Raw genomic sequence first — 243,793 nt, forward strand, 5'->3', positions numbered from 1 at the left:
CACAGAGATACCAAACAAAATATAAATTTCTTGTGGAAATGCTCTTTTCTTGCTGACACCTGAAGTATATATTCAGTCGGCCTTTACACTAAAGTCAACATTAAAACTTTCTCCCCGGGAAAGTAACAAGAGCAGGTGGAAAGGCAGGTGGGAGAAAGCCACATCATCACCTAGAAGAATGTGTGGCCTGGCAAAGCTTCTTTGTCCCTTTGTTCCTTTCTGGGTGCCAGGAAGTTCTGTTGATATTTAAATCAAGGCAAGAAACTCCTGGGTCCTCTCTCAGAAATCACTGTGTCACCTCTCACTTTCTGGGCACAAGCCACCGAGCCTAGATGGAAAAGGCCCAAGTAAGAAGTACCATCACGGATGAGAAACACGAGGCCTTCCCTGGTGTGGCTGTCCCTTCCTCGATGGAGTTGGGAAACCGTGTATAGCAATTCTGACTTGTGACTCCAACTTGTTTTTATAATTGAAAAAAAAAATCACTGATAGTATCTGAGACCCTTGGAGGCAGACACATGCAAATGCAGCCTCCCTCCAATCCGACTCCTTCATTGTGACTTTGGCATGAACAGAAGAGGAATCGTTAAAGTAGGTAGAGCAAGATAATTGTACAGACAGCAAATGAACTTGGGGTTTCTCGTCAAAGGATGTTCATCTTTAATTCTGAGTGTACAGCTTGAGCGTATCCCTTTCTCTATAATAAGAACCTCCCTCACCATCACTCACTTTTCTAGGTTGGATTCAAAGCCAATAAATTCACCTCCCTTGAGGTTCCCCCTCATTTCCACGTCCCCTGCTACACCCATAGCATCTGGTACCTTTAGGAAACACACATGTGGAATTAGCCTTAGGAGAAGCCAATATGCAAAAGTAGGTGCATGACAGGTGTTCCTGAGAAAGAGGAATCTGAGAAGTGGCAGAGGAGGGGAGCTGACTCCCAACCCAGGCTGGGGATGTGGGGGGACAAAAGATGAAAAATCAACAGGAATTGAGACAAAAAAAGAGAAGAACCGGAGAAGCGCTGGGAGGTCTAAGGCTACTAGATGGAAGAGGAAGCAGATCAAAGCACTTGCCATAAGTGGCTCTTCAGACAAGGTGACAGGGCAGCGGAGAGCCAACCCAGGACACCCAAATTGGTGGCAGTACATCAAAGAACACAGGCCTGAATTCACGGTGTCTCCAAATTTAAGCATTGCCTGCCCTCAACATTCTCAGCTTGGACTCAAGTTGTACATCAAATGAATTGTCTCAGTATCGCCAATGCCAGTGGGCCCAAGCTGCCCTCTGAGGCAGCAGAAAGCAAGGCTGTGGGGTCCCTGCAACCTCTTGCCAAACATCTGACTTCCTTAGACATGGCAACTTTGCTGTCCTACTGGGACATATCTGCAGAATTCTCCCTCAACCAGATGCGTTGGCCTAATTCGAAACCAGGTGGGTGCATGTATGAATATTTTCTCTACTCCAGACAATGGTGAGACCGAAGGAGACTGACAGGGAACTGAGTTCCTGAGAAGAGAAAGGAATGGACCAAGCTGTGGTGGGCGTAGCCATGGGGGGGCTGGCCCTGTGGGAAAAGCAGAGTCACTCTCCCCACCCTTCACCCTCATGCAATAACATTTGCATGAGCAAGGAGATCTCTTCGGCAGGAGACACCAGGGCCCACTTCTCTCTCCAGCTTAAAACATTCTGAGCCAAAAAGGAGCCACGCCTCCCAAGGAATGTGCGTACTTCCAGCTGAGCCAAGTAAGGCCTCAAAACAGACACCCCACAATCAGAAGCAGGCTGCTTTTCTCCTTGAGGAGCTCCAAGCAGAGGAAGCCAACAGAAAGATGAATCTTGCAATTTTCCAGAACCGCTGAAATGGGTGACAGGTGTGAGTAATGAGCTGTTCGGATGAATAAGAAAGGCCAGGGCAGTTTACTCAATAGTGGAACAAACACAATGAAGGTACCTTTTTCGGGAGGTGGGGGGTGGAAGTAGGCATGAGCAAGGAATGTCCTCCAGTTCCCAGGAGAATAAGAGGTGGAGGGTGACATCTTTGTCTGGTCCACACTGTGACTCCAACAAATATGCTCAGCTACGTCACAAGAACCACGTCGAGGGTCATATATAACCTTTACCCAGAAATATTATTACAGGGATTTTTCTAAGGGAATCAGTAAACTCAAACAAAAAGCATATTATATGAAAAAAGACATTGATTATAGCATTTTCTAAAATGGCCCCAAACTGGAAATAACCTGTCAAACCAAATGGAAGTGAGTTAGTCATAGTGGTTTATATTTGCATTATAGACTATTATCCTGCCAGGAAAAAATGATAGTTATAAAGATTACATAGGAATATGACATCACGTTTCTGATGTAATTTAAGGTCAAAAAATGGTTTCTGCATTCTGAACACTTACTAGGAGCTGAGCTCTAGGTTATGAGATTTACATGAATTATCTCTTTTCGTCTTCATGGACCGCTACAGGTGGGGAGGGCGCTACTAATGTCTTAATGCACAGATGAGAAAACTGAGGCGAAGTGTCGCTCAGTAATTTCCCCAAGTTTGCAGTTAGTAGAGTGGGGATTCAAACGAAAGCTAACTGATATTAAAGCCATTTCTCCTCATCCAATATGACATAAAAGCCTTAGACCCCAGAGGATAAGAAGAAGAGATTAACATATGAAAACAAATGGCAAGATGGTAGATTTAAACCCAATCGTATGAATAACAGCATTAAATAGAAACAGTCCAATTATAAGTCAGAGATTATCAAATTAGGTAAAAATAAGTAAGATCTAACTACACACTGAGAAACTCACCTGAAAGCAAAGGCATATACAAGTTAAAAGAGGAAGGATGGCAAAAAAAAAAAAAAAAAGCCAAGCTTATTTCTATGTATTCACAACAAACAATTGGAAGTTAAAATTTATAGCATCAAAGAAAAAAGTATTTTGGAATAATTATAACAAAATGTTTGCAAAAGAAGATCTAAATACATGGCTTAAAAGATTGATATTATTTAGATGTCATTTCTCAACAAATCAACCTATAGTTTAAATGTTATGCCAGCCAGGATCCCAGGAGAATCTTGTGTAGAAATTTGCAAGCTACTTCCAAAATGTATATAGAAATATTGAGTTAGAATAGCCTAAATAAATTTTAAAAAGAATAACTAAGTTAGAAGACACACATTAACAGATTTTAAAACTTGCCACAGAGCCATAAAAATAAAAAGTATGTTAATGGCATAAGAATTAACATATAGATGAATAAAACAAAGTCCAATTGACTTTCAAGAGTCCATGCAAATTCAATAAAAGGGAATCTTTTCAATGAATGGTACTAGAAGAGTTGGACATTTACAGGCAAGAGAACAGAAAGAAAGATTCCCAAACCTACTCCTATACCATATACACAGACAATATAAGAGCTAAATATAACATATCTTAAAGAAAGGAAGACAAAATTTCATTGTCTGAAGTTACCTAAAATTTCCTAGATAGGACACAACATGCATAACCACTAAAAAAATATGATAAACTGGACTTCACCAAAATTTAAAATGTTCTGCAAAACATCATTATGAAAATTACCCCGGCTGGTGTGGCTTGGTGGATTGAGTGCCAGCCTGCAAACCAAACAGGCGAGGGTTCAATTCCCAGTCAGGGCACATGCCTGGGTTGTAGGCCAGTTCCCCAGTAGGGGGTGCATGAAAGGCAACCACACATTAATGTTTCTCTCCCTCTCTTTCTTCTTCCCTTCCCCTCTCTCTAAAAATAAATAGATTTTTTAAAAAGAAAGAAAATTAAAAGGAAACAAACATACTGAGTGAAAATAAGTCGACAACACCAATCTGACAAAAAGACATGAATAAACAGACTTCCGCCAAGATGGAGGCATAGGTGGAAACACTGTGCCTTCTCCCACAACCAAGTTTGAATACAACAAAGGTTTGGAGAACAAAGACACAACCAAAGGACAGAAAATTGAATTATACGGAAGTCCAACTACATCTAACCATGCAACCGGGATGGTAAGAGGGGCGGAGCCAGCAGCGGAACAGGGTTGGGCAGGACAGATCCCCCGACCTAAGCGTGCAAGTGGCCCAGACCCAGTCAGGGTGCGGGGCAGACTGACCGCGGTCGCACATTCATGCACAGTGAGACGGACCATGCAGGCCCCAGGGGGCGAGGGCTGACGGCGGTGGCACACTCGTGTGCAGTGGGACGAAACTCGTGGGCCCGGTGACGGTGGCAGCTGCCGCACCTGTGGGGGCGGAGGCGGGAGACAGCAGGCGGCATGCGGGACACCATTGTTCCTCTTTGACCCCACCCCCACATACAGTGTCACAACCCAGCAACTGAGTTGCCCTGCTCTGGTGAACACCTAGGGCTCCTATCCTGCTACATAACAGGTACAAACAGCCCAAAAGATGGCGCAAGAAGAACTTAAAGTCCCAGAGCTGATAACTCTCAGTGACCAAGAAATTGCCAGCCTCTCAGAAGCACAATTCAAGACACTGTTTATCAGGATGCTCACAGAACTGGTTGATTATAGTCACAAATTGGAGGAACATATGAAGGCTAAACTAATGGAAATGAAGGGAGATGTCCAGGAAACCAATAGCGATGGAAAGGAAACTGGGACTCAAATCAATGGAATGGACCAGAAGGAAGAACAAAACATCCGACCAGAAAGGAATGAAGAAATGAGAATTCAAAAAAATGAGGAGAGGCTTAGGAACCTCCAGGACATCTTTAAACGTTCCAACATCCGGATTATAGGGGTACCAGAAGGGGGAAAGAAACAGCCACGAGTGGAAAACTTATTTGAACAAATAATAAAGGAGAACTTCCCCAGTCTGGCAAAGGAAATAGACTTCCAGGAAATCCAGGAAGCTCAGAGAGTCCCAAAGAAGTTGGACCCAAGAAGGAACACACCAAGGCACATCATAATTACATTAGCCAAGACTAAAATGAAGGAGAGAATCCTAGAAGCAGCAAGGGATAAGGGGACAGTCACCTACAAAGGAGTACCCATCAGACTGTCAGCGGATTTCTCAAAAGAGACCTTACAGGCAAGAAGGGGCTGGAAAGAAGTATTCCAAGTCATGAAATCCAAAGACCTACAGCCAAGATTGCTTTATCCAGCAAAACTTTCATTTAGAATGGAAGGACAGATAAAGTGCTTCTCAGATAAGGTCAAGTTCAAGGAGTTCATCATCACCAAGCCCTTATTATATGAAATGCTAAAGGGACTTATATAAGAAAAAGAAGATGAAAAATATGAACAGTGAAAGGACAGCAAACACACAGTTATTAACAACCACACCTAAAACAAAAGCAAACCAAGAGGACAGCTAGATCAGGAGTGGAACCATAGAAATGAAGAACACATGGAGGGTTAGCAACAGGGGAGTGGGAGGAGGAGAAGGGGGGAGAAGGTACAGAAAATAGCATAGACAGTAGGTAGAAAATAGATAGGGGGGAGGGCAAGAATAGTAGGGGAAATATAGAATCTAAAGAACTTGAGACACGTGGTTATAAACTAAGGGGCGGAGAATGCTGGTGGAGGGAGTGTGCAGGTGGAGGGGAATGAAGGGGGGGAATAGAACAACTGTAATGGTATAATCAATAAAATATATTTTTAAAAAAGACATGAATAAACAGTATATAAAGACCTTGTACAACTCAATAAGAAAAAGAGCAGGAAAAACGAGTGAATGATTTGAATGGAGAGTTCTCCAAAAATGCACATAAATAGTCAACAGCCCGTGAAAAGGTGCTCACAACATTCACGGCTAAAATTAAAAGGACTGACAACACCAAGTGTTGCTCATGGGGGTGCACTTCCACAGGGTGTCCAACTTTTTGGCGTCCCTGGGCCCCACAGGAAAAGGGAAAGTAGTCTTGGGCCACACATTAAACACACAAACACTAATGAAAACTAGTGAGCCAAAAAAAAAAGGGTTTCAAGTAAATTTACAACTTTGTGTTGGGTCACATTCATAGCCATCCTGGGCCGCACACATCCCACAGGCCGAAGGCTGGACACCCCTGGTGGAGCAACTGGATTCTAAGACGCCGCTGGTGGAAATGCAAAATGATACAACCACTTTAAAAAACAACTTGGCAATTTCTTATGAAGTTTAACATATATTTATCATCTAACCCAGAAATGCTGCTATTTAGTTATTTACCCAAGAGAAATGAAAATCTATGTCTACACAAAAACCTGCGTGGTATGCTCATAACAGTTTATTTATAATAGTTGAACACTGAAAACAACTCTCCTTCATCTAGTAAATCGATACACCAATTTCATTCTATCACCGCAGTGGAATCTAACCCAATTTCATTCTATCACTGCAATAGAATATTACCTGCTGATTAAAAAAGAACTACCAATACCTGTAACGACATGGGTGAATCTCAAAAGCTTCATGATAACTAACAGAAACCAGACACAAAGCCTCCATACTGTATGATTCCATGCATATCACCTTCCACAAAACACAAAACTATAGGGACAGAATACGTATCTGTAGTTACTGGGCTCAGTAGGTGGAGAGGGGACTGACTGCAGGGAACTTTGGGAGGTAATAAAAATGTTCTATATTTTTATTGTTGTGAAGGCTACATGACTGTATACATTTATCAAACCTTGTCAAATTGTAAACTTTAAAAGAGTGACTTTTGTCTTATGTAAATATGCCTCAATAAACCTGACATTAAAAAAAAAGCGATGGAGTTTGCCAGGCTTATTAAATAAAAATGCCGCTTTACTTAACAGCAAACAAAATAAAGATGGGAAGTGCTCCCTCCCTCATTTAGAACTCACTTGAACCTCCTGATTAATGAGCCTCTGAGTTAATACTCACCTTTGGGCAAAATGGTTTGCTGCCTACAGAAACTTCTCTGCTCTGCCTTAAAGAGGCTCAGAAGATCCATATTTCTCTAAATGCCACCAACTAATATACCGAGCAATGTGTTGACTGTAAATAAATCACAGGCATGTAGGCTGAAATGCTCCTTGAAACAGAGACTAACATTTAAATTGGAGAAACCCAACCATGAAATAACGATACCAGAGGAGAACTAGACTGTTCCATGGAACCCCTGCCTCGTTCAACTCACCCTGGATGGGAAGAGACCCCTCAACAGCAGTTTCCTGTTGGGGATGATGAATAAAGTACTGGGACAACATAAAATTGTGGAAGAACAAGAAAAACAACTCCCATCCAGCCACCTCTATCTAGGCTCCATGACCTATAATCATACCCACCAACTCCAGCCTCACCATCAAGATCTACATGGAAGTGGGAGAAAAAAATTGGGATTAGAAAACGCTCAAAAAATAAAGCAGGAAGAGAGGCCGGTTTATCACCCGGGCCCCTGTTACAATGAGAGGGAACAATATGAACCATTCTCACCTCAGCCAGGTCCTCCCAAAGATGCTCTTCCAGCTGAGAAGCACCTCTCAGCCTTCAGTGGTGGGAATCTATTATCCATGAATATATCTGGTTCTTCTAAGAGGGCCTATTGCTGGACTCTCCCACTGCTTAGGCTGTATGTTTACTAGCAACTGGATAATGCTGTCCCTTCTTTAAAATACCTTGAAAGAGAAATGGAATCTGTCGAGTGCTTTACAGTTCTCATGTTTGTATGACTTGATCCTCTCTTTTCTGTGACTCATGTGACCAGTTCTGACCAAGGAGTTTTAAGCACAAAAGATGGGGCATTTCCGGGCCAGAACATGACATTGCTATGCATGATGCTCCAAAGTTATCCTTCCCTCTGCTTGCCCCATACAGCCTGAGTTTCAGAAAAAGGAGACATGGGACCAGGTGCCTAGAAAATAGGCAATGGACGTGTGATGTGAATTGTTAGAACCATTGAGATTTTGGAGTTGTTTATTATTACAGCCAAACAGAGTCTGGGTTAAATGGTACAATAGTTAAAGCTACCTATTTTACGCCTCAAAAGGTATATTCCTGAATGAGGTGAGCTAAAGCACATTGACTTTTCTGAACTATTCATGAATTGTAGGTCTTGGTCAAATCCTTTGCCGGGTGTGGTATTTCCCATCTGAAACACTCTTGCATTTAGAGTTCACCCTGATACACCTCCTCCACCATTATCACTCCTAGTCGTTCATGAATGTGCTCACACATGTACAGATGAGCACATACTCACACATGCGCATACTTGCACCCACACACACACACACACACACACCGCCAGCTCCTTTGATGGTGCCAGCTAAGCAAGCCCCTGGACACCCAGTCTCTTCCTTGTTGCACTGGTTGAAAGTCACTTCCCAGAGCGACAGAGGGGCTTGAACGGAAAAGCAGTGTCCAGAAAAAGTGGCTTCTTCCATGTGACAAGCATGTGACCCAAGAGGGGAGAATACAAGTGACGGGACTCTGGCGGCTGAATCAGATAAAGCCAGATAAATTACAGGACCCATGAGATGAACCGTAGACTCAGGGACAGAGAAGAAAATAAAACAGTAGAGCCTTGAACAAATTCCTAATCAGGAAAATCACCAGACATTCCCAAACCAGGCAGCTCATCAGAATCCCTAGGGAACCCTTGTTAAAATGCAAATACGCGGGCCCCACCTCGGAGGTCCAGCGCCGAATCTCTAGGGATGGGCACAGAGAATAATATAACATGTTTGCAAGCCTGCAGGAGTTCTGATAACGAGCCGGAATGGTGATCTCCTGGATTAGGGAAACTACAGAGCCCTAATTTTGAAATCTCTTGATCCCTAAGTAAAGCCAGGGATATAAGAAATCGCTGTCCCCAGATACGAGAGCAGGCGCTGGTCTGTGCTCAGGAGAACCTGCACTCATTAGGCAAACTAAGAAGAGGCTTTAATAAAAGTGAATAGCCACAAGTTTTAAAGAAAGAATTGAAAAACAGCCTCCTCGTGGCCAGAGTTAGACATGAGGGTGAACTTCCTGGCAATGAAGATTAGCCACCAGGAATGGAGCAAGTTTGCCTATGATAGGGAACCGAGTTCTTTCCATTCGCCGTATTCTGTGTGTCAAGCCAGGGCTGCTTGCTGTGTGTATGTGTGACTTCTGTGCTCCCAGAGGGACCGCCGCCCAGGGGAGCCCGCCCTTGCTTTAACGCTCTATGGCTGCTATCTGAAAGTCTTAATAATCTTATCTTTGAATGTGAGTTTCATGCCATATTTTGCCATAAATAATATGCATGTTTTCGCCCAAATTTTTGAGGGGAAGATAAGGATGTACACTATACATGGGTAGTACTAATTCTGTAACTGTGTAAATGGTTTTCATTCTTTTATTGATGCTTATGCATTAAAAGTATAACTCTAGAAAGCAGTAACAATATCTGTATGTTCAAAAATAGAGGCAGAAACTCCTTTATCATACAAAACAAGTACCTAAATATAAATAAATAAATAACTGAATTAAAAATTAAAATGAAAGATTTTTTTCTGAAAGGGTGGGCCAAAATTGTGGGTGCGCATTATACCCACGTGAAGTCTGAGCAGAGAGGATGCACCGGGCAGCACGTGCACAGACAGCCTTGGGGATGCCAGGACAGACCAGGACGCTACGGGCCCGAGGGGCAGCTCGGGCTTGGACCTGAGCCCAGGTGGGTAGCAGCAATGGCCACAGCAGTGAGAGGCCAGCTCGCCCATTTGTCCTCGGGCCCACCCTTATTACATCTGCATAAACAGGATGAATTCTCTTTTCTCAGTGCTGGGACAGGCACTGCCAGTGTTCAGGAAATAAACTTCGTCAATGAATTGCTACAAAATAAACATTTATATGTGGGCACTGCAATAAAGCATATCCAGGAGTGATTAGGATTCTTCACTTTAGAATCTCCAGTTTTAAAAACTACTGCAACATTGCAAGGCAAGTATTCACAAGCTTAAAAATAGAACCGGGATGTAAACTGTCACTTTCAACAGAAGAATTTTCATAGGAAACTTTAAATGAACTAATTACTAGCAAAAAGGACATTTGTTATATTAATGTTTCCTTGTATGAAGAAACACAATACACTGCATAAACAAGCGCTTTATATTATATGCAAATACGGGAGACACCAGATGCTTGCAGGGTATTTACGAACCATAGAAAATGTCAAGGAAAACATTAAAATGCCATTTCATAAATTTACATTTAAAATGCAATTCAAACCTGCGCACAACTGATTTGTATAAAGAGTTAAATCTTTTTAGAGAAATTGTAAGATAAGAATCATCAGCTTTAGACATATTGAGGTCTGTATTTCAAAATTATTTCTTAGAAATTTACCCTAATGCTATTACAGCCAATAAGATACACTTAAGCAATGCCAGTAAAGATTGCATTAGCAGAAAGATCCTTCTCAAAATCAAACATTATCAAAAATTATTTGTGATCTTATTTTGAAAGAGCAACGGATGCCGCTTGCAGTTACAGTGACTGAAAATGAACTTGCTAAAAGTATCAGTTCTGATAACCTGGTAAATGAATTTGCAGAAAAGAGAGGCAAAAAATTGTATAGTTTCTCAAGGTATCACATTGGTACGGTATTATTTTTATCATAATGTATACAATTATGACATGCTTTTTTACCATATACTTTTGTTACTCCTGCATCACAATCACACCATTATGTTTGATATGCAATAAAGTATATTTAAAGGAAATGGTCTATATTGTAATAGCTTTTTTGAACCAGGGGCCCCACATCTTTCATTTTCCACTGGGCCATATCTATTATGTCACGGCCTTGCTTGGAGGGTAACTATTCTGAGACTTTGCTAAAACTTCAGGGTGGGTCTGACATCCCCATCTTGCCAAAGGTTTTTGGTGATTTCCTCAAGTACAAGAGAGCCCAGTGTATTCTGCAGCCCAGAGACCAGGAACACTGCGGCAGCTCTATTCTCAGTGTCCACAGTCTTAGTTCTAGGGCGTCCTTGACTCTGGGTGTCTCCTTGTGGACTAAGGCTTTTATCTTCTGGAACAGAAGGGGCTGTATTTCAAGCCTTCACCCAAATGATTCACGAAGCGCAACATCTTTAAATAAAAACAGGGAAGGGGCGGGGAAGAGAGCATCAAACTTCTTTGAATATGGGCCAGTGTTTCCAAGTGCAAAATACTCAACAGCCAACTTCCCCTGGCTTTGTAGATAAACAACAAGATGACCTTTCATGTCAGAAAGGAGCAGTGGAATTTCCATTTCCTTGTAGAATATTGGGTTTGGAACCCAAGTTTTCTGTTTCTTCTTAAGACAACAACCCGAAAAATGCCCCAGTAAATGCAAAGTATAGGATTTCTTTGGCCAATCCAGATGTTCAAACAAATGATCTTGCCACAAAATATTCCAAACACGTTCTGAGGAACGTTTCCTTGCAGGAGTGGACATCCGCCCTGGCTCTGTGATGTTGCATTCTTGGGCTCCTGGGAAATGATGTCCAGTGACTGGACAGAGTCAAGTCAGGACATGCCCCCTGTCTCCTTGTACCCACTACAGAATGAACTGAGGCCACTTCCCTGAATCCCTTGGGGATGGGGAGGGTGGGATCATTTCCCTCAGTGGAGAAAAATGAAGCCATTGTCCATTTTCTACAAAATTTGTTATCCACTTTCTCTTCTCTCACTATTCCTGAAGTTTCCTAAGAATATAATCATGTTTCCCAGGTCCCACCAGTCTGGGGAGAAAACCACAATGGTTTATGGTCAGAATCTGGCTCCCATTCTCCTTTTTAAAAAAAATCTGCTGCTCCTACCTACTCTAAATTCTGGGGGGTTCTGATTATTCTTTGTACAGGGTTTCTTTAAATAACAACTCTTCAGAGTGAACTTAAAATAGAACTTCAGCTACACAAGTTTGGCTAACACGCATTCTTCTAAGACTAGGTCAAGTACATGCAATGAGGTCCACTCAATTATTTTGCCTTTAATCTCTCACGGAATATTTAGTTCAACAACAAACCATTGAGAAAAGAAATATTTCTAAAAGCTTTGTTGTGTTCTGTTTAATTTGCTTTTAACATAAGCCTGATATAACAAGCTCTGTGTTAGATTTGAAAACAAAGGGGTGTTCTCTTCTACCAAACCATGGGGTGGGAGTGGCGGTGGGGAGAGAGAAAGCAAGACTTGGACCTTGACCTGCAGACATGAGAAAAAAATGGGTAAAAGTGGAGTCAGGATCCTTGATGTTTATTTCACATTTACCATTCACGTTCATTGCAGGCCCACTGGACCAAGCCTCCCAGGCCCCTGCCAGCGTTAACACTGTTGGAAGTACAACATTGGTCTGTGAAGTTGCCAGAGGCGAGTGGACACTGGGCTGGTGACAAGCCATGACCATGGGAGCTCCGCACACCCAAGACTGGACCAGGGCTTGAGTCCCAGTGCAGCATACCTATTTATAGGATGAATGAATGTGTGGCCCTTCTAAAGAACGTGATGTCTAGTTGCAGGTCTCACAAATATGGATAAAATCCATGCAAAGTGTGGATTCAGAGAGCAACAGATGCATTGGGTTGGATAAGAGCTATGTTAGCTCCCGGGAAAGAGAGAGCTTGGAAGGTGTTTTAGAAGGAGGAAGAGGCTAAGAATTCCACCCACAGGCAATTTCAGAGGGACCTTCATTTGTTCCTTTCCTTTAGTGGGGATGCCAATGAACCCTTTGACAGTACGTCACGGGTTCTGCTGGTGGGAGTTACCCTCAGCAACGTAATCCTCTGTTCATTTTCAGTGCCTACGTGTGGAACTGCCTAAACTTCCCAAGGTTTAGAAGCTGCAACAAAATCATCCACAACTGCTCTCTTTTGCAAAGAGCTGGGAAACCACACCGCAAAGGAAACCTGCTGACTCACCCATGGTGAAAAGAGGAGGCCGAAAGAAAAGAGTCTTACCTCCCATCCACAACTGAGCAAAGAGGGCTGCAAACAGAGCCCCGGCAGCCCCAGTGATCCAGGGTGGAGACCACGGCCTGGGAAGATCCCTGAATGGCCGGAGGGTGAACTTTCTGAATAGGTTTTTTTGAGGACTCGCTCCTTGTTCAAGCCGGAAAGGCACTCTGTTCTTGAATAACACATCATTGCTCTCTGGCTTTTCTTTCTTTTTCTTTCAGTAGCTAATAAAGCACTTTGAATCCTATAAAAGGTCTATGAGGTTGTCATGCTCTATATCGATTGGGCACCCAAGCAAACAGTCTATCATCAAAAATATCTCCAGCCCTGGCTGGGTGGCTCAGTTGGTTGGAGCCTCATCCCATGTAACAAAAGGCTGCAGGTTCCATACCCCATCAGGGCATGGACAGGAGGCAACCTATCAATGCTTCTCCCTCACATCAATGTTTCTCTCTCTCTCTCTCTCTCTCTCTCAAATCAACAAACATATCCTTGGGTGCTTGGGTGGAGATAGAAAAAGTTGTCTCCACTAGAAGCCATATTGCCCAATGGTATCCCTGCGCTCTTACATGTACTCATCATGCCAGAACCGAACCTTTACAGGGGAACATGGAAAATATTCATATGTCAACCCCCCACATACATACATGGCATGATTTACTTTTTAACTCATTTCAATTGTCCACTTGTTTATGATAACCAAGATAATATTGCAAAACCAGAAAGAGATTTGCAACTGGGTCATCCTTCCCTGCTCCTATCACAACACAGCCCACACAACCCCAAGTTCAAAAGGCAAAAATTTACTTCCCTTAAGAGAAAAAACAATGTTGGTTTCCTCTTTTAACTAAAGATTTAGGGAAGAGCTACTTTATACTCTTGTTTTTTCTAGTCTTCTGGCTTCTAGTTTCTATTTTCCTTATATCCCCCAAAAAGGCAATCTTTGCATAATAAGGACAGTATTTCAAGGAAAAAAATCTATCTCTTTCAATGAAATTGCATCTGCCTGTAACTGCCAGCTGCCATTTGCAGGTACTTAGGGCTGTGTCATCTCCACCTTCATGGTAATATATGAAAGCTCAGCCTCTGTGGAGACACACAGGCGTAGTAATTTACAGCGAGAGAAACCTGCGGGACCCTCTAAGGCTCTACCAAAAGGATCAGCCATGTGGTCCCTTAAAGTGACAAGCCCATTGTGTGCCTCTAAAATGGAATTCAATTAGAAAAATTAAATTCACACAGATGGGCTCACATTTCCAGGAATATGCCCACCATACATAATGAGGTAGACCTGTCATGGTATTTGGTTTATCTTGTGAGAGCTGTAATGCAAAGGATAAAATACAAAATGAAAGTACTCTGGTCATCGTATCACCAAGACACATATTAGTGGTCATTTCTATCCGGGCTGTTCCCACCAAGGGGTGTTTCACTGCTCTTCCTTCTACCTGGAACATCTTCTCCCCCAGATGTGTGAATGGCTGACCCCTCACTTCGTCCAGGCCTCTGTTCACATGTTCTCAGTGAAAGTTTCCCTGACCATTTCAGCAAAAGCAGTTCCCACCATCCACCCCCCCTCCCCCGCCCACCCACCTTAATGCTTCCATGTTTCTCTTCATAATGCTTATCACCCCTGGCTCTGCAGGTTTCTTTGCCCGTGGGCACCTGCCCCCACTACAGTGCCAGGTCCAGAAAGACAGGGGTTTTCTTCTGCTTTGTTCATGAGGGACATTACTAGCATCTAGAACAGTGACTGCCACACACGAGTCAATACTGGACAGATGAGTGAAGGAAGGAACAAGCGAGCAACCGAGGTCTTGGTCATGCCTCAGGCAGATTCTGGAGGACGTTCAAAATCTCGTGCGGCCACATGTCTGTGGCTTTCTCCAATGTGAGAATCTTGCAATGTGAAGCACTCTCTCCTTTGACAAGTCTGTGCTTGGTGAGAGTGGGTACTGAACATGTTGTGTGATCTTTCTGACCCATGCCATTTTATTTATGAGATGAAATGATTAACCACCTTCCCTCCCTATTTTCTTAAAAAGAAAAAGAAAAAAAGAGAGAAGAAAAATCCCTGCTACGTGCCAGTCAGTGCATGTGGACACACAGGGCTTTATACCAAGGACTGGGACGAGAGTGAGTGGCCAGGGGAAAATGGGAGCCAACCAGAGGCCCAGTCCTCAAGGATGGATCAGGGTGGCCAGATGAGGCTGGGGCATGGGCACCCCAGGAGGAGGGAACAGAGGACCCAGAGGTATGAATGACCCAGCAGAAATGATAGAAGGGTCAGGAAAGAAACTGGCTGAAAGTTCAAGTAAAGAAGGAGAAGAACAACAAAATAAAAGTGACGTTTCTTGCACAGGATGGAAGAAAAGTCTTTTGCAAAGGCCCAGCCCCTGATGGCCTATACCCCCAACGCAGACGAGTCTGTGGCTGTGATCCTCCCTATTGGTCTAGTGTGTGTGGCAGCCACCACAGCCTGTCCTGGTTGGGGCTGCTGGACAGCTGTCCTACCAGGCTGTGTGTCAGGGACAGGCCGCTGCCTGTGTGGCCAGACCTGAAAACTGTCAGACAAAGATAAGCCTCTCCTGGCAGACTCAGGAGACTTTCGAAACCATGACTTTGATGATAACATTGGTAGAGATTATCTGCCCGGTTTAATTTTCTGGTCTGTGAGCAAAGGGGGGCAAGGAAATGATACAGAGAAGAGTCTTTTGGGCGTTCGAGTTCCCTGCAGCTCCCCTCAGGGCTGGACACCTCCAGCCCGTAGTTTCTTACCTGATTTCCTAAAGAAATCCGCAGTCGTCCCATCCCTCCCATCATTTGCCCGTTGCTCTGTTCCTTTGCCTCTCTACCTCTTTACCACAGGAGCAGAAGAGAAGACAGTCTGCTGACATTGGCCTCATTCCATCCTGACCAAGTCAGATGCCCAAGTCTAAAGAGAAGCCTTTCAGGGAAATGCAGCACCAGAGAAGCCAGCTGTAAGGACCAGAGGTCATGGATGTGTCCACTGGAGCCCTTCATGGGATAAGCACCATGTGAGGACATTAAGAAAACAAAGTTCTTTTTGTCAGCTGAAAACTTGAGGCTCTGTCCTTCACCCTGCTATCAATCAGAGTATCTTGGTGATTTCATCTCTAGATAAATTCACTCAGATGACACTTATGTCTTGCCTCTGGACCATAAAGTCAAGATTTAAGAACGATGTTATACAGGAAGCTTGGATTTAATTAGGATCGTCTGGAATTTGTCCTTAGATCATCAACAAAGTTCTGATTTAATGCTAAGTTCTCTCAAGCAGGGGAACAAGCAGAACCATGTGACTGGTCTGTAGAAAACTTGAGCTGACCCTCTGTGCTTCTCTTACACCATCTGTCTGTAAAGGTCCCCTGCACCGTCTGGCCTCCAGTGGCATTTCATGATGCAGAATGTCCCGAACCCTGAGCTACTTCCTGAGTTACCAACATGCTGGTGACAACTGACTCTTCCCTTGGCACTTGTCATAGCTGCCTGGTCATGGGCACTCTGTGTATCCTTCCAGACCACACTCCAGGTGGACCACCTTCTCTACAACACCCTTCTTCCAACCCCCCTGCCCCTGCCAGGCCACCTGCCTGGCACCTACACCCCTGGACCCAGTGCTCTCATGGCAGGGCTCACATGGCCGTTTAATTCCTTTGGTGCTTTCTGCCCTGCTGGACTTTGACCTGTACGAGGGTGGGGACAATGATTTACGTGCCATGTTCTCCACAGCTCCCACACAGCACTTCGTGTTTTTATTCCTTTTTTCTGATAACACATGTAATACAAGGCAATATAAAACTCAAATCCCATAGAAAGCCAAAGTGTAGGCCGTGAAACTTCCCCAGAAGCTCTCTGTCACAGATAACCATGGTCAGTGTGGTGCATAGTCCATTCATAATTTCTGTATAAAAAATTTATAAATTATGAATGCGATAATTGTCCTGAAATACAAAATCATCGCCTCCGTGCTGTCTTGGAGCTTGGTTCTACCGCTGAGCCACACACGACAGGAGCGGACTTCTCTGATGGGGTACAGGGCTCTGCCCACGCTTTGTAACTAACGGCTGCCCAGCGTTCCAGGGAGGCACCGGGGCTTACCTACCCACAGCCCCGTGGGGTGACTTCTGCATCACATTCATCTTCCTTGCTGTACAAACAATACCAACATAAACTTTTCCTGTGCCTATCTCTGTGCCCACAGGGGATATTTGGGGGGATAGATTCTAGACATTGAAACTCTGGGTCTTTACCAATGTCCTTCCCCTCTGCAGGGAACCAGCACAGTGTCTGCAACCAACATGCTCCAGAAATGGTCTTTGAAGGACTGAGCAATGGAAGTCATGCAAAGAAATGGTGCTAAGAGGACCGTTTCTGTTTCTTTGGTAAAGTAGCCTTTGGAAACTGCCCATGTGTGATGTCCTTGACCCCTTGTGTAAGGAGTCCCACAGTGAACCCTTCAGCACTAGGCTGAAGGCAAGGGTCATGTCTGAGGTGTATTTGTTCGAGTCACCAAGTATTTTCCGTGGGCACCCCAGGCTGGCAGCAGGGAATAGAATTATCTGCAGCAACTCCTGGTAAACAGTGGATGGCTCCTGATGAAATTCTGAGCACTTTTTATAAGCTAATTTCTCTTTATGTCTCATTTGCCGAGAAATTCAACACTTGGTGCTGATGAAAATTCTCTTTAGCCTCAGATTTCCGCTATGTACGGCTGCCCTTCTCAGCGCCTGTGTTCAACCAAATGGCTCTGTTACATTTTCTCCCCCCATATTTCTGCAGTCCTATTATGTATGTAATTGTCTCATTGCAAACTATCACAAATTCATGTTCAATGTAATAACAATTACAATAACAATAACATGGATGTTATTTTAATTTTTTCAAAGTTATAACGAAGGTAAAATGGATTATTCTCAGTAAACTTAGCGAGTGGCCCTTTTTAAACAACACAGCCAGAGAAACAAAGATTTGAGGCCCTTCACTAGGGACTCATGATTTTGCAACTGAAAAATAAAATGAACTGTGCACTGAGTCCTAGGAACACCTGTCTCCTCCCCTCCCATTTACAGTTAAGTACACTCACCTCCTCTCACCTGGGCACCCACATTCTCAAGGTAAACCAATAACAAATTTCTTCTGAAGGGTAGGGGGTGGGAAACAGGGGAAGCAGACTCTTGCCTCATCAGCCATGTGACAAGATTAGCGCTGACACCCACCCAGCACCACGTTCTTGCCAATCTTTTCACCTTTGATTTCTCCCTTTGTTCTACCACGCAGCTCTTTCTCTATTGTCTTTTATGATTCTGCCTCACACTTGCAGAATCTTCCAGAAATGTTCAACCCTATGGCAAAAAGAATGAAGGAGAATGGAGGGTGATGGAGGGGACAGACAAAGAGAACGAGGAAAAGAGAGAAATGAAAGACAAGGTGACTGCTGGGCAGGTGCAGCTGAAGAGAGGTCCTTCCCAGTGTGCAAACAAAGCCCTTCTGTTTCTTCCCAGCTTTTCTTCGATTTTCTTTTCTATTTTGAAAGGGAGTGCTTTTTACACTGTTGCAAAACAAGTAGAACTATAAGCTACATTTCACAATTTATGTAGCAATTTCTTGTCGTTTTGAGATTCTATTAGAGTTCCCCCAGTTAAAGTATTTTCCTCCTGGGAGAGCTTGGGAGGCATGGACCCGCCACCCTTCCCAGCAACACCTATTTACGACCCATATTGTAGCTATTTCATGGGCTGGTTTCTTTTTTAATTTTTCATCTATTGATGGATTTTTAGAGAGAGAGGAAGGGAGGGGTGGGGGAGAGAAAGGGAGGGGGAAGAGAGGGAGAGGGGGAAACAGAAACAGAGGTGGAGACAGGGACATCGATTTGCTGTGCCACTTACTGATGCTCGCGTTGGTTGATTCTTGTCTGTGCCCTGACTGGGGATCGAACCCACAACCTTGGCGTATTGGGATGATACCCTAACCAACTGAGCTGCCCGGCCAGGGCTTCATGGGCTGGTTTTTGTTGATTTCCCCACCACCCTCTGAACATCTGACTCAGGGCTTTTCTCTGCTCATCCCTGGCGTCGTCCATCTCCTTCCCTGGAGCTTGCCTAGCTGGCTCTCCCATGACTCTCAGAACCCATAGATCATACTCTAGCCAAGACTCTCATGTGCGCATCCCCCTTTTTTCCCTAGCTGATGACAAGCCCTGGTCCCACAGTGCCTTGTGACCACTGCCTCCTGCTCCAGCCCTAGGGACACTAGCAACTGATGATGATGGTTAATGTTATGTGTTAGCTGGACTGTGCTGAGAGATGCCCAGATGGCGGGTAAAGCTTTATTTCTGGTGTGTCTGTGAGGGCACGACCAGAAGAGATTAGCATTGGAATCAGTAGGCCCAGTAAAGGAGTTCCCTAGCTCTCCCCAGTGTGATTGGGCACCAAAAAGGCAGAGGAAAGGCAAACTCATCTCTCTCTCTCTCTCTCTCTCTCTATTTTCTTGGACTGGACACCCATCTCCTCCTGCCCTCAGATATCTGCACTGCTGCTTCTGAGCTTTCAGACTGAAACCAGGACTTGCGCCTTGGCTTCCTGATTCTCAGAGGTTCAGACTCAGATTAAATTACACCACCGTCCCCGCATCTCCACCTTGCAGATGGCAGGTGGTGATACTTGTTGGCCTTCATAACCACGTGAGCCAATTCCTCAAACAAATCTCGCCGTGTGTATCCATCCCTGGATACAGCAGCACCCCTCATCTGCAGTTTTGCTTTCTGTGGTTTCAGGCATCCACTGAGGCTCTTGGGACATGGCCCCCCACCCTTGAATAAGGGAGACCTGCTGTACGTTTCTGTTGGTATTTGTGTCCTGTTGGCTCTGTTTCCTTGTAGGACCCCGACTCCTACACTGACTGACCACAGGAGGAGTGGGAAGAGGACAATGCTAAAAGACCTCCACTGTGAAGGGCTTCAGACACCCGAAATTCAAAGTCAGACTTGGTGGAACAAGAGCTTGGCACTTCGTGGGTCCTGCACAGCAGCTGGCGTGGTAACGTTCTTTAAGCAAGGGACAGTTGGAGTCCAGAAGAATCGGTGCCAGCAAATGGTGAAATTTCAAAAATTCAGAATGCATCTCCCTGGGACAGATCTGTGCTGTGGGTACCAGTCCTGCGCGCCGCCTGCCTGCTGGACAACTCCAGCCGGACAATTCACAGGCAACGCCAACCTCACAAGGGTAAGACCAAACCAGCCACCTTGTCCATCCCCCCCCCTCGCTCCAGCTTCCCCATCTCAGAAAACGGCACTTCTCTGTTCAAAGAGGAAATGCCAGAGTCACCCCAACACCCCTTCTCCCTGCATCACCAACAATTTTACCTCCTGGATGTTTCTCCAATGCATTCATCACTTTCCACCTTTAGGGCTTTCACCTCTTTCAAACCACTGTGATCTAGTGACAAGACTATTTCTGTGGCCTCCTGGCTGCTCTCCCTACCCCACACGGCTGCCTCCCTTCAATCAGTGTCAGCATCACAGTGAGCTTTTAAGAACATAAACCGTTCCATAAACACTCCAATGGCTTCCTAATGCTCTTAGAATTAGGGACACAGATTTGGCTCTGGCCTCCAGAGGCCTGCACAGGTCGGGCCCATGCAAATCTCTGCAGTTGCCTCTCACCATCTTATACCACCCCCGCCTTCTTTGGGCTGCTGAAGTGCTCTGTGCCCTTCCCTGTCCACAGCTTTGGCACATGCTGCTTGTTGATATCTGGCTGGATATACATAAAACTTGTTTCATACGAAACCACTGGAAGAAAAGGCATCTATTATAAATGAAGAGTGTGTACAGAAAACTCAGCTCAATGCAGCAAACCTCCAGTTTCCTGGATTCCCCATCACTGGAATGAGCAAAGGACATGTCATCCTTAGTGTTTATTTCACTTTTTGTGTGACAATCTTTTCAATAGACTTTTTTTTTCTCTTTCCAAAAATTGCACAGGTCCCTTGGGGGTATTGAGGATTTTCAAAATCTTTGGCAGAACCAATGTAGTTCTCAAATCCCTTGCTCTGGGACAACAACAAATCTGTCAACTGGAAACGAGAAATGCCCAGACCCAGGTACCAACCTGGAAAGTGTGTGCAGTGGGGTTCAGCACAAGCACCCCTCATCCACGTCCGAAGTCTCCTGGGCTCAGGGTCATGAAACTGCATGACAACACACCCATTTCACAGACAGCCCCCCCACCACAGCCACCACCTGGTGGGCTAAACACTTACCCCTAATACAAAGCTGCTGCCCCAACTGCTTCAGCAACTACCTTTACATATCCACAGAGGCGCTTACTTACACCTACTGAGGATCAAACAGCGAGGGTTTGGGAAGCATCTAAAAGACAACTGCGTATAACTGGAAGATCAAGCCGAGTAACCCCATTTCGAGTTTTCCGAAAAACCTGCTGCATATTATCGAGGGCAGGGGTCCCCAACTACCCCCACCCCCGCAGCAAGTGAAGCTCATCTGTGCTGCACCTCCAGCCTCCTTCCCGCCCCTTGCCTCTTTCACAGCTGGCTAGCCAGGGATGCTCACCTGAGCTCCGCCCCCCTGTCTCCCCCTTCCAGTCCGTCTGAGCCCTCCCCCCCACCCCTGCCTTCCAGAAAACCTGGTCCCTAGTGCCTAAAATGTTGGGGACCACTGATCAACAAGGGCACAGTAAGTCTCATATCTCATATGGTGTTTGTGCCCCTCCCAAAGAGGACCCCTGTCGGCAGGCACCTTCCAAAGACACGTCTTGAGCTGTAGCAACAAAAACGGAAACTATGTTTTCCACCACAGTGGGGGCTATGGATGCCCGCACTGGGGTTACAGAGCCAGGAGCATGCTGAAATGCAGATTCTGGAGCCCCATCCTCGATCTAGGAGGAAATTAAACCAAATCCACTGGTGGAGAATGATGAGAAAGCTTGACAGTCTGTGCCAAGAACTAAAGGAGAAGAGGAGCGAAGGCAGGAGGAGCCAGGAGGTGGGGCAGCAGCTGTGGAGGGGGTCACAGCATGCCAGAGGCAGGGACAAGAATGCAGGAAGACTCTGACATGCAGACACGTTTCCCAGACAAGAAAGGAGGCCTGCGTCCAGGAGCCCAGGAGTTGAGAGGGAGACCAGACCAGATGAGGGAGGGAATGGGGAGTTGCCGAGGGCTCTGAAGTGGTCGAATGCCCTGGAGGATGTGTGGTTTGTAAAGACTGCTCTGATGCTGTGAGAAGGCAGTGGGGGCTGGGGGGGGGGGAAGAAAAGACATCAGAAGACCATTGGTATTTGGACAGACTTGGTAAAAGTGGAAACAAAGTGCAAGTTCAAAGTGCAAGGTGGAAAGAGAACAAGCTCACGGACAGAAGGCCAGGGTTGGTTGGGGGTAAGGGCATCTGGGATGAAAGCCAGGTTTGCAGTGTCTGCATGCACAGTGGAGGGCGGTGCCACCTGCTTCGATGGGCAAGGCGGGGGAACAGGGGGCAGCTCAAGAGATCCCCTTGGACCTGTTCAGCAGAATAGGTCTTTTCTGTGAAATAAAGATAATTCTACCAGCCTGAATGTTTTTGTAATGATTGGAGGTAAATATTAAAAGCACTTCAAGAAACACAGCAGGAGCTTAACAAATGGTACTTATTATTTTTGTTTATCAAACATCAGAACATTGTCAGTACACTGAACATGTTTAAGTTAGTATTTCTGGCCACCACCCCCCACCCCGACAAAAAAACAGCATTTCTTGATTCTGGACCAGACGATGTCCACTGCAACAAGCTCAGCCTCCAAGCTCGCGCAGGGATTTTCTCTGCTTCCCTCCAACACCTAACATCTGACACTGCACTCTTGATCCACTTTGTTCTGCTTTATTGACAGAAAACCCCAGAATCCTAAAAGTTGCGTTCCATGGGACTCATGTGAGGATGCAATTTACAAATTTCAACCTTGCCGCGCGTGCTTTCTGACCCTCTTTGTCTCACCTTTGCATTTCTCGAGCCCATGAGTCTTCTCAATTTTTTCCAGCACAGATCCAACCACCGCCATTTCACCACCCGTGAGCTTCAAACACGTTGCAAAGAAAATGATTCTCACCCTTCGCGAACCAGCAAGCCAAAGGAGACCACCCCTGCTACCTGGTGGTGAGAGGCAGTGGGTGGTGGCTGGGAAATCCAATCCCTGAAGTGCTCTTTAAATGTCTTAAACGACCAAGAACACAGCCCCGTTTGCGCCAGGAGAATTCTGATGGGCTCTGAGGAATTCAGTGATTCCAAAAATGTTTCCTGGAAGAATCTGAAGAGTCATTGGGGAGCAAGCAAAATACCACTTTGAGTAAACTATTCCCTGACATCGGGTGACAGCTCAGCCTCTGGTGGCCACTTGTCGGGGTTCGGGGGGCCAGGCTTGCCATCAACAGTCTTTGCTGCCAGAACAGCAGGAAAGGGGCGACAGAGGCTGAAGGGACAAGAAAGGCCAGAAAAAGAAAACCACTCAGGAACTCCACAGCACCTAGGAAACCACGTGGGTCATGGGAGAAAGGTGGGGAGTTCATCACATCAGCCTCAGCGAGGAGCCATCAAACCTCTTTGTTTTGGGACTACAAACAGAGGGGGGGAGGGCAGAGTAAACGCCTTCGGGACCCTCAAGAGGTAGAGAGCTCAACCAGCTCAATCTGAAGGCAGCTGCAGTTCTAAGCAAGGAAACGCGCCATTACCATCCAGCCTTAACTATGAGGGATGCAGCTGGGCTGGGAGCAAAGGGCAGAGGGCGGATGGACTCAGGTGCTGCAGGAGCAACGACCAGGAAGGCTTCCTTCCCACTCACCAGGAAGCCTAGCTGCTCGCTGGCCTCTCTAATCAGGGAGAAGGCAACGGTCAGGTTCACAAACAGTCAGCGTTACTAGAACTGGTACAATATCAGTCTACAGCTGCAGTCACAGGTCAAAGAAATGTGAGGCAATCCCATCATCCTCTCCCCAAAACTTCCTCCATAGGACACTTAATCCAGACCTCGGTCCACGGTGTTGTATCACCAGCATCGTGTTGGACAAAAGGATGTCAATCCCACGTATAAATTATCCGCAGCCATAAACGATTCAAACTGGCCATGTTGGGAGTGGAACTGAGGAAGGGGATCAGCCCTCAGGAGTGACAGGGGAAACGAGCCTTTCAGTGGCACAGCTTATGACAAAGGAGCAGGACTCATTTGTCTCTTCTAAATGAAATCCGAAAGAGGCAACGATTGAGGAGTTTTTAATTTATTTTCCCTTTTATTTTTGAGACACAGCAGGATATAATCAGCTTATGAGTTGAAGAGAGACATTCGTCTGGTTCTACCTAAGACCTCCCAGCTTGCTCTACACAGTCCAGAGGGTTTTTTAATAAAGCAATAGGATAAATATATGCAAATACACACACACAGAACAGAAAGTAGAGCCAGTTCCACGGCCCCCCTGCACCGCCCTCCAGTCCCTGGTCCCCTGGCACCCAAAGTAGAAGCACCGCTTCTCCAACAGGTAAGAATCAATGGCCTGCCTATAGCCAAACTTCCTCTGACGGTCAGGGCAGCTGGGGTGGGAGCCACTTCTGCAAAGAAGAAAATGTCCTCAAGATTGGGGTCTCTCCTATACTGCCCTGGTTATGGATCCTCAACACCGCTGCCACTTTGGGACAAGAAGGACCTGGAAAAAGCACTCAGTCGTTCACCCAATAGGTATTTAGTGAGCACCTACTGTGTGCCAAGCCCTTAGCTAAATGATAAAGAGATAAAACATGACAGACACGGAAGTTATGTGCAAGTAGAAGAGGAGAACAAGAACAAACAGGCACACAAATAAGCAAGGGAAACGAAGAAAGTGTCAGGGCTACGAGGAGGACAAGCAGGGTGATGTGAGAGAGAGTCATTGGGGGGTGGGCACTTGGCACAACAGTCAGGGAGGCCGCTCTGACACACACTCAACACTTGGGTCGAAACCTGGAGGCTGTGAAGAAGGCAACTTTTAGCTCCAGGAGCAGAAAATACAGCCCCGGCGCTGGCACACATTGTCATGAAGCCAATCCCACACGCAAGGTGGAGAGAGTACTGGACTGAAGTAAGGGGTGTGTACAAGGTAGTTCTGCCCCATCCACGTCTGACAGCACACACGCATGCGGCCCACGTATGTGTGTACAAGATGTCCCACATTCCTTCCACAGCTGGAGCTGCCCATCTGGCTTTATTTAGCAAGTCCAAGGCAGACCCAGAGTATGGAAATAAATGACCAGATTAACATGTCAGCCCAGTTCACAGGCCATGGGAACCCGCTCTGCACTGAAACCACAGCTGTCTCTTCTTCTTCACTCTGGGCGTAGCATCCCCTGCTCCCTCTCCATGGTATTAGGGAAACCCGTGCGGAGCAAGGCACCTTCCCCTCTAAACATCCAGTGCAGGCAGGACTCCCTCACATTCCACAAGAGCAAGAGGCTGGATTTGTGCTGGGCCATTGCGCCCTATTAGTGTTGCCATGGTTACACCAGGCCCCAGTTACCTGGACTTTTTAAAAAATTTTTTCTTGTTATTTGTGTTTTTTAGTTTTTCTTTTCGCTGTTATTTTTTGTTTAGTTTTTTTCTTTTATGAAAATTTGGTTTGTTTGCTTTGTTTTGTTTTTTGCTTTTTTACTTACCTGGACTTTTGATGTGCTGGACGCAGGGGCAACAGCTGCTTTGTTTCTTCTGTAATTTACCAGGAAAGTGGCGGAGAGGCTCAAAAGGTGGACATGCCACCTGTCGGTGGGAAGAGCACACCAGCCACCACCGAACAACCAAGGTTCTTTCCCCAATCTACTAGCCTGAGCGCTCCAGCAAGGCAGGCACCCGCCTGATAAATCTCGGCCTCTCCCAGCACCTAGTGCTTCACAAACTCTCAGTAAGTGTAATTGATTTATTTTCTGGCAAGGAAAACATTCCCAAATGACAAAGAACCCCTCTTGGGTTCCACCCTCTTTAGAAGCCAAGGGGCAATGAGATTACAAGGAAAACTATGCCTCTCTCATTGCCAACTGGAGACCACGGAAAGTGGGATTTCTCTAGATGCAGGAAAGGACCTGTGTGTGTGGCAGGGTAGGCGGGCCACGTCAGTTTCCTCAAGCAGTCAATGCCAAGAACGATTAGATATGCGAGAGATTTATTGGGGGGGAAATGCTTGTAAAGGATAAAGGAGTGTGGAGGGGAATAAGAGGGGAGAGACTTAGTTCCGCAGTGCAGACCAAACATCCAGGAGAGGAGAAGGGGGAAAAGGAAGGTCGGGTAGGAAGGGCCCCAGACTCCAGGGAAGCTCTGGAAGTCTCGCCAGGTGGATAGAGTAGCTCTGAGCAAAGGCTGTCTGTTAGAGGAGTCCCACACTGAGCAGAAGTGGCCAATGTAAATGAATGGATCAAAAAACTATGGTACATATACACAATGGAATTTTATGTAGCAGAAAGAAAGAAGGAGCTCCTACCTTTTGCAACATCATGGATGGAAATGGAAAGCATTATACTGAGTGAAATAAGCCAGGTGTTGAAGGACAAATACCATATGATCTCACCTTTAACAGAAAGCTAAACAACAAAACAAACAAGCAAGCAAAATATAACCAAAGACACTGAAATAGAGAACAGGCTGACAGTGACCAGAGGGGAAAGGGGAGGGAATTTCAGGGGAAATAAGGGAGGGATTTAGAGGAACCTATATAAAGGATACATGGACAACAACTGAGAAGGGTGGAAATGGGAGGGAGGGGGGAGCATGGGGGGTAGGATGGGATGGGAGTAATAGACAGAAAACTGTACTTGAAAAATAATTAAGTAAAAAAATTGGAGGGGAAAAAAATAAATCCTCTCTCCAAGAAAAAAAAAAAAGAAGTGGCCAATCTAAGTGTCCCCACTGGCCTTAGTCACCAGCTGGGCAGGGCCCAGGGGAAGTGTGGTCTTGGTATGAATATTCCAGGGGATCCGAAGGTGGACAGCTATGCATCCCCCAGGCAAAAAGAACTGAGCAGGGCATCTCCCTAACCACTTGGGTTGGGAAGAGCTCTGGGGGAAGGAGGAGAAGATCCCCAGGGGTCTGGAAGCTGGAACCAGTGTGGCTACAAGTGTGGGGAATGTCTTCAAGCCACAGAGACAAGACAAGGAAGGGGCTAGAAGCTGTGCTTATCACTGCTGGTTTCTTACCCAATATCTACTCTGCTCTTCCTGCTAAGCACAAAAGCACCCTAGACTTCCTCACAGCTAGAAGAAGCCATGTGACCCTATTTGGGCCAGTGAGATGGAAGCAAGGAAGCAGAAACCAGCTGCATGTCCTCAATTAAAAGACACCAACTCAACTGGCATCTCCCTTCTTCCCCTCCTTCCTACCTGGAAGGTGAACCTGAGACACTGAGAACAGGGGAAGGAGTCATTGTGCCACCATGAGATGATGAACCTGAGGGTGAAAACCAGGGCTAGGGATGCTGGAACACAAAGACAGACGAAGCCCGGAATGTTGACGGCCTGGTGGAGCTGCTGCCCATGGAAAGCCCACCTCCCGAGTTCATGTTACGTAAAGAAAAATGAAGTCCCTTGGGGTTGTGAACAAAAAGGAGCTTTATAACAAATAGGACATGTCTAGTGATCAAAAGTAACCTCGCAGGGTGATCTGATCATAAATTCCTAATCTGAGAAGTGGAGGTAGGTAATCACACCCCAAGCCCATAACTTCTTTAGTGAAAGGTTTGCCTTTGCTTTAGAAGCCCTGTCCATTGCTTTGGGACATCTCTACTAACGGACCTTTGAAATGCCCCCTTTCAGATCCCTTAGTAGTGGTAATTAGCCTGTAATTACCCTCAAGAGAGCACATAATCTTGTTAACTATCTTGTAATCCAATCCCCACCCCCACCTGGCTCTCTCCCACCTTCCTATAATCTTCCTTATGTCCCCTCCTTAATTCCAAATGTAAGAAAGAAACTACCAAACGATTACTCTCTGGAGCATCTGAGATCTTGCTTCCTGGCACATGTCAGCAGTTCAGTTCAAATAAACTCATAAAAATTCTCCACAGTGTTGGATGTTTCTTACATCAACAGGGTTAAGCCACACAAGTCAAGGCAGCACCTCAAACGGCCAAAACCAACTCCTAAATAATCCAGAGAAGGTTCAGATGAAGGACTGCTCTGAGGCAAGCAATGGGACTCCTTCCCCTGTCTTCCTACACCTTGTAGGAATCAACTCACCAAGGCTGCTGGATGGCCTCAACAGGGTCAGAAAAGGCTCCTAGAGGCAGGTGGGCATGACAAAATTACTCTGTAATGCAGGCACAGGGCAAAAAAAGAGTCTGTCCAAAAGAACCCAGTCACCCGTATTATAAATAAACCCTCTGGAACCCTGCCCTCAATTGTGTGCAAACTAAATGAAGAGAGAGAGAGCAGAGACATTCTACCTTAATCTAAATACTACCCTTGACATTCTATGCTTTAACCCCCAGAGCTGGCATTTCATCCCCACACCCACCCCCCATGACAGAGGTCAGTAACAGTCTTAGCGCTCTTTCCCCTTCTGGCCTAGGTAAGGCTTGGCACCCTCCTTGCCCTCAAGCAGCCCGCCACCACTCAGGTGAGGCTGGCCCTTGAAATGAGACCTATTTACCTGGCTTGTTGTCACCTGCAAACTTGAAGTTTTCAAACCACATGCACACGCACACACACACACACACACACAAGACAGTTGAAATATACCTATTCTCTCATCGCCGCAGAGTTCAGTAAGACTATTTTCCCCTAGGTTTCCCCAGAATATGATCAGCCACTGAAGGTGAAACAGGGACCCAAACTCGCCCGTCTCGCTCTGGCCAGCATCCAGAAGTGATCCGACTGGGCAGCCGGCAGGAAGCCCCGCTCCTGGGACTCCAGGTGGAGGGCTGGCCCAGAGCAGTTACCCCGACCAAAACTGGACACTGGCAGCGATGGCAGGGAGATTTCCGGGCCACACTGCGCCTGTCAGCATGTCAATCTCAGAATGTCGGCCCACGGAGGCAGTCACTCACCCACGCTGCTCCCAGGGTTGAGCGTTGGAATGTGATCAGCCGTCTGTGTTCTAAGAAGGCACGGCTCACCATCCAGAAAATTAATTAAGGCCTCCAAAGGAAAACACAAAAACCTGGTCTTTAAAAGGTAAAACCAACCCCCCCTTCCTCCCCTCCCATCCCCAGGAGACTTTCACAAAGTCAGTCTTCTCACCTAAGCACAAGTTCTACACCCTTGTCTGACTTCCTTAGTGAGAAAAAGTGCCCCATGGACCTTTCCAGTTCTTTCTTCAACCTTGAGAAAATACATTTGATTAATAGTCATGTATCCCGTTTCCAATTCAATGGCCATTACCACCGGACAGGGTGACCTAGGAGCTTCAAAGATTGAAGTCCATCGATAACTCTGGCCGTGGCGTTGGCAAAGGGGCATCATTGGCAATGAGGGAGGCTTTGTCAGTATCGAAATCACCATGGCGTTAAATCGTTGGGGTCCCGATCATTTTCCAGATCTTTTCTAAGAAGAAACTTACCTCTATTAAGTCAAACATGAAATTAAGGAGATAGAGGCCAACAGAAGCTGTTCCCTTAGAAAAGGGGCCTAAGACCAGACAGCAGAAGAGGCAGGCCACAGCGTTCTGCTCTCCCCAGCCTCCTGCTGCCTAACCCCTGATTGCTGAAATACCCATCACCAGGCAGAGAAAGCCTCACGCCCGGGCCATAAGTTCCCAGCTTCTTTGCTCAGAGCCTAACATGCCAGCTATTTGCCCCCCCTGCTTGGCTCCCATTTGCCAGCTGCCCACCATTTGCCATTCTCCTTCACAGTCTTAACCAGCTGTGTCACCTGCGTTAGTCACAGTCTCCAGGTGTTCAATCCAACACTAACCTCTGGGTTGCTGTGAAGGCATTCTGTAGATGCGATTACAGTCCGTAATCAGTGGGCTTGACAGAAAATCTAGATAATCTGGATGCACCAGAGTCAATCAGATGAAAGGCCTTAAGAGCAGACTCGAGCCCCAGTTTGTATAGCTCAGTGGATAGAACACTGGCTGCGAACCAAAGTGTGGTCAGTTCAATTCCCAGTCAGGGCACATGCAACCTGGATTGCAGACCAGGCCCCCAGTAGAGGGTGCATCAGAGGCAGCCACACATTGATATTTCTCTCCATCTCTTCCTACCTCCCTTCCCATTTCTCTATAAATAAATAAAATCCTTTTAAAAAAAGAGCAGAAGGGAGATTTCCCAGAAGCAGATGAAATTCCATCTGAGGCAGCTGCGTCAGCCCCTGCCTGAGAGTCCCGGTCTGCCCACCCTGACCACCTATCCTACGGATTTTAAGCTCACCTAGCCAGACCACACAGCCACGCAGGCCAGTTCCTTCCAATGAACCTCTTAATACATATATCCTACTGCCTCTCTTCACTTGAGTGAACCCTGACTGACACATGTAAGATACATACAATTTAGAATGTTTTCTTTCAACCCACTCACCTTCTCTGACCAAAAATTTAGTCAAAATTTTTTGACTACATTTATTTTGTACGCCAACTCACATCCCGACCATAAGCAGAAAACTAGGACCACCTGCCATGGTGGAAGGAATCAGAGAGATAAATACAATACAAACCAAAGCAATGCCATGAAGTTCCAGCTGGATGTTCTCCCAGGCCAAAGGCACGAGGCCCGGCCTGATTACTGCGGAAGGCAAAGGAGAGCGAGCTGATTCGGGGCCGCGATGAGTCTACATCAAGGACGAAGTCTCAGGGAGAGGCTGATCAGAGGAAATGGTTCAGAGTACTGAGTGCCCTGTGTTATTTAATGCTCCGTCCACACAGGTCCCATCTGAAACCCTCTGTGGAGCAACCCGAGGTTTCCGTCGGGAGCTTGCCGAGACAACTCTGCGGGGGTGTGGAAGAACAGCACAGGGCCGTCCATCCTTCACGGTGATTGCTCAACATCCAGAACAACTGGGTTTGGTTTATCTGCAGGGAGTTGTTGGCAACCCCAGCCACAAGAACAGGGCAATCAACCCACTGACCTCCTCTTTCCCATGAACCCCCAGAACAGACCCCAGCAGAAGGCTTCCCGGTGACATATTAGGGTGCTTGCCCCTTGGTAATGGAAGCAGCACAGGCCACAGTGATACTGTCCCTTCCCCAATAGCAGGAGGGTGTATCACTCCCAAACTCTCGGGTATGACCTTGGGGCTCCCTGTACCAAAGGGGAAGGGAGGACCCCAGGTCCCAGGAAGCAGTGTGCAGAAGACGAGGTCCTGGGTGACTCCCTTCCTCCTAAGGAACTCGCTCTGCAGGCCATGGGCCACTGTGCCCTGATTCCTCGGGGCCCACTCACCACGTGCAGTAATCAGACCTCTCTTCTGCTGTGGAGAAGAGACGAGAAAGAGAGAGCTCAATCACATCATTTAAGCATCTGGATCCAGCCAGGTCTAAAGCTATCAAGAGTTATCTCGATGACTTTTTTTTCAGTGTTATTATCCGATAAAACTGGCTTGGACATCAAAGGCAGCTGAGCTGGGTTACTGTCACTTGCACCCTCACTAGGTAACTGCACCTCAGAGGATGATATGACAACCAAATGAGAATGTCTTAAAATCACAGAGCACAGTTTGGTGCGTATTAAGCGCTCAGTAAACACTGGCTGTCGTTCTGGGGACTCGACTGAAATACGGCACCTAAAGTCCTTCTCCAGTTGCTCACACGGGGTGAGTGCTTATTCAGTATGTGAGAGTCCTTACTTCTCCATAGCAGCCAACTTGAGCTCCAGCTCATTCATCCAGCAGCCCGGCCAACCATCGGGCTCCTGCTGCTGAAGGCCCACATTTTAGGCTCCCAAGAGGAGAAGGGACTAAACCAAAAACTATTTTTTTCGTAAGTGGCAAAGCCCACTGCAGCCACCACTCAGCTCTGTGCGGCTTAGTGGACGTTGGCAAAACTTTTCAAACGGGGAAATTGCTTTGTCACTGGTTAAGTCAGAGCAAGCTCTAAAAAGTAACCAAGAGGCTGCTGCAGAAGCTGGACTTTTTCAAAAGGGAAACAAAGGGGCCAAGGGAAAACATCACCATGTTTCAAAAACCCAGATTTAGATGCCACCGAGCGCTATGCCTGACACACGACCCCACTACCTCTTGGTGACAAGATGTAGTAATTACTTTTTTATTTGAAGGTTGATGTCGTCAACCATTCTTCCAAAAATACCAGTGCAGGGGGGGAAGGGAGAGGGGGAACAGATGGAAAGTGACAAAGTGTGTCCCTTGCCCCTGTCATTTCACAGTCAGCAGGAGTCAGTCAGCAAGCAACTCAGGTGCCACCTCTAGACGCAGCCACGACCGGCCAGTTTCACTTATACCTGCTGCAGGCAAGCTCCATCCTCTAAAAGACAAAAAAAAAATTTATGAAAGAAAACACTACAGGATGGATGTTGCTGGATAAACTCTTTTAAAATGATCTTTCGATGGCTTCCAAATTCTCCCAAGGTCTATGTCATGGGCAGGCAGTTGTGACATTGGTTTGGTTTGGTTTTTCCTCATGGGGGTGAGGGCAGAAGGAGGTAAGAAATGAACACTTACTGAGTAGCCACCACAGGGGTTCTCTCCTTCGCTCCTCACGTCCATCCCACGAGAGAGGTAATTAGTAAACCCACCGTACAGATCTCGGGTTCAAAAGGGGTAAGCAATTTACTTAATGCCACAGTAGAAATGACGAGGACAGATTTGACAGACTTAAAACTTGTACGCCCAACACTATTACCCACCCTGTGAATCTTTCTTTTCTCGCCCCCTCTTCTAATTCTTTACCTCCCCCTTTATTCCCTGTCTATGAAAGTGGAAGGTTGTTCTAGCCAAGCCACTGGTCCTCCAAAGGATAGATGTTATGATAAACACTATTCAAATGGCTTTCCTCTGTTTTCTTCTTTCAACTCTTTGGTGTCTTCATGCTGGTGAGAACATTCTAATCTAGCAAGATCTAAGTCATAAGAATGAACTTGAAGTGATAATAATAATTCTGATATTTTTTACTGTGTGCTTACCATCTGCCTGGCATTCTCTTAATCGTTTTATTTATACTTGCATTAACACAGAACATCTCCATGGCAATGCTCTGAGGCAGGTACTCTCATCACTTCCTCTTTACCAGTAAGTACTAAGGCCCAGAGGGGTGAAGCGACAGAGATGACAGATGCCTGGGGATGCCGAGGAGAGAGCAGACACAGCCATGAGTCCTTTGAGGTGAGCTGGAATTTCCACAGAATGCATGAGGTAGGAGGGAGAAATTCCTATTCGCCTACTCTTACCCTAGGCTGGTATAATGTAGAAAGTGCAGTGACACTTATCCAGAAAAAAAAAAACAGAAAAAAAATCAAACATCAGGCGAGCATGCATGTACATGCACACACACGTGTGTGAGTTTTGAACATTGGTACATGTATAGACACAAGTGTCCTCACATCCCCTGCATTTACAACTGTAGTGCATGTGTACATTCTCTTCCCTGAGTTACTGAGTAATTTGAAAAAGTAGAGAAGAAACCCCTAACCCTGTGGTGCTTTCTTTACTCTGCCTGCGTAGAGAACCCCTTAGAAGAATCCTTCAGGAGACAGCCACTTGGAACAGAACTCTGGGACTCCGCTCATAAAGTTCACCTTGGCTGATTTCAAGGCCTTGCAGCAATACCACCACCCGCAGCCCTGCATTCCTGCAGCCCTCTGCCTCCACGTCACACGGGCTCTCCTTCCGTGGTGCCTGCTTCACCTCCTAGCCTGTTGTAAATCCCTCTGGCCACTCACTGGCTCACCAACTTACCCTGCCCCACCCCAGCCCAGTGCCCCGCAGTCAGCGGTGCGCCCTGCGGACCTTTATTCACCATGTGGAGGTTGACAGTTGAGAAGTAGATTCCCCGGTGTCGGTTCCTGCCACACCACCCTGCCCTCCTGCCTGCTTCACCCCCGAGAGCCACAGACCCCATTTCTGGAATGATCTGTGGAGATGGGATGAGCTGAAAACCCGAGCCAGAAGGTCAGAAAGGAGTGTTGGAAAGCACCATGGAGGTCTCTCATTCCATCATTCACTGAGCAAATGTTAATTGAGCCCTTACGGAATGCCAGGCAATCCTTACACCTTGGGAGAAGGCCAAGCAACCACACTAGCCTATTTCCTCCATTGTCAACCTTTTTTCTAAATCATTAGAAATGTCATTCACATACCGAATCAGAATCTTCCTTCCCATAACTTAGCTTCTTTACTTGAATATCAGTTTAAAGTGTACTGAAACTTATAATTGTAATGAAACTAAGGGCATTAAATGTAAAAATAAAACCCAAAAGTTATTGGGAAGAAATTAAGGTGGACATACAACCTGAGGTCAGGAAAAATTTTTCTAGCTATGACTCCAAAAGAACATTAAATAGAATTTTGATGGGTGAAAATTTAAACAAATTTTTGATGGATTTGGCAATATAAAAATCTGAAGTATATATACACTTGGGCAAGAAGCAAAACAGAAAAGAAATATTTGCAAATTAGAAAACAAATGGGCTAATAGTCTTGACATTAAAATATTTTATAGTCAATAATGAAAAGATAATACCTAGCAAAAGATAGAGCTAGCAAAAGACACAAATAGACAATCTAGAAGAGATTAAAAAGAAAAAATGTGAGAACAATATTAAACCTTACTAATAATCCAAAACATGAAAATTAAAATTAGATGCCTCATTTCACTTATCAACCTGACTAGATATCTCAAAATCACACTACCCCATACTAGGGATAAACAGGAGAAGTATTGGGCCACAACAATGGCGGTGACCCACACACACCAAAACCAACAAAACCGAACCCTTTAACCCACAGAACTTCCACCCTTAGGATTTCATATTAAGGAAATGCTCAAGAGTGGGCACAATACATTATTTCTAAGGTGGTTCATCCAGCATTCGCTTAATTAAAGAGAAATTCGACTTCCGTCAAGATGGAGGCATAGGTGGAAACACTGTGCCTTCTCCCACAACCAAGTTTGAATACAACAAAGGTTTGGAGAACAAAGACACAGCCAAAGAACAGAAAATTGAATTATATGGAAGTCCAACTACAACTAACGGTTCAATGGGGACATTAAGAGCAGCAGCGCAGCTGGGTCAGGCAGGACAGATCCCCAGACCTGGGCGCACAAGTGGCCCACCCCAGTCAGGGTGCGGGGCAGACTGACCGCGGTCGCACATTCATGCACAGTGAGATGGACCACGCAGGCCCCAAGGGGCGAGGGCTGACGGCGGTGGCACACTCGCATGCAGTGGGACAAAATGCGTGGGCCCGGTCATGGTGGCAGCTGCCGCACCTGTGGGGGCCGAGGCGGGAGACAGCAGACGAGACACCATTGTTCCTCTTTGACCCCGCCTCCACATACAGTGTCACAACCCAGTGACTGAGTTGCCCTGCTCTGGTGAAGACCCAGGGCTCCTATCCTGCTACAGAACAGGCACAAACAGCCCAAAAGATGGCGCAAGAAGAACTCAACGTCCCAGAGCTGATAACTCTCAGTGACCAAGAAATTGCCAGCCTCTCAGAAGCACAATTCAAGACACTGTTTATCAGGATGCTCACAGAATTGGTTGATTATAGTCACAAATTGGAGGAACATATGAAGGCTAAACTAATGGAAATTAAGGGAGATGTCCAGGAAACCAATAGCAATGGAAAGGAAACTGGGACTCAAATCAATGGAACGGACCAGAAGGAAGAACAAAACATCCAACCAGAAAGGAATGAAGAAGTGAGAATTCAAAAAAATGAGGAGAGGCTCAGGAACCTCCAGGACATCTTGAAACGTTCCAACATCCGAATTATAGGGGTACCAGAAGGGGGAAAGAAACAGCCATGAGTGGAAAACTTATTTGAACAAATAATAAAGGAGAACTTCCCCAGTCTGGCAAAGGAAATAGACTTCCAGGAAATCCAGGAAGCTCAGAGAGTCCCAAAGAAGTTGGACCCAAGAAGGAACACACCAAGGCACATCATAATTACATTAGCCAAGACTAAAATGAAGGAGAGAATCCTAGAGGCAGCAAGAGATAAGGGGACAGTCACCTTCAAAGGAGTACCCATCAGACTGTCAGCTGATTTCTCAAAAGAGACCTTACAGGCAAGAAGGGGCTGGAAAGAAGTATTCCAAGTCATGAAATCCAAAGACCTACAGTCAAGATTGCTTTATCCAGCAAAGCTTTCATTTAGAATGGAAGGACAGATAAAGTGCTTCTCAGATAAGGTCAAGTTCAAAGAGTTCATCATCACCAAGCCCTTATTATATGAAATGCTAAAGGGACTTATCTAAGAAAAAGAAGATGAAAAATATGAACAGTGAAAGGACAGCAAACTCACAGTTATTAACAACCACACCTAAAACAAAAGCAAACCTAGAGGACAGCTAGATTAGGAGTGGAATCATAGAAATGAAGAACACATGGAAGGTTAGCAACAGGGGAGTGGGAGGAGAAGGGGGGAGAAGGTACAGAGAATAAGTAGCATAGATGGTAGGTAGAAAATAGATAAGGGGGAGGGCAAGAATAGTGGGGGAAATACAGAGTCTAAAGAACTTGAGACACGTGGTTATAAACTAAGGGGGGGAGAATGGTGAGGGAGGGGTGTGCAGGGTGGAGGGGAATGAAGGGGGGGAATAGAACAACTGTAATGGTATAATCAATAAAATATATTTTTAAAAAAGAATAAAGGAAAAGTCCCATGTCAAACAGTGTAAAAAATAAATAAATAAGAAAAATTCATTTACATATAAAATAGCACCTTGTACATGAATTATGGTACATCCCTAAAATAGAATACTTTTTAATCACTTGAAAATGTTTGTGTTGCAGGAAAATATTTCATGACTTTGAAAGTTGTTCATAATATTTAGTTATTTTGAAAAGCCTGTTTTCAAAATACATTCTTTCAAAAATTGGATCATGTCATATATACTGGATTTTCCTAGGGCATATGTCGGTTTACAACCCAATGGATTGGGGTTACCAGGCAATTGTGGGAGATGGGATTCAGTGTAATCCCCTCACCCAGCCATCTCTCTATCTCTATCTCATCTCTCTTTCCTATATGGTAATTTTCTAATTTTTTTTAGAATGAATATGCATTTCTTCCCAAATACTAAAATTTTGTATTGTAAAAACTCAAATTACATTGCGTGTTTTAAGATGCTCTACCACACAAGTTGCTCCACGTTAAGTCTTTCATAAAAATAAAGCCCATAGTATGGATGGACCTGGAGAATATTATGCTAAGTGAAATAAGCCAGTCAGAGAAAGACAAATACTATATGATTTCACTCACATATGGAATATAATGAATAAACTGAACTAACAAGGAAAATGGGGACAGACTCATAGATGGAGAGCTGGACGACAGCTAGTAGAGGGGAGGTTAAGGGGTGGAGGGATTGAGCAAAAATGAAAAAGGACTCATGAACATGGACAACAGTATGGTGATAGTTGAGGGGAGGGGAGTACATGGGAACTAAATGGTAATGGGAAAACTATACAATAAAGATTAAATAAAAAATGAAACTAATCAACATCAATGAAAATATTTTTGGTAGCTTAAACATACAAATGGAAAAAATGAAAATGGTTTATCTGTGCAGTTTAGAAAATTGACCAAGGACATTTAGTTAGCTTAAGATGATTTGTTTCAATAAAACATTGCTTAATAAAAATAAAAATTTAAATTTAAATTTAAAAAAAGCCCAGGGACTTTTCCCCCGGTCTTATATAGTTGGTGTTGAACCTAAATGCCAACTTTTCCATTGATCCCTACAGAGCGTCATCATTTCGGTTTCGACTCTGACTCCCAGACAGCTGGGGTCCTTCTGGCTCCTGCTTCTGTCATGGATACCTTAGCTTCCTGACTCTGTACCTTTCGGAAATTAATAAATTGAATAAGTGCGTTATCTCTCCCCGCTTCCACTGCCCAGGGGTGCAGAGTTGAGGCTGGGCCGCTGTGGGGTCATCCCCCCTGTCTAGTCCCGCATTGGAGGGCATGGACCTGGAGGGGTGAGGGGCAGGGCCATTTGCCACGTCAGCCCTCAGGACCAACAGAGAGAGGACCAGCAGAGAAGAAATGGTATCAAAACAGAGTATAAGGAGGAACAACAGAAAAACATTCTGCCTCCAATCTGATTACAGAGCCAAAGAAATAAAACCTCTGGGGCCAGCTCTCCTGGCTGCCTGCCGCGTCCACAGACCCAGGCACTGTGGTCGACCCACTCTGCATCACTTACTTAAATGGCAACGACATCTGACAGACAGAGCACCAAGCCATGGCCCCGTGTGCCCCTAATGGGATTAGAGCTGGAGAAATTATTCATCAGAGGATGGACTAAAGCGTTTAGAGTCCCCTGGATGGATGCATTAGGGGCAGGTTTGGTTGGCCTCCATGAGGCGCCTCTGTGTGTTTGTCCTGAAAACGCCGAGCTGGCTCCACACTGATGGGCTCATTACTTATCTCCAGAACCATAGCCGGTCTCCATGACTCACAGTCACATGACCTCATCGCAGCCCCTGGTCTCTTCCTTCCTTTTCAAGACTCTTCTGGGCCACCGGCCTCCCTCATCCATAGGAGCCACAATCTGCAGCTGTGGTGCACAGGGCTCACACTTGCTGTCCCTGCCCTGTCCTCCAATGCCTTGTGCTACCCCATCCTCAAGTGTTCCCTGCTCCTCAGCCTCTCTACTTGTCCTTCCTGTCCTTCTGGACCTGGCTAAGGCCACCTTCTCCTGAAGACTTCTCAGCTGTCCTTAGCCTGAATTATGACTGTTCTCAAGTGCTCACAGGGCACTGTCTTTTATTTATTTCTAACACTTTCCCAGCAAGCGTAAGGTGGTAAGGGGTGGGTGGGTGGAGAGGCCACTGCCTCCTGCCCTTTTGTGCTTTGCACACTACATAAAACCAAGTGCACAGGCTTGGTGTGCATGGGCTGAAGTCTCCTATGCCCTGATTTCCTGTGAAAAAGTTTGACCATCATTCCCAACAACGGTTATTGCAGAAACACCTAATATTCAGAAGTCTGAGGTTAGAGAAAGATCTCTGCTCTCTATAACTCATTGTAACTGTAACTACTATCATTATTAACTAATCCCCTTCATTTACTGTGCAGCTGCCATCAACCAGGTCCCCTTCTATGCTCTGCGTGTGCTGTCTCTAATGATCTCAGCAGAGCCACCAGTAAGTCCTACCCCACCTTTGCAACGGGATAATTAAGGCACAGAGAGCTACAGCGACTTGTCAAAAAGGTCGAATCACTCCAAATTTGTGAAGTCCAGATTGAAATCCAAGATCTTACTCCATAATCCTGTTCTCCCCACTATTCCATGTTTTCTGGTTAACTTTGCTGAAGACTCTTCCTGCGGACTGTGAATTGCTGAGCTGCACTTGGGTGTTTTTGTGGAGGGGACAACAGCGTCAGGGTTAAGAAGAGAATTCTGCAGCCAAGCAGACTGGGTTTCAATGCTGGCTCTGCTGTTCACTAGCTGAGACCTTGTGCCAGGCACTTGGCTGCTTCACGGCTGAGTTTCCTCATCTGAGAAATGGCAAGCACATCATGGCAACGAGCTCATGGATCCCTCAGAACAGCCCGACAGGAAAGGCATAATCAATCGGCTTGGCTGGGAGGCTTATGAAGGGTTGAAGAGAGTTTTGGAAATATCGCAACTTAGAAGGTCCCTCAGAAATGAAAAAAGGAAATCCAAAAGTATCTTGGAGATGACCTGGAAGTCATTGGATGGTTTATAAAACGTTTGTGATCAGCATGTTTTCAGAGACGTGGACTTTACCAGTTCTCCTGGCAACCTGGGGAAGCTTCATTAGGTCACGTGGACCAGATATGTGCCCTGTACTTTGGGGACCTTATTTAAAACCCTTCCTTCAACAGATCCGAATGCCAACAGGTAGAAGTCCAAATGCCTGAGCCTGCCCTACACGAACCTCAACAAGCTAGTCCCGGGTCAGGTTGCCAGTCTTGTTGTCTCACCGACTAATCTTCCATTTATGTGTATCACAAGCTTCTACTCATCCTTCTATAGCCAACTCTAAGGTCCCAAGCTCAGTAGACCCACCATTGATTTCTGTAGGGGGAGGTTGTTCTTACTTCCTCCTGTCGCCACAGTCCTCTTGCACACTCTCTACGGCAGCACTTCTTACGCCGTGTTCTAGTTGGAGGTTTATGTGCCTGCCTCCACTGTTAGTCACGGAGAGTGAGCTGGTCATGGATCATTTTTCATCTTCGTACCTCACATCTATCAAGTGCCAAGAAAATATTTTTGAGCGTGTACATAAATGAATAAGTAACGTTCAGTGTTAGTGAAAAAAATCCCCCTGGCTAAACCAGAATTTTGTTTGAGCTTAATAAATAGTAAGTCCTTCATCATTGTCATCATCCTCACCATCAAGTTCCTTAAGATCCTGCAATATAGCCTGTGTCACTGAGAAAGGTCAAGATTCTCTGTGGAGGATTCCCTCGCATTATTCTCCTAAATAACCAGTGTCAGTCAGTAAGGCTTTCTCAGGGGTCTCGGAAATAACTACAGTCCTCATACAGTCAGTCTGCTAACTTCAAAATGGAAAAGCACAGACCATTCAAAGGTTGATTCATTGCCCTTGCATTCCCCTGTGTGCAAGGGGAATGCACACAGTAGGCACCCTAGCACACCTTCACCATTTGAGGCATGGTGAGTGTGTATGGTATGAGGCAGTTCTCCTGTGGTGACAATTTAGACGTCAATTGTCCACACCTGTGATTCTACTGCCTCTGTCATGAAGGGGCAGGTGGTAATGCAAGGACAAAAAGCGTTCAGTGAAAAGACCCAGATTTGAGTCCTAGCTCTGCTACTTAGCAGCTAGCTGACCTTGACCGAATCACTTGCCTCTCTTGGAAAGAGTTCCTTCATCCCTAAAATAGGGGTGATTCTTCTTGCCTCATCGTTGGGATTCCACAAAATCAATACATGAGAAAGTATCTAACATAGCCTGAGTGGTGGCCAGTGATATCTGTAGGGTTTGAACTTGGTTCTGTGGCTTCGCTAGACTTTTATCTTAACCCTCAGCCTCAGGGCCCAGGAGTTTATTTGTAGTCATCCTATCAGCATCCAAAACAGGAAGATAAGGAAGAGTAGAAAAGAGAAATGAAGAAGAATTGGCTCCTTGGGAGAAAAGGTACCTTCTCCAGTTGGACCACAGGCAGAGCTAAGGGACAGCATAAAGGAAAACCATCACACACCATCTCTCTCTCTCTCTCTCTCTCTCTCTCTCTCTCACACACACACACACACACACAATCCATATGCTGAGCATGATACTAGGGACAAATTAAGAGGAAAAACTTAGTTTATTTTGGCCACATAAAATTTAGCGAAGTTCTCTCCTTTAAGGGAGCCCTTTGTGCCCGATTGTATGCCCATGCACACTATTAAACATGTGTCAGCCTCACTGGGCTCCATGTCACTGGCTGAGCTACCCCAACAGTTGGGGAGAGGAGGGGCTGATTGCCATGACTCCTCTCTCTCACAGAAACCCTGTTCTTCCCTGCCTCCTTCAGGGATGCTAAACCATGAACCGCCTAGCCCCTTGGACCAAGGGCCATTGGACCAAGGACCAAGGACCAAGGACCAAGGGTCACTGGACTAAGGGCCATTGGGGGTGCTCACCCTGCCTGCTCTCAGCCAGGAAAAACAAGGTGCCTCTCCTCGTTCATTTGGGAAGGAGTTTGAGTCTCTTTCAAAAGTCCAGCTTTCAAGATTATATGATCGTATGATTCTACTCACATGAGGTAACTAGAATAGGCAAATTCATGCAGACAGAAAGTAGAATATTGGTTACCAGGGGAGGTGGGGGCAAGGAGCTATCGTTTAATGGGTACAGAACTTCTGTTTGGGGTGACCAGAAGTTCTGGAGCTGGACAGTGACGAAGGTTGCACAGCGATGGGAATATTCTTCATACTGATGAATTCTACACTTAACAGTTGTGAAAACAGTAAGTTCCTAAAGCAATTTTAATAAATTTTGAACAATGTATATGGGATACATGTCTGTGATGCGGTGATTGGGACAGTTCTCAATATCTCCTTAATTATTTCAGCATAATAGCTGGTGGATTGGCAATGAGGAATCGACCTCAGCCGGCCAGCTCTAGTCCCTCTTTGGGGACCTGCATTTGGAAGGATCCTGAGGGGACACAATTTTTAATTCCTCCTCTTGAGTGTCTAAAACCCTGCCAACAGGGTTGGCAAAATGTCAAGCTGGGCCATTCTCCTTCCAGAGTCGGGGACTCCCTGGCAGGGCCTGGATCGCAGACAACCCTGCCCTGCAGTCCTGTTCCAAGCTTCTGTGTCCAAAAAAATGACCTGTCAGTTTCCTTAGGATCCAGTTAGGTAACCAGAATGGACTCAATAAACTGGCGGTATGGATTTAACAGCTTAACAGGCTGCCGCTCCCAGAAAATGTATTTGCATTTTCACTGGGTTTTCTGAAGACAATAGTCTAAATCAAAGGAGCAAATACAAATCCGTTCTCTCAACAAATATTTATTGCTTATGGGACACACAATTACAGAACACATTTCCTCCCAAGGAGGCACAGGTCACATGTCCCAGGTAGCTGCGGTTAAGCTTCACTGAACCCGCCCCAGTGGAAAGAATAGAACGCCGGTCTGCTGCAGAGCCAAGGGCACCTCTCTGTTTTAAGGGACAGAATTGTCCAGGGCCATTCATGGGTCTCTCTTTCAGAAGCAACGTTGCAGTAATACCAGTTAGTGGTCCCAAGACACCCGCAGCGACCACGGTCATCAGGAATGTTTGCAAGACAAGGTTTATTACTCACAAGTCCTGAAAGGTACACAGCAAACAGGGGCCACGTGTTAAGGTCACCACTGGGGCAGCAGGGGAAAAGGGGCTGTGCTTTTACCAGGGCTAAGGGTAGGGCCTAGGGTTTCACAGGTCCACTCTTAATTGGTGAATTTAAAATTTAAGAGCTGGAATTAAAGCTTGGGAGGAAGAAGGGGGGAAATTGACCAACAGTCAACTTTCAGTCAAAGATCCGGAAACAAGAAGCTGCAGGGCAGGAAAAGCAGGGGGAGGAGGCGGCCTTATCTAGACCTCTGGCTGGCACATTATTTGCGATAGCCATCTTTGAAGTGGATGCCCGACTGGAATGCGTGACAAAGAGAGAAACCGGCAGTCATCGGCGTTCACACTACTCTCTAAGTGAGGGTCCCCTGTTTATAAAGGAGAGTCTTGAATTGCATTCTCTCTGGGGGTCTTTTCAATTCTAAATCATAATGATCACGCTAAGGCGATCATTAAAGCAACATATCACCATTCAGGCCACACTGGCCTCTCAGGTTACTGCGCACTTGAGCCACATTCCAAACACAGGGCTTGGTAAGGAAATACACTGCCCTGCCACGCAGTTAATCCACAGGTCACCTGAACGAGGGCCAGGCCAAGGCAGCGTTCACCCTCCGTGTTTGTGGTTACAGGATGACCCCCCACGTTGCCAGCTAAATTCCTTCACTGAAAGCTGGACTTTTGAAAGAGACTCAAACTCCTTCCCAAATGAACGGGGACAGGCACCTTGTTCCTCCTGGCCAAAAGCAGTCAGGATGAGCACCCCAAAATGGCCCTTGGTCCAAGGGGCTAAGGGGTTCATGGCTTAGCACCCCTGAAGGAGGCAGGGAAGAACAGGGTTTCTATGAGAGAGAGGAGTCACGGCAATCAGCCCCTCCCCTCCCAAACTGTTGGGGTAGCTCAGCCATTCTTGCCCAGAACTCTAGCACGAAGGGGTGAGGGTTCTCTAGAGGAAGTGTGGAAGGAAGGACTGAAGGGGAATCTTGGGCTTGGGGCCAGACTCCCACTGCCCCCTCCAGTGACTGCATAACCCCATCGAGAACAGATGGGCAGCTGCCCACCCTTAGGTATTTGCAGTGGGTCACTCACACATTGTGGGCAGTATGGGCATTATCTCATTTAATTTTCCAGTGACACAGAAACTATTGTTTCTTTATAGATGAGGCTGAGACTCAGGGGCATAGGCTGACCATGCACCAAAGCCATATTGTAGCTCTTCTGGTCTCCCTTCATAATTGACATCTTTAAAAGTCTCAATTCATGGAACGCCTTCTGACCGCAGTCCAGGAAGCATTCCTCAGTTGCCCAGTTAGAGGCACGTACCTCTTCATGGTCCCCCAACCTGGGATGGCACTTGCTGCAGCCTCTGTCCTTCTTAAAGTAGATGCAAACACCTTTGGTGCCCCTCTGGACTGCAGGCACGTCGGGTGTCAGGCTATCGCCTTGTCCAGCATTGTTTGGATCCCAGCTCAACTGAGCCCAGGGCTGGAGCCAGACACCCATAAAGCCATGTGGCATGACACAAAAGGAAACCATAAGAACACGAGAAGGAACACGGAAGGTGTTCCTTCCCAGCGGTGCTGACATTGAAAAGACGACTAGGCACCCTGTCCCGAGCCTTCAGGCCCAAGGGACAGCAGGGCTGACTCTTGCCTCCTGCCTACAACTAACACCAAGGCCAGACCTTGCAGCGGATAAGCCCCGTGTATTTTCTTGGACTTATAGAGACATTTGTCTTGAAAATATCCAACAGCTGTGCGTGCCACAGTCGATTGTACATTAATCATATATCACAGGGGAAAATGCCACCGTTGCTTCCAAATCTTCTGCTAACACACAGACGGGCACCCAGCCTCTGAGCTGCTGGGGAACAGAAACAGGCCTCCAAATTCCAGCTGGCCCCACTCTGTGAAACCTCAGACATCTGGCTAGAAAGATTGGCAAATGTGAGTCCCTTGGCTCTGGAGTGCATGATTATATAAGGGTTTGTGCACCAGTTGACAAATGTTCACTTGCTCCAGCCCTGCCATGGTCTCAACCCTTCTCCTTCTCCCTCTATTTTCTTTCAGTCTCTGTTCCACTTCTCTCTGTCTCTCTGTCTCTCTGTCTCTCTCTCTCTCTCTCCTCTCTCTCTCTCTCTGCCTCTCTCTGCCTCTCTCCATCTCCTTCCAGTGCATGTTAAAAAGAATTAGACTCACAATATTCTTCTTTTTCAAATTACAGCATTTCCCACTTGCCGAAGGCCCAGTGTGCCGGGGACTTGGCAGGTACCACTGTAAGCCTCATAAGCACCCTGCAAGCGCAAGAAGCGGTATTATCCCATCTGCAGCTGAAGACACCAAAGCACATGGAAATTCAGTGATTTTCCTAAGTCATACGGCTGGGAAATGGTAGAGCCAGCATTCAAACCTTGATCTGCTTGCTTCTTTCATTCCACTTTCTTTTCTTTCCCACAATCCTATAGGGTCCTCCTGCAATTATTATTACCTGGGTCAGACTCCCAAAGCCCAGAAATGAAAAGTAACTCGCCAGAGAGGTCAGGCCAGCTCAGAGCGAGGGCAGGGGAAGGGGAGGAGGAAGTCTCTCAGAGCAGGAGAAACCTACGTGGAACATTATGCTGAAAGAAGCCATTTATTGTGAAAGGTTTGATTATTGCACTTGGGGGGAATCTATTATCAGGGAAATTAAGTGATTCCATTAGGTTCCTTTCACTTTCCAAAATAAATGCATCAGAATAAGGTGAGGGGTAAAAAGAAGATGAGAGCTCCTCTGTTTTGTTTTTCTGCCCATTGCCAAATAGAGGTCCAGGCTCCAGTTATCGAGGGGAAGAGGGCTGGTCAGGTCCTGCATGAGCTTCTCTGCTCCATGTGGCTCATCTGCGGCCACACTCTCACATCAGAACGAAAAAACCCCGCCCAGCTTGGGAAAATGGGGCAAGTGCCCAGTCAACACAGAAAGAGACCAGCCATCTGGGAGCTGGAGCCACCTCTGCCACCAGCTGGCTCTGCAGCCTCAGGCAACTCAGTCCCCAACTCATAAATGAGATTCTCCAAAGGTAATGCCCCTTCCCCCAGCACCCTCTGAGCACGCATGGATTCGAGTTTCAGATAATCAGCTGCCTTCACACAATGTTTGGCTTATGATAGGAGCTCCATCAGAGGCAAGGCCTTCTCCTCATCCTCGCCACCAGGTCCTGTTGCTTCTGTATCTAACTGACATAACTCTGAGCCTCTGAGCGAGCAGATGGTGGGGCTGGGACAGGAATCCAGGTCTGAGCACTGAGCCGGTGCTCTCAGCCAATGTCCTGTGCTGTCACCTCCTTCTGTTGGGCCTGGGGAACACTCTACCTGTCCTTCAATCACCCACATCACAGCAACATGAAATCCTGCCTCCCTGGATTGGGAGCACGTGAAGGCAAGACACTACTGTTTGCTTCTGCTTTTAAGATTTTATTTATTTATTTTTAAAGAGAGAGGCAGGGAGGGAGAAAGAGAGGGAGGGAAACATTGATGTGTAAGAGAAACACTGATCATTTGCCTCTTGCATGCCCCCAACCTGGCCCACACGCCAGGCGTGTGCCCTGACTGGGAACCAGCCCTCAGTCCGCTGAGCCACACCAGCCAGGTCCTATTGTTTCCTTCTTTATACTTGAACTAGCCCAGAGCCTAACCAATGCTCCTGTGCCTTATTGCTCTTTGCATCCCTAGTGCTTGGCACTTAGCAGGGTCCCAATATGAATGCATTGATTACCCTGTAATAGAAAAGGTTTTTGTTTAGCTGAATGGACAACCAGATCTTAACCAGAGAGAGGGAACTGCACCTTTTTAATGGAAAATTTAAATACCTGGGAGAAAAACAGCAGAGGATAGCCTAGTGATTCCAATGGGGAGGGGCTGTATTATGTTCCCCTGAATAAGAGCCCCGATTTCCTCAGCTTCTCCACTGTGTCTCCACAGAGATAAATGCCACCAACTGATGAGCGTCCCAGAGGCCACGGGCCACAGGCATCTGCTTCTCCCAGATGCCCAGCCAGGGCCATGTCCCCAAGCAGCTGCAATCTTTCTCCTGGTGCAGGATCCTGGTCACGTCCTCATCTATGACCTGATAACCAAGCAGCTTCACTCAGGCCCTGAAGTTGGGGGCAGGAGCTGCAGGGAACCAAGGCCTGTGTCAGCGGCTGGCAGGCCTGGGCACCGTGTAAAATCGTCTGGGATGTGCAGCCCCAGGGGTTCAGGGCACTTTATGGTCCAAGCAGGTACCAAGCTAAAAGCCAAAGGGGCCCACCTCTGCCATCCACAGAGGCTCCAAGGTGTGTGGCAACCATCACCAAGGAATTATCCCAGCTCTCTCTCTAGTCATGTGAGACTTCTCTGCCATGTACTGTGTCTGACCCCACCCCCGCCCACCACCAGTGTTCCCCGTGTTCACGCAAGGATCCACAGCTGGAAGGAACACATACCCTGGACACACAGTCTGCGCGCTCTGCAGGGTGCTTTTTTTACACCAGTAAATAGCTTTGGTTACTATCAACCACTCACACGGGTTGAAGACGTGCCTTCCGGGAGAGCCCATGGACACAGACTGGGCAGGAGAGCCAGGCGCCGGATCCAGGTTGTGCACATCCTTGTCCCACTCTCCCGGCCTGGGGTGAGGGCGGCTATAGACATCCCTATCTCCTGCGGGATGGCTGCCTGCATTCCTTATCTATATCTGCTACGAGCTAGCTAGATAATGTCGAGCAAGTCCCCTAAAGCAGTGTCGTTAATGTGCTCACTTTAATGTGCTCAAACTTCAGTGTGCTCACAAATAGCTTGGGAAGCTGGTTCAAACACAGATTTTGATATAGTAGGACTGCGGAGGGGCCTGAAAGCCTACCTTTCTAGTGTTCTCTCAGGTGATACTGATGCTGTTGGTCTGAAGATCACACTCTGGGCAGCCACACCCTAAACTCTCTCAGCCTCATTTCATCTGTGAAATGGGGCTGGTCCTAGCTACCTCACAAGATCATTGGAGATCAAATATTGTAACATACACCCAGCAAAGTGCCTGGCACGTAGTGGGGCATGTAATCAACATGAGTTTTGCTCTCCTGCACATCCACACCTTTCTAGCTGAGCCCTGGGACAGTGATTCTTGACCTTGTGTGGCTGATAGACCCCCTCTGAAAACCAATGAAAACTAAAGGCTCTTTAACAGTCAGGGTAGGCTAGGCTGTACTGTGATTAAAAAAAAAAAAAAAAAGTCCAAAATCTCCATGGCTTAACACAACCAAATTATACTTCCTGCTCCTGCCCCTGCTCCTGCCCCTGCTCCTGCCCCTGCCCCTGCCCCTGCTCCTGTTCCTGCTCCTGTTCCTGCTGCTGTTCCTGCTGCTGCTGCACGTCCAGCATGTAGCAAAGTCCAGGGCCTCTGCTCACGGCCACCATTCAGAGACCCAGACTGATAGGGGCTCCATCTCAACATTCGAGTCCGTGATCATCATGGTGAAAGAAAAGCACATGGTGAATCACACATTGGCTCTTACAGTGTCTGTCCAGATGTGACATATGTCACTTCCACTCACATTTCAGAGGCCAAAACAAAGCCAGGGCAACACCTGATTTTGAAGGGGGCAGTGCTACCGTGTGCCCAGGAGATGGAGAGCTAAAATGAATGATTACCACCAACCTACTTCCCAGGGGAAAACACACTGCGTAGAACCTTGCCCCTAAATCCAGGAGTTCCACAGACCCTGCCCCAGAGCCTGGTCCACACTCTACAGTTTCTGAGCACGGTCAGAGGAGACTGGGGAGAAGTTGTGCTCATTCAATTCAGTAAGTGTCAATTGAGCATCTACTACCTGAGGCACATTTTGGGGTGGGGAACCAGACAGAACTGGCCGGTGTTCCCACAGGTTTTACATTCTAGAGGAAGTAAACCTGGTTGAGTGGGTCCCTGGTCAACAGACCTTGTCATTTTCCAGTGATCACCACACCCAGTGGAAAAGGATGTGAATGAGCCCATTGACCGAAGCACATCCTGCTTCCTACCAAAACAGGCCAGAGCAAGTACAGAGAATAACAAGGCTGTGTTTCAGAAAAGAATGTCTCCTCACCCTCCGTGTCTGCCATTGACCCCGCTTGCCCTCTGATTCTCTCTCCTGCCCCTGTGGAGAGAGGAGAAGAACGGTTGGGCAGCAAGGTTTTATACTGGTCTTAGGCACCGGCCTCCTTCCACCTTATGTGCTTTTCGGGGGTCTTGTTTGAGTAGGGTTGCCCTCCAGAGATCTGCTCTGGCTTCCCGCACATTCTGCCCAACAGAGGAGAGCCTAAGTAGCACTGGGTGAGGTCGGTAAGTCTACCCCATACACAGACAAGAGGTTTGAATCCCACCGAGCAGTGAACAATGCAGACCTGGAGGCCAACACCACTTTCAGCATCTATACACCCAGGGAACTGTCCCCAGGCAGACAGGCTTAGTGACATCCTAACTCTGCTATATAAAAAGCTGTGTGATCTTGGACAAGTCCCTTGTTTCTTAAAACTTCAGTTTCTTCCTACTACCCACTTCCTAAGGTGGTAGAAGGAATGCATTTAGCCACGGCCTGTGTGGCTCAGTTGGTTAGAACGTCGGCCCATAAACCAAAAGGTCACGGGTTTGATCCCCAGTCAAGGCACATACAAGAAAGCAACCAATAGATGTTTCTCTTTCACATCGATGTTTCTGTTTCTCTCGCTCTCTTCCTCTCTCTCTCAAATAAGTTTTTTAAATGTCTTTGGGTAAGGATTTTTCAAAGTTTTAAAAATAATAAATAGATAAATCACTTCCATTTATTTATGTATTTAGAAGAATATATCCAACTAATGCTTACAGAACGCTTAGTGTAGTATCTGGCCTGTGGAAGAACTAGATCCATTTGAGCTGTTTGCATAGAGTTGGGCTTGAAAAGTGGCCATGTGGAGGGCTGGAAGCTAGGACCCCCATGTTCCCTCACACGCCTTCCAAAAGGGAAAGAGCCACAATCCCACAGCCCTGCCCTAAGACACTTGGGGAGCTCCTCCGTCACGCATGCACGCTCCTCACACTCTCAGAGACCGAGTGTCTGATCCCCAAGCTTCTCTCACACGCAGAGCAAACTGGAATGTATCCGCACTGGCGAGTTCCCAGGCCCTGATTGCTCGCATAGTGGCCACAGGTGGAAACCCCCCATTCGATTAGGAAGGAGGGAGATGGCAGGGACAGAAGGCAGGGCTCTAAAGCGTTCCCACTCCAAAGCAGAGTCCAGGCACTCACTCAGTACCACCAGGGAAGTGTCACCTCTCCGGTGTCAGTGAGAGAGCACACCAGAGGAGAGGTGACAGTCTGGTCTGCCCTGGCATAGAGGCAACCCAGCCAGCAAGACAGGATATCGGAACAAACAGACCAGGGTGGGACAGCACCCGAGTAATGGGTCAGGGACAAGATAGTTCCAGGAACTAGCGCTAGAATGCTGCACGAACGAGTCCCAGGAACAAGAGAAAACACAATAAGAGAAAAGTAGAGCAGTTCAAAGTAAACAATTACAAGACTACTTCCCCATAGTATGTAGTTTTTGGGGTTTTTTTTTAATCCTACACAGAACCACCCTGATGGGAACTGGTCTGAGCTGGGAACTGGCCTCAGCTTGGCTGCTTTCCCCCCATCTCCCCGCTCCTGAGGGACCCCGCTTTCAATAAACTCCTTGCTTTGCTCTTAGCTCGCTGCCGTCTTGCAGTTCCTCAGCAGCTCTGATCTCACAAAAGGGATCTTGCTTTCACTCCTCAATTCACACTGCCCGTCCCATCCAGGATAGAGGCAGGTCCTGATTATCGGTTCAGCCCGGGGACCAGTGAAGTGAGACAGTTGTCTAACTAGTCCAGGGTTACTTGTATCAGTCGGAGTTCTCCAAAGAAACAGAACCAGTGGGATATGTGTGAAGAGAGAGAGGGAGGAGAGAGGGAGAGGGAGGGAGGCAGAGAGAATCGGATTTGGAGAGACACAGAGATTTTATGGAATTTTCTCATGCAATTGTTGGACCTGAAAAGTCCAAAGTCTGCAGGGTAGGCAGGGAGACCAGAGTCCCAGTGGAGAAGTGAAGTTGCGGGCCGAGTGTGACAGCAGTCTGAAGGCAGAAATCCATCCTTTTCTATTAGCGAGGAGTTAGTCATTTCATGAAGGTCTTCAACTAATAGGGTGAGGCTCACCCACCCCATACAGGGTAATCAATCTACTTTACTCAAAATCTATTGATTTACGTGCTAATCTCATCTACAAAAACAAACTCCTTCATAGAAACATCTAGAATAATGTTGGACCAAACATATGGGTCCCACAGCCTAGCCAAATTGATCCATAACATGAACCATCCCACTGTCATTCTGACACAATGTGCCTCCTGAGGGAAGGGCCTGTGCAGGACAAAGACAAGCCACAGGACAATGTCAACGAGAGCAAAGCAGGGCTGTGACTACCAAACTTGAATGTGACTCTAAGGGAGCATCAGGGGACAGGTTTCCCTCCGGGGAGGCTAGATCAGAGCTTCTCTGATTGTCACGTGCATGTGAGTCACCTGGGTTCCTGGGTGGGGGCCTGAGGCTCAGCATTTCTCACAAGGCTCCAGAACTGCCTGCTGCTGGTCTACGGGCCACTCTTTGGGTAGCAGGTGGAGGGGTTAGGAGCACAGGCCCTGGGTTTAGATCCCCAGGAGCTGTCCCAGCCCTGCCTCTGTCACTTGCCGTGGAACTCGGAGGAAGGGAACCTCAGTGTCCCGCCTATAAAGTGTGTGTGTGGCCAGGGGGCAGGTAATAATAATACTGACTTCAAAAGGTCACTGTGAAATCAAAGAGTAAATGGACATGAAGTACAGTGGGCATAGGGTTCAAGCTCAATAAAAACTCTTGGCTACTAGCATTAATATGCATACCAGATTTTTAAAGAGTTCATAGTGACAGATCAATAAATCTTATAGGCACTGGTCAGCATAGTGAAAGGACCTAAACATAAAGACACAGGGAAAAGAGTTAATTACATTGAGAACATTCTCCTTGGAGAATAGATGTAGGGAGGAGGTGGAGGGATGTGGAGGTGGGAAAAGAAATGAATGGTAAAGGGCTCTCAACTCACACTTGAAATAGAGTGTTCATGGCAATGCAATGAGAATTATCCTGAAGGCCCCATAAATCTAAAAAGACTGACACACACAATTTCCTGGGCGGTCAAAATGGGATCACCAACAGAACTTTGGATTAATCGAAGCTGTCAGTGAAGCAGGCTGTGTGGACTGAGTTACCCACCCACCACCAAGCCAGGGCAACACATTGTGCCTCCAACCGTTAGTCAGAGGCCAAAAGGCTGTGCGGCAAATTCATGTGACAATTCCCCAGATCCTCCCAGCACTTCTAGAACTTGGAGCAGCTCACACAGCAGGCTGTCCCTGGGAATGGTCTCCAACATGCAGGCCAGGCACTGCAGCCCTGCTGTCCCGGGGCCTCTCCTGGGGGACACTCGGCACGTTGCAGACTGCGTCATGATGCATCAGACAATTTATCCAGATTTCTTTCATTCCATTATCAGGCCCTTTGGGAGCCAAATGGGAAAAAAGAATCAGCACGTGTTGCTGGCCAGAGAAGCAGCTGCGTCCAAACAAGCCTGCCGTTCATGAAAACGCTGGCCCATCCTCCCGCGCCTCCCAGACCAGGACTGCATGTTGCCAGGACAATGAGACGCAAGCCCGAGGGCCAGCAGATGCAGATGCGGTGCCTGGAGGTACTGCATCCACTTCCTGACTCAGGGGCACCCTCCTGGAGGCAGAGCTGCGAGGACCTCAGAGCAGGCGGAGCTGGAGCTCAGGGGACCTCCGGCCTCTGGACTCGTCATGAGGAACAGTAGATCCCTCTGCTTCCCCGATGCACCCACCGGAGTTTTGTTACTGCAGGGGGGAGCCTCCTACAAGACTTCGGGGCCCATCTCCTCTCCCCTCCCCGCATCGTGCTCCAGTGGCATCCAGAGCCCCTCCAAACTAGCACTGCCGAACGAAACAAAGGTGAGCAAGAGAAACTACAGGCTACCCAGTTAAATTAAACGGCAGGTAGAGTGCTTTTCTAGTATAACTGTGTCCAGTATTATTGGGGGGACATACTTATCCCCCCAAATTATTCATTGTTTAGCTAACATTGAAATGGCCTAGATTTGATCGGGCACCCTACTCCGAATCCCTCATTTCTCCCTCCTAGTGCTCACCTCTGCCCCCAGATGGTTCCACCGCACTGAGGAGCTTCTGGCGTGTTGTTGATAAACCTCCTTTGGCAGCTGGGAGGTGCTCGCCAAGCCCCCTGACCACCCTGCACCCCTCTCAGGGCGGTGGGGTTAGGGCCCTGCCAGGTCCTGACCAACGGTGAAGAGGGAAATGAGGAAGGAGACCAAATGTCACCTTGATGGCAGAGAAAGTGGATTTGGGGGAATGTGCAAGCACCTGGGCCTTCTCCTACTGAACCTCCAGATTCAAGAAACGCCCCACCGAGCCCCAGGCAGCCTGGGCACTCCCAGTCCCACTGAGGGGAGGACAGGGATGCAGGAGGAGGCTGCCATCACCCTAACTCACCCCACAACCAAGAACGATGGAGACTCATGCAAGAGAAAACGGCGAAGGTTCCCATGACCTGTTTCGTTTCCCACACTCACCCACCAGCTACACCATTCAGTCCACTTCCCTGCTCGCTTCCCCGCCTCCTTGGGAGAAGAGAGAGCTGGAGCTCTGGGCTAAGGAATGCCCTCCAGAGGGAACGATCAGCCAAGTGGCTTGACCCTGTCCTCACGGGCAGCACATGGAGGTAAGCAAGGAGGCCTTGCCACACCTGCCAGCCCCAGGTGCCTCACAAAATGACGGGGCTGAATCGTGGAGTTACCAGTCCACACGAGTCCTGGCCAACAAACAGAGATCACTCCTAATCTTTCTGTGCATGAGTTTCCTCATCTATAAAATGGGGAGGAAAGCACCCACCTGAGGCTCACTCGTGGCTTTGCCTGCACCATGCCACCCACCACTCAACATGGGCTCTGGCTGGTGCCACCCTGGCTCTGCCCAGGAGGGGACGTGGGGGTGACTAGGCAAGCCTGCGGCTCTTGAAGGAGGCAAGAAAAGAGGAAGGAAGGGAGGGGTGAGCTGAGTTAGTGTGACATTGGTACACATTGGTGACATGGAGGGCAGCTGGGAGTTAGACCATTAAAAGGAGGAATAGACACAAACAGACGAATGGGACTGGACTGGCCTCCATGTGCGAGTGAGCTCAGAGTGGAAGCAGTGCCCTCCAGGGCGCAGGGGAACAGAGCAGGGGAATCCCTCTGTCCCCATCACATCTTCAGAAGTGATGGTTCTGATGAGCTTGGGGTACAGGCAGGCTGTGGCTCAGGGCATGGCTCCAGGCCCAGGCAGAGCAGGGGGGCTCAGGGGACCCAAAGAGAAGCCACAGTAAACCAACAGCAGAGAGAATGAGGGAGGATAAAGGACAGCTGGACCCTCAGAAACCCAGAGGTCACACTGGATTCCAGACACAGGCATTCATTCACTGGATCACTCACACACACCTTCACCCATTCGTTCAGCCACATTGGTTGTCTCATCTGCCCTGGGTCCTGTGCTAAGCACTGGGGCGTAAGGGGGAACTCAACAGCCATGGCCCTGCCTTCACAGAACAACTTTCTTACATTGGGAGAAATGGACCCCTAAAAAGACAGGAAATAATTGCACATTGTGAAAAGTTCTGTGAAGGAAATGGGAGAGCTTAGGAGAAGAATTATAGGGAGTCCAGCTTCGGAAAGGGGATCAAGAGGTTCTCCCTGAAGTGGTGACATGTTCTGGGACCTAGTGGGTGGGAAAGAGCTGTTCAGGCAGAAGGTACAGTGCATGCCAAGGCCCTGAGGTGGGAGCAGGCAGGAGGATTTGGGGCAGTGGGACCAACACCCAGCCCTGACCCCTGTGAGGCTACAGTGCCTCCTCCATGCCCCACCCTGGTGAGGAACAGGTCGGCCTGAGCTGGCATGACAGTTGCTGGGTGGACGACAAGGAGTGAGGTCAGGAGGCGTGGTCAGGGCGACAGCCCCTGAAAGCCCACTCATTGAGCGAGGCTTAGAAAGGCAATTGGGAAGCACAGCAGGGGAAAGTGTGCCTGGATGCCTACCCATGAGGCCAAAGCATGGGTAGGCTCCCTGAGGGCTGAAGGCATCAGGAAGGCTTCCTGGAGAAATCGCATGGAAGGGCCCATTTGAACAGGCTGGGGGTGACCAAGGATGCAAATGAGAGGAGACAGGAGTGAGGCCTGGCTGTTTGTGGGCAGAGAAGAAATCTTCCGTGCCCCAGGTGCACTGCAGGGCCATGATGATGTCACAGGGTGGGTTCCTTGTACTAGTTGGAGTGGAGGAAAAAGGAGAAGAAAAACCATAACAGGAGGTCCTGGCTGCCCACCCATCTGCCAACCCTCTTTCTTCTCCCTAACCAAACCCATGTTCACACTGGGACAGCAACCCTACCCACACATACACATGCACACGCATGCACACACACACACACACACACACACACACACACACACACACCATGGACTTGGAAGAAATTAAAACCTCCAGACCAAGAGGTTGGCCCCAGTTCGCTTAAACCAATCAACATATTCCATCCCTAGCCAGAGTCATCAGTCTCTGGGAACACATGTGCCTGAAGCCCATCCAATCAGAAGGATCCTCCAGACTCTGACTTGGGGCTGTGAGCCCAGCTATGAAGCCCAAGGCATCTGGCAATCCCTGTGCAACCAGAACAGGGAGATGGAACAAACCTGGGTCCTTGGTAATACCATCAAGGCCCTGGATCAACCAATCCTGCAACCTACCCACCTCCAGGCTTTTTGGTTACATCACCTTTTCTAATTAAACTATTTCCGGCTGGGTGTCCTAGTCCTTACAACCACATAAAAGGCGTTGCAAATCCAGTATTACTGGGCACTGTCTTAAGCTCTGGATACACATTCATGTAGGAATTATCACTCTTACTTCACAGAAGGGAAACCTGGAGCTCAGAGAAATGCAGTAACCCACCCAAGGTCACACAGCTGAAAGTGGGGTGAAGTGAGGGTTGAAAACGGTCTCTATTATTTCATCTACTACTTACTTTAAAATACTTTTGCATAAACAACATGGAATACATGTACCCATGTGCATGGATTTACTTCATCTTCAACCTGAAATAAGGCAAAAATGAGTAACTACAGTTTACTATCAGAAGTCCACACTCTAGAAGGTGCTACCAAGAGCTTCAGCTATCCTTGGCCAAGTTCGCACCGTAGGGTCTGCCGCCTAAGCTAATGGAGCCAGACACGCCGGCAGCGTCTGGGAGGACAGGGTGAAGAGGCGGGGCTGGCGGGCAGCCTTCGGACCTTCCCACAGACGGGTTTCAGGACGTGGCCATTTTGAGGATGCGCTCACACTTAGTCACGGAGACATTTTGATGAAGAAGATAAGAATAATATAGAAAAAGAATCATTTTGTTGTACCTGGTACATAGTAAGCAAAATAATGTTAGCTGAGTTCTTTGTGTAGATGTTCTCACTATAGACTATCTTATGAAATATATATAACAGGGAAAGTGAAGCTTGAAACGTTAAGGAATTTGCCCAAGTTCACGGAGTAAACGGCCACTGCAAATGGAAAGCAGGCGGTCCCTGGAGCCTGTACCCCCAACCCCTGGTTTATAAAACACCAGCAGCATCGAGGGGCAGATGTAGCCATAGACAATCAGATTCTAAAATTCATATAGAAAAATAAGAACACAAATATCCACAGACACTCTAAAAAGGAAGAGCTATGGAAAAGGACAGGCTACGTATCCCCAGTGATTAAATCAGTGTGTCACTGTATACTCACAGACACATGTCCCAATGGAACAGAATAACGATGTGAGAAATAGACCCAGCTGTGTACAAAATTGAGTATGTGATCATCTCGCCACCTCAGGTCACCGAGGGAAACAAGAATGAATCGATAAATGGTACCGGGCCACCTGGGTGACCATCTGGAGAAAAACTAAGTTGGACCCCTCCCCCATGTCATACAGTAGGATAAACTCCAAATGGATCAAAGGTTTAAAGCTAAAAATAGAAACCATAAAATTACTGGAAGAAAACCACAGAATTTCTAGGTGGCCGTGGATAGACATTCTCTCACCAAGACTCAAATTCAGAAAAAAATGGATCAATCAACTAATAAAATTTAGCACATGCATGGAAAAAATAAGCAATAGAAATTTGAAAAGAAATATTTATAACCCATATCCAAGATTAAAGGCTAATCTCTCTACAGTGTGTAAATTTAATACAAATGGATGTAAGTGGACAGTTCATAGCCAAGGAAACATACATGAACCTTAAATAAATGAAAAGATGTTCAACCTCATTCACAGTTTTTAAAAATGCAAATGAAAACTTGCTCTGAGCTCTGACCACTGAGGTTCAGTGATTGGGCGTCATCCCACGAAGCAAAAGGTCACCAGTTCAATTTCCAGCCAGGGCACATGCCTGGGTTGTGGGTTCAGTCCCCAGTCGGGGCATGTATGAGAGGCAGCTAATTGATGTATCTCTTTTACATAGATGTTTCTCTCCCTCTTTTCCCCCACCTTTTTCTTCTCTCTAAAAATAAATAAATAATTTCTTTTTTAAAAAACTGCACTGAAATAATGTTGTCTACCTAGCAAGTTGGCCAAAAGCCAAACATTTAACTATCAACTCTGTTGACGAGCCTGTGGGGAGACAATACCCCTCATCCGTCACTTGCGGGGGCAGCCGCGTGAAGGGCAATTTGGCAATGTCTAGCAAAGTTACAAATGCATGCACCCCTTAACCCAGCAACGCCATTCCCAGGAACTTATCCTCCAGACAGACTTGCGAACACGGGGAGTGACGGAGTTACAGGGGTATTCGCTGCAGCATAATTCATTACAGCAGAAGAAGATGGGAAACAGCCAGATGGTCACCAGTCAGGACTGGCCAAGTAAGTTACGGCACGTGCACCCCATGACGAGCACTGTCCAGTTGCCTGAGAGAAGATGCGAGAAACAGGAGGAAGCTCTTCGTGCGCTGATACAGAAGAAACTTCGATGCACACAGTGCTTAGGGGGAAGTGCCGAACATGGTTTGTGATGGGCAGGTTTGGGTGTAAAACATTGGGGGGATCACTTTTTTTTAACTTACTTGTATTTCCAAAAGAAACAGAAACATACAAGAAATGAACAAAAACGTCACCTGTTCAGGACAGGGGACTGAGGTGGAGGGTGAGGTGTCACTCCTGACCTTTTCTTTTCTCCATGTCAACACATTAGCTATCCAAGAAATTAAATTTCAATAAATCTTGACATATTTTCAATTTTCATCATGATTTACCAAGCACAACATGGAAACCTCTTCTCTGCCACCCCTGACCCCACCCTGTTTAGACTCCTCCCATCCCAGACCCTGCTGCGAGGCTCAGGGACCATTTAAGAGAAAAACATGAGGGTCAAAGATAAGTACTTGGTGTATTTCCTAGAAATAAAAAAGATGCAATTTTGCATTTTGATGAGACTGTATCAAATTGTGCCACAGGCAGTCACCAGTAGGAAACTGAAGAGACCACCCAAGTACAGAATCTGAAGCCCCTGTCCCGAGCTCTGCCTCACCATGCTGCTGGTCCCCGGGCCTGGGTGCGCCTTAGAATCAGCTGGGAAGCTTGAAAACAATCCTGATGTCGGACCCAACACCAAACCGATCAGATCGGGCTGGACTCGCTGGGAGAGTGCTCTCGCCGGCATTGGTTGCCGTTGTAATTGTGCCTCCGGGCCAGGGATTTTCAGACTAGGGGCTCACAGTGCGCACATTGGGCTCTTGGACAGTAAGCTCCTGGGCACAGAATCTGTGCTTACTTTGCTCGCCATTGTGTCCCGCCTGCCTAGCAAGTTTGGTGCTCAACAAATATTAGATGAACGAAAGAATGAATGAATGAATTCTGGGGCCTAGAGAAAAGAGCAGGGAGCAGGAAATAAGGCACCAGCTAGGCCAGAAGGAGGACCCTGCCAGGACCCCTCAGTGAGACCCTCCTTGGCCCAGCCACCCATAGTGAGGGGTACAGGACACTTACTGGGCTGTGACAGGCAACTTGTTTCCTCAGGGAGCTGATTGGTCCCACCGTGGGTGAAGGAGATACTGACCAGAGACTCTGGCCAGGTTGCCGAGGGTTTTCTGACTGACAAACGACCCTAAGTGCAGCTCAGAGCAAGGCCTCAGCTGGGTCCTCAGCTCTGGACACCATACCTGTGGGAGCCCCTAATAAGGCCCATGATGCACGTGGGAGAATCTGACCAAATGGCAAAATGCCACCTGGGGATCCTGCCCCACGCTCTTGACCTTTCTCCTTACAGTGGCAAAATGAAGTCCAAGAGAAATGCCTTCTGGGCTCAGCTCAGCCCACTCCACGGTGCCCTTCAGACTCTCGGGGCCTCACCCTCCTCATCTGTCAAATGAGGCATAATACCTGTGGCTTCGGCTTGCCGTGGCAGGGTGTGTGGGTGCTCAACAGAGGCCATTTGGAGCTACTAAACCAGGTCCCATGACCCAGCTAACAAAGCAGTGCCCAGGAAGTGGGAGGCGCGGCTCGGGCCTGCAGAAAGTGTGGGGACACTTAGCATCCTCACTCTGATGCCTATTGCTTAGGGAGTCACACAGTCCCAGAGAGCCAGAGAGCAGGGACAGAAGACAAAAAGTTAGTAGGACACACCATTAAGGTGGGCACAGGAGCCAAGTTTAAGGAAAATCACTTGCAAAGCCAAACCCGAAGGGCATGTGGGGGGTGATGGTCTACACATTCAGAAGAACAAAGGAACCGAAGAGAGGTGCTCAGAGTATGGGCCCCTGAGGACTCCAGGAGTGGGCTCTAGCACGTCACCTCCCTTGTTGCTGGCCAGCGTATGGGTCCCTTTCAGACTCAGCACCCCCAACACACCCTGAGCGCACCAACAATGATACAATGAACGAACGCGTAGCTAAATGCCTCTGATTCGGGCACTGTTTGAGTGTATTGTCTCTACTATTATCGCCCCATTTGTCAGATGAGGACACCGAGGCACAGAGAAGCTAACCACCTTGCTTTGACTTTAGGACCCTGCGTCCAATACAATAGTTGCTAATAACATGCTCGGGCTGAGCCCTGGAAGATGGCTGGTTTGAACTGGGATGCACTGTAATTACCAAATACACTGCAGTTGAAAGTATGAAAAAAGTGTAAAATAGCTCAATCGTAATTGTATATTGATCACGAGTTGAAACAATAATATTTTGGATATATTGTACTCTACAGATGTGTTATTGAAATTAATTTCACCTGTTTCCCTTTACTTCTTTTAAGTGGCTACCAGAAGTTTTTAAGTTACACCTGTGGCTAATGTTATTTTTCTATTGGACTGCACTGCTTTGAGGGCTAAGGTAGGCGGAACAGGGCGTGGCAACACGTGAGTCAGGCCAAACGGTATTTACGACGAAAACTCACTTTGCACAGCTTTCCGGGGGGCTGTGTGTTTCCAAGGCATCGTTGGGTCGTGTGTACACTGTGCGTTAGCTGACCCTCCCTGTCGGTCTGGCCTCTCTGCTGAGCCCTGAGCCCTGCGAGGGAAGGCCCTCAGAGTCCATGCCACGCTGCAGTGCCAGGGGCTCAGCAGAGGTCAGGATCGGCCCCAGATGATGTTGGCAATGACCTGGCTGAAATCCTGGCCGCCTCCTTGGGGGAGAAGCTGTGAGGGCAGGGCCGAGCCCTCTGAGGCCGTCCTGAGGCCACAGCCCTCCCAGTCCTGTGGGGGTAGATGAAGAAAGCACCCAGGGACTCTCCTTAGTGCCTGAGCTGCTCCTCTCCACTCGTGCTCGGCTCCAAGGGGGTCTCTGGGACCTCTGCCCCTCCCCCTGGCTACATGGCTTTAAGTCCACCTGCCTGGTTCTTTAAAGGGAGGGGTGATGGAGGGCAGCTCTGGGGTGTGGGTGGGGTCACCCTCTCTTCCTGCCCTTCCATTTAGAGGGGCAGATTGTGAGTATGAGACAGGGCCACAGTCTATTCTTAGGAAAACCTAGAGCCTCTGCCACCTGCAAAAGTTCCCACGCGCCACACAGACGGATGAGCAGAATGTGTCAACAGGCCAGCCAGGTAAAGAAAAGCCAGCAAGCCGGTCAGTGAGCATTCCACGGTGACCCCTACAGTGGCCAGCCCCGGGCTGAGCACAGGAGGGGGCCTCTCAGAACTGAGGGTCTGGCTGAGGAGGGATGCAGCAGACTGTCCCCACTGTCTGCATGGAGCTCCAGGCGTAGCGGCCCTTCGGGCGCAGGTGCCCAGTCCCTGCACTCGCTGTTCCTCCCTGGACCAGCCGCCCCACCTGGCGAACTCCCGCTCTCTGCTCAGGCCACTGCCAGGGCCTCTCCTCCTGTAATACCGTCCCAGGCCTTCCCAGCAGCGGCCTCTGTCCCACGGCCACACCTGCTCCCGCCCCCATCACGCCCAGCTTGGTGCCACTTCCCCTGCCCCCGAGCTCAGCAGGGGAGGACTCAACACACAGCCCTGCCCCGAGAAGCCAGATAAGCGTTGACAGAAACAACGTGAAATAAGCACTGTTGTGTCTTAACCTTCCCTTTGTTATTCCAAACACGAAACAGAGAAGTTTTATCAAGCACATGTAATCACCGTTCTTCCTCCTCGTCTCTCATTACAACGAGGGGGATTTACGCCACGTCCTTGGCAGGCAGGAATAAATGGAAACAGAAATTCAAGTCACTGACAACACATCCTGAGTTCCTTCATCCTCATGTTTATTCCTTCCCTAAACCTCCACCCAGCCCCTTCCTTCTATGAGCCAGGGACAGCGCCGCACTGCAGAATCTCACAGTGTCCCCTCCCTGTGGAGGCTGATGGGCTGCTGGGGAAACAGCTTGCTGTGTCTCAAATGGTCATGTGGCCACTAGAAAAGGGAAACAAACAGAATGCTGGGGAAACCGGTGATGGAGGGGCCGCTGCTGTCTGCAGGGATCAGGGAAGACTTCTCAGCGGAAGTGACCAATTAGCTGGGTCTTCAAGGATAAGAAGAAAGGGAGAGGGGTTCCAGGCAAAGGGGACAGCAGGTGCAAATGCAAAGGGGTATAGAAGGGCGCTGTGAACGCAGGACACAAGGAGACAGTTTTCCGTGGCTACGTTATAAGGTGCGTGTGTAGGGGCAGCACTGATGAGACTCGGGAGGGAAGTCGGGTGCAGACTTGGAAGGGTCATGCGTGTGGCCAGAGGCCACAAGGAGCTGTGGGTGTCTATTTCGAAGGACATTCACTCTGGAAGCTCAGTGGAGGCGAGACCATTCTGGAGTGTGAGGACGCTGTGCTGGGCACAGCATATTGGAGCCCTAATGTAAGGGGACCGACCTTCTATTTTAAAGGTCTGATGAGCACAGACTGGACAGGCAGGGGTGGGAAAATTTCATGGAATCTCTAAATAGGGGTTCACGCAGGCGCTGTCCCGCCTCCCTTTCAGGCATGGCTAATCAATGACAGCGTCATTCTCATCCCATATTGAAGGAACAAATGGGGGTGGAAAGGCAGGCCCTGGATCCCCCCAGGTTAGGAAGCCACGGGGCCAAGACTGGAATCCACAGCCAGAGGGGGCAGCGACCCGGGAGGCAGCCGAGGGGTTCAGACAAATATGGGTGTGGGCCCAGCTTTTCCCACGTACGGACTGACTGTCTGCCGTCATCTTCTCTGAGCCTCGTTTTCCTCAGCTGTAAAATGGGGAGACTGATATCCCTCCGCAAGTTGGGTGAAAGGGAATGATCAACGTGAAGTGTGAGTTGAGGGCCAGGAGTGTGGTAAGTGCTCATCGGCGATAACTTCGTAACATTGATAATATTAGGATTTCTCACTGCCACTATGCCCTCTCACTACACATCCTGCTCAGTCACCTGGCGCCCTCACCTGAGGGTCCCGGTCTTCTCTGTGTTTCTGTACGCTGCTGAGAAAGCTGGGTGAGGACCACCGGTTCTTTAAACAGACGTGGCACAGGCAGGTGGGTGCCGGGTGGCCCGAGAAACGTCCTCACCCTTGCAGCAGTGAAGGGTGATGAGACAAGGCGGCTGAATGGGCTGGGGTCCGAGTAGCTACCACGTGGGTAACTGCCGGCATTTGTAGATCTGCGGGTTTGTAAGAAGGGAATTATCTTGGGACCTCAGGAATATTGGCAGGTGGGTAGCTGGGCAGCTGCCTGGAACTTCATCCGTAGGGGACACAAAACCCCCCACTGAAGATTTATCACGAGGGGTGACATTTACCAGACTGGCTTTCAGAGCAGCACAGGCTTCGGGGTTCAAGGGGCTGCCGCCCTGGGCACCGCGGAGAGACCCCCACGGAGATGCAGGAACCCCCTCCCCAGCAGAACCCTCCAGCGAGTCCGGGCAGATGTGGGGAAGCTGTGAAGAGAGGTAAGTGGGGAGGTCTGGGGCACGCAATTTCCCTGCTTTTATGTCACTCACGAAGAGTGTCCGGCCCCAGCTCTACTTCTCCGTGACAAGGGCAAGCTTCTTGCCACCCAGGAAGAGTGAGCAGTGCCTCCAAGCCTCTTGCCTTCCCCAGGTGCTAGGAGGGCCATCCTGCTGGATGTGGGCTCCTTTCACCAGGACACTCCCCGGAGATGATGAGCTGAGGCACCGGGACAGCCCGCACGTGTGAGCCCCCGATGCGTGCCCAGCACTGGGTCAGGCAGTTCCTGGTGCACACAGTCTTTAATCCTCCTGACAGGCCTGCAAAGTCGGAGTGAGACTCCCCGTCTCGCAGAGGAGGAGCAGCTCAGCCCTGAGTTGGCCGGGGTTGGAGAGGAGCCTCTCCCCGGTGTTCTGCTGCTCCGATGGCAATAACGAATGGGCTTTCTATTCTGTGCACAGTCAGGCCCACTGGGTCCTGGTGTGGTGTGCAGGGGTCCTTTCCTCTGTGGTTCCGGGGACTCAGGACTCACAGATGCCACCTGGTTTTAGGCATGGAGAGCTCAGTCCTTAAACCTACCCAGGTGATGGGCCTGTTAGAAACCAGCTGGGCTTTGAGATGAAGGGGAGGCAAACAGATGTTTGTTTAAAGTGGAAAAAGAGGGTGGAGCCTGCTCAGGGGGATCGGGTGGGGCCAGCCTGCGCTACACCTGGGGATGGGAGGGGACACCACTGGCCAGTGTCATATTTCTTATGTTTTTTAGGATGGGGCTGGGGAGGCTTGAGAAGGAAAGATAAGCCCTGGGCAAAGGTCAAGACCAAAGAGGCGAGGACCAAAAGTCCGTATTTGCTTGTCCCATTTGCTTGCCAAAGGCCGCAGGGAAGGTGAGTGGCAGCCACAGCACAAAGCTCAGATCTTCCAATGAACTTGAGCCCAGCTGTCAGTCTGGAATTGTCACTGGGGACAGCGGGGAGTGGTCAGGTGGAGTCTGCCCTCTTTCCTAACCAGAAGCATCGCCGGCCTTCTTGGGACAGAAAAGGAATATGGCTGCCCTGCCCCCTGCTCCCTCTGGAAACCCAGCTAGCCGATTCCTTTTTTACGTCAGATTTTGCGACTCCCTCCTCTTTCTTCCTCCTCGACTCCCCCACTGCTGAAGCGGAAACTGGGGGGCAACACCTACACGGTGGCGGTGGCGAGGCCTCGAAAATCGCTTCCAATTTCCAAGTGTGTGGTAGAGTGACAGGTTTGTGATGATCACTGTGTGATTCTGCCACTTTGGAGGAAAATTAATCCCAAGGTCATTTCTTTTTTTTTGAGTGGTACTTTCTCAAGGTTGTAGACTTGATTGTCCCCCACAAACAGCCTTTATCTACTTTGAATGCTACTTCTCAGGAGCTTTCCCAGGGGACTTCCCTAGCCTGCGCGGCTTGGTGGAGACTAACCTCAATGTTAGGTATCATTTTCCTGAGGCAAGAAAGGCAACTATGAGTCATTTCAGGTACCACCTCAGACAAAGGATGAGGACTGTGTGGGGCTCTGCTTGGGGTGGGGGGGCGGGAATATCTGTGGCCAAGTCCAGACTCAGCCCGGCATAGTGCTGTAACTGATTAGCAATGTCTGCAATGGACAAGAGAAGGAGGGGTGGAGGTAGCTGCGTGAACCCCTATTTGGAGGGTTACATGAAATTTTCCCACCCCTGCCTGTCCAGTCTGTGCTCATCAGACCTTTAAAATAGAAGGTCGGTCCCCTTACATTAGGGCTCCACTATGCTGTGCCCAGCACAGCGGCCTCACACTCCAGAATGGTCTCACCTCCACTGAGCTTCCAGAGTGAATGTCCTTCGAAATAGACACCCACAGCTCCTTGTGGCCTGTGGCCACACACATGACCCTTCCAAGTCTGCACCCGACTTCCCTCCCAAGTCTCATCAGTGCTGCTCCTACACACGCACCTTATAACGTAGCCACGGAAAACGATCTCTCCTTGTGTCCTGCGTTCACAGCGCCCTTCTATACCTCTTTGCATTTGCACCTGCTGTCCCCTTTGCCTGGAACCCCTCTCCCTTTCTATAATTATCCTCTAAGTCCCAGCCAGCATGTCACTCTCCCTGTGGTCTTCCTCGGTCCCTCCAGACAGCATTGGCCCCTGCATGCTCTGCTCATTTTCCTGTTATGGTTGTGGACACATACAGATACCACTGAAGAAAAGTATTTTTGTAAACTGCAAAGGACTACAACCACGGAGCATCTTCTGGCATTCCTATTAAATTAGAGTGAATTCCTCCAATGGAGAAAGTTACCCCTCTCGGCCTCTCGGGTCCTGGGAGGCACTGTTCTTCCTCCTTGGAAACCCTTCTGAAATAAACAAGGTCGGTGCTGAGAGCCAGTCATGCTAACCTCAGGTGCCTCGGACCTTAAGTTCTGAGGTTCCTTCCTTCTCACCCCCCATAATTCAAAGCAATCACATGCCTGCAACACAAAGCCAGGTTACACAGGCCCCCACCTGGGGGGAAAGTTGGATTTCTCCCATGTGAACGAGTGACACAAGATATGGAAATAGAAATGGACAGAGGAACTCCAACCCACTGCTGATTGGTCTCACTGAGCTAAAAAGGAGAACAGGGTTTTAAGACCCTGGCAAGATCAACAATGAACTGGCTTGTGGGGAGGAAAAGAGATGGTGTTTTCTTGAGCTAAAGGAGCTAAAAATAGTGTGAGGTTTTTCCAAGAGGCTGTGGTGGTACTTCAGGATGTGGCGACAAAGCATTTATTTCAACAGCTATTGGTGCGCTCAAAGCTAAAGCCATTCGCAGTGACTGACTGCTCTCCCAGCTCCCAGGAGCCAGCAGAGAGTTGCTGTGTGTCCCCAGCTTCATGCATTAGTTAGTGCGGTGCCCCTTGTCCCCTACACTGAGTCGAGTCACCCATGCCCCGAGTACCAGCCACTCCTCTGTGCAGCATTTCTCTAACTTTTCCCCAAAGCACCCCCAACAGCAAAGGGGAGTGACAATGGGGATGAGGGGCTTAGTGAGGCCTGAGACTTGCCTGTAGAGGTCCTACAAGCCTGAACTTCCCTCTGAATCTCAGTGGTATCCTGAGAACTCATAAAAATATCTCTCCACTCCAAAAAGAAAAAAGTCCACGTTTACGTTAGTGTTCGAAAGTCACCTTGCTCCCCGACCTCAAGGTTATATTGGCACTCCAGGAGAGTCACGTGCATCCTGTGACATCGAGAGCCCCTGGCTCAGCGCTGCCAGTGTGAGGTGCCTCGCAGTGACAAAACCGAAGCCTCCACTGCGGACCTCCGCCTCAGAGCAGCTTCAGCGTTAATTCATCCATCAGCTCCTTCATGTATTCATTCCAAATTCAATTCCTGAGCTTTTTTTAAACGTCTAAACCCAGGGATGAAGCACAGGTGTGACCCAGCCGTCCAGAAACTGGTTCATGGAAACAGAAGAAGAGTAGGTGTGACGTGGCTCCGTGGCAAGTGTCCCACCCGGGAGTAACCACAGAGGCTTTGGGAGCTGGGACATGGGGATCGGTGCCGCTGCCCACAGCAGCACGGGTGGTCGCGAGGTGAGGCAAGGGACTTGAAAGAAAGGAGAGGACCAAATGCTCTGCTGGCAAATGGCAACTTTATTCAAGGAACTACTGTCTTATATACAAAACTGCTGTGGCCTAAAGCAAGACCGCAAGGAACTAGAAACAATGTTACACACCCTACACTTATCAAAAGGGCAAGACGTTCTCATATCCTTGGAACATTAGCCCGAGGACAATGGTGTCCTCATAACCGTCATTTCCTTGGAACATGATGCCAGGTATGCCAAGATCTTGTTCTTTCCTTCAAGGCTGAGAATGAGAAGGTCCGGAGAATGTCAAGATACCCGCCGGCTCCAGGGACCAGAAACCAAGTTCCTTCACCATTTTTCACAGTGGAGGACTCTGTCCTTGGTCCCCTGTGACCTGGCGGGGTCCCACATCTCCCCCTTTTTTATTTTATATAACGCACTGGCTCCACATTCTTTGTCATGTTCAGCTTATGTTTTTTGAGGTCTACGTATAAGCCACCGATATGTTTGACAAAAAGCCGAATGATGCAAGGTATACATAACAAAAGCAGGATAACGAGGACACCAAAACCTATCCAGTTATAAAGAAAATGTCCAAAAGAGGGAAACTGTCTGGATAGAGCGGATAACATGTCCTATAGAAGGAGGTCCTAAAACCTTAGTGTTGTTAACATAAACAGGAACAAAGTCATTATCATTCCAGGTCACAGGATGCATCATGGGAGGATTAGGGACAAAAGCCCAATATTCTTCAGTCTTCACTTGAATCCTCAGCATCCACAAAAGGCTCAGCAAAATCGCCAGGCGTTGGAGTCTTCTCCGAGCTCGCTCCGGGTGGTTGAGGCGAGGCTGCATCGTCAAGCGTGCTAGCCGTCTCCGCAGCCGGTTCATCTTGCTCTGGGCATGTCTAACACAGCGTTCGGGAAGCCAATGAGGGGCTTCTGCATCTGTTGGAAAAACACAAACATGCCCTCTGCCCCATGGGAGGGGTCAGGTCCATGACGAGACCCATTTATGGGGTCTCTCCAATAAACCAACAGGTAATGTCGCATATGTGGCCCCCAATGCCGATCAGCCGCGGAGCGTCCCTCTACATCCAAAGTTAAAAAGTTAAGAACAAATAAGGAATGTGACATTAACAGTTTAGGAGAATGAGGATCATACCATCTCCCCCCTTTTAATTTAGAAAACTGATGTTTGAGGGAAAGATGAGTACGTTCAATGATACCTTGTCCTTGCGGGTTGTGAGGTATACCTGTTTTATGTAGAATCTGGAATGAGGCACAAAAAGAAGCGAAACTTTTGCTAGTATATGCAGGGGCATTATCTGTCTTCAGAATTTTAGGAACTCCGAGGATTGAAAAACAAAAGAGAAGGTGAGTAATAACATTGCGTACATTTTCACCTGTGAGAGGAGAAGCGCAGATAAAATGAGAACAGGTATCAACGGTGACATGTAAGTAACGTAATCGTCCAAACGCTGGGCAGTGGGTAACGTCCATCTGCCAAAGATCATTGGGTTTAAGACCACGAGGGTTGATACCATAATGAGGTACAGGGAGAAGCTGAGCACACGTAGAACATGATTTAACAATTTGACGGGCAGCTTCTCGGGTGAGACGGAATTGATAACGAAGAGAGCGAGCAGATTGATGATGCAGAGCATGAGAAGATGTAGCCTTTTGCTCCTGTGAAAGGAAAATTTGCGTAAAAGTATCTGCAGTTTGATTACCATGGGCAAGGGGCCCAGGAAGGGAGGAATGTCCTCGAATATGACCAATGAAACAGGGAAACCGTCGCTTTTGCAAAAGTTGTTGAATATCGGAGAAAAGTTGAGAAATCGTATGATTAGAGGTATGAATTAAAGGAACAGTTTCTAAAACAGCCATAGCTCGAGCAACATATTGGCTATCTGTGTAAAGATTAAATGGCTGATTATATAAAGCAAGAGCTTGGCTAACAGCAAATAGTTCCACTTCTTGAGCTGAAACATAAGGGGTGGCCCAGATGAGAGGCTTGGTAGGAGTAAGTAGAACAGCACGTCCATTAGAAGATCCATCTGTGAATAGGGTAAAGGAGGTTGATAAAGGTTCAGGAGTGACGATTTTAGGAAAAATAAATCGCGCAGTGTGAACAAATTGTAAAATTTTATCAGCGGGCAGATGATGAGAGATGGTCCCAGCAAAACCTTCAAAAGCAAGAGCAAAAATGTCATTAAAGTTAAGAAGCCAGTTAAGTTGCTCAGCGGTATAAGGTATATCAATAACAGTGGGATCATGTCCTAAAACTTGGAGAGAGATTTTGCGCCCTTGCTGGATGCGTTCTGCTACCAGAGAGGAATAGGAACTCAAAACTTTCTTTGGAGTAGACGATCCATGGATCCATTGCAGTACACCTTCTTGATATAAAACTCCTGTTGGGGTCAAGGTAGTAGGAAGAATAATCAAGGACCATGGTCGTGAAATATCACAATATGTGAGTTGAGCTGTTAATAAAGCATTTTCTACAGACTGTAAAGCCTTTTTTGCTTCTGGAGTTATGGATCTAGGAGACGAGGGATTAGGGTCTCCTAAAAGAAGATTAAACAGGGGTTTTAAGTCGCCAGTAGATAATTTAAGAGAAGGACGAATCCAATTGAGTTCTCCTAAAAAGGTTTGAAAATCATGTAAAGTTTTTAATTGAGGAGTATCAATGGTTAGTTTTTGTGGAGAGAAGGAAAAGGGTTTTAATGAATACCCTAGGTATGAAACTGGATAAGCATTTTGTACCTTATCAGTAGCGATCTGCAATCCTGATCGGGACAAGGCTTGTTGTATATACTGGAAAGTTGAATACAAGTAAGACTCATTTTCATGAGCTAATAGAATATCATCCATGTAATGGATGATTAATGTAAGAGGAAATTGATCTCGAGTTTGTTGAATAGCTTGTTGCACAAATTTTTGACATAGCGTAGGACTATTAGCCATCCCTTGAGGTAATACTTTCCACTGATATCGCTTCATGGGTTCTCTAAGATTGACTGTTGGAACACTGAATGCAAATCGTAGACAGTCCGAGGGGGATAATGGAATAGTATAAAAGCAGTCCTTTAAGTCAATAATAATCTTAAAAGTATTAGGTGGGATTCCAGCCGGAGATGGCAGGCCAAGTTGAAGAGCCCCCATAGGGTGCATGGAGGTGTTGACCTTTCTTAGGTCTTGTAATAATCTCCATTTTCCTGATTTCTTTTTGATGACAAAAATGGGGGAATTCCAGGGCGATGTAGAAGGCTCAATATGACCAATAGCAAGCTGCTCCTGCACCAGCTGCTGGGCTGCTTTAAGTTTTTCTTGAGGTAGCGGCCACTGATCCACCCATATGGGGTTATTATCTTTCCAAGAGATTGGATCAGCACATGGGGCAGGAGAGATAGTGGCTGCTACGAAAAAGACTGAGAGGGTTAGGGTTAGGGTTACAAAATGATGTATTTGACCCTTGGAGGTGGCAATGCCTTGCCCCCTCAATAAGGAGCAAAGGACTTGTTCAAAAAGTCCCCGATCTGATGAGTGGGAAATCCCCATAATTATAGACTCTCCAAAACCACTCCCTGCTACTTTCACTTTTAACTTACCGGGCTCCCGTAGCAGCGGTCCTCTCGGGCTCCTCTATCCTCGCGATTAGGACTCTTCAGGTCCTCCAGAGACCCCCGTTTCCGGTCCCTGGTCGGGCGCCACTCTGCCGCTGCCCGCAGCAGCAAGGGTGGTCGCGAGGTGAGGCAAGGGACTTGAAAGAAAGGAGAGGACCAAATGCTCTGCTGGCAAATGGCAACTTTATTCAAGGAACTACTGTCTTATATTCAAAACTGCTGTGGCCTAAAGCAAGACCGCAAGGAACTAGAAACAATGTTACACACCCTACACTTATCAAAAGGGCAAGATGTTCTCATATCCTTGGAACATTAGCCCGAGGACAATGGTGTCCTCATAACCGTCATTTCCTTGGAACATGATGCCAGGTATGCCAAGATCTTGTTCTTTCCTTCAAGGCTGAGAATGAGAAGGTCCGGAGAATGTCAAGATACCCGCCGGCTCCAGGGACCAGAAACCAAGTTCCTTCACCATTTTTCACAGTGGAGGACTCTGTCCTTGGTCCCCTGTGGCCTGGCGGGCTCCCACAGATCGGGAGGGCCCTGCTTCCAGGGTGGGGCTGGCCAGGCTGCACTCCAGCCTTGGGGTGAGTTCACGTGTCCCTTGGACAGGCCAGTTAAACACACAGTTCCCTCCGCTGTGAAATGGGTCTAGTAGCTTCATCCAGTTTTCATGGGGATTAAGTGTGTTCAATTGGTTTATTGAACACAGTGCTAAGTGTTCGATGAATTGAATATATTAAGCTGAGACCCGAGGAAGGGATGGAATTGGGATGTGGAGATGAGGCAAAGATGAAGGAGAGGAGGAGGAAGAGGTAGAGGAGAGGGGACACGTGCGTCCCAGACAGAGGGGACAACACATTCAAGAACAAATAGGCAATAACTATTTGTTGAAGAATAACTTATTGAAGGGAAACGAGAGTAACGCCATCTCTCCAAGCCACGCTCTTTACCTATTTTCCCCGGTACGAGAGTGCAGGTGGCACAGAGTGGCGCCTGAGCCAGGCACCTGCAGGCAAGTCTGCGGCCTATTTCTAGCTAGACAGGCAATTCTTAAGGCAGAGAATAAGTCCCCCCTTGGGGTCCCATGAGCTTTTACACCCCCCAAGAGTGACCAAGTCTCCACTGGCCCCTCTTTCTGCTGTTTCACCACCACTTCCATCCCCAGGAAAGGCCTTGGCCAAGGTCACTGCAGAGAGCCAAGTGTCCTGAGAGATGCAGGCCAGGGTCAAAGGACCCTGATCTTGTGATCAAGGGTCCTGGATTCAAGTCCTCGCTTTGCTGGCTGGTAGCCCCATGACCTTGGGTCAGTTGCCTGAAACACCAGTCCTGAGCACACGGGACCCTCACGATGAGCAGGTTCAGGGTGGTCGATACAGTAGGGCGACCCACCACCCAGGGAGTCACAGCACTGACTGGCTTCCTGGACTTACGCCTTACAGTGCCCACACCAGCAAAGCCTCAGGCAGGCAGGGCAAGCAGGTCCTTGGGTGAGCAGGTCCCTGGGTGAGCTGCTTCTGCCCTCCATGTTCTATCTGCTCTTCCTGCCCAGACCTGAGTCACAAGTCAGCAAAGAACAGCCCCTGAGCCCTTCAGCTCTGTGGCAGACCAACAGGACCATGTTTATGCAAAAGGAGGGAGGAAGGGGAGGAACACCCATTGGTATTGCTGACATGACGTGTCCACACCGGAGGTTGGCCTCAATCCACCATTTGAGGCAGCAGGGCTGGCCAGACTCTGTCAGAGATTCCAAGTGGGACCACAGCTAGGCTAGCCAGGGTGTCCACGGGGCAGGGCTGGAGACGCAGGGGACGGTGGCCCGTGCTGCTCTCCAAAAAGCCGGGGTGATGGAATTTCTGACCCAGCTGTCCCTGAGCCCACTGCTCTTCCTTAAAGAGCAAGTTGGGCTGGTCAGCTCGATGACAACCCACAAGCCAGAGCGTGGGCAAGAGGCTGCAGGGGTGCTCTCAGCTGGGTCCCCACCCCCCAACATTGGTAAATCCAGGAAGTCCCCCCACCCTTGCACTGGCGATCTGCTCCAGCCCCCATGGTGTTGCCCTGTAGGGAGCCCAGCAGGCTGCCTGCCATCCCATCAGAGAGACATCTTGTGTTTTCAATTACAAGTCTCCGTTTACGTACTGGTTCGGTTTGAACGCCAGGCTATATTAGGTCATGACGAGCCAGGCCTGTTGTGCTTCCTCGTTAGCCGCATCACATTGCGATTTTAGGGACAGCCAGGGCAGAGGGCTGGCTTTCTTCCTGAGTCCCCCCACACCACCTCCATAAAAGTATCACGCTCGCAGATCCAAGAGCCCGTGTGGTTCCTGCCGCTGTCTGGAAAGGAGCCGACTCTGAGACCGGGGCCAGCGACCAGCTGAGTCAGAGGCAGCCAGGGCCTCGGTTTCTCAGCCTGTTTTCCCATCCACTCCAGCCACCTATACTCACCTCCTCCAAGCCCCACTGAGCTCCTGGTTTCTGGGGGCCCAGGACAAAGGGGCAAAGATCCAAGCTCCTGGGGACCAATCTGCCTTCCTGGAGCACATGTTCCTGCCCCTGCTGCCCCCTGCAGCCCCCCGGCACTGTGGCAGGGAGACCCGTGCTCTGTCCCAGTGGTGTCCCCCATCACGGCAGTGAGAATGTTACAGTTTACAACGCGCTGCCTCACGGTAGTCTCGTGTTTGACTTGCTTGTAGGGGTGGTGGCAGGGTGTCCCTTTTACAGATGAGGAAGTTGAAGCACTGAAAGGGGAGATGATGTGTCTAAGTCATAGAGACAGTGAGTGGGAGGATCAGGGACTTGGCTCAGGCCCAGCTGCCTATTTAAGGCCACTCATGGGGTCACCAAGGAGGGGCAGTGCTGGTAGATGTCTCCTCCCCGAAGGATGTTGCTCATTGCTGGAAGACCCTGCAAGTGCCTGGCTCCTCTGAACTTCACTCCCACCCCAGCCTCCCAGGGGCTGGGATGAGAAAGAGGAAGTGCTTTTTGTGCCTTTGCACCTGTCCCTGCCCCTTATTCCTGTTCAGCCTCTCCCTCTCCCCCTCCCCCTCCTCACTCCCTCCCTCTCCCCGTCCTTCTCCCACACACCCAGGTGAGTCGGGATCCGGTGTCCAGGCCATCTCTGGTTGGAGGGGGAAGGGCAGGGCTATTCTCCTGGAAAGCTGTCAATTTCTTCCCTGGTCACAACCAAGCACAGTGCCAATGGGCAGGGGAAATGGGGGTGCTGTCTCCCACGGAGGGGCAGACGCCATCCTGGGGTGGAGGCAGTAGGTAGGGATCAAGTCTCATTTCAGTGCAGCTGCATTGGTGGTAACAGGGCTGGGATTTTCAAAATCCCTGTGTCCACGAGACCCTTAGGATAAGGCTGCCGACAGCAGAGGATGGGAGACCAACTCGATTCGTCCAAGCTCTCTGTCCAAAAAGGACAAGGGCAAGCCCTTTGTCCACTATCTCTCCTATGTCATCCACACCTTGTGGCTCAGAGCACAGAGCACCTGCCAGGGCTGGCTCAGGGGAAGGGCACCAGATCAGCCGGTGAGTTCATCCGGTTTAAATGGCTATGGTCGCTTTTTCCTCCGGGTCTCCACTTTAAGCCATGAATCCAGGCTCACTCTACTGAGGGCTTAGTGCAGCCAGTGGGGCACATGAACACAGCTTGGACAGTGGAGTGACGGATCAGCCTCCTTCTCCCACTGGCCTCCTCCCGGCTCTTCTGTCCACCCCACCCACACCTTCCCCCCCAAACCTAACTTCTGCTCTCAAACTCTTCCCTCACACCCACTGGCTACCCCCACCCCCATGACAGCAGAAGCCCCAAGGCCACCAGGCTACATGCCAGGGGGGTAGTAGGAGAGGCAGGTTTGTAGAGATAAAGCAGAGTCTTGGCCCACCCAGCATTTTCAGGCTAGAGAGAGAGAAAAGGCTTACATAGACTTCCTCCCCCCGCAAAATATCAAGTAATATGGCAAATTAAAAGTCTGCCTACATAATGGAATTAAGCAGACTAGGAAGATCATAAGCAGCAAAAAATATGGAGGTATTTGGGAAGTCGGTAACACCTCAGCTGGTCTTGGAAAGGCAAGAGAAATGTGGGTCCCCAGAGAGTCCCTTCTTCCTGGATTGAAAAGCTTAAAAGGAGCTGAGTTACGTGACCCCAGGGTATATACCCTTGACCGCAATTCTCCTTCTTGTCTTCATAGGACCCAATCCCCTACACGGTTGACTTACAGGCTCTACTGGCACTTACAGGATTCACGCCCAATCTCCACCGCACAACTTTGAAGGCCAGACATCTATAGGAATGTGCAAAGAGGCCGAATCTAACTGCAGAAAGCTGGAAGCCCAAATGACCGTGCTCTCAGTTCATATGGTTTCATTTTGCCAACTAGATCAAAGCAGAAAATCCCCAAAACTCAACACACAAAAATACACACACATTTCAACAGCCTCTAAACCCATTTGCTGGAAGGTTTCACAATGAAATAAATCACTGGGTGGCAAGCTTCTACTCAAGAACAAGAATTTGGGTCATGAATTCAGTTGCTTTTGGTGATGACAACTGTTTTATACTATTTGTTCAGCCAGGAAATTGCTGTGAAAACAACTGTTCTATCCTCTTTAGAAACACAGGGGGCAGGTGAGATGGACTCTAGGACTGGAGGCCCAGATGACCAGTAGCCTTCTACTCCTCCCACAGTGCAAAATAATCCCTAGAGTGGATGGATGACTGGCAGTTCCTCCTAATTCATCCAAGGAGTTGGCCCATGTAACCTTATGGTTGCTTTTTCCTCCAGGTCTCCACTTCAAGCTGTGAATCCAGGCTCACTCTACTGAGGGTTCAGTGCGGCCAGTAGGGCACATGAACAAAGCTTGGACAGTGGAGTGGCGGATCAGCCTCCTTCTCCCACTGGCCTCCTCCCGGCTCTTCTGTCCACCCCACCCACACCTTCCCCCCCAAACCTAACTTCTGCTCTCAGACTCTTCCCTCACACCCACTGGCTACCTCCACCCCCATGACAGCAGCAGCCCCAAGGCCACTGGACTCTAGATCTCCTGGGATCTGCTGGCTCCCAGGGGGTGGCAAGTGAGTTACGGGTTTCTGACTTCGGAGAGATTGGCCTTCAGACCAGCTTTAGGGTTGTTGAAAACCAAGAGGCATGTCCACACAGTTGGAATTAAAGAGTTGATCATGACTTAGGATCAAGTGGCACCCAACTAAGAAGCAAAATGACTAAACTCATTTCAAAGTCTGGCACCTTTGAGAATATTGACAAAGTGACTTGGACGCAAAGGTCACAGGCCAATCTCCATTCGTACTTTCTTGGTTTGCAAGGGACAGAAAACCCAACTGAGACCGGCTTAAATAAAAGGAGAGAGTTTATTAGCTCATGAAATTTTTTTTGTTAAATATTGTCTGTTAATTACTTATTCACTTATTTATTTTTATTGCAGAGAGGGGGAGAAAGTGAGAAAAACATCAATGAGAGAGAGAAACATCAATCAGTTGCCTCCTGCATGTGCCCAGACCAGGAACTGAACCCGCAACCCAGGCATATGCCCTGACTGAGAATCAAACCTGCAAACTTTCACTTTACAGGACAACACCCAGCCGACTGAGCCACACTGGTCAGGGAACAAATTTTTTTAATGTCTAGAGGTAGGTCTTACCTCACACACATCTGGATTAAAGGATTAAGTTGATGTCATCGAGATTCCCTCTTTCAGAGCCCTGCCATCTACAGTGGTGACCCCAGGTGATGGATGGACAGAGCAGATCCAGTGGGAAAGAGCACACGTCTCTCTCCCAACAGGAAAAGCCCTTTGCTCTGACCGATTCAGGGGTGGGGCCATCACTGCTATGGTCTGAATGCTTGTATCTCCAAAAATGTGAATGTCGGAATCCTAACTTTTAATGTGATGGTATTAGGAGATGGAGGCTCTGGGGGATACTTAGGTTATATGGGTGAAGCCTTCATGAATGGGATTCATGCCCTTATAAAAGATGCCCAACAGAATTCTCTTGCCCCATCTGTCATATGAATATATAAGGGAAGTCTGCAACCTGGAACAGGACCCTCACCCAACCATGCTGGGCCCCTGATCGTGGATTTCCCAGCGTCCAGAACTGTCTTATTTATAACCCACCCAGTCTATGGTGCCATAGTCTGTGTTTTAGCAGCCTGGTGAGACTAAGAAAATGACCCAATTATTATGGTCAGGGAGGGGGATACACTGACAGTTTATGGTCCTGGGCTCAGCTCCTATGGACAGGAGCCCACCCCAACCACTTGGACTGAAAATGGTGAGAGAGAAGTGTCCAAACAGATCGGGGGCAAGGGTGGTTATGGCCATAAGGGGGCATGGAGGCTGCGGAGGCAAACCACAAATGTTTGCCATAGGAGTCATGACAAATGGGTTGATTTTCACTCAAGGACCTCATCATATACATGACCTTGATGAGCTACAGATAGAAACCATCACCTCTGTTTCTTTTGCCTCAGTGTAGGGGAGAGTCTGGGGAGCTGGGGATATGCCAAAGGTCAAACGAAGTGTCCCACCCATGAAGAGCATGGAGGGGGAGCCTAGCAAAGAGCACCCTTCGTCTCTTGCCTCCCTCCACTGTGCTCCCATGGGCCTCCCACTGTGGGAACTGTGCAGGCCCATCTGCAAAGCTGAGATCAGCAGGGAGTGAGTCATCCAGTCATCCTCATAGCTGGGTCCAGGCACTGGGTCAAAGAGGCAGGTCCAAGATGTTTTCATGTGGTCCTGAGACAGCGATCAGGCATCCCCGTTATTGAGTATCATCATCATCACCAATAGGAGCCAAGACCCAGGAAACAAGAGCATGTGCCAAATCCAAGACAAAGCAAATTTAAAAAATTAAAAAATGAGAGAACAAGCTACCATGTCAGTCACCAGGACGGCGGAGAGTAAGACATGACACAGGCAAGTAGTGAGGACCCCCCCGAGCTGCTTGAAAATGAGGAAGAAGGATGAGAAGGAGGCCCAGACCCTGCCAGGCATGGGCCACAGAACAGAGAACCCAGCACAAGTGGCTATTAATGTGGGCCCAGAGCGACGCTGACTCCATGGAGCGTGGCATGCAGGAGTTGAGTCACCTAGAGAGCAAAACAACGCTGGTGTTTTTCTTGCTGCACACACAAAGGGTCACCGGGAATGTGGCTGAGGCTCTACACCATGTGAGCTAATTAGTTCTGACCCCCTTCTGGGCCTTCCCTACTGAGTCAGGGACAGCTTCAGTGCATTCAGGCCGCATTCTGTGTACGGCCGAAAAGCTGGGACAGGAACACCTGCCCCTCACTCCACTGTTCCGAATACAAAATCCTAGACCAGGGTTCAGTTTTCAACCCATTTGTGATGGCTAATTTCATGTCTCAACTTGGCTAGCCCACAGTACCCAGATTCTTGGTCAAACACTATTCAAGCTGCTTCTGTGAAGGTGTTTTTAGATGAGGTTAACATTCACATCAGCAGACTTTGAATAAAGCAGATTGCTCTCCATAACATGGGGGAAGAAGCAGTGGGGGGGTGGGGGGCACATCCAGTCAGCTGAGGGCCTCAGTAGTAATGAGACTGACCTTCCTGATCAAGAGAGAATGCCGCCAGCAGACCACCTTTGGACTCAGACCTCAGGACCTCCAGCCTGCTGGCCTGCCCCACAGACTCCAGAGTTGCCAGCCTCCACAGTCACGTGAGCCAATTCTCCAATAAATCTAGAAAGACAGACGATAAATAGAGAGATAGGTCCATCCATACACACAGACACACGCATCCTGTTGGCTCTGTTTTTCTGGAGCACCCTGACGAATGCACCATCTCTCTGGGTTTAACAGATGAAACTCTTTCCCATGTCCCCAAGTGTTCATTTCACTGCCTCGTGAGAGAGACACAGACAGAGAGAGAGGCAGAGACAGAGGCAGAGACAGATATATGTATATCCTATCTATCGTATCTATGGTATGTGTGTGTGTGTGTGTGTGTGTGTGTGTAGCCATCACATAAACGTTCTCTCCTCTCCCTCTCTCTCTCCCCCCTATACCCTCAAGGCCCTGAGAAAAGGTATCCCCTTGGGATCCCTCCATGACCCTCAGGCTGGTGCTCATCTCGCCCCACGGAACCTCCACAGTCAGGTCTGCCCTCCCTTCTCTGGTGCGCTCAGGCACCAAAGCACAGCAGGGCAGCAGCTCTTGGAGGTGAAAAGACCTCAGATCTCTATTAGTTCAACCTTATCCCAGAGAAGAAACCATTTTACCCCATCAGTCTCTGCTTAAACTCTTTTAGGAGAGGGGACAGGCTCTTCTACAAAGGGCAGCATGCCCCTCTGCCTCGAGAACCCACTCCCTGCTGTCCTACGGCGGGCATGCATGTGCGGGGAGGGGCGCCCAGTGTGTGTGTGCCCATCGTAGGCTTTCCTTTCCACACCTGACACTATGCATCCACGTTTGCACTCACCATCCTGGCCTTAACCTGGCTCTCGATGGTCCTGTCTCCTGCTGACCTGGGTGTATTCCATCCCATTAAGCGTCATTCTCACACTCATCTGACAAATGTTCAGTGGGTACCTCCTGTGGGTTGCCTGAGACTCAGCAGAAAGCAAAGTCCCTCCCCTCGTGGAACTTACACTCTCAGAAATTAAACATGTGCGTCTGATGAGATAACCATGCAGCCATGAATACCGTGGGAAAAGATACCCTTTTACCCATTTTTCAGATAAGGACACTGAGACTCTGGAAAGTGAAACAACTTGTCCAAGTTCAGAGATGGAGCCACAGGGCGAGCCTACATCTGTCTGATACCAAAATCCGAGCTCATCTGACCCAGGTGCTGGAGAGCTTGCGAGAGCTTGCAGGCTAGGGGTGGCTGGAAGGAGAGAACACTCTCCAAGAGCAGAACATCTGCACTTCTCATGTTTTCTTCTTGGCTTACACCTGAAACCCTTCTGACCAAGAGTTTCCTGCCCCCCACAAAGTAGGCAGAACAGACTGGTAAAGACACCAGTCCCTGGTTCCAAACCACGTGAGCAAGAAGAAAGGGTGGTGAAGAGACTCGCCCCGAGAGCCTGGGAGGATGGACTAGGCAGGGGACAGGCCCACAGCAGCCCCTCTCAGCCACGGGGTATGCCACCACGCACACTCACTGGGCATTTGCCACTTTTGGAGACCGGGCAGGAAGTGGACAGGGTTTAAGACCCAGGGTTTAAGCCCTGGGATAATTGATGCCAAGCTCCACGTTCTTTCCATTATTCAAATTAAAAAGTGGTGGGATGTAGTTTGGCTTTAACGTTTGGGTATGATTTTGCAAGCAGCCAGGGAAAAGCAACATGCCATTCCACGAGTAGTATGGCCCCACTCGAGCAGAGTTATGGAGGCAGAAACAAGAATGTTATCATTAGGAGACAGGAAAACCAGCCGGGGCCGGGCTCGGGGTGGAGGGGGCAACAAGCTGCAAAGGGCACTAACCTGGGCATCAGGAGGCCTCAGCTTGAGGGCTGGAAACCACTGAGTTAATCGTGGGTCCCGTATGGGACTTGGAGTTCGTGCAGTCCCACCCTCTTGCCCTACTGAAAAACACAAGGTCTCACTCTCACTGGGTTGGAACAAAGGAAAGCTAAGAGCCTCAGAGGTCATATCCTTAGCACGAATCACCCTAAAACACATGTTCTCAAGGGCATGGTGCTGGCCCTGTCCAAACTGGCCAGCCCAGCCTGGCTCACCCCGCAGCAGCTTCATGAGCAAAAACCAAACCTCCACCTCCCAAACTGGAGTGGAAAAGCTGGCCATTATTGGTTCTCTGCACTGTCAAGCACTAGCCTGAGCAACTCACCAAAACACTGGGAACCATAATCTCCAAGTTACAGGTGGGGAAACTGAGGCTTGATCAGCTGTTTAAGGTTAAAATCAAAGCCATGTGATGGATCCAAAGGATTGCAATCAGGTCTTTTGATGCCCAAGCCTTAGCTTTAAAGTGCCCTTCTCAGCAACACCAGCCGTTCCCTCCAAGACCAGGACACCCTCTCTGGAAACCCCTGGGAGAGAGAGCTCCCTTGCAAACCAGCAAGTGCTGAAAAGCATAGGGCTTGGGCTTCAAGCAATTGAGCACATGTGGCAAGTCATCGGAAAGGCCCTGCCTGCCTGGAGCAGTGAATTTGCCACTCAGAGCAGCTCAGAGCCTCTCATAGCAGGCAGAGCAAACAGGGGCATCAAGTCACAGGTTTCCTGAACTTGCAAACAGAGGGATTTTTCTCCTCAGGGGGTCTGAGCAAGCGTAGTAGGGGATTAAGCAGGATGAGCCCCAGATTTGGGAGATCTTCTGATCCCAAGCTGGACCCACAGGGTGCTGAGCCCCTTCAAGATCTCATATGCCCTGCCCTGTCGGTTAGTCTGTGGGCAGCTCGGGGGCGCACGCAGCCACACACAGGCTCGTTGTCTGTGTTCTGTCATCCTCCCTGACCCAACGTGCAGATACGGAAGCTGAGGTTCAGAAATAGACAGCAAGTCACACCAGGCCACACGGCAGTTAGTTTTCCACGCTACCAAGGCTGGCTGGGTTGTAACCACGAACTCTGGGAGCAGGCACCCCTCTCTAATGGTGTGGGTGGTGTGAGGACAGTGCTGTACCATCTTTGAACCTCTGAAATGTCAATGTCTGGGTCAGCGCATTGACTGGCACTGCCCTCGGATGACTTTAGGGGAGGCAGGAGCCCTGAGCTTCCCCGAACGGCATGTCCGTGCCGCACTCAGGCCACTATCGTCTGTTCCAAACACACCCCACCCTAGCAGTCTCCACCTAGCAGCCAGAATGATTTTCCAAACCAAAATGAAGATCCAATCATGTGCGTCAACTGCCTAAGTGCCCCACTCCAGGATGCCACCCCCACCACCTCCCCCCAGCCCTGGTTCCCATTGTCCTCAAGATGAATCTTTCCAACTGGCTGCAGGGTCTGGCCCCACCTCTCCCAGGCTCTCCACTGTCCTTGCAGCCTTTTGCGGTCCAATCCCACTAAAGGGGACTTCATTTAGTGTGTGCACATACAATGCTTCCAATTTCACCCCAGTCCTTTTCTGGGCCGATCCCTGCCCATCCCTCAGCCTTCCCTTAGCTGTCACTTCTGGAGAAGGGACCGTCCTCTGATGCCTGAGTCCAGGTCGGGCTCTTCAACAGTGAGTCCCTGTCACCCACTGTACCACCCTTCTCAACCTGCTTACCCCTCCCTGGTGCCCACTTATATCTGTCTCCCCACAAATGAAGAAGCTCCGTGGGGTGAAGATCCTAATTATCTTGTTCACCACTCCACCCCCAACACAAAGAGTGTAGTATCCGTGATATTAGTTTGGGGACAGCACAAAAAAATCTCTGTGGAAGAAAAGAAGGGAGGGAGGGAGAGAGGGAAGGAGGGAGGAAGGGAGGAAGGAAGGAATTTATCGTTTGTTAAAACTCCGTGCCTCCTCTGGGGCCAGGGCATAAAAAAGAACCCTTAAGGTGTGTATTTGCTGCTAAAGAAGGCCAAAGGGTGCCCACAGGTGCTGAGTGAGGAGCAGCAGAACTCAGTATACCCAGGGCACAGGTGGGATCACTGACCTGGGCCAAACCCCACCACTGCCAACCGAGACCCCAGCCTCATGGGTCACCAGTGCCAGGCAAACCAGGGTCTCCTTCTTGGCCTCCTAGGCTGGGCCTGAGCCACCTACATGAGGACAACCTAGACAACTTTGGCTAAGAGCCAGCCACATGGTTCCCTGGGGCTCTCTCTCACCTGACTCACCAGCTGGCCAGGAGGACGGTGTGCCTTTGTCGGCATGTGCCTATATGTCCGTCTGTGTGCACGGTCTGGCCATAAGCACAACAAGCCCAGCACAAACCCAAGTCTCAATGAGGCCAGTGGCTCTTAGAGTCAGCTGTGCCCAAGAAGAACATATGGCTTGGCCCCTGCCCAGTGCGCTTCGGCTGAGGGAGAGAGGGGCAGAGGAGAGAGCAGGGCTGACATTTCACAGAATCTCAAAACTGGTCAAGAGAAACCCCAGTGAGACTTTTTAGCCCAGTAGGACCCAATCAACGTCCCAGCAAACATGAGTCCCTGAGATGCTCTGTAAACACGCGGTCCGGAGAGTCTGAGAGGCACAGCTCGCCATGGCCATCCCCCCGCCCCCAGAGAGTCGCCGTCCACACTGGTATGCTCAGGCTCTGGAAAGCCCTGAAGAAAAGGTACCTGATAGAGTTCGCTTCACCAGCAAGTCATCAGGTAGATGATGTAGATAGACAGACAGACAGATCAATGATAGATGACAAATACATGTGTGGGAGAGAGATTGAGACTGATTTTGTAGTTAATAAAAACTCTACAGATCACAGTTGTAAATAACACTGATCCAGACCAGCCACTTTAAAAATATATATATTTTATTGATCATGCCATTACGGTTGTCCTACCCCCCCTNTCCACACTGGCATGCTCAGGCTCTGGAAAGCCCTGAAGAAAAGGTACCTGATAGAGTTCACTTCACCAGCAAGTCATCAGGTAGATGATGTAGATAGACAGACAGACAGATCAATGATAGATGACAAATACATGTGTGGGAGAGAGATTGAGACTGATTTTGTAGTTAAAAAAACTCTACAGATCACAGTTGTAAATACCACTGATCCAGACCAGCCACTTTAAAAATATATATATTTTATTGATCATGCCATTACGGTTGTCCTATCCCCCCCTTCATTCCCCTCCACCCTGCACACACCGCCCCCACCATCCCCCCCTTTCGTTCATGTCCACATGTCACAAGTTCTTTAGATTCTATATTTCCCATACTATTCCTGCCCTCCCCCTGTCTATTTTCTACCTACCATCTATGCTACTTATTCTCTGTACCTTCTCCCCCCTTCTCCTCCCACTCCCCTGTTGCTAACCTTCCATGTGCTCTACATTTCTATGGTTCCACTCCTGATCTGGCTGTCCTCTTGGTTTGCTTTTGTTTTAGGTGTGGTTGTTAATAACTGTGAGTTTGCTGTCCTTTCACTGTTCATATTTTTCATCTTCTTTTTCTTAGATAAGTACCTTTAACATTTCATTTAATAAGGGCTTGGTGATGATGAACTCCTTGAATCTGACCTTATCTGAAAAGCACTTTATCTGCCCTTCCATTCTAAATGAAAGCTTTGCTGGATAGAGCAATCTTGGCTGTAGGTCTTTGGATTTCATGACTTGGAATACTTCTTTCCAGCCCCTTCTTGCCTGTAAGGTCTCTTTTGAGAAATCAGCTGACAATCTGATGGGGAGTCCTTTGTAGGTAACTGTCCCCTTATGTCTTGCTGCTTCTAGGATTCTCTCCTTCATTTTAATCTTGGGTAATGTAATGATGATGTGCCTTGGTGTGTTCCTTCTTGGGTCCAATTTCTTTGGGACTCTCTGAGCTTTTGGTTCCTAAATGAAGTCACAGGAGCTCAGGAAGGGCTTTGCCTGAGGCCACACCTCTTCGGTGGAGGCCAAAGCTGGGATTGAACTCAGGCCTTCTAACTCCCAGGTCTAGGCTCCTTCCAGCAGGCCCTGCTCCCTTTGTTGTGTTTAACTCCAAACCCCGGGATTTCTTGTAATCAAAGCGATCCATGCTATTTTCAAATCAATCCTAATGTTTGGTATTGCACTCCCAACTCCACGTGGCTTCTCTCACAGGCACATCCCCTGCTGAGGAAGGCAGCCTGTCCTGCATCTCAGGCTCTCATGCCACCGTGGGGACTCAGGGCCCAGAGCAGAGGTTCGCACTCAAGGCCTGGTGTTGGGCCCTGGTTCTGACAAGGGCAAGAGCCCTGGTACTTGGATCCTGCTACTCTAGTTGAGTCAGGGAGGCAGGTTTCCTGGTAGGATGAGTGTCCTCAAATGGGGACAGGAGCTCACCATGTCATCCCCATGGGTTGGGTTGGAGAAATGAAGGCTGAGGCCTGATCTAGGCCTTGCAGTGCTTCCACAGGGCTCAGCAGCTAGAACCATAGCTGCCTCGCTGGCCCCCTCCTTCTGGTACAGTGGGAATCGAACTGGCGACCCTTTGGTTCGCAGCCCATGCTCAATCCACTGAGCTACACCAGCCAAGGCCAAAGGCCCCTTTTAATCGTTCTCTCCTGCAGCCCTATTGCACAGTAGCAGTAGAACAGTCTCACTCCCAGGCTCAAGTGAGGGCATTAGCCCCCTACCCCCCAACTCAAGGCACCTTGCAGCTCATCCCCTTGCTGAAGGCGCCTTGCAGGAGTGAAACTGGCAAAATACATGTTAGACCTGGAAACCAGTGGCCTTTGACATGCTAACCAAAGTCACATAAAGTAGGAGTTTCTACCATGAGGACAGATCCTTTTAACCAAGATAATCAGGGCCAAGGTCATCGAGGAAGCTGTGCAGTGACACAGTCTCACCTTCTCATCTTTAGGCTAAGGTGCCCAAGAAATCCTTTTCTCCTCTTCCAATCCCCTCCTGACCCCAGACCTTTGCAGACTGCTGCCTGAGCCCTCTGCAATGAACAGTGATGCCCCGTTTTCTCCAGCCCTCTGTCCCTCACATCGCCCAGGATTCCTCCATCTCTGAGGCGCCTCTGCCCTATGGTGCACCATTGCCCACACTTTCCCCTTTCCCAGGGCGCAGGGCCTCTGCTGGTGAAGGCAAGACAAACACAGACCAGCAGACAGAGCCGAAAAGAGTCAACAGCAAGCACATTTGGATCTGCCTCTGCATCTGAGACATGCAGCCCAGTTCCTGGGGGCCTGCCAGGCTGGCCTATTGTTCTGGCACTGTTTGCCTTTGGGGCCATGGGTGCCTAGAGTGGGAGGGAGAGAGAGGCTGGCGTGGGGGCAGGGAGCAGGGCTCAGCACCACACCAGGCAGCCAGACTTGGCAACAAACACCAGGGTGTATGAAGCCCCCAGGCAAGGGTCACTGGAGCCAGCAGCCTGCCCACCCTCCTGTCTGTAGGCTCAGATGTGCTACAGAAACCTCTCAAAACCAATGCCTTCTCTCTACCAGGCCCCTCAGAGCCCAGATGACTTCTCAGGGCTCCCCACCCTCCCACCTCTGCGCCCACACCCGTTGGCCCTCACTAAATAGGTTAAGGAAAACGAGTATTGCCCAGAGAGTGACTGGGGCCCTGCTTTGAGGGGCATCCAGGGTTGGTCTGAACGTGGGTCTGCCTCACAAAGTCTGTCCTTCCCCAACGTGACCTGTGGCTCCTGGATGAACTGCTCCAGCTGCTTCTCAATTGACTAGGCCGAGTGGGTCCAGAGACCCATCGCCCAGGGCTGCGGGACCTCGTGCCAGTCCCTCCTCTTGGAAAATGAGGACTTGGATTCTGGATTCCTAAGGGCCCTTCCCACTTCAAAGGGCCATAACCGTGGGCTTAGGATCTTAAGGCCTCCTCCACAGCAGGGCAGAACTTGGTATTACAGAAAGGCAATAGGAAGGAGGCCTGCTTTTGGCCAGAGACAATTCAAGACACCAACTAATATATGGTTCTATTGAGGTGTTTATATACCACACTCTGTGCACACACCACACTATGGGCTGCACACCACAGGGTGCACATCAGCACACTGTAAGGTGTGATACACATTTTGGCGTATAGTCCATACTTCATGCATATACCATGCTTTAGGGGATATATATACACACTTTGAAGTATGTACGTGCTTTAGGGCATCCAGACACCTAGAGATATGTACACACTTTGTGTGTATTTACACACTTGGGATATAGCCCATACTCTGTGTACACAGCACACTGTGTGCGGAGACCTCACTCTGCATTCTGTGCAGCGGTAATGATGTGACCCTGGCCAGGCTCTGGGGGTGACAGTATAGACCCTGGAACCAGATAAACTTGATGCAAAGCATTTTCACCTCTTGTTAACCTTGAGCAAATCACTTGCCTTCTGGGACTCAGTTTCTTCACCTATAAAATGGGGATAATAACAGTCGCTACCTCATAGGGTTGGGGGAAGATTAAACAAAGCAAAACCTATAATGGGCTCATCATAGTGTCCAGCGCAAAAGAACCATTTGGTAAATGGTAGCTCTGTTATTGCTTGCACTTTGTAAAGGTATTTTATAACATGCACGTATTTTTTAACTTAGAGAATGTATATATAAACATACATATATATCATGTATATGATACATATCATATTTCTATATATAAAATCTCCAGATGTTCTCAGCATCTCAAAGCTTTTGGAAACGCAAATAACAGACAGGGCCTTTTAATTCATATTTATTTTACATTTGATCTGTAAACTTTTATATTAAAAAATCCATTGTCATTAGCAACATGTGCTGACATTAATTTTTCTTTAGTAAAATAAGAGCGCAGGCCTTAAAGAGTCTCTGTCTGCAGTGTGTAGAAACTCGATGTAAACACGAGGTCTCCGCCCTCCTCCGTCGACTTTGGGAATTAATTCATCGGTGACAGGATCGCAGCCAGAAAAACAGAGGTGGGGGAAGGACAACACTTCGACACGGAAGAGCTCTTGGGGCAAGAACTGTCCAGCGCGGCAGGCCCATTTGTCTTTTCCAACTGTTTACCTGGGGCAAATCGCATCAGGTTTGCCTTTTCCACACGATTTACCCTTCTCTGGGTCTAAACACAGCCGCTAAAAGATTTCCCCACAGTCAGCACTTCAGGAGACAGAGAGGCACACGTACACAGAGAATAGAAACATACACATTCTTCAAGCAGTGGCCGTGGACAAAAGAAGGGAAGGGACACCAGAAAGAGGAGGTTTTTAAAGTGAGTTGCTGGGGCGAGGGCACACGGGGGGTAATGGCTTTATACACGGGCTGATGCAGGGCAGAGAGGGTCATTACTTCTGTCTTGCTCCATCACTGCCATATTTACATAGGAAAAGGCAACTGTGCTGTTAGGCACAGGAGAAAAACAAATCTTTGTTTTTTTCTGAGGCCGGACAAATCTTTCCGGCCTCAGAAAATCTCAAAGCAGGTCCAGGCCCAAAGGGACAGTCACCAGTTGCTGGCGAAAAGGACACAGAGGGAAGTGAGGACACGTCGCGGGGAGACCGGGCCGAACCAGACACAAGGTGGCTGCCTCCAGGGCACCCCCGACGGGCAGGATTCGGACGACAGAAGCCAAGCGACCTTAGGGACCCCTCGCCCCCATCGGACAAGTACTATAAAAATAGTGCATATTTACAGTTGGGGGGGGGCGCGTGAGAGGGCGGGCTGCGCGGCCCTGAGCTTCGTTTGAAAATAGAGTTGCGGGGAAAGGAAGAGCAATTAGCCGGGGCCGGGCAACCCCTTCCCCTAACCCTCTGTGAGCCATACGCGCTGGGGCTCAGCCACTGCTCCGAACTGCTCTAGCCTCAGGGGAGGTGCGAACACCTTTAGGAAACAGCACTGATGAGGGGCGGCCCGAGAACTCCGGGAGACCACTGGGAACCCCGGAAGGCCCTAACAATAACTGGGGAGTGTGGCCCTGCCCGCCGGTCCTCTTCCCCGGTGCGCAGGAGCAGATGTTCCAAGGAGGCCGCCGGGCCACGACCCTGCCGGGAAACGCGGAGTCCGCGCGCCGGGGCTGCGTGCACGCGCCCCGGGATCCCCGTCCGCGGGGCAGGGCGGTGTCGCCGTGGGCAGCGGGCTCCGCTCACACGATCCGCTTCCTGTCCCCGCGGCAGAGGATCTTCTTGAAGGCGCGGCGGAAGTCGTGGTTGAAGATGGTGTAGATGACCGGGTTCAGCGAGCTGTTGCAGTAGCCGAACCAGAAGAAGAACTTGAAGAGCGTGCGCGGCACGGAGCAGCCGACGGCCGTGAGCGTGTAGGTGAAGAAGAAGGGAAACCAGCACACCACGAACACGCCGATGACCACGGCCAGCACGAACGTGAAGCGCTTCTCCCGGTTCTGCCGCCCGCGCCAGCGCGACGCCTTGGCGCCCCCGCCGCGCTCCTCCGCCGGCCCGGCCGCCGGCGCCCCGGGCCCGGTAGCCCCCGGCCCGCGCCGCGGCAGGCTGTCCCCGGGCTTCAGCTGGCTCTCCCGGGCCTTGCCCTTGGCCCGGGGACCGCGGTCGGACCTGCGAGGCCCCGGGGGCCGCTCCGCGTGCTCCGACGACGAGCTCTCCTCCAGGTCCAGCGCGTCGACGTCGCGCGGCCCGGCTGGTGCGGGCTCCCCGGGGGCACCGTTAAGCTGGGCGGGCAGCGGCTCGTCCTCGGCGCCCGCGGGCCCCACGCCGCGCTCGGGGCCCAGGCCGTTGGGCCTGCGCTCGGCGCCCCCCGGCGGCGCGGCGTCCGGGCCCCGGCGGCTGGGCGGCACGCGAGTGCGGCGCTTGGCGATCTGGTAGATGCGCACGTAGACCAGGATCATGATGAGGCAGGGCGCGAAGAAGGAGCCGATGCAGGACGAGATGACGTACCACTTCTGGTCGTTGATCTCGCATCTCGGCTCTGCCTGCTGCTGGTCGCCGCCGCCCTTCTTCTCGATGGAGATGAGCGGCGGGAAGGAGATGACGGCCGAGATGACCCACACGGTGACGATGATGGCCTTGATGCGGCGCGGCGTGCGCTTCAGGTTGTACTCGATGGCCTGCGTGATGGACCAGTAGCGGTCCAGGCTGATGGCGCACAGGTGCACGATGGACGAGGTGCAGAAGAGCACGTCGAGCGCCAGGTAGATCTCGCACCACGCCTTGCCGAAGTACCAGTAGCCCATGACCTCGTTGGCCAGCGAGAAAGGGATGACGAGCGTGGCCACCAGGATGTCGGCCGAGGCCAGAGACACCAGAAAGAGGTTCTGGGGTGCCTTGAGCGCGCGGCTCGTGAACACGGCGATGATGACCAGCACGTTGCCGAACACTGTGAGTAGCATGAGGAGGCCGGCCAGGCACACGAGAGTCAGGGTCACCTGCAAAGAGTATGGGGTGGCCCGTGCACCTCCCCCCGGCTCCTCCGTCCCATTCCAGGTCCCGTTGCCAGCTTCCGGCTGCAGGGAGCCCATGGGCGCAAAGCTGCCCTCGGCCAGCGGCTGCTCCTGGCGGAACATGAACGCGGGTGCCCGCTCGCCTGGGCCTGCTGCCAGCTGCCTTCCGGCCCGGAGCCCGTGGGTCCTCCTCTTCCTCCCGCACCCCGCTGGCCCCGCGGCTCCTCACATGGGGAGAAGACCACAGGGAGGTCGGGCCGGAGCTGGGAGGTCGCTAGCGGCCCATGGGCCCGGCTAACGGCGCCCTGTCTGGTCTTCGGACACCCGGAGTGGGCGCCTTCAGGCTCCCAGCTCCTGAACACAGCCAAGTTTTATTTTAAGGGGCCGGAGAGATTATGTCCAGCCGATGGGGAAAGAGATTTATTCTTCAAGAGGAGAGAACAAAAATCACTGCTGGCCTGATGACTTGGAAGGACAACAGAAAATTTAAAACACATGTATATTTCTGTCTCTCGACTCTTGAGCCTGAGCGAAGAAAGCAAGAGGTCTTACCGTGTGCGGGGCCCGCCCCCACCCCGGGAGGCAGCGGAGGGGTGCTGATGCGGGCTTGGGGTCCTAGTTTGTCTCCTTACATCCCCGAAGCGATTGCCAGCTCTCCTGCTTCCCCCAGACGCGGCGGTGCCGCCGGGGCCAGGGCTAGGGCCAGGGTGCGGACGCTGCCGCCTCTCGGAGCGCCGCGGGACTTCCAAAGTTGCGTGCCCTGCTGGGGCTGGGGGGCAGCGCGCGGAGCACGGCGGCGGCGGGGCGAGAGGTGTGGGGGCCGCATCAAGGCGTCCCCGTCCTCAGCTGGGCCGGGGCAGGTGCGCGATCCGCCCTCCAGGAGCCGCGGTCTAGGCGGAGGGTCTCTTGGGCGTCGGCCTGGCGCGCTGCTGCCGCCGAGCGCGACTGGACCCGCCAGGATCGGAGGGCAGCGTGAGTTGGGGCTGGAGCTCTGGGCTGAGGGTAGAAAATGCTGGGGGTGGCCGGGCGGCGGCGCGCCGGCGGTTGGGCGTCTGCACGGAAGCCAGAGCTGCTGCTGCTCCGCGGCTCTCACCGTGGACTGGTTTTATAGCCCCGGGATCAAGCCGGCGTTGCTGAGCAGCCGGCGTCAGCCCCCACGTGGGAAACCGACCCTCCCCCGCCCCTTGCGCCTCCCCTCCGCGGGTCCAGCGCCCGCGCCCCGCGCCCCGCGCCGGACCCGGGGGAGCGCTGCCTCCCCAGCGGGACCTGCGGTTTGGAGAAGCGGGTGTGGTGAGCGGGGGGTTTAAGGAGCGTGCCCGGGGAGTGGGGAGCGGCCCCTGCTGGGAGTTGGCAGAGCAGCTACTGGCCGGCCCGGCGGAAAGAAGCAGGCACCCGGGAAGGTCCCCATCGAGCTGGGGCCTGGAGGAAAGGGGTTGGAGATCTCGACCCGAAACTGGAAAAGCAGCCAACGACACGGGTCGTCCCTAGAGCAGTCTCTCCCTGAGCTGGGCCGCCCTCAACTGTAAGTGCTCCTGGAGGCAGGGGAGAGTGGAGTCCGGGTGAGAGAGGAAGACACCGGTTCGGATGGACCCTCTGGGGCGGAATGGTAAGCACCTCCCGGGGAGAAGCCTCCGCCAGAGTTCAGAGCTGCTCCTGGGGGTGGGTAACCACGTGTCGTCCCAGCCGCTGCGCTGTCGGCAGAACCGGAGCGGTCCGGAGTCTGGACCGCTCCCCGCCTGCGCGGTGGGGAAGGGGTCCTGCAGGTGAAGGCCTAGCGCCGCGCCTGAGCGAGCGCGCACTGACACCTGCTGGCCGCTCCTGGTCACCGCTGGGAAGGTACCCGCCAGCACCATGCGCTTTCTCCCCCCGCCCCTGCAGTCCTTCGCCTAAAGCTCCTTCTATCTCAGGACGAGTTTGGGTGGGCCCAAGCTCAGAAGAGTATTTGATATTGCACCGTCACGTTGCAGAAATCTTTCTAGAGAACACACTTTTTTATGTGTTTACCCCCTGCAGGAGCGGGGCTTTGTCTGATGAAGTCACATCAGGAAGCCCACGACTGGCACCCACCTGGACTGGCGAAACCCACGCTCCCAGCAGATCCTCCAGGCCTGGATGCCCGGCTGTGAACCGTTTTGTCCTGTTGCACCGGGAAAGCTAGACTCCACCCCCAACTCCGGTCCCAGCCTAGATGCACACACACCATCTCTTACTAAGGGGGAGGTGCTGGCCAAGAGGAGAGTGATTTTCTGTGTTCTCTCTGATGGAAATAGCACAGAGTGGGTGAATTGTTTGTTTCCCTCTGTATGCTAGATGTCCTATAATGAACTGTATTGTGCTATTTGCAGTTTTCGAGTAAACAGCAGTCAGTTTACAGGTAAGGCCCAGAAGGGGAGGGACTGTCAGCAGAAAAGAGATTAGACCTAAAGAAAAGTTCTTGTTTAAGGATCCACTGTACCAAATAGCTCATGCAGTCACCTCAGCTGGAAGTTCTGAGAACTGAACAGATCACCTCAGCCCAGCAGGTTGCAGGCTGAAGTCTGGCAGGAGGCTAAGGACTAGTAATTCAAGACCTTGGGCATCACCTTCCGCCCGAGCTGATGATAGTTACTGAGGCTGCTGCTCTTGATGTAGTCACAAAATCTAGCTACCGGACTTCCAAAGTATTTCACTCATGTCTGTATCTCCCAGTCTTTGCTGGGGAAGGGAGAGGCCGAACTCCCCTTCCTCCCTCTATTCTGAGGAATCTCTCTAAACTTCTTTTCTGAACAATCTAAAGAAGGCTGAATGGGCAGAATTTCCTCCCTCCGTTGAGTCCATCATTTGTCCTGCTCTGATCTCAGCTCCGGGTCTCCTGGCAAGGGCAGAAACTTTGCACTAGGCTTGGTTGGAGGTGCGGTTACGTTCATATTTGCATAGCAACCAGGAGCCCCAGATGTGTGAGTGTAAATGCTGAGAGAGACAAAACCCAAAGGCTGTGGCAATCGGGGGTTCACTGTGTTGTTGGTAGCTCTCAGTAGGACCGAGTGCCCGGAGGCCGGCCCTGCCGTGCTCAGTCATTAACATGCTGCTCCCTTCCTGTTTCACTTCAGGAGCAAAAGGGGAAACGAAAACAGAGACCATGGTGCTTTTCTTCCTTGAAATCTCTGCTGCTACTGTGCATGACACCTCATGTCACATTTTTTTAAAAATGCTTCCCAAACAGCCAGTTGGTTTGTTAATTCCTGGGTTTAGAGTCTTTTCTCCTGCAATGGAAACAGGCTTTTCAAGGATCGAGGCCAATGCGCAATATTGGTGTGCATCGTGCCCAAGGACATATGCAGAGTCCCCTTATAGGCAGAGGTCCTCTTGTCATACGTACCTCATTACCAAAGGCTCTGCCTCCTTAGTTTGACACACAGGGTCAGAACCTCTGAGCTCTGAAAAGCTACTGCACACAATTGTTTTTGCTAGAAGATTTAGGCTATGGTGGCCCAGCATTGAGCGGAGAGACACCCACAAGGGAGCAGCTCTTCACCGGGCCTGCACATCAACATTGCCCAGAAAGGTCCAACACACTCACCAGCACTTCGCCAGGGTGATGGTGACTCAAGCGGAGTGAATTGCGGTACGCAGCAGTGGGCGTATGCCAACAGCTCCTTGGGAGAAGCTCACAGGCACATGGCTGAAGGCTCACTGCGCTAAGCAATGCATCTCAGTGGAGGGGAGGGGGAGGGTTCACGTGATCTGGAGACGTTTGTCGGGCTAACCAGAGCCATGAAGAATGGATCCCAGATTGAGAACTGCTATCCTAGGGGGACAGCGGGACAGCTAGGAGGGTGTCACAGCCCGCTGAAGATCTGACAGGCAGAACGAACAGGGGAGAGCCCGAGTTGCCTTTCTCAGCCTGAGGAAGAGTCGGGTCTGGGCACACAAACAGAGGTCCATTATTATTTCTACTGGCAATAAAACTAAACACACACCCTGTGTGGCTCAGTTGATTGCAAAGCCATCCCATACACTGGAAGGTCACCCACCATTTTGCTCCCTGGTCAGTTCATATACTTCAGTTGTGAGTTTGATCCCCAGTCGGGGTACATAGGGGAGGCCGCCAATTAATGTTTCTGTTTCATCTTTCTCTCTCCCTCTCTCTCCCTCTTCTCCCCCTCCCTCCCCCACTCCCTCCCCCTCTCTCTAAAGCAATGGGAAAAAATGTCCTCGGGTGAGAATTAATTACATGCATACATATATACCATGTATTAGCACTGAGTCATCAGGTCCAATGCTGAGCAGTTTATATACCAAATACTTTATGTTGTTCCCGAAACAACCCTGACACTCAGCTGTCATTCCCAACGTTTGCAGGTGGGGTCACGTCTCTGAGGGACTAGGAGACTGCCCATCTAATAAGCAGCAGGGGCAGACCCAGACCCCATGTTTCCTGATTATACGCCCAGCAAGATTTCTAACTCCTTTTCTGAGGATCTCCGCCCTCTGCCACAGTGACAAAGGGGAACCAGCACAAAGGTCACCAGAAATGAGAGTGGTGACAAGCTGGCAGATCCTCCCTGCCCATTCGTGGCTCCTGGAGCAAAACAGTGTAAGACAAGATGTGGTTTTTTTTCACTCCACATACGATGCCTGGTGCGTTGGAGGGAGCACCAGACGCTGCAGTTCCCAATGGCCAGCCTGCTGGACAGCGAGCACTACACGAACTGGTTGTGCAGCCGAGACCACTGGCCTCCCAGCAGCTGGTGGGAGCAGCCACCCCCTCCTCTTTCTCCCACGGCTTAGGTGAACCCTTATTGCACCAGCTCACCTGTTCCTTCTGTACAGATTCCTTTTGATGGCCTAATAAGAGGAAAGGACTGTCCTGTCTGCCTTTGTATTCCCAGAGCATACCTGAACCAAGTTTATTAAAACCTGGAACTATATCTGCAATGAAAGAGTCAGGCAAAATGGCACCAACATGCAACCTGACTTTATTATCTAAAATGAGTGAGGAACTGGGTAGTGTTTGTATTGTTTACTTTTGGTTTGGGTTTTTTTGTTTGTTTGTTTTTTTCTTTGAAGACTTGACTAAGAAAAAACTACATGCCCCATCAGCTTGGACTCCCTGGCTGTGATAGAACCCTCACGCACAGTAGCTCAGACACACCCACGCTCACAGACCTTAAACACACACTCCCCCATCTGAACACCATGACCACGTGAGAAACAATGTTCACACAGCCACCCATGCCCCACACGCAGCCGGAAGCAAATATCTGTCAAGTAGCTGTGCCCGGGGCGGGAGGCGGTCACCAAGAAACACATCTATTGCTTCCTTTGAGCCCTGATTTCATTCCTCCACTTTCTTGCGCCTGAGCTGGAGCCCTTGGAATCCCATTGTTACTGGATGTGGAGTTAAGCCAAAAAGAAGAGTGTGGACTCCGAGACTGTTGTCGTAGGAACTGCTTTATCTTCCACCAGCCGTGCTTCTCATCTCTGACTGCCCAACCAATCCTGCCGTTCTCACAGAGACGAGCGAGAAGTCCTGCCACCCCCTTCGTCAAGGAGATTCTAAAGTGCCAGCCCTTCCTGCCCCGGCCTGAGAGAAAGATTAGGCCAGGTGTTTTCCGTATCTGGCCAAGGCCAGATGACAGCGGTCCGTGCCAGCATCCTCTTGACCTTCAGGATGCCAAGAAAGGCCGGGCACCCCTCTGGCTCTTTGCTGCAGCCCAACCCTGAAGGACATGTTTGTGTCTCCACTAAACCAGGACTATTGAGGGCTGTGCACACACACACACCTTACCATCACCTCCTTTGGTCCTCCAGGGTGGTCCTCACAGTTCAGTATCCCTTCCCCCCAAATCCAGGGGAAGTATCTTGCCTGCGGTGTCCAGCAGCATAATAAGGAAAAGCCTGGCTTGAAACAGCTGTGGTGAGCGATGGCTGTTTGTTCTCAGGAAAACAGGTGAGCCGGGTCCACTGGCCCTTGGATGTAAAGGAGCTAACTGTCACCAACATTAACTAATAACTCTTAAACCAACATCCCGTTAATCTAATTAGGTCAGGTGACTCACCCTTCCCATTTACTCAAGGAAACCAAGGAGACGTGGTGCCTGAAACGCACACACTCTCTCACAAACAGCATTTAAGAGGGGGTCTGCTATCACTGCTCCCTAGAAATGATTTTCTTCCGTCGTCCTTAGTTAATGGCAAAAGTACACACTCTTCCTTCCTCAAGGGTCCCCTGCCCAGGAGGCATTAGAACGAAGTCATTAGGGATCTGGGCTTTGGAATAAAATAGACCTGGGTTCTGGTGCTCATTCGGTCCCTTAAAGACTATGAATTCACTTTCTGGACTTCAGTTTCTTCATATGGACATGGGGACAAACTGTCCCCACCTCATGCACACCCTTAAACGAAGATTAAGTGAGCGAATACATGGAAAATGCAGAACACAGTGTTGGGCATTTCATAGGTGCTCATTATGCATTAGGCATATTTGTTTATTTGGCAACACTTTCTCCTTGATTAATTTGAATTTTCCTCAGACATGCACATAGATTCTAAAATTGCTCTATTAAAGTTCGACAGCTAATACATTAGCATGAGAAATACCAGTTGAAAACAAAATGAAAGTGGGAAAACACGACTTTAACAGGCATTTATTATTTTGTGAACAGCAGAGAAGGCGGGGTGGAAGTCAAAGGTTTTTGAATTGTTCATAACAAGGACACGCATGCAGTTCCTTACATTGCTAGCTACCAAAGAAGAGGCACAAAATCAGTGAAGTTCAGGGAACCAAGAAAATGGCACTTAATAGGAGATGCCTCCCACCAAGCTCATTAAGAACTCAAGTTGGTGAGAGACGAAAACTGGGCACTACCTTCTTTGGGTACTTTGAAAGCGGGATTTACGTCTGTCTGTTGATTTGGAGTCAGATGTGGGCCAGACTGGAGGAGTAGAAAGAGTGAGGGGAAAAAAGAGTCCACAGGATGGCGAAGCTGGTGGAACTTCAGGTAAATCTGGTAAACAGGGCGATGCTGTTTCGGGAGGCCTGTTCCCCGCCCCCCACCCCACCCCCCCATAGAAAGCCCAACTTAAACTGGCTAAAACAGAACGAAACAAATGGATGAATTCACATAAACAAAAACCAGTTCAAGCCAGGGGCAGAGTTGTCTTTGGGCAAGGCTGATGCTGTGGTGTACACGCTCTCCCTAAAGGCCTGGTTTCTTTTCATCTCTCTTTACCAGTGGAGGAAAGGCGACTGAGCAAACGCACAGCCAGCAACAGATGCGAGGCACCGGTGGAGTCCCTGCTGCCTCGGTTTTTCCCAGCACTCCAGATTCCAGACTTCATTGCTATGAAGCTGAGCGAGACCTCTCGTTTTTATTGTCAGATTCCCTAAGATTCCAGAACCCACAGAACTACTTCCCCTTTTCACTTCAGTCTGTGGGGGTAAGTTTCTCCTCTGTGGAAACAGAATGCTTGACCAAAATGAATGTTAGAGCTGTAACTTCACAAAAACTACTTATTGATGACCTGCAGTGAGCCAGACTGAGTGCTAGACACTGATGTGAAGAATCACCAAGACTTCCTGCTGCTTGGGAAGTAAGTCTCTGAGAGGGGTCCTTTGTTCATTGACCTTATGGATGCTCAAAGTTTTAAATAAAATAATTGAGCTTTTTAAAGAACACCGAGTTCTTCCAGTGATGACGGCATCCCTGGTCCAGGCGCTAAAGCATTCCTTTATCCAGCCATGAGAAATAAAAGATGCATTTTAAAAGGTACACCCCTTCTCAGCATCAAACAAGGAGTAGCCCTGCCATCGCTCCTCTCATCGATTACACCTAAAACATCTGGAAAAAAAATTTGAAGAGTAACTACTTGAATAGTAAACAGTAGCAGATTTCTAGTTTGATTCCATTATGGTCTGAGAACATATTTGTATGATTTCTATTCTTTTCTCTTTTTTTCCCATTACCATTTATCCCCCCTCTTCCACCCCCACCTGTCTCCCATTCCTGGATTTTTACTCTTTGAAATTTGTGTATAGGCATGTTTTATGACCCAGAATGTGGTCTATTTTGGCGATTGTTCTGTGTGAGCTTGCGAAGAGAGTACGCATTCTGCTGAAAGTAGTCCACAGGTGTCAGATCCAGCCGACGGTTGGTGGTATTAGGTCCAACTACGCTCACTCGCTCTCTGACTGCTGGGTCTGCCCACTACAGACAGAGGAGTATTGACATTTCTGGACGTAAATGTGCATTGATTTCCCTATAGTCAGTTTGCACCTCACATATTTTGGTGGTCTGTTTGGCACCTACACATTAGGAATCATGTCTTTTTAGAGACATGATCTCTTTAAAATGTTGCAATGCTCCTTTATCTTAGTTCTCCTTGCTCTAGTTTATCTTCAATTAATACAGCTACTCCAACATTGATTAGTGTCAGCGTGGTATATCTTTCTCCATCCTTTTGTTTTTAATCTATATGTCTTTATATTTAATGTTTCTTCTAGGCAACATATGGCCTTTACCTACTGTGTCTATCTCAATTGGTACTTAGTGATAATTAATATCGTTGGATCCGGATCTAGCTTCTATATATAAATTTTGCTTTTTTGTCTTCCGTACTTTTCTTGCCTTCTGTGCTTTGAATTGAGTATATTATATAACTTTGTTTTCTCTCCTCTCTTAACACATTAAGGGTACTCTTTAACTTTTGTTAATGGGTGCCCTAGAGTTTGCAATATATAAGTAATCCAAGTCCACTTTCAAATAACCGTTACATCACTTCATGGGTAGGGTGAGTACTTCATAGTAGAGTTTGCAATTCCTCGCCCATCCCTTGTAACACTGCTGCCATTTATTTCACTTATAATCTATAATCACCAAATACATCATCACTATTGTGAAGAATTTCTCTGTTAGATCAGTTAAATATAAGAAAAATGCTTTTATTTTACTTTCATTTATTCCTTAATGATCTTCCTTTATGTACAGTGGAATAACATCCTGACCAATATAATCTTCCTTCTCACTTTGGAAATTTTTAGGAATTCTTAGAAGGCAGGGCAGGTCCCCTGGTGGCAAATTCCCTAAATTTTAACTCGTGGGATAAGGCATTTCTCCGTTTAAACAAGAATTTCATAGGGTACAGAGCTCTCGGTTGGTGGGTTTCTCTCAACACAAAATATTTTACTTTTTGCATTCTTTCAAAAACAAGTCTGATATAATTCTTCTCCTCGCTTCCCACAGGTCCAGTGTTTCTCCTTCTTGCTTCCCTCGGGATTTTAAAAATCTTTTTAATATCTTTCCTTTCTGCCATTTGGATACATGCCTCGGTGTACATTTGCTCATGGGCCTCCGCTCTGGTGGCTCTGACTCCCGGTGTCTGCCTCTCTCCCCAATTTGGGGGGCAGCAGTGCGCCTCGTCGCCTCAAGTCTCTGACAAGTAGTCCATGTGCTTTCTTCGAACTCGAAAGTCACCAATCCTTGACTTTGTCCAAAACAAAAATTCCATCACTCACCTGTAGTCACCAAGATTACACAAAAATAGCAGCAGTTACATATATAAATTATACATTATAGACTTTATAGATTTAAGTCTAGCATTTAGTTTGTGGCTTGTATCTTGCATTTGGTTTAAGTGGATTAGAAGGAAAGATGTGTAGAATTCAATCTAAATTGTTCAGATTTGTGTCCAATTTGTAGATTCTTAGTGGACGAAAATTTGTTTGATTTGGCTTCACCCAGTTAACCTGTTTTCATGAAGGCTCCACCTACTAGGCTTTTACCTGGTTCATGGATTTCAATCAGCGGTAAACGATGGGGTTCGGATGGGGAGGCAACACAGTGAGTGGAGTAGCAAGAATACTGACTAAGGAGTCAGAAGACCCAGACTCGAATTCATTGTTGACACGATACCACGTTGGTGTATTAACTCACTCGGTTATCCTGGATATTCCCTCGTCTTGAAAAGCGCTAATGAAGTCAGCTTTACATAAAAATCCAAGGGCATAGCCAGGGAAAATGAAATTAGCTTAGTCACTTAAAATAATACACAACTGATCCTTAAAAAAAAAACACCTAAATATAACCCAAACCAAGAAGTGTGAAAAAAAAGATTACCAAGGTTGTCAAGTTTTTAAAGGTTCCAAAATAACCTGAGTCCTTAACAATCCCCAATAAAATGTAGTGTTGGGAACCAACCACCTCCCATGGCTAAGTGAGCGGCCTCCAGAATGCAGGTCACAGGAGACAAAGCTTGTCTCTGGCAGCAAGCGCTGCCTCTGCTTCTTCCCCTGCCCCCAAAGCTTGGTCGATGTCCATGGCAGGTAGGACCCCTCGGAGAGGGGCAGCCTAAGCCAGACACGATCACTTGGGAGGCCATGATGGAAGGACTTGAGGGGTTGTGACAAAGAGGGAGTAATGGACCCTCGTCCCCCAGCTATTGTGACCTAGCCCGAGTCCCCTTTTCTGTGTGGGAGAAGCGCTTCCTGGTTCTAACCCACTTAAGCCTAAAATCCTATAATGGGGAGGTGGTGCAGCTCCTTGCCTTGCTAGAGTGGGTTCCCAGTGATCAAACCTAAGAATACGTAAACTCCTGTGAAACCTGCTTTGTTTAGGATGCTCTCATTTAAATGATAAGGGTCCAAGCAAGAATTTTGTTCCTCAAAGCTCTATGGCTCTTTAGCGCTCTGACCCTGACTGAGAATAAGCCCTCATACTTCTTCTAATGCTATCTATTGTTTGATCCTTACCTGTGTTCTTGTACAAACAATCCCAATAAAAGCCTCTTGAGGAAGGGGCTCTGGGCTTCCCTTTTGAGGGATCGGCCACCTTTCCTCCCCAAGCAGGTCATGTCTTGGTAGTTTCACTTTCATCCGTGGCAGATGGGGGCGGGAGGGGGGAGCTGGGGGAGGACTTTCGGGAACAGTCGTCCCCACAGTATAGCCCATACCAAGTTCAGAGACCAAAACTTCAAATGTTTTAAAATTTACTCCTGAACCAAATAATAGTACATAAAAGTTATTAGGTAACTACCAAGGCTCTTGGGTATCAACAGACTCTTGAACTTTGAACCTGGAAGAATAATTTGTATATGTTAGAATTGTGTACTTTTTTTTAAAGCTGTTATTTACTACATGGTATTCAACTGTGTTTGAAAAGCTGGAGAAATGTCATCTCCGAGAAGAGCGTGCACAGGTGAAAACAGTAAACCTCATTACTCGGACACCCGCAATGATGCCTAATGAATGCAGTAAGACTTCTGCCCTGGGAGAGTAACAGGACTAGTTATTACTGTACAAAAGCAGAAAACTAGAAACATTTTGCTTTTAGTTTTCATCTGCAACCCGAGTACATAGGAGTCACTTAGGAGAATTCTTGACTGTACAGCATTTTTTTTTGATCGAAGGACAAAATGGGTAGATTACTTGCATCTAAGCTGATGTTCACAGAAAAACATTACCAACGTTTTAAAAAAAGAAACTGGTAATCATTCTAAACCCAGGTGCATCCATAACTCTTCACGTTGATCCTTTATTCTCCATAAACGAAAGTCTGCCAGTACTTCTTTAAAAGGCAACCAACACTTTCAACTGCCTCAGGATGGCCATTATTCAAAGCAGTAACAGGAGGTGCTTGGGAGGGTAGCCAAATTGAACTCTGAACGAAATCAGCTATTCTTCACTTTTTAGAAGTAGATTACTCAAATAGGTGTGAAGTTCATTGGACTGTGACCTCCTCAATAGCAAAAAATCGTCTATAATGTGATTGACTATATAGTATATATTTAAGATATATGATAAACACTATAGTGTGTGTTTGGCTATATAAAAGTTAAGATACATGAAAAAAAGTTAAGATACATGATAAACATTATTTTGCACTAAGTAGTGCTAGTTAAAATATGTATTATCCATAATAAATAAAATTCAGAAAATACAATGAATTTTGTCTATCCCAAATCAAGAAAGACAGGAACTTCTTTACAAACCAATCACACTGCCTGACTTAAAACACAAAACTCATCATTATGGTTTGACTATCTTTCTCTCATACTCATATATTCATAAATATGTAGTCACATAAACATATTATATTTACACTTCAGAAAATAAAAGGCTAATTCCAAGCATTTTGAATGCTACTTCAGTCATACCAAATTTGGACATTTAGATGCTTAAACACTGTGCATTCCAACTCTCTAAGATATAAATAAATTAAAACTAGGTTTTCTAACTAGTTTTCAAAGTTACCGATAAAAAGCGAAAAAAAAATCCAAGCATTTATTCTTATCCCTAATCTCAACAGGAAAACTTAAAGTAAGTATACACGTAGTCTGTCTGGAAAACATCCAGACATTGTTAATATAAGGAGAATGGTTTGTACAACCTTGATGTAACCTGGCAGCCAAGGAGAGTGAACAGTGCGTATCTGTGAACAATGGCTGCTTCACTGTACTAGTTAGTGGGTGTGGTAGGTGCCACTGAATGAGCATGTGTAGTCTGTGGCCGTCACATTGAAGATGACTGAGCAGTACAGCAACGAATCTGCATCAAATTTTGCGTTAAGCTTGAACACTCCTCCTCAGAAACTATTCGGATGGTTCAGAAGGCCACAGCTATGGGCAACTGGTGATTGGCAGCTTCATCACAACTGCCCACTCACGCATCACATCTGGTGCAATTTTTTGGTGAAACATCAAATCACCCAGGTTACTCAGCCCCACTACAGCCCAGATTTGGTGCCCTGTGACTTACGGCTTTTCCCAAAACTAAAATCACCTTTGAAAGGGAAGAGATATCAGAGCATCGATGAGATTCAGGAAAACACGACAGGGCTGCTGATGGCGACTGGGAGAACTGTGTGAGGTCCCAGGGCACCTACTTTGAAGGGGACTGAGGCATCATTGTCCTATGTACAATGTTTCCTGTGTCTTGTATCTTCTTCAATAAATGTCTCTTTTTCATAGTACATGGCTGGTTACTGTCTGGATAGCCCTCGTATTCAACTAGAGGGTATCTTTATAAAGATTTGGAATTCACACTGCCTAACCTGAAGGTAATATTTATAATACATACTAATCTTCCATTAGATGCTGTTGCCCTTGTAATTTGAAGGAGAAATTATTAACCAATTTTTTTTAAATTTCAGTAAAAAAACAGTAGTATGAGCTGATAGCTTAATAACAAGTCATTCAAGAGTCAATCATCTAATCACTTAAATTTAATCTAAATATTTTATAATGGGCCCTGGCTGGTATAGCTCAGTGGATTGAGCGGGGGCCTGCAAACTACACAATTGCAGTTTGATTCCCAGTCAGGGCACATGCCTCGGTTGCAGGCCAGTTCCCAGCAGGGGACCGACGCATGAGAGGCAACCATACATTGATACTACTCTCTCTCCTTCCCTTCCCCTCTAAAGATAAATTTTTAACAAAAAAATTAAAATTTATTTTATAATGGTATTCTTCTCAAGTCAGAATGTTTGTACCCCTCCCAAATACAGACATTTTCTTCCTAGACCTCATTTTTGCTAACAGGGCTAAGGCATGAAAATCTAATTCTCCAGCTACACCAGTTAAGCTACTGTCCTTCAAAGATGAGTTCAAATCAAGTGCACAGACTTAGCCAGTTATATCAAATCTGACATATAAGATTAACTACAGACTTCCGGCCAAGATGCAGGTGTAGGTAGACACACTGTGCCTGCTTGCACAACTGAAATAAGGTCAACAAAAATTTAGAAACAAAATAACAACCAGAACTGACAGAAAATTGAACTGTATAAAAGATGAACTGCCAAGGAGCTGAAGTAGATGCATTCATCCAGACCAGAAGGTGGAGCAGAGTCGGGCAGCCAAGCAGAAAGGGGTCACAGCACAGGAAGTGGTGACACCAGGCATGCAAGGCACCCCGGGAACACAAGACGCAGCAGGCATACCCTGGGTGTGCAGGTGGTGGCTGGCAGACCCCAGGCATGGGGTAGCAGCAGCAGACCCAGTGAGGTGGCGATTGAGAAGCAGGGCACCATGCGCAAGGCGGCTGGCTGACCTGACAGCGGTCCCACATTTGCACGCAGATAACTAGAGAGCAAGACAAACCGCGCAACCCAGGGTCCTAGCACCGGGAAATAAAGCCTCAAAACACTGAATGAAAATACCTGTGGGGGTTGAAGCGCAGGGAGAGACTCCCAGCCTCACAGGAGAGTTTGTTGAAGAGACCCATAGGGTCCTAGAATGCACACGAGCCCACCCACATGGGAATCAGCACCTGAAGGGCCCAGTTTGCTTGGGAGAAATGGCGGAAGGGACTGAGGTCAGACAGAGAGCAGAGTGTGGGCCATTATTCCCTCTTGGACCCTGCCCCCGCATACAGCATCACAACCCAGCAACACCTAAGGCTCTGCCCCTTACTATAAAACAGGCATGACAAAACAAACAAACAAAAAAAAAACAGCCAAAAAGGAAGAACAGATCAAAGCTCCAGAAATAATACAGTTAAGCAACCAAGAGACAGCCAACCTATCAGATGCACAGTTCAAAGCACTGGTGATCAGGATGCTCACAGAACTGGTTGACTTTGGTCACACATTAGATGAACAAATGAAGGCTACATTAAGTGTAATGAAAGAAAATGCACAGGGAACCAATAGCGATGGGAAGAAAACTGGGACTCAAATCCATGGAGTGGACCAGAAGGAAGAAAGAAACAACCAAATAGAAAAGAAGAAAGAAACAAGAATTCAAAAAATTAGGAGAGGCTTAGGAACCTCCAAGGACATCTTGAACTGTTCCAATATCTGAATCATAGGGGTATCAGAAAGGGAAGAGGAACAGCAACAAGTGGAAAAGTGATTTGAATAAATAATAAAGGAAACTCCCCCAATCTGGCAAAGGAAATAGACTTCCAGGAAGTCCAAGAAGCTTGGAGAGTCCCAAAGAAGTTCGACCCAAGAAGGAACACACCAAGGCACATCATAATTATATTACCTAAGATGAAAGATAAAGGAGAGAATCTTACAAGCAGCAAGAGATAAGGAGACAGTTACCTACAAAGGACTTCCCTTCAGACTGTCAGCTGATTTCTCCAAAGAGACCTTACAAGCAAGAAGGGGTGGAATGAAGTATTCCAAGTCATGAAAGGCAAGGACCTACATCCAAGATTATTCTATCCAGCAAAGCTTTCATTTAGAATGGAAGGGCAGATAAAGTGCTTCTCAGATAAGGTCAAGTTCAAGGAGTTCATCATCACCAAGCCCTTATTTTATGAAATGTTAAAGGGATTTATCTAAGAAAAAGAAGAAACATGTACAGCAAAATGACAGCAAACTCACAATTATTAACAACCACACCTAAAACAAAAACAAAAGCAAACAACTAGAACGGGAACAGAACCACAGAAATGAAGATCACATGGAGGAATAGCAACAGGGGGATGGGAGGAGAAGGGGAAAAGGTACAGAGAATAAGTAGCATAGATGGATGGTAGGTAGAAAATAGACAGGGAGAGGGCAGGAATACTATGGGAAATACAGAATCTAAAGAACTTGTGACACATGGACATGAACGAAAGGGGGGAATGGTGAGGGAGGGGTGTGCAGGGTGGAGGGGAGTGAAGGGGAAATGGGACAACTGTAATAGCATAATCAATAAAATATATTTTAAGATTAACTACACAGTTAAATACCAAAAAGGGAAAAAGACCACCATAAATCAGCTGAATAATGAGAATATACAAAAGTTTTTTCTAAAGAATATATTTAAGTTTTTTTAAATGAAGAAAAATTGGTTCTATCTTTAGGTGACAATTCTAGAGATACGATTTAAGAAACTCAAATTTAAGTAAGAATATAATTAATCATATAAGAATTATTGGAAAGACCATAAGAGCTACCTCTAACAACCCCCATCTGGCAACCTCCACCCAATTCTTTGTGGAAATTAAATTGCACACAGGCCCAACTGGAGCAAACACTTGGTGTAACCTCTATCCTAGTTTCAGGACTGAAAACTAATGACAAAGAAAGAGTAGCTATAAACTAGGATCATTGCCCAACACATGGTTTTGATGACAGATGTTTTGTATCTACACCAATGTAATAGTTACCAGCCACATATGGTTACTGAGAAATTGATGTGATTAGTGCAACTGAGAAATTACATTTTTATGTAACTGTAATCTGAATCTTAAAAGCCACACGTGGCTAGTTAGTGGCAATAATTTTTCATAGGGCAGATCCAAGACAAATAGGTGACATAGGTGTGGAAAATGATATTGAAGCNAGTTTCAGGGCTGAAAACTAATGACAAAGAAAGAGTAGCTATAAACTAGGATCATTGCCCAACACATGGTTTTGATGACAGATGTTTTGTATCTACACCAATGTAATAGTTACCAGCCACATATGGTTACTGAGAAATTGATGTGATTAGTGCAACTGAGAAATTACATTTTTATGTAACTGTAATCTGAATTTTAAAAGCCACACGTGGCTAGTTAGTGGCAATAATTTTTCATAGGGCAGATCCAAGACAAATAGGTGACATAGGTGTGGAAAATAAAATGATATTGAAGCAGAATATACTGTTAGAAAAACTGAACTCATTGAAATTGGCTAGTCTATTTATCAAGTATATTTCTTGTTTCCTTTCCACATCAACCTCCACAAATTAAATGTTGATCAGGATTCCACACTAGAAGATTCCATCCTTTTCTCGGTAGAAAATTGTTGCTTCAATTGTAATCTATATGCTGGATCGTGTTTCCCAGTCACTTGACATCTCCAAGGGACATCTTGCAGTCACTAGAACACACCCTCTCCACACCCAAAGCCAAAGAACCCGGTCCTGCTGTAAATTTCCAGTTTAGCAAATACACCCAGAGGCTTAAGCCATAATTTTGGGAGTAACCTTTGATTCTCTAACTCACCTTTTCCAATCAGCCACGAGGTCTTACTAATACTTCTTCGTAAGGCTGCCCTGAATGTGTATTTCCTCCCATCCCCATTGATAAAATCCCAATCAAAGCCAGTTACCTTCACCTGGATTACTCCAACAGGCTCCCTGGCTGCTTGAGCTCTACTTTTGATTTCCTTCAACACATTCTTCTCAAGGTTGACATTGAGTTTTTAAAAATACATATCAAATATTAAAAGATGAAAATTAATCAAGTTGTGCATAGGACTCCTATCTGTTACCTTCCCTGATAAGTTTTCTGCAGCCAATTAAATAGTTCCCACTGGATGAGTTCTTTTATAGTTTTTGTTCTCATGAAACAATTATAAACACCAATAATGTTATTAGTATCACAACTTTTTTCTTGGAATCCTGCACCTAATTTCCACCTTTTGTTATCACTACATATTAAACAACAGAGAGAATGTATGAAGTTACAAAACGCAAAAAGCATTTTCTTCACGAAGGCTAAAATAAAAGAGTGGGCTCTAATAACTTAATGTCTCCATTACAGATCAGCCTTCATTACAGAATATATTCATTATGTATTCTAATAGTTTAACGCCCGCCCACCAAGCCATAGTTCTGGACTTCATAAACAGAAAATAGAAAAAATGTGACTACACTGAAGGTCACTACTGACCATGTGTTTTGTCGTGTCTTTTGTGCACTTTTTGCACACCTCCTGCACGACGTTTGCCGTTGTCAAGTTTTCCATATTAACTGATAGTGAAGAGTCATTGCTCTTAGTTCCGTATTTTTGTGGTTCAATGACATGGCAAAGATTTCATGTTCGATGTCAGTTACTTATAGCATTGGAAAATTCTTTAAAAGTGTCAACGGCAAAACATTTACAAATACGTTATTTACACTGAATACCTTACTACAGAATGACTAAAAAAGAACGATAATTTTTATATAGCCAAAATAACCATTCAAGTTAAAAGCACATTTTCTGAAGGCCGTTTATATCCATTAGCCTTGAATCACATGACCCCAAATAGCCAAGTACGTACCACAGCACAAAACCTGTTAAACATCAGTGGAAGTTTGATCTTCACTAAGAGAAAAGTCAAAACTGTTACATAGTTTTAAAATATTATTGTTTCTACAGAGTTCAAGCTGTGCCTTGTGAACTGTGTGCTGTGCAAATTACCGTGTAGCTAATTAAAAACAAGTTTTATCATGCAAATGAAAATATAATCAAAGGACACTATTCATCAAATACTTTGTTACATTATTTGGCCATTACAACATTCTGAACTCTGATAAAATGATTTCTGAGGTAAGAAAACCACTGAATGAGGAAAAATTACACATTAGTATACTATTCTATTACAAACAAATATTAAGCAGTGTGAGCCAGACACATTCCATCTGGTGGCTGACACCAGGTTTTAGGTGCTAGCTAGATGAATAGACTTACTAAAGGATAATTTTTACAAAATCATGAAAAGAAAATGGTATTAACAACTAATGTGAATGCTATTTGTATATAAGCCTGATCAGGCCAGGGGAAGGTTAAATTCTCCATGTAAAAAGTACCAGGAATGATAAAAAGTAAATTATATAACATACAAAATATGAATAATGGTCACTGATGAAGTACCTAAGACTCTAACTAGGCTTTCCAAGTAAGATAATTTTTTCACAGTGCCTGTATCATATAAATACAGGTACTATGCATGCATATGTACCTGTATTTAAATGCATATAATGTCACTTAAATATTATTCATTCATTATTAGGATTGTTAGGCTGGGGCTCTTGTAATCTGCATGAGGATGAAATCTCCCTGTTATCAGCCCACTAGCACCACTGTGCAGTTGAGGGAGGAAATGGCCCTTCCTTCAGACTCTTCCATCTTGAAGAAATTTGACATGATATACTGATTTTTATTAGAACAAGGCACTTTATTGCCATCTGTTGAAAACTTTCATAAGAGAAATACAAACCCATGGTGTGACCTGTACATCCACGATCCCCCCGACCTGTGCTGGTGGCTACTCTGCACAACCTGCAAGACCTGCACACGACAGCCCTGTCTGCACTGCTCTCCATACTGGGCAGCACCCCTCCCACAGACTCCAAAACCCCCGATCTGAAACGTGATGGACTACTACCCAGTTGAAGTCCTGACACTAACAAGTATCTACATTAAAAAGTTAATACTTAGAATGTCAGCAGGATAATTAACAAGTGTGTAAAGAGAAAGTTCTTTTAAGGATAATAATGACCAACTTCAATTTTTTTCCAACTTCAATTTTAAAAGTTAAAAATCACCTGCTCAAAACACTTATTTATATTTTAACTTATATTTCAAAGTTTAAAATGAACCCATAAATGTTTCCTTAGAGTTAGTGTTATCAGCTTTAGAAGGCATTCTGCTCAATAACAAAGTATTAATAACTATTTTATAAAACATTCTCATAATACTTTATTAATCTAACAACATTCAAGATATTCCCTTAGATACCAAATCAATGTCACAACTCTACATATTCAAATTCTCAGAGATCTGATAATCAACCAAATATTGTCACATTTTTCGGTGGCCCCAACTGGCTCTTAAGGGCTAAACTAACCCAAAGAATAAAGCAAGAAAAACATTTTAGCTAAGATATTTGGTATACTACTTATCCTCTAGTATAGGAAGAAGGAAATCTTTCTTTACAAGTTCTCCTGCCTGTTTTTGGATTGTGCCATTTGCTTTTACCCAAGTTTAATCATGCCAGAGTAATCACATATCCTGGTTTGCCAGAGACAGTTCTGATGTATGGTTGTTGGCCCAATCAGCATGTCCCCTTTCCATTTCAAAGGGTCCCATTTTATATGCTTTAACCACAACCCATTCTTATTGATAAACAATTACAAATTCGGCAAGCTGAAATGTGGAGTCAATACACATGGCTTAGCAATAACTGAGATGAAGAGTAAAAGTTGTAACAAAAGTATTGGAGAAAGACTAGGTAAACTTGGATGTGTAACAGTTTATCCATTTTAAATGATTCAGACTTTACAAGACAAATTAGAAATATGCGATTACAGTTTGAGCTTATTCCAACTGTATCACCCACCTTTTAATGTAAGTACAAATAAATGTTTCATGTGTATTTTCTCCTCCAAGAGTTTCTATTTTCTACTGCTTCATTTGTATCCATCAAGTCCTGAAGTTATTTAGGATTGTTCCCTTCCTTCTGTATGAAATAGTCATTTGGGATTTAAATAGTAGTGAACTACCACAGAAGGACTGTTTGACACAGTTATTGCTACTTTCCTACTCTCCAGGGTGGGGAAAAGTGGGTTTACAGTTGTGAGTTTATTCACAAAAGTTTATTCTTGTATTATGACATTATTATATATTTTTTCTTTTTTAAAAAATATTTATTTATTTTCAGAGAGAGGGGAAGGGAAGGAGAGAGGGAAATATCAATGTGTGGTTGCCTCTCATGTGTCCCCCACTGGGAACTGGACTGCAACCCAGGCATGTGCCCTGACTGGGAATCGAACCGCGATCCTTTGCCTCACAGGCCCGAGCTCAATCCACTGAGCTACACCAGCCAGGGTGAATTATTGTATATTTTCCATATGCACAACTGTAAACCTACTTTCCCCCCCATTCTGTAGATTAACAAAGGATGAAGTTTAGAGCAATGTAAGATTCTATGACATTTTTTTAAAGTTACTGCGCCTCCTGGAGAGACTAACCTAAATTCTTTAAAACACATTTTTCTTTAAAAAAAAAATTTTTGGACATGCTGAGTAGTCCCACTGCAGTTCAAGAAAAGTATTAGCACACATACAGTCAACAATACTCCTTATATTCTAACTTTAACATTAAATATCTTGATTTCACAAGGGTATACCAATGAGAGTCCACTTTAGTTTCTTGTTAGAAGTAACAAAATTAATAAAATTCATGGGCTCTTACAAGGTGGCAGCCATACCCAGGACACGTTTTATGCTTTGTAAAAAAGTGTTGTAACTCCTCAGCTACACACGGTTTGCCTGTAACATCACTTCTACATGTAAGATTTTGATCATTTTGCATCTGTTACAGACCAATATAAATGAAGGTAGGGGAACCAAAATGTTTAAAAAACCATATCTATTTTCATTTTTAAGGAGTAATAACCATTTTTTCAAAATGAAAAAAAGACATTAGGTTACTCCCTTTAAAATTCAAGTTCCATCATCTCAATACATGAGCACACTCGGATATGAGATTTTTAAAAACCACACATACACACAAGCTCCAGGTAGAGCTGTAATAAACGAATTCCTTTTATAAACAAAATTTTAACAGAAAAGCCACAGTAGATGAAAAAGAAGAAGAAAGGATATTACTTGGTAAAATCCAGTGATATCTACAATAGTTTTACAGCACATATAAGCATTCTAGGGTTTTATATCTTTACCTGCCTTCAATTCCTTAGTTGCTCCTTAACAATCTGCCAATTACAAATACAGTTTCTCACTCAAACTTAGTCCTGATTTTGAGCACCAGGAAAAGCAAAACAACACTCAAAATTTCTACCTTTATATCGTGGCCTTAATTCAAAAATGGTTTAAGACACAATGCCCATCTAAAAGGAAGTAAAAAAGAAATCCAAGCAGCAACATGTAATTACACATTATAGTTATTCATTAAATGGAACGTGTTTTTTAGGATGGTATCTAGAAAGCACTCGTTCTGTGTCTTCAAAAACTAAATTGACTGAGACTGACCCTTTTCCAAAGTCAGTGCACTGAGTAAGGGGCACGTGTGGACAACACCGCCAGCCTTAAACCGGGAAAGTGAAAACACACCGAATAGCACGCGCACACCTTACAGAACGTCCACTGAACTATCAGTGGCTTCTACGCAATGTGCCTCTTTTCCTAAGTGTATTAGCAACTACCAAGAAAGGAAAGATGAACTTAAAACCAATGGTACTGAACTGAATTGTTTGAAGCCAGTGCCCCACATGTGGGGAAAAGTGCATTTAGTTCAGCAGCAACACAGTGCAGTGGGAAGACAGTGTGCCCAGACGCAGGTATTCCAGAATCGAAGAGATGTACAAGGCAAGTCAAGATATAAAACCGTAGTACACTGTTAAATATCCTCGGAACATACATATATTGCAGTGTTCAAAGAAAAACATTCATTTTCATTGTACAAGGCTAGGGAGAAATCCTTAAAGTTGCCTAATGTAGTTTATGATATAATAAATACATATCTATATAGCATTGTATATACATATATAGAATGTGTGTTTATGTGTATTTTTTGCTAAATTATTCTGTTATATTTTGTGGACCTGCAACTTTTAAGAATGAAACTTCCTTTGTATTTCCCCCAAACTTAAGAAAAGACATTTCTTTGTACTAGAAAAGGTCTCAGTGCCCTCCCCCCACCCACCCCAAAGACTCCTGTCAAACAGCTTGCTTCACAATTGATCTGAGAATCACGATTAAAGGAACTCTAGAATTTCTGTCTGTATCTTCAATTTGCCAGTTGTTTCAAAAAACAAATATCTTTTAATGTTTGAATCAGCTGATGCAAATTCTTTAACAGATGATATAAACTCTAGATCTGACTGATTAAAACAGAGCAAATCAAAACAACAACAACAAAAATCCAGTGATTTACTCTGACTGTAAACAATATATAAAATTTAAATCTCAAATTTCAAAATAAGTTAAAGAAAAATTCTTCAGGGCCTATAATACTATAAAGGTCTGACAATTGGTAAGGGGAAAACGCCTATGAAAAGTTGCAACAAAACTGTGTGCCCATTATATCTGCTAAGAGAAAGTGTAACTATACTACCTCTGCCCCTTAAATTTAATAAATTCATAATTTGTTTACAAATGTTTTCAGCAAACTGGCGTATCATATTACAAACAGAAAAATATCCAAGGTCAGCAAAGAAAACTTATATAAGCCTTTTGTACAGAATTAAAAAAAATCTAAATGGCTATGATTCCTCTATTAGCAGAAACACATAATGCAGTCTTTATAAATCTGCCAAATATATCAATATCTACATAAATAGATACAGATACAGATGTGAAACATTAACGGCAGTCTACTTTCGAACAGTGTGTGGGACCAGCAGATTCGTATCATCAGACCATGGCACGGTATGGGCCCTGCATCTTTAGGAACTGAATGATGAAAGACGGGCCCCCAGCAACAATCTGAGGTGGAAGGTGGCTGAGCGGACAGTTCTCAATGCTCATGATTGAAAGCTTGCTGCAAAGAGCCAACTCGAAGGGAAGGCTATGCAGGTTGGGGTTGTCATTCAAATACAGTTCTTCTAGGTTCTCCAGTGTACCTGTTTAAAAAAACCAAGTCAACTATTATTATTTTTAATTAGTTACTACTAAAAAATCTCCATGTCATTATGCTATTCTGCAGATTATGTCCACTGAAATACCCATTTCCTCTTACTTTTTTCTCCTAATTTTAAAACTCTCTACAACTGTGGATCTCAAATTTTGCAGCATGCTCAAATTAACTGAGGAGATTTGAAAACCCTAATATCCAAGCCACACTCCATACCAGTTAAATCAGAATCTCTTCCTATGATTGGTGTTCAGGCCTGGAGAGTTATTCTGGAAACTCCAGAGGCAACGCTGCTGTACAGTCAGTACCTATAATCATTTTTCTGCTGTGGACAATGTGACAATCTCTCTTATTAATACATTTCTCATGTGGAAAGACTTTTGTTATTTGGTATAAATCTTCCACTAAGACAGTTACCATAGACTTGGCAGTAAGCCAGAAATCAATTTATATAATCTTTAAAAATTTTTTCCTAGACTGTCTTAGGATGCTCATACTTTCTAGGCAAATGTCTCAAGCAACTGCATGAGGCCAGCTGAATAAATATGCTAGAAATAAAAGTGGAAAGTTACCTCATGTGTTGTCAATTTTTAAACTTTAAACTTTGTGTTACTTTATAGTGGTATGTAGAAGAGTAATGCAATGGCTTAATAGTCTTCTAATATTCAGAGCAACCCTATGAGAAATTACTATGATCATCCTTATTTTACAAATAGGAAATGTGAACCCAAGGGTTCTCCCTACCTTATTCAAAGCCACAGAACCAGACTTTGAATTGTCTGTTTTACTTCAAGACCATTCTTAATCAACAATCTATAATGCTTATGGAACAGCATAGCTATTACTAATTTATAGTTGATTTATAATTCATACTTAATAAAATTACTAATTTAAAAACTAATATCAATTGATCTTAATCAATTAACTCTATAAAATGGAATTACAACTTGCACTGACTCAAATTCAACATGGTTAAGTTGGTTATATGAAGTAATAGATATGAAAACAGAAAATTCCAAAGTATTCTCAAATATTAATATTCATCAAATATTACTGATCCTAAAATCTCATAAAAATGTTCTTTTGACATAAAACATTACTAATTTAAAAAGCCTGGGCAATTTTTAAATTTGGAAAAAATATAAAATAGCTTTTTGAAACCAAGGTTATACCTATGAGAAATATAAATATGCAAAAACATTCTCAAATACAAATTTAACCCTATGAAGACATCTAACCAAAACCAACCAAACAACCCTCCAACCACCAGTGCTTGATAGAAGAGAATAGAATACAATAGCACAGCACAGCAGAGACACCTTGAGCATGCTGGAACCTCAGTGGACAAAACCAGGAGAGCCCCGGCTGGGTGGAAAGTTGGCCCATACACAAAAAGGTTCTGGGTTCAATCTTGGGTGGGGGCGCATAATGGAGACAACCAAGTGTTGTTTCTCTCTCTCTCCCTGTCTTCCCTCCCTTCCCCTTCCTCCCTCTCTAAAACCAATAAAACATCGTCAGATGTGGATTTAAAAACAAAAACAGATTTGTCATAATTATCCAACATACTACTTGAACACAGAAAGAACAAATTATTAATCGAGTCAAGCGTCCAAAGGCTTCATACCGATTTCCTCAGGAAGATGAGTAAGCAGGTTCTCGCCGAGGCCCAGATGTGTGAGAGTGGTAAGGTGCCCGATGCCTCTGGGGAGAGTGGTCAGCTGGTTGTTTGTCAAGACCAGTTTCTAAAAGATCAACATAATGATGGTTACACACGTATTTCCAACAACTGATGTAAATTTAAAATGATACATCTACTAAACCAATAACATAAACAGAGAAATTAGAATGGATAGGACAAGAATCACTTAATAAGTTTTTCTTTCAAAAAATATCATTTGTTAGGAAGACAAAAGCAAAGAGGTTAAATGGACATAAAACTCAGTCCTAATGCTCTAACAGGAAAATCTACCCAGTTCAAGAATTAGATCAAATTTTAAAGAAAAATGTGCAATTTGAAATGGATCCCCCAAATTATAATCATATAGTTAAATTCTAATTATATAGTTATAATCTATAACTATAAAATCATCAGGATAATGTTTTACCTGTAAATCCTTAAGATAAGCAATTTCATTTGGTAAGGATTCCAATTTGTTCTCCTCTAGATCCAGCTCTCGTAACTTCCTAAGGTTTCCAAGACCATGAGGAAGCTTCTTCAGAAGATTGTTCGATAATATTAGAACCTAAGCAGAAATTATTGACAGTGTTTGGCAGCTGATAACATGGAATTATTATTACTGTTGTTTGGCTTAAGGTTTACTAAGCAATGCTAATTTTTTTAAACATTGAATATTAAAGGTAATATTCAATTATATCACATAAAACACTTAAATTACTATTCTAAAAAATCACCACAGTTATTGTAAATAAAATAGACTTTACTTAAGTCACAGCTAATATAAGCAAAAGTAAAGAATTTAAATCAAATATATATGTAATTATTAACTTACAAAAATACATATAATTACTGTCTACTTGTACTAAGGTTCATATAGTTAATGGTATTTTGATGCTGAATAGTTACGTCTAGCAGAAAACCAGTTATTTATTCAAATCCCAAACAAACCACTCTAAACTGCCTGTATCACCCACCACAATTGTCATTTGTGGTACATTTATTTACAGTGCAAGACATCCTACAATATACCTAAGAGGAAAAAAAAAGTTGAAGAAGACAGTCGTCGTTCTCACGGAAGTTAAAATGCAGATGTAGGGAGAAAAATATTGGGGACAGGGATGGTGAGAACAACACTAACTGGGAAGATCCACATAAGGTCTGGCTAATTTTTTGTACCAACTTATTTCTTTCAAAGTTATACTACTCAAAATAAAAGAAAAATACACAACAAGACCAAGGAAATAATAATAGCACTTACCATTTATTGAGTTTACTATTTGTTACTATACTCAATGCATAATCTACAACCTTACAAGAAAAATACTACATATCACCCCCATTTCACAGCTAGGAAACTGAAGTTTGAGAAGGTTAATCCATAAGTAAAAAGTCTCAGATCCGTCTGGCTTCAAAGCTCATGGTTTAACCATTATACCATACTATTTCACCTTACTACATAAAAAAAATACAAGAAATTAGACTTTTAGAAAATATCAATACAGGGAAATTTTCTAAAATAAGTATTTACTATTAGTAAGCTATCTCATCAAAAGAATGAAAGTTACAGACACTCAGAGGCAACCAAACTCATCCTGGACTAAGGAGGTGCCAATAAGATGGACCTTTAATTACGTAAAAGAACTTTAAGAGGAAAAAAGGAGTGAGAAGAAGAGGGTATTTTAGATTTTGAAAACAATAAGACTAAATGTACAGATCTAGAAATATACACATTTCCAATAAATAAAGTAAACTATTTACTAAATAAAAGAGTAGGTGGGTAATTAGGACGAAAAATAGGCCAGAGTTATGAAGGGTTCTGAATGCCACCGTGAGAAATCCATAATTATTCTGACAGAGTTGGTGTAGAGTTCTTAAACATTAAGGGGAAAAAACGTCCTAAACAATGGTAAGTTTTAGATACTTTTTTATTTCGAAGGTACTTCACAACACCCAAACTAACCAATGTTTAGTGGGTAAGAGTAATTCAAAAACACTGAGCCCAGATTAAGTCAACACCCCATCACCCTAACAGGGTTACATATTAAAGAGAGCTCTGGACTTCCAGTCAAGATGGGGGCACAGGTAAACACGCTCCACCTAATGCAACGCTATAATGGTTATAGCAAAAATTATGAGACTACAAAACAAATGTCATCTAGACTCGTCACAAACTCGAGTTGTGTGGAAGTCCAACAACCAAGGATTTAAAGAAGCTGCATTCATCCACACAGGTAGGAGGGGTGGAGGGGCGGAGTGGCAGAGTAGCAGAGAGGCACCGAGAGGCATAGAGATACGAAACGGGCAGGGCAGTCCCGCATCCATGTGTGGTGGATGAAAATCGGGAGGGATACCTTGAGAGTAGGGGATCCCAGACCTAGACCAGACCAAGCAGCCCAGGGTTCCAGTGCCAAGAGGGTAAAGTTCTCATAACTTCTGGCTGCGAAAACCAGTGAGGGGCCCTGGCTAGTGTGACTCAGTGGATTGACTACTGGCCTATGAGCCTAAGGGTCACCAGTTTAATTTCCAGTCAGGGCACATGTCTGGGTTGAGGGCCAGGTCCCTGGTTGGGGGCATGTGAGAGGCAACCAATTGATGTATCTCTCTTGCACACTGCTGTTTCTCTTTCCTCCTCCCTCCTTTCTCCTCTCTGTAAAAGTAAAAAAATAAAATCTAAAGAAAAAGAACAGTGGGGGTTGGAGCAGGGGAAGAAACTGCAGGATTCTCAGGATACTCCTGTTAAAGGGCCCACAACAGACCCACACACTCTGGGATTCGGCACCAGGGCAACAGCTGGAAGGGCACCAGTGGCACACAGGGGCAGGCCGAGGTGACTGGCAGCAGGGCCAGTGCCAGCAGACAGCTTTCTCCCAGGCAAAACTTTAGAGACCAGGCAGTAGCACTGTCCCCTCTCTAAACCCTCTCCCACACAGAGCCACAGACCGGTGATATGGGTTGCCCAGTTCTGGCAATTACCTAAGGCTCTGCCCCATACAACTTATATGTACACTTTTCTACAATAGGCCACACTACTAAGGGAGTCAAAGCAGCGCTACCTAATACACCGAAACAAACACAGGGACGCTGCCAAAATGAGGCAACAAAGAAATATGGCCTGAGTGAAAGAAAAGAGCAAAACTCCAGAAGAACTAAATGAAATGGAGATAAGCAACCTATCAGATGCAAAGTTAAAAAAAACTGGTTGTCAGGATGCGCAAAAAAACTCACTACATGCTTCAACAGCATAAAAAAGACCCAGGGAGAAATGAAGGTTATGTTCAATGAAAAAAAGAAAAATCTATAGGAAACCAGCAGTGGAAGGGATGAAGCTGAAAAGCAAATCAATGATTTGGAACATAAAGTGGGAAGGGGTGGAGGAAGTATTCAACCAGAACAGTAAAAAAAAGGAGTTCAAAAAAACAAGTGTACTAAGGAGCCTCTGGGACATCTACAAATGTACCAACATCTGAATCATAGGGGTTCCAGAAGGAGCAGAGGGAGAGCAAGAAATTACCTTATTTCAAAAAATTATGAAAGAAAACTTCCCTAAACTAATGAAGGAAATAAGACATACAAGTCCAGGAAGCACAGAGAGTTCCAAAGAAGTTGGACCCAAAGAGGGCCACACCAAGACTCATAATTAAAATGCCAGAGGTTATAGATAAAGAGAGAATCTTAAAAGCAGCAAGAGAAAAAAGCAGAGAGTTACCTACAAAGGAGTTCCCATAAGACTGTCAGCTGATTTCTCAAAAGAAATTTTGCAGGCTGGAAGGGACTGGCAAGAAGTAACCAAAGTGATGAAAAGCAAGGACCTACAACCTCAATTACTCTGTCCCACAAAGCTCTCATTTAGAATGGAAGGGCAGATAAAGTGCTTCCCAGACAAGGTAAAGCTAAAGAAGTTCATCACCACCAAGCCATTATTACATGAAATGTTAAAGGGACTTATTTAAGAAAAAGAAGAAAATCAAAGCTATGAACATTAAAATGGCAACAATTTCACAACTATCAACAACTGAATCTAAAAAACAAACTAAGCAAACAAGCAAAATGTAACAGAACTGTAGATACAGAGATCATTTGGAGGGTTATCAGCTGGGAGCACACAGGGGGAGAACGAGGGAAAAAGGTGCAAGGATTAAAAAGTACAAATTGGTTCAGTACAAATACACAGGGCAATGTTAAAAACAGTATAGGAAATGGAGCAGCCAAAGAACATACACGCATGACCTATGGACATGAACTAAAGTGGGGTGAATACTAGAGAAAATGGCGGTACTGGGCAGAGGCGGGGCTGGGGGGGGGGGAAATTGGGACTACTGCAGTAGCATAATCAATACAATATATTTAAGAAAGTTAAAATTAAATTAATAAAAGAGAAGCTCTAACATTTCTAGTTATTATTTTCACCCAAACAAACTGCTTATTTTAATTGGAAACTTTGTAAGTGAGATGACTGTGGAAGGATCTAAGGAGTTATAAATGCTCTTTTATACACACCTCAAGAGAAACAAGACCAGACACATCCTCTGGGATCTTTGTGAGCTGATTAGTGGCTAAATTCAATTCTACCATACTGGTCCAAGTTCCAAAATCCAAAGGAAGTGACGTCAACTGATTGTCCTGGCAAAGACAAAAAGATGCATCTGAAGTATAACCACAAAAACAGAGTTCCATGATCACCACCTGATGGAAAGAGAATTCTTGATTAAACAGAAAACCTTTTCCCCATTTTTTGATAACAAATATAGAAAGAACAAAACACAACAATAAAAACACTAAGCTTCCAAAGTTTCCCATACAGTAATTGTTTATATTTTGAGGGTAAATTGGAAGTTTGTCTCTTGTGTGATTATCTGTGTACAGAAAAAACATACCATGGAAACCAACACTTGAGATTTCAAAAGCGCCAGTGATAAATATGACATTCTCCTCATTTCACAATAATGTGCTGAAATCACTCAATCAAATGTGGGTGCTCATGAGCACAATGGAAGATGAACGTCTAGCTGTGGCCTACAAGGACACCAGACAACCTCAGCAATCCTAGAGATGCTGAGCAATGAAGTATGAGAGGGAAAATGTCTTAATCACACAGCAAATTAAACCATTAAAACATTAATTAAGCACCCACAATTTTACTTTAAAAGTCCATTCAGGCCCTGGCTGGTGTAGCTCAGTGGATTGAGCGCGAGCCTGCGAACCAGAGGATCACGGTTCGATTCCCAGTCAGGGCACATGCCTGGGTTGCAGGCTGGTTCCTTGCAGGCCAACTACCAGCAGGGGACGCACGAAATGCAACCAAACATTGATGTTTCTCTCCCTCTCTCCTTCCCCTCTAAATATAAATAAATAAATAAATCTTTAAAAAAAAAAGTCCATTCAATGACAAAAACATATCACTGAATAATAGAAACAGGTGACAAAATAGTGTGAGTCTAATTCTGTTTAAAAATTAGATCTAGCTATACACACACAAAAAAGGAAATATATTCCAATAATCCACTATTTTCTTTTTGATTCCTCACATTCATTTATAAAACACATTTTCATCAATAACAACTCTTATCACAGGGGTATTGGTATCGATATGGGACTATCCCAACTGGGTATCGATGATATATGCCAATATATTAACAGTGATGCTACCTCTCTCATTGGTGGTATTACTTTATGTCTTTTTTGTTAATCTGTATTTTTAATATTTTTTTGCAATGTATATTGATTATTGTCTTATTTCACACAAACTCATCCTTAAGACAAATCCCAAGGAGCAAATATCCATTTAAAAACCAAGTTTTGCCCTGGCTGGGGTGGCTCAGTGGATTGAGTGCTGGCCAGTGAACTGAAAGGTCACAGTTCCATTCCCAGTCAGGGCACATGACTGTGTTACAGACTAAGTCCGCTGTTGGGAGCATGCAAGGGGCAACTGGTCGATGTATCTCTCACACATCTATGTTTCCTCTCCCTCTCTCTCTCTGCCCCTCCCTTCCAATTTCTTTAAAAATAAAACCTTTAAAAAACAAGTTTTTCTCTCATTATAATATTTTAACTTACTACCTATTTATTATACTATTTCAACTTACTATCTATCTATGTCCAAACTACTGATAGCTAAGAGTTTTAAAAAACTTACTACTGGTATTTACACGAGGAGGAAATGTTAGGATTCAACTGACTTCTTTCAAGAAAAAGTTTTGTTAAACATTTGTTAGAGTCTTGAAGAAAAATTAAGACAAAATTCCATGCAAAGGTTTATTATTTCACTGAAAACAGCCAGCCTTCCCAACATATTATAATATCATATTAATAAAAATGTATAACCAAATGCAACAACTAATGAACAGCTACATGGACTGCTGTGATCTAAACCTTATATCACAAAATGAACATCAGATTAATGCCATTACCACTGCTAAATCTCACTTAATCAGAATGATTAATAAGTTTTATACTAGTTTAAGATAAGATTATTTTGAATTTCCATTAGTTCATTTATTGTATCTTTCCAAAGAACTATATTATAAAAGATACTTTATGAAGTATCTTTTACAAATTAAAAGATATTTATGAAGTATAGATAGAATCAAGAATCACTGCACATTTAGACCATAGTTTAAAGAATCACAATTATGTTGAAATGGTTCATCAAAGACAAAAGAATGTATTATGATAACACAGAAACAAAACTACACCTGGAAGCAGGAAATACAGGTTTCCTGAATTCCTATGTCAGCCATGAATCACCTATATGGCCAATTCACTTTCACCTCTGGCCCTAAAGTTTATTCACTACAAATTAAATCACTAAACAAATAATTTTCCCATTTCTTTCTTCCTTTGGTAATAAACTTGTTTTTCCTTATCACGATGTAAAATATACTCACTGTAGAGAATATAAATAAGCAAAAAGAAGCTAAAGATACCCATAAATAATTCTGTATTCAAAGATAAATAGTGTATTTTGGTGAACACTGGTTCTATATTTGCATAAAAAGCTATAGATATTTAATATATAATTAAGTACAATTAAAAAAGCTTTTAAAAACTGTGTGTGGGAAGAAAGTCTTACATGCTTTAATTCTTTTTCCACTTAATAAACTGTGAATGCTTCAACTGGTATTTAATATTCTCCTAAACTACAGTACTGTTTTCAATGGCTTCACAGTATTCCACCGAAGACACATAGGCATACATGAGAGAGACTGCAGGTATTGGTTCCAGACTACCACAATAAAGCAAATATGGCAATAAAGCGTGAATTTTTTGGTTTCCCAGTGCACATAAAAGTCATTTTTATACTATACCGTCATCTATTAAGTATGTGACGGCATTATGCCTAAAAAACAATGTACATGCCTTAATTTTAAACACTTTATTGCTAAAACATGCTGACCATAACTCAAGTCTCCAGCAAGTCATAGTCTTTTTCTGGTAGAGGGTCTTGCCTAGATGTTGACGGCTGCTGAGTAAGGGTGACAGTTATTGAGGCTTGGGGTGGCTGTGGCAATATCTTAAAGCAAGACAACAATGGAGTTTGCCACGTCAATTACCCCTTCCTTTCATAAAGGGTTTCTCTAGCCTCCCTACCTCTCTCAGCCTTCAAAGAAGTGAAGTTAGAGTCTTGCTCTAGATTTGGTTTTGTCTTAAGGGAATGTTGTAAGTGGTTGGATTTTCTATCCAGACCATTGAAACTTTCTCCACGTTAGCAATAAGCCTGTTTTGTTTTCTTATCATTTGTGTGTTCACTGGAGTAGCACTTTTAATTTCCTTTAAGAACTTGTCCTTTGTAGTCCCAACTCGGCTAACTGGCGCAAAAGGCCTAGCTTTTGGCTTATCTTGGCTTTCAACATGCCTTCCTTACCAAGTTTAATCATTTCTAGCTTTTCATTAAAGTGAGAGACATGCAACTCTTCCTTGCACTTGAACACTTAGAGGCCACTGTAGGGTTATTAACTGGCCTAATTTCAGTATTGTTAGATCACAGGAAATAAGAAGGCCTTAGAGCCCTGGCTGGTGTAGCTCAGTGGATTGAGCATGGGCTTGCGAACCAAAAGATTGCAGTTCGATTCCCAGTCAGAGCACATGCCTGGATTGCAGGCCAGTTCCCCGCAGGGGATGCATCAGAAGCAACCATATGTTGATATGTCTCTCCTTCCCTTCCCTTCTAAAGATAAATAAATAAAATTTTTTAAAAAAGGAGGCCCTAGGAGTGGGAAAGAAATGGGGGAACGACAGGCTGGTGGAACAGTTAGAACACACACCACATTCATCAATTAAGACCACCATCTTATATGAGTATGATGTGCGGCACTCCCAAACAATTACAACAGTAACATCATAACAGATATAATAATAAAAGTCTGAAATATAGTGAGAATTACCAAAATGTGACACAGAGACACCAACTGAGCAAATGCTGTTGGAAAAATGGCACCAAAAGACTTGCTTGATGTAGGGTTGCCATAAGCCAATTTGTAAAAAAACATACTATCTGTGAAGTGCAATGAAGCAAAGTGCAATAAAATGAGGCATGCCTGCAGTACTTCTATAAAAAATAAAATCTTTATTAATATTATAAGTTGGTACCAATTAAATAGAAAGCTCTGTAATAAATATCTCTACAACTATGCTTTTATGGACATTCATAGTTATTTCTTTAGGACAAATTGCCAAGGGCCTGCATGGTTCTAAGATATTTGTTACCTAATACAAATTGCCCTGAAATATCCTTATTATTAGTTTAGACCCCATCAGCAAGAAGCAAATAACCATTCTCCACACTAACAGAGAAAACACAAATATTAGTGAAGTGTCAGTAATAGCTTTTTCCCCTAATACAGAGGCTTACTTACCTTCATGTTCAGCTTACTTAATACTTTCGCTCTGGAGAATATACCAAATGGAATTTTATTGATTCGATTGTGTTCCATGTTGAGGGAATAGATGGTGGAAAACTGAGATGGCCCACCTACTGGATATAACTGGAAGCAGTTTCTAGCTAGGGTCAAACTATTCAGTTTCACAAGACTTGATAAAAGACTCTGTAACAAATGAAATAAACATGAGAATTAGAACTGGGAAAAGTCTTATTCTGTAGAGTGTAGAGCAGAAGTCCCAAATACCAACACCTTCACAGGCCCTGCAGGTAAGAAATGACCTAGACTGGTTGGGCTCTTCTGCGATGTCTCATGGAGAGTAACAGTCACTACCCACTCTGGCTAATTGTTTCTTGCAGGAACACGGAGCCACTATAGTCAGGTTTTCAGATTTTACAAGAAATAAGAAATTCAATTACTTATATGAAATATAATTTTTATTATTTAGCTCAGTTTATTTAAAATACTTTATAAAGAAATATGTCTATGGGGATGAGGTGCCCCATGCGTGGCCCGTTTGGGACCGCTCCAGAACAGAAACTTTGGGCTCAGACATCCTGGTTCTGCCATTGGCTAGGTGACCAGTCCTTCCAGGTCTTAGTTAAACACTACCTCTGAATTATTAGTGAGATTACCATAGTGCCTGACACAGAGTAAGCAGTTACTCAGTAATTTAATGGTACCTTCTTCAAATACTAAATTCAGAAGATGACTACACTCCCTGATATTAAACAAGACCTTGCTTTTCCATATAATAAAGTTTCTCAGGGAATATGCACCTATCAAGTAAGTATTTATTAAGCACATGATCCCATATCTCTTTACTTCAGCCTCCTGTCATGTAACCACAGTGCTAGATGTTTAGGTATTACAAAAGAATCTCTGTTATTAAGAAGACTACACCCTATTTAGATAAATAAATCACACAAATAGGAAAAAGAAAATATATCACTGTATATAATCAAGAATGGATGATATGAAATAAGCTCTTGCTATTTAAAGTCTGGTTCAAAAAAGAGCTCAGCAACTCCTGGGAGCTATCGGAAATGCAAAGTCTTAGGCCCCACTCCTACAGAATCACAGTTCGAGTCTTAAAACCCCCAGATGACTCACACACTCATTAATGTTTAAGAAACACCAGTATCAGCTATAAAAGAACTTTGCATCCTGGCTCTATCTTTTAGTAGCTTGTGACTCTGGGCAAATCATTTCTCTGAACCTTACTTTATTCATTTGTAAATGATGATGCCTTATGTCATAGACTGTAGTAAAGACATTTTAAAGAAATAAATTACATTTATAGTTTTACAATACCTAGCATACAACAAATACTTAAATTTTAAGTCCCTTCTCTATTTAAATTGAAAGAAAAGGAACACTGGAGTAACTGGAAAAGCAGTAGTAAGGAGGCTGACAGTGACCTAAATTTTAAAGGACGAAAAATAATTAAATATTTAGAGAGGTACAAGAAAACACTGTAGACTGAAATAAAAGCCCAAGCGGGGATTAAAACAAGCAGTGTGAAATGTGAGTGTGTATGAGTGTTTTAAACAACGGTCAGACTTTGGTTGTCCACCATGAGGCAACTGAGGTGTCATTTGATTTGCATGGCCAGCAGAAGAAATGAAATAACCATCTCATTAAAGGTGTAATTATATGGTGAACTGAAACTTGTTCTTTATATTGAACGTTAAGAAGCTACCCAACATTCGTCTGCTGGTGTACACAGATAAAAGAAAGAGCACAGATAAGAGTGGTGAGAAAGCTTTGCATGGCAGCAAATTCAGGAAAAATATCTATATCATACTTTACTGAAAATAAAGGAGTTTTCTATTGTGTTTCATGGCAAAAATGTTATTATCCTTACAGCTTACTTTACTGAACTGACATTTTCCCATTAAAACTGTTAATAGCTGGTGACACCTGAAAAGCAGCAACAAAAGAGGCGCTCTCCAACCTCCCACTTAGATCACACTGGGAAGCTTCAGAGTTGGACATATCAGGTTCCATCCTAGACCTTCACCTACCAGTTTTGTGACCTCTGGTGAATTAATTAGGTAATCAGTATATCTCTTACCATGTTCTCCCCAAAATATGTAATGTAACAAATTTAGCCAGAAATGTAACTTCTCTTAAGTCTTAGTTCCCTACCTATTTGATAGGAATATCCCAATAATTAGTAGGACTATAAGATTTGAATAGGTTAATACATACAGACCTGCTAGCCTTGAGCATTATTAAATTCCTTTTGCTTATGTGTATATGTCTACATTAAAACGAGTGCATTTTCAGGTAGTCTTCAAACAGAAAAGCACACAGTCATCCTGTCAGTTCTGATTTCAGCAGTATGAGCCCCACCTAAAAACCACTTTCCTAATTTTTCTTGCCTAACCCAGCTTGAATGTCTAGAGTAAGAGCCATCTAATGGATTTAGAACTATACAATGTATTGTATTTATGATAAATAATTACTAATATTGATTAGTGTTAGCAATTATTATTATAAGTATTTAATAGAGCTATACAATGTATTATATTTATTACACAAAATTTGATATTTAATTAGGAGTATGTTCTTCCAAAGCACATATACTGTGTTTAATTAAGACTTAATGCTTTCCCATATTTGAACAGTGCTAATCAAGGGTTCCCCCATAGATTTTCCACCTGCAAATAGGCCAGTTTAAACACACAGGCACATACGCACATAAGCTCACATGTACACAGTCCTTCTTCCACAGCCAGACTGAACAGAGCTGTCTGTCCTCATTATAATTTTATCAAAAATAATTTCTCTCACAAAATATTACAATGAAAGTACTTACCACAATCTGTCTCTTAAGAGATAATCAATAATTATCAGTTTCCCTCCACAGACAGTAAGACTAACTATATAAATAAACTTTTAACTTCCTCACTGTGTAATCTGATACATACCCACCCAGTCTTTGTATTTAGGCACAGTGAAGCTGTAAAAGCAGTCAATCTTACTTAAGCTCGCAAATCATCCCTAAAAGCACCTCAACAAGGTCTAATTAATGTGAGTGTTGTTTGTCTTATTATGGATATGAATCACTTTTTAGAAAAGGGGAGGATGACATTAAGCACTAGAACCTCACCCATTTTGATCATCCTAAATTACCACTATCACAGAAACACAAAAATCCAGATAATCTAGTTGTCAAAGCTCTATCTACAATCTGTGGACTCTATTCCTTATCCCACGTACCTGCTGCTAAAAATAGTATTCTTTTGCCACAGATAAGCGACTGGTCTAGCCTAGAAACTACAATCCTGGGAAACTCATTTTCGCACTCTGACCAACCTGCTTTCTGAAACCCGAAACACTCAGATTATTAATAGGGGCCAAATGAAGAGGTGCTACTTTATTTCTGTATCTCTAAGAAACAAAAACACTGAATATATTTATTATATAAACTAACTGCTACAAACCTATAGCTTCACCTACTCAACTGTTCTCTCTAAATTAAAGCATAAATCTAAAAAACATTCATCCAAAGCATCTTTATTCTTAATTCAAATATACATACACAAACACCATGGAAAAACTAGCAATAGTTGAAACATAATAGGACCACTTATATTAGATATTTTTAATTATTAGAAAAAAAGACTTTGCAAAAGCTCACTCAATCCATAAGTCAACAATTCTTTTATGTTAGAATACCACAATAAGATATTATGGTAAATAACCATAAGCAAATATACAAGTTGTTGGGTATGCTAAAATAGTAGGTAACAAAAGAAGGGAAGGCAAAAATTAAAAAGTAATAAAAGTTGAGAAGAAATTTTCAAGAATTACTGCATCTTGCCCAATTAATCTGAGCAAAGTAAGTGAAAATATTTTTCTAATAGAACTAAGAAACCCAATTAAAACTATTGTGTTTAAAAGATGACAGATTTCGGTGACCAATAGATGCTAAATAGGCTTTAATATTATTGTATAAGTAGGATAATAACTTGGGTCACAGGAGTGTTGCTAATATTAATCTTCCTATTAAATAGTATGTTCTATGTAGTTCATTTCTTTTCATTTATCATCTTTTTACAGTATCTTTTTTTAATTACTGAGCTGGGTGGGGCAGTGAGTTTTAAAACCAGCCATTCAACCTTTCCTTTATTATAGCTTTTATTGCCAGTTCTCAAAATGACAAGAGAAAGATTTATGTGGTGCTAAAGGGGAATGTAGCACAATAATTTTCCACCTTGGTTTCTCCCTACTCCACAACAACAACAAAAATTAGTATTTTCCTTTAATCATATCTATTCTTTCTTCTTTGAAATTTTTACCTTAGTGGTGGCTATGTATCCACAGCATACTCCTTTTTAGGTAATCTCAATCATCAAATTATTTACCCAGCTATAAAGACTTACTAGTTTCCCCTGCAAAATAATGATCTTGCAGGCTTGTTTCTACTTCTTACCTCTGGTAAAGTAGAAATGTTATTGTTCTCTAAATTTAATTCTTCAAGTGCACTGCATTTTGCCAGTGATCTGGGTATTGCTGACAGTCTGTTATATCTCAGACCAAGACGACTTAAGCTGGACAGGTTTCCTGTGAACACACACACAAAAAATTTTTTAATATGATGAGCTTCTCACTGTCCTAGGCTAGCAACCACGTATTTATGAATTACTGTAAAACACTATTTCAGCAAGATCCTTACCTTCAAGTATCAAGGAACAACATATCTTTACACTTCATCAATTAGAATGATACTGAAAACACTTTTGTGTCTACTTTCTTAGAGAAAGAATGAAATACACAGCTATAAGTCAATTATAAAAATAAATTAATAGAAAGTATTGGCATACTTTAATAACAAAGTCTTAGATAATGCCTAATTAAATAATACTGAGTGTATATTTTAAACTTAACAATAGTTACCACATTTGTATCCATGTGATGATGATATAACATAGAACAAGTGGTTATATATAAAAATGTGCATGTAATTTTAAAATTTTCAACTTCCTAGGGGTATTATTTAAAATATGTAATCCATAATTATTTTGTGAGATAAGAAAGGTTCAATATTTTCCATGAGTTTATATACAAACATCCCAAAACTTTTCTGAAAAGCTGACCTGATGGTAAAAAAATTGGTCAAAATTAATTTTTTTAATTCAAACAAAAGTGAAAGTTATAGTCTCTCCTATTATCTAAGTATATAACAGGCTTAAGCACAAGCGGCTGAGCACAGGCTTTAGCCACTACTGAAAAACATTAAAAAGCAGAGTAGAAAAATAAGCATTTTCTAGTTTTATTGCCAAGACTGCATATATGGCAAGCTACAGGTAAGCTGGATGAACAAATGATATCTGCATGCATAAAAGGTTTACATCAAATTTAATTTCCCAAACAGTATGTAGCAGAAAATAAGTTCATTTTTTATAGCCCTGCCGCCACTCCCCAAAAAGATAACAGGGATGAGAACTTACTGTTTTGGTTTTCTGGGGGTTTTTTTGTCATCACTGGTTAATTTCTTTTCTGACTTCAAATTACAACTGTTGCGATAACATTATTACATAGGCCAGGCTTTAATATCAAATGGAGTTTCTGGTTTTAAATTAAACAGTATTATCAGTGTTAGGAGTAATAGAAGTGGTTGGCTATCACAACTTTTTGGAGACCAATGTTTGACTGCCTTTCAGTTTCCTCTATTTCTTTTCTTTTTGTTCTGTCTCTTTTGAGAGACAGAAAAAGCTGTTGTATGAATAATTTTCTCTTTTACATGCGACTTTACTACAGCACTTAGAGAAAAGATTAGCCTATAGCCTAACTTCAGCCTTGAAATCTTAGGAGGGCACACACTATGCCTCATCTAACCCTCATCTAATTATTTATTTTCCCCTCTTGCTAAAGAAATCAGTGACTAGAGTTATAAACAAATGACTAAATGAGGCCTCACTAGTGTGGCTCGGTTAGTTGAGTGTCATCCCACAAAGCAAAAGGTCACTGGTTCAATTCCTGGTCAGAGCATATGCCCAGGCGTGGGTTCAGTCTCCAGTCGGGACATATACAAGGGAGCAACTGATCTGATTGATGTTTCTCTCTCACATCAATGTTTCTGTCCCTTCCTCGTCCTCTCTCTAAAAGTAAATAAATAAAACCTTAAAAAATGACTAAACGGAGTTAATTTTTATCCTTTACATTTTCAAGGCAAGAATTATTTACAATGAAAATACTCTGATAATTCTGTATCATAAGTCTAGCCAACTATAATGCAGAAACACTCAGCAACCATTTCAATTCCTGCCATTAGAACTATTCCAGAGGTATGCTATGCTCATTTATATTACTTTTTTATAATGGCGTTTAGAAACTGGGTTAAGAGTTCACTGGTTCTGATTAAGTAAGATTCCAACAGGCAGAAAACTGAATACAAAAGCAATAATAAAAACTACCATTTAGCAAAGACAAAAACTTAATTCTGTCTTTAAAATGTTTCCTAAATTAACTAATGATGCTCACTAGTGCCTTTCTGATGACACTCACAGAGATGTGTCAATTCTGGAGGAAAAAAAATAAAGTAGAGGACTGGATGACTTTCCAAAACCCCAGGCATTTATTTATTTTTTAAAAAATATACTTTATTGATCATACCATTACAGTTGTTCTATTCCCCCCCCTTCATTCCCCTCCACCTGCACACTCCCTCCCCCACCATTCTCCCCCCCTTAGTTTATAACCACATGTCTCAAGTTCTTTAGATTCTACATTTCCCCCACTATTCTTGCCCTCCCCCCTATCTATTTTCTACCTACTGTCTATGCTATTTTCTGTACCTTTTCCCCTCTTCTCCTCCTCCCACTCCCCTGTTGCTAACCCTCCATGTGTTCTTCATTTCTATGGTTCCACTTCTGATCTAGCTGTCGTCTTGGTTTGCTTTTATTTTAGGTGTGGTTGTTAATAACTGTGTGTTTGCTGTCCTTTCACTGTTCATATTTTTCATCTTCTTTTTCTTAGATAAGTCCCTTTAGCATTTCATATAATAAGGGCTTGGTGATGATGAACTCCTTGAACTTGACCTTATCTGAGAAGCACTTTATCTGTCCTTCCATTCTAAATGAAAGCTTTGCTGGATAAAGCAATCTTGGCTGTAGGTCTTTGGATTTCATGACTTGGAATACTTCTTTCCAGCCCCTTCTTGCCTGTAAGGTCTCTTTTGAGAAATCCGCTGACAGTCTGATGGGTACTCCTTTGTAGGTGACTGTCCCCTTATCCCTTGCTGCTTCTAGGATTCTCTCCTTCATTTTAGTCTTGGCTAATGTAATTATGATGTGCCTTGGTGTGTTCCTTCTTGGGTCCAACTTCTTTGGCACTCTCTGAGCTTCCTGGATTTCCTGGAAGTCTATTTCCTTTGCCAGACTGGGGAAGTTCTCCTTTATTATTTGTTCAAATAAGCTTTCCACTCGTGGCTGTTTCTTTCCCCCTTCTGGTACCCCTATAATCCGGATGTTGGAACGTTTAAAGATGTCCTGGAGGTTCCTAAGCCTCTCCTCATTTTGTTGAATTCTCATTTCTTCATTCCTTTCTGGTCGGATGTTTTGTTCTTCCTTCTGGTCCATTCCATTGATTTGAGTCCCAGTTTCCTTTCCATCGCTATTGGTTTCCTGGACATCTCCCTTCATTTCAATTAGTTTAGCCTTCATATGTTCCTCCAATTTGTGACTATAACCAACCAGTTCTGTGAGCATCCTGATAAACAGTGTCTTGAATTGTGTTTCTGAGAGGCTGGCAATTTCTTGGTCGCTTAGAGTTATTGGCTCTGGGACTTTGAGTTCTTCTTGCGCCATCTTTTGGGCTGTTCGTGCCTGTTCTGTAGCAGGATAGGAGCCCTAGGTCTTCGCCAGAGCAGGGCAATTCAGTTGCTGGGTAGTGACGCTGTATTTGGGGGGCGGGGTCAACGAGGAGCAATGGTGTCTCATCTGCTGTCTCCTGCCGCAGCCCCCACAGGTGCGGCAGCTGCCACCATCACCCGGGCCAGAATGTTTTGTCCCACTGCACACGAGTGTGCCACCACCGGCAGCCCTCGCCCCCTGGGGCCTGCGTGGTCCGTCTCACTGTGTGCGAATGTGCGACTGCGATCAGTCTGCCCCGCACCCTGACTGGGTCCGGGCCACTTGTGCGCCTAGGTCTGGGGATCTGTCCTGCCCGACTGTGCTCTGCTGCTGGCTCCGCCCCTCTTACCATCCCAGTTGAACGGTTAGTTGTAGTCGGACTTCTGTATAATTCAATTTTCTGTTCTTTGGCTGTGTCTTTGTTCTCCAAACCTTTGTTGTATTCAAACTTGGTTGTGGGAGAAGGCACAGTGTTTCCACCTATGCCTCCATCTTGGCGGAAGTCCCAAAACCCCAGGCATTTATAGATTAGAAATAAGGGGAAGAACAGTATTTATTATTGCTATCACTGCACTATAATGTTGAATATGATAAAATGGTACTTAAAAGTTGGGTTGTCAGAAAATAATTTGCTTTATGACTACTACATTAATTATAGTCATATTTCTAATGGCTACATACAGAAATTACCTGTATGTTCAAGAATAGATGGACAATTATTTAAATTGGAGGCATCACAAATACACCAGTAATAGAAAAAAAGAAAAGGACTTTATATTATCTCTGTGACCCTGGGCAACTCACTTAACTGACTCTATTTCCTCATTCATAAAGTCAAATGGGGATAATGCCAAATACCTGACAAGGTTGCTCTAAGGGTTAAATACAATGTGTACAAAACACTTAGCAAAATGACACTGATACATATGTTCAAAACAATTTTATTCTATGGCTATGTCTACATTTTGATATATTCTGTACCTATTAAGATTATGTTACAAAAAATTTTAAGATGTTATATAGTAATAACATGAAGTAAAAAAAATAAGAAAATTGTACACTTTGCATAATTTCAACAATGTAAAAAATATGCATACAAAAAAGAGTGGGAAGAAAACACATCGAAATTCACCGTTATCTCAGCATGGTACAACTACAGAAGATTAAAATATTTTTCTTTGAACTTGTCCATATTTTTTCTAATTTTCCAGTTTTATAATTTAAAAAAAAATCTTTTGATAAAGAAAAAATCCAATTCTAAAGACATTTTAATTTTAAAAACAAATATTTATCTACCATCCTTTTTTGAATGGATATTTTACATTATTATGGAGATTTTTTTTCACTAATGTAGAAGTAAAATGTTTGGACACTTTACATGTTGAGTGAAAATATGAGCTAAATGACACTTTACATTTCTCTACAAAGTGAAAATATGAGCTAAATTTTAAAAAAAAAAAAACAGAGCATGGTGGTTTGAAGTTTTAGACAGCCATCCTCATTTTTTAAAAAAAGATAAGAGATGAGAAAGCCACCCAAGCAGCAGTAAGAGCCATCTGTGAGTGATCAGCATAGACTCCAGCATGAGCCACGTGCAGTGACTCGTCGAAGTCACCAAGTATTTCGTGGTAGACATATAATCAAACTCGATTGGTTCCCTACCAGGTAACCATTTTTCAAGATCTTCACTGTTCCAGTTAGCTTGTTTCCTTTTGACACAGAAGTAAACTATCTTTAATCTTACCTGCATGTTGTCTGACTGTCCATGCTGCTGGGTTCATGGAATTCATTTTTATCCCATACTAAGTCCAATACATTTTGTCCATGAAGCTTTTCCTGGCCCCTTCTATCGGGGTATTACTGATCTCCCTATAAGTACCACTTCCAACAGTATATTATTTTCACCATAAGCTAGTATTTAATTATATTTGGTCTTATGCTATTAGTTGTTGCATATATTAGTACCTCCCCCATTAGACTGATTTTCTATCTCCCCATAGAATTTGTTTTAGTGCTAAGTACGCAAGCAGACATTCATTCATACTTTTTTAATAATTGTAGAAGCTAAAACATTCCACTACCTGTCTTCCTTTCCATTAGGAACAAGGTTAAAAAACCTAGAATTATATGAAAGGCTCAATTTTTTACATACTTATATTTTATAAAATGGCTCACCTACAAAACATACACTTTACTATAAATGTGATTTTAAAAGATACATCAGATTGTCTACCTGAATACAAATTAATTCTTCTATAGATATTTGCAGCAATTTTTTCTGGAATAACCAACTTCTGAGCAGCCCATTTCCAGAAACAGAAGATTAATTAATTTCAACTCTCCACCTTATGCCCTAACAAATGATTTTTCAATTACAAAATATATAAATGCATCTTACTCTCTTCCCCCAGATAACCATGGTTTGTAATCTAACATCCATCTATTCATAAATTTCTCTAAGCATGTACTTAGAGAAATATATGAATACAGGGGTTTTTTTGTATTCTTGTTTTACATAAATGGTATCATTCTATATGCCCTCCCCTCACACATATAACAGGTCATGGTAAATGCAAATAAACCTCACTGTAGTTAATCTTTGTATTCTACAATATGTTTGTGGCATTATTTCTTTAATCATTTCCCAATTTGATAGCATTTGTTTCTAATTTTTAAAAAGAAATTCTCTAATGAACAACCTTATAAAGATATCTTTGTATGCATGTGAAATTATTTCTATCCGAAGAAGATATAAATATTTTCAATCTTGATAGATAATACCACAAAGCTGTATCAGTTTTACTCCCACCAAAAGTGAAGGACAGTGCCCATTTACTGACATACTTTTAAAATTGGGAGGGAGGGAGGGAGTTCAGGCCAAGATGGAGGCTAAACAGAAACCCTTCACTTCCTTGCACAACAAAAAGGAGGATAACAACCAATCTAAAATCAATAAACAACCAGAACTGCCAGAAAATCAAACTGCATGGAACTCCAACAACTAAGGAATTAAAGAAACCGTCAACCAGACCAACTAGATGGGTAAGGTGGTGGACAGAAACCGTGGAAAGGCGGTAGATCTTGCGAGCAGGGCTGGCTGAATGGGAAACTGGGACTCAGAGCTGACCGTGGACTACTGCGGGGGGTTGCTGTGGTGGGAGAAACTCCCAGTCACATGGGAGTCTGTTGGAAAGTATGCTCGAGATGAGCAGGCGAGCCACACGGACATGTCCTCTCCCCCACAGGCAGCGCTGCAGTGCAGCAAGCAGAGTCGCCTTGCCCTGGTGAACACCTAAGGCCCGACCCCCTTATAACTTAACAGGTGCACCAAGACAGAAATGGGACCCAAATGAAAGAACAGAGCAAACCTTCAGAAAGAGAGCTAAGTGATGAGGAGATAGCCGACCTGTCTGATGGTAATCAAAATGCTCAAGGATCTGATTGAGCTTGGTCAAAAAATGAAAGAACAAATGAAAGATACCCAAAATGAAATAAAGCAAAATATTCAGGGAACCAACAGTGACAGGAAGGAAATCAGGACTCAAATCAATGATTTGGAACAAAAGGAAGAAATAAACATCCAATGGGAACAGAATGAAGAAACAAGAATTCAAAAAAGTGAAGAGACTTAGGAACTTCTGGGACAACTTGAAACATTCCAATATCCAAATCATAGGTGTGCCAGAAGAAGAACAGCAGCAAGAAATTGAAAACTTATTTAAACAAGTAATGAAGGAGATCTTCCCCAATCTGGCAAAGAAAGCAGACTTCCAGGAAGTACAGGAAGCCCAGAGACCCCCAAAGAAGAACACATCAAGGCACATCATCATTAAGTTACCCAAGATTAAAGATAAAGAGAGAATCCTAAAAGTAGCAAGAGGAAAGGAGTGAGTTACTTACAAAGGGGTGCCCATAAGACTATCAGCTGATTTCTCAAAAGAAACCTTTCAGGCCAGAAGGGGCTGTAAAGAAGTATTTGTAGTCATGAAAGGCAAAGACCTGCACCCAAGATTACTCTATCCAGAAAAGCTAACATTAGAATGGAGGAGCAGATAAAATGCTTCCCAGATAAGGTCAAGTTAAAGGAGTTCATCATCACCAAGCCATTATCACATGAAATGTTAATGGGACTTACCTAAGAAACTGAAGAAGATCAAAAATATGAGCAGTAAAATGATAACAAACTCACAACCATCAACAAATGAACCTTAAAAAGCAAAGAAAAGAAAAACAATGAAAAAACTAAGCAAACTAGAACAGGAACAGAATCAGAGAAACAGACATTCCATGGAGGGTTTTCAATGGGAAGGGAGAAGGGAGGAATGGGGGGAGAAGGTACAGGGAAGAAGAAGCATAACTAGTAGGTATAAAATAGACGGGGAGAGATAAAAAGTGGCATAGGAAACAGAACTCAAAGAACTTATATGTACAACCCATGGACATGAACTAAGCGGGGGGATGCTGGAGGGCTGGGCAGTACAGGGCAGAGGGGGGACAAAGGGGGAAAAACCGGGAAAACCGTAATAGCATAATCAATAAAATATACTTAAAATAAATAAAAATAAATGGACAGGGAGGAAAGATATTAATATTTTATCACTTGCCTATTCAATGTCCATGGCCACTTTAGCTATAGAAAGTCTCACATAGGTGGAAATTTTCCTACTAGCAGTGATAATGTCTGATGATAAAGAATTTCAGTATCTTTGAACACATTTTACTTTGCTGTATGAAGCTGAAGATAAAAGAGGTAAGCAACCAAACAAAAAAAAAAAAGCAAAGAAAAAACCTGGAAGTAAGTAAGATCACTCCTTTTCTCCATACTACTGCTTTCCTCATGGAAGGAAGCTATTCCACTGTAATGAAATGGCTGAAGTATTGATTAAGGGGTCTTTGAAATCTGCCAGAATAGGAAAGGGCTTAATAATAGTAGAAAGTCCCCACAATTTTGTTCCACCAACTGACATGCCTCATTCAATCACTCTTTACGGCAAAATAGTATACAAATACATTATCTTAAGCATGTTTTTATTTTCGCTGAAACCTAAAAGGTTTTTTCTGGTTAATAAAGTATGGTAACCAGATTCTAAGTGTTATCAATTAAAAAGCACAGTAAATATTGTAGAACCAGATTACTGAAATTTCTCTCCCAAAAGCAAAATAGCTCTTCCAGTTTTTCACTTTTAAAATCAGAATAGGTTTCCAGAATTTAAAAATTACAAAATGAAAATGGTGAAATTGCCATATAACATTTTACCAAAATCTGTGATTATTTAAACAAGTTGGTACCTTCAACCTTCCTAAACTTTTTCTTTTTCCCTCTGAGTGTAGTAGAAGAGGCTGAACTTAAAAAATGTAATGTCCGAGAACATGCTACTCTGATGAAGAAATTCACAGTTGCAAAGGCTTTATCACTTTCTTGAGAGAATGGCATGTTCAAAGAGTCATTCACATTTTGCCAAAATCCATTACTGTCAAGAAAAAAATTAAAGAGGTGAAAAAAAATTAAGGATGAAATATCAAAACTCTCTATGCCAGAAAAAAAAAACCTTGACGTCAGAAGTCTGGCATTTACTGTGATTCATTCCTGCAGTGGTTTCAACCTCTAACCTCTCTCAATGAGCGGCTTTAACCACAAGCTAAACTGCAACCTAGAAATCAAGCCAGAGCCTGCTTTAATGTTGAGCCACTGCAACTAAGTAAAATCAGCGTTGCTGTGATTCTGTATATAAATGTAGGCTCATCATTGACAATCACTGGCATTTAGCTTTTAAGTGTTTAACTTTGACTGTAAATTGTTCTGTGCTCCAATTTGACAGCTTGCTTTCTAATGCTGTAAGATTTTTAAAATATGGCAACATCAAATGACTATAAATTAAAATTAGATGCTTTCAATTTCAGCAAATATAACCAGCATCTTTAGGTTAATTCAGTATAACTTTCAAGTAAGACTAACTTAATTAGCCTTAAACTTATTTTAACAAAGTAGTGAAAACTGAGTGAAAAACACATAAAATTCTAAAAATGAAATAATATCAAAGGCATAATTTTTTCAACATTAAACTAAAAAACTGAAAGCACACTGAAAAGCAAGCAATCCAAAGTCTGTAAATGCCTGAAACCTAAAATAATGCCACTACCAGAAAGAAAACTAGCAAGAGTTGCTGTATGTAAGCTGCACTGTAATTACCTAAAACCTAACTACTAAAACTCTATTTGTTGATAAAACCATAATTACTCTAACATTTCTTCAGAACCCAGTGCAATAAAAAGACCTCTGTGAATTGTTCTGTGCTCCAGCCTTGAACAGCAAGGTCTAGTTGCCTATTTCTCTCTTTATCTCATTTTGAAAAGACATAGAAAGTAAAATATTTTTTCCTACTTCAGATATAACCCTCCCCACCCTCAATTTCATAAAAACACCAAAGATCTCAGAAGGCTTTAGGATCATCAGGTCCATAGTTTGAAATCGAAAGACTTGCAACGAAGCTTAGTATTTTCTTTAGTTCATAACTGATTCTTGAATTATAAAACATTTACAGGAAAGAAAAGATACTTTTTATTCTTCCACAGGGCAGACTAATTAAATCAGAGAAACTATAAATGTGTTCTTAAGCACTCTGTCACTTACCTGCATCTAGCTGCCCAATCCCCATTCATTCGATGAGCTGTCAGCTACCCTATCTGGGACTGTTCAGCATGGAAGTAAAGGGCAGTGATGGCCTCCAGGGAAAGACAACTACTCTAAGAATGTTTGTGTTCAATAAAGAGGCAAAACATCTCAGTCTATGTTTTTAGAAAAGAAAAGGTAGGGAAAGACAAGTGAACTTCGGGAAAGTCACTGCAAGGTGGTAGTTAGATCTGATTTTCAACTGTGAGTCCAGAGAAAAGAGAGGGCAGCTGCTGCAGGACTAGCACCGACTCCTTAGGGTAGGTGATGGCTTTTCGCTTGTTTTTCATTTAAGTTACGCTTTTTTAAGAAGAAGACTAAGAAAAAGAGGAAAAGTGTCAGGAAAACTATATTCTAATTAGTGTGCCACTGTTTTACGTGAATTGTGCTTCTCCAGTGAATGAGAGGAAAATCTCAGAGGTCTATTAAGAGTGTTGAGATTTGTAACAGACCAAAGCCCAAATATTCAAATTTTCACCAAATCTCACCCTTCTGCTATACAATCAAAGTACTGGGAATGAGCGCGATGGAGAAAGGTAAAGTAATTATTTTAATAAGTACGTGATAAATGACTATGATATAAAAAATTTCAGTAAACATTACTTGTTCATTTTGCCATTATACTTGGAATAACAGCAATATTCTATATGCTGACAACTATCAAAGAATACAAAAAATGAAATACTAAAATTTTTCTTACTGTTAAATGTTTCAGTTCATGGATTTCCAACACACACTTGTAATCTGACCATGTAGAATGTGCCAGAAGTGAGGTACTTGTATTATTCCGATATAACATCTTAACTACAAAAGACTAATAGTGAAGTAAAATGTTTCCATTCTAATAAATACACTTAAAATCCAGAAGAAGAATTACTTCTGAGGGAACACAGAAATGCAAAATTTTAAAAACCAAGAGAAAGACGGACACCTGGAGACACCACAATTGCCAGAGGAAGTGAATCCAAAGGACCCTTGTCCTACTAACTGGAACATTTTATCATCCACTACTGTCCATGCTTTCTCTGTTTGCCAGGACTACTCATTTTAGCACTTTAATTGTATCCTCCTTTGATTGTTATTTAAAAAGATAGGAATTAAAACCCTTATAAAATATTAAATAATAAAATTTGTTAGACTATTTGAGAGTAAGAGAAGAGCTGATAGATGATCATGCCCTATACACCCATTTGGTCTGCTGAAAGAGTAGAGGAAGTTATGTGAACATTTAGGAGAAAAGAGTTCTAAGCAGAGCAATCAAAAAGCACAAAGGCCCTTAGGCTAGAACTTGCCTGATACTCTCAGAGAACAAAGTAGCATCTACAATATCCTAAGAAATACACAGTCATTAGGCACAATGAGAAGGATAAGAAGAAAACTATAATATTTCAAGCATCTTTAATTTTGGTTCCACTGTCTGATTTGCAGTAAACAATCTTTATTTTTCTTTCTAATACTGGGCAAGACTTTAATTTTATAAAAGAAGTTGCTTTGAAAATGTGCTTTTATGTAACACTGCACTGAAAAGTGATCACGGTAAGACTGCATAAGATTCTTTTCTCCTTTATTAATTTCAATTTAGTTGATTGCTCAATATAAACAAACTTACAGACATATATCTCAATATAAGAACATACAATACATCCAATCAAGAGGAACCCAAACAGGCCCACTTCAAGACACATCATAATTAAAATGGCAAAATTCCAAGACAAAGAGAGAATCTTAAAGGCAGCAAGGGAGAAACAAGAAGTAACATACCAGGGAGCCCCAGTAAAGTTAGCTGCTAACTTCTCAACGAAAACGCTCCAAGCAAGAAGAGAATGGCAAGAAATATTCCAAGTAATGAGAACCAGAGGCCTGCAACCAAGGCTACTTTACCCAGCAAGGCTCTCAATCAAGACAGAAGGCCAAATAAAGAGCTTCCAAGACAAAAGAAGTCTAAAAGAATACACCTCCACCAAATCAGATCTGCAAGAGATAGTAAAGGGACTGCTCTAAGGAGAGGAAGGAAAAGAGAAAGACAGAGAAGAACACAGGTACAAAAATGGCAAGGAATACATACCTATCAATAATAACCTTAAATGTAAATGGATTAAATGCTCCAATCAAGAGACACAAAATAGCTGAATGGATAAGAAAGCATGACCCATAAATAACGCTGCCTACAAGAGACCCACCTCAGGTCAAAAGACCTATACAGACTAAAAGTGAAGGGCTGGAAACAAAATTTCCAAGCAAACAGAAGAAAAAAAGCCGGGTAGCAATACTCATATCAGACAAAATAGACTTCAAAAAACAGGCCATAGAGACGCAGAAGGTCACTTCATAATACTCAAGGGAAGAATCCACCAAGAAGACATAAACATTGTAAATATATATGCAACCAACTTAGGAGCACCCAAATATATAAAGAAAATCTTAGAGGACTTCAAGAAATATACTGACAGCAACAGAAATATAGTGGGTGATTTTTAACACCCACTGCCAAAAATAGATCTTCCAAACAAAATATCAACAAAGATATTGTGCCATTGAACAACGCCCTAGATGAAGTGGACTTAACTGATATATAGAGCTCTTCATTCCAAAGAAGCTAAATACACATTCTTTTCAAATGCACATGGAACACTTTTAAAGATAGACCTCATGGTAGGACACAAAACAAGCCTCAAGAAATTCATTGAAATCATACCAAGCTTTTTCTCTGACCACAAGGGTCTGAAACTAGAAACCAACCCCAAGGGAAAAAACCCAAAACACTCAAAATCGTGGCAATTGAATAGCATGCTATTAAACAACGAATGGGTCAAGAATGAAATTAGGGAAGAAATCAAAAAGTTCCTGGAAACACATGAAAATGAACTCACAACAACCCAAAACTTATGAGGAACAGCGAAGGCAGTCCTGAGAGGGAAGTTCATAGCAATACAGGCCTACCTAAAAAAGACAGAACCCTACACCTTCAAGAACTGGAGGAACAACAACAAAGACAGTCCGGAGCAAGTAGAAGGAAGGAAATAACCAAGATCAGAGCAGAATTAAATGACATAGAGACTAAAAGCACAATTCTAAGGATCAATGACTCCAGGAGCTGGTTTTCTGAAAAGAAAAACAAAGTCAACAAGCCTTTAAGCGGGCTCATCCAGAAAAACAGAGAGAGGACCCTAATAAACACAATCACAAATGAAAGAGGAGAGATTACAACTGACACCACCGAAATACAAAGGATTGTAAGAAATTACTATGAACTATATGCCAAGAAATTTGAAAACCTAGGTGAAATGGACAAATTTCTAGAAAAATATAATCTTCCAAAACTCAATGAAGAAGAAGTAGAAAGCCTGAATAGACCAATTAACAGCTGACAAAATTGAAGCAGTAATCAAAAACCTCCCAGCACACAAAAGCCCTGGACCAGATGGTTTCACAAGAGAACTCTACAAAGCATTTAAGGAAGAGCTAACCCCGATTCTTCACAGACTATTCCAAAAAATCCAAAAGGAGGGAAAACTGCCCAACTCTTTTTATGAAGCCAGCATCATCCTAATTCCAAAACCAGATAGAGACACAACAAAGAAAGAAAACTTCAGGCCAATATCACTGATGAACATAGACGCTAAAATCCTCAACAAAATATTGGCAAATCGCATCCAACAATACATCGAAAAGATCATACACCATGACCAAGTGGAATTCATCTCAGGTATGCAAGGATGGTTCAATATTCCCAAATCAGTAAATGTAATACATCACATAAACAAAAGAAAAGACGAAAAACAAATGATCATATCAACAGATGTGGAAAAAGCTTTTGATAAGGTACAGCACCCATATAAAAACACTCAGCAAAGTGGGAGTAGAGGGAGCATTCCTCAACATAATAAAGGCCATATATGAGAGACCTACAGACAACATCATACTCAATGGGCAAAAACTAAAATCTTTTCCACTAAGGTCAGGAACAAGACAAGGTTGTCCACTTTCACCACTTCTATTCAATATGGTATTGGAAGTTTTAGCCTCAGCGATCAGACAAGAAAAGGAAATGAAAGGCACCCAAATTGGAAAGGAGGAAACAAAACTGTCACTGTTTGCAGATGACATGATAGTGTACATGGAAAATCCTATAGACTCTACCCAAAAACTGCTTGACCTAATAAATGAATTTGGCAAAACAGCGGGATACAAAGTCAATATCCAGAAATCAAAGGCATTTTTGTATACCAACAATAAAGCAGCAGAAGCAGAAATCAAGAAAAAATCCCATTCGATATAGCAAAAAGAAAAATAAAATACATAGTAATAAACTTAACCAAGAAGGTAAAAGACCTGTATGCAGAAAGTACACAACACCGAAGAAAGAAATCAAGAAAGACACAAACAAATGGAAACATATACCGTGTTCATGGATTAGAAGAATTAACATCATCAAAATATCCATACTACTCAAAGCAATTTACAGATTCAATGCAATACCTTTTAAAGTATCAATGGCATATTTCACAGACATAAAACAAACACTTCAAAAACTTATATGGAATCATAAACAACCACCAGTAACAGCCACAATTTTGAGAAAGAAGAACAAAGTAGGAGGGATCACAATACCTGATCTCAAACTGTATTACAAGGCCACTGTAATCAAAACAGCCTGGTACTGGCATAAAAACAGGCACATAGACCAATGGAACAGAACAGAGAGCCCAGAAATAAACCCAAGTCTCTACAGTCAATTAATATTCGACAAAGGGGGCAGCAAGACAAAATAGAGTAAAAACAATCTCTTCAACAAATGGTGTTGGGAGACCTGGACAGCTACATGCAAAAAAAAAGAAACTCGAGCACCACCTTACACCATACACCAAAATAAATTCAAGGTAGATAAAAGACTTAAATATAAGCCGCGACACCATTAAAGTGTCCTAGAGGAGAACACTGGCAGGAAAATCTCAGATATTTCACGCAGCAACATTTTTACTGGTATGTCCCCCAGAGGAAGAAATATAAAGGAAAGAATAAACAAATGGGATCTCGTCAAAATAAAAAGCTTCTGTGTGGCTAAAGAAAATGGTATTAAAATAAAAAGAGAACCAACTGTATGGGAAAACATATTTGCCAATGATACCTCAGGCAAGGGTTTAATCTCCAAAATATACAAAGAACTTCCACGACTCCACTCTAAGGAGACAAGCAAACCAATTAAAATGTAGGCAAAGGACTTGAACAGACACTTCTGCAAGGAGGACATACAGAGGATCCAGAGACACATGAAAAGATGCTTAATATCGCTAGCTATCAGAGAGATGCAAATTAAAACCACAATGAGATACCACTTTACACTGGTCAGAATGGCCATCATAAAGCAACAAACAAGAAGTGTTGGAGAGGCTGTGGAGAATTGGGGACCCTAGTGCACTGTTGGCGGGATTGCCAACTGGTACAGCCACTATGGAAAACAGTATGGAAATTTCTCAGAAAACTAAAAATGGATCTGCCTTTTGACCCAGCAATTCCACTGCTAGGAGTATATCCTAAGAACCCTGAAACACCAACCTAAAAGAACCTATGCACCCCAATGTTCATAGCAGCACAATTTACAATAGCCAAGAGCTGGAAGCAACCTAGGTGCCCATCAGTAAATGAATGATCAAAAAACTATGGTATATTAACACAATGGAATTCTATGCAACAGAAAGAAAAAGCTCCTACCCTTTGCAACAGCATGGATGGAACTGGAGAGTATGATGCTAAGTGAAATAAGCCAGGCGGTGAAAGACAAATACCATATGATCTCACCTTTAACAAAAACCCAAACAACAAAACAAACAAGCAAGCAAAATATAACTAAAGACACTGAAATAGAGAACAGGCTGAGAGTGACCAAAGGGGAAAGGGGAGGGAATTTCAGGGGAAAAGGGGAAGGGTTTACAGGAACAAGTATAAAGGACACATGGACAAAAACTAAGGGGGGGAGGGGTGAAAATGGGGGGGAGCACTGGGGGATGGGCTGGGATGGGAGTAAAAGACAGAAAACTGTACTTGAACAACAATTAAACAAAATATAACAAAACAAACAAAAACATGCAATACAAACTAAATATATCAATATGTAATTCAAGAAAACTATACTGAAATAAAAATTAAACCTGTATGTTGAATTTGCTCAGAATTTCTCAGGGAAATGGAACTTGAAAGAGCAACACTGAGAAATATATTAGAGTTCTTGAACTTCAGAAATAAAGAAATAATCCTTTGGGTGGTGGGGCAAAACAGTTAAATCACTTATAAAGAGAAAAAATTGGACTGGCCTCATACTCTTGCACATTATATTATAGAAGACAAAACTACCTCTTAGCTCTACTAAGATGCTCAAGGAAAAGAAATTGGACCCAAAGATTTTTATACCCATCCACACTGTTCTTCAGGTATAAAGGTTATAAACATACAAGAACTAGTAAACTACTTTTCATGAACCATTTCTGAAAAAGACTGACTTTAGTCAATGAATGAGGCAACTATGGCCACAGAACTGTTGATGAACATTAAGACTAAAACAAAAGCAGAAATTAATGAGCAAAATATGACATGTCCTGGCAATGTAACTAACAAAAATTAGGAGAAAAAGAGACAAAAGGCCAGGTAGAAAACTTAATTCACCAATTGCATCATCTATGTCACTCTATTCAAGAAAAGCAGAATGCACATTCAGTTGCACATAGCATACTAATCAAGATAGACAATATACTATGCCATAAACTAAGTCTCAATAAATTTAAATGATTAAAGTCACATAATGTATGTTTTCAACAATAATGAAATTAAATCAGAAATCAGAACCGAAAGACCCTTTGGAAAACTGTGGGATACTGGGAACTAAATAGCACACTTCTTTTTTGTTTGTCTGTACTGTCTTAAAAAAGAGAGAGAGAGAAACATCAATTTGTTGTTCCACTTATTTATGCATTCATTGGATGATTTTTACATGTGCCTTGACCAGGCATCAAACCTACAACCTTGGCATATGGGATGATGCCCTAACCAACTTGAGCCACCAAGCCAGGGCAATAATACACTTCTAAGTAAACCACAGATCACAAAAGAAACAGAAAAGTAAATCAGAAAGATTTTGAACACAACGAAAAGGAAAACCAACCACCTCATGTGTGGGATGCTGTTAAAGCAGTACATAGGGGAAAGTTTGTAACACTACACGCCTATATGAGCAGAAAGGTCTTAAATCAATGACCTCAAGCTTCCCCCATAAGAGACTAGAAAAAGAATAGATGTTAATGCAAGCCAAGCCAATGAAAGAAAATAATTAAGGTCAAAGTGGGAATCAGTGAAAAAATGAAAAAGAATCAGAGAAACAAGAGACAATAACACTTTGAGACACTCAATACAATTGATAGAACTGATAAAACTGATATACTTCTAACTGATTAGGGGAAAGAAGAGAATATATTAAGTTATCAATATCAGGAATGAGAGAAGAGGCATTACTACAGATTCTATAGATATTAAAATAATATGGGATTATTATAAACAATCTATACATATTAAATGTGACAAGTTAAATTAAATTAATACATTATATCTATTTAATTACTATACATAAAGACACAAATAATCAAGTTTGCTCAAGGAAAAAAGTTATAACCAAAAAAGTCTTATATCTATTAAAGAAATTAAAATTGTTTTAAAAAACATTTCTACAGGAGTTCCAGCCACGATGGTTGCATAGGTAGAAACCCTTCGCTTCCTCACACAACCAAAAGGGTAACCACCAATCTAAAATCAATAAACCACCAAAAGCACCAAAAAATCAAACTGCATGGAACTCCTACAACCAAGGAATTAAAGAAAAAAATCAACCACAGCAACCAGACCCGTAAGGTGCAGACCACATGGGCTACTCAGAAAAACTGCCTGCCCTGGTGAATGTAGGGGTGGGGCTTCCCTGGAGGGGCTGACTTAAGGGGAAAACTGAGACTCAGAGCTGACTGTGGGCTATGACTGGGGCTGCCAGCCTGGGAATTTCTCCCAGTCTCACTCCAGAGTTCTTTGAAAAGTGCACTGGAAAAGAGCAGGCAAGCAGCACTGTTCCCCCTCTGGCCCCTTCCCACAGGCAGCACCGCAATACAACAAAGAGGGTTGCTCTGGCTGGGTGAATACCTAAGGCCCCTCCCACCCTCTTACAACCTATCAGCTGCGCCAAGACAAAGAAATATGGCCCAAATGAAAGAACTGAGCATAACCTCAGAAGAGAACTAAGCCAGGAAGAAATGACCAACCTATCAGATGGAGAATTTAAAGCCCTGGTAATCAAAATGCTTACAGAACTGATTGAGCTTGGTTGAAAAATGAAAGATACCCAAAATAAAATAAAGCAGAATATTCAGGGAACCAACAGTGACAGGAAGGAAACCAGGACTCAAAGCAACAATTTGGAACAAAAGGAATAAATAAACATCCAACTGTATCAGAATGAAGAAACAAGAATCCACAACAATGAATAGAAGCTGAGGAATCTCTGGGACAACCTCAAATGTTCCGACAGCCGAATTATAGGGGTGCCAGAAGAAGAACAAGAAATTGAAAACTTATTTGAACAGATAAAAAAGGAAAACTTCCCCAATCTGGTGAAGGAAACAGACTTCCAGGAAACCCAGAGAGTCCCAAAGAAGTTGGACCCAAAGAAGAACACAGCAAGACACATCATTATTAAGTTGCCCAAGATTAAAGACAAAGAGAGAATCCTAAAAGAAGCAAGGGGAAAGGAAAGAGTTACTTACCTACAAAGGAGTTCCCATTAGACTATCATCTGATTTCTCAAAAGAAACCTTGCTGGCTAGGAGCTGGAAAGAAGTATTTGAAGTCACGAAAGGCAAGAGCCTACATCCAAGATTACTCCATCCCGCAAAAGCTTTCATTTAAAATGAAAGGACAGATAAAGTGCTTCCCAGATAAGGTCAACTTAAAAGGAGTTCATTATCACCAAGCCATCATTACACGAAATGTTAAAAGGGACTTACCTAAGAAAAAGATAAAAAACATGAACGGTAAAATGACAACAAACTCACAACTATCAACAAATGAACCTAAAAGAAAAGAAAAACAATTAAAACAAAAACTACCCAAACAACCAGAACAGGAGCAGAATCAGAGAAACTGTACATCACACAGAGGGATTTCAGTGAGGAGCAGGAAGGGAGGAATAGGGGGAAAAGGTACAGGGAAGAAGCAGCATAACTAGTAGGCATAATATAGATGGAGAGAGGTCAAAAATGGCATAGGAAACAGAGGACTCAAAGAACTTATATGTACAACCCATGGACATGAACTAAGGGGCGGAGAGAATGCTGGAGGGTTGGAGAGGCAGATGGAGAGGGGATAGTGGGGTGGGGGTGGGGATTTGGAAAACTGTAACAGCATAATCAATAAAAAATACTTTAAAAAAAGGTAAAAATGTGCCCTGACTGGTGTAGCTCAGTGGATTGGGCATGGGCCTGTGAACCAAAGGGTCATCAGTTCGATTCCCAGTCACAGCACATGCCTAGGTTGCAGGCCAGGCCCCCAGTATGGGGTGTACAAGAAGCAACCACACATTGATGTTTCTATCCCTCTTTCTCCCCTTTCCCCACTCTCTGAAAGTAAATAAATAAAATCTTTCTTAAAAAAAAAAGGTAAAAACGCAACTGAAAAAATAAACAAATAAAAACATTTCTACAAAGAAGAATCTTGAACCCGGGGACTTCACTGATGAATTTTATCGAATATTAAGGATGAAATTAATGCCTATTTTAAACAAATTGTTCCAAAATCTGAAGAAAAGGGAACACTTCCCAGTTTACTATATGTAGCTCCTATTACCCTGAAATTAAAACTACACAGAGATTTTATAACATATGTGAATGTATTGTTCATTCAAAACAAGTAAATTCAATTTTTAAGAAGTCTACTAGAATGTATCTTTTCCCATTATTTCTTTTGGTAAGCAATTTTAATCTTATTCTCTGGGTTTTTTTAAATAAAGTTCAGGGTAATACTGTAAGATTTTATTTTGTTTCTTTATTATATTACCTTTGTTCTCTTTCTACAACTTCTACTCCTGTCTGCCATGACTTTTTTCACTTATTTTGTATTTTTCTTTTTGTTCTAGATTCTAGGGGACTTCTTCCACTTATCTTATACATTACTCTTTTGGCCTTTAGATGTGTGCATATTACACAGCATTTTCATTAAATTTCATTTGGCAAAGGTATTCTAAGAAGTATATTCTTTTCCAAGAATCTGAATCACATTTTATAGATGCAATATATATCTTTTCTATGCTCTTTTTCTTCTAGGGTCAATTCTCTTTGACATCTTGGTCATTTCAATAGACTTTAAAGAGAGAAAAACAAGAAATAATTGTGTTCAGTCCTTAGTAAACCAGAAACCTGATTCTTTTATTTACATAGCAAATTTGGTAAAATACTTACTGTGAATACTAACAGAAAAATTCATTTTGTGTTGTAGACCATCTTGTCTTTCAGACATAAATTTAATCAATTACAACTAGTTAATTACAATACCTAGTTTTTCACCATTACAAATAGTAATGTGATTTAAAGAGCTCTAGAGCAAGAATCAGGAAGATACGGGATCTAATGACTAGCTATTATATCCTAAAGAAGCCTCGTATTGCTTTTATGTAAATAAATAGTTGTCATATAGCCTAAGACAGTTTATTATAACTTATTAAAACTTCCTTAAAATTGCTTTTGTTTCAAGTAATGGTAGACTAGGTGGTTTGCTATTTTAAGCAAACCCTACCATTGGGAAAAAAAAATACTTCTAAAACAAAAATCAGAGAGCTAACAAATTAATACTAACTTCCAGGACAGAAACTACTGGGAACCCAGAAACAAGCAAAAAGGTGATTTTATCCTGCAAGTGCTTCCCTAACTGGAAGACGCAACTGAAAGGCTAGGACATGCTCCTGTCAAGAGTCAAAACACAGTAATCAATACCCACTGGGACCCTACCTGGTTGCACCTCAGGACTAAAGGTGAACTGGAAGTAAAATAGCCCAAAAATTAGTCTGCAGCCTGCCTCTGAATCACCTTGAGGATCAGAAAAATCTCACGCCTTAGAACACAAATGAATTAAACGGTCCCTTAGGTACTGAAAAATGGAAACAAAAATCCTTCTGGAGAAAGGTATCATCATAAGTCTCATGACTTAGTAATAGAACTTCATGAATATACATTACTAAAATTACATAAATTAAGTACAGGTATAATTTTTCTGGAAAAAAACAAAACCACAGTATCCTTATTGTATATCAGTAACTAAAAAATGTCCAAATTTTTCAAAATTCCCTTTGCTATTCACATAAATTTGTAGGCATTCAGAAAAATTAACAAGACTTTAAATACAGAACATATCACAGTAAGTGCAATTCAACATTTTGCAGTTTGGCTAAGTCTTTAAAACACATTTTGAACCTCAAGACATTTTGTACAGTCCTTCAGTATTATAGATGAACACACTTTAAACTATACTGGCTCTGTTTTAAAAACTAAACAGTAATGGTTTTATTTTTCAGTGTAGTCTACTTTAGGAAAGAAGGAACCACACCCTACATGATAGCACATAACATTCTGAAATCAGCAAAAATAGAAATGCACCTGTTCTGCAATTTAAGCACAGAGCTATATAGTAGAATATATACATATGACTTAATATCTTAATATCTATCTATCTTCTTTATAATCCAATTTAGCTCATTTCCCCAAATCAAATTATTTTCTTTGCCAGGAAATGGAAATAGTGATCTTAAGATATTATCTTTTAGAAGTTTTACTACTTTGACAATGTTGAATTTTAATCTTTACTATCAAAATGGATTAAAAAATAGTCTTTTAATGTGCAAATAGCTATAAATGAGTCATCAATATCTTCTTTCTCCCCTCATACCATACCTATAGTATCTGGGAGGTCTAGCAGTTCATTGTGCTGCAAGTCAAGGTTGGTTATCTGTGTGCAGTTTCCAATCTCCTTTGGAAGGTGTTCAAGTTGATTGTGAGCTACATCCAGCGTAATGAGGTTACATAATTCACCTGTGAATTAACCAATGTAAAAAATTAATAATTTTTAAAAAATATATTACATAACACCAAAAGAAAAAAAATTTTTTGTATCATAATTATACTTTCTTTCTGAAAAAGCTAAAGTCAAACACAAAATCTAGAACTGTTATTTGAAAATGGCATCTTACAAATACTGAAATATGTTCTACACCTGAAACAAACATGCTCTATCTCAATTACACCTCAAAAAAAAGGAAAAAATGACATGAGATAAAATTAAAATGTTGACTGTAAATGATTACCATTCAATATTTTGTATATACATAAGAAACCGATTCAACCACAAACATTTACATTTGTATATTCCAAGAGCTGACTAATTATTTAACAAAATTCAATAAAATATTAGCTTTGAATCAATTTCAGAGTCACTTTCTATTTCAAAATATATAGGCTCTCAAATAGACATATCTTCTGATATTATATAAGTAAGTAAACTGAAACTGTTTCTCAATTTAATAGTACTCCAAAAGGGTAGAAAAAAGGAATATTTCTCATTTTCATTCCAGCTGAAAGGGCTGTATTGACAATCCAGGTTATTCTTAATGTTATTCTGTCTTGAAATACTTTTATAATTTATAACAGGTATATTTGTTGGCTCACAATTTTTTTTAAGGTAAAGACTGAAAAAAGATGAGCAAATAAAATGCATAGAACTCTGAAAATGGGTGTTGCATACATTATCAAGCCACAAATAAACTAGGCAAAAAAGAGAAAATAGAAAAACTGAATTTCATCAAAATTAAAAACTTATGTGTATCAAATGACACCATCAAGAGATTGAAGAGCAACTCACAGAAGGGGGGAAAATATATGCAAATCATACTGGGTTAGCCAAAAAGTCCTTTTAGTTTTTTGCATAAAAGACACATTTTTCATTTTCACCAATAACTTTATTGATTTGGGTATTTTGGGTATGTCAGCTATCTCCCACTATTGGCTTCTAGTGGGTAGAGGCCAGGGATGCTGCTAAACATCTTCCAAAGCACAAGACAATCTCACAGCAGAGAATTGCTGGGCCAGAATGTCAATAGTACCAAGAAACTTCACAAACCACTTCTGATGCATTCAATCAGTCACAGCACCTTCTCCACACACAGCACAAATCTGTTTTTTTGCATTTCAGTTGCATTTTTACCCTCCTTAAAATAATAAAGTATGCCAAAAATGTTGCTTTATTTTCTTCCATCTTCAATATTAAAATGTTTACACAAAAATTCACCAATTTTGATGTTTTTTAAATGCATGCTGTCATGACAGTTGTCACAACACAATCTAACAAAATCATTTCAAATGAAGTTAAAGACAACTAATCACTGCTACAGCAATCATATGGGGAAAATTAAACTTTTTGGTGAACCCTGTAATTCATAGGTTAAAAGAGAACAAAACACTGTTACCAAACATATCTGTAGGCTTTTTCACTATTCAGGATGCCAGTTTGGCACTTCTGAACACAGAAACAAATTAGTTAGCAACATCTAAGGACAGCAACTTACATTAAGACTATCTAATACTAAAACTAAAAAAATAAAACTGTGTTTTTTAAAAGCAAAATATAATCACCTATACCCAAACTACATTAAATTCCTTTTGACTTGCCCTGGCTGGTGTGGCTCAGTTGGTTGGTTGGTTTTCACCCTGCAAACCAAAATGGTATAGCAGGTTTGATCCCCAGTCAGGGCACATGCCTAGGTTGCAGATTTGGTCCCCAGTCAGGTCACTTACAGGAGGCAACCAATCAATGTTTCTCTCCCTCTCTTTTTCCCTCCCTTCTCCTCTCTCTAAAATCATTAAGATTTTTAAACCAACACATAAGAAGAGTGTCATCTAATAACACCAATACTTCTTTCTCACAATCTAGAAATTCCTAAAAATTTTGAAAATGCTAAAACTCAGAAACTGTGATTTAAATTTTTATCAGCATCAGCACACAAAAATACTAGGTAAATTTGGTCTGTTAATGCATGAAACATAATAAACTCACAACTAAGTTATATACATTGTGAGTTATATTTGAAAACTATTTTAGATTTCCCCTAAAATCCATGCATAAATTTTAAAAGATTCATGAAGAACATTTTCTCCTAAGAACTTTCAATTTTCTTCTATCCAATAAAAGAAGACCTAATAAACTTCAGGGAAGTTTTATCTTTATAAAAATGTTCCATGAAAATCTAAAATATTCTCCAAACGAATCCAGAATTTCCTTCATAATGCAATTAACAAAACATTTTTAGTGTGGTTTTGAAAAATACAAAGAATTTAAGATCTCCGGGGTAGGGGGTAAATTGGGGGGGAGGCAGGATAGAGCAAAAAAGGAAAAGAACTCATGGACCTGGACAACAGTTTAGTGATGGGAGGGGTGAGGGCAGTGAGTGGAGGTAATGATGATAAATGGTAATGAAAAAACATACAATAAAAAAACAGGCTATTTAAAAAAAGCTCTCTCTCTTTAGAGTAACACTCGTAACTGCCCCAGCTCTTTTTTTGAATCAAATAATCAGAAACATTTGAAAATTCTGAAAATACAATAAATTCTGCACTAGACAATACTGTGCCAGGAAAGAAGCCTATGTTACAATTTGCAAGGGACAGGATATAAAATCTTTAAACAGTTCATGGGATACATTCACACTATTTACTATTTCTATACTCTGTCCAATTTTATACCTTTAAACATTTGTTTCACCACATATCTGAATAACATAAAAAACAAAAGTCTACCTATGATGGTTCTGATGGATAATAAACAAGATATTAACAGTGACTTGTCATTGACTGGGTTTAAATGTGGTCTTTATATTCTATTTTATACATTTGCATTTTGTGATTTTTTATTTTTTTGTACATTTTTTTATTTCAAAGGGGAAAGAAGGAGACTGAATAGTTAACACTACCAGTCTCTCCTACACTCCATGGAAGAACACTCTCTGACCCATAAACACAAGTTTCCTATTTGTGGAGCAGATGTATCTTTCAGGGAAAATGAATGCAGCATGCTATCTATCATACTGATGACAGTATACTGATATCAGCCACTAATATGCATCTTATGACTCATGTATGTTCCATATTTACTAAACAATCTTTTGACTTTAAATTTGACTCCCCACATAGATTTGCCAATGGAGAGAACACTGACTTCATTCATTTATCCATTCTGCAAATGTTTTTAAACATCTACCATGTGCTAGACACTATTCTAGGGACTGAGAATACTACAGTAAGAAAGAGACAAAACTCCTGTCTTCATAAAAATTATTTTAATAAGGAAAAATATACCAATTAATAGATGATTAAGGTGAGGAAGCATTAAGAGCTATAAAAGAAAATAATGCAGGCTAAGAGTAAGAGTGCAATGAGGAAAGAAGAAATAAGAAGTATTGATAATAAACAAGAAAAGTGACCCTGACAAAGCAGCACTTGAGAACAGACCTGAATAATGGGAGAGGGATGAAGCAATGGCTATCTATGGGGAGGGTGTTCCAGGTAGAGTGAGTAGAAGCACAAAGCCTCTGAGGCAGGAGAGTAGTTCGAAACACAAAAGAGGGTGAATGTGGCTGGAATAATGAATAAGGAAGAAAGTGGCAGGAGATGACGTAGCCAGAAGTCAAATCCACTGAGGGTCTTATAGACGAAGGTATAGACCTTCAGCTGTGACTTGAGGAGTGGTGAAGGTAAGAGTGGTTTTTTAAAAATTATTATTACTGTTTTTGGAGTTTTATGTTTACAGAAAAACTGCACAGAAAGTAGAGTTCTCATACACCCCTTTCCCCACAGTTTCCCTTATTCTTAACATCTTGCACTATACGGTACATTTGTTACAGTTGATAAACACTGATACATTAATATTACTAACTAAAAGTCCGTGTTTTACATTAGTATTCATCCTTTGTGTTGTCCAGGCCTATGGGCTTTAATAAGTGAATTATTAGCATGTATCCATCATTATACTATCATATAGACTAGTGTCACTCCCCTAAAAAGTTCCTGTGCTTCACTTATTTATCCCTCTTTCTCTCCCCCAGAGCCCCTGGAAACTAATGATCTTTTTCCTTTTTCCTTTTCTAGAATGTTATACAGTTGGAATCATATAGCACATAGCTTTTTCAAATTGGCTGCTTTCATTTAGCAATGTGCATTTGAGGTTCCTTCATGTCTTTCTGTGGCTTGATAGTTGACTTCTTTTTATCATTGAACAATGCTCCATTGTATGGGTATCACATTTGTTTATCCATTAACTTATTGAAGGACATCTTGGTTGCTTCCAATGCTTAGTAATTATAAATAAAACAGCTAAAAACATTTTGTATATACATTATTTATATGAACATAAGCCTTTAACTCTTTTGAGTAGATAACTAGGACCATGATTGATGGATTGTATAGTAAGACTATGTTTAGCTTTGTAAGAAATTGCCAACTGTGGACTTCCGCCAAGATGGAGGCATAGGTGGAAACACTGTGCCTTCTCCCACAACCAAGTTCCAACACAACAAAGGTTTGGAAAAACAAAGACAAAGACAAAGCCAAAGAACAGAAAATTGAATTATATAGAAGTCCGACTACAACTAACCGTTCAACGGGTACGGTAAGAGGGGCGGAGCCAGAAACAAGCAGGGTCGGCAGGACAGGTCCCCCGACCTAGGCGCACAGGCAGCCTGGAACCAGTCGGGGTGCGGGGCAGACTGACCGCGGTCGCACATTTGCGCACAGTGAGACGGACCACGCAGGCCCCAGGGGGCCAGGGCTGATGGCGGTGGCACACTCAAGTGCAGTGGGACGAAACGCGTGGGCCCAGTGACAGCAGCAGCTGCAGCACCAGTGAGGGCTGTGGCGGCAGGCAGCAGGTGGCAGACGAGACGCCATTGCTCCTCGTTGACCCCGCCCCCACATACAGCATCACAACCCAGGGACTGAGTTGCCCTGCGCTAGTGAACACCTTAGGGCTCCGATTCTGCTACAGAACAGGCACGAACAGCCCAAAAGATGACGCAAGAAGAACTCAAAGTCCCAGAGCCAATAACTCTCAGCGACCAAGAAATTGCCAGCCTCTCAGAAGCACAATTCAAGACACTGTTTATCAGGATGCTCACAGAACTGGTTGATTATAGCCATAAATTAGAGGAACATATGAAGGCTAAACTAATTGAAATGAAGGGAGATGTTCAGGAATCCAATAGCGATGGAAAGGAAACTGGGACTCAAATCAATGGAATGGACCAGAAGGAAGAACAAAACATCCGACCAGAAAGGAATGAAGAAATGAGAATTCAAAAAAATGAGGAGAGGCTTAGGAACCTCCATCCAGATTATAGGGGTACCAGAAGGGGGAAAGAAACAGCCATGAGTGGAAAGCTTATTTGAACAAATAATAAAGGAGAACTTCCCCAGTCTGGCTAAGGAAATAGACTTCCAGGAAATCCAGGAAGCTCAGAGAGTCCCAAAGAAGTTGGACCCAAGAAGGAACACACCGAGGCACATCATCATTACATTAGCCAAGACTAAAATGAAGGAGAGAATCCTAGAAGCAGCAAGAGATAAGGGGACAGTCACCTACAAAGGAGTACCCATCAGACTGTCAGCGGATTTCTCAAAAGACACCTTACAGGCAAGAAGGGGCTGCAAAGAAGTATTCCAAGTCATGAAACCCAAAGACCTACAGCCAAGATTGCTTTATCCAGCAAAGCTTTCATTTAGAATGGAAGGACAGATAAAGTGCTTCTCAGATAAGGTCAAATTCAAGGAGTTCATCATCATCAAGCCCTTATTCTATTGAAATGTTAAAGGGACTTATATAAGAAAAAGAAGATAAAAAATATGAACAGTGAAAGGACAGCAAACTCACAGTTATTAACAACCACACCTAAAACAAAAGCAAACCAAGAGGACAGCTAGATCAGGAGCGGAACCATAGAAATGAAGAACACATTGGAGGGTTAGCAACAGGGGAGTGGGAGGAGGAGAAGGGGGGAGAAGGTACAGAAAATAGCATAGACAGTAGGTAGAAAATAGATAGGGGGGAGGGCAAGAATAGTGGGGGAAATATAGAATCTAAAGAACTTGAGACACGTGGTTATAAACTAAGGGGGGAGAATGGGGGGGAGTGTGCGGGGGGAGGGGAATGAAGGGGGGGGAATAGAACAACTGTAATGGTATAATCAATAAAATATATTTTAAAAAAAAGAAATTGCCAACTGTATTTCTAAGTGGCTGTATTAATTTCCAGTCCCACCAGTAACAAAAGAGTTTGCACCAGCATTTGGTATTGTCAATGTTTTGGATTTTAGCCATTCTAATAGGTATTTAGTGACGGTGGTTGTACTTTTAAAGTACAGTGTTACAGGATATAAGGTAGCTTTAGAGAAAAGCAATAATAATGTGTCAATGTTTGACACCAAAACCAAAAAAACTTAGAATCCATTCTTAGTAAAGTAATATCAACTTTAAAATATAATAAAAAGTAGAACATTATAAACATAAAATAGAAGGTATATACATATACACAAAGAGATGAGTAAATAGAGAAGTGTGATTCTAACTAGGTTGACTGGTAAAAGATAGACTTTAAAAGATAATCAGGAACTACAAAGATATTCCCAGAAAAAAAATAATATGAAGAAAACAGAAGGCAAAAAAAAAAAAAAAAAATCATGGGCTCCACAATTCCTTTGCTAGGTATGTATTCAAAAGAAATGAGTCCTTATGCTTAACTAAAGTCTTATATTACAATAACAAAGTAGCACTATTTTTATTAGCCCCAAGTTTGGAACTATCAAACAGAATGGATAAATTGTGACATATTCACACTATAAAATATTATTCTGTGAGAATGAAGAATCTCTGACTACATATACCAATACAATGAATAACGCCAAGTGGAAGAAGTTGGACACAAAAACACACAAATATATGATTCCTGTTAGGGTGGGAGGGGATAGGAGGAAGCTCCAGCTGGACTTTGCCAAGACGGACATCCTCACAGTAACCTGAGCCCAAGGAAGAGACCACCAATGCTATATCGCTGCTTTGTTCAGAGGGCACCAATCCCCAGCTCCCTCGTGGAGCCAACAAAAATAAAACCCCACTACATTCCCTGCTTGGGCGTGACTTCTCTGGCCCCACTCTGCAGACCGGGGAACCTCACCCGGGTGCACAAACCCCAATAAACCTCTTTATTGCCTATTTTATGGCTGATTGGCATTTCTTTCTCAGCAGAGCCTAAGAAAACCTCTCAATTCCATTTATATTAAAACAAGGAAAATTAATGTGTGTTGGTAGAAGTCAGGATACTAGGTTACCCTTGATGGGGACAGTGACTTAAAAAGGTTCTCCTGGGTGGTCTTAATGTTCTATTTTTTTTTAACTTGGATACTGATTACACAGCTTGCAAATAATCTTGAACATTTATGACATATCAATAAAGTATTTTTTTTAAAAAGAAAGAAAAAAGAATATAGTCTTGGACCTCAGTCCCTACTTCTGGGTCTGGCTTAATCCAACCACGGCAAACAAACAGAAAAAAGGTATTTTTAAATTTTGTATTAGATGCAGAGTAGTCAGCATACATTAGTAAAATACTGTGTATTTTTCTCTGTGGATGTTCTCTAAAGTCTAAACCAATTCCATTTTGAAAACTTTACTTTCCTTTTGTCCAGGCTTTAGAGAATGCAAAGACTGCAATCTCTATCCAAGGCTTTTAAAGCATGACAGTACCCTACATCAAGCTACGAAGCAAGATGGACACATCACTTCTCAAAAGTGACAACGCTGACTGGACTCATGTTGGAAATCTTCCTACTATTTTCAACAAGCGATATAGTCTCCCAGGTGACACTAAAATATTACAGTCATTTTCATTTTGTTATAGAGAAAGGCAATATTCCACATGCAAAAAGCAGTGGGGTACGTGGCCCCTGATATCAAGAAGTTAGATAATTGGAATATAAAACTAACATTCGTGAAACAACAGAAGGGCAACTTCAGGTGGAAAAAGTGCTTTTCCTCCTTCTGGAGACTTCAAGTAATTAAAATTCTTAAATACCAAATTCATGAAGATTATTTGGTACTTTCCCACATTATTTTACAATAATCTTTGACTTTTAGTATACTAAAAATATTTCACATATGGCTTGTTCAGTATAGAAGCTTAACGAATATTTTATTAAATAACTAACAAAACTAGTAACAGAGGAACATCATACAAACATTGGAATATACTAATGTCCCAATAACAGAAGATAAACTGAGCATTAATTCAGCAAAAACTCTTACATGCATGGTCTCTTTACCAGGCACTAAAGATACAGAGACTACAATACACTAGTTATTCTTATAAAACTTAAAATTAGAAATAGACTATATGTAATTTGAGGGAGGTTGGAGAGGGCTCTGCTTATGAAATTTCACCATTAAAGCACCATTCTTTTGGATCTTCAAGGTCATCAGCGGTCAAAATTCCCTAAGATGATCATTTCATTCACTTACTCGTTCAAGAAAAACAGACTGTGTACCTTCTGGAGATTAAGCAGTTAAGAAAACAAAGTCTATTCTCATGGAGCTCACATTCCTGTGTGCAGGGAGTGGGAAATCAGAAAATAAGGAAATAAAGGGACAAGAAGTAGTAATTGCTGTAAACAAAATTAAGAAGGAAAGGGAAGCTGGGAACAAGTTATTGAGAGGAGAAACTGTGAGTGTATTTGAACGGAACCACAGGGCAGGAGAGGGAAAAGGGAAGGGAAGCAAAGAGGCCTACGGTCTTAAATATCAAACTAAGGAAACTGGACCTTTTCGATCAGGTAAGAAAGCACAATTTAAAGGGTTTCAACAAAGCATGATAATTAGAATACCGCTCTGAAAAGACTACTCTCTCATAGATTTGAATGGGTGGATTGGAGAAGGTAGAGTTAGAAAGCACAATCTGATAGCAAGCGACTGCAGTTAGCCCACATGAAATAATATGAAGGACTACAGAAAAATCAAAAGCAGTGGGATGAACACACCCACTTACAGTAGCTATCAGGAGAGGTGGAAAAGCAATTGGAATGCAACAGAACAATGATTCTTAAATTATGTATAAAGAAGGCTCAGTTTTGTGGTTCTGTTTTTTCCCAATTCGTTGAGAATATCCCAATATTCTGTAAAATACAAACTTCTATTTTTTGTTCTTGTGGCAAACTGGTAACAAAAAATTGGTGGTTCCACATTTGTCTGGTGAGTAGGCCACACCTTGACTACAACTAGAACAAAAGAAAAAAAAACCTCTGATTCTAAGATCTTGCACCTGGTTGACAGAGAAATGATGCAAGTAGAAAGACAAATGGAATCTGAAAAGAAGAGTTTTTAGTGAGAAGTTATATTTTAATCACACTGAACTCGATACACCAGTGACACATCCAGGTAAAACATCTAATGGTTAATTAGGGGGGGAAAACCCCCATACAGGTGTGAAGAAAACATGATCTTGATAGTACATTTTTGTTCTAAAGAGGGAATTCGGGTTAGTATCTGCAAAGAGTCAAGTACCGGGCTTCTAGCTAATGGTAATGGTGGAGGCCTGGATAAACTATTTTTAAAAAACACACTATAAAAGCATGCAGAGAGAACAAAAGCAGGTAGAAACTGAAGAGAATTCAAGTCTTGTCAAAAAAGAACTCTGATAGGCAGACTTCTGAGATGGCCCCAATGATTCTGCCTCATATATATAAGTGTACACATTGTATAATTACCCTTTCCTTTCAGAGTAATCTGAACTCAGTGACTGACTTCCTTCTAATGAATGGAATATTGCAAAGGTGATGAGACACTACATCTGTGAGTAGGTCACTTGCTAGCTAAACTTTTAAGAAGCAAGCTGCCATGTTGGGAAGGACCAATATGGCAAAGTACTGAGCATAGTCTCCAGCCAACAGCCAGTAAGAAATTGAAGCCCTTAGTCCAACAACCTGCTAAGATCTGAATCCTGACAACCACCAAATGAGTCTGGATATAGATCCTTTCTGAGACAAGTCTTCAGATGACATCCCAGCCCAGGCTGCCACCTTGATTAGAGACCTTGTGAGAAACCCTGAATCAGAAGATCCAGTTGAGCTACACCCAAGAATGAACCACAGAAACTGAAAATGAACATTATTTTAAGAGGTTTTTTTTTACAGTAATTTGTTACACAACAGCAGATACCTAACACAGGAATCACACTGGATGAGATCCACATCTGTAAGACTTCTACCATGATTATTTTTTTATAAATTTGTCTGTGGAAAATAAATCTCAAGTAGAAAGCCAGCATCCTATTAGCCTGAGAAGCCAGAGGACAAAGTCCAGAGTTATGACAGTAATTAGAATTCAAGATTGGAAACCCCCAAAAGGAGGAAACTACAAAGAATGAAGTCTCAAAATCTGTACATTAAAATCCCTCAAATTCTTGACTGGCTCCAAAAATACACCTAGAGGAGAAAAAACTGAAAGGGGCCCAGATGGAAAACATCATCTAGAAGGTTAAAAAAGCCAAGCAGAAAATTTGACAGCAGCCATGAGTTGTGGGTAAGATTTTAGAATTTTGGTCCTGCCAAGCTAGAAGGATAGGGTAACAAAGTCCTAAAATGACCACAGCTCAGGAGTAAAGACCACATCTCAAGACTAGAATTTGCCCTGAGTTTAAGGACATAACCAAATAGAACAACCCTAAGAGCTAAGTCCAAGCCTCTACAGGATCAAAAGTAACTCAACAGTAATTTAGCTACTTACCAGAATAAAATTTAACACTTTTTATTTATTTGTTTATTTATTTAATCCTCACCCGTGGGTATTTTTTTAATTGATTAGAGAGAGAGAGAAAGAGAGAGAGAGAGAGAGAAGCACCAATGTGAGAGCAAAACACCAAACAGTTGCTTCCCATACATGCCCCAACTGACTGGGGATCGAACCCACAACCTAGGTACGTGCCCTCACCAAGGATGAAACCCACAGCCTTCTGGTATATGGGGTGATGTTCCAACCAGCCATGCCACCTGGCCAGGGCACATCTCACACTTTTTTTAGAGGTCAATAACAAAATCCCTAGTCATTACAGTATCATCTGTTTATACTATACAATCAAGAGTTTCTAGATTGCTCTGACCAGCGTGGCTCAGTTGGTTGGGCATCACCCACAAAGCGAAAGGTCACTGGTTCAATTCTTATCAGGACACATGCCTGGGTTGTGGGTTCTGTCTGGTCAGAGTGCATGCAGGAGGCAACTGATCAATGTTTCTTTCTCACAGCAATATTTCTTTCCCTTTCTTTCTGCCCCCTTTCCCCTCTCTCTAAAAATAAACAAATATGGAAAAAAAGTTTCTAGATTGACTTTTACTTCTTGCCATAAAACAACTAGTAAATGAATAAAGTACTGTTGTCCCTCCTAATAATCTGCAAGGGGTATGTTCCAAGACCCTCAGAGGATGCCTGAAACCAGATTGTATAGAACCCTATATATACTTTTTTCATGTGCATACATAGGTATGATAAAGTTTAATTTATAAGTTAGGCACAGTAAAAAATTAACAACAATAACATAGTAAAATAGAATAATTATAATACACTGTAGTAACCGTTATATAAATATGGCATTTCTCAAAATATCTTAATATGTTATACTCACTGTTTACTTATAGGAAACACTTCACAGCTTCGCTTTGGCATATCCAAGTTGCCAGCATCACTGTCTTGAAGTTTGGGGCCATTATTACGTAAAATGAGGGTACCTAAAGGCAGCTCTATAATACTATGACAGCCCATCTGACAACCAAGAAGGCTACTAAGTGACGAAGGGGCAGGGAGTATAATACACTGGGAAAAGGAATGTTTTCACGTCCTGGCTGGGACAACGTAGGAAGGTATGAAATTTCACCACACTACTCAGAAAAGTGTGCAGTTTAAAACTTATAAATTATTTACTTCTGGAATATTCCATTTAATATTTTCTAACTGCACATAACTGAAACCAGGACACTGAAACTGCAGATAAGGAGCAGACTGCTGTATATAAGAAAATGGTAGAGGAGAAAACAGCCACACATGGTTGTGATCCTGGATATGAAGGAAAGAAACTATATGAGCATTATAATTGTCCCACATAATTGTCTGGCATGATCCAGGCCATTAAAAAAGCAGGGAACAAATATCAAACAAAGGCCAATAGTCTTACCGAGTAATGGTAAAAGATGTGAGTTTACAAAGGGACAAGTGTCAGAATATTTTAAGCAGAATTCGAGAGAAGAGACATACAAATAGATCTGTGCAATCTGCAGAAAAATTCCTTTCAGTCTTTGCCTAAGTACTGATCTGCATATATGTAAAAAGAAATCACCAAAGATTAAGCAAAGAACCAGCAAAAACAAGTCCATAAAATTCCTAGCAGTCACATGGGCTAGGAAGACTCTGAGTTCCTACCAGGCAGAAAGAAAAGACCTCATAATATACAATGCCATCAAGGAGATTCCTCTGACAGACACCACTTTAGTGGTGTGGCTAAGTTAGACCTAGACTACAGGCTACTCTGAAACCACCATAACAAAGCTGAAAAGCCAGCCACAAGAGGATCAAACTGACTCCAAGCAACTTAACGTTAGGTCAGAAAGAAGTTCAGCACTATTTGAAAGAATACAACAAAATCTAAGACCCCAAAATGTAAGAACTATAATGATGGACACCCTATTTAAAATTATCAAGCATGCAAAGAAACAGGAAAATATAACCCACAGCCAGAAGAAGAGTCATTCCATAAGCTACCGTATACAGAGATAAAAGAGATGACGGAAGTAGAAGACATTGAAAAAGCTCCATATGTTCAAGAAAACAAAAATAAAACAAACAAACAAAAAAACCCAAATGCAATATATGCAGGTTAAATGTATATTACCTAAAATTTAAATTTCATTGCATGGGATTAACAATAGATTTAGACACTGAAAAAATATGTAGCAATAAAAAAACTTCAGTAGAAACAATCTAAAATACACAACAAAAATAAATAGAACATTAATGACCTAAAAGAATATAATATACAACATACAATATACATATATGTAGAGATTCAGAGAGAGGACAGAAAAACAATGAAGGGGCTGGGCAAAAAGGGGGAAATCTTAAGAAATAAAGTACAAAATCTTTTCACCTTTTTAAAACAAATTGTATTTATTTATTTTTAGAGCGAGGTGAAGGGAGGAAGAAACAAAGGGAGAGAGACATGGATAAGGAGGTACACACCCCAACTGGGGACTGAGCCTGCAACCCAGACATGGGCCCTGACCAGGAATCGAACCAGAGACCTTTCACTTTGCTGGATAACACCAAATCAACTGAGTCACACCATTCAGGGCCAAAATCTTTCTACCTGTGATGAAAACCATAAACCCACAGATCCAAGAAGCTCACAAACTCCAAACAGAAGAAACATAAAGAAAACCAAATACAGGTACTTCGTAAACAAACTTCTGGAAACCAAGCACCAGGCACAAAGAAAAAAATACTAAGAATATACAGAGAAAAAAAGACTTTACAAACACAGAAATAAAGATAACAAAACTCTTGTCAGAAACTAGGGAAGCCAAAACAAACCAAAATAGGAGATATATCTTTAAAATATTGAAAAGAAAAGCTATCAAACTGGAATTTAATACCAGGAAAATAACTCTCAGAAATCCAACCAAAATAAAGGCTTTCAGACAAACAAAAGGCTACAGAATTCATTATGAGACCACCTGCACAACAATATATATTAAAGGAAGTTTTTTGGACAAAAGGAAAATATCAGATAGAAATTCATATCTACACAAAGAATGAAAAGTACTTGAAGAGGTAAACACATGGGTAAATATTAAAGATCTTTTTCAATTTTAATCTCTCTAAAAGATAACTGAAAGAATAATGACATCAAAAGGCACAGGAACCAACGTAAAAGAGTTCAGAATCACCAAAGCTGGAACAATTTGAGCAAAAAAATAAATAAATAAATAATTCTGAATTGTAACCCACAGAATAGAATGAGTCCAGAATTATGTCATTAAGTAATTGCATAAATAAATAAATAAATAAATGGAGAAGGGACAGCTCTTCCTTATATAAGAATTAAAATTAATAAATGGAAAGAAAAAGGAAATACAAAGGTCATTCAAATACAGTAGTAATTAAGGGAAGATCCACTAATGAATGTTAAAATTAGTGAGCAAAATATTAATGCACAACCTCAAACTAGTCATGAGAAAACACCACACAAGCAAAAAAACTAGTGATATACTACATACCACTAAGCAGTACTCTTCAAAAGTATCAACATCATAAAAGAAAAGGAAAGGCATTTAGTATTTCCAACTGTCAGAGGTTAGAGGAGACTATAGACACATGACTATTAAGTTTAATGGGGGATTCTGAAACAGAAAAATTACATTAGTTAAAAAACGTGAAATCAGAATAAAATTTGTAGTTAATAGTACTTTACCAATGTTAATTCCTTGGTTCTGATCACTGTACAACCATTACATAGGATGTTACTATTAGAGGAAACTGGGTAAAAGGTATATGGGAACCCTCTGTACTGATTTTGCAAATTTCTGTAGGTGTAAAATTTGTTCAAAATAAAAATCTTTAAAAGGATACAGTTTAAAGCAAAAACAATGGCCACATATTTCTATAGGATTTATAAACATGAAGAAGTAAAAATGAATGACAGTAAGTACACAATGAATGGGAGAAATAGAAGTGTTTTACTGTAAGGTTCTTAGGAATTATGTGAAGTTGTATATTACTTGAACATAGACTGTGTTAGTTTAGGATATATACTGCAAATCCCAGAGCAGACAGTAAAAAAAGAGTAACAAAGATGTCTAACTAATATGCCAACAGTGAGATAAATGGAATTTACCAAAAAATCTGAAAGGAGGCAAGAAATGAAGGAAAAAAGGACTAAGTAACAAACAGCACATAAATAAAATAAGTATGAATAGCCAGAAAATAGCCAGATGGTAGATTTTAACCCAATCATATTAATATAGTAACTATATTAAATATAAATGTAAATGGTTTATAATATTGAAGGCAAAAATGCCTCCAGTTAAGGCAGAAACTATCAACACAGGATAAAAACACACCACACCTAATGATATGCTGTCTACAAGAAACCATTACAAAAAAATGGAAAAAGGATATACAATGTAAGCACCAATCAACAAGAAAACTGAAATAGCAGTAATTAATATCAAATAAAATAGAATTTAAAAAATATTCCCAAAAATATTACCAGAGGTAAAGACATTTTATAAAATGTCACCTCATCAAAAAGAAAATAAAATTCTAATTATATACACAATAACAAAGTTTCAAAATAAAAAATAATAGCACCAATAGAAGACAAACTATTATACTAGAATAGTTCAACACTTATTTTTCACTAATTGACAGAAAAATCAGTGGGAGTATAGAGGAAATGAATAACATTATCCTCCTACTTGACCTTGTTCCAAAAACAACAGCATAATGCACATTTTTCCAACTGCAAATAGAACATTTACAAAGACAGACTGTATTTTATAAGTCAATAACAAGAAATATGTGAAACTATCTCTCAAATACTTGGAAATTGAACAATTCTAAATAATACATGATGAGAGAGGAAGTAACAAGAGATATTTAGAAAATTTTTCCAACTGAACAACAATAAAAACACAACATATCAAAATTTGTGGGCTGCTGTGAAAATAGTGCTTGGGCAGAGATTTATACCTGTAAATGCTTATATGAGTGGCTGACCATTCCCTTGAACAACATGGGAGTAAGGGGCAACGACTCCCATGCAGTCAAAAATCCAGGCAGAACTTTTGACTTTCCAAAAACTTAACTACAGCCATTCCTTGGGATCCATGGGGGATTGGTTCCAGTACTTCCACAGATGCCCATGTCACTTACAGAAAATGGCACACAGCAATGTATCAGTAGGTGGTCCTCCACATCCACAGATTCCCAAAGATGGTGGAAAATACTGCTTTCCATCTGCAGTGGGTTGAATCCCTGAATGCAAAACCCATGATACAAAGGGCCTACTGTATATACTATAAAAAATCCATGTGTAAATGGACTCGAGCAGTTCATCAAATGTATTTTGTTCAAGGATCAACCATATAATGAAAAGAAGAAAGATTTGAAATCAATCTGATAATTTTAAAAAGTAGATAAAAAAGAGCATATTAAAACTTAAGGACCAGCCCTGGCTGGCACAGCTCAGTGGATTGAGGCTGGGCTGTGAACCAAAAAGTAGATGATTCAATTCCCAGTCAGGGCATATGTCTGGATTGCAGGTGAGGTCCCCAGGGGAAACCACGTGACAGGCAACCGTACAATGGATGTTTCTCTCCTCCCTCGCTTGCCCTCTCTCTAAAAATGAATAAATAAAATCTTTTTAAAAATAAAATAAAAATAAAAGTTAAGGACCAAATTATTTTAAAAAAAGAAAAAAGAAAACAAAACAAAAGCACAGATAATTAGAAAAAACTATTTTGAACTTTATGCCCAAGTATTCAAAAATTATATAAAATAAATCTTTGACAGATTCTTTTATCAAAATTAAGAAACAGAAAACTCAAAAAATAACTCTAATTAACTAAATTAAATTACTAATTAAAACCCTTCCTACAAAGGAAACCCGAGATTACATAATTGATAATTCTTCTAAACATCTGAAGGAATAATACTAATTCTACACAAACTCTTCCAAAACATAAAAGAACTCTTGCCAACTCGTTCTATGATATGAAGCTAGCATCACCCTAGTAGCAACCCACACACACACAAAGAAAATTACACATTAATATCCATGATGAATACAGATGCAAAAACCCTTCACAAAATTTTAATAAATTAAATCTAGCAACATATAAAAAGGCCCTATTGAAATGTATATAGTAGGCACTCAAATATTGCTAGGTAATATGTAATTTAAGTTTGTTTTTTTCATAAATTGTGGCCTTCCCTATACTATCCTCTGTTTTTAAGGATGTTTATATTTTAAAAATAACTCTGTTCTTGAACTTACAAGAATATTTTTCAAATATTGAGTTTAGCTCTCTAAAAAATCACATCAGGTCTTACTAAAATACAATTATTTGTAAAACTACATAATCAACAAGGGCTGGAAATACCCATCACATAAGCTTGAATGGATTTAGGGACTTAGATCAGAATTTATACATTATTTAAATTTGTCTTATAGGGCTTAATTCTCCCTTCCCCTGCAAAGAAGGCTTCAGTAGCTCTCTAAGGAATTGCTTCTGCAGCTTAGCAACATGGACGACAATGCCCACACTCCTTCCAGTGGTCTGAATGCAGTCATTAGAGCACAATGACAGCCCTCTTCCGCACACCTAAGCAGAACTAGAAGTCACTGGTATCCCACCAAAAATTCCTTCTCCCACAGCTCAAGTGGTATTTTCTGTTTTCCTCCTTCCTCCTTTAGCAGTAATAATTTTTCCAGGTTTTTGTTTTTTACCTGATAATTTGATAATAAACAAACAAATAAACAGTTTATTTCTAGGTCTCTAAGGTTTTATACGGAATCCCAGTCAAAAGGAGTTATTAACAACTCTGAATTCCCTTTCCTGATTCATTTTTCTTGCCAAACTAAGTTACTCATTAACACTAGTACAAAATACTCAAGTGAGATAATTAAATAATGTTGACTGGATCATGAAAGCAACTGTATTACCCCTGGAAGTTCTGGGAGAACTTCAAAAATTTTAGGGACTAGGGTTACAATTTGAGTAAATACTGAAAAATGGTTAATAGTGCTTCATTAAATTCACTTCAAGCCACATTTATTGAAAATCCATGATTTATTCACTATTACAATTCATAGAAAATTACAACATTGGGTACCAGAAAATCTCAGATCCTTCGATTTTTTAAAAATTGTTGATTCTGTTCTTTGTATTTTTGTATAGATGTTATTTATGTATTTACTGTGTATTGATTATATATATAACTTGACTTATAAAATGTAACACTGTGGTGTAGCAGGAAATAGATTTTTATCTCAACAAATGTTGAGTTAAATGTGCAAAAAAAACCCAAAAAACCTACTGATTCTACTTTCTCCTGTACCTGAACGCTGTGGACTGTTTTTTAAATACATAAAAATGATGAGTTCTCAAAAAGCTTATGCTTTTAACACACCAGATTATTCTAAGTAAAGAGGCTTATTTTGACAAATTCGCATGAAATTGTTATAGGAAAGAATAGATTTAAAAAAAAAATGCCTCTAACTTAGCTGTCTTAGAAAGAATAACATATTAGGGGGAAGTTTGAGAGCAAAAGAAATCCTGAAATAGGTCATAATTCAATGAAAGAAAATAAACTGTAGGAATATTAGTAAGAGACAGAGATGAAGTTTATTTCTGATTTGAAAGAGTAACCATTTCCTTCCTAGAAATTCTTTAAAACTTCCTTGTCCATAATTTCCCCAAAATAATTGATCAATTATTCAAACTGAGTACCTGATGGCCTTCAATCTAATCCATCCAGGCAGGAAAAAAAAAAAGAAGAAATTTACAAAAGCATATCTCTAACATGAAACTCAAAGGACAATTTGAGGGATAGGGGATGGTTATTTCCTGTTTTCCCCCTGAAAACATGATTTCTTGACTCTCTTGGTATACATGAAGAGTCTCTTTCAAAGAAACAACTGGTGAAAGTAGGCATGGAAAGGAAGAACAGAATATGGATCCATAAAAGTAAATAATAATTACAATTTCCATCTACCTACATGCCTTATACAAAAAAAGAAAAATAAATGAACATTACCAAATGCAGAGTTTTATTGGCTACTCTGATATATTATCTCTGGCTCTTCATACGCTTACATGTGTTCTCTGTTCAGTATCCTTTTATATTTATTTTCTGCCAATTTTTACCCATGTGAAAATTTATCACTGGTATCAAATCACATGGCATTAATAAAGATGCCATTAATGTTAAAGCAGATAAATGTTCTAATTTTAATATAATTTCCCTATAAGGCAGAAGCACAATACAACCTTGTATAATGGTTAAATTCCAAATATATCATTTAAACTAAATAGCCACTGTATTTCAAAAACTTCTAATTTCTCACATTCCTCAAATATACTGCCAAACACAAACTGGATGGTATAATTAAAAGTGGCTTACTTATAAAAGCAAATGATAATTTGCATAAATTTGGGATTCTGAATTCTCTTATGGGTTTCAGCAAATTAAAGGTGCGTAACACTTTTTAAAAATGTCAAATTTCCATTTTACTTGATCTTTGTGCCTGGGTCTTATTTTGAAAATATTCTCAAAGGAGCTGACTTTATGTATTTTCTTTAAAAAGCAGTAAAGGAAGACACGCATCACAGAAAAATAATTTGGTCTGTCCTTCATAATAAAAGATCACTTTCAAGATTAAAAAAAAATCTATAGTCATAAGGGAACTGCAATTAAAACCACACTCATGGATTGGCTATAATAAAAAAGACAGAAAACAAGGATGTTGAGGACGTAGAAAAACTGGAGCCCTCACACACGGCTGCTGTGTGTGGGAATGTAAAATGGTGAAGCCACTTAGGAAAACAGTCTTGCAGTTCCTCAAAATGTTAAACATAAAATTACCATATGACTCAATAATTCCACTTCTAGGTACATACCCAAGAGAAATGAAAACAAATGTCCAAAGAAAAACTTGTGCAAAAAAATGTTCAGAAATGTTGATAGTAATTTTATTCATAATAGCTGGAAGTGGGAACAACACAAATGTTCAACACAAACAATGAATGGATAAATAAAACGTGGTATATCCATTCTATGGAATATATTCAACAACAAAAGGAAATGAAGTACTAATACATGCTACAACCTAGACAAATTTTGAAAACATTATACTAAGTGAAAGAAGGCAATCACCAAGACCATATTTTGTACGATTTCATTTATATGAAATGTCTGGAATAGTAAAATCTATACAAACAAAAAGTATATTACTGTTTGTCTAGGGCTAGGGGTTTGGGAGAAAATAGGAGTGGGTAACTACTAAAACAGATTTTTGGTGTGATGAAAATGTTCAAAAATTGTTTGGGATGGTTGTACAACAGCTCTGTGAATATGCTAAAAAACCATTGGATTGTACACTTCAAGTCTGTGACTTGAATGGTGTATGATTTATATCTCAAGCTGCTTCCATTCTTCCCACCTCAAAAAAAAAAAAGGAAAAAAGAAACTAATGCAATGGCTTTCAACTGCAGCTACACATAGAATAACTCAGTTTATTCTCTGAAGTGCAGATCCCCTGGACCTTCCAGACCACTAAATCATAATCTACGGGAGTGGGGCCCGCTTTTCTAGACTAGTGAGGGCAATACGGTGAGACCTACGTTTGCATTCCTACTGCCAACGAACTTCCCAGCTGCATGATCTTCAGTAAATTATCTAATCTCTCTACATTTTCAGTTCCTTCTTCAGTACAATGGTTTGGGGGGGGGGGGGCACAAGAGAAGTATCCATTTCCTTGGGTTACTGTAACAATTTTATAAGATAATATATGTACAGAACCATGTATGGTATATGACATATTATGCTAAAATAACAGCTATTATTATTACTACAATTGTTATTTTTACTGAACCTTTATTTTCTTGTTACCCTACAAGGAAACAGATAATGCAAACTTTAGCAATGTTTGCCCCAAATCCATGCATCTAAGTTAAACCATATAAATCTTAACTCCTTATATGAAATATTAAGTTTTATGTTTAAAAGCAGTTTACTTTCTACCTAATGCCCTTCTTGGAAAAAATAAATAACATTTATGATGCTAGTAGTTTTACAGAAATACAGAAGTTACAACATAAACTTTAATAATGTCACTAATGGTGACAGTGTGCTCACTGAAAACCAAATTCTATGGTTATTTTTTAAATAACAAATTTAGGAATAAAAGTCAAAAACAGGCAGCCACAAATATCAATAATTTAATTTAATAAAATTTGTCAATTTAAAAAATACATTGACCTTTTAGTAAAAATGCTTAAATATCTATATTCAAGAACAAAAGAAGTTTAAATTCCCATGAAATAATTTCTTGCTTAAGGAATGTGCGTTCTTAATTCCCATGAAATTTGATTAACATCACTATGGAAAAAAAAATACTTCAAAGGAGACTTCAAATGAATTAAAGCCAAAGTTTTAGAATGGAATATATAATACATACACAAAACAAGAACAAAGACAGGAAGTAACATTTTTTACTTCTATATAAAAAGTCAGCATTTCTTTCTTCAACAGCCGATAATTCTATCCCACAATAAGCCATACACACAGGTCAAATTTTGACTGAATCTGGTATAAAATCAAAAGTCTTTCAACAACCACATCCCTTATCTGAACACGTGGAAAGGAACATTTCTATTCAAATTCCTGGGAGTATTTTAATATGTCATGAATGAGTCATATTTTGTAAGCACAGTGCTCTGCTTGAGAAAGTCTATCATGATTTAAGTACATATAAATAAACCAAAATTAATATTTTAAAGTTAAGAGTCAAACATACCTAAAACTTAAACTGAATATTTTTCAAAACTAGATAAAATGTTTTAAATACCCACAGAATATCATATCTTTACAAATCTGAGCCTAAAAAGAGTTTCCTTTATCACTCACTTTAAGACCAACGCTCAAAGCAACAAAATATTTAATTCACCTGTTTTATTCAAAATAAACTGGCCTTTCATGTAAAACAAAAAGTTTCCTTAAAAAGCTCCAAAATCAATTTTATGTCAATTTTTTAAAATTTACCAAAAGGGCTCACTAATACCTTTGTCAATTCCCCAAAATTGATCAATGGATGGTTTATTATATTCTAAATGTTTCTAAATTTTTTCCATAATTAAAAATATCAAGACAATACATTTCTTTGTACTGATTTGTTTACACATATACATTACCTATTTTTCTCCTACTACCATTCTCTTAAAAGCATTCCTTCATTTCAGTACAATTTAGCTTTATATACAAAAACTGAAATGAAATCTACTAAGATGCTAACATTGTTGCACTTAAGACACCTGACTTTTTGCCTACTTTTTTGACTTTCCTGTGTTCATGGATTATTTTTAATGAACATGAATACTATCAAAAATGGAAAGAAAAAAAAAACCTCTTCAATTTTCTACGACACTGCTTTTTAACAAGGCTCTGTTAGGCCAATCTTTTGTAGTAACCTTGGTAGAAAAGTGATGTGAATTTAAACAGTTTTCAGGTAAAGAAGTCAGAAAATGAGAAATATAGCCTTAATGGGTGTACTAAAATTACATGTGTAAATATTTTAAAAATAGGTGGCAATAACTTAATTAGGCAAACATCTTTTTTCTGCTTCAAACTCACTTTTTCTTCAATGAAAATGAAAACAGACTAGGTTTGTGTGAAAAAGGCCAAATAACATCTATATTCTCACTCATTTTTTTAAGTCTATGAAAGACCTCAAACCTCAAACCATGTCCTATTAATATGGCTAAAACTGAATAATTAAAGTAAACCAGCTGGTTTTAGGCAAGTATCAGATATATTCTCATGTGGAAGAGCACTCAAATTATTTAGCATAACAAATACTAAAAATAATAATGGTAAACCAAGGCCTCTTACCAATTTCAGCAGGTAGTTGTTTGATTTTGTTCTCTCGAATGCTAAGCATGCTGAGTTTTGACAGGGTTTTGATGTCCTTCTCCACAGTAGTTATACGGTTAAAGCGAAGGTAAAGAGTGGTGAGAGAATCTAGCCTATACACCACTGAAGGAATCTCTCTCAGTTTATTATGCCGTAAATCAAGCATCCGTAGCTTCTTCAAGTTATCAAGAGAGTCAGGCAAACTGGTAAGTGAATTTTCACTTAGAGCCAGTGTCATGAGATTTACTAGGCAGCCCACTTCTGCAGGGAGGGACTGCAATTTGTTGCTATATAAATAAAGTTCTGTTAATTGAGTCAACTCTTTGATTGATGATGGTAGTATGTGTATAGACCTCTTGGATAAGTCCAAACGCATTGAGTTCTCTTCCCGACATTTATTGAGCTCTTTAATTACCTCTGCATTGCTAGATTTTTTCCTAGTTCCAGGTGCTGGATTTGGCCTTTTGATCGTATTGTCAACTGAAAAAGCCACCCCTGGTTGGGCAGCACTGGAGTCCTTCTTTCCATCTTTGGCATCTTTCCCTTTGGTCTTAGGTTCTTTTTCTTTGCTTTCTTTCCCAAAACCTCCAGAGGCTTTTGCCTCCTTTTCTCTTTCCTTGGCTGATGGTACTTTGGGATCTTTCTCTTTAGAGTCTTTTTCTTTTCCTAAGCTACTACTCATGGTGACTCACACTTGAGCAAAAACTACATGAACTTCTTTTATTGTATTTGCCAACAATAGGAACTGGAATTCAAAGATGAAGAAACAAAAATCCTATGGAATTAAAAAGGTGTTGGCTTGAAGGAGTAATCACCATGGAGTAAGAGCCATCTGTTACATGTTGAATCTATTCCCATTTCTGATAACTCATTCCAATTGGTATAATGGTGCTGGTCAATCAATGATTCATTAGAATTCCTGAAATATAATACAGAGAGTATTAATACTTTAGATTATAATTTATATTAAGCAAATGAGCTCTGAAAAACAATCCTACAGATAATTTTGTCATTTTCCTATGATTTTATATGGTAAATATTTATCAAACACATACATAAAATCTTTTGAAAAGCTATAAAAATCAGTAAGTTAGGTCCTATCCTCAAAGAATTTGCAACCTGAACAGAAAGAGGTAAGATAAGTATACAAGTTACCATAGCACAAAACTTTGTTAAGAGCTGAAAAGGGGGAGAAGTCACAACAGCACCTAATGTTGGAGTGCTTTCTATGTACAAGCACTATTCTAAGAAATTTATAGTCATTCATTTAATATATTTAACAGCCCTATGAGATAAATTGTTATCCCTGCTTTATTCATAAAGGCACTGAGTCACAGAAATATTTTTAAGTAACTAGCATTGTAATCCTGTAAAAGTGACAGAGCTGAGATTCCGATGTTGGCAGTATGTATCCAAGCTTACGTCCCAAACCACTACACTAACACTGCCCTGTCTGCAACTACTGGTAATCACCAGATAGCTTTAAGTAACAGGAAGGATTTCAAACATGATGATATATAGAAGAAAGAAATCTAATAAAAGAACAGAATGAGGACAAAGTTCAGGAAAAAGAGCATGAAAAACCTGCAATTAAACAAGCACTCTAGATGACTCTGACACAGGTAGATCTGGGGGCCACCTTTCAGAAACTTTAAGAAAAAGCAAGCTCCAATAATGTCTATGTCCTACTGAAAAAGTTATGGTTCTTAAGCATTCTTAAAGGAAGAAATGTTCACTGGTAAAAGGACTGACTAAAAGGATCCACTAAGGCTGAAAAGATTAGTAAAATCTTCATGACGTAGTACTTCCTGAATGTTTCAAAATTTAAAATACATTTTTTGCTTTGTGGATCTATTATTAATTTTATAACTGATCTTTATTTGATACTGGGGCTTGAAGAGTAAAGACACAACTATAACATCTTACACCTGATTAGCTTAAGAGATTCAAAGATATTAATAAAATTTTATCAAACCACAAAAAGTACTTGGTAGTCTAAGTCAGCAATTTTCAACCTTTTTCATCTCATGGCCTATATAAAATAATTAACAAATTTCTGTGGCACACTAGAAAATGTATTTTTTGCCAATCTGACAAAAAAATAGGTATCATTTCAATTCACTCAGACGGGAAGGCTATTGTACTGTTGGCTATAGCACAAGCTAAGGGAAAAGAGGTCCGTGCACCTGACTGAATAATTAGGTACTGCACATCTCAAAAATTCTTGCAGCACACCAGTTGAAAACTGCTCGTCTAAGTGCACAGGATTGTGCTAAAAATTTCTATATAGAGGATTTGGGTCCTACCTATACAAGACAGTTTAGATAGCCAAAACACTAACATATGACAACTAAGTAATTGAAAATATATTATTAAGACTTCCGCCAAGATGGAGGCGTAGGTGGAAACACTGTGCCTTCTCCCACAACCAAGTTTGAATAGAGCAAAGGTTTAGTAAACAAAGACGCAGCTGAAGAACAGAAAATTGAACTATACGGAAGTCCAACAACAACGAACTGTTCAACCAGACCGGTAAGAGGGGCGGAGCCAGCAGGGGAGAAGGGTCGGGCGGGAAAGATCGCCAGACCCAGGCGCCCAGGCAGCTGGGGTAGCTCACGGACCCAGTGAGGGGGCGGGGCAGGCTGACCTCGGTCACACATTTGCACACAGATAAACCAGCAGAGGAGTGAGCAGTGAGACGGACCGCGCAGGCCCCAGCAGGCGAACCCAGTGAGTACGCAAGGTGGTGGGCTGACCGCAAGGCGGTGGGCTGACCGTGGTCGCACTTTCAGGCGCAGTGGGACAGACCGAGAGGCCCCGGTGGCAGCAGGAGGCAAGAGGCGGAAGAGGGGACCGACACTGCTTCCCTTTGACCCCGCCCCCACATACAGCGTCACAACTCAGCGACTGAGTTGCCCCACCCTAGTGAACACCTAGGGCTCTGCTCCTCATACGTAACAGGCACTAACAGTCCAAAATATGGCTCAAGAAGAACTCAAAGCCCCAGAGCCAATAACTCTAAGCGGCCTCTCAGAAGCACAGTTCAAGACACTGTTTATTATCAGGATGCTCACAGAACTGGTTGATTATAGTCACAAATTAGAGGAACAAATGAAGGCTAAACTAATTGAAATGAAGGGAAATGTACAGGAAACCAACAGCAATGGAAAGGAAACTGGGACTCAAATCAATGGAGTGGACCAGAAGGAAGAAAGAAACATCCAACCAGAAAAGAATGAAGAAACAAGAATTCAAAAAAAATGAGGAGAGGCTTAGGAACCTCCAGGACATCTCTAAACGTTCCAACATCCGAATTATAGGGGTACCAGAAGGGGGAAAGAAACAGCCACGAGTGGAAAGCTTATTTGAACAAATAATAAAGGAGAACTTCCCCAGTCTGGCTAAGGAAATAGACTTCCAGGAAATCCAGGAAGCTCAGAGAGTCCCAAAGAAGTTGGACCCAAGAAGGAACACACCGAGGCACATCATCATTACATTAGCCAAGACTAAAATGAAGGAGAGAATCCTAGAAGCAGCAAGAGATAAGGGGACAGTCACCTACAAAGGAGTACCCATCAGACTGTCAGCGGATTTCTCAAAAGAGACCTTACAGGCAAGAAGGGGCTGGAAAGAAGTATTCCAAGTCATGAAATCTAAACACCAACAGCCAACATTGCTTTATCCAGCAAAACTTTCATTTAGAATGGAAGGACAGATAAAGTGCTTCTCAGATAAGATCAAATTCAAGGAGTTCATCATCATCAAGCCCTTATTCTATTGAAATGTTAAAGGGACTTATATAAGAAAAAGAAGATAAAAAATATGAACAGTGAAAGGACAGCAAACTCTCAGTTATTAACAACCACACCTAAAACAAAAGCAAACCAAGAGGACAGCTAGATCAGGAGCGGAACCATAGAAATGAAGAACACATTGGAGGGTTAGCAACAGGGGAGTGGGAGGAGGAGAAGGGGGGAGAAGGTACAGAAAATAGCATAGACAGTAAGTAGAAAATAGATAGGGGGGAGGGCAAGAATAGTGGGGGAAATATAGAATCTAAAGAACTTGAGACATGTGGTCATAAACTAAAGGGAGGGAATGGTGGGGGAGGGGGTGTGGAGGGGAATGAAGGGGGGGAATAGAACTGTAATGGTACAATCAATAAGATATATTAAAATATATATATTATTAAATCCTCAGATGAGTGAAATATGTCATAGCACTTTTTGAGACTCATTGGTTTGAAATCACTCCCACACTAAAAATGCATACAAGTGCACACTTACATATGTGTGTAGGGTGTCTCCATAATCAGTCTCCAACCTATCTTTTCCAGCTTTACCATGTGTACCAATACACTCTCCATTCCAGTGTTACATCCTATTGACAGCTCAAAATGCTTCTGCATTACCATATTTATTCAGCTTGCTCCCTCTGCTCAGATGATCCTTTCCCTCCTCTTCACCTCTGCTCCCTAGTCTCCACGGTCATTGAATTTATATACGACCATTAGTATTCTCAGTTTCTTGAATATATGGTACTGTTTCCTCCCTCCGTGTATATACTCTTATTGTTTCCTCCCCTGCCTGGCTGCCTTCCCCTACATATCCCTCATACCTCTTTCTTTTCCAGGCACCACCTTTCCAGATGAACCCATCTTTATGACTTCTGGGAGTCACTTTTTCAAGAAAGTCTTTCTTACATTGCTCTCATTAGGCTATATAACCCCCAGGAGCTTTCATGAATGTCTTCCACTTTATAATAGTTTTTAAATTATCAGTTTTATTTTTAATTCATATGTAAATGTTTACAATCTCAAATTCTTGTTAACTTTCACAACAGCAATATAATTGTCTTTCATATGTAATCAATATTTTATGTTAGATCTGTTATTATTCTTATTTCTTTAATAAACCTGTAATAACATTTTAAAATATTTTTTAAAGATTTTATAGTGGATTGAGCACGGGCCTGTGAACCAGGCAATCGCGGTTTGATTCCCAGTCAGGGCACATTCCTGGGTTGCAGGACAGTTCCCAGCAGGGGATGCACAAGAAGCAACCATACATTGATATTTCTCTTCCTCTCTCCTTCCCTTCCCCTCTAAAGATAAGTAAATAAAATATTTTAAAAATATATATTAAAGATTTTATTTATTTATTTTAGAGGGATGGGGAAGGGAAGGAGAAAGAGAGGGAGCGAAACATCAATGTATGGTTGCCTGTAGCACACCCCATACTGGGGATATGGCCTGCAACCCAGGCATGTGCCCTGACTGGGAATCAAACCAGTGATGCTTTGGTTCGCAGGCCTGCGCTCAATCCACTGAGCTACACCAGCCAGGGCTGTAATAACATTTTGAGTATCAAGAAAATTAAACACACCCATTCCCCACCGTGTTTAAGTCCAAACTAAAGCAACTGAGTATTGTAAAGTAAGGTGGGCATCCCCCGCAATGATGGTAGATGAAAATTTAAAGTGTCCCATAGCAGAAAGTCAGAGCCCAGACAGACTAAAGAGGGTAGAGTACAGAAAATTTAACCCCCATCTTGGATTTCAGAGCCTGGGTGAGATGAGAAAGACAACCCACAAAAAGGCAGCTCAGTGTGTGGGCGGGGGGAGGGGGCGGAGGGGGGAGGCACGGTAATCTAAGAACCCATCCAGGACAAAGAGGACATGACATATGTTCGGTAATCCACAAGAAGTTCATAGGCCAAGTGAGGTGGCCGTGGTGATCCTCACAGAAGGATGACTCAGCATGGAGAAGCAGAGACTGAATGGAGTGAAAAGAGCACCCACAGGTGGTAACAGACCAGTGAGTGTGCGATACTAAAATATAAGGGGTAAGTACAGAAGATATCTACATGGATGGCTGAGTAGATAAGGGGTAGGTGGCATGCATGAAAAGTTAAGAATACAAACAAGCAAAGTGAAAGGGTATCCATGATGCAAACATAGCACTAAAAAGTGGGCAGATAAATCACAGACAATACTTTAATGGTCAATAAATATTAGGTTGGCCAGAAAGTCTATATGTTTTTTTCTGTAAAATGTTATTCATTTTCACCAGTAACTTTATTGATTTGGCTATTCTGCGTATGCCAACTATCTCCCACGTGGTATAATGTTGATCATTCTCAGTTAATGTCTCAACTGGATCACTATCAATTTCACCTGGTCTACCTGACCGACCATGGAGCATCATCCAGCAAAAAATCTCCAGCACGAAACTTTGAAAACCACTTTTGACACATTCGATCAGTCACAGCACCTTCTCCATACACTGCACATATCATTTTTTGTTTCAATTGCATTTTTACCTGTTTTGAAATAATAAAGCATAATATGTATGCCAAAAAGGTTGCATATTCTTTCATCTTCCATATTAAAATGACTATACAAAAATTCACCAATTTTAATAAGATTTTTTATTTTTTTTTAAAGATTTTATTTATTTATTTTTAGAGGGGAAGGAAAGGAGAGAGGGAGAGAAATATCAATGTATGGTTGCCTCTCATGCGTCCCCTGCTGGGAACTGGCCTGCAGCCCAGGCATGTGCCCTGACTGGGAATCGAACCACGATACTCTGGTTCACAGTCCCCTGGCTCAATCCATTGAGCTACACCAGTCAGGGCTTAATAAGATTTTTTAAATGCACACTGACATAACAGCTGTCACAACACAATCTAACAAAATTGTTTTGAAAGAAGTTAAAAACAGCCGAGTGCTACTAGAGCCATCTTATAGAAAAAAAACCAAATGAACATTCTGGCCAACCCAGTATTGTTTCCAAACTACCCAGTATAACCAGTAATCTGAGCAACAGTGGTATCACTGCCATCAGGTTAGCAAGTGAAAAGTCTGATAAAACCAACTGTTGTTGGAAAATATGGAGCCAAAAAAACCTCACTCTACAGGTAAAAGTATCAACTATTAAAAAGCAGTTTGGCAAAAACCTGATGATATGAAAATGCCATATCCCATTGGATCCATCAGTTCTACTTGCAGGTATTTATAGCAGGAAAACTTCTATGCACTTGCACAAGGGGTCTCAGTGTCAAAGTCACTCTACACCATGGAAAAAATCACTAAGCCTACAGGAAGCAACTTGGGCAAATCTCAGAAACAATGGTGAACAGCAACAAAAACAAACACGTAAGTTGCAAATAATGCATAAAGAATGGTTCTACGGGCAAACACATTTGCCAATGATACATCTGATAAGGGGTTAATATCCAAAATTTACAAAGAACTTACAAAACTCAACACCAAAAATACAATCTCATTAAAAAATGGGTAAAGGACCTGAATAGACTTATCCAAGAGAATAGAAAGATAGCCAATAGACATGAAAAAAACGCTCAATATAACTAATCATCAGAAAAATGAAAATTAAAACCACAAGGACATATCCACTCACACCCGTAAGAATGACTATCATCGACAAACAAATGGTGGTGAGGATGCAGAGAATGGGAATCCTCATGCACTGCTGATAAGAATGCAGACTGGTGCAGCCACTGTGGAAAGCAGTATGGTTTCCTCAAAAAATGACCCAGTGATTCTACTCCTGAGACTATATTCAAAGAAACCAGAAACACTTGATCCAAAAGAACATATGTACCTCTATGCTACTGCAGCATTATTTATAATAGCCAATACGTGGAAGCTGCCCAAGTGCCCATGAGTAGCTGAGGGGATAAAAAGCTGTGGTGTATTTACACAATGGAGTACTACTTGGCCATAGAGAAGGAAATCTTACTTTTTGTGACAGCATGGATAGACCTGGAGAGTATTACGCTAAGTGAAATAAGCCATTCAGAGAGAGAAAAGTACCATATGATTTCACTTACATGTGGAATCTAATGAACAAAATAGAAATAGACTCACAGACACAGAGAACTGACTGACATCTGTCAGAGGGGAGGGGGTTGGACGCTGGGTAAAGGGATTAACAGAGGAAAACTCATAGACACAGACAAACAGTATGGCGGTAACCAGAGGGAAAGGGGAATGGAGGGAGGTAGTAGAGGGTACAGGGGGATAAATAGCGATGGAAGGAGACTTGACTTGGTATGAACACACAATACAATACACAGATGATGTATTTTAGAACTATACACCTGAAACCTACGTAATTTTATAAATCAATGTCACCCCAATCCATTACTTTTTTTAAAAAGAGAATGGTTCTATTTGTATAAAGTTTTAAAACATATGAAAATATGCATTGTAGATATTTACATATAAAGATTAGTCACACTTAAAGAATTGAGAAACATCAAATTTAGAACACTGATTTCTGAGCTATAGTTAAGGGTAAAAACCAAGGTAAGGTAGTACACTAAACCAATGTGTGGTAAATTGAATCACAGAATCCAAAGCTATTCCATTTTGCAGTAAATGCTCAAATGAACTCTGGGTCCCCTCCTGGTTCTCTGAAAGATCTAGAAGGGTACCCTCACTAGTCATTAGAATAATAATAATTTAAAAATACAATGAGAAATATTTCCGGACACGATGGAGAAGTAGGTAGAAACATTGTGCCTTCTCCTAAAACCAAAATTAAGGACAACAAAGATTTAGAAACAAAAACACAACCAGAACAGACAGAAAATTGAACTGTACCAAAGTCCGACAACCATTCATCCAGACCAGTAAGAGGGGCAGAGTGGCAGCCAGGTGGAGAGGGGTTGTGGCAGGAAAAGGCGGGGACTGCAAGACCTGAGCGTGGGGCACAAAGAGGAAATGAGCAGACCCAGTGACTGCGCAAGGTGGTTGGCTGACTTCGGTCACGCACTCATACGCAGATAAACCAGGCAAAAAAGCAGGCAGTGAAACAGCGCAACCCAGGGCCCCAGCAACAGGAATTAAAGCCTAAAAGCACCAAATGAAAACACTTGTGGGGGCTGAGGTGCCAGGAGAGACTCCCAGCCTCTCAGGAGAATTCACTGGAGAGACCGAGAGGGTCCTAAAATGTACACAAGCCCACCCACCCAGGAACCAGCACCAGAAGGGCCCAATCTGCTTGTGGGAAGTGGCGGTAGAAACTGGCGGTAGAAACTGGCGGTAGAAGTGGCGGTAGAGCATGCGCCATTTTTCCCTTTCTGACCCCGCCCCCACATACAGCATCACAACAGAGCGACTGGGTTGCCTCACCCTGGTGAACACCTAAGGCTCCGCCCCTCACTACGCAACAATCACGAACAGACCAAAGGTTCCGGCTCAAACGGAAGAACAAATCAAAGCCCCAGAGCCAATAATTCTAAGCAACCAAGAGAAAGCCAACCTATCAGATGCACAGTTCAAAACACTGGTGATCAGGATGCTCACAGAACTGGTTGATTTTGGTCACAAATTAGATGAAAAAATTTCCTTTATTACACACTAAGTAAAATGAAGGAAAATGCACAGGGAACCAATAGTGATGGAAAGAAAACTGGGACTCAAATCAATGGAGAGGACCAGAAGAAAGAAAGAAACAACCAAACAGAAAAGGAAGAAACAAGAATTCAGAAAAATTTGGAGAAGCTTAGGAACCTCCAGGACATCTTTAAAGGTTCCAACATCTGAATTATAGGGGTACCAGAAGGGGAAGAGGAACAGCCACTAGCGGAAAACTTATTTGAACAAATAATAATGGAGAACCTCCTGAGTCTGGCAAAGAAAATAAACTCCAGGAAGTCCAGGAAGCTCAGAGAGTTCCAAAGAAGTTGGACCCAAGAAGGAACAGACCAAGGCACATCATAATTACATCAGCCAAGATTAAAATGAAGGAGATAATTCTAGAAGCAGCAAGAGATAAGGGGACAGTCACCTACGAAGGAGTTCCTTTCAGTCTGTCAGCTGATTTCTCAAGAGAGACCGTACAGGCAAGAAAGGGCTGGAAAGAAATATTTCAAGTCATGAAAGGCAAGGACCTACACGCAAGATTGTTCTATCCAGCGAAGCTTTCATTTAGAATGGAAAGGACAGATAAAGCACTTCTCAGATAAGGTCAAGTTCAAGGAGTTCATCATCACCAAGCCCTTATTATATAAAATGTTACAGGGACTTATCTAAGAAAAAGGTAAAAAATCTGAACAGTAAAAAGACAGCAAACTCACAGTTATTAACGACCACACCTAAAACAAAAGCAAACTAAGCGGATAGCTAGAACAGGAGTGGAGCCACAGAAATGGAGATCACATGGAGGGTTAGCAACAGGGGAGTGGGAGGAGGAGAGGTGGGGAGAAGGTACAGAGAATAAGTAGCATAGATGGTGGGGACCAAATAGACAGGGGGAGGGCAAGAGTAGTGCGGAAAATGTAGAAGCTAAATGAACTTATGACACATGGACATAAACTAAAGTGGGGGGAATGTGGGCGGGAGGGGGTGTGCAGGGTGGAGGGGAATGAAGGGGGAGGGGACAACTGTAATGGCATACTCAATAAACTATAAAAAATAAAAATAATAAAAATAAAAGTACTATGAGAAATAATGTTCTATCTATCAAGTTGATGAAATATAACAAATGACAGTGCTGGTGAGGATACAGAAAAATCACCCACCATAGTCCACTGGTGGGCGTAAGATCCAGAGGAGCCTCTCTGAAAATGTGGCTTCTCCATGATATGATTAACTGGGGTATTTTTACCTGCTTGTTTGAGGAAAAACATAAATGTACGTGAGAGTTACACATCTGTGTAAGACCACTGAAGAAATAAAATATCCCAAACTCTATTTAAGTGCTTACCCCCCTCTGTGCAAAGTTTGGACTCTGCCACGGATTCTTCATCCTGGACCTTAGGAACACGGCATGGAGAACACTGACAAAACAGATACGCATTCTTGGCCTGACTGAGCCAGGAAGGAACTTATGTGTTCGCATGTGCCTCGGTGTGCAGCACTGAAGGAAGACAGATGTGTCGTCAAGCCCTCGGTTAAATCCTTTCCCAAAGGCAAACCTCCACTCTTTCTTTCACCTGCCTAGTCCTAATGGTGTGAAAGACTTGTCACCTCAGTTCAGGCTGAGAGTTTATAAACTACTATCACATGATTACATTTGATTTCCAAATTAAAGCCTGTAAACAAGTCACACCAAGTAGTGTTACTTCCATTAACACATGAGTTAACCAAGATTTATGGAAGTTAAATTATTTGCCCAATAGGATAGTGTGAATCTGACAGTAACACCACTGATAACAACAGATAATATTTATTGAGTATCTATTACATGCCAGGCACTGTACTAAGTGCTTTCAGCTGTTCTGAGGAAGATTAATCCTAATTTAAAGATAATGAAACTGGCCTGACTGTGTGGTTCAGTGGACTGAGTGCTGGCCTGCAAATTGCTGGTTCAATTCCCAGTGTAGGGCACATGACTGGGTTACGGGCTGGGTCCCCAGTAGGGGGCAGAGAGGCAACCACCCATTGATGTTTCCCCCTCTCTCTCCTTCCCTTCCCCTCTCTAAAAATAAAATCTTTAAAGACAAACTGAGACTCAAGAGCAATCAAATGACTTATCCAAGATCACACAGACCATAATTGGTAGTCACAAGTCTGACATAGTTCTGACTCCAAACCCATGTCTTAACTACTACAATATACTATTTCAGAATATATTCAGTAGATGTAAATAATCAGGATTCGATACAAGGAAAACCGTTCACAGAACAAGATTTGAAAAGGTAGGATTGCTTTCTATAGCCTGAGAAAATGCTGACTAAAAACAGCCAACAACAAGATACTCCAGAAAATCTGAGCATCTACCTTTAAAAAGTATTTTCCCCACCCCATTTAAGACCTAATCCTATAGAACACACTAGTAGTTTACTGATTATTCTGGCACTTAATAGAGGCACTTCTTCCAGTAATATATTATTATATGTCTAAATGTGTAATTTATATAACCTTGAGTTCAATTATTTTTACTCAGCAATATCTTTCTGAAAAGTGTGATGAAAAGAATATATTTTATAAATCCGTTTAAATTCAACACCACACAGTTTAACTCTATAGTCACTGAGGTCCTCTTTCCCATTAACAGTAGAATGTAGACGTAAATGTTTCTATAACTGACCACTATGGAAGTGATGACGCAATGTGGCTCAATTCAGAAAAGAACCTGACTCATTCATCCTTAGTCCATGCACTGATTCTTAAAAACTATCACTGATTATTCTTTAGTAGTAATATTGTTAAGAGTACGTGCATCTTCTAAAACTATTTTTCTCTTGTCTAGAAGAAAAAGAATAATTCAGATAAGTGAGGGGAGACTGCATGTCCAGGCACTTACTTGGGGTATTTTATCGACATTAAATTTGACCTGCCTTAAATCTGACTCTACATTCAACTCTCATGTTAAATGAAGATATCTTCTAGCTATTTCTACCTCAAATGGAACGTGATTAAAGGTAATATATTGAAAAAATGGAGTGAAAAAGACCAAAAGATCTGCAGCTGTGGATGTGGGTTCCAAATCCCTTGATAAACTGCAATACAACCTTAGGCAAATGCTACATTTCAAGCCTCAGTTTTTTTTATCTGAGTTTAGGAGCTACATGATCTCTAGGAACCTTAAAGCTCCAAAACTCCCATTGTAAGTCTTAACAGAAAGTTCAATTTGGGGTGCACAAAAGTTACTCTCTGAGCCCTGGCTGGTGTGGCTCAGTGGACTGAGTGCCAGCCTGTGAAACAAAGCCATCGCTGGTTTGATTCCCAGCCAGGGTAAATGTCTGGGTTGTAGGCCAGGTCCCCGGTGTGTGGGGTGCACAAGAGGCAACCACACACTGATGTTTCTCTTCCTCTCTTTCTCTCTCCCTTCCCGTCTCTCTAAAAATAAATAAATATTTTTAAAAATTACTTTCTGAGTTTATCTACATTCCATTTATCCATGGCTACAGTAATCATAACTGTCATGCAAACGCATGTTTTTTGGAATACTTAGTCAGAATGCTAATCTGAAAATGTTCAGTAATACATTCTCAGAACTTCCCAAAATCTACTTCTACATTTTGTTCCATGTCCAAATAGGTTTAGGATAAGATGTATTTCAAACATAATTATATTCTATTTTTACAGCAGAAATTGTCAATGCGTTTAATATAATTCATTTTGTGAAGAATACAATATACAAAGCTTCCCAATTTATTAGGTTATATACTAGTTATCAGTATTCATATGAAAAACATCAATACCTTTTATTTATTAATGAGCACATTAATGTATGTCATAAATATTCCCTCTGTTGATGGCTTTCATAAATACACATAAAATACTAAAAGTCTACAAAAACATGCATCAAATGATTGCAAGGTATTAGGATGTTTTTCAATTCTCTTTATCTCTGTATTATTTTTTAAATGTATATAATAAGCATTCCCTTTCATAATCAAGGATGAAAAAAAGGATTTTCAAGGATGAAATCAAGGATTTTCATTTTGAAACAAAAAATCCTAAAAGTGCTGGTTTGGTTATGTTTACTTTTACACTGAGAAAGAATCAAAGTAATTAAAATTTTATTTATGAAGAAAAGCTGAATATGTGATACAAGAGGAGATCAACATAATATCAAAACCCACTTAAATTAGTCCATGATAGCCAATGAAGAATTAAACATACCCAGCACTTCAGATGTGAATTACAATGTACACTGTTTTTACAAAAGATAATTCAAAAGTGCATGGAGTGATCTCACTGAAGTTATACACCAAGTTTCTGGATATTGACAGTTCAGAAAAACCAGTTTTTTCCCACAATTATAAATACTTAAGTTTTTATAAGTATAAAAACTATACTTTCCTTCATTCAACACTTTATTTAATATATACTAAGTGTCATGCACTGTTCAAGGTGCTTAGTACGTAATAGTAAGATACCAGTCTTGCCTGTAAGCTTACAAACAAGTGGAAAACGCAGAAAGTGTGGCGAGAACTGCTGCAGCACCAAGAGATGGCACTTACACCACTCTCACGGGCTGGGAGAATCCGAGAGGGCTTCTTTTAAAAAAAACCAGTGTGGCTCAGTCAGTTAGGCATTCTCCGGTTTAACCCTCAGTTAGACATGGGGTGGTTTCTGTCCACATGGGGGCAAATGCGAGAGGCAGCTTATTGCTGTTTCTCTCCCTCTCTTTCTCCTACCCTTCCGCCATCTCTACAAATAAATGAAATAAAAGATAACAGCTAAAGAGAAATCAACTAAAAAGGTGGGTCAAGAATCCTGCAGTCATCATGACTCCTCTTCTCTTCTTCAACTCTAACACCCTGACAATCACCAAATCCTATCCATTCTTCTCCCCAAATTTCTCCCAACCCTTCAAACTTCTCTTCATTCTCATTGCCACTACCCTGCTCCAGGGTACACCAAATTCCCTCTAATAGCTCTGTAACTGGTCTTATTACCACATCCACTCCCCCATCCTGTTCCTAACCTAATCACTACACCGTAATTAGAGTGATCATTCAAATACTCACATCTCATCAGGATACTGTCCAATTTGAAACACCTGGGGGAAGAGTGGGTGACCCCCACAAACACAGCTCTCAGTATAAAACCCGAATTCTTAGCAGTAATTACCAAGCCTTTCAAGATCTGGCCCCTGCTTGCTTCTCGAGCCACGACTCTGTTATCTCCCATTTGGCACTCCAGCCACAGAACTTCTTTCAGATCCTACAGCAAGTCGTGCTATGTCCCTAGGGCTTCAGGCAAATTTTTCTGCCAGAAACATAGATTTACAATTCTTCACTAGGTGATTTTTTTATTCTTCAGATCTCAGCTCAGAGGTCGGGAAGCCTTTTTTAATTACTCAAAAGCCTTTCTGAATGCCGCCCTTTTCCATGCTACCACTTAAAACTCTCCTTTATCAGAATGTGTATCACATCATATTATACTTGCCAGGTTAGTTATCTGACTCCCTCATTTAAAGTAATGGGAAAATAGGAGGCCCTGGCTGGTATAGCTCAGTGGGTTGAGCTTGAGCCTGCAAACCACACAATCGCAGTTCGATTCCCAGTCAGGGTACATGCCTGGGTTGCAGGCCAGTTCCCAGCAGGGGACTCAAGAGAGGCACCATACATTGATATTTCTCTCCTTCCCTTTCTCTCTAAAGATAAATAAATAAAATCTTTAAAAAAATTAAAGTAATGGGAAAATAGGGACCCTTCTTTTCTATGGTTGTATCCTTAGAAATAATGCCTCACGCATTTAGCTGTTATATTTATTTAAAGAATTATAAATATTTGTTAACTTGGCTTTATCTGCCCTACTAGACAGCAGGATCCTTACTTAAAGAGGCAATTTTTACTCTATAAAGTGGACAACTTAAACAATATTATGAACTTTTTAAGCACACAGTAACTGCTCAATAAACACTTATTGAATGAAGGTAGTCAAACAATAAACAGGTTAAAACCTTGCCTCATGTATAGTTTCCATTTAAAATTATAAATCACTCAAATTTTTTAAAGTTTTAAAAATTTTTTTAAAGATTTACTTATTTTTAAAGCGAGGGGAAAGGAAAAAGAGAGGGAGAGAAACATCAATGTTTGGTTGCCTCTTGTGCACCCCCCTACCAGGGACCTAGCCTGCAACCCAGGCTTGTGGCCTGACTGGGAATCAACAGGCAACCCTTTGGTTTGCAGGCCAGCATTCGATCCACTGAGCCATACCAGCCAGGGCTACACCACTCAAATTTTTAAATAAATGCTTAAAAATGGCAAGATTTCATGTCTGTTTTCCCATATTTATAAAGATCTGAAATACTCCTTATTCTATTAATTAGCTTAAAGGACAAAAATAAAATGTCACCCCTCCAAATCAAATAAAACTATATATTGGGTTGACCAAAAAGTTCGTGTTTTTTTTTTCCCCAGTAAAATGGCTCTAGTAGTGCTTACCTGTCTAACTTCATTTGAAACAGTTTTATTTGATTGTATTGTGACAGCTGTCATATAAGTGTGCATTTTAAAAACTTATCAAAACCAGCAAATTTTTGTGTAGCCATTTTAATATTGAAGATGGAAAAAATAGGCAATATTTTCAGCATACGTATTATGTTTTATTATTTCAAGAAAAGTAAAAAAGCAACCAACACACACAAAAAAGATTTGTGTAGTGTATGGAGAAGGAGCTTTAACTGACTGAATGTGTCAAAAGTGGTTTGCTAAGTTTCATGCTGGGGATTCTTTGCTGGACTGTGATCCACGGCCGGCAAGAATAGCTGAAGTTGACAGTGATCAAATTAAGACATTGATTGAGAACAATCATTGTTATACCACCCAGGAGGTAGCCAACATACTCAAAATATCCAAATGAATAAAGTTATTGGTAAAAATGAAAAATGTATCTTTTATTTTACAGGAAAATACAGACTTTGGCCAAGCCAATATTTTCATATTCAGGAGTTAAAAAGGAATCCTCAAAATGGAAGACCTAAGGTCAAAAAAGCACCCCAAATTAACATACAGAAGGTAACATTATTGTTCAGAGAGGGGAAAAAAACCCACATCCTTAAGCAGCATGAATGAACCTGAGGTTAAGAGCAGTTTTCATGGAGGCTCAAGAAATAGTTGTGAAGAAAAATAAACAGCTCTCAGTTTATTAGAATTATGTCAAAAGTGTACAATTCATAGCACCTTCAAACTCATTCAATTTTTTGTCCCCTTTGGTCAGAAGACAAAATGAGAAAGTTTGAAATGACATGGACAGAGACAAGGTTACCGTGTTTTGCCATGCATAATGCACACTTTTTTGCACAAATTTTTTGAGGGAAATATAAGGATGCACATTATACATTAGTATAATGATTACATACCATGGGTATAATAATTCCATGTATAATGCACACAAAAACATGGGTGCGCATTATACACAACAAAGTACAGTAATTTTTTTTATACACTAGCAAATACATGAGAGTTTTTCAGGAAATCTGTGTTCCTTCTTATGAGAAAGCTAAAGACTTATAATGTAATTTTGATTGGGGGCAAACAATAGTTTTGAGCAAAGAACTGAAAATTCTTGTTTACCCAACACACAATGTAAACCATAACTGGGATCACAGCTCTCTTGTACAACACTTCAATTTACCTTGTACATAAATTGCAAGATTCTCCAATGAAGTATCAAAATAAAAGACAGGGGAGGTAGGGGGATTTAAATGTCTCAATATGAATTAAGGTATACTAGTAAACATCAAACATCCTTGACCAAACAATATCTGAAAAATTCATGCCACACAAACAATCCCCCCAAAAAGATTTACCTCTGAATACTGATCAAACTGCCTTTCTTGCAAAGGAAGTCAAAATACATCATGCACAACCCTAAGTATTCCCAAAACATAATTTACTCTTCATTTACCAGGGGCAAATTGGCAATAAATCAGTAAGTTGGTTACTTAGTTATCAGTGTAAAGCAAAAAAGATAAAATGTAATTGCTATCTTAGGTTATTCACACTAAGATGACTAGAGTGTTCAATAAAGTATTTTTGAACTTAAAAAAAATGATTTCCAGTACTTTTAAGCTAAAAATTAATTACATTTAACTGCTTCATTTTTGTTTGTATAAACCTACACATTCCTTCACTAGGTCTTATCTGGTTATAAATCCTTTATATTACTCGCTCTATAAACTACTTATCAGAAACTGTCAAAAACATACAAACAAAAATAAATGTACTGTATGTAACAAGATTAGAAGACTGTGTGGTCTCAAGGTAGGTATTTTACATTTAAAATCAGTATTTAGAAAGTTGCCATTACTACAAAATAGCCTTTTTCACATTTTGAAACTATTTAGATGAAGACAACATGATCTACTTAACCTGACAGTTGTTCAAATAAGATTTACACAATACATTTGGGACTTTAAAAATACATCTCTTTATTAATTTTTTAAGATATCCCAAAGAAAAATCTTTCTAAGATTAACAGAAATACACTTAACAGCCAGGCCCAATTTAACTTAGAGTAAAGGAATTTCTCCCATCAGAAGCTACTCAAAATAAAGGCAGCCCTCTGCTTATCTTTTTGAATATATGCAAAAGGACATTTCATTGTTTTTGTAATTTAACACAATAAACACAACCAGTTTCCAATTGGTATGTACTATTTATCTTATTATTGTAATCCCAAAATATGATTCCCACATAGTTTACAAAAGCACTGATGTAAAAAAAAATACTACATCACAAAAATGTAAATCATGTAGTAATTTGCTGGTAGCAAGTGATACATTACTTAAACCATGCCAGAAAGGAAAAAAAATTATTTGGCAATACTTAATTTTAATTACTCTTAGAAGCAACTCAAGTATTATCAAATTGTTACATATAAAAACTGGAAAATGGTACAGTCAGGAAAGAGATGGGCTAATTAACAAGTTTTTATTTTTAGCACATAATTCTACCATTTGTGGATTATCAATTTTCAAAGAACTTGAGTATAATAAAATATAGCAAAACTTCAATTATATTAAATTTAATTTCAACTTTAATGAAGCAAAAATCTTTAAGATCTTGCCACAGGACCCTTATTATTATTATTATATCAATTATTACCACACACACACACACGTCAGGTGCAACTGAGTTTTTCAATTGAGAAAAGGCCCTAAGTTTTTTATATTTTTGTATGTAATTAGTCATGTATTAAGGCATTACTCTCAGAGCTAAATCTGCAAGAATCATATAGCTGACTTTTAAAGCAAATTTATTACTCTCAGAGCTAAATCTGCAAGAATCATATAGCTGACTTTTAAAGCAAATTTATTAAGTCCTTCCTTTTTCATATCATAAAAATGCTTAAACTGAAACATTTAACTCCACTTGCAAATATTACAATTAGTGCAGATTATCAGGCCCTTTTTTACTTAACAAAATAAGCTGGCAGAAGAATGTTTTATTACATGCCTTCACAAAAATACCTTTCTGAACAATATATATAAACTAGCAAATTTCATTCTTATAGCTGGTCTCTAAACAATTTTAGCAGCTCAGCCTCATAGACTAGCATAATATTGCACAACATTCTGGGGGAGATGTTCAAAAGTATTTCTACTGACATTTTTAAGTCATGTACACAATCTTCCTGGAAATGTTTATGTCAGTTATTTTTAAAATTTTAATAACATTTAAAATGTTTTATTTCAAAGACAGTTATTCCATTTTTAAAGTCATTTTCCTCAAACCCCAAAACTACTCTTGCTCTTCACGCCATATCTGTAACCTGAAACACTACCACCTGATTTACACCACTCACTGGAAATCATTACATTTGATCATCTCTAGATCCTTAGAGCCCAATATAAAGCCTGGTAGAGTCTCGCATATTTTGGGGCTTCAATAAACTTTGTTCTTGTCCCAAATACTCATGTTTAGTGTGTACTACTATAAGCTATTATGTAACAGCAGGGGGCGGGGGGGGGGGATTAAAAAATACTGCAGCACTACAAACAGTTTAGCNATCCTTAGAGCCCAATATAAAGCCTGGTAGAGTCTCGCATATTTTGGGGCTTCAATAAACTTTGTTCTTGTCCCAAATACTCATGTTTAGTGTGTACTACTATAAGCTATTATGTAACAGCAGGGGGCGGGGGGGGGATTAAAAAATACTGCAGCACTACAAACAGTTTAGCATGCTTTCCCACAGTTGCTCAGTGGGTGTTCTGAAACTAGGCCATATTTCTAGTATTAAGAATTTCAAATCCCTACTTCCAAAGTACAGAAATAAATGTGTTCAAGATTAAATCATAAAACCTTACTATTTTAAACTGCCTAAGTATATAAGCATCCTATTTCTGAGTTCAAAACTGTAATTAACCCATAGTAAGATAAACCAATATTTGTTTTAGCAACAAAATAAGAAATAATTATGTAGCTCTTCTACCTATTCTTATATTGTCAAAGAATGCAACAGATTACAATATTAATAAGATAATATGAAATTTATCTGACCCAGAACTAAAGCAACATCTTATCCCAGAAGATATACAAAACAAAATTGAACTGAATATAATCTATTTCAGGTCACACAATCTGTTACACTGCACACACTTCTAGCAAAAAACGAATGATGACCTCCAATTTAATTTTTCTAGTCCAGGTTACCAGGAAATGCCAAGAGATTAAGCTTATTCTCTCGAACAGAATAGAAGTTGCAGAAATGCGTCATTTTGTCATATCATTGCAACAGGTATGTTTTCATTCAAAACTGATGAAGAAAGACATGTTACTCAATTTTACATATTTCACAGCTAAGTAAACAAAGAACACATTAGGTATAAAACCTACTTCTGCAAATTATACGGTTGTAATATTACACTGCACTGATTCTATACTGTGAAATAATTATTTGCTTCTACTTAATTTTACTCAAATACTTATGGTGTCTACTATATGTCATCTCATTGAGCACATCTTTCAAATAATAAAAGTGCAATGCATTAAAATTTTTAAATTGTATCATTTTAGATAGAAACCTTTCAGGATCACACAGTCCTGTGTCATCTTTAACAAAATACACTAATAGCAAATAACCTCTTCTTCATAATCTTATATCATTATTGCTATACTGTTCTGCATATAAAACAAATGGTGTCTTAATAGATTCTAAATGTTTATCAAAACAGTAAGTTGCCTTAAACTGACAAATTTTTCAGAATCTTGTATCTGCTTTTTAAAAAATTATTTTTATTTACTTATTTTTTAGAGAGAGGGGAAGGGAAGGAGAAAGAGTGGAGAGAAACATCAATGTGTGGTTGCCTCTCATGTGTCCCCCACCGAGGATCCAGCCTGCAATCCAGGCACATGCCCTGACTGGGAATCGAACCAGCAACCCCCTGCCTCACAGGCCCACGTTCAATTCACTAAGCCACATCACCCAGGGCTGGTATCTGCTTTTTAACTGCTTTCTTCTACTCTTATTTTCAACTCTTGTATAGCCTCTAGGTATATCATGGGCCTTTTTACATTTGTTTTCCAAGCTTTTAAAAACTATACATTATAAGAGTAAAAAAAAAAAAACTCCTAAATTATGCCCTGAGGGGTTCTAAGAACAGGAAATGTGTTTAAGAGCAATGACATCTCTTGTCCTTTTCAGTGGCCTGTTTGTTTTGGGGGATCAAAACTATTAGTTTAAACTAATTCTCCATTAGGAGCCTAAAAGGTCTAGGACACTGGAGAAATACTCAATGCTCGTGAAGTTTACAGTCTAGCAGAAAGAAAGACATTAAACACATCATTACAAAAATGATGAGTAGAATAAAAAAGAAAGTACAGGTGCTAAAGGACCTTTAACAGAAGAATCTACCTACAGATCAAAGAAGGCCTCCCCAGGGAGGAAACATTGAAGGCAGAACAGCAATTAGGTTAGCCAGGCGAACACTGCATTGGGTTCTTCTGTCCAAGGAGTTGATACCAGTAAGTTTTAGTTTCCTAATAAATAACTTTAAAATAATGAGGTATTACAACATTCATAAGGTAACTGCTAAAATGCAAACATTTTTTACAGAAAATTTTCAAATTTCTACAATGAAAATAACTAAAAGTATCAAAAACCAAAAGAAAAGCAGTATGAGAGTGTTTTAAAACGGGAAACTGGGGTACTAATTGTACTTTGAGGGGAATGAAGTTTGGGATAGTAAAGAAGGCTTCATTGTGCCCTTGAAAAAGTTTCAAATCATTCTATATGAAAAATTACTTAATATACAAGTTCAGAAAATTTCTAAATTATTTAAGACCATAAAATGACTTCTACCAGGATGTAACTACTGATCACACAGTCTGACCTACCTACTGGAAAGGTGGCACTTCTAAGTAAATTTGGAAAGTGGTCATTTCTAACTCTCAGAACAGCAAATATTAAGTGTTTGTATAATAAAAACCTACAATGGGTTCTAAAATAATTCATAGATGTTACAAGGCATAAATGCTAAGAAAAAGATGTAATTTCAGTTTTTGCAACATATTGTCATTATCCACATTCTAAGTCTGGAAATTATTTCACATTATTCTGCTATGTTTTCCTTGTATTTAATTAAACTATTAATGAAATAAAAATTTTATTAAGTTTTAAGTAATAATTTGGAGCCGTTCCCTAACATTAATGCAGGTCTACAGTTCAAGGCCCAAATTAAATTAGGCACACAGAAAATAGCAGTCTCTAAAAATATGAGCTTTCATGAAAGCCAACTGTATCACCTAAAATATTAAGTCATACATGGAAGCCAAACTGCTATTCACCTGCAATTCCCCAAATGGACTGTAACATCTCTAACTTCTGTGCTTTTTCTAACCTTTACCTATCCTACTTACTCAAGAATTAGTTCAGGCCCTATTTTCCAATAAGCAATGCTGCTTATACATGTAGTCTAAGTCTTAACTCAGCTGAATTCTTCAGTGTATAGTGCTATCAAAGCACTTGTCACAATAAAACAATTAACAGTATGTGTCCAGCTCATGCAACAAACTGAACTTGCTGAAAGCAGGAAACAGCATATTTACATCTGCATCCCCAGAGTGTAGGAAATACACAGCACTCAGTATGTCTATGGCATTATTGAATACGAAACTGTAGCTAGTAAGAAATACTTACAGAACAAAATTTAAAAGTTAGCATAAAGACTATATACAAAACTGCAAAAGTCTTGCCCTGGCTGGTGTGGCTCAGTGAAATGAGTGCTGGCCTGAGAACCGAGAGGTTCGATTTCCAGCCAGTGCACACGCCTGGGTCACAGGCCAGGTTTCCAGTTAGGGGCAAGTAAGAGGCAACAAATCCATGTATTTCTCACGCATTGATGTTTCTCTCCTTCTTTCTCCCTCCCTTCCCCTCTCTCTAAAATTAAATAAATAAAATCTTTAAAACCTATGAAAGTCTTAAAAGCAGGAAGGAATACTGTATAACATGGAACTGAGAAAGCCCAAATTTAACCGATGAAATTCACTCTAAATTCTAAATATTCTCAATGTCAAACAAGTCATTTCCACTTAACCTCTAAGACATTAGAAAAGCTAGGAGGAAAAACATACATCTTTGTCAACTGTAAAATTACTAAATTAAAATTGTAGGGTTTTTTAAAAATATTTTGCTCATTTATCTTTAGAGGGGAAGGGAAGAAGAGATGGAGAGAAACATTAACGTATGCTTGCCTCTCGTATGTCCCCCAATGGGAACTGGCCTGCAACCCAGGCATATGCCCTGACTGGGAATCGAACCATGATACTCTGGTTCGCAGGCCCGTGCTCAATCCACTGAGCTACACCATCCAGGGCAAAATTATACTGTTTACAAATAGTATTTGAGGACAAATAAAGTGCTTACATTTTTAGTGTTCACGGTGCTATAATTCTAATAAACATTAGAAGATAGACATGCCAAATACTTCATAAAAACCCTTCAGGTTCATTTCACATAGGGACCAATTATACCCTTTACGGGTCTCCTGTAATGTTTTAGCTTCAAGCAATATGTTCATTCTTTCTGAGAAAAGAACCTTTGCCTTTTATATAGCATGCACTACTGTTTGCAACCAGTGCTGATCTTTAGAAAAGTTGCAATGAGACATACACTGTTAAAGCTAATTAGTCCTTTAATTCTTGATAATGGGAACTTCATGTTTTCTCAAAAAGCACGTATGTTACCAACATCAAAAACTGAAGAATCCTTTGTAATTAGAATATTATTTTCATGTGCTAAAACTCTGATTTGTGAAAAAGTTGCAAACCAGGGGAATATACCTAACAAAGACATAATAAATGTTAGTTTACTTTAAAATAATCCAACTACGCATTTTAGAATGTATATCAGATTCTCAGACTTATGCATGTTCTTTTCAAACTACAATGATTGACAATTATATTTCAGAAAACTGTAATACTTTAAGTTCAAGCACACCATATATCACCTGGGAACTTACGCATTTTTCAGGTTTTAAAAGTCAGTGTAAGCCCTGGCTGGTGTGGCTCAGTGGATTGAGCGCGGGCCTGCGAACCACAGTATCGCGGTTCGACTCCCAGTCAGGGCACATGCCTGGGTTGCAGGCCAGTTACCAGCGGGGGACGCATGAGAGGCAACCATACATTGATATTTCTCCCTCTCTCCTTCCCTTCCCCTCTAAAGATAAATAAATAAAATCTTTTTAAAAATCTTAAAAAAAAAAAGTCAATGTAGACAGAGAGGTAGGAAAATACAAAAATTTAACCACTCTTAACAGAGAAAATATTTCCAGAAAGATCTATAGGGCATAACTTTGATGCAGTGCAACAAGCAAACAAAACAAAATTCAGAAGATGGATAACAGAATAATAAATTGCATCTATATGTGATTTAGCCTTACATTATAATTTACCTAATGCATAATATAATGCATAAATCATTAAGTCTAACAATAATAACGACTAATTTCATATATGCACTACTCACTTTTCAAGTACCACATAAAAATACTTAATGTATCACTCTGTTGCTAAATCACAGCCAATTTCTATCTAATCATCGATAACAAAATATTTATCAATTCCCTACTAGTCTTATTAGAAATTGTCAAAGTGTTTATTTTATATCTAAATTTACTCTCCTAAGTGATATATTATAAACTAGTTCAAGAACACTCCCTACCAAGGCCAAGCTGCAAAACTTGGAACTCACTGAAGGACTTGTGGGTCAACTTGTTTGTCTGGTTTTTTTTTCTGGTTTTGGGGGAGAGGGGAGGTCTTGTTTTTTTCATCGTTGTTATCATGTTATAAGCACTATTTCACGTTTTTTCATGCATGAATAATACATGAGTAATATAGTAAACTGAATTCTAAAGACAGTCTTTCATTTAGTCTTCACCCTTCGCATACATGTTAGAGTATATTTTTTAGTAAAAAACACAACAGATTATTTTATATTTGAATTTCTTATTAGAAAAACTCTAAAATTTATTTAAATTGTTTAAAGAATACAAGTCCTACAGAACTATTAAATTACAAGACAGATACTGATAATCCAGCATATCTTCAAAACAAATATGACAGCAATTAACTACCTGGATAATGAAGAATTCCAATTTTATTCACCCTTCCCCTACAATACACACGGATAAGCCAAGGCAAAAACTTTACTGGCAACTATTTAGAAACCATCTTTGGGAGGATTCTACAGAGAATTCCAGTTTCTGTCTCGTGAATGTGGAACAAGCCTTGACCCAAGATACTGACAAAATAGTACTATTTAAAAAGTATAATTCCAGCAAGTCTAACAAAAGAATTTCTAATTTTGCTGTTTCTTTTGAAAAGTGAAATATTTCAAATTTCTGACTGTAGTTCACAAGCTGTTATAAGACTTTTACTTGTTACAATTATCAAAAGAGCTCTGATAAACTTTTGAATATGGTAGTTTACAAACTAAAAAAATTACCCAGCTGCAAGCTGTTAATGTAGCTCCTAATCACTCTTATAACAAGTTATAAGAACTAAGAGAACTTTTTAAACACCTGAAAATTATATTAACACTGACACTAGAGAACACCTGTCAACCTGACATAAATGTAATTGTTTCTTCAAAAACTGAACAAACACCTTGGGGAAAAGCAGCAACTTTAGAGATAGGTGAGGTCCGTAGCTCAAAAACACCTCTAGCATTTCAAGAATATAGGTTTATGAGGAATTCCTGCCACTTGAGACAAAATGGATTGACCTTGAAGGAATTATGCTAAGAGAAATAAGTCTGGACACAGAAAGATAACTACTGTATGATCTCACTTGGCTGTGAAACCTTAAAAAAAAAAAAAAAGATCAGACCTGTGGTTATCAGAAGTGGAGGACAGAGGGAGGGGGAATTGGAGGAAGGTGGTCAAAAGGCAGAAACCTCCAGTTACACAATGAATAAGTACTAGGAATGTAATGTACAACATTATGAATATAGCCAACACGGCTACACGATAAAGAGGAAAGAGGGTAAATCGTAAGAGTTCTCATCACAAGGAAAAAAGTTTGTGCTTTTTTTTGTTTGTTTCTTTTTATTGTACCTGTATGAGAAGATGGATACTACTTAAACCTATTGTGGTCATCATTTCACAGTAAGTAAAAATCACACCAGCATGCTATATGCCTTAAACCTACACAGTGATGTACATCAATTATTTCTCAGTAACTCGGGCGGGTGGGGGGGGCGGAGATTACATGTTAACTTTATATTACATTTAAGCAATTAGAAAGTTACAAACTGTAAACAAAGTATTTATTTGTCTGTGGTCTATTTTCCAAATGTGTATTCATAATTAAACAAAAGCATTACAGTGTACCTTATGTTAAAAGCCTTATCATAAAAGTCTAAGTCCCATATCTCGGAAATAGTCGTTTACATCTTTATATTCCTCAAAATTCTTGTCACTGTCACATGGAAAAAACTCAACACAATAAATTCAAACTATAAATGTAAACATACTGACTGTTACAAATTGTACACAATAGCTAAGTCCCTTCAAATACAAAGTAACAGTTATAAGGGCTATGGCATGGAAGGGTGAAGTCTGGAGATTAGTACACTAATAAACTTAAGTATGTAAAATCAAGACAATTTTTCAATGTTGATGTTACATTCGGATGTAAAACACTTTGTTACACAAATGTACCCTAGGACTCTGCAAAACATAACAAAAATAAGTTTTAGATACAATAATCCTTCTGAATAGATACTAGAAGCTGCTGACATTTAAGAAATGTACAAAACTGTACAAGTGTAAGCTTATAGACTGCTGGTAGTTATGATGGAGGCAAATACTATACAGTCCACATTTGCAACCCACGTTAGCTTCAGCATCCCCAGAGACTTAGAAAACATTTCTTTGGGTAGGTTGCAAAACACTGCTTCCTCTTTTATTTTCATCACCCCCATTATGATACAAAGCAACAGATAGAAAAGAAAATCAAATCAGCAACTGTAAGGGCTGTAAGCTTAAAAGCACACACAAATCCATCTTTCCACCACCCGAATCAGTATTCATTCCACCTGTTTGTAAATTCACACTAACACAATAACACAAATCCGCTGCTGAAGGCGGGGCGGAGCAATTAATGGTTTGGTGTCATTATTCTTCTACCTAGGCACGGAGCGGGGGAGGAGGATGGTACAAAACAATGGGTACTGCGGGGCTGGGGGGAAATCGTTTTGTCCTGAAGCCTCTAGCGTTGAGCTGGAGAGAGGGACAGGGGGTAGAGCACTTTTCCTCTACCTCTAAAGACTGCCGCGCAAGAGGCTGCCATCAGGCACCTCCAACTGGGCAGTTTTGGATGCCTACAACTCGCTTCACCAGGCAACACACCCAAAACCCACTTCACCACTCTTCACCGAAGGGTGAGGAGACGAAGAGAGCGTGGAGGGCTTTGGGGAGGGGACAAGGGAAGACCCCACCCCGTACCACTACCGCAGCGGCAGGGACCCCGCCAACCAGTTACACGCCCTCCAGGACGCCCACGGGTCTCCCAGCAGCCTGGACCCCGCGGCCCCGGGAGCCGGGCGGAACAGGACGGTCAGCCAGACGCCCCCGGCCCTCGCCTTCGCGCCGGCTCGCCCTCGACCGGGCGCTGTCCCGCCCGCCCGCCGCCACCGCAGGCCTGGTCCCAGTCGCTGTCAGAGCCGGCCGGCTTGCTCTGAGCGCCCGGCTGCGGTCCCCGCACTGAGAGCCGGGTCCGAGGACCCAGGCCTCCCGGCGACAGCACCCAAGAGAGCCGCGGCGGCGGCGGCGCCTCCCAGGGCCCCGGCCCCTGGGGCCTCGCCCCGGCCCCGCCGGCTCGCGCCTGTCAGGGCGCTCGGGGCCTCCCCCTGCCGACGGTCAGCCGACTGCCCGACGGGCAGGAAGGAAGACAGAAAGAACCGACCCACGGACACCCTCCCGCCCTAGCGGCCCCGGGTTACCGTCAGGAGCCCGGACTCCGCCATCCTCCTCGCTCGCCCTCCTTCCTCCTCCTCCACCGCCTTAGAAGCGACGCTGCCCAACCGCCGCCCCCCGCCCGCCCCTCCCCCACTCGCCCCGCCCCGCCCGCTCCGCCACTCACTTTCGCTCCTACCGCGCCGCCCCACCCCTACGGCGCAGGCCGATCACTTGCTGGGGAAGAAAAACAGGCGGAGCAAGAGAAACGGACGCTGCCCAATCAGGATGCGGCACTGGCGCCAGCGGACGAGAGTAAGGGATTGGCTCCAGCTTTCCTCTGCCTGCCCTTTTCCTCTCCTCCGCTCCTCCGCGCCCTCTCTCCCGCCCACTGGGCGCCGCTGGCTAGCCTGGTCACAGAGTAAGCCTCCAGCAGGGTAGAGGGACAACTCTCAATCGGAAGTTACCGCTGAAGCCAAGGTAGCCATAACTGATAATGGCAGGAGGTTTTTGTTTTTCCTTCCTGGCTTCGAGTCTCCTGTGTGACGTAGTTTTCCCTTTGCCCAATCCCTCCGTTGCCCGGGTAACAGTTGAGCCGTCTGGGAAGAGAATTACCTGTAAGTAGACCCGAAATGGAACCAAAGATGACCAGACATCCCCTGTTAGACAAGTTAATTAATATTCCGGATTATCTGCCTGGGATGGGGGAGAGGAGGGAGCAGGTTTCCTGGCCCTTAGTTTGCTGGGACGTCTGGTCACTTACCTAGGTGGACAAGAGTTTAGAGCTCCAATAATTTCTGTTCTGCCCGGAAGTTGCGTTTAGCACTTCTGCATGGGGTCATGGCGGAAGGGTGGGGAAAGTGTGCGCCCCCCGCGCCCCAGGGAGTGCCCATTCCAACTGGAGTAGCTAAGTGAGGTGAGCATCCCTCGGCCTCGACCAGTAGTGCAGGCCTGGGCCGGACAGTCCCTGGGAGACAGCGTCGCGGAAGCGAGCGGGACTCAAAGCCGCTTCCGCTGGAAGAAGCTTTTCTTTCCGGGCTGGCCAGGCAGCGGCCCGCCCTCATTCCACCCCGCTGAGGCTCCCTGTCGGGCGAGGCCGCTGTACCGGCCCCCCTTGGCCCTGCTGCAGCCCGCCGGGACCCGTGGGGCCTGGGCACGGGCCGCGAGCGGAGAACCCAACTCCGATCTGGAGCTCCTCACTACACCGCCACAAGTGCCTATTAAGAACTTTCAATCCCTGACTTTTGTAGAACTAAGAACTAAGGAGCTTGAGAACATCATTTTCCGTTCTCAGCTCTAAAGGAAAAGGATGGTCCCCCACCACTGCAGCAACACCTCTGAGCCTTACTTACCTGCCTCCACTTTCTGAATTTTCTCCCTCCCTTCCCTCTTGAGGGTTTGTCAGCATTGACTGCAGTTCTGTCCTGATCATGCATGCCTACAGTTTATTAAACAATTTAATGTTTGTGAATATCTATAAAAATGCAGAATTCGTTTTATATGGATTCTAAAGACAAGAGTGTCACACGCTATTTCATATAGTTCGTTCTGTAGGCTTAAATCAAAAACTGTCAATCATTTTGGTAATACCGGGTTGGATGCTTAAAGCTGCCTAAAGCTGTGGAGGAAAAAAAGACCAGGAGAACTTTCAGGTAAATTGAAACTTGTTTAACAAGCCTACCTTCTTAATTTCTACTTCATATTCCAGCCAAAATGAACTACTTGTTTCTTCCAAGGTTAATCACTGAAGCATCAGCCTTTTGTGATTCTGTGTCCATGTCCTGGTTTTCCTTGGAGATACACGTTTCCAGATCTCCCCAGCAGGAAGTAATTTTCTCTGAGCTTACCTAGCACTTTTTATATCTCTTATGTGACAGACTGTTTTATATAACAGCTGTTTCGTGTTCTTAGCTTCACTATTATGCTATGTCTAAACAGAATGGTATCAGATTCATCCGCCTACTATTTTATCCTGCACATATTTTGGTAAGTATTGAAAGATTTAATTTTGAGATGTCTCCTGGATGCCCAAGACACTAACCACTAACCAAAGTTTTACAGAACTTCAGTTTATCAGAAATTAAACATCTTCCCTACTACTCAACCTTTTCTTAGGCTTCCCTTCTGAAGATTTCAAACATGATCTATTTCCCCAATTTTTTTATTAAAAGAAATATTCAAACATTTAAAAACTTGGAAGAATAGCCCCGGCTGGTGTAGCTCAGTGGATTGAGTGCAGGCCTTCGAACCACACAATCGCCTCTAAAGATAAATAAAAAAATATTTTTTAAAAAAAACTTCAAAGAATACAATAAACTTTTATATGTCCTTCACCTAGGTCCACCAGTTGTTAACATTTTGCCATATTTGTTTTATCCCTCCCCACACACTTTTTTATTGTCACTGAACCATTTAGAAATAGGTTACAGACACCTATTGTTAAGTAGACACTCCTAAATTTCCAGTCTGTATTTCCTAAGAATTATAAAGTTCTCCTGCAAAACACGGTATCATTACAGCTGAGGAAATTAATAATTCTGTAGTATTTAAAATCCAGTCTATGTAATTTGACCCAAGAATATCTTTATATCTTCTCCACCCTCCTGGCAAAAAGGAAAAGAAAAATCAGAATCCAGTCAAGGTTTTTGTACAGTGTTTGGATATTGTAACTCTTCATCCTCAATGTAGAATAGCTGTTCCCCCCTTCTTTGTTTTTCCTTGTCACATCAGCATTTTGAAGAGTTCAGACCAGGGTCTTTGTCTCCTTTATTTTTTATTTCTTATAAATCAGAATTTGGTTCAAAGACTTGCTTAGATTCTATTTACCACTTTTTGCATTGCTTCACAGTAGTCACACTGTAAACCTTCTCAAATGTAGCTACATCTCCCCATGGATTTGAATCCATTCCGTTTCTCAGCACACTCATCTCTGTGGCATCTTTCAAAGAGTTTAGCATTTAATCTTGTTTGCATTGAGTATGTGTTAGTGCCTTGGACTGGCAACATAGACTGCTTACCTTTAATAAAGTGTTGCTGCTAGTTTGCCTACACGTAGAGTTAATGCAGTGCAATCTGCAGCAGAGTACTGATGTCAGCATAATTTCATGAGTTTCAACTCGTGGCACCCAGAGGGCTGTTGATGAAAAGATATGTGGGCCCTACAGTTTGAATACATGTGAATCTTGATGTTATCAAAGCAAATACCAAGGCAACTGCTGGCCATCTGGCCACATTCCAATTTAGGCAATGTTACTTTTCCCCCTGAAATGTTCTTGCTAGAAAGAAAGTTGGTCCTGGTGTTCTTGTGATAGCTCTTTGGTAACATTCATCAAAGTCATTTAAAAATTACAAAATCAAGATTGTACTTAACACTTAGTACATTAGGAAAATTCTCTGCCCAATGGATAACAAAATGCTTGCAGAATCTGTTTCATAATCAGAAGAGAAAAACTTCCAAAACTGCCAAGCTCAGTACTCCTCATATCCTAGACTTATATTTGACTATGAAAGATAAGTGAAAGAAAGAAAATACACTTAAGGGAGAAGGAAATGCTCTGGGAGGGCAGAAATTGAAAGGTAAGTGATACACTCCATCAGTCACTTCTTTTGTGTGGAAGGAAATTTGCTCATGTGGGACTATGAAAAGAATTTGACTGCAGAGTCAAGTAAGGTAGTTAAGACCACAGAATTTAGAATTAGACCTGGGCTTCAGGTACAGGGCCATTCACTAGCTGGTGACTTTGGACAGTTGACTGACTGTATTTATCCTCTATTAAATGGAGCCATAAAATCCCTTAGGATTGTTGAACAGAATGACTCAACTATATATAAAGTGCTTTACCAGGAATATAGCTCATGGTATGTAGTCACTGTGTGGTAGATATTACTAAGAACTTCTTAGTCCAATTTGGGCACATAGTGGGGATGAAACATTTATTAAGTGGGAATGAATCTAAGATAGTGTTCTCCAAGTTTCACGTAGGGAACTAAATAAAATAGAGATTCTAATTCTGAGAGTCTGCAGAAAATTCTATATTTTTTTAATAATTGTCCAGAGAATTTAGATGCAGGTGATCTGAAGATCAATCCCCTTCCTTGCATACTGTTGAAATAGGTATCTCAGATGCTGAGAATGTGAAAAAGTTCTTCAGATACTTTTTAAAAGGTTACTAGCTAACATTTTTAGGGCCACTTTCTAGTACTGGATTTTAAGATAGCAAAAAATATTAGAAAAGACATTCTGCATGAGTAGGATGTTGTGTCATTTTCTACTTGCTGAGTAGTAGTGTCTGCTACTGGAGTATACCAAAAGCAATGCCAAGGTCACCCAGGAAGAACTGTTCCTGTTCTTCAGCCTCAGCACATTCCAGAAGCTAGACACCACACATTTTATTCACATGAGTCTGGATTAATTAGCCAAAGAGAGCATGTTGAAACAGAATAGAATCTACTGTGGTTTCCAACTACATGACTTATGACGTTATTTGGCACCTCCGGTGAACATTATCAATCCAAATTTGGCATTCTGCTAGCATGTGGGTAGCCACTTGAGAGCGGGCATTACTACACTGTGTCTGCTGGAAAACACTTTCTTTTTGAGCTCCCTCTTTGACCTTTTTCTCATGTTAATTTACACTCAGAAATCTGCATTTGAAAATTAATCTAATAACCACAAATCTTGGATAAGACAAAAGATTTTGAAAATTTTGCCATTTTTCCCACCATTCCTTCTACTCCCATCCACATGACCTATACTGGCCAGACTGGATTTACTTAAAAGGAACTTATTAAATATTCACACAGGAAAAATGTCTTTTTCCTTCACATAAACAGTATTTCTTTTGGTGTCTTCTTTGGTTCCTAGGTTGTATTTTTGCTTCTTATTGCCCATTAATTATAAAATAGGATAGGGCACACAATATGTTGTAGTGACTCTGCATTTCACTGAAGTTGCAATCAAGTGCCTGTCGTGGCTGGGCAGGTAAGGGAAAGGGAAACAACACGCTGTGGTGGAAACTGGTGGACTCCCCACGCTCATCTAAGTGGGGCATCACTTCCCAGCCCTAGCCAAGTTTTGCCGTGTGGGAATACGGGCCTGGTGATGTCATATTTGTCAAGAGGATCTGAAATGTGGACTTTATATGAAATCTGATTTTAAAACATGGCAGCACATGCTCTTGAAGAGTAAATTAAGTAAAACAGATTTTAAAAGGAAAACACCTTCATTCTGTCTTATAGGTCCCATGGTGTTGATGAGGATTCAAAGAAGTTTTAGAGTTAAAAGGTACTTAGTGGGAAATCTAGGACACATCCTTTAATATAGTGATAGGAAAATCGGACCTGGGATAATAAGGGTCACACTATATTTCTAAGCACTTTCACGTCTACTTTTCACTTGAACTTTGAAACCCAGCACACATACCAAAGATGTTTTTGTGAGAAAATAAAACTTTTAATTAGTTAAGAAATGTATGCAAGATCATACAGTTGGCAGTAGAGCCAGAATACAAGCCTATAGCCCAGTTTAAATAAAGTATAAATGTGGCGATTAGAAAAAAATGAAACAAACTCCAGTACAAGTTTGGTTTTAAATCATACATTGGACTTTACTGTCACAGCTTACTTAAAATAGTTGGAGCCCTAGAATACTCTGAAGCATTTAAATTCAAACTTTAAAATGGGGTTTTGTACAGTTAGGATAAGCCGATGAGTTTTAGATGAATGAATGGATGTGTAAAAAATTAGGAAGAGTTAACGGCTGTTGGGAGGGGTAGGAACACATGGAGGATAACCAAGGATACACTGACCCATGGGGTGGCTCCTCAGGGCACCTAGCAAAGGTTATGAGTGGATTAAGGAAACTAGTGTAACCTCGGAGGACAGTTTTTAAAGCATCCAAATACTGTCCTGAGCATTTTAGCAGGCTAAGACTTGGCTTTGGCACCCAGAGTGTTTTAATTTTGATATTTCTGATCTATAGTATATAATGCTTTGAGTTGCCAGGAGCTGAAGTTGGATTTTAGTCATCTATTCCTTTTCTCTGCATATGACTAAAGCCTGCATTGTCCAGATGCCCAGATGAAACTAAGGCACAATCTAAAGCTAATAGGTTTTTTAAAGATTTTCTTTATTTATCTTTAGAGGGGAAGGGAAGGAGAGAAGGAGAAATATATCAATGTATGGTTGCCTCTTGTGTGTCCCCTGCTGGGAACTGGCCTGCAACCCAGGCATACGCCCTGACTGGGAATCAAACTGTGATCCTTTGGTTCACAGGCCCGCACTCAATCCACTGATCTACACCAGCCAGGTAAAGCTAATAGTTTTGTCCAGCTCTTTAATCCATGATCTTGGTTACATCATATTATATATCTTAAAAATATATATACATGTACACACACACGCACACACAAACTTTTATGCTTTTAAAATGTTGCATATTTCTAATTAAGCTTGAGATTTTAAAATTTCCAGTGGTATCTTTTAAAAACTAGTAACTAATGCTATACACAAAATCCACAAACTATTTTTTCCTGCTGAATTTCTTTGAGGGGAGTATTGAACATGACATCTGCAATGCTGAATCCTCAAATTAAGGAGTGTATGAGAAGGGAAGGCCACGTGTTGGTTAGAGCCGTACGTGAGTCTGATTTTGACACAATTACAGAAGAGAAGATTGCAATGCTTCTAGTCCGTATGCTGCACTTACGTTTTTATTGTGAGATTCACCGTTTGATTCATTTTACATTCATCCTCCTTTGTAAAGGTCACCAGTGGCTTCGAAACTGCCCGTTTTGGCAGAAATTAAAAATTGTATTACTTTAACCTTCACTGGCTCCTACACACCATAGTCTGCTCTATCTAACATCATCTGAAATATTGGGTGTTCCTGCAGTGAGGCACCATACTAAATCCGTTTGGGGGTCATCCAGCCATTCCTACAGATGCGGCATAGAGAAAACTGAAGAGACCAGGCTTTAGAGTCAGGCAGATAGGAGTTCAAGTCCTGTTTTCTCTACTCACCAACTATGTGATACTGGACAAGATAACTTTTCCTAGACCAGGTTGGAGTCTGTTACATTTAATATGTACATAGGAGGAGATGCATTGGGAGGTAGGTAAGTGGGCAATTCAATTCCAAAATTAACTCTTAGGGTAAAAGTTATTTTCAAAATTACTACAGAAATCCCTTAAAATATCTATGTATTAAAATATATAATTTTATACTAAAACACCATGCTGTTATTCTTCAGCAAACTAAAATTTAAGAGCCACTATGCTATACTAAAGGAAAGAAACAAATAGATTTCTGGATATTGAAACTATTCTTCTTTAAGATGACTTTTAAGACAATATGGGTGTAAAGGAGATGAGTGGACAATTATAAAGTCTTCCTGCTTTCTGTAGGTTTTTCTTGTTTTATTAACAAGCCTTGATAACTAATACATGTGTCTGTAATGGTATAACAACAGTAAGAGTCACTGAAATGCACTGAGCTTTTACCATGTGCTAATGACTGGTCTAATGCCTTTATATGAATTATTTAATACATCAGTGCTATTATAATCTTTACCAATTAAACTGAGGCTTTGAAAGTTAATTTAAGTGACTAATCTGACTCCAGATCCTTCTCTTAGGTACAACACTACGTTCTTATCTCTCCTTACCACCATCTACCATCCTTCCACATCCTTGAGATCATATCCATTTCTGTAGCTTAAACTACTGTACTATAGCCTCCAGTCCTTCTTAACTTCCTATTGGACTTTCACACACAGTGGGGCAGAACCTAATTCGTGGTCTTTATCCTTTCCTCCCGTTTCTCCTGTGTTCCCAACTTGAATTAATACCTGCAACCATCCACTCAAACACGTTAGCTTGAAATCTCAGTCAACTTTGATCATTTCCTTATCACCAAGAGAGTATGCGGGACAGGGAGAGTGGTGATAGGGGTTTAAATCTCAACTCTGCATAGCCTCCAATACCTCATTATCTTCTCTTAATGCCTGTCATCACTGCTTTTGTTCATACCATTATCACCTTACCTAAACAATTATAGCTTCCTTACTAATCTCCTTGCCCAGCGTCTTTGCATCTATAACGTCTTTCCAAAAAATGAGAAGTCACAGGCCCACTCAGAGCCATCCAAACATCTCCCTCCTGTCTATGAAGTTCAAACTCCAAGTCCTGGCAAATGAGATGGAGCATGACAACCAGCCAGTCCCACCGCAGTACATACATACACTGTGTGGACACCGTTTCCATTTCCTTGGGCTTTTTTTAAAATGCTTCTTTCCTTGAACATATTTTTCACTTTGTTTAGAACACCCTCCCCTTGCTACACAACCACCTCTCTTCATAGTAAACCCCATTCATTCTTCTGGGACTAGTCCACGTCACGTGTAGTAATTCTTCACAGACCAGCCACTGTCACTTATCCTGAGCCAAGTCATTCATGCTTTTGGTTTCATAAGGCACAGTAGATATGCTTCTATTAAACTACATTATATTCCATTGTAACTATTTACATGTGTTTCTCGATCGCACTTCCCCCAAATTCTTCAAGGAGAGGAACTGGTTCTTATCCACTGTATCTCCCTCATTTAACTGTGGCTGGCACATTATGGACATTTCCTATCTTTGTTGAAAGAAAAAAATCTGTTTGCTATTTGCATAGGCACATATGATCCCAAATTCCACTTCTATTTACTCTCCACTCTGACAGAATTATTCTCGCCACTAAAAACGGTGTATTTTTTTACTCCAGTCTTTACTGCCCAATGTTCCCATCCAAAGTTCTATCCTTAACATACAGCCATTAATTTTATTTTTTTTAGATTTTATTTTTAAAGAGAGGAAAAGGGAAAGAGAGGGAGAAGCAACAACATGAAAGAGAAACATCAGTCGGCTGCCTCTCGCGCCCCCAACCGGCAACGTGACCCTCAACCCAGGCATGTGCCCTGACTGGGGATGGAACCAGTGACATTGTGATCCACAGGGCAGCATTCAATCCACTGAGCCACCCCAGCCACGGCCATTAGCTTTATTTTTTATGTTCAGTAATTATTTTATTAATGTGTAATTTTTTACCAATTTTTCACTAATTGTAACTCAATTCAAAATTTTTTCATTTACATTTTTTGTAGCAGAGAAGTATGGTAGGATGATCATTAAAATGATCATGAAAGCATGCAAGCATGAAAATGCACTACATTAAAATAAAATGGACTAGAAATAGATCTAGGGAGAAAAATGTAAATATCTAAAAAATTCCTTTTAAAGTTAATAGATGGTGATAGCTATCGAAGTGCTATAATATTTAATTATATTGGATATACTTTTCAAAGACTGATATTTTTATGCTGGAAATTACATCCTTTATAACTATTTAAACGTGTAACAAATTTGTGTATCAATTTACAAATATGTAAATAAGTACATAGTTTTTCTACCTAGTTTTTCAAAATCTCAGGGGATTATGAAAGCATAAAATTTGAGAGCCACCAATATATATCCTCAAGGATGGGAAGCACACTTCACTGCTCTTATCTAGTCCCACACCCAAAATTTAGTTTGATTACCAAACTACATCACCCTAGCTATTTTTAGCTTACACTAGTATGATTTACTTCTCAACAGGTGTATGATTGATTTAAAGCAGTAATCCTTCCTAGCCTTAACTGTCTCAATTCTCACTCCTACGGTTTAGTAAAGTATTTCATGACAAAGACTTGGTTTCCCTCAAGATTCTTCTAATTTTAGACATCCAGCTCAAATGGCTTTCCTTACTTTGTCCTATCTTTCAAATGCACTACCCATCTAAACCCATTATCTCTAGGAGAGATTACAAACTAAAGGAACCATGGGAGAAAAGGAAGCAGCACATTATTTTCTAATTACCCAGACCAAGAGCTTGAAAAACTGATTAACACTACATTCTCCACAAGCAGTATCATTTAAAAATCTGGCATAGTAATCCACTGTATGCCTGTTCCATAATTTAACCTTTGACATATTGCTGAACATTTTGCTATTCAATGCAGTGCTTTATGAAGCATTGTTATTCTTGTATCTTTATATATTCATGCTTTGTTTCTTTAGGGCTCAATACCAGAATGTTTGGGTCAAAGGTACATATTTAGTTTCGGTAAAATACTACAAAGTGGCTACTACAAAATATCCCTCTAAAAGAGCTGTACAGACAAACCCACCCAACCATGGAGAGCACCAATTTCTCTGTAACTTCCCTAAATGCAAACACTAACAGGCTTTTGACTTTTTAGGGATTTTGACAGACATAATGTGCACCAAATGAGGAAATTTTACCTAATGAGGCCCAGTGATTTTCCTAAATTGCACTACCGCAACCCCCAGCATTTCTGTATCCCCTTAAACTATTTTATTTTCTAATAGCACATACTATCTCCTAGCATTCTATTATTTCTCTGTTACTCTAGTCTGTAAGGTCCAAAAGGGCAAAGTTCTTGTTTTTTGTCTATTTTGGTCACTAATGACCAGTGTATGGCACATGGTAGACACACATTGAACTGAATGACATGGAGCTGTATGATAAACATGAACTTCAGCCATAGGGGGTATTTCTCCTTTGGCCTCTCTGCCTCCAGTATTACACACATCTTACCTTACCAATAAGAAAGTACTCTTAGAAACAGCCACACAGCTCCTTATGGCACGTTACAGCACACAAAACACCCACCTTTGGCTATTAGCAGTCCATCTGGACAAGGAAATAAATGTTCTTTCCTACTGACTCCCTGGGCATTTAACAAGACAATTAACCTTGCCAGTGTGGCCATCCAGCCACCACCAGGCTTATTTCAGCCCTTCCCTTCCTGTTTCTCTCTTGCCAATGCATAGCGGGGATTAGGAACAAGAACCAACCTTAGTAAAGCAGACATTCCACCCAGGCAGGTGACGGCACCAATCCCCACACCTCCTCCTATACCAATGGCAACTGAGAACTAAGGTTTGGTAGAGAGCACCAGGTTTCACTGTTTAACTGAGGCCAGATTTTGGGTGTGAAAGAGGTACAGACTAGAGAAAGCAGAGGACAGTGACTGAATTCTGGGTGGCTGGCACCGCTAATCTATAAAATAGCTAAGAGTTGATTTGGGGTCACCCACCAGTTTAGCATTTTGGTGATAAAAATATCTGGTAATATAAAAGCATTTACGTTATTTCTTTCACATTTATCAACACCTGTACTGTATATCCTCCCCTTCAGTAGCATGTCCTGTCAGATTAGGTCCATGTAAGGGCCTAATGAATGTGTTCATTGCCGTTATCTTGGAGAGGTTGCAAGTGATTTTGGTTACATACAGGCTAATCAGGAATCTGCAATGTTGTTAGCCTTCAACATAATCTGGGGAAAAAAGGGGAAATGATCACCATGTACCTACCACTGGCAAGCCTAAGTACCAGAAGAAAAAAATGTGGCAAGAGGAATTGTGCACTCTAAGGAAAATGCATACATGTGGCATATTTATCTCACATGCCAGTTACAAGTTACTTTATTCCTGGCCCATTCCCTACTCTTCACTCCTGGAAAAAGCAGCATAGGGTAAAGTTGCTGTGTAGATGTTCCAGAATAGGAACTTGAATGAGGGGGAAGAGGCTTGGTGAGTGAAGATTAGGAAGCTTTTCCTAGGAAGGTGAACATAGTAGTGGAGTGGGAGTAACTAAGACCAGAAGCAGCTCCACTTGATTACAACTCATTTGCAGAGGGCGGTTAAGGCAGGCACCAGGCCAGCACCACCACTTACAAACAATAAACCTTTTGTGCTGGTGATGTTGTGAAAGAGACATGGTAAGGATGCATCAGTATGGCGAAATATCATAAAATGGATGGGTCTGGAGAAGCACCTGTTTAGAAAGGGATCGTGCTACAAATTACATACAGAACACCTTGAATATATAGTGTAGCTGTAATCTGGGATGTAACAGAAATGTCAGCAGCCAGAAATTTTTGTCCTAACAAAAATGTTGGAACGGTCCTAACAAAATACTCGAATAAGGGTGTTTGTGGGTTCTTTAGCATATGGTATTTTTGCATTGAGGGAAATAGAAAACTGAAAGCATACTTCAACTTGTTCAAGACCTAATTTCACCTGTTTGCTTCCTTTGAACCTGCAGCTGTGCAGCCAAGTAACTTAGGATACTTTTGGTCATAGAGCAAAAGGGTTAAAGTAGAAACCAGCTGTTAGCTACTGAGAGAAGTGAGAAAGTTAGGAAACGTTTTCCCTCCTACCTCTTCCTTCCCTACCACTTACCACCTCCCACAGGTCATGTTATTTAAGGTAGGCACTGAGGAGATGCTATCAGCACATCAAGGTGGCTGCACGTAAATGCCCTTATGTTCCCTCAGCTAGTATCTACTAGGTAATCACCATTGTCTAGAACACAAGCCCTACAAATTTTTCACTAGGAGGGGGAAATGTAGAATATGCAACCTTCCAATTAACAACACTACTGCCTGGTGAAAAATGACAAGATCTAGATGCTTGTATGAACTATCTTAACCTTGTTTCAATTAAAAGATCCACAAAAATTAAGGGGAAAATATACAAGGATAAGTAGTTCATTTTTTATGGGAATTGTGACTTCTTAAATTACAATGGAAATATCTCCAGCAATATGTTGGGGAATCCATTCTTGAACAATACTAATACTTGATTTCTCGTAGAAGGAAAAACTGTATCCAACAATTCAGATATGGCAGAAGTGAAGTCCATGTTCCGGGAAGTTCTTCCAAAACAAGGTATTTAAATCCTAAGTACTTAGATCATAGAATATTATGGAGACCTAAAAAAGTAATCAGCAGTGCCACACAGTAGGCTCAAAAGCTAAAAATATGAAACCAGTGTGTTATGTATCCCACATTTACTGTGCTTCTACTGTGCTTCTTTCAGGAGTAGGTTGTCCAGAAATAATCCATCACTTTTTTATTTTTCCCAGTAAAAAGGCGACAAAGTGTTGTTTCTTAAACCTAGAAATCCTGTTCACACACAGGTTACAATACCAAATTTTCAATGAAAAATGACTCATTTAATATTATGGTGGATTATTACAGAGTTCTTTTTCGTTGAAAATTTAGTATATAAGGTCTGAATGTGAATAAAAGAAACCTCAATCAAGCAATAGTAAAAAATGCTAAAGGTTTCCGTTAAACATTTAGTAATTTGAGTAATTTTTAGGCACTGTGCAAGTCTTTTTAAGCACTATGTATTTCTCCCAAATCTCTTCATATTAAATATTTGATGACAAATAGTTGTGTCCTATTAGAATCTTAGGTAGAAATTTCAAAACTTGTCTTCCTCATGAACTCTCCGTAGCATTAAAAATTTTTTTAATATATTAAAGAAATGTTACAGGGGTAAACTATGAGAAACAAGAGATTTTCATTATCAAGTTTTTAGACCTCCATTCTATCTGCAGATCCAAACCACCAAACAACTAGGTTCTCTCAATCAAATTAATTCTTATTTCTTTTTAAACTTAGGTCAGTTATCTGTGGAAGATGTAACCACAATGGTGCTGTGTAAGCCCAAACTTTTACCGTTAAAATCTTTGACTCTGGAAAAACTGGAGAAAATGCAACAAGCAGCCCAGGAAACGATTCGCCAACAAGAAATGGCAGAGAAGAACAGCAGCAAATAAGTTTGTAAGGAACAAAGTTTAAACTCACTAGGTTCAAATACACCCCCTTATGTGATTTAAAATTTTTGAGTGAAATAAGTTTTTTTAAGCCTAAAATAAATGCACTCCCAATAAAGAATCGACACTGCTTCACATGTTTTATTTTGTCACATTCTTCTAGAACCAGGTTCATTTTTCCAGTTTTGTAGAAAAATAAGATGTTCCAGCCACCATTTACTTAACTGTTTTTAGTCTTTTAAGACCAATCATTATGTTCCCTGGAAAGATGAATAAGTCTCATGACTAACTCATTTTCTTAAAATTCTTTAAGACAAATAACTTTTTTTTAAATCCCAAAGCACAGTATTTCAACAGCAGCAGCCAACATGGGGTTTTAGCAGCTTAACTTTACCCCCTAAATAAAGCTTTGTATAAACCAGTGATTTTACTACAAAAACACTGTCCTTGAAAGAAAGTAGCAGTCTGACATCAATGCAAAACTTGGAATGATTAGGTCATAAACATGGCACTTACAAAAGGTAGCTTATGAGAATATTCCACTTAACAAGTGGTTACTTTTCTGTCTCTCCTTTATACAGTCAAAAAAAATAAAGAAAATAAGAAATTAGAAAGAATGAAAGAAAAAGAACACTTCCTTTAAAAATTTCCCTTAAATTTAAGTCTATAAAATTTCAGAAATGCCTTGTACCCAAGTGCTTAAAAAAAAAAAAAGACTGTGCTATAACAACTCTTACAATTCAGATATACGTGTATTTTTATAACATCTAAGACTGCAAGAGTTCTTATATTCAGTAGCTCTCTGGTTTAAGACGACCTCCATCTCCTTCACTTACAAAACGTTTTCTGCCCCTGTAATGCAAAGAACATAAACATGAAAACATATAAATTTTGACTATAATCCATTTAAAAAACGTAAAACTTGGTATTTCCTGGTTGTTCACTAAGTTTTGAAAAGTTTTATTGTTGTTTTGAAAAGTCAGTATGCCTCTAAATCTTTTGAAAAAGACTCTTTCCCTCCTATATACATATCCCAGGGTATAACTAGGGCATATCAAATGAACTGCTAATCTGAGCATTTTTTAGTTTAATAAAAGCTTAATTATTGAAGTAAATTCACTGTTCAAACAAAGGGAGTCATGTAAAAACATTAAACATTTGCTATTTAGAAATGTAATATTTATTTCTACTATGCCATTAATATTATTTGAAAGCTAAACAGTAAACCAAACAGGAAACAACAATATAATCTGGAATTATGCAAACTACAGCTAAGGAACCTATCCAAATACCCATGTAAAAATGTTTTTTAAAAAAATGTTTCAGATGTAGAAAAGCCATAACCTGAATATGGAGAAATAAATCAGAATCAGAATAAAATTAATTCTAGTCTATGCCCCGCTTCAGGATTTTTCTTGTTTCAGTCTCAAGTGGCCTCGCTCTGCACTGTAACCACATTCTAACTATGGGAGCAGCAACAGCCCAGGAGAAAGAGTTGACCAGCTGCCTGAAGCAGGAAGTAGAAAACGGCTTGGGCAGAATTAGCCCTTATTCTCTGACCCTACACCAACATGCAAAGGCATTTGAGACCACAAATGGGCACTTCACCTAAATAAGCAAGAGAGAGGCTAAAAATTCAAAGTTCTATGGTATGGGATACATTAAAAGTTTAGGTATCTCTTGAAATGATACTTCAAAGTAACACCACAATAGAAATAATCAGTTAGACCTTTGAACAGAGACTGAAACTTAAAAAGCCAGTGCCAAAGTATTGACCCCTTTTCATACCAAGTGGAAACCAGCTATATTTTCATGAACATAAAGGTGTAGACTGTAATGTTAGGAGACCAGCTGGGGAACAAAGCAGCAAGTCTTGCCTAAGTAGACAGTTTTACTGATGTACACCACTTGGCGCATCGGTACATAAAGGGTGCCATTGTGAAGCAGAGTTCTATATTTTCAAACATGTTTATCAAAGCTATAAACAGTGAAAGCTACCTTTCACTGTTATCTTTTCCTTCTCTCTTAATGGCTCCTACTTTCTAGAACGAAGGACTCTACCAGGAAATATTTTTCTGACATTTAACACTCACAATACCCTTAAAATAGGTGAAGTTTAGAAATTCTCTGATAAAAATTGTAAAAAAACTTAAATGTACAAAAAAATAGACTGACATTAAGAAAATTAGCTATTACTAAAGAGTCAGATCCTAGTAGCACAAATATTGGGTTGACCAAAGTTTGTTGAGTTTCTTTCACAACATGTAGTGCTTAGTTGTCTTTAACATCATTTGAAACAATTTCATTAGACTGTATTTGTGACAGTTGTCATATCAGGGTGCATTTAAAAAAAAGCAACTTGTAAAAATTTGCGAATTTTTGTGTAGCCATTTTAATAATGAAGATGGGAGAAAATACGCAACATTTTGGCATATTATACTTTTATTATTTTAAGAAAGGTAAAAAAACACAACTGAAATGCAAAAAAAGTTTTGTGCAGTGTATGGAGAAGTTTCATGCTGGACATTTCTTGTTGGACCATGCTCCACTCCACTGCCGGGGAAGACCAGTTGAAGTTGGCAGCGTCAAATCGAGATACCGAGAACAAACAATATTATTCCATGCAGGAGACAGCCAACATACTCTAAATATCCAAGTCAATAAACTTACTGGGGAAAATGAAAAAACTGTCTTTTATTTTTGGAAAAAAACCATACAGACTTTTTGGCCAACCCAATATGTTACCTCCAAAGAATCTCATACACACTCTACAGTAAACTAAGACCCAGTTAGCCCCAACTGTGCATTCTATGATGGAGCAAAGGGAAGCAACACAGAGTGGAGGAATGATCTATCTTGGAAGCCAGAAAAAGTCTGGATTCATCCTTGGCCTCTAACATGTGTAACCTTAGAAAAAGTACATTATAACGTCCTAAGCCTCCATTTTCTCATCTTATTGATGAAAATGTCTATGTGGAAATAATATTTAAACTACTTAGAACAGAACCTGGTACACAGAACTGCTCCACAAAATTGGTTCCTTCCAGTGATTTTATGAGGTAGTTCTGTTTGGACTCACAGGGGACAAAATAAACTTCGCCCTTTTTTCTCCATAAACACAAAATAGATGATTTTCACTCTTGAGTGGCTCCAGAAAAGATAGCATTATTTTTCTGACAGAACTGGAATGACAGGAAATTCACTTAGCCTTCCCAATCACCTCAGCTGGCATTTTAGGTTGAGAAAGTAATAAAGTACCTTGAAGGACAAAGATCTCTGAGTTGTTTGGAAATTATTCCAGCCTGAAAACATTCTTCTACAAATCTCTCAAGCACAGAGTATGAATATGGGACATCCAGATTAATGTCCGGAATTTCATTATAAATTCTCTCATAACCCTAAAACAATGAAATTATATACAGAATTATTAGCCTATATGAAATACATAACTTATTACTGTCATCAAGCTATATTTAAGGCTAAATGTTGTAGTAAGACTGAAATCAGATCTGAACCTTGAAAAGTACAGATAATAGGAACATTTTTTTATGGAGTTTTACTTAAAACTGTTCTCTCAACAGATCTTCAGGCAGACATCAGATACTGGACGAATTTCTTCCCCAGCTAACCTCTCTATATAACAGAGGATGGCAAAAGTAGGTTTACAGTTGTAATACAAATAAATATTAATGAGTAGTACAAGAATAAACTTTCACAAACTCAAAATGTAAGTCTATGCTTTTGCCCACCCCTGTACATTTACTGTACTTTTCAAAAATAAAAAGAACCTCACCAACATTTTAATAGTAATGCATACAATTCTAAATAGGAATAAATTACATACTTTAAAAGTAGTTTGTTAAATGTTCATGTTTCTCTCTAGATACAAATTACCATATCTTAGAAACAGAACACTTGAAGAACACAATCACATTTTTAAAAATATAAGTTAACATTTAAAAAGTAAAAATTAAAATAAAACGTAAAATAAAATACAGGTTTAAAAAGCTAATACTCTCTAAGAAATGACCGCAAGAGATTCAAACATAGCCCTGGCTGGTGTAGCTTGGTGGATTGAGCATGGGCCTACAAACCAAAAGATCACGGTTCGATTCCCTGTCAGGGCACATGCCTGGGTTGCAGGCCAGTTCCCAGCAGGGGCCAGTTCCCAGCAGGGGATGCACAGGAGGCAACCATACATTGATGTTTCTCTCCCTCGCTCATTCCCTTCCTTTCTAAAGATAAATAAATAAAATGAAAAAAAAAAGATTCAAACATAAACACTGCCATTAAAAAAACAAAAACTATAGACATACTACTACTAAACCTATCTAAAGAAAAATTTCATTAACAATTCATAATCTTTATTCAATTATGTAATTAAGGTAGAGGCCTTAAAATTGTTCAAAATAATGTTACACTTACTCTTTTCATTTGGTCTACAGTAATGGTAGAAGATTTCCAAAGGGATTTTAATAAATCCAAAATCATCTTGAATGTACTTTCTCCAGTTGACTCCAAAACCATTATAATGGCCTAAAAATTGAATGAATGAATGTATTTTTGGTTATTAATTCATTCAAGAAACTGCTCCTAAAATGTATCAAATCCTTTCTAATACATAACTATAATCATAAAATTTAAAAATAACTTTCTCCATTAATGTTAATTTTTAAAAAGAAAAAAGGTATGTTATTAAAGAAGCATTAAGTAACTGTAATGCATAAAGGAACACAATTATTCTCTTTGGAACGTCAAAGTAGTCTTACTTCATATACAAGCTCATGGTGAAAATGAGGTACTTCCAGTTCCTTAAGGCAATGTTCAGCTTCAGATATATCTCCAGAAAGTAAATACTCTTTCAGCAGCATATCAATCTATTAAATTGAAAAATTAAGATGTTTTAGATTTCTAATTTTTTAAAAATTATGCTTAGCCTAAAGAATTTACTTACTCTCATCTCAATATATTACAATACGTGATTAAATAGGTTACAAATAGCTATTAATAACAAAAATTTGACGACACTATAACAGAATTTTTCATAAAAAAGTACATCCCCAATTTTAAAAGTAATCCCCCCAAATTGTTCATAATTACAAAGAAAATGAAGTGTTTCAGTGTGTTTTAATAAACTGGGATTTTTGAGTAACTTCAGATTTGCATGGCCTGAAGTTGAAACCCTAATTCTTCAATGCTCCCTGTAAAACAAGGGATTTTTAGTACCACTAGAGGGCACTAACTTAAAGTCTCAAAATGAACTTTCAAAGTGGCACCAACTCTCACTTCCAGCAAGATGACCTTAAATTGCACTGGAATCTAAAAAACGAGGCATCAGGACTTCACTAAACAGGATAAAGACTTCCATAAACTTTTCTCTGCAACTAAGGACTTGAAACCCATTATCTAAAACGTTCATCAGTAATTCAGCTTCCAGTTATACAAGGTCTGTCCAGAAAAAGTCCTGCCATTGTTAATGAACAAGAATGGTTTATACAACATGAATGTAACCTGGCAGCCAAGGAGAGTGAACTGGAATGCACATGTGTAAACAATGACAACTTCACTGTACTAGTCAGTAGGAACGATAGATGCCACTGAGTGAGCAGGTGTATTGTGTGACCATCATATGCAAAATAAGCGAGGAGAGCCAATGATCAGATTTTGCGTTAAGGGTGAATATTCTTCCACAGAAACTTCACATGATTTAGAAGGTCGAAGCCATGGACAAGTGGTGGTTAGCAGATTCATCCCAACTGTGTCCACTCCTGCATCATGTCTCCTGCAAAGCTTTTTGGTGAAACATCAAACCACCCAGGTGATTCAGCCCCCTTACAGCCCAGATTTGGCACCCTGCAACTTCTGCCTTTTCCCAAAACTAAAATCACCTTTGAAAGGGAAGAGATTTCAGAGAATTGATGAGATCCAGGAAAATACAACAGAGTATCTACTGGCAACTAAGAGAACTGTGTGAGGCCCCAACGTGCCTACTTTGAAGACAACTGAGGCATCATTGTCCTATGTATGATGTTTCTTGTATCTTCTTCAATAACGTCTCTATTTTTCATAGTACATAGCTGGTATGATACCTCTGGACAGACCTCATATATAAATAGGCAAGACTTGTCTTGACTATTCAAATCTATATACATCTAAACATCTATCTAGATGTTTAAAAACATCTGTAGACCCAAAGAGGGAAAAGTTTTTCAGCATGAGAATGGTCAACTAGGAGTGTTCTCCCCTACTACACATGTTCTATTAAAATCACCTTTACACCTAGCTGATGTTCAGTGCTGGCTTAATTTCATGTGTTTTCTACTTCATATCTCACATTTCTATAAGGTACTTCATAAAAGGTAAAATAAAATTTGATTAACAGAATACAGCCTGATAATTCCTATCATGCTTTAGAAAAGTAAATATTTAAAGCATGTTGTATTTAATTTTCACTCTATAATTAATAGTTATTTAAATTTTATTAATCAGTTTTTAAACTTTGTTATTTAAAAAGTATTTACATATTGGTTCTAGCCAGTTGGCTAAGTTGGTTGGAGCACCATCCCATGCACCAAAAGAAGGCTGCAGGTTTGATTCCCCGGTCCGGGCGCACAACCTAGGTTGCGGGCTTGATCCCCGGTCAGTGCATGTGCAGGAGGCAACCAACCAACTCATGTTTCTCTGTCTCTCTCAAATCAATAAACATAACCTCAGGTGAGGATTAAAAGAAAGTTTTAAAATATTTTCCATCTGCTTCCATACATTTTTGAGAATGACAAATTATGAATACATGTAAACATTTCTAAAAGTCCTCTTTGTCCGACTCATCCTGGGATGAGGAGTTTCTGGGAGTTTCTCAAAATGCTGATTTTGGAGAGTACAGATATTTCTTGACTCACAGTGGGGTTGTATCCCAATAAACTCCTCATAAACTGAAAATATCATTAAGTCAAGAATGCATTTAACTATACCTAGCCTACCTTAAATGTGCTCAGAACAACTTACATGAGCCTACACATTAGGCAAAATCATCTTGCTTCCGCTGCCCGGCATCACAAGGAAGTATCATACTGCATACAGTGCTAGCCCAGGAAAAGATCAAAATTCAAAGTACAGATTCTACTAATGTGTACAGCTTTCACACCATCATAAAGCAAAAAAATCATTAAGTCAAACCATCCAAATTTGGGGACCATCTTATTATTAAGTCTTCTAATCCATAAGCATGGGATATCTTTCTTTTTTTTTCTAGGTCTTATTTAATTTTTTTAACAATGTTTTTGCAGTGTCAGTGTGTAAGACTGTGCACTTCTTTTGATAAGTTTATTTCTATTTTCACCTTTTTTATGCTATTGTAAATATAATTGTTTTTCTTAATTTCATTTCAGATCATTTATTGTTACTTGCGGAAGTCAAATTGGATTTTGCATATTGATCTTATATCCTGCTACTTTGTTGAATTTGTTTATTAGCTAACAGTTTGGCTTTTTGCTTTTGTTGTTTATGTATGTATGTGTGTGTGTGTGTGTGTGTGTGTGTGTATGTGTGGATTTTTTTGGTTTTCCTTATATAGATCATATCAGTTGGGACTAGAGATAATTTTACTTCCTTTATAACCTAGGTGCCCTTTATTTCAATTTATTGCCCAACTACCCTGGTGTCTTGATTATTTTTATACAATTGTTCTAATAAATTTTTAATTAAAAAAAGATATTACAATCATGATATTAAACACCAACTCACCTTAACACACATGAAAGCAAAAATGGTCAATGCTCTTAACTAGATTTTAAGTTCCTTAACACACAAATAAGATATGCATATCATTAAGAAATTTATTAAGTAGCAAAACTATAGCCACATGTAAAGATTACACTCTAAAATCAGAAGCACATGATCTAAAAATTTTGTAAAAAATCTTCAAATAAGCTCTGGCTGGCATAGCTCAGTGGATTGAGCATAGGCCTGCGAACCAGAGGATCGCGGTTCAATTCCCAGTCAGGGCACATGCCTGGGTTGCAGGCCAGTTCCCTGCAGCCCAACTCCCAGCAGGGGACGCACGAAAGGCAACCAACCATACATTGATGTCTCTCTCCCTCTCCCCTTCCCCTCTAAAGATAAATAAATAAAATAAAATAAAAATACATTTTTTTTAAAAAATCTGCAAATAAGATTAAATGTTATTTCTGGTTCTTAAAATTTTGTTTTTGATTTCTTGACACAGAATACCATTTTACTGCCAGGAAAAAAATAATCCAGTGAACAAGCTTGGCATTTTAATGTAGTAAATTAATTACTTTTTCTTTCAAAGCGTGCATAAAAGTAGTGAACCTCCTTACAAAAATCTCTCTCTCTGATCTACTCTAGTGTTCACAATTTATCATCTGAGACTACCCAATTTCAAACTCATATAAAAATGGATAATACTGGATAATTACAAAATAAAAAGTCTTATTTCAAGAATATTTGAAAAAATTTAAACACCAATACAAGAAAAAGACTTCATTGCATTCTTTTGAGGTTCATACATAGCTTTCTTAATCACAAAATCCCTTTTAATGCAGTCTCATTTTCAAGTCAGGGAAACCATACAAATTTAATAACAATTATATAATTACTATAGAATTTACAGCAACAGGGTATGAAAGCTAATATACAAAGATTATCCAATTTTCCATTTGCAAGCTGTAAGAATGACTTAAATTTTGTCCACAAAAATACCAGCTAGAGGGCACAGTTTATTTCTCTAGAGGAATACATATAAACTAAGTTAAAGATAATAACCAATAGCTACCTCTTTAACAAGGTGATTAACAGACTTCTGTCCACCTCCAGAGCCCCACACACTATCTTTACGCTTTCCACCTTTAGACATACTCAGGAGCACAGTAGCCTTGTTCAGAGCAGCTCTACAAAAATAAATAAATAAGTGAAGTATTAATTAATTGTTTTAATTTTTACTTTTGGGCACACGTCAGGTTGACCAAATCATGGATAAAGTTAAAAAATAAACCCATAAATTTCAAAAGTCTTTCAAAAAATTATTTTTCAAAATAAAAAGTTGAGAGAGGAGAGGGGAGAGAACCATAGAGGAAAAGGGGAGGGACTCACATGAATAATTATAAAGGACACATGGACAATAATTAAGGTCGGGGGCAGAAATGGGAGGGAGGTGGGGAGCACTGGGGCAGGGCAGGGAATATAAAACAGAAAACTGTACTTGAATAAGAATTAAATTTAAACAAATTTAATTAATTTAAAAAAAAAGAAGAAACATGATTGTTCTCCAGAAAACTCTGAATACAACAACCAAAAAGTAAAAAAAAAAAAAAAAAGTTGGGAGCAAAATTAAAAGTTGTTTCTCATATTAATATTCTAATACCCTACTATTTCCATTTCTTAGTCAACAGAAATATAATGGCATTACAAAATAAGTGATCTACAATGAAAAGGAACATTTCATGTAAAACTTTTACTTAGATCCATGCCTTCCCACCAGAGTGACCATTCTATATAACCTACAGTAGTACTAGAAAATTAACATCTACACCTAAAAATACCTAAGACATGGCTAAGAGCAAACCTAAGTTTCCAGATAGAGGGAACACTAAAGAACACTCTAAGTCCAACCCTTTAATTTTACAAACAAGGGAACTAAGGCCCAGAGATGAATGGCTTGACCTGAAACAGGTAATGATTTAGCTACAACCCAGAACTTCTGCATTACAGTACTGTTTGTTCTGTTTTATCAGGCCGACAATTTCTCAATTTTGTTTAACAGTGGAGAATACAAATGACAAGTCTGATTAATTCATGTATCATTTCAATAGAATCCTGTAAAACTTTCCCCTCTTTTGAAATTCTAAGTAAGAAAGTTAATTTACTTACCTGGCCTGTACACAATCTACAGTTCCTTTGTAACTATCAATATAGGTATTACATAAAATTCCATCTCCAACAGCTCTAGCAATAAATTGGCCCACCAACTATAAGAAGAAAAAAAAGAGCTATATAAAAAAATCTAAAATAAACCTTTATAGGATACAATTTCTAAATACAGGATGATGACTGGTTGAGTTCAACCAACTAGTCAATACCTAAAACAGATTGGAATTTTCAAAATGCATCTATCCAGCACCTACTAATTATGTTCGGCACATACTCCCACATCTTACCCTTCAAGTTAAGAGCAATGCGGGGTGAGCCCACATCTGTTTTGCTCACTACCAAATCCCCAAAATCATGCACAATGTCTCAAATAGTATGTGATCAAAACCACTTACAGGAAAGTCCATGACTTAAAGTCAAGAGAAACCTCTCTTCTGGAAAAAATATATAGGACTAGGTTTTAATTAAAGGAATTATCTTATGGTGAAAAGTACAGAACAGAAATATTTATCTGGAAGTATATTCATAGCATTATTTCTTATAAAAACTGGAAACTTTAGCGCCCAATGCCCAATGATAAAAGGTGTGGTAAATGCTACATATATATATATGGATGGTATACTATCTGACCACAGGAAAATAATGTACATTTTATAGTATAAGGAAAATCAAGTTTACAAACAGCAGATTCAGTATGATTCAACTTTTTATTGAAAAATATAAGGCTATATAAAAACCATACATTTATACCCACAGAAAGTAGAATGGAAGATTTAACACTAAAATGTAAACAGCGATTATTTTTGCTGGCCTTTTTTCTTTGTTTCATGAGTGTCCAACCTAGGGGCCACAGGCCACATGCATCCCAGGATGGCGGTGAGTGTGGCCCAACACCAAATCATAAATTTACTTAAAACATTTTGAGATTTTTTTGTGATTACGTGTCACAATGTATTTAATGTGTGGCCCAAGACAACTCTTGTTCCAGTGTGGCCCAGAGATACCAAAAGGTTGGATATCTGTGGTTCAGGTTTTTCTTTATTTTTCAGAAATTCTATAATAGATATGAACTTATATAATCATTTAAGAATGGGTATTGGTATAAAAAAGAAGTCCATGTTTGAAACACAGCTCAGTAACTTACACTAACTACTGCCTGTCATAGGAAAATATAACAGAAACAGCATTTAAGGAATTAACCTACCTATACTTTTTTCCCCTCAATTAATGTTAAAGTGCTCCTACCTTGATTTAAGACTTTGTCAGGTAAACAGCAACAATTTCATATATTTTTTATCTCAAACCAAAAAGTCATAATGTCAGCATATATTAAATCTAATAATAGATAAAAGTATAAGCCTTTGAGAACAGAAGCATAAACTATGAATTTTCTATTTCCCCATAATGCTACAAAAGGGAAGTCTTACTTATGATTACTCTCATAATAAGCATTAGTTAAGAAAATTCAATCCTCAATAATAATCTACATTTTGTAAAACCCCAGATGATAAAACTGTTTAACTACATATAATTGTAGAGAATTTACAGACAGCAAAAAAAAGTATGACTTAAAAACTACACAGGACATCAGGAGGAAAGTAGGATATAAAATTATAGTGTGATGAAAACTCAGGGGGGAAAACCAGCTCACGGAAAATACACTAAAATATTAAAAGGCCATTTTTGTGTGGTTGGAAATACGGGTCATATTTTCCTCTTTCATCTACTACAATTTTCTAGGAGCATGTATTATTTCTATAATTGCAAGGGTAGTAGGGGAAAGAATGAACAAGGAAAATCACACATACCTGCGGTGCTCTAGGAGTATCCAATGCTAATTCAGGTAGATCTTTCAACAATTTATCAAATGATTTTTCTACATCGTTTGTGCTCATTACTGTTCCACAAAGGTCAGAAAGGAGCTTAGATGTCATTTCTCTATGACTAGCCTTTCCTTCCAATGCCAAGGATACCGCCAACACTGGTACTCCACTTTTCATTTCACCAAGATTTAAATCTCTTAGTAGTTCCTATTCAAAAAAAAGGGCATTTTATTTTTGAAAAAAATCAAGATTTTTATATATCCTTACCTCTCCCCATCTGGAAATAACCAGAAAAGCAGCCTTATTTTGAGGGATAGGATAAATATCTTACTCTCTATATAAATTACGTATTGAGCCCTGGCTAGTGTAGCTCAGTGGACTGAGCGTGGGCCTACGAACCAAAGGATTACGGTTCGGTCCCCAGTCAGGGCACATGCCTGGGTTGCAGGCCAGTTCCCAGCAGGGGACACAAGACAGGCAACCATACATTGATATTCTCTCCCTCTCTTCTTCCCTTCCTCTCTAAAGATAACTAAATAAAATCTTTTAAATAAATAAATAAATTACATATTGACCCACTTTGTCAAACTTTAACTCTCTGAATATCACTGAACACAAGAAATATGAATTATACACCTAAAATTGTTTATTAAATCACATAATATTACTAAGTTTGGTGTTAGGAGTTAACTAATCCTCTCTTACAATCTATTAATGTTATTTCTAAAAATATTACTTTATAAGCCTTTATGGAGAAGTTCATTTTACCTCATAAACTGTTTATACTCTACTTTTCTTCAAAACTTTCTTCTTGCACAAAAATTTATATTGTCATGTAAAGTTTAAAACAAGATCTTAAGCCATTGCATTTAAGTTATTATTTTAAATGTTGGAATCAAGTTAAAATTTCCCACAGCTAATACTCACCGACTACTTATAATGCATCAGGCATCATAACAACCCCTTTTTAAATATTATATTCAAACAACCCTTTGAGGGGACGTATTATCACCATGCTCATACACAAAGCACAGAAAAATTATTTCCCAAGAGCATACAGCTTGAGTGGCCAAGTTGGAAATAGTCATTTTGACCCTAGAGGCTAAATTCTAACTTAGTTACATAGAGTGCCTTCCTTTTTACGTAAAAGTTTTCTCGGAATATTTAAATCATAGTATACTGCTAAGAGGGTGTCAGTACTATTTTCACAAGCACTTAACTGGTTTCCTTGTTAATTGTCTCAGAAACTCCAACTCCATTTCATCTTTCTGGGCTGCGCCTGAACAGCTAAATCATTGCCTTTGAACACAATACTCCTCCTTCCTAAAAACCCTCTTCAACATCTTACCCTGGCAAACTCTAACCATCCTTAGGTGGCTCAGAATCATCTCTTCTACTACTCTCCACTTTATGATTCCATACCACTCTGCTCATAGTAGTACTCAGTTAATAAAAACACGTCACACTATTCATCCCAGGCGAGGTAGGTTAAGTTGTTTCCACCAGTCCCTGCCTTCACAGGACTTAGTTTTCTTCTACAATAGAATGGTTCACATTATATTTTAATGTTCATATATCATTTCCCTCACTTCACTGAGCTTCAAAAGAACAGGAATCGCCTATTATAAATTTCTCCACATAGAATGCACTAAACAAATATGTTTCATATTCAAACCCTACAAATCCAAAGGTATCAAACTTCATGGTATCAAACAAACCAAGAAAGCCCAGTCTGACTCAAAAGAATCTAAGTCTTTTAATAGTTGCAATTTTATAGCTTTAAGTCAGCAATCCTAGTACCTAGACCAATAATTTTATTTTAGCCTTTTAGATTTACTTCATGATAAATTCGTAACACAATAAATGTTCCCATAACCAATTATCACATTTGTTCTTTTGGTTTCTGTATACATTCTTTTTCAAGTCTTTATCTGTGTACTCTTTTTTTTGGATAGAGTACAATGATAATTTTTATCCAAACCCTAAGCACTGAAGTGAATGTCAAGAAACTGGAACTTTTAAGTCAGGCACTTTTAACTAAAGATCCCTGAAGAAACATCAACAGATCCATAAATGCCTTGAAATCATTAAAACTATATTATAATATAATTGATAGTGTACACTATCAATTATAAAAAATTATTTTAAAAATTATAAAAAGTGTTATTTTTCAGGGAAAGAAATGGCACTTAGCCCTCATCAGATCCCAAGAAGGTAAAAAATCACCTAAATTCATGACATTTTACTCCATTTCTTGGTTAGAAATTCATTTATAAAAAGAACACTTTTTTAAACTTGTTTTTAGAGAGAGTGTAGAAGGGGCAGGTGAGAGAGGAGAGAGAAAAATATTGATTTGTTGTTCCACTTATTTATACATTCATTGGTTGCTTCTTTTTTTAAGATTTTATTTACTTATTTTTAGAGAGAGGGGAAAGGAGGGAAAAAGACAGGGATAAAAACATCACTATGAGAGAGAAACACCATGCACCTCCATCCGGGGACCTGGCCCACAATCCAGGTATATGCCCTGTTACCCTGACTAGTCACTGTTACCAGTGACCTTTCACTTTGCAAGACAGCACCAATCCACTGAGCTATACCAGTCAGGGCTACTGGCTGCTTCTTGTTTATCTGTACCCTGAGCAGAGATGGAACCCACAACCTTTGTATATGGAGACAATGCTCTAACTACATCAGCTACCCTACCATGACAAAAAAGAAAATTCTTAAACTTATTCAGTGATCCAAGATCATTCTAGGTATGATGTTTTGCTTTTAGTAGTGCTTTCTCTCCTATATGAAATAAATTATAATTGCAACTTTAAACCTACTGCAACTTCATTAGTATCTCCATGCTCAAAATATTCCTGTATGATTGGTGTTAAAGTCTTCTCAAATGCTGCTTCATCCAAAGGCAAAACTACAGTTTCATAAACACAGTTCTCCTGGGAAGGAAAGGGGGAGAAAGAGTTATAAATTAATAGGTAAATATTCAAATAAACTCAAATGGTTTTATAATTTTATATTCCAACTGGTTAGTAATCCCAATTCTGGGAGAAGAGACTTGCTACATGCTTTGATCACATATAAAAATAGAATGTCATGGTTCTTTTTATAAAATCTAAACATAATAAACAAATATACAGATTAGAACCACTAACCACAGAAAATATGATCTGCTTCCAACACTCCCTTATCCTCTGTTAACTCTGTACCTCCCACAAAACCAATTCTTTTCTTACCACAAAGCTTTAAGATGGTTTCTTATCATATCTAGTATTTTCTTTTAAACTTCACTTTAAAAAAAATGAAGCAGGAACCAAAGCCTTCATGATTAGTTTACAATAAAAGTCCCTTTAACAAAAATTTATGTTGTAGTTGACACAAAAATTCTCTAAGAAAAAGCACTATTACACTGAAATTTCAAAAAGTATCTCCTTTTCCTATGCAAAAATCCCTGAAATATTTATATGCAACTTGTGACTTGGCTTCCATCTAACAACATAAACGTAAAAGATTATGTATTAAAACTAGAACATTGAGCAAACTTTCTATAGTACGTGAATCCTACTGGTTTGAAAATGTATTTTTTCATGTTGTCTTAGAAATATTTCCTTATCCAACTATTACTTAAAACAGCTAAGTACATAAACAATGCACAATAAAAACAATTTAACATATATACCCTGGTAATTTCCTGTCTAAAATTTTAATCACCACGTCTTATCTCGTACACATAGTACCTTACCCAGAGCTGTGAGGAGTGGGGGGTGAGGAGGAGGAACAGGCACAACAGGAAGAGTAAATGAAGTACAGGATGAAAAAAGTTTGGCCATGAATTAATTATTAAAGTTGGTAAAAAGCTGGAAGATGAGTGAAAGCAGGTTCATTATACTATTCTACTATTGTATAAAACATTTTCCAGTAAAAAGATTAATATATGTAAAGTCAACAGAAAAATCTATTAAAAATGTATATTATCAGCACTGTCCCTAGAAAAAGATCCACGTTTCAAAATTACCAAATTGACCATGCTAAACAGCAATATTTAAAAGCTTAATATCTGTAAGTCTTTTATTATACTCAAAATAGTCTAAATTCTCATTACCATAGAAATTACATTAACTTAAAAGAATTTCTTGAAAAATACTCATCTTGATAATCCTAAGTAAATTCACCAAGATCTACTTTTGACTCACTTTAGAAACCAAGTGAAAATCATGTAATATTACTATCAGTTATCTTGTTTTCCTAATCTAAAAATAACCAAAATTCTTAAGGAACTGTGTATATCTTACAAGAACATACTAATGTATGTGTATTATAGACATATATAGTCATAAGTCATATGTATACATCACACATTAGTATATATAATCACATATATGATTTGACAATTATCAATTATAAATATGGAGCATATGATTTGACAAACATCATGAATAAACAACAAACCTGAGACCAAAAGAGTTTATAAATATTTAAATGTATACTGAAAAAGCAGAAACAGATACCTGGTCGTCATCATAGTTAGGATCTCTCACATCCACCTCCTCCACATCATATACCTGCCCAGGTGTGCCCCAAACACCTTTGCCTCCTGCACCACCTGGAAAGTGTTGAATTGAGAAAGAGACAAAGTTCATAGTTCATAAATTTTAATTTTAATGAAAATTTGAAGTATTTCTAGTTGTTCAGATATTAATTAAAATAACAGCTAAAACACTATTTTAATTTTTTAGTTTTTTTCCAGTTGAGAGTTACGCTCTAAACCTTTATTTATTCAGATCACCACCTTTCCAGTAACAATTAGATATTTTACAGCCTACTTCAAAACATCAAGTTGAAATAGCTTATAAAGTTAAACTAAAAAGGCAGCTTCTTTAAAATAAAAGCAAAAACAAAACAAAATAAAGATCAGAAAAATAGCTGTAACAGAGACCTTAAAGAAGGTGATATTCCAGTTTAGCTCTAAATTTTATTTGGCATTTCTTAAACAAAAATATGTTGGGCCAATAAAATGTGGCACAGAAAACTCAGTAGAAATTATTTAACAAAGAAGCAGGGTGACCACCATGGAATACTTTAAAGTAATATGTTCTTTAGATTATACTAAGTTATACTTTGTAACTAGTAATGTTAAAATATTACAATTGCTACTTATGCATTAATAGCACCAACTGTTTCTATTTCTATATACAAGCTGGCCAGAAGTTTAACAAATGCAACTTTCAAAATTGCTTTTCTAGATAAACTTAATGTTTTCATAAGTCTCAAAACATTGTATTTTTTTAAAGTTTACAGTATCACCAATATTTAGGGGTGGTTTTTATTTTATATCCACAGTATAATCCTTGTCACTACAGCAAAAGAGAATCTGAGAACTGGGTTCTACTGCAATCCAATGTCTGGAGACCCATCAACAAGAGTAACAATTTTGGACATATGACAAAAAAGTTCTGCAGGAATCCTAAGCTACAAATTGAAGCTCCCACCATTCACAAGCTTGTGAAATCATCATATTGTATCAAAATCCTACCATAGACAAAAGCTGACAGACCCCTCATTCAACAAATACTTAACTACCTACATTACAAGTCTCTGCTCCAAGCACTGGAGACGAAGCAGTGAAATGGTTCCACTTCAGTACAACAAGATAAACAGAGCTAAGAAAACCCAGAACCAAATCTACGAAATCACTAAAATTCTGAGCAAAGTATTACCAAATTTATACATGTCGTGTATTCTTCACAACGGACATAAACTGACTCATTAGAGAATAGGTATGAATTCCTGACCCTATTTCTTTCAGGCAAAGTTAGAGAGTACATGCACAATTCATAACTGTGAAAAACGTCAGTGTGTACAGTGGTACCTCAGTACTCATAATTAATTTGTTCCAGAAATCATGGTAAATGCCAAAACCCACGAGTACTGAACTGCTCGCAAGCTACCACAGGACTGAGGCATGGATCTGTTTCATCAAGAGAGAGAGAGAGAGAGAGAGAGAGAGAGAGAGAGAGAGGCGCGCTGAGTGGTGAGCAAGCACTGAGTGCTGAAACACTTTTCTCATCAAAACACGACAAGTACAGGGTCTGACGAGCTCTCAAGTTGACAAGTACTGAGGTATGACTGTATTTTGTTGGAAATAATTAAGTTCTGCTCAGCCACACTAAATCTACTGACGCAAGAAAAAAAGGCTCAACTTAAAAAACGGATGACCCTCGGTTTAGTACTATGTAAAAAATACACACAGACCACAAAATCATACATTATCATCGTTTAAATTTCTCTCATTTGTACAAGGCAATTGTTGTACAAGAACTGACAATATTTTTTTCCACCGGTATCTTCAGATGTGGTATACACCCACCTTTCTTTGGTAGTCCACGTCCTTTCCCAGATCTGGATCGCCTATCCAGCAACCTGCCCTTTGGACTAGTTGGTACAGTTACTCCACTCCTAATGGCCTCACTTCCATTGTCACTGACGGAATCACCCCTGCCAGAGTCCCGGGATGAGTTTTTCCGCAGTCGCCTTTTTGCCTTAGCATTAATTCTAGCTTCATGAATGGCGGATGCTGAAATCCAATTTCCATTTATCTCATTCTTTATATCTTCAGTCCCGGCATTTTCTTCATCACCAGAAAAGAGAGAGTCACTTAAGTTATCAGGATCTTAAAGAGAAAAATAAAGAAAGAAAATTCTAAGTATTTTAACAATCTACTGTCATACCAGTAGATTATAGTCATTAAGTTATATTAGGTTGAATCACATGAAATTACCATTTTTGTATTTCAGCAATGGTCACATATTGGCAATTTAATATGGTTCAGTGTAATAAATGACAACTAAACAGGATTACTTTTCACATTATCATGGAAAGTAAACTAAGGCACTGAATTTTTTTAAAGATTTTATTTATTTATTTTTAGAGAGAGAGGGAGGGAGGAAGAGAGGGAGAAAAACACCGATGTGCAAGAGAGACATCGATCAGTTTTGCCCCCAACTGGGGACCTGGCCCACAACCCAGGCACGTGCCCTGAGTGGTATCAAACCTTTCGGTTTGCAGACTGGCACTCAATCCACTGAGTCAGCGCTGAATTTTAGTGAACAAAGTTTACTGAAAGCATATTATCTCATGTATTTAGATCACACAATCTATCTTAACATTAACACCAAATATAAAACCTTTAGACTTTATAAGCTAAGAGAGCTAAGCAATTGGAGATACAAGACTAGAAATCTTAAGAGAAGGGAAATAGCCTAATATGCGCAGAATGCCTAATATTTATCAGGTACTGTGTTGGTACTTTTTCATGTACCCACAGTGTGAAAACTACTTATTACTTCATTTATACAGATAAAGAAACTAAGGCTGAAGATATCTAAATAATCTGAAAATATCTCATGAGTAATTACAGATAGTTAGGAAATACTAATAATCTGGCAAGTAAGTGATCACATGAATATTTAGCTGAACTGTTCATTGCTCTCAAAAATAAGCTTGCTCTAAAAGTCGTCATCTCAAAGTCCTAACTCATCTCTCCAAATTTAAAACATCCTATGAAAATCTCCCAGCCTAAGATCTGTACATTATCCCTTGACAGACAGCAACATATCTGGTTCCCAGTCACCTGTTTAAAATGTCACCCTCACTGCTCTTTTAGTTACCAAAGTCCTTGAGGATATAGGTCAAGAATCTATCCTAACAATTCTATCCACAATAAAACTAATGCTCATATACTGCTCATTAACCTTATCACCAAAATCTCCATGTCTTTTTACATCGCAGTCCTGCTTTTCAAAATAACCCCCAAAAGACAACCTGTACTTTTTATCCTCAGCACCTAGTAGAGTATCCCTCATACCATCAAAATCAACTGTCTGTGCAGATCAAATGACAAAAATACTCAGCTTTGCTCTGAAAAACTCTGTATCACAATAAGTCAGAAAACAACTAAATTAGTTATCCCTGAGCCTGAGTTTTGTTGTTTTTTTTTCATTTAGGCTAGCTTATATCTGAGTTTAATTCCTCAGATGGTGTTAAATATTCCTAAATGTAATCAAGATATGTAAGTCTATGTATCTGGGCCTCAACATGTTTTAGTATGTTGAAACTAATTTTTAAGTGCATTTATTGACTATGCTACTACAACTGTCCCATTTTCTTTTTTCCCTTTACCCTTCTGCCCTGTATCCACCTCCCTCCAGCATTCCTTCTGCCTTAGTTCATGCCCAGGGGTCATACATATAAATCCTTTGACTTCTCCATTTCTTATACTATTCTTAACTTCCCCATCTATGTTGAACCTACCAATTACACTTCTTTTTTTCTTTAAAGTTTAAGAGGGGAAGGGAAGGACAGAGGGAGAGAAATATCAATGTATGGTTGCCTCTTGTATGTCCCCTGCTGAGAACTGGCCTGCAACCAAGGCATGTGCCCCGACTGGGAATCGAATCGAATCGAGATCCTCTGGGTCGCAGGCCCACACTCAATCCACTGAGCTACACCAGCCAGAGCCCAGTTACACTTCTTAATCCCTGAACCTTTTCTGCCATTTTCCCCACCTCCCTCCCCACTAACCCTCCATGTGATCTCCATTTCTGTGATTCTGTTCCTGTTCTAGTTGTTTGCTTAGTTTTTGTTTTAACTTCAGTTGCTGATAGTTGTGACTGCTATTTCACTGTTCATAGTTTTGATGTTCTTTTTCTCAGACAAGTCTCTTTAACATTTCATTTAATAAGGGCTTGATGATATTATGATGTGTCTTGGTGTATTCCTCCTTAGGTCCAATTTCTTTGGGACTGTCTAAGCTTCCTGGAAGTCCATTTCCTTCACCAAATTAGGGAACTTTTCATTATTTTTTCAAGTAAGTTTCCAATTTCTTGCTCTTTCTCTTCTCCTTCTGGCACTCCTGATTTGGATGTTGGAACATTTAAAGTTGTCCGGGAGGTTCCTAAGCCACTCATTTTTTTTTATTGTTTCTTCTTTCTGTTTCAGTTGTTTATTTCTTCCTTTTGTTCTAAATCGTTGATTTGAGTCCCAGTTTCCTTCCTTTCACTGTTGGTTCCCTGTATATTTTCATTTCACTCTGTATAACCTTCACTTCTTCCTCTACTTTGCATCAGTACTCAATCATTTCTGTGAACATCCTGATTACCAGTGTTTTGAACTCCAAACCTGATAAGTTGGCTATTTCCTTGTTGCTTAGTTCTTTTTCTGGAGTTTTGATATGTTCTTCCATTTGGGCCATACTTCTTTGTCTTGGCACATCTGTTATGTTTTAAGGGACAGAGCCTTAGGTATTTCATCAGGGCAGGGCAATCCACTTCACTGTGTGGGGGACAGGTCAGAGAGGAAACAATGCTGCTTGCTCCTCTCTCACCTCACTTTCAGTCACTTCTTCCATTATCTACAAGCAAATGGGACCCTTTTGGTGCTGATTCCCAGGTGTGTCAGTTTGTGTACTTTCTAGGACCCTGTGGGACCCTCCAACAGAATCTCCTGTGATACCGGGAGTTTCACCCACTGTCTCAATGCCCACAGGTTTTTATAACCAGAGGTTTTGAGGCTTTAGTTTCCCCACGCTGGAACCCTGGGTTGTGCAGTCTTGCTCCCCAGGTGTTCCTCCCAGCGTATCCACATGTGAATGTGGGACCACCAGTCTGCCAGCTGCCAGCCTGCCCACCTGGTCCATCACATTGCCTTGTGTCCTCTCCACCCTGGCTACCCATCTCCACCCCTCCTACCAGCCTCGATGAATGTTTCTTCTTTAATTCCTTGGTTGTCAGACTTTTATATAGTTCAATTTTCTGGTAGTTCTGGTTATTTTTGTTTTTAAATTTGTTGTCCTTCTTTTAGTCATGTGAGGAAGCAAAGTGTAATCTACCTATGCCTCCATCTTGGTTGGAAGTTTTTTCCTGAAACTAATTTTTTTAAGTAAGCCTTTAAAATGCATAAACGTGTCAAAATGTTTATTATATGTTAATAAATAAACATTCTCATTTATTATTGTTTTTAGAGAGAGATGAGAAGGAAGGGAGAGAGGGAAATAAACATTGATATGAGAGAGAAACATCAATTGGTTGCCTCTCCAAAGCAACTATATGTACCCCTACCGGAAACTGAACCTGCAACCGAGGCATGTGCCCTGATCTAGGCATGTGTCCGATTAGTGATCTTTCCACTTTGCAGGATAATACTCAACCAACTGAGGCACAGTGGTCAGGGAAAAATCTTTATAATTTTTGACAAAACATAAAATTTAGGAACAAATCTCATGGCAATCAAAAAACATTCAGAACATTAAGTAGAGTCAAATTATTTCATTAATCTCATAACAACTCTCCATTCTCTTGTTCCTCACACAATTCTCCAAACTGCATGGAGACTAATTTTCTAAAACATGCCCCCACTGAAAACTATTTGAACGTATTCCCACTGGGTCAAAATAAAGTGTAAACGCATTACCTTGTAATTTAAGATCCTTTATGATCTCACCCCTGCTTATAATATCAGAATAATTGCTGATCATTTTACATTCAAATGGTCAGAATTCAGATTTGGTATCATAGCAGGGGAATATGATATACCAGTGTGTGAGCATTACTAACCTACTGACCTACTGACCTAATGGGGAGATTAGTATAGCAAAACAGTGCAGAACATATTAGAAAAAAGTGAAAGTATACAAAGTGAAGCAGCTAAGAAAATACTGCCATAAGTCAGTCAAAAGGGTAGTAATTTGGCATAAATAATAAAGTGACACTTTTAACAAAAAATTAAAGAGCTTTTCAACAAAATAGATGCAAGAAAAATAAAATGATATCTTACAGATTTTAGACTAGGAAAGAGTTAGGAGGGTGAGTTTGCAGTATCATCACAAGTAAACTACCACAAGAGTACTACTATATCTTTTTATCATTACCATCACAGTTGTTACCTTAACTAGGTATCAGGTTCCACCCTAGGCACTTTACATACATGGTTCTATAATCCTCACAAAGCTCTATAATGAAGATGTTTATACTCATTTTATAGAAGGAAGATGTTTTATAGAAAAGTTACATACCTAAAATGAATTGTGGTTAGGATTCAAACCCACATGTGAATCTCTGATGATTGTAACTATAGAAAATACAAAACTAGAGTACAGCAGAGTAGTAACAGTGAAAGAGACAGGATGAACAAAGCAGGGAATGTAAAGAGAAAAAATCAAAAGATTAAGAAGAAGGAGGAGAAGGACCAGAGCTCAGACAAATTAGATGAAGTACTTATAGAAAACATTAAACATCTACTTGTAACATACTGCTTTTCATTATTCTACAATTAAGGTGAACCACCAAACTCACCCAGAAGATAAAAGACTTAGAAGTATACTAACTAAGTGCTTTAAACTGTCCCTTAAAGTACTGAAGTATTCAGTTAAACATATTTCCACTATTTTAATACCTTTTCAAATACAGGGGTAGGCAAAAGTAGCTTTACAGTTGTAATACAAATAAATAACTAAAAATAAGAAGAAGAATCAACCTGTGTTTCACATACTCACATCTGAGTGGCTATCATCTTAGGCACTTCAGAAAAGAAACAATTACCAGGTGTGTGTGTATGTATATACACACAATGGAATACTACTAAGCCACAAAAAATGAAACACTGCCATTTATGACAACATGAATGGATCTTGACAGTATCATGCTAAATAAGTCAAATAGAAAAAGAAATAAATTTTATGATTTCATTTGTCTATGGAATATAAAACAAAAAGTAACAAACACCACAAAGAGAAAACTCATAGACACAGACAATGAAAGGTGGCTTCTGGAGGAGAAGTGGGTGCAGGAAGACAGAGCAGATGAAGGGGGTCAAACATATAAATAGAAGGAAATCAAATTTTCGGGGAGGAGTACACAATATACAGATACAGAACTATAGTCTTATTTACCTGAAAATTATGTGATATTAACCAGTGTTAAGCTCAATACATTTTAAATATGTACACATTTTTTAAAGAAGCAATTACCTATATGTGAAATACATTCTTAAAATGTATTACTACTATCCCCACCTCAATGAAGGAGACACATGATACCCATTCATAACCTTAAAAAATAAGTACAGTATTCATATAGCTATTCTATATAACAGAACCAAAATAAACATTAATTCTTGTAACAATTTTCAACTATAATTTTCTAACACACTTGAAATCAGATTTATAAATACAAGATGGCAAAGAAGTTTCAATTTCAAAGTGCCTGTTCCAAGGTAATTATATAACATATACAAACAGTGAATTAGTCTTTTGAAAAAAATGAAGCCGTATAATTAACAAGTGAAATATAAGTATATTTAAATTATAAAAAATAACGATCTTTTCAATTATTAATAAAGTTATAAGCAAGCAATTACCTAAAATATTCCAATATGAAAAGTTCTCACTATTTGGAGTATTTCAAAATCCTATTTAATCCTCTACAGTGATTATTCTGAAAGCTAGAAATACACCCTAAATAGTCTAAAGTTACTCTGCATTTGGGTACCTATTTCAAAAAACCATCTTCATAACAACATGCTATTAAAGCACAGGAAGAAATGAGAAAATACCCACAAATATCTATAAAATATAAATTAGTTAAAAAGATACCAAAGACACCAATAATAATTTGTTACAGAAATCACTCGCTAGCTCATATGAAAATATTAATAAGCAAGTTCACTAATCTCCATTTTGCACAATACTTTATTATATGTAGTATAGTAAGAATGTATGTATATAAGATAGGCAGAAAATTATGGACATGTAATAAATGAAGAATCACAAACTAGGTTTTAAAAATAATATGACCTATTTTCTTGTAGCATGAGTAAGACTGTTTATAAACTAAAGAGTATTTTTCACATGTTTTATTTATTTCTTTTTAGAGAGAGGCAAAGGGAAAGAAAAGAGAGAGAAACACTGATCAGTTGCTGTGGACCTGGCCCACAATCCAAGCATGTGCCCTGACTGGGAATTGAACTGGTGATCTTTCAGTTCACAGGCTGGTGGCTCAACCTACTGAGCTGTACCAGCCAGAGCAAAGTAAAGGCAGTTTTAGTATCATGTTTTCACAAAGTTTGATATGGCCTGAAACTTGCTCATAATACAATCAAGGTTCAAAATATTAATACTTACCTGCAGAGTTTACATTCAGTATCTGCTCATTCTCTACATCCATTATTCCTTAATTTCACTTGCACTGATTAAATTACCAAACAGGAGTCTTCCTTTGGGATCTATTTCCTTAAAAAGAAAAAAGTTTCAGTATCTTCCAAACTGATATAATTCAGGTAAATTCAATTTACTTAACACTGGGGAAAAAATTTATCACCTAATTCCATTTTTTAAAAAAAAACAGGTCACTTCACTTTCAAAGATAGCTTACCCTAAATAATATTTGGTTTCAATCTTCTTAAGTTTATCTGTGTCAAGAAAAAAAATAAGCCCATGCTTCTCAACGTGCCACATTACACCTTTAACTTGGAATTAAAAAATATTGTTTTACATATTTATTTTGAGTCAAGGGAGTACGCACACACTTTCAATGTTTTTAAGAATTATAACAGGCCTCATAATTAACCTAATATAAATAAATATTGAATAGTTTGCTATCAATAAGTTATGAGTACTATAAAACACAAATAACAGAGTTCTGGTTAATGAAGAAAATTATGTGACTATTATTTTTCACTCTTATAGCATATTGGAAGGCAGACATATCTATCATTTCATTACCTAAGTATCTATAATTACTATTATGCAACTCTGAGATTGGGAAAATATTTTACCTTGTTTTCTACAAGAATATTATTTTTATAATCTGAAAAATGCACTTTTTAATCTTACCTATTTTAAAAGGGAATAAGTACAATACATTAGTATCTCAGTATTTTAGACCTCAATTTCAAAATGGCTTAAAAATTACTAATGCTAGAAGACTTTGATGAAATCAGTTACCTTATTTATTTAGATAATTAACTAAGTGATATAAATTCGATGGTTATTTGAAAGACTATCAAAACATATTTTCATCAAAACTATTACCAAAAGGTACTACTGAATAAGATTTCAAAATTTATCTGCAAATACTTTTCCACCAGTGGCTTACAGTACTCAAGTATTATGGGTTACATCTAAGTCCTTCCAGTCATTTACAATAATGTCACTAGCGGTACGGTACGCTCTTTCCTTTACAATATAAAATGTACAAATTAATGAAAATGACAAACTATACAGAAAAGTGTATTTTTCTCACATAACAAAACCAAAGGTATATGTTATTTTTTTCAAAAGTATATATTATTTTAAAATAATGATATATGATGCTCACTGAAACTCAAAGGTGAAACTGACTTAAATTCCTCATTATACACTATTCAAACACGTTATAAGCTCAAAGCCCTGTTCTCCAGAAAAGTGTAAAGTGTATTATTTTGTAAAGCAATAATAAACACACACCTTTTGTCATAAATTCTTACTATGACCTAATCTTTAGGCTACTAAGATGCTATCACATTGCTTCAAAAATTAACTAGTGCTATCACTCCAATTCTATACAGAATTAAAGACATATGTGATTTTTATATAAATACCTTTTAACACCATAATTACCAAATTCTGGATTTAAAAGGAAAAAAAATGACCTCAAAATGTGTATAAAGAGATACACATAGATATGTGAATAAAAACAGTTTGAAAATCTAAACATTTAGTGTCCTTTGGCTGAAAATGCCATATATATTTCATTTCTGTATATAAGGTATATGTTACAATGAAGTGAAAATGTCATATCATGTTTTTTACACCATAGTTAGTCTTTTTTCATGAGAAAATGCTTTGTCCAAAGCATAGCTAACAAAGGAATTGAAATGATTATAAGCGATGTTTACAAAGCCCTTTTTAATTCAAAAAGAATTTTACAGGCATTATTTCATGTACCTCTCAGAGCAATCTTGAGGTAGGTACTCCGCTTTGCACACAACCAGACAGATTCCGAGAAGGCAGGTGATCTGTCCACAGGGACGGCCGCTCAGTGGAAGAACCAAGCTTAGAACCTAAACGTTCCAAATCCAGCACTGTCCAATACCAAATTGTGGTATATCACAGGAATATTCTTTTCTAGGGTTAAAAGAGAAAAGTTTATTAAAACACAGACTCCTAATATTACAACAAATTCTTAAGTACTGCTCTCCAAACAAAAATATTTATTTTAAACTATTACAGAGAAGACATTCAGTTGGGCAAAGAAAATTATCAGGTGATGACTATCATCTATATTTACCAAGTTTGTTTTTATTAAGTAGTCATTTTTAAAAAGCCCTGTGTCTTCAGGCAATGATAATGCAATCAAGAACTCAGTCACACTCCATAGCAACACAGACATTTGGAGAAGGATAAAGATAAGTTCCCTGTTTTTACTATCTTCAAAGCAGTGGGTTTTCTCCCAGCTTACTTTACTTAACCCTTGAGATCTTTGCCCCAAACTTAAGAAAATGTAAAGCAAAAAAATGTAAACCCCCATCCTTCATACCAAAACTACAAAATTAAGTTTCAATAAAAAAACAAAACTATGTGTTAAAATTAATGCTTAAATTAACGAGTGTTTTCAGTTTTCCAACGTGTTTCACAGAAATACTCGGAAGTGTTCAACCGCCAAGCCATTCCCGAAAACAGCCTCAGTCTCCCACCAAATTCCCTCCAAAAATCTACTTCCTGAAATATACCTGATAATCCACTCTGACACCTTTTGTGATTCAAACATCTAACCACAATGATGCACAAGTGAGCACCACAAAAAATATCAAAGTGTCATTTATTTTTGCATCCTAGCCACCATTTTTATTACTACAGAAAAACCTATCAGAATGTAATTCAAAGAGGCCTGCTGAGATGTTAGGAAATTCAATAATGTATAATGAAGGAAGGTTAAAGGCATAAACACCAATAAACAAATTTACACCACATCGGCACTGGTTCCTTCTTTTTTTTACAAGTATATATGGTGGTTTCCTAAAAAGCCTCGTTAGCAGAAGTGCCAAAATTCTAAAACTCAACAGTAAAAACATAAATAAAAACAGGCAGTGACTGTTTCATCCACAGGAAGCTGCAAGCTTAACTGTTTTAATTATCTGTAGATAGTACACCGTCGCTGGCTTCATGGCCAGTTCCCACCAGGGCACGGGGAGACGGGAGATACGGACTTCAGCAAACCGGTTCGGAAGCTCTTGCAAAAACACGCACACACACAACACACAACCCTCTCGTGCACGCTGCCGCACCAATCTGACAAATGCAGCACAGCATGCATTTCACAAACAAGGGGCTCCCTTCGTGCCTTTGTTTTCTCTGGGAGATTTCATTTAAACTGAAAACAAAAAACGACCCTTTGCCTTACAAGGGGCGAAGCGGAGTTCGCGCAGGTCCCCGGCGGCGGGCACGTGTCCACCTCCCAGCGCCCCCGGCGAGCGCGCAGCCCCTTCTGCAGCGGCCGCGCCCGCTGCCCCGCCGCGGGCGCAGGCCAGGCCCCCGGCGACCGCTGGTCTCACCGGCCCCGGGTGAGGAGCAGCCGGGCCAAGGCAGGCTGGCCGGGAGGCGACGCCCCCGAAGACCCTCGAGGAGGCCAAGAGGGGCAAGACTCCCTCAGGATTTCAGTCCGGCCAGAAACGCGCCTCCCAACGCCCACTCCCCCAAAAGAAGCCTCGGCCTACGCGGGGACGAGAGGGAGCCCCTCTCCGGGGAGCGCGTCGCGCGCCTGGCTAAGCGGGGAGGGGGTCCGAGAGGGGGCAGGCCCGCGCCTCCGCGCTCCGGGCCCGAGCCCAAAAGGAGGAAACTTGGGGCCGACTCTCCGCAGCCCGGGGCGTGCGGGAGGAGACGGCGGGGCCATCGAAGCTCGGAGGAGGCGGCCGGACTCCAGCCCTATCAATCCGGACCTGACCGCACGGGGGCCGCGGCCTCCACGCCCCCCTCCCCCTTCCAACGTGCGACTGCATCCGAGGAGACCGGGGCTGGGGGAGAGGGCGCAGTCCTTCCGAGCGTGCGAGCCGCGTCGGTACTGACCCCCGGGACCACTGCCGCAGCTCGCCCAGGTCTCTGGTCCGCTGACCTGACCCAGCTTCTCAGACTCCGCCGCTGCCTCGTAGCGTCTCAGGCCCCTCTCGCTGTTTTTGTTTTGTTCTACCCAGTAACACGGGGGCGAGAGGCCGGCGTTTATTGGGCAAGGCGAGGAGGCCGGCTGGCCAATCGTAGCGGTGGAGCTGGAACTGCGGAGGGAAAGGGAGGGAAGTGAAACGTGGAAACCTGGGCAAGGGCCCAAGACGGCGCATGCGTGTCTGGCTCCCAGAACTTGGAGTGGGAGCGGGGCGGGCAGCTGCTGGGGGCAGGTTGGGAGGCTGGGGAAATGGAAGCATGGGTGGAAGGGAAGCAGGTCTTGCAGGGGAGACTAGGCTGCGGCTGTCTTGAGCAGCTCACCCATTTCCCTTACAAGGCAGTAGGCAAATTCTGGTAAAGCAATGGCTTTGGGCTTCTTGAGGGTCCCTGCCCACTTCAGGACCCACTCTTCATGGGAATATTCTTAATCTTTCTATTTTCTTCTATCTCTGGTCCTTGCTCACACCTTGATTCGTATGGTGTGCTAACCCCATGGTAAGGACTTTATTTTAGTGAATGCTCTCAACCTTTGAGATGGAAATCACTCCCATTTCACAGATGGAGAAACAGAGTAAAAAACTTTTTGAAGTCCTTTTGCTAGGGTTCAAACTCACACACTCCAGATTCCAAGGCTGAGTTTCTCAACTCTGGCTATAATTTCTTTATTGAAACTTTCACCTCTTCTTTTGTTCTTTCTTTTTAAAAAAACTTGTTTGAGGAAACTCCATGGTGTTTATGATCCTGTGATTCCA

The 243,793-nt window shown here is 41.7% G+C and overlaps 4 protein-coding genes across 11 annotated transcripts; 1 reads left to right on the top strand and 3 right to left on the bottom strand.

Annotated features, from left to right (window-relative positions):
- Positions 1 to 86,784: 86,784 nt before the first annotated feature.
- On the bottom strand, positions 86,785 to 90,672 carry ADRA2A (adrenoceptor alpha 2A). The gene has a single exon (XM_037063949.1). It carries the CDS (start codon positions 89,573 to 89,575, stop codon positions 88,187 to 88,189), a length of 1,389 nt encoding a protein of 462 aa, XP_036919844.1. The 5' UTR covers positions 89,576 to 90,672; the 3' UTR covers positions 86,785 to 88,186.
- Positions 90,673 to 110,050: 19,378 nt separating this feature from the next.
- SHOC2 (SHOC2 leucine rich repeat scaffold protein) lies at positions 110,051 to 201,309 on the bottom strand. 2 transcript variants are annotated; one of them, XM_037063950.1, is made up of 9 exons: positions 200,516 to 200,597; positions 172,619 to 173,558; positions 149,771 to 149,908; positions 127,711 to 127,841; positions 123,243 to 123,431; positions 118,888 to 119,010; positions 114,818 to 114,955; positions 114,337 to 114,454; positions 110,051 to 112,701 (listed from the first exon to the last, which is right to left on the bottom strand). In XM_037063950.1, the coding sequence occupies exons 2-9, from the start codon at positions 173,319 to 173,321 to the stop codon at positions 112,493 to 112,495; spliced, it is 1,749 nt and encodes a 582-aa protein (XP_036919845.1). In that variant the 5' UTR covers positions 173,322 to 173,558; positions 200,516 to 200,597; the 3' UTR covers positions 110,051 to 112,492. The 2 variants fall into 2 exon arrangements, with proteins under 2 accessions (XP_036919845.1, XP_036919846.1); XM_037063951.1 differs by lacking the exon at positions 200,516 to 200,597 and adding an exon at positions 201,232 to 201,309 and having other exon boundaries at positions 110,475 to 112,701.
- Positions 200,836 to 214,274, top strand: BBIP1 (BBSome interacting protein 1). 6 transcript variants are annotated; one of them, XM_037063956.1, is made up of 5 exons: positions 200,836 to 201,085; positions 202,011 to 202,120; positions 205,707 to 205,752; positions 213,169 to 213,243; positions 213,985 to 214,274. In XM_037063956.1, exons 4-5 carry the CDS (start codon positions 213,198 to 213,200, stop codon positions 214,140 to 214,142), a joined length of 204 nt encoding a protein of 67 aa, XP_036919851.1. In that variant the 5' UTR covers positions 200,836 to 201,085; positions 202,011 to 202,120; positions 205,707 to 205,752; positions 213,169 to 213,197; the 3' UTR covers positions 214,143 to 214,274. The 6 variants fall into 6 exon arrangements, with proteins under 6 accessions (XP_036919851.1, XP_036919855.1, XP_036919854.1 ...); XM_037063960.1 differs by lacking the exon at positions 202,011 to 202,120; XM_037063955.1 differs by lacking the exon at positions 205,707 to 205,752 and having other exon boundaries at positions 200,838 to 201,085.
- On the bottom strand, positions 214,263 to 243,042 carry PDCD4 (programmed cell death 4). Of its 2 annotated transcripts, none has more exons than XM_037063953.1 (13): positions 242,952 to 243,042; positions 240,837 to 241,013; positions 239,031 to 239,138; positions 232,224 to 232,526; positions 230,365 to 230,459; positions 228,682 to 228,795; positions 225,836 to 226,057; positions 224,028 to 224,125; positions 222,934 to 223,048; positions 218,909 to 219,016; positions 218,565 to 218,675; positions 217,398 to 217,537; positions 214,263 to 214,991 (listed from the first exon to the last, which is right to left on the bottom strand). In XM_037063953.1, exons 3-13 carry the CDS (start codon positions 239,071 to 239,073, stop codon positions 214,931 to 214,933), a joined length of 1,410 nt encoding a protein of 469 aa, XP_036919848.1. In that variant the 5' UTR covers positions 239,074 to 239,138; positions 240,837 to 241,013; positions 242,952 to 243,042; the 3' UTR covers positions 214,263 to 214,930. The 2 variants fall into 2 exon arrangements, with proteins under 2 accessions (XP_036919848.1, XP_036919847.1); XM_037063952.1 differs by having other exon boundaries at positions 240,834 to 241,013.
- Between the last annotated feature and the right edge of the window lie 751 nt (positions 243,043 to 243,793).

The sequence above is a fragment of the Sturnira hondurensis genome, unplaced genomic scaffold (genome assembly GCF_014824575.4).
Source record: "Sturnira hondurensis isolate 20B ecotype Veracruz unplaced genomic scaffold, ASM1482457v3 Scaffold0014854, whole genome shotgun sequence".
NCBI classification, from domain to species: Eukaryota; Metazoa; Chordata; class Mammalia; order Chiroptera; family Phyllostomidae; genus Sturnira; species Sturnira hondurensis.

Bases quoted from the DNA above. Each gene is read 5' to 3' on its own strand.
- ADRA2A (XM_037063949.1), bottom strand. From the start codon at position 89,575: ATGTTCCGCCAGGAGCAGCCGCTGGCCGAGGGCAGCTTTGCGCCCATG.
- SHOC2 (XM_037063950.1), bottom strand. From the start codon at position 173,321: ATGAGTAGTAGCTTAGGAAAAGAAAAAGACTCTAAAGAGAAAGATCCC. The intron at 119,011-123,242 runs GTAAGTAAGCCT...TGTCTTTGCCAG, and splicing joins TAAGTAAGCTGAACATGAAG to GACAATCAGTTGACGTCACT. The intron at 114,455-114,817 runs GTAAAACATTAT...TTGATCTTTTAG, and splicing joins CTTATCTTAAGGATTTACAG to AAACTGGTCTTGACAAACAA.
- BBIP1 (XM_037063956.1), top strand. From the start codon at position 213,198: ATGGCAGAAGTGAAGTCCATGTTCCGGGAAGTTCTTCCAAAACAAG. The intron at 213,244-213,984 runs GTATTTAAATCC...TTTTAAACTTAG, and splicing joins GGAAGTTCTTCCAAAACAAG to GTCAGTTATCTGTGGAAGAT.
- PDCD4 (XM_037063953.1), bottom strand. From the start codon at position 239,073: ATGGATGTAGAGAATGAGCAGATACTGAATGTAAACTCTGCAG. The intron at 226,058-228,681 runs GTAGGTTTAAAG...TTTTTTGAATAG, and splicing joins GAGATACTAATGAAGTTGCA to GAACTACTAAGAGATTTAAA. The intron at 218,676-218,908 runs GTAAGACTACTT...TTCAATTTTTAG, and splicing joins ACCATGAGCTTGTATATGAA to GCCATTATAATGGTTTTGGA.